At 39.9% G+C, this 245,749-nt stretch overlaps 2 protein-coding genes and 1 non-coding gene across 12 annotated transcripts; all 3 read right to left on the reverse strand.

Moving 5' to 3' along the window:
• Positions 1-45,844: 45,844 nt before the first annotated feature.
• Positions 45,845-59,124, reverse strand: LEPROT (leptin receptor overlapping transcript). Of its 2 annotated transcripts, XM_054485604.2 has the most exons (4): positions 58,893-59,124; positions 54,254-54,329; positions 49,579-49,765; positions 45,845-47,842 (listed from the first exon to the last, which is right to left on the reverse strand). In XM_054485604.2, exons 1-4 carry the CDS (start codon positions 58,906-58,908, stop codon positions 47,726-47,728), a joined length of 396 nt encoding a protein of 131 aa, XP_054341579.1. In that variant the 5' UTR covers positions 58,909-59,124; the 3' UTR covers positions 45,845-47,725. The 2 variants fall into 2 exon arrangements, with proteins under 2 accessions (XP_054341579.1, XP_063510635.1); XM_063654565.1 differs by having other exon boundaries at positions 45,845-49,765; positions 58,893-59,093.
• Positions 59,125-63,678: 4,554 nt separating this feature from the next.
• LOC129022764 (U2 spliceosomal RNA) lies at positions 63,679-63,864 on the reverse strand. The gene has a single exon (XR_008496556.1). It is a non-coding gene; the product is annotated as a U2 spliceosomal RNA (small nuclear RNA).
• Positions 63,865-64,386: 522 nt separating this feature from the next.
• On the reverse strand, positions 64,387-230,745 carry DNAJC6 (DnaJ heat shock protein family (Hsp40) member C6). 9 transcript variants are annotated; one of them, XM_063654583.1, is made up of 21 exons: positions 230,375-230,410; positions 227,588-227,664; positions 169,859-170,080; positions 114,938-115,088; positions 113,779-113,828; positions 113,517-113,665; positions 100,133-100,255; positions 95,350-95,483; positions 93,769-93,963; positions 92,743-92,860; positions 91,252-91,331; positions 90,218-90,411; positions 90,040-90,120; positions 86,786-87,220; positions 84,621-84,755; positions 80,786-80,854; positions 77,792-77,911; positions 73,541-73,804; positions 70,879-71,021; positions 68,240-68,416; positions 64,387-66,744 (listed from the first exon to the last, which is right to left on the reverse strand). In XM_063654583.1, the coding sequence occupies exons 3-21, from the start codon at positions 170,049-170,051 to the stop codon at positions 66,643-66,645; spliced, it is 2,913 nt and encodes a 970-aa protein (XP_063510653.1). In that variant the 5' UTR covers positions 170,052-170,080; positions 227,588-227,664; positions 230,375-230,410; the 3' UTR covers positions 64,387-66,642. The 9 variants fall into 9 exon arrangements, with proteins under 9 accessions (XP_063510653.1, XP_063510651.1, XP_063510637.1 ...); XM_063654581.1 differs by lacking the exon at positions 169,859-170,080 and having other exon boundaries at positions 230,375-230,440; XM_063654567.1 differs by lacking the exons at positions 227,588-227,664; positions 230,375-230,410 and adding an exon at positions 224,020-224,211.
• Positions 230,746-245,749: the final 15,004 nt, after the last annotated feature.

A 245,749-nucleotide genomic window follows, 5' to 3' on the forward strand; every position in this document is an offset into this window, starting at 1 on the left:
CCAAGTAGTTTCCAACTACTTCAAGTGTATTCTCTCTGCCTGGCATCTTTACTATCCGGCTTCTGTCTGCATTTTTGGTCACATGAAACAAACATGAATTTAGTTGTCTGAAAGATAGTTCCTCTCACTGACCAGATAGCAGATTTCCTTATAAACGTATACAGTATTGTGATGAATTTCAGAATAAAAATCGTAGCAGTATCCTTTAATCATCCTTTTCTTCAAAAGAAGCACGCAATTTTCAGAATCTAGTAAACCATATTGAAGGATGCATCTGATAACCTATGTTTGCTCTGAAATTGACCTAAACAAATCTTGATCTCATTGGCTTGTTACAAAATATGATCTCTTTGGGTGTGAAACAACCTTCCTTCCCCATGAGTTATCATTGAAGCCAGAGGCTTTTCAGTTGCATGGAATACTCAAGATTCTGATCTAATGGCACTATGCCTCACCCAGAGTCCTCCTGTACCTTCGGTGTTCTTTATCATCATTCTTGCCTAGTTCATATTGACAAGTCTCAGTGTTAAAAGAACAACTGATGACGCTCTCTTTGTACAGTCCACAATAGAATAAATATTGACCAGAATGTAGGAAAACCTTGGACGTGTGACAACACTGACTTGAAAGCAAATCATTAGTTTAAAAAACAAGTGTGTGATAAACAAATTCTTTTTAAAAAAAAAGAAGTGTGGGAGGCATGTATATGTAACAAAATTCCCAAATGATGTTAGTAAATTAGATTTTAAAATCTAGGAGTAAAATATTTTGTCAATTATATTAAATAAGAGCTTATAAGGGAATTTCATGTCCCCTGATTACACAAATATTAAGCTCCTACTATGGGCCAAGTAATCTGGGAACTAGGGGTATCGCAATAGTGGTCTAGTGGACAGATAGAAACACACAATAAAAAAGTGTAAAGGCCAGGCACAGTGACTGGTGCCTTTAATCCCAGCACTTTGGAAGGCCGAGGCAAGAGGATCTCTTGAAGCTAGGGGTTCAAGACCAGCCTGGGCAATGTAGCAAGACCCTACCTCTACAAAAAATTTAAAATTACCCTGCAGTGATCTATGACTGTGCCACTGCACTCCAGCCTAGACGACAGAGCAAGACTTTAACTCAAAAAAAAAAAGAGAGGAAAAAATTAAAAATTTAAAATGTAAAGTCGTGATGAAGGTTATAAAGAAAAATAAAACAAGGAAGAAGATAGTGACAGTAGGATGCATGGTCACTTTTCAGATAAAATTATCAGAGAAATCATCTTAAAAAGATGACCTTTCAGCAGGCACTAGAATGAATGGAGAGACAGAGCCATGTGGATATCTGGAGGATGGATATTCCAGTAAGAGGGAATGGCAAATATAAAGGAATAATTGAGAAATACTTCCAAGGACTGAGGATGGCAAGAGTGACGGGAAAGTAGTAACAGGTGAGGTTAGAGAGGCAAGGGAGACCCAGATCATACATACCAAGTCCTGGTAGGGCATTTTAAGGACTTTGATTTTATAGCAGGTGGCCTTGATATAAGTTAATATTCACAGGCTGATGCCACACAAGCCTAAGGTTGTTTTGATATCATAACTCCCTCAAAAACTTAGGAGACAGGCCTTATTCCTTTAGGTTAATTCCATGTTGAATCTATCATTGTCTAAGGTTCTCATTGTCCTACAACATCACCAGTTTTTTGTAATATCAGGTTGTATTTTTCCAATCTGATAGGTAGGAAATGGTGATACATTGTGGTTTTAATTTTCATTTCCAAGATTACTAATGAGTTTGAGAACATGTCCATGGTATTGTCTTTTTCTTATTGATTTGTATATCTGAATACTAATTATTTGCTAGATACACACATGCACACACACACACAACATTCTCCAAGTCTGCTTTCTGCTGTCCTTACAGTGTCTCCTGATGAACAGAGGTTCTTAATGTGCTCAAATTTACCAATCTTTCTCTTTATGGTTTGTGCTCTTTGTGTTTTGTTTAAGCAATATTTCCATTGCTTAAACAATCCTCCATTGGAGGATCTGCCCCAAGTCACAGATCCTCCCTTTGTAGACTTTTACCTTCCACATTTACTTTTTTTTTTTTTTTTTTTTTTTTGAGACAGAGTCCCACTTTGTCACCCAGGCTGGAGTGCAGTGGCACAATCTCAGCTCACTGCAACCTCCACCTCCCAGGTTCAAGTAATTCTCCTGCCTCAGCCTCCCAAGTAGCTGAGATTACAGGTGTGCACCACCACGCCTGGCTAATTTTTTTGTATCTTTAGTAGAGACAGGACTTCACCATATTGGCCAAGCTGGTCTCAAACTCCTGACCTTGTGATACGCCTGCCTCGGCCTCCCAAAGTGCTGGGATTACAGGCTTCAGCCATCGCTCCCAGCCTCACATTTACATTTTTAATAGACATGGAATTGATATCTATGTTCATGGTAAAGTGAACATCCAGTTCCACTTTTTCCATGTAAGTAACCAATTACTTCAACCTCATATGTTGACCAATTCCCTCATTTCACTGGTTTTCAGCAATGCCATCTCTGTCACATACCAAGTTTGTTATGTTCCATTGCTCCCTTGGTCCCTTAGTCCTCATACCAGTCACTCACTTCTTATTTAATAAGCTTGATAATAAAATTTGCTTCATCTTTTTCAGGACAATTTGGGTCATTCTCAGACCCTCAAGTCATCGATATAAATTTTAGAACCAGCTTTCAAGCTTTGTCATTTCAAGCTTTTTAGTACAACACAGATTGCCTTCAGATACATATTTTAATCCCATTGAATATATTGTTCCATTTGAGTAGATACAGTATCTCAAAATATTTTGTCTACAAATTCATACATATGGTATATCTTCTATTAATTCTGGTATTTTTAATGTCTTTTAATAAATTTAATAATTGTCTCCATTAAGGTCTTTATTTTTTCAGATCATTCCCTGGTGTGTGTGTGTGTGTGTGTGTGTGTATGTGTAAAATTGCTATTGTAAATTAAATTGTAACTTTTAATTTCAGCTGTTTTAGAGCTTTGTTGCTGTTGGATAGAAATACAATGTATTTGTATATTGATTTTTATCCAACAACTTATCTAAATTTTTTAATCAATTTTAATAATGTATCTGTAGCTTGTTGTAGGTGTTCCATATTAAATCATCATATAAAATTTCTAATAATGCTAATTTCCTCTTTTTTCTTCTAATTCTTATACTCTTTCTTGTTTTTGTTTAGGGTTTTAACTTTTCTTCTGGGGTGTTTTTTTTTTTAGTAACATTAGCAAATTACCTGAAAGATAATGTGTCTGAAGTTGTACCAAACTTGTACCAAAGTTGAAGTATATTTACATACCTGGAATAAATTGAACTTCATAATAATGTATTAATTCCTATATGTATTGCTGGAATTACTTTTAAATAATATAAAGTCTGGGATTTTTGTACCTATGTTTTAAACATTGGTCTATAATTTACTTTTATTTATTATACCTATTCAATCCACTTTTAGAATGAAACGAGTTGGGCAACTTTTTCTTATCTTTTATTTTCTGATATGACTAAGGTAATATAGGGGTTTTCTGTTCCTTGGAAAGTGTGTTCGGACTCACGTAAAACCACCACAGTCTGTATCTACTAAGGAATGTGGTAGTAAAAGGAAAGGATTAATAATCATATTATATTATTGATGTATTTAATTTTCTATTTCACATTTATGCTGGGAGGTTGTGGGGTTTTTTTCCCCGAAACCCACTTTTCCAGACTGTTATGGGCTGAATCATATTCCTAGAAAATTCATATAAAGTCTTAATCCTCAATTCCTCGAACTGTGACTATATTTAGAGATAGGGCCTTCAGAGAGGTGATTATGTTAAAATGAGGCTGTTAAGGTGGGCCCAAATCTAACCTGCCTGCTGTTGTTATAAGGAGATACATGTGACAGCAGGTATGCCTGCACACAGAAGAAAGACCACGTGAGGATACAGTGGGAAGGCAGTCAGTCATCTGCAAGCCAAGGAGAGAGGCCTCAGGGGAAACCAAACCTGCCAGCACCTTGATCTTAGACTTCTAGCCTCCAAAGCTGTGAGAAAATGAATTTCTGTTGCTTAAGCCACTCAGTCTATGGTATTTTGTTACAATAGCTCTAGCAAACTAATATATACATATTTATTGGAGTGTAAGTTAGTTGTTCAAAACTTTTTTCTTTCTCTCTTTATCATATATTTTGCTTATTCATATCTTTTCTTTTTTTCTTAGCCTTGCTAGAGATTTTTCTGTCTTATTAAGAGTGAACCAGACCTCCCGGTTCAGATCCTGGCTCTGCTATTACTGGTAGTGTGAACTTTGACAAGCTACTCAACTTCTCTTAGCTTCTTTTTCCTCTTTTGTAAAATGGGGATAAATATCCTCATGTATATATCTTTAATATATAAATAAATAAATAGGAAAAACAGAAAATCTACTCAAACCTACAAATTTCCTCCGCCTTAGCGACTTCCAGTAAATTTTGATATGAGATGCTTTCATTATCATTCACCTGTAGGTATTTTGTATTTTCCTCTTAAATTATCATTTACTGCAAGGGTTAACTGGCACCCTGTATTCCATTTTATTTTGTTTCCAGAGATAGGGAGTGTTTTGTCTCCCTTCCATTATATTTTAGCTTCACCCTAGTCCTTACTGGATACATCTGTCTCCACGCAGCTCCTGGTTCATAGACACCATATCTTCTTGTACTTTTCTGAGGATGCCAAACTATTTCTTAAATATTTTTCTGGATCCCAGACTAGCTGGTTTTCACATGTGTATTCTTCCTCAAAAACCATCTTGATACGGTTTCTTTTCTTTGTTGCACAGTATCTTTTTTTTTTTTTCTACCATAGGAACTGTTTTATTTTTCTTCTCTACTTCTTGAACAAGGCAAGACCTATTAAAGCTCCAGGTTTTCAATAGGTAGGGTGGATGGAGTTTCTGTTGGTCCTGCTCATTGTCCATTGGTATGGTGGTTGACTACTTTTCTCAAATCTAGAACTGAAGGGTAGATTGACAGGCACTGCTCTCATTTTAAACCCTAGATTCTAGCTGGCTTCCTTCTGGCCTGCTTCTATTTTTCACGGGTTAACACGTTCCACGTTCCTTCTACCTAACAGATTGTTTTTTGTTTGTTTGTTTTTTGTTTTGTTTTGTTTTTAGTGAGCTAAACTGATTACATACCTACTAAGATCAAGTTTCTTTTTCAACTTAACCTTCAGGACTGTATTCCTGGGAATTGCCTTCTTAGAAAGCAGTGAATGCTGCTGATTGTCTTCTACTTTCTGCCCAGTTGTTTTGGAGGATTTGTGGTTTAGTATCTACCTGGCATTAAGAAGACGACAGTTGAGTTTGATGATGGATATACAGAAGATCGGGAAATATGTACTCTGTCTTAGAAAGCACTTTTAAAAAGGCATACAGGGCTTCCTCAAAACCCATTTTCTTTATTGTCTGAACAAGTGAAGAAGTGTAAACCACTGCTCTACCTCTGGTCAGGTAGATGTCTCTGGAAGTGAAGTTGGTATATGCCAGATACACTTTGGAAATTGCTTCATGATATGTCCTATCTCTATCATTTTCTTACATGTAACTCTGGGGACTAGTTTATTAACCTCTCTGCCTCTCTCGGTTTCCTCACCTGTACAAAGGGGAAGTGTACCTCTATGGGCTATTATGAGGCATAAAAGTCATAATCCATATAGAATACTTAGAACTATGCCTGGATTCATAAATGTTCCATTATCATTATTTAATAATGCTGCTGCTATTGTAAAAAAAAAAATGTCCTGTACTAAGAGCTATGAGACTTAGGTGCATTTCTATCTCCTCCAACTGAATAATCCTGAGCTTTATTTTCCTCCCTGTGCCTTTTTCCATTTGTAAAATTATAGGGTTGGGATATATAATCTCCAAAATCCTGCCTGCTCTGACATACACACTGTGGAAGCTGTAGCATCACTTTGCTTCATGAATCCTCTGGGATTGGAAATTCTTTATAAGGCTTTATTAAACAAACACAACTCTTTCTGAATCCTGCAAAACAAAACTGGACCTGGGACAAGTACTTTAACACAAAGTTCCATTTGTCCTCAATCCTGTTTGGCCCTGACCAAAGGTAGGGTGTGATTTTTTTCTTCTCCACTCCTTCTTACACAAGGCAAGACCTACTCAAACTCCAGGTTTTCAATAGGTGGGGTTAGTACAGTTTCCATTGGTCCTACTTGTTGTCCATTGGTATGGTGGTTGACTACTTTTCTCAAATCTAGAACTGAAGGGTAGATTCACTGGCGCTGATCTCATTCCAAAACCCACCTTCTAGCTTACTTCTTTCTGGTCTACCCCTACTTTCTGGTCTACCCCTACTCTACAACTGAGCTGTTTTTGTTTTTGTTTTTGTTTTTAGTGAGCTGAATAGATTAAGTACCCACTAAGATCAAGTTTCTTCCTTTCAACTTAAACTTCAGGACTGAACTCCAACTGAACTGCAGACGAGCAAGCATAGGAATGTGTATGGAATATGAGCCACTTAGATACTGAAGTTGGCATGCAGCAAAAGCTGACTAAATACATCTCCCTGAAGCAGAGGTCCACACAAAACAATTTGGGAAAATGAGCTCTAAAAGCCTTCAAAAGACCTCTTTCTACCAACCTACCATAATTCCCCAGTGTTTAAGAAAACATGGCAGCCTTTTAGATGTAATATAATTTTACAGTTTTCATTGTGATTCTCATATTTATATTCCACATAATAGAGTGAGTTAGGATGGACGGCCCCATCACCCAACCAAAGGGGGACTTGGAGAGCCAATAATTGGCAGAGATGTCAGTGGGACCCAGGTCTCCCAAATCCTAGCCTGGGTGCTTTTCCACTAAACTTGGTCTTCCTCTTAGTTTTTGTAAGAAGCCCTTCAAGCTCTTGCACATATTTAGGTCAAAATTACTACTTTCAGACCTATTGTCTGATTTGGAAGGAAATCTTGTAATTACAGGATGACTTCAAAACAATATTCAATTGCATAATAGGAGTGTGGGTTGCATGTTTTGAGCATTAATAATACCAAGAAGCCTTCCATTTATTTGGTTGAACAAAAATAGTAATACAATGTCCACTACCCAAAATGGCCCAAGTAACTATAAAAGCTACTCTAAAGGGATGAAGAGCTGTGGGAAATGACTAAATAGCACTGAAAGCAGTACTCTGCTCTTTAAAAGTTCAAAAATTAGGCAATCTGGGTGAGAGAAAGATGTGATCTAAAGGAAACAGGACACAGCCCTGAACAAATTCCAGAACTCGTAATGTGGTCAGGTTATACAATCAAGTGCTAAAACCAATTTTGGGGCATTGCTTTAAAAAGCATTCCTGTTGAACCCATTTGAGGGCAGGTGGCCTCTTCAGTATGGCCTTGCACTTGTGTATAGCACCTGCCCTTGGCCCCAGGCACAGTGTACACTCCTTTGGTGTTGCAAGGATCTGATTCCCAGTGCCTGCCACAGAGATCCCAGGCAGCATTCAAGTGATGACTCAAGGTCCCACCTATTAAAAATATGCCTTTCACATGGCACTGCCTTACCCTTCTTGTAGAAGTGGAAATAGTACAGCATTTCTGAAAGGCACTTTGACAGTCGTATTCATTCAGGTATCCATCATTGGACAAAGAGATACTAAGCTACCTCTCCATGCCAGGCACTCTGTTAAAGCTGTAGATACGTGAGCAAAGTAGACAAAAATCTCTGCCCTTATGGAGCTGACATTCTAGTGTGTATGTGGAAGTGGGGCCACGGGGGAGGGGGGAGATAAGTTACTCTGAGGAAGCAAAATAAATTAAAAGGTAATTAATAAATAGAAGGTGAGAAATTCTATGGAGAAAACTTAAGCAGTAATGAGGACAGGGAATGGAGGTGGGTTATAATTTTAAGTAAGATGGTAAGGAAAGATCTCATTGATAAGGTGATTTATTTTATTTTATTATTATTATACTTTAAGTTTTAGGGTACATGTGCACAATGTGCAGGTTAGTTACATATATATACATGTGCCATGCTGGTGTGCTGCACCCATTAACTCGTCGTCATTTAGCATTAGGTATATCTCCCAATGCTATCCCTCCCCCCTCCCCCCACCCCACAACAGTCCCCAGAGTGTGATGTTCCCCTTCCTGTGTCCATGTGTTCTCATTGTTCAATTCCCACCTATGAGTGAGAATATGCGGTGTTTGGTTTTTTGTTCTTGCGATAGTTTACTGAGAATGATGATTTCCAATTTCATCCATGTCCCTACAAAGGACGTGAACTCATCATTTTTTATGGCTGCATAGTATTCCATGGTGTATATGTGCCACATTTTCTTAATCCAGTCTATCATTGTTGGACATTTGGGTTGGTTCCAAGTCTTTGCTATTGTGAATAGTGCCGCAATAAACATACGTGTGCATGTGTCTTTATAGCAGCATGATTTATAGTCCTTTGGGTATATACCCAGTAATGGGATGGCTGGGTCGAATGGAATTTCTAGTTCTAGATCCCTGAGGAATCGCCACACTGACTTCCACAAGGGTTGAACTAGTTTACAGTCCCACCAACAGTGTAAAAGTGTTCCTATTTCTCCAGATCCTCTCCAGCACCTGTTGTTTCCTGACTTTTTAATGATTGCCATTCTAACTGGTGTGAGATGGTATCTCATTGTGGTTTTGATTTGCATTTCTCTGATGGCCAGTGATGGTGAGCATTTTTTCATGTGTTTTTCGGCTGCATAAATATCGATAAGGTGATGTTTATACTAAAATTATGTTTAAAAGATTATAGCTACAGAAAAAGAAGAAAAACTGAATGGAAACACATAAAGTGCAATTTGTGGTTATCTTTAGAAGATATTTGCAGTAATTTTCTGTGTACCGTGTTCTGCATATGTGTGCTTGTGTGTTTTTAATTAGTTGGAAATTTTGACAATGTACTCTGGCATCTTTATTTCTTAAAAGACCCCACCAAGCAATTCTGAGGCACAATAAAATATGAAATTGTTTTCTTCGCACCTTACATTTTAAGTTCTATGCTCAAAAAGATTCTAGTAGTTCTGGGCATGCTGAGTTCAACATTTTAAGTTATATGTATTTTTTAATTGCCTTGAAATTCCCCTCAATTGGGTTACTAAAGAGTTATATGTAAATATCTCATAGTGCATTGTGAGAAATGAGTTATGTAATCCATGTAAAGAGGTTAGCATCATGCTCAATAAATGTTTAGCTGCCATCAGTGTTATTATTGTGAGAGGCTTAGTGGAGAACTTGCTGTTTGATCTGGACCTTGAAAAAAAAAATGGGTAAAAGATGTGGATAAAGGTCAGAGGGCGGATTATCTAGGCAGGAAAAATACCTTGGCAAAAACATGAGGAATGACCTCATCGTGAGCAAAGGCAAGTCTCCCTTTCATTCAGTAGACATTTACTGAGCTATTGGACCACAAGCTCCAGGAGTTCTGAGGCTATGTCCACCCCGTTCACTGCTTTATCTCAGCACTTAGTACAGCACGTTACACAAAAAGAGCTGTAAATATTTGTTGACTGTTCAAAGTATTTTAACCACCACTAAAAGCATGTTCATTTTAGATGTGTCCTCAGGCAGCTTCTGTGACATCAGTTGTCATTTTAATAAAGAGCTAACCAGAGCCACTCTAAGAAAATGAGTTCACCAAGATATATTCAAGCTACAACAATAAAATGTAATAATTTTTGGATTTGTATGCAACAACAACTCATTTATCTAGTATGGTTAGGAAATTAGTAACTTATTTAGAATGGAAACATCCCTTTAATGCTAAAGGTTTTCAATTCTATTTTAACCAAGTTGGATGGCAATATTTTTAATTTGGGGGGTTTTTTGTTTTGTTTTGACACAGGGTCTCGTTCTGTCACCCAGGCTGGAGTGCAGTGGCGTGATCATGGCTCACTGCAGACTCAACCTCCTGGGCTCAGGCAATCCTCCCATCTCAAGCCTCCCGAGCAGCAGGGATTACAGGCACACACCACCATGCCCAGCTAAACGTTTGTATTTTCGTATAGATGGGGTTTCACTGTGTTGTCTAAGCTGGTTTCGTAGTCCTGGGCTCAAGTGATCCTCCTGCCTCTGCCTCCCAAAGTGCTGGGATTACAGGTGTGAGCCACCATGCCTGGCCTATTTTTAATTTTTATTACAAATATCTGTGGCTTTTTGAACACTGCATATAGAACAAAATTGATCCTTTTAATGAATCTGTGTCAGTTATGAAACACAAGCTGTAAGCAGCCAAAAACCACCTTTGACTAACATATTTTATTAGAATGTTTTAAAGTAGTCTTCCAAATTAAAAGAAAATTGGACAACCAGTCTCGAAAAGGTCAGGGACTATGCAGCTCCAGGGTTCTACGTGGAAGGGAGGAATTCAGGGTACCACCATAAGGATGAGTCAGCCCAATAGCTTTGTGTTGCTCTGCTCAACATCCAAATTCCCGCTAGAAGGTGACTGCGTTGTCTTGGACCATAAGCTCAGCCTTGTCCAGGAGATGGGAAAGCTCCTTACATGACGGTTCCTTTGGAACAGAATACAAATTGGGAAGGGTAATTTTCTGAAGAAAAATCATAGTGCTGCCTCCAGAGGAGAGCAGAATGAATGCTGGGCATGTGAAAACACGGAAGTCCAACACAAGAATGAATGATCATTTTGAACATCAATTATAGTATTAACTTGTAATTCAGTAATGTTGTTGAAAACTGATGTTTAAGGCTACTTTTCCCCTTTAATTAGTGGTCTCAGGCTTCTTTACTTTTTGAGTTTCTAATTTTTATAATTCTCTTGTCTTCTTTTTTTTTTTCACCGTTCAAAATGATTATTTTCTTGCTACTTTTTTTTTTTGAGATGGAGTCTCACACTGTTGCCCAGACTGGAGTACAATGGTGCGATCTTGGCTCAGTTCAACCTCCACCTCCCAGGTTCAAGCAATTCTCCTGCCTCAGCCTCCCAAGTAGCTGGGATTACAGGTGCACGCCACTATGCCTGTCTAATTTTTTGTATTTTTAGTAGAGACAGGGTTTCACTATGTTGGTCAGGCTGGTCTCAAACTTCTGACCTCGTGATCTGCCCGCCTCGGCCTCCCAAAGTGCTGGGATTACAGGCGTGAGCCACCACACCTGGCCTTTTCTTGCTACTTTCAATTTACCCACTTTGGGTAGTCTCCATCCACTTTCTTCCTCTATTTGGCTGTGGACTGGGAAATGAAATAAACAAGCTTGTTAGATGTGTGTATGTAATGAGACTGTGAATAAGTATGAGTCTATGAGTAAAGCACATGATAAATGCGTAGACTTGGTGTCATTTACATTGACTGCTCAGAGACTTCTCTTGCTAATGTTTAGTTGTTTAGCTACTTAGATAGTGACCAGATGAGGAATTTCTCTGTAAATGATATGCTACCAATTATAAGAACACCATGTCCTTTTTATAATTGCTTTAAATTCATTTTCACCATATCATTGAAAGGAAGGAGAGGGCAAATATTTGCTCAGTTTTAAAAGTATGAAAAATGGAGCCACAGAGGGCTTAAGTACACTGGGGAAAGGCTAGTGCTGAGCCCCAGGTGTCCTGGTTTCCATTTTAGAAGTTAGTTAATAGATTCAGCTATGTCAATATCAGGAAATGTACAGAATCATAGGTCAAAGACAGCTTAAAACTTCAGAGATCACTAGGGGATACAACAATGTATGATATAGACAGAAAAGCACAGGGAAAATTACATATGTGACTGTAAAGCACACATACGAAGCTGTTAACAGCACCCACAAATGGGAACAAACATTGATTTCCCTGTTCAATCACTTTTAGCAACAACTTGGATGAAGATACTGAAAATATGTTTAACAATTGCAGGTGACACAAAATTGAAAAAGATCACCAGTATATTTAATGAGAGAACCAAGATCCTGGCTGAAACTATTGGCTAAAATGTAATCTTGATTAGACAACATGAATTTTTCAATTTCTTATATTTATAGCTAACATTCTAATTTACAAACACGGTGTAGGGGAAGTCTTACTTGACAACAATTATATGGGTTTTGGTTTGCTGCAAATAAAGAAATAATAATACCATTTATTGAATATAGTGCCAGCATCATACTAAGTGCTTTATATGTACTATGTCAAGTCTCACAATTCTAAAACATAGGCATCATCATCATCCCCACATTGTAAGTGAGAAACTGACAATTTGAGAAGATAAAATGCCCCGAATCTAACAGCTAATGAATGTTGAAACCAGGTGTCAAATCTACTTAAATCCATGTCTTAACCAATATGCTGCTGTTATTATGTAAAAATAAATGCCATTATTAAAAGATTCAAGGAAGTCTCTTTGTACTACTCAATTTAATTGAAATACTGTGATTGTTATTTTCTAGGGGTCAATAACTTTTGTATTGATTTATATTTTTATAGAGATACAGTCATAGCATATTCTGAAAGCATTGGAAAGCATGCCTTATGAGATATCAATGAGAAAACAAAAGAGTCTAAAAGGTGCCTTCAAATATAGAAATTTGAAACAGGAATTATGCATGGCGTCAAGAAATTGGCCTAGGCATTGGATTTAGCCAGACTAGATCCTTCTCTCTTAGCTGTGTGACCTTGTGCCAGTTCCCTCACCTGTAAAATGTGCAGGATGATCCCTGCCTGCCACTAATGTTGCAAGTGTTACAAACAATGCATATGAAGCTCCTTGGCACAGACCCTGGCACAGGGCAAGCCATCAAGAGTATTATCACTGCTTTTTGTGGAAGCTAAAGAACAATGGACTTTACCTCAGTATTAGGAAGAATGGCACCTGTTAGAAAGATAATTGGCTGCCTTGTGAGATAGTAAACTTCCACCTCTGGGGGCATTTAGCCAGCATTTATATATGTACCTTAGAGAAATACTGCACTGCACTAGATGAGTTTTTGAATTAGATGCTATCTGAGGTCCCTTTTAAAGATGAGATTCTGTATAAGAACAGATGTGCTTTGCTTCATCTACAAAAATGTACTAACCTACCAGCAGTGGGACATCCTCATCTTATCCATTCCCCATTGAGCAAAGGGCACATCCTTTCCAGAAGCCAGACAAGGTACAGAACTATTTGCAACCCCAGGTTGGTGCACACTCTTCATGTAGTTAAGCAGCTCTGAAGAGAAAGTGGCTTTGGCATCAATTACACTCTTTTAAAAAAGAAATATATATATGTGTGTGTGTGTGTGTGTGTGTGTGTGTGTGTGTGTGTGTGTGTATTTATTTAATTATTTATTCTGAGAGCATTGTGCTATGCACACAGGTCAATCATCTACTTCATTCACCATTTAGCTATGGCTATAAGTAAAAAGTATATTATATATATTATATATATATACACACACGTGTGTGTGTGTGTGTGTGTGTGTGTTTTAGCCACAGCTAAATGACCCAGCGGAGTAAGGTTAGTTCAATTGGGAAGAAATGGAAGAGGAAAGATTGCAAGTTAATTTATCCATCCACTCCACCCCTTTTCCCAAATGACAGCCCTGTTTGTGAATTACACCATCTGGTCTGAGTTGCCTCATTTTACTACCTCACTCTAGCATGACATTAGTGAATTGATTTTATGCCTTGTGCTTTTTAAAAAAAACGGATGTTTGGTAATACCTTCTAGATACATGATGTTTTGAAGACCTCAGTTGCTCTTTGCTTTATCTTTGGAACCAAATTTCATAGTATTTATTCACAAAGGCCAAAAAAAAGTTTACTACATTACTAAAGTTTGGAAATTCTTCTGAGGTGATGAAAAGAGTAATTACAAACTGACTTTAAGCCTTGGGGAAGTGTTTTGGGCATTTTGTTTACAGGCCAGAGAGATGAAATCTGCCTCTTTGAAGTCTTCCTCTTGACACATTTCTGGCCAGACTAAAGTAAAGTAATGACATTTTCTAATATCACGGGATGTTATGTTTCTATTTTCAACTTTGGAAAATTTTTACCATTTGAAATTTATTAAAGTCAAATTATTATGTATTCCACATGCTACTCCTGCCTGTAAATCTCTTCCCCTAGCTCATGACCAGACTACTTTCTACTCATCCTTCAGATCTTTGCCAGAAGAGTTCGTTACTTCATAGAGCCTTCCCTGACTACACTATAGAACTTTGCTTCCAAGTAGATCCTTCTTGAAAACATGATTCTCTGTTTGTCCATCAAAGATTTGGTCAAAGGTCTTTTGGAAAAACAGGTCAACCAGGTCATTTTTTGACTGGCCACATGGGCAAAAGCATTCGTGTACAAAGGTCATGAGCAACACAAATATTGTAGAGGCACAAGACCTGCCAAAGTTTCATTACTACATTCCCTAACACTTTCTGGAACTATAATGTTATCAAGATAATGTTTTGGGAAAGTACAAATTATCTCAACATGTGGGCGTATTTCACCAATAGCAGTAGTTTCCAATCAGTTTGTCTTAAAGATTTGCCTTTTGTTTTTTCTATGCCCTGATCCCACAACCCCTTATCATAAATGTATGAGGGCAGGGACAAAGTCCACAGTGCTCCTCATCTTACTCCTACTGCCCAGCACAGAGAAGGCACTCAATAAGCAATCATTCAGTAAATGAGTGGATCCTACCTTAAGTCTGGTTCTCCTTGCATGCAGACAAATTAGGAGTGATCAAACCAAGAATACATAAAAACTTTTATATCAGCAAGGGAAGTTTGATTATCAAATAAGTAACTGTTTAATCCAGCATTACTTGGTTACCAGTCATCAGGAGTATTGTCTTTCTTTACTGCCACATACAAGAACACTTCTGGAGCTCTTCCGGGGGAACTGCCTTCAGAAGCTGTTTTTTGAACCACGTGAAGAAGATTGTCTCATTAATTTTTACTCTTACCCACTTTACTGCCCCCAAATGACTATCAATCATCCACTTCACTCACCACACTTAACTTCAGATAATTCCTTATATGTTTTTAGAATTATCTAGTTATTACAAAATATTTTGCACATTTTTGAAATAAGGTTAGGACTTTCCCCTACACTGATTAACTTGGATAAAGAAAGCACTCATTTGGATATCGAGAATGTTTGTTATTTAACTTGTTGCATAAAGTTTAATTCCTGTTACATATAGATAAAAGAGTTTTCATTATAAATCTTAATGGTAAAGTCATAAGCAATGTTGGGTAATCAGTGGTACACCATCCACTAAAATCAGAAATTTCCCTCTGTTTGCTTATTTAGGAAGGGGAGCAAGGGATTGGGAGGGGGCCCACTAGGGATTTACATTATTCATTCACAACTTTATCAAGGTTGCCAATAGTTTCTACTAATTAATAAGTGTTTTCTCACATAATGAAAATGAGATTAGAGCTACTCACCAGGCAGAACTAGAACCAATGTTAAGTTACAAAATATCAACTTCAACATTGTTAGGAAAGACCAGCCAACGATTACCAAAATCCTATTTAAAATATGTAGCTGCCAATTTCCTGGCCTCTGATTCGTGTGCTTTCACCGTGAGGGGCTTACCATAAATCCTAGAAATGATATTTGATCTCCTTGGTGATGGTGGTGAGGTAGGAATAGTTATTTCAGCCCCTCTCGGGCTATTAAAATGTCAACACTGGCACGATAAGTGTTTAAAATAGAATGCTATTGTTTAGGGAGGAATATGGTCAGCTAGTGGCCCAGTGGAATTGGAGAGTTTCAAATGAAAATAATGGACTAGAATTTAGGGGAAAGGATGTCTAAGGGAGGATAAGGAAAGCAAGCCAGGCAGAGAGGGAAACATTTCCCCCCAGAATAAAGCCTTTTCATTTTGTTGGCTGTATGCCACACTTTAGAAGGCTTCCCGGCTGACTCTGACCTAATCTCACATCAAATATCAATGCTGTGTGCTGTGCGCACAGCTCAGGCATGGCTTTCTCCATTTTAGCAGTTCTGGATCAGTGCAATAATCCTTGGAGGGTCAAGAGGCACTGAGAAAGAAATGAGATTGGGGATGAATACAGCATGCACTTATCGGTGTTAAAGCTCAGTGTCCACAGCAGTTGACTGGGCCCAGATAGGCCAGCCTAGCCCAGCTGGAAAGTGTATGTATAATCAAACGACTGCACACAGGCATATGCATATACACTGTTTCGCTAAGTGTTAGGAATGGCCACTCTCACCTTAACCCAATCATTCTAACCAGACTCAGTGCATTAATTGACTCTACCTTGCTCTTTGTGGCTGGAAAGTTCTGGTGTAAATGTCAAATTTCTCATTATAACTTCTGATTTCTGCCCTGTGCTCCTTGAAGAGAACCCAAGTATTTAGTCATCTGTTGCCAACAGTATATATTCCAAATACTCAGACCCATCCTAATCTGGCTCCAGCCTAACTTTCTAGCCTGATAACTACTTCTGCTCTTCATGACTCTTTACTCAAATCATCCAGTCTCCAAAACACACCCTGTGATGTTCTAGTTCTGGACCTTTGCTTGTGCTCTTAGCTCTTTCTTCTCCACATTGTCCTAAACTTTCAAGTACAAGCTCAGTTATTTACTCTCACAGAATGATCTCGTCACAGCTCAGGACACAGACTAACTCCATGCTCTACACCACACAGATGCAGCCCTGCCTCATCTGAACTAGCCCACTGGACTCAGCGTAGCTCAGGTTTACAGAAATAATTGCAACCTGGTGGTATGGACCGTGTGCAGTCCACAGACACATTTCCTTCAACACAGATTGGGCATACATGATGATTAATAAAAACTTTCTGAAATGGTTGCCAACATTTAAAAAGCAGAATACATGATGATTAATAAAAACTTTCTGAAATGGTTGCCAACATTTAAAAAGCAGAATTTTCCACATTCAAAAAGTAAACCTAGATTTTCAGCTTCTTTTGAAATACCAGAAAATGCATCTCAGCTCACCTTCCTGCACGGCAAAAGTCACCCAGCACTGAACAGAGCAGCAGCTGTTCTGCTGTTTGAGGCTTGTGTCTCCTATTAGGTATAGCTCCCAGCACTTTCTTATTTCTTATACCCAACTTGCTTTGCTCATTTAGACTTCCTGGCTGGATGCTATGGGGATTTCAGTTTGCATATACACAATGCATCCGCATGTGCACATACACCCATGTCACACCAACGAACTGTTGAACCTCACTCTCCAATTCATACGGTTCCATAGAGCTATAGCTCCTCCAAGGAAGAGCCCCATGACAGCAGAGCAGAAACAAACTGAATACCATAACTTGGCTCCAGCCTTCTCCCAACCAAATGTCATCTCTCTCCTCCCACACCAGATAGGAATACAGGTTCTAGTCCTCTGTGGATTTTGCCTCAACTCTCTTTTTTCCAAGGTTACAAAACAAAAATATTTACTCCTGCTCTGCCATCAATTTTTTTAAGGAAGCTTTTTATTTTAGAATGGTTTTAGAATCACACAAGAGTTGCTAAGAGAGTACAGATTGTTCTTATATAACTATACCCCATACCCAGTGTCCTCTATAATTTGTAACCACTGTAAACCAATTCTAATACATGAATATTAACTAACATCCATACTTTACTCAGATTTCTTTAGTTGTTCAGAGTTTCCTAACCAAATATCCTCTTTCCCTTCCTAAGATCCATCCAGGACACCACATTACATTGAGTCAGCATGTCTCCTTAGTCTCCTCTTGGCTGTAAGAGTTTCTAAGATGGGCAGTTGCTTCCAAGATGGCTGAATAGGAACAGCTCCAGTCTGCAGCTCCAGCGAGATCAATGCAGAAGACAGGTGATTTCTGCATTTCCAACTGAGGTACCTGATTCATCTCATTGGGACTGGTTGGACAGTGGGTGCAGCCCACAGAGGGTGAGCTGAAGCAGGGCAGGGCATCGCCTCACCCGGGAAGCACAAGGGGTCAGGGGATTTCCCTTTCCTAGCCAAGGGAAACCATGACAGACTGTACCTGGAGAAAAGGTACATTCCTGACCAAATACTGTGCTTTTCCCACAGTCTTAGCAACGAGTAGACCAAGAGACTCCCTCCTGTGCCTGGCTCAGTGCGTCCCACACCCATGGAGCCTTGCTCACTGCTACTGCAGCAGTCTGACCTGTGACACTGCAGCTTGACTGGGGGAGGGGCATCTGCCATTGCTGAGGCTTGAGTAGCTCACAGTGTAAACAAAGAGGCCAAGAAGCACGAACTGGGTGGAGCCCACCGCAGCACAGCAAGGCTCACTGCCTCTATAGATTCCACCTCTGGGGGCAGGGCATAGTAGAACAAAAGGCAGCAGATAGCTTCTGCAGACTTAAACGTCCCTATCTGACAGCTCTGAAGTGAGCAGTGGTTCTCTCAGCATGGTGTTCAAGCTCTGAGAATGGACAGACTGCCTCCTCAAGTGTGTCCCTGACCCCCGTGTAGCCTGACTGGGAAACACCTTCCAGTAGGGGCCAACAGACACCTCAAACAGGCAGGTGTCCCTCTGGGACTAAGCTTCCAGAGGAAGTATCAGGCAACAATATTTGCTGTTCTGCAGCCTCCACTGGTGATACCCAGGCAAACAGGGTCTGGAATGGACCTCCAGCAAACTCCAACAGACCTGCAGCTGAGGGGTCTGACTGTTAGAAGCAAAACTAACAAACAGAAAGGAATAGCATCAACATCAACAAAAAGGACAGCCACACCAAAACCCTATCAGTAGGTCAACAACATCAAAGACCAAAGGTAGATAAAAACACAAAGATGGGGAGAAATGAGAGCTGAAAAGCTGAAAATTCCAAAAAATAGAGTGCCTCTTCTCCTCCAAAGGAACACAACTCCTCGCCAGCAAGGGAACAGAACTGGACAGAGAATGAGTTTGACCAGTTGACAGAAGTAGGCTTCAGAAGGCTGGTAATAACAAACTTCCCCAAGCTAAAGGAGCATGTTCTAACTTATTGCAAGGAAGCTAAAAACCTTGAAAAAAGGTTAGACGAATGAATGGCTAACTAGAATAAACAGTGTAGAGAAGACCTTAAATGACCTGATAGAGCTGAAAACCACAGCACAAGAACTTTGTGATGCATGCACAAGGTTCAATAGCCAATTCGATCAAGTGGAAGAAAGGATATCAGTGATTGAAGATCAAATTAATGAAATAAAGCAAGAAGACAAGATTAGAGAAAAAAGAGTAAAAAGAAATGAACAAAGCCTCCAAGAAATATGGGACTATGTGAAAAGACCAAATTTACATCTGATTGGTGTACCAAAAGTGACAGAGAGAATGGAACCAAGTTGGAAAACGCTCTTCAGGATATCATCCAGGAGAACTTCCCCAACCTAGCAAGGCAGGCCAATATTCAAATTCAGGAAATACAGAGAACACCACAGAGATACTCCTTAACAAGAGCAACCCCAAGACACATTAATTGTCAGATTCACCAAGGTTGAAATGAAGGAAAAAATGTTAAGGGCAGCCAGAGAGAAAGGTCAGGCTACCCACAAAGAGAAGCCCATCAGACTAACAGCGGATCTCTCAGCAGAAACCCTACAAGCCAGAAGGGAGTGGGGGCCAATATTCAACATTCTTAAAGAAAAGCATTTTCAACCCAGAATCTCATATCCAGCCAAACTAAGCTTCATAAGTGAAGGGGAAATAAAATCCTTTACAGACAAGCAAATGCTGAGAGATTTTGTCACTCCAGGCCCACCTTACAAGAGCTCTTGAAGGAAGCACTAAACATGGAAAGGAACAACCTGTACCAGCCACGACAAAAACATGCCAAATGGTAAAGACCAAGGACACTATGAAGAATTAATGGGGAAAATAACCATCTAACATCATAATGATGGGATCAAATTAAAATATAACAATATTAACCTTAAATGTAAATGGCCTAAATGCCCCAATTAAAAGACACAGGCTGGTAAATTGGATAAAGAGTCAAGACCCATCAGTGTGCTGTATTCAGGAGACCTATCTCATCTGCAAAGACACACATAGGCCCAAAATAAAGGGATGGAGGAAGATCTACCAAGCAAATGGAAAGCAAAAAAAAAGCAGGGATGGCAATCCTAGTCTCTGATAAAACAGACTTTAAACCAACAAAGAACAAAAGAGGCAAAGAAAGCCACTACGTAATGGTAAAGGCATCAATTCAACAAGAAGAGCTAACTATCCTAAATATGTATGTACCCAATACAGGAGCACCCAGATTCATAAGGCAAGTCCTTAGAGACCTACAAAGAGACTTAGACTCCCACACAATAATAATGGGAGACTTTAGCACCTCACTGTCAATATTAGACAGATCAACGAGAAAGAAGGTTACCAAGGATAACCAGGACTTAAACTCAGCTCTGGACCAAGTGGACCTACTAGACATCTACAGAATTCTCCACCCCAAATCAACAGAATATACATTCCTCCCAGCACCACATCACACTTATTCTAAAATTGACCACATAATTGGTAGTAAAACATTCCTCAGCAAATGCAGAAGAACAGAAATCACAACAAACTGTCTCTCAGACCACAGTGCAATAAAATTAGAACTCAGGATTAAGAAACTCACTCAAAACCACACAACTACATGGAAACTGAACAACTTGCTCCTGAATGACTACAGGGTAAATTACAAAATAAAGGCAGAACTAAAGATGTTCTTTGAAACCAATGAGAACAAAGACACAATGTACCAGAATCTCTGGGACACTTTTAAAGCAGTGTGTAGAGGGAAATTTATAGTACTAACTGCCCACAAGAGAAAGCAGGAAAGATCTAAAATTGACACCCTATCATCACAGTTAAAAGAACTAGAGAAGCAAGGGCAAACACATTCAAAAGCTAGCAGAAGGCAAGAAATAACTAAGATCAGAGCAGAACTGAAGAAGATAGAGACACAAAACACCCTTCAAAAAAGTCAATGAATCCTGGAGTTGCATTTTTGAAATGATCAACAAAATAGACCACTAGCAAGACTAATAAAGAAGAAAAGAGAGAAGAATCAAATCGACACAATAAAAAATGATAAAGGGGATATCACCACCGATCCCACAGAAATACAAACTACCACCAGAGAATACGATAAACATCTCTATGCAAATAAACTAGAAAATCTAGAAGAAATGGATTAATTCCTGGACACATACACCCTCCCAAGACTAAACCAGTGGAAGAAGTTGAATCTCTGAATAGACCAATAACAGGTTCTGAAATTGAGGCAATAATTAATAGCCTACCAAACAAAAAAAGTCCAGGACCAGATGGATTCACAGCCAAATTCTACGAGAGGTGCAAAAAGGAGCTGGTACCATTCCTTCTGAAACTATTTCAATCAATAGAAAAAGAGGATATCCTCCCTAACTCATTTTATGAGGCTAGCATCATCCTGATAGCAAAGCCTGGTAGAGACACAATAAAAAAAGAGAATTTTAGGCCAATATCCCCGATGAACATCAATGCAAAAATCCTCAATAAAATACTGGCAAACTGAATCCAGCAGCACATCAAAAAGCTTATCCACCACAATCAAGTTGGCTTCATCCCTGGGATGCAAGGCTGGTTCAACATATGCAAATCAATAAACATAATCCATCACATAAACAGAACCAAAGACAAAATCCACATAATTATCTCAATAGATGCAGAAAAGGTCTTTGACAAAATTCAACCGCCCTTCATGCTAAAAACTCACAATAAACTAGGTATTGATGGAACGTATCTAAAAATAATAAGAGCTATTTATGACAAACCCACAGCCAATATCATACTGAATGGGCAAAAACTGGAAGCATTCCCTTTGAAAACTAGCACAAGACAAGGATGCCCTCTCTCACCACTCCTATTCAACATAGTGTTGGAAGTTCTGGCTAGGACAATCAAGCAAGAGAAAGAAATCAAAGGTATTGAATTAGGAAAAGAGGAAGTCAAATTGTCTCTGTTTGCAGATGACATGATTGTATATTTAGAAAACCCCATCGTCTCAGCCCAAAATCTCCTTAAGCTGATAAGCAACTTCAACAAAGTCTCAGGATACAAAATCAATGTGCAAAAAATCACAAGCATTCCTATACACCAATAATAGACAGAGAGCCAAATCATGAATGAACTCCCATTCACAATTAATACAAAGAGAATAAAATACCTAGGAATCCAACTTACAAGAGATGAGAAGCACCTCTTCAAGGAGAACTACAAATCACTGCTCAACGAAATAAAAGAGGACACAAACAAATGGAAGAACATTCCATGTTCATGGATAGGAAGAATCAATATCGTGAAAATGGTTATACTGCCCAAGGTAATTTATGAATTCAGTGCTATCCCCATCAAGCTACCAATGACTTTCTTCACAGAATTGGAAAAAACTACTTTAAAGTTCATATGGAACCAAAAAAGAGCCCACATAGCCAAGACAATCCTAAGCAAAAAGGACAAAGCTGGAGGCATCATGCTACTTGACTTCAAACTATACTACAAGGCTACACTAACCAAAACAGCATGGTACTGGTACCAAAACAGAGATATAGATCAATGGAACAGAACAGAGGCCTCAGAAATAATACCACACATCTACAACCATCTGATCTTTGACAAACCTGACAAAAACAAGCAATGGGGAAAGGATTCCCTATTTAATAAATGGTGCTGGGAAAACTGGCTAGCCATATGTAGAAAGCCGAAACTGGATCCCTTCCTTACACCATATACAAAAATTAACTCAAGATGGATTAAAGACTTAAATGTAAGACCTAACACCATAAAACCCTAGAAGAAAACCTAGGCAATACCATTCAGGACATAGGCATGGGCAAAGACTTCTTGACTAAAACACCAAAAGCAATGGCAACAAAAGCCAAAATTGACAAATGGGATACAATTAAGCTAAAGAGCTTCTGCACAGCAAAAGAAACTATCATCAGAGTGAACAGGCAACCTACAGAATGGGAGAAAATCTTTGCAATCTACCCATCTGACAAAAGGCTAATATCCAGAATCTACGAAGAACAAATTTATAAGAAAAAACAAACACCCATCAAAAAGTGGGCGAAGGATATAAACAGACACTTCTCAAAAGAAGACATTTATGCAACCAACAGACATATGAAAAAATGCTCACCATCACTGGTCATCAGAGAAATGCAAATCAAAACCACAATGAGATACCATCTCATGCCAGTTAGAATGGTGATCATTAAAAAGTCAGGAAACAACAGATGCTGGAAGGATGTGGAGAAATAGGAATGCTTTTACACTGTTGGTGGGAGTGTAAATTAGCTCAACCATTGTGGAAGACAGTGTGGCGATTCCTCAAGGATCTAGAACTAGAAATACCATTTGACCCAGTGGTCCCATTACTGGGTATATACCCAAAGGATTATAAATCTTGCTACTATAAAGACACATGCACATGTATGTTTATTGCAGCACTATTCACAATAGCAAAGACTTGGAACCAACCCAAATGTCTATCAATGATAGACCGGATTAAGAAAATGTAGCACATATACACATCATAGAATACTATGCAGCCATAAAAAGGATGAGTTCATGTCCTTTGCAGGGACATGGATGAAACTGGAAACCATCATTTTAAGCAAACTATCACAAGGACAGAAAACCAAACACCGCATGTTCTCACTCATAGGTGGGAGTTGAACAACAAGAACACATGGACACAGGGCAGGGAACATCACACATCGGGGCCTGTTGGCGGGTGGGGGGATGGGGGAGGGATAGCATTAGTATCCCTAGTTAGTAATGCCTAATGTAAATGATGAGTTGATGGGTGCAGCAAACCAACATGGCACATGTATACCTATGTAACAAACCTGCACATTGTGCACGTGTACCCTAGAACTTAATGTATAATAATAATTTTAAAAAACAGTTTCTAAGACCTTAACAGATTTGGGGAGTATTGGCCAGGTATTTTATAGAAGGCCCTTCAACTGGGAGATGCCTGATGATTTTTTCACGATTAGGCTGATGTTTGGGGTTTGCTGAGGAAGACTATGGAAATAATATGCCATTCTTATCACATCATATCAAAAATATATACCATTGATGCTGACCTTGATCCCCTGGCTGAGGTGGGGTTTGTCAGATTTCTCCACTATGAAGTTAGTTTTTCCTCTCTCCATAACTGTATTATTTTGAAGGAAGTCAGTATGCACAACCCACACTTGAATGTGGAATTATGCTCTACCTCCTTGAGGACAGAGTATCTACATAAATTTTTTGGGATTCTTCTGTATGGAAGATCCACCTATTCTCCACTATTTGTTTATTTATTCAATCATTTATTTGTATCAGTATGGACAGACTTGTGGATATTTATTTATACTTTATAATCCAATACTATTTTGTTGACTTTGTTGCTCAAATTTTTCTATCTTCAGCCATTAGGAACTCTTCTCTGGCTACAGTTCCTTTTAACATATCCCCATCGTTGTGTGATTTTTTTGTTTTCTGAACACTTCCTTATGCCCTGGTACCTTAGGCCTATGTTTGTATTTCCTGCCCCAGTGCTAGAATTGACCACTTCTCCTAAGAGCCCTGGCTTATTTTACTGAAGAATGGTATTAGAAAACTGGATCTGGGGCCAGGCGTGGTGGCTCACGCCTGTAATCCCAGCACTTTGGGAGGCCGAGGCAGGCGGATATCTTGAGGCCAGGAGTTTGAGACTGGCCTGGCCAACATGGTAAAACCTCATCTCTACTAAAAATACAAAATTAGGTAGGCATGGTGGCGGGCGCCTGTAATCCCAGTTACTTGGGAGGCTGAGACAGGAGAATTGCTTGAACCCAGGAGACGGAGATTGCAGTGAGCCAAGATTCCACCATTGCACTCTGGCCTGGGCAACAGAGTTAGACTCCATCAAAAAAAGAAAAGAAAAGAAAAGAAAAAAAATGGGATCTAGGTGCCTGTCTTCCATTTTATGTATTTTTATTTTTCTCAATACCCAATTTCTAATTTTACAAAGTATTTCAAAGGTTTTTGTTTTGTTTTGTTTTGTTTTTTTGAGACAGAGTATCACTCTGTCACCCAGACCAGAGTGCAGTGGCACAGTCTTGGCTCACTGCAACCTCAGTCTCCCGGGTGGAAGCAATTCTCCTGTAGTTGGGAATACGGGTGCACACCACCAAGCCCGGCTAATTTTTGTATTTTTAGTAGAGACGGGGTTTCACCATGTTGGCCAGGCTGGTCTCGAACGGCCTCCCAAACTGCCAGGATTACAAGTGTGAGCCATCGCGCATGGCCCCTCTCGAAGGTCATCTTTTTGGTGAAGAGTTCCATGACTTTGTCTAATAATTCTTTCTTTGAAAGATATTTAACACATTATTATTCTGAGTAGGGAGCAGGAGTACATGGATCTGCATCTATGCATACACAGTAGAGAGCCAGATCCATAGAAAGAAAAAAATGGGTAAAGAGATAACAAAAGTTCAATTATTTTAGAAACTCCACTGTAACATGTACCTCGGCTACACTCTTTCCAGCACTCAGGGAGGTGGTGGTACAGAGCAATGACAATCAGAGCACTGTGATCAGGAGGACCTGAGGTGACTCCTGACTCTGGCACTTGCTAGCTGTGTCCTTTGGGAAAGTTACTTTCTCTGTCTGAGCTTCAGTCCTCAGCTATAAAATAGAGATCATTCATTCATTCAACAACTATATAGTATTTTTTATGAGCACTTACTACTTGCCAGGTACTCTTCTTATTGCTGATATGTAATATAGATTATGGTCTGGCTCTTACTTGGCTTATTATTATGTGGATAAGAACATAGTAAAAAAAAAAAAAAAAAAAAGGATAATTTAGTGATAAGTACCATGAAGAAAACGAAACAGCAAAACAACAGAAGGTATTATAGGCACGCGGGCCCATTTTAGATTATTCAAATGAGGTCACATTTAACAAAGACCCAAATATTAATAGAGAGCTAGTTATATAAAGATACAGGGGAAACTTGTTCCAAGCATGGGGTATAGCAAGGGCAAAGGTTCTGAGGTAAGATGAGCTTGGAGTGTGCAAATAACAGAGAATGGCTAAAATGGTGGAAAGTAGGCAGGGTAGACCTCCAATAATATTGAAGAAATAGGTAGAGAGTAAATCATTATAGGTGCTGGCAAAGAATTGGAATATATCCTATGTGTAATGGGCAGTTCTGCCAGTTATTAATTTATTACATTTGAGTTATAAATTCACGCTTCTTTGTCCTGGGTTGGGATGGCAGAGCTGGATCCTGTGAACATTTCCCTTTGTTAGTTGGACGGTGGTAAGCTTTGTCAGTAGAGGGCATTAGAAAGATGCTGAAGGAAGAAGGAGCTCCACTTCCTGATTTGAGTGCTTTTTTGGTTTGTTCTTGCTGCACATAGCTGCCAGTGGCACGTGAGATAGGTAGAAGGTGCCTCCCCAGTGAGCTTTGCTGGCACTCCAAAGGGTGGCTTTCTAGTGTGTTTGGCCAGCATACCATAGGGCAGCTTCCAAGTGAGTTTCAGGAATGTCCTCACAGGTGGCTTCCCAGCTAGTCTTTCCAGCACCCTGAAGGGCAACTCTCAGAGGTCAGCTCCCCAGAGAATTCAGTAGCACCCCAGCTGGCTTCTCAGTAAGTACCACTGGCAACACCATGGGTGATTCTCTGCCTGCCAACATCTTAGCCAACTTCATCATCCAAGGGTGCTGAGTCACATACTGTGGACAACGACCTGTTGTCCTAAGAGAAATTGAACAACAAAAAAATCTCTCTACACTTTGAGAGACAGACAGGAATACATGCAGAGCTCTTAGCCAGATAAGCATAAAATCTCACACTAAAGGTGTATTTACATCAGTTCCTTTCACCTATAGATTATGTCTGTCTCACAGAAATAAATGAAGAGTGCCTTTGATGGACTCAGCAGTAGACTGGATATGGCTGAGATAAGAATTGTTGAGTTTGCAAATATGTTAATAGAAACTTCCTAAATTGCAAAGCAAAGAGAAGAAAGACTGAAAAGAAATGGTGCAAATATCCAAGAACTGTGGAACACTTACAGAAGGTTAATAAAGGTATAATGGGACTAACAAAAGGAGAAGAAAAAAAGGAACAGAAAAAATATGTAAAGAAACATTGGCTGAGAATTTTCCAAAATTAATAGCAGACACAAAACCAAAGATTCGGGAAGCTCACACAATGCCAAGCAGGAAAAATACCAAGAAATATCTACACCCAGGAATATCATACATAAACTGCAGAAAATCAAAGACAAAAGAAAATCCTTAAAGAAGCTATAGGAGGGCAAAAACACAAAAACAAAACAAAAACCCCTTACCTACTGGAGGAACAAGGATAAGTATTACGTTGGAATTCTCTTCAAAAATGACTCAAACAAGAATAAGATAGAGTAAAATAAAGTGTTGAAATAAATAAATCACCAATTTAGAATTCTGTATCCAGCAAAATTTTCATTCAAAAGGGAAACAAAGATTTTCTCAAATGAAAATTGAGGGACTTTGTGGTCAGTAAATATGCCTTGAAAGAAATGTCAAGAGTTCTTCAGAAAGAGGGAAAATAATATAGGCCTGAAACTCAGATCTAAATGAAGATGGGAGGAATACTTGAGAAGGAATAAATGAAGGTACCACTATGGTGACTCTAGGAGGTGAAAGAGCTAAAGGAGCCTCCTGTATCTCACATAAAAAGACTTTCCTTCCACTATTACCATAATTTGTCCCTCAGTATGAATTAAGTTCAAAAATGTTTTCATCTAAATTTGAGGTTTGTGGATTTCCTGCAGTAGTCAAAGCTGTTCTCAGCACTATGGTTGCTCCAGTATCACATTGTTGGCACATTTCAAATTGCTTGCCACGTAAGTTTTATAGGCCTCAACTCTGTAGGTATTCATGTATCATAGGCTAACTCAAGTGTACTCAAGATGCATAAAAGGGAAAGGAAGCTACTGGCCTTTGAGTACTCGAAACTCATGCAGGTGAACCATTCATATTGGGTACAAATATACTATCAACTTCAGCTTTGAAATTACATGAGTAGTTTGCTTTACCTATGGATTTGGATTCTGTTGTAGCCTCTCTCGAAATTTAAAAAGAAAAGAAACATGAGAACACTGTAAACACTGTAAGTGGATGCTGAGAAAAAAGATGGACATGTGGAGCTAAAGAGTGGAATTACAAACAATGAAGACTCAGAAAGGGGAAGAGGTGAGAGGGCAGGTGAGGAGAAATTACTTAATAGGTACAATGTATGTTATTCTGGTGATAAATACCCTAAAAGCCCTGACTTGACCAGTATGCATGTAACAAAATTGCACCTGTACCCCATACATTTATATAAACAATTTTTTTTGAACCATGTAATAGACATGAAGAATGGCTTTGATAGCTTATTAGTAGACTGAACATGGCTGAGGAAAGAATTTCTGAGACTGGGGATCTATCAGTAGAAACCTCCAAAACTGAAAAGGAAAGAGAACAAAGGCTGGAAAAAGCAGGACAGCATATTCAAGAACTGTGAAACAACTACAAAATATAAACATATGCATGATATGAATACAGAAGGAGAAGAAAGTGAAGGAAAAATTAAAAACTTCTACTTTTCTTATTCTTAACTGATCTAAGAGGTAACAGTTTTCACAATAATAGCAATAATGTATTAGGTTATATATGCTTATGTATATATCTTCTGTGTATCTATATGCTTATGTATGCTTACATATAAGTAATATGAATAACAGCATTGATACAAGGGATAGGAGGAAAGAATTGGGTTATTTTGCCATTAAAAACACTACCCATGAAGCAGTATAGTGTTATTTGAAGGACTGGATTCTTGTAAATGTATACTGCATATTTTAGGGCAACCACTAAAAAATGTTTAAATAAACAGATACAATAGATATGGAAAAAAGTATAACAGAGAAAATGGAACCATGTAAAGTATTTAATTAAAAAGACAAAAGGCAAAAAAGGAAGACAAAAACAAGGTCAAAGAACAAGGGCAACAAATAAAAATCTAACAAATAGAGTAGATATTAATCCTACTATATCAATAATCACTTTGCATGTCAATGGTCTAATGCACCAATCAAAGACAGAGACTGTTGGAGTGGATGAAGAAACCAGACCCAAGTATATGTTGTCTACAATTAACCAGCTTTAAAAATAGATACATATAGATTAAAAACAAATGGATAAAGATATATGATACTAACACTAATCAAAAGAAAACAAGAGTAGCTATATTAATTTCAGTAAGAGCAGACTTCAAAGCAAAAAATAGTTATCAGAGACAAAGAGGGGCATTACATAGCAATAAAGAGGTCAGTTCTCTAAGAAGACATACAATCCTTAATATGTATGTGCCTAACCACATACATTAAAATATGAGAGGCAAAAACATCAGAACTGCAAAGAGAAATAGATGAATCCACGATTGTAGTTGGAGACCTGAATACTCCTCTGTCAGAAATGGACAGATCCAGCAGGCATAAAACCAGTAAGGATATAGTTTAACTCAATAACACCATCAATTAACTGGATATAATTAACAACTATAGACTGCTTCATCCAACATTTGCAGAAAACATTTTCTTCTCCAGTTCACATGGAACATTTACCAAGATAGACCACATTCTGGGCCATAAAACACACCTTAGCAAATGTAAAACAATATCTGCTCTCAAACCACAATAGAATGAAACTAAAAATTTAATAACAGAAAGACAACTGGACAATTCCAAAATACATGGAGATTAAACAACACACTTCAAAATAACACATGGGTCAAAAAAGAAATCTCAGAGAAATTTAAAATTATTTTTAACTAAATGAAAATAAAAGCACGACTTTTCAAAATCTGTGGGATACAGTAAAAACAGTGCTTAAATGAACATTTATGCCATTAAATGTATATATTAGAAAGAAAGAAAGATATAAAATCAATCATCTAGGCTTTCACCTTAAAAAACTAGAAAAAAGAGGAACAAATTAATTCTAAAGTAAGAAGAAGAAATAATAAAAATGAAAGCAGAAATCAATGAAATTGAAAACAGAAAATCAATAGAAAAAAATCAATGAAACTAAAAGCTATTTAAAAAAAAAAAAAAAAAAGATAAATAGGCCCTGGACATGGAGATTGCCACCTACAGGAAGCTGCTGGAGGAGAACTGGGCTCCAGCTTTGGCTCTGGCACAGGCTCCAGCTCCTTCAGCTGCGGCAGCTCCACCAGGGCTGTAGTTGTGAAGAAAATCAAGACCTGTGGTGGGAGGCTGGTGTTCGAGTCCTCTGATGTCCTGCCCAAGTGAACAGCCATGGCAGCCCCTCCCAGCCTACCCTTCCTGCGGCTGCCCCAGAGCCCGAGAGGGAGACGGCTGTGCAGGGGAGCGCAGGGAACAGGAGACCCACCTGAGGCTTAGCCCTTGCCCTCAGCCCATCCCCGGGAGGAGTTCACTGCCTGAGGCACCCTCCAGCTACAAAACAATTCAATTGCTCTTTTTTTCCAAAATAAAACCTCAGAAAAAAAAAAGATAAATAAAACCACTAAGCCTCTAGCTAGGATAACCAAGAAAAACAAAAAGATGACACAAATTACTAATATCAGAAATGAGGCCAGGTGCAGTGGCTCACGCCTTTGGGAGGCCAAGGCAGGTGGATCACTTGAGGTTAGGAGTTCAAGACCAGCCTGACCAATATAGTGAAACCCTATCTCTACTAAAAATACAAAAATTAGCTGGGCTTGGTGGTGGGCACCTGTAATCCCAGCTACTGGGGAGGTTGAGGCAAGAGAATCGTTTGAACCTGGGAGGTGGAGGTTGCAGTGAGCCAAGATAGCACCACTGCACTCCAGCCTGGGCAACAGAGCAAGACTCCATCTCAAAAACAACAACAACAACAAAGCAAGAAATGATAGAGGGAACATCATTACAGATCCCATGGACACTAACAGGATAATAATGGACAACTATGAACAACTTTATGACTACGAATTTAATTTGATAACCTAGATGAAATGGACCAATTTTTTGAAAGACATAATCTGCCAAAACTCACACAAGAATCAATAAATAATCTGAGTAGGCCAATATTTATTAAAGAAATTGAATTAATAAATAATAACCTTCCAAATAATAACCTTCCAAATAATAACCTTCCAAAACAGAAAGCACCAGGCCTAGATAGTTTCACTGGCAATATCTACCAAACATTTAAGGAAGAAATTATACCAACTCTCTACAATCTCTTTTAGAAGACAGAAGCAGAGGGAATACTTCCCCACTCATTCTATGAGGCCAGCATTACCTTATTACCAAAACCAGACAAAGACATTACATAAAAAGACTACAGATCCAATATCTTTCATGAACACGGATGCAAAATCCTCAACAAGATATTAGCAAATTGAATCTAACAATGTATAAAAAGAATTATACACCATGAGTAAGTGGAATTCATCCCAGATATGCAAAGCTGGTTTAACATTCAAAAATCAATTAATGTAAAATTCACTACATCAACAGGCTAAAGGAAAAAAATCACATAATCATATTAATATATGCAGAAAAAGCTTTTGACAAACTCCAACACACATTCATGATAAAAGCTGTCAGTAAACTAGGAATGGAGTGGATCTTCCTCAACTTGATAAAGAATGTCTACAAAAAACCTGCAGCTAACATCATACTTAACGATAAGAAGCATGAGGCTTTCTCACCAAGATCAAGAGCAAGATAAGGATGTTCCCTCTCACCACTCCTTTTCAACATCATATTGGAAATCCTAGATAATACTGGGACAAGAAAATGAAATGAAAGGTACACAGATCTGGAAGGAATATATATTACTGTCTTTGTTCACAGAAGACATAATTGTTCATGTAGAAAATCCAAAAGAATAAACAACAGACTCCTGGAACTAATAAGTAACTAGAGCAAGATTAATACACAAAAGTCAATCACTTTCCTATGTATGAGCAAGGAACAAGTGGAATTTGAAATTAAAAACACAATACAGCACTTTAGGAGGCTGAGGTGAATGAAATCACTTGGGGCCCAGGAGCTTGAGACAAGTCTGGGCAACATGGCAAAAACCCATATCTGCAAAACAAAAATACAAAAAAATTAGCCAGGTATGGTGGTGCACACCTGTAGTCCCCGCTACTCAAGGGGCTGAGGTGGGAAGATCACCTGAGCCCAGGAGGCCAAAGTTACAATGAGCCAAGATTGCACCATTGCACTCCAGCCTGGGTGACAGGGTGAGACCCTGTATAAAAAAAAAAAAAAAAATCACAATACCATTTATACCAGCACCCCCAAAACCAAACTACTTCGGTATAAATCCAACAAATTATGTAATATGAGGAAAACTGTAGAACTCTAATGAAAGAAATCAAATAAAAACTAAATAAATGGAGAGACAGTCTCTGTTCATGAATAGGAAGACTCAACAGACGGTGCTGGAATAATTGGATTTCAATATACAAGGAAGGAAGGAAAAGAGGGAGGGAGGGCCTTGACTGATCACTCATACCCTTTACAAAAAATTAACTCAAATGTATTACAGACCTAAATCTAAAATTTTAAACTATAAAACTTTGAAGAAAACATAGGAGAAAATCATCATGACCTTAGGCAAAGATTTCTAAGAAGATGCCAAAAGTATGATCCATCCAAGAAAAAAAAAAGATGATAAATTTAATCCTAGCACTTTGGGAGGCTGAGGCAGGTGGATCACATGAGCCCAGGAGTTTGAGACCAGCCTGCGCAACATGGCGAAATCCTGTCTCTACACACAATACAAAAATTAGCCAGGCATGGTGGTGGGCACCTGTAGTCCCAGCTACTCAGGAGGCTGAGGTGGGAGGATCACCTGAGCCCTGAAGGTTGAGGCTGCAGTGAGCCATGATTGTGCCACTGCACTCCAGCCTGGGTGACAGAGTGAGACCCTGTCTCAAAAAAGATAAATTATATTTTATCAAAATTTTAAACTTCTGCTCTTCCAAAGGTGCTAAGGATATGAAAAGACTCCCACATCATCTAGCAGTTAGGAAAAAGAAAAACGAAAAAGAAAATTAAAAGACCAGCCATGGACTGGATAAATATTTGCAAATGAGATATACAATAAAGCCTCGAGTTCAGAATATATAAAGATCTTTCAAAACTCAGTATTAAGAAATCACACAACTCAATAAAGAAATGGACCAATAATTTCTATAGACATTTTACTAAAGATATAAAGATTATAAATAAGTACATTAAAAGATTCTTAACATCATTAGTCAGAAGGGACCTCGCTGATAAAACAGGTTGCAGTAAAGAAGCTGGCCAAAACCCATCCAAACCCACATGGCAATGAAAGTGACCTCTGTTCGATATCATTGCTCATTATACGCTAATTATAATGCATTAGCATGCCAAAAGACACTCCCACTAGCGCCATGACAGTTTACAGATGCCATGGTAATGTCATTACCCTATATGGTCTAAAAAAGGGTAGAAACTATTAGAATGGCTAAAATTTAACAACTGACAATTGTATTTATTGATGAGGATGCCGAACTAGGACTCTCATACGTTGCTGGTTGGAATGCAAAATTGTACAGCCACTTTGGAAAACAAAATCCCAGTTTAGTACAAAGTTAAAAACAGACTTACCATTCAACTCAGAAATCCAGCTCCTACATATTTACTCAAGTGAAAAGACTCATTGGTATCTCAGATAAAAATACAGTCAGCACCTCAAGTAATAATATCTCTGGTCATTATGCAATCTCATTTGACTTAGTGGTATCTCACAAAATAGGATGACAATATTTTTCTTAGTTGGAAAACAATTTTATCCTAAAAAAGATTTAAAATTAAGCATAGAAATATTGTAGAGAATCAACCCCATAATATTAATGGTTTCGTGTTAAATCTGCATATTTGATTACTTTATGTCCTTAAAATGTTAAGAGGGTTTCACCTGTTCCTGTTAGCAGGTTAATTTACAACATGTAATTGAGAATTGATTAAGTCTTCTATTTTAAGTTGAAATTTCTCAAGTTCACTTGCAGAAATGGCATATGTAGAAAAAAAAAAACTCTAAGTTCAGTATGTGTTACAAGTTAGAGATTCTTACTTAAAATTGCTAATATATTGAAAGATTTGCTGTTTGAAAAAAAAAAACAACTCTATTCAGTTAACATAATCCCCAAAAGCTCCACAGAAAAACAAGTATTGGCTGATCCTGGTAGTGAGTTTCGCACAGATCCACTCATTATCTTCACATTATAAAGAATTTAAGAAGGAAGATAAAATTACAGCCAGCACCCAGTGATGTCTTACACCATAGTGGATACGTGAACCAGATGTGTCATTTGGGGTTCGAAGGACAGAAGGAAGAATGATACTTACCAGCAACTTTGCCCCACATGCAGTATATTAACCTCTCTAAGCAAGTGACATTCCTTTTACCAAAAAACAAACTAACAAACCTAACTTAATTCACAGTTGACCTTTATTTATTTATTATTGACTTTGTCCAAATATACATTGAACACAGTCAGGAGCACCATTTACAATCTGTGTAGCTTTGTAAAGGGCTTTTTGACTTGTGCTGCCCATAAGAAGAATTAATTTAAACTCAGTTTTCAGCCATAGATAAGGTAAACTGTACCTTGGATGTACCCAAGATGGTCCCAATTTACACCTATTGTCCCAACATAATGGATAACACCTACTTCTGCTCTCAAAAGTGTCCCAGTTAGGATGGCAATCCATAGCCTACACATCTAGCTTGCAGCCCATTTAGACTGGCATCTGTAGAGTACAAAGTCACTGCCCTTGAAGTCAAAAAACTTGGGTCTGAGTAACAGTCAGGTTATTTGTCATCTAAGGCAAGCCCCTTAACCTTGAAGAGCCTCGAGATTTTCCAGTGATGCTGCTGCTTTTTCAGTGTTATATGGACCTAATTGACACAGTTTTGTAAACTCTTAATGACTATATGAGCACACATTATTACAACAATAAAGCAAGAGGATGTTAGCAAAAGTAAAAATTGTAATAACATAAAGAATTCAAAATATTTAATAATTTTTAACTCAGTGCCGCTTTCCTCATTTAAATAAAGTTATTCATCCCTTCCTCCTTTCCTCTCCTTTGTTTTCTTCCCTTCGATATTTTTTGAGTCCCTACTACATGCTGTAGGAGCAAAGGGATTTCCCTCCCCACCCCACACTCCACCCACCTCCACCCTTCTGAAAGTTTGTTAATCTGAGTCTATAAAACAAACTGACAATAGCCAGATTCATGGGAGACAAAGTATACATATTTATCCCATGCACATGTGCACAGGAGCCACACAAACTATGAGATCCGAAGAATCAAAGAAGGGCCAGATAGTTGAAGCTTCAATAGCATTTTGAGCTACAGAAAGAAATAGGGTCCTAAAGGCTCCTGTGGGGAGGTAGCAACACATTATGAGAGGGTGTGGGGAGGAAAGGCGTGGTGAGCAAAGGCTGTCTTGTGATGCAGATGAAGTCTTTCAGGGAGCAGCCCTCAGAAGGAAGAGATGCAGCAAAAGTTTCACTGTCCAAACTTTAAAAGTATCAGGTCTTTAGTCTCCTTTTCTTGTGAGTTCCTTTTTCCTGATCCAGATGGGTGGACCTCAGAGAAAGCCTCTGTGTCTGTTCTTTACCTCACCAATGCAGATTTTCTCTACAGATGCAAATCTACTCCAAAAAGAACAGCTTTTCAGAACTATTCCTGTCTGCTACTTCTCTGGATAACCAACTGAAAATATGCCAAAGAAGTATATTTTGAGGTGACATATTTTGGTTTCCCACAGTGTCAGGCACTATTCTAGGTACTATATGAAGAAAGGATTCCAAAAGAAGACTAAGATGTGGCTCTTTCCAATATGAACTCATCCAATCATTTTTCCAGTATTCATTGAATGCTTGCTACTTTATCCCTTAGTATTTAAATATAGTATATCTTTTTATATATTTAGAGCTTATATACCCTGCAATAAATTTTTGAAATTTTTCTCCAAGTATTGCACATCTTTGTAAGATTTAACCATCAGATATAGATGTGTATATATAAAATTATATATAATTATATATATTATAATCATTTATGTAATTGTTCCTATTGAAAATTTGGAAAATTGCATTTTCAGAGACAGGGTCTTGCTATGTTGCTTAGACAGGTCTCGAACTCCTGGGCTCAAGTGATCCTCCCACCTCAGTCTCCCAAAGTGCTGGGATTATTGGCTTGAGCCACTGTGCCCAGTGCATTTTCTAATTAGTTAGTACTGGTGTTTAGGAAAGCAATTGATTTTTTTGATACTGATCTTTTATCTAGTAAGTTTTATAAGTGCTATTTTTTTCTAATAGTGTATAGATTCTCCTGGATTTTCTAAGTAAATAAGAGTATACAATGCAAATAATAATCTGTTTATTCCTTTTCAGTCTTTCTGCCACTTACATCTCTAGCACAATATTGAAAAGTGGTAAGAGTTGGCATATCAGCCACATTGCCAGAATCAGACTGTTGCTATTAATTTTTGCATGTCTATTCCTGCCTTGTAATACGAGATCCTCAAGATAGGGGCTGGTACCTCTTCCCCCTAGGTCAGTGATTCAGGATCCTCAGGCTCCTGAGTATGGTCTCTGTGTACAGTCTCCCTTGTATAGTAACCCTCCATAATGTGTGCTGAACTGAGTCAAATGTCACATCTGTGCCGATTTTCTAAGCTTCTGCAGGCACTGTTACTTGATCTTTGTATTCCCAGGTTGGTTTTGTTTTTGGAGGCAGGGAAGGCATTGCTTTATTTTTATTGAGGTATATCATATTTTATTGAGTGTATATATTGTAAGTATACAACCAAATAAACTTGCACAAACTTAAAACTGCTGTGTAACCATCATTAGATCAAGAAACAAATATTCCAGCTGTTGATGAAAAGAGTCAGACTCTGTAAAATATTTAAAGAGGTTTATTCTGAGCCAAATATAAATGACCAAGGCCCAAGGTACAGTCTCAAGAGATCCTGAGAACATGTGCTGCCCAAGGTGGTTGGGTTATAGCTTGGTTTTTATACATTTAGGGAGACAAAAGATATTAATCAATACATGTGGGATATACACGAGTTTAGTTGGAAAAGGCGGGACAAACTCAAATCAGTGGGGTGGAGTAGGGGAGGGGTGATAGGTCATAGGTGGATGCAAAGATTTTCTGATTGACAGTTGGTTGAAAGAATTAAGTTATTGTCTAAAGACCTGGAATCAATAGAAAGTCTGGTCAAGATAAGGAGTTGTGAAACCAGGGATCTTATGTGGATGAAGCCTCATAAGGCACCAACCTTTTGGGAATCACCTTTTCATTTTATTTTTTTAAAAAGGGCTTAAGTCTCAACCCACATATAGCGGAGTCCTCCCAACAAATATTTCTGAGGCATTTGGGGTAACTTATTCTCCTACCCACCTCTTGGTCCATTTTACTCTGAATACTTTCTTTACCCTGTGTCTCACACCTCTTTGCTGTCCTCTTCTCTCTCAGCCCACATTAACCCCACATGCAACCATTCTCCTTTTCTTCACTCTCCTATCCCCTCAATATACCTGAACACCACAGTGAACAACAGTATGTATCACAGGCTTTGAGTGGGAATCTGGGGCAAGGGAGGGAGAAGCAATGGGAAAGGGGGAGAGCGTTTCACCACTGCTCTGCCAATATCCTTGTTCTCAAAAATTCTTAGGCTGTCACCCCAAAGGGTCTCCCTGGCGCTATTTTAGCCTCAGGCTCCAGCCCTTCAGTGGCCAGGATTTCTGTCACCTTTCCCCTGGATTTCTCCTCCACTGGTGTCAGTGTATCACCCCTCCCCCACTTCCCCTTCGTCATTCTGATGCAAATCCCAAATTCTCCTCACTTCGTTATCTAAAACATTTCAAATCCCTTCCCTGTCGCAGGCTGTAGCTCTTAACACTCAAATGGCTTATCTAAGATTAAATAAACAAAAAAAGTTTTCTTCTCGGAAATGTGCTACCAGCCATTAAAATGATAACTTTCCCCCTGCTCCACTATATGAATTAAAGGAATACAGTCCAAAGGCTAGGACTTAGAAACCACTTTCCTTTTATTGATAGCTGAAACCTAAGGAAGTATGAGTCCTGAAAGCAAATACGCCTAAATGACACCAAAGTCAGCTCCTAGGGTCACCACGAGGGGGAAGTAGCCCCAAAGCACCTGTATGTTTCAGGACTCTCTCCCTTGTCCCCCATCACTCTCCCCACCCCTTCTGCTAAATCAGATGTTAACATCCTCATCTGCAGGCCCCAGGGACAGACACCCAAGTGGTTATTGCTAAGGATGTGGCACACCAAGCTCAATGCTATTAGGACATAGTTTCGGCTATGTGGGGTTTACACAGCATTCTTTGCCAACTTCATTGAAAACATGTTTTCATGAGAATTCATCTCATTCTACCTACTGCTGGCTAAATTTATCTCCACAGAGTTTAACAACATGGAATGATTAATTAGGGACCAAGCTATTTCCTGAGTGCTTTGCACATAACTGTGATTCTGTGACTCTGTGATTCACTCTCGTTGCTTCAGCCATCTGTCCCTGAACAAAATGCATTTATTTATGTTTTCTGTGATTTGTTGTTCTCCTCTTTCAAAGACATAAACATGATTGATTTGGAAAAGCAAAATTGTTTTTTCCTCTCTTCATAAAATAGTTTTAATTAAAACACAGCTAGAGCAATCCCAATAAAACATAATCATGCCACTCCTGCTCATATCTCTAGTGGTGTCTCAACTCTAAATGAATGCCGCCGCCTTATGATGACCTGCTAGGCCCCATAGGATCCGTCCACCCCTACACACACATTATCTTATCTCCCTCCACTCTCCCTGAAGGCTTCATGCCAGCTCACAGGTACGCTCCAGCTCAGGGCCGCTGCACTTGCTTTTCCCTCTTTTTGGACCATCTTGCCCATTGCCGCCTCCATAACTGCCTCCACTTCCTTCAAACGTCATCTTCTAGGTAAGCCTTTCTTGGGCACCGTATCTTAAACAGAAGCCACCGTCACCCATTCACGCCCACATGCACACTCACACATATTCTATATCCCTTTCTTCCTTCCTTTTTTTGCCTTAGCATTTCCACTAACATACCATCCATTTGACTTATTTGTGAAGTTTATTTTTTGCTTCCCTACCAAAAAAAAAAAGTAAGCACCATGGGGGCTGGGGGTTTTGTCTATTTTATTTACTGTTCTATCTCCAGCACCTAGAATAGTATCTGGCACATAATAGGTGCTCGACAAATACTTCTTGAAAGAATAAGTGAATATTAAAAAGAATCGAAAGAGTAGACCTAAAAGTAGGTCCCATCGTGTTGATTCCTTCTCATTATTCATAGCTCTATTCAGCCACCAATCATCTCTATCCACCCTATTTAAATAGCACCACTGTAAGTCATCCTCTATGCCTTTATCCTGACTTATTTCTTCATAGCATTCACTACTGTCAATTTTCTTTTTTTTTTTTCTTTTTGAGACAGAATCTCTCTTCCTCGCCCAGGCTGGAGTGCAGTGGTGCGATCTTGGCTCACTGCAACCTCCGCCTCCAGGTTCAAGTTAGTCTCCTACCTCAGCCTTCTGAGTAGCTGGGAGTTGGGATTACAGGCACATGCCACTGCGCCCAGCTTTTTTTTTTTTTTTTTTTTGAGATGGAGTTTCATTCTTGTTGCCCAGGCTGGAGTGCAATGGCGTGATCTCGGCTCACTGCAACCTCTGCCTTCAAGTGATTCTCCTGCCTCAGCCTCCTGAGTAGCTGGGATTACAGGCATCTGCCACCACACCCAGCTAATTTTTTGTATTTTTAGTAGAGACAGGGTTTCACCAGGTTGGCCAGGCTGGTCTTGAACTCCTGACCTCAGATGATCCACCTGCCTCAGCCTCCCAAAGTGCTGGGATTACAGGCATGAGCCATTGCACCCAGCCCAAATTTCACTATTGAATTATTTTTTACTTTAAAAATTATTTGTCTTGCCCATTTGAAGGTAAGCTCCATGAGGGCAAATAATTTGTCCTGTATCTCCTCAGCTTAAAATGTTTTTATTTTTTCCTAATCATCAAAAATCATTTGACCATACATTTTTGGGTCTATTTCTGAATTCTTGATTCTATTCCATTGATTTATATGGATGTCCTTTCTCCAATCGCATTGTCTAATGTATAACTTTGTAATAAGTTAGAAATCAGGGAATATATTAATTTCTCCTAAAAATCTTACCAGGATTTTTACTGGGATTGCTTTCAATCTATAAATCACGTTGCGGAAAACTGATGTCTCAACAATACTGAGTCCAATCCATTGGAGGGATATACATCTGAATCCCATAAGCAATGGGAACTCATGTCCTATTGCCCAGCAGTACCCTGAAATGGTGACAAGAACTGAATGGGGAAGTAGCTTTATGATTTTAAGTCTCATCAGAGATGCCTTTGCACCAATATTTTAACCTGGTTAAAATATCTCTCAATCCAAATAAAGAAATCCAAACCAGAATCAGTTTCACCTAGAAAATTAAACTCTTTTAATTGCTGATACTGCCCAGAAGTACATGAGGTTTAGCAGTTCTCTAAAAGCTTTTGAGCACCTGAATAATCACTTGGGTTATCTAAAATACAATGGGGTTTGTAATCTGACTGATTTGGCTTAGAATAAAAGAGCTCATAAGAATGGACTGCTTTCAGCAGTTTCTAACCTGCATGAGGATAAATTCAGATAATGAAGAAACAGAGAGCAGAAAAAAAGAAAAAGAAAGAAAATTTTCCTGACATTGTCTTAATTAGTCCTCAAAGTTAACAGTAGCTACAGTTCAGCTACTGCCACTTCATGAATCTATACCCATCATATTAGGGGCCACTTTATTTACTCTCTAGCTCAACTGTCTTTTTTTTTGAGACAGAGTCTTACTCTGTCGCCAGGTTGGAATGCAGTGGTGCAATCTTGGCTCACTGCAACCTCCGCCTACCAGTTTCAAGTAATTCTCCTGCCTCAGCCTCCTGAGTAGCTGGGACTACAGGCATGAGCCACCACACCCAGCTAATTGTTGTATTTTTAGTAGAGATGGGGTTTCACTATGTTGGTCAGGATGGTCTTGATCTCTTGACCTCGTGATCTGCCCACCTCGGCCTCCCAAAGTGCTGGGATTCCAGGCGTGAGCCACCGTGCCCGGCTGGTCTCTTCTTTATCGTGGCCATAACCTGACCAGTGTTCCAGCTAGCACATAACTTCATTTTCTAAATCAAGCTATTTTATTTATATTATTTATTTCTCAAGCAATAAATGCCAAAGCTTAGTTGGAATATTTTTTGAAAAAAAAAAAAAAAAAATGAAGGCTAGGAGCCGTGGCCCATACCAGTAATCCCAGCATTTTGGGAGGCTGAGGGAGGCAAGAAGATCGCTTGAGGCCAGAGTTGGAGAGCAGCCTGGTCAATGTAGGGAAACTTCATCTCTACAAAAAATAAATAACTTAGCCAGGTGCAGTGGCCCGTGCCTGTAGTCCGAGCTACTCAGGAGGCAGAAGTGGGAGGAACCCTTGAGCCCAGGTTAAGGTTGCAGTGAGCCATATCTTCCCACTGCACTCTAGCCTGGGCAACAGAAGGAGACCCTGAAATCCACATGGCTCTTTTCTTTGCCTCTTTTGGGTGAGGCTTTCATGGCCACCCTATCTAAAACCACAATGCCCCACATACTACTTATCCTCCTTCCCCACTATATTTTTTCCAGTAGCGCCTACCATATCATATAATTTACCTAGTTTTTTCTACTTACACGGAAATATAAACTTTTTTTGGAGACGGGGTCTCCCTCTGTCGCCTAGGCTAGAGTGCAGTGGTGCAATCTCCGCTCACTGCAACCTCCGCCTTCCGGGTTCAGGATTCTCCTGCCTCAGCCTTTTGTGACCTTTTATGGCCTTTTGTGACTGGCTCTTTTCACTTCACATAATGTTTTCAAGATTCATCTACGCTGTAGTAATGTTTCAGTACTTCATTCCTTTTTATGTCTGAAAAACATTTCCATTGCATGGATATATCACATTATCCATTCATCAGTTAATGGACATTTGCTTGTTTCCAGCAGAGGTACTAGCTACTTAGGAGGTTGAGGCAGGAGGATAGCTTGAGCCCAGGGAGTTTGAGACCAGCCTGGGCAACATATTGAGATGCTATCTCAAAAAAAAAAAAAAAAAAAAAAATACATATATAAATAAATATTCCAGTGATTTTATTAAAGAGCTGAGCAACTATCAGTTCCACACCGTGGAATCTTGAATAAATCAAGCCCAAGACTCACTGCCATTAATTTAATCAGGAATCTGATTAAAACCTGTGTTCAGAACTCATGTAACTCATTTCCATCAGTGGTTAAGTGGATTTTAGCAGAAGCACTGTCAAGGAACCACAGATGGCAAGGCTGCAGCAGTGATGGTTGGAAGTACTGGAGAATTCTGGGTTTGTTAGATGAACAAGCATACAATTTTGAGGAGAAGGCTGTAAGAATCATGAAACTTTACAGAGTGTGGTGATATGTTTCTCAACCACAGAGGAAATGAAAGTGTTGAGATAGCGGCATGGGTGCATTTATGCTTTAAATTAATAAGTGCAATCCTTTAAATTAATTAATGCTTTAAATTAATAAGTGCAATCCTTTAAATTAATTAATGCTTTAAATTAATGCTTTAAATTATGCTTTAAATTAATAAGTGCAATGATTCAGCTAAAGTTGAACTGATGGTTTTATTATTTAATTATTCTGAGGGGAAAAATGAATGCACACACTTAAGTTAATATCCATTCATTAGGAAGTGTGTAAACAGTTATAATTATTCAATTTTGATAAAGACATAATCAAAAGTGAAGAGAGATTGTGCAGTCTCCAAGTGTGCTCTTCTCCAAATGAGCAATCTTAGGATTAAGACCACTTTGCCTATGTGCCTCGTATTGACCACAAATAACTGTTTCAAAATGCTCATCTATTAATTTTCCTTGGGAACTGATTTTTCTTATGGCCATTTTATAGTTATGTTGGTATTATCAAATTTTTATTCCTATTTCTATTAAAAGTTTAACTTTACACTTAGCTTGGCAATGCAAAGAAATAACTAGCTTGATTTCTTTACAATCTGGCTGCCTAAATCCACTAGTAAAACATCAGATCTTTCCCAAATGTTTTGTGCATGAGGACATATTATTCCTTAAAGACTACTTTCTATTAGTGCATTCTTTTCTGTAGTGTGCAAAAAGACTCTTCAAAATATGTAGAGCACTTTTCTTAAGGTGTCAAGTTTTTTTCTTTTCCAATACAGCTTTTCCAATCTTCCATGTCCACTATGGGGAGCGTCAGCTACAGAAATTAAGGCCTGAATTCCTTCCAGTCAGCACAACATTCCCGGACTGCTTCTCTTCAACTACAGCAAGTACAGGCTTCAAACTGGTCAGATTCACATTAAGATTATGCAGACAAAAACACTGGGAAAATTAACTTGCTGATCTCCTTTCCAAATGTAACACACCACAAAGTAAAATATAAACTTTTTCATTTAATAATGTACATAAAAGCCTTTGTTAAAATGTCAATAACAAGTTTTATTTACAAAGTAATTGTCCTATCACATCACATTTGGGGTTACATGTATCACTGTTGTATGCTGGTAGCATGGCTATTTGAAAGATTATAATTTATGAGCTATTACTCAGTGAGATTTTTGCAATAAGGTACTTCATGAGACAAAATGGAAAAAGGAGAATTAAATTAAAATGCACAACTAATATTTATCTACTACAGACATAATATTTCTCAGTTGTGAACTAATTACCATGCTTGGAAAATGCTAGCATCCTCGTAAATATTTTGGTTCTATCGGGATACAAAATCTGATTTTGCAAACTTTGAAAAGGCACATTCTGGCCGGGCACAGTGCCTCAGGCCTGTAATCCCAGCACTTTGGGAGGCTGAGGCGGGCGGATCATGAGGTCAGGAGATCGAGACCATCCTGGCTAACACGATGAAACCCGTCTTTAGTAAAAATACAAAAAAATTAGCCTGGCATGGTGGCAGGAGCCTGTAGTCCCAGCTCCTTGGGAGGCTGAGGCAGGAGAATGGCGTGAACCCGGGAGGCGGAGCTTGCAGTGAGCCGAGACCGCGCCACTGCACTCCAGCCCGGGCAACAGAGCGAGACTCTGCCACAAAAAAAAAAAAAAGAAAGAAAAGAAAAGGCACATTTTGTGACACCACCTAAGCATTTCCCTGAGAACATAAAGAAGGTTATTAACATAATGAACCATTTCAGCCTTGAAAACCGTATTCATTGAGGAGATACCTCAGAGGTAAGGACTTCCTTAGGACAGTAAAAAAATCTATGAGTTCTTAAGTGGAAGAAAAGAAACAACTATGAAAAGCAGGACCAGCTCAGAACTGCTCCTGAGGAAGAGATGAGGTATGACAGGATTGTCCCTGTCCCAAAATATTGCTATCCTTCTATAAGCTGCTGGAATGTTTCTTCATTCCGTTCTCCCATTCTCTGTGAATGAGAATCAGTGGGTTATGAGGCATTCTCTAAAAATGCAGGTGCAGCAGTCGTGGGAATGGCAGTCAGCCCAATGCAAGTGTCAAAAGGAATTTCAGATGTGGAGAAGATAATCACAAGGCATTGTTTCTGTGATGAAGTGTGATCTGCTTTCTTCTCAGCACCACATGACATCAGCTGTACTTAGAGAACTGACTAACGGGAGGAGAAAGGTGGGTGACTCTGGAATATGAAGAACCTTGGGAGGGAGGATGGAGCCCAGTGGGAAGGCTCTCAGTTGGGAGAGGTGAACAAAACTCCCAGGAATATACCCGGATCTCAAGGGCATTAGGAGGTGAAAATGAGTGGAAAAATTAAAAGGAGAAAGACCTTGTTCTTAGGAAAAGGGGTGGAAAGTTGCACTGTCCTTCCTCCAAACTGCTCACACTACCCTGTCTCAGAGACCCAAAACTCGGGCAGGCACCTTCAGTATCACAGGTTAGGTATATTAGAGTTGAACCTGTTGAGGGAGGCTTGGCTTGGGAACTCAATCACCAATTCATGGTATTGTTTCTGTGGAAAAGTGTCTCAAAGTCTGCTTGTAAGCCACTTGTTTGAAACATGATAAAGAATCCCTTCATAAGATTATTTACTTGTGGGCAATTTTGGAAGCGCAATCTCAGTTTTAGACTATAGTCATTATGCTCTGAATCTCCAAATATATTGTACAATATAAAAAAAAAAGAGCCTTTTATAAGGAAAAAAATGTCCAACATTTGTGTCACCATGATCAAACTTTTGTATTATATATTCGGATATAGCAATATTTCCTATTAATATTTACTGTTTAAATGATATTTAGGCACTGCAGAATAGCTCTCTTTTCAGACACAGAGCAAATCTAATAATCTATCACTTCAAATACTCTATATGCAAGTACTTTATATCAATCTAAAGATACAATCAAGAGGTAATGCTTTAAGGCTACATATGAAGCTACCTTGGTTATTGAAAATGTGTATAAGCAACAAAAATACTTTTGCAAAATGTAGTAGAAACGAATCATTATTGTCATCTTAGAAAGAAAAGCTATTGCACACCAACAAGACATTCGAGATGGTATCCTAAAACTTATTGCTATTGTTCTGTTAGGACAGATTATTGCTCAAAACTGCCCATTTTAAAACATCAAGAAATCCTCTCATTTTTGTTATCTTTTTAGGCAAGGCAACATCACAATAAAAACTTTTAAAGTTAAACTTTTAAAGTTAAAAGTGAAATTTATTACAATACAATAAATGCAAGTGTCATCATTAAAAATGCTGGTTAAAATTATGAAGTATCTAAATAATTTTTCTAATTATATATTGGAAATAACAACTTTAACAATTCTATATGTACACAGGACACTGAAAACGTAAAATCATGCACAAGGCCAAAAAATAACGTTGCACATTAACCCTTTAGTTATTACTTTCTATTTTCCGGTCCCAGCATCATACCCGCTAATTACTCAGGTCGCAAGCCTCAAGGATTAAGTGTTTTGAATGTATTTCAGTTTCATACTTTAACAATGCTTAAAGACTATTGGTTGTATTCTGATCAAATGGTTCTCCTTCCCATATTTCCCTTTCTCAATAGATCTTAGACAAAAAGGTGAGCAGGGAAAACTGTGATTACAGGATCCAACATGACATGTATACCCAATGATTCATTTAAGGGTGGCATAAAGTTATATAGAAAAGACCTACAGGATGGAAGACAATAAGTACATCAACATGTAGTAAAATTAAGCAGTTCACCCACTGCGTGCTTACATGGCTCCTATATCTCTTCAGGAAGAAGCCAGAGCTGTAGAGAAGTCAGGGCAAACCAGAACTGTTGAGGAGTAGGGGTGGGGGGCAGAGGGAAGGAGCTGGGGAGAAGCGCCAGATCTTAAAGGAAATGTAAAAGCGTTAGCTATCTATTCTCCCCCTCCTGCTAACGCAGGGGCTGGCTCCAGCCCAGCCTCCCTGCCTGCATTTCAGTGGAGCTCTTCCCCCAGCATTGTCTTTCAGATGAAAAGATATATCTGTTCCCCGCTGAGAAGTTTTTTTTGGGGGAGGGAGTATGTTTTGTTTTTTATTTTGATTATACATTGACAAATTATTGTATATTTTTACAGGGTACAATATGGTGTTATGATTTTTGAATATAAGGTGGAATGATTACACTAACATATGATCTCAAATATTTAACGTTTTTATGAGAACATTAGAAATTTACTCTCTTAGCAATATTGAAATATACATTCAATTATTCCTATATTTAGCATGTTATGCAAGTGGTCTTAAAAAAAAAAATCACACTTATTCCTCCTGAGGCTTTGTACCCTTTGACTGTCTCCCAATTCTGAGAACACTTTTTATAAATTTGAGGAACAGCCTAAATATTATAGGCTTGAACATGTGAACTTGTTCTCAGCATGAAAGCAGGTGAGACTTTTTTTTTTTTTAAAACAAATGAGCAGATAAACACCCAGAGAGGTTAAGTGGTTTAGCCACTGGAAAGATAAGGAAGTTTGGTGTGATGTTTACTTCTCTATGACGATGCTTCTCAAACTTTCATGTGCATACAACTCCTTTGGATCTCATCAAAATGCCCTGGGTCCAGAGTGGGGCTTCAGATTCTGCATTTCTAATAAGGCCCTAGGAAATGTTGAGGCTCTTGGTCTGTGGGCCACACTTTGAATAGCATGGACTACAACACAAAGAGGGATCCACCCCGGCCTTCCTGGGCCATGAGAGACCGGCTTCAGTGTTATCTGCCTCTCCAAGCACATCCCCAAGCAAAAGGTTTAGATGCACTGCATAAGGTGGCAGCTGTCTACAAGACTGGGTTAATATATTTTCTGAGAGCACCATGACTACATGAACAGCCAAACAAGTAACATAATTTGAGTAACATAATCTAAATTTGACAGGTCTATTTGCTGAGAATAAAACTCATCTTTTACTTATGAAGTCTTCCTTAAAGTGAACGTGATATAAAGGTATTAAAAAACCCAGCATATTAAATTTCATAGTAAAATGCTGCATGTGCACATGTATACAGATAGTATGAGTTCTAAGAAATTCAATGCACTGTAATCAGAATAAAGTGCTACCACTGCTCCCAGCTAAAATCATCTCCTCTTCCAAATATAAGGAAAAACCCTTGAATTGTAAGGAAAATGACTGCATTGCCTGCCAACACAAGGCCACAGGCTCCCCATTTGATCTGAAAGACAAGAAAAGAAGGATTAAATCCTTACTTCCTTCATATTGTACTCTTTGCAATCCCTATTATTTTCTGCATTAGAAACATCCAATGAAATATTACACAAAGCTGCTAAAAGGCTTAATAATGTAACAGGAGATAATGAACTGTTCAGTAATGAGTCTAATTACTTCTGTGATGCTTGTTAATTAAGTCTGGTATCATCCTTAACATGTTCCCAATTAGACATATTTCTCTACTTGTTTTTAATTGACAATGATTGCCTTAAGTAAAACTCAAGTGGTAAGATTATAAATAGTGCAATTACAATACTGGGTACTGAAAGTTCTGCACACATCAACTTCTTTCATGGAAAATAAAAATTGTAGAGTTATGAATTTGTTTGTTTCTTTTCTAGGCAAGAAAAGACTTTGAAAACTGCTTTCCAGCTTGGTAGATGGTTTGTAGATGGTTTTACAGAAGCACATTTGGGGGTGAGAGTACCCTCTAGTGGGCATTTTTTGTTTTACTTTAACCAATAGAAACATCAATGAAAGTTTCTTCACAAAACATGATGGCAGTATTGAAAGGAAAAAATATAAATATTTACTGCAGCTCTTAAGAAGGGCTGGTCTAAAGCATAAGAAGAATAAAGTCATGACAATCTTGTTGTATTCAAAAATCTGCAATCTTTCCCCATTATCTAGACAAAGATCAAACTGGCATGGGGTTCAAGACTGTTGCTAATCAGGTTTCACAACCCTTCCAGCCTTAACCTCAACAACTTTCTTTTAGCTCTACCACACTGGACTCTTCTTTATTCTATATACTGCATTCTTACACTTGAATGTCATTCCATACAACAGCCATCCTACCTTAATGCAAATGCTATTTATCCTTAGAGGCCCATATCAAATGCCAGTTGGAATTTCTCTCTTCTTGGTGCCCATATGGCATTCTGATCATGCTTCAACTTACAATACTTATAAGTACACTTATAGTATACTTACCCAGCAAGCTAGTTTCTGTGTTCCTTAGGAGCAGAGACAGTACCTATTTCTTAATTCTGGTGTTTTACAAATAGCAGTTGTTCCAAAGATATTTATTGAATGAAGAAGACTTGAGCTTATCTGATATTCAATGCCTCAAATAAGAGTTTCATAAAATTAAAATAGAATGTAATTGGAGGGAACAAAATCAAATAGTAGGAAAGACAGTGAACACCAAATAATTGAATAAATTATACCTACAATGTGTACTTTGAAGACAAAAAGAAAGTTTTTATCTTGGAAGTGAAGATGCCAACTTATTCACTGCATTTTCGGGAAGCTACACAGTTGTCCCTCAACATATACCTATTATACTGAGTTGAGAGTTGAGTCCATGATCCCATTTGCAGGAGAAGAATTTGAAATATCTTCATCTTGCAACTAGAAAAGTACTGCTAGCATAGTATCTGTGGATTACTGTAAGATTTAAGAGGCAGGAATTTAAGAACAATTGCAGAGAATAGCTTAAAGTAGAAAAAGTAAGAAATCATATCGTCTGGCTAAAAGTTGTAAGAGAAATAAAGAAAGCACTCTGAAAGCATGGCCGAACTACTGATAGGCAGGTCTAAAGTAGAAGAACAGAGAAACTAAAAATACACGGCCTTGAGTATAAAGCCTAAGTAATGAACGTGAAATGGAGGTCCCAGACAGAGGCCTCTGAAGTAAACTCAGCAACAGTTGAGCAAAACAATAGAAAACAAAACTTACCACAGCCACACGAGCAAGAATAACAGGAAATCCAAAGGCAGAAACAACAATTCCAGTAGTGAAGAAATATGCCAGTTCCCGACAGGCACTACTGGTTGCGTCTGAGTCATAGGTGACTCTTTTGGCAATGAAATGGGGGATGGGGGAGATGGCGTGGAAAATCAGGACGAATAAGGGCCAGTAAACGCTGTCAGTTGGACCCAGGCAAAATCCAAAAAGAAAAGTAACAGTTACATTTTAAATGAAAGACATATTACTATTTCAAAATCATTGCTATTTTAAATGTTTAGGTCAAAAAATTAATTAATTGTGAATATTAGAACATAAGATGATTTCTACCAGGGATAGATAAGTAGTGATAATTTTAAAATTACTATGTAGGTAGCTTATATTGTGTTAAGAAGCCACTATATAATATATACCCTAGAAACTTTACTGTTTTCTGTACCACTGAGCCACAATTTCTTTAGAGACAGAATTTTAACTTGGTCATTTCTACCTTCCCTATAGAACATAGTAGAGTGTCTTGCAAAAGCTAGTTCGGTAAAGATCTTTTGAGTGCACGCATGCTTGAAACCTTTTAAGAGCTTAGAATAAACCCCAAATTCCTTGCCCTAGCCTACGAAGCCTTTATGGTCTGGTATTACCTACTTCTTCCATTCATTTTGTACTCTTTTCCCTTCATTTGCTTAATCTGTAGCCACACCAGCCTTCTTTCTGTTCCTGTAACACTCTGAGCTCACAGCTGTTATCCTGGGGCCTTTGCGCTACCTGTGATCCCTGTTTGCAATGTCCTTCCCCATGATATTCTCATTGGCTGACTCCTTCATACCATGTGATCTAAACTGACAGATTCCTTTCTAAAAGCAGAACTTTCCCTGGCCATCTATTCTAAAGTACCCCACGTCACCCTCGAACATACCACCCTCTTTGAACTTTCTGCACAACACTTGTTTCCATCTGATAGATTAGTCTTGGTCAAACGCCATTTATCTCCAGGGCCTAGAATGATGTACTCCATTTATACTTGTTAAATGAATAAAATAATAAATAAATTTTAAGTACGGAAGGCGTGAAAATAAATATGCTCACTAGTGAAAACCTTAGATGTACTCTAATCTTCATTATAAGAGCTCACAATTAATAGTGTAATGCAAAAACAAAACAAAACTGTTTTCCTCCCAAATTTCAACATTTTGCAATTATAAAAAAAATTGCCATCTGGTTTCCAACAGTATTTTCTCTATCAACACTTCAAAAATAATCTTTTTTTCTCCATCAGACATTTGTTATGCTTCATTTCTTAAGAAAAAAAAAAAAGTCTCTGCTCATTTTTATATATACACTACAATAATTCATATCACCACAATACTGTGATCACACAGATACACCCAGACAGCACCTACAAGCAGGAGTTGGGATGAAGCCACACTAATGAAAGCCTCCCATTCCAGCCACAGATCTAGGTAACCAAAAGGCAAGAAGGGAATGTGTCCTTCAAGAGAACTCAGGATGGAAACAGTGGATTTGGACCCCGGATTTTAAACTTGAGGGATGATAGTATGTTTCAAGAATCACCAAACAATATTGTGGGAAGTAGCCCTTAGACATTCTCTACTTCAAAGCCCTTCTTTGAACAGTGAGAAAGGAGACACAGAGAAGGGAAGGGGTTTGGAATAGATATGTCACCTGACATATCCACAGCCAAGAACTCTTAATTTTTCCTGGAATACAGTGACAGTTTTGTGAAAAACAATCTGACTCTACGTTTCCATTCATAGTAAGCCACCAATATCCAACTAAGAAATATCAATGTACAAGAAACCTTGTTTATATATAAAATGTAAATATTAAATATATACAATTCAGTAAACACGCAGGCCAGGGGTTGGCAAACTTTTTCTGTAAAGGGCCAAAGACTAAATAATGAGGATCTGCAAGCCATAAAGACTATCTCAACTACTCAACTCTGCCAAAGATAATTGGCAGAGCAATGTAAAAGCAGCCAAAGATAATTCATAAACAAATGAGCATGGCTGTATTTCAATAAAACCTTTATTATAAAAACAGGTAGCAGGTTATATGTGGCAGTTTGCTGACTTCCAATATAGCTGATAATCCTGGTGCACTATCAAGATACAGCTTTGGGAGGCCAAGGCGGGAGGATGACTTGAGGCCAGGAGTTCAAGACCAGCCTGAGCAACACAGACAGACTCCGTCTCTACAAAAACTTTTTTTAAAAAATCAGCTGGGTGTTGTGGCATCTCTAAACAACAAAAAAGTAAAATAAAGATAGAAAACAAACTTATTTGTAGTAGCAGTAATGAGTCATTTTCTTACCTTACAAAGACACAGTGTATCACAGAGAATTAAAACTCCTAGATTTACAGTTGGTTGGGGAATAATGGAAAAACGTTTGGTCAAGGGCGTCAGAACATGAGCTCCATTTCCATGTCTGCCATTTTAATTTTTTTCTACTTTTTTGTTTAAGAGACAGAGTCTCGCTCTGTCGCCCAGGCTGGATTGCAGTGGTGTGATCACAGCTCACTGCAGCCTCCAACCCCTGGGCTCAACCAATCTTCCCACCTCAGCCTCCCAACCCTGCTACAGGCACCATGCCTGGCTAATTTTATTTTAGTTTTTTGTAGAATGGGGTCTCACTTTGTTGCCCAGGCTGGTCTCAAACTCCTGGCTTCAAGCAATCCTCCTACCGTTGCCTCCCGAAGTGCTGGGATTATAGGCATAAGCCACCACGCCCGGGCTCTGTCACTTACTGCTGTGCAATCTGGGTAAGTCTTTAACTACGCTGGGCTTTGGTTTCCCAGCAAGAAATGAGGATAATAATACCTTATTACATTCCTAAAGCTAGAATAAAGTAATTGCTGTGAGGGCTCTAAACAAATATAAGTGACTGCTTATATTTGGATCCCTCTTGGGTTTAAACAATTTCTGTAATAGTTGGCCAGGACTGCGGTGATGGATTTGAATTCATCACTGTCATAACAACTCACTTCAATTGGTCTTACTTAACCACATCATCATCATCTTTTTTTTTTTTGGAGACAAAGTCTCACTCTGTCGCCAGGCTAGAGTGCAGTGGCACGATCTTGGCTCATTACAACCTCCACCTCCTGGGTTCAAGCGATTCTCCTGCCTCAGCCTCCTAAGTAGCTGGGACTATAGGTGTGTGCCACCACACCCAGCTAATTTTTTGTATTTTTAGTAAAGATGGGGTTTCACCATGCTGCCTAGGATGGTCTCGATCTCTTGACTTCGTGATCTGCCCGCCTCAGCCTCCCAAAGTGCTGGGATTACAGGTGTGAGCCACGGCACCTGGCCTAATCACATCATCTTCTATCTGGCTGTTCAAGCCAATCACCCGGGAGACATCTAAGAACCCTCCCTCCTTGTTGAATCCTGACATTGATGAACAAAACCTGTTGGTTGGTTTGGTTTCCTAACTCACTCTACTTTTCTTTCCATTCCTACTGCCCCAGCCCTCAATTTTGCTTGATTTATGATAGTAGTCCCCTACTATTCTCCCTGACTGCAGTCTCAGCACTTTCCTTTCTAGTCTCAGGTTATGGCAAGAATGACATTTTAACATAACCCCCTCCTCCAAACCCATTCTCAAGATATTTTCCCAGCTCCTATTGTCTGATGTGTAAAATGGAACCTCCTCTACCCGGCAGGCATATAGAGCCCTAAGTGCTGACTTTTACACTCCTGACTAACCCTTCTTTTGCCACTCCAACTACAATTTATGCTGTACCATAATGTACCACGTGTGGTTTCCTGAAAAGGCTATATACGCTTTCATGTCTCTGGGCCTTAGCATACAGCTTTCCTGGTGCCCAAAGTGCTTTTTCCCTAGAGATCTGTATGACCTGCTTCCTGATTTTCTTGACATTTCTTCTCACTTTTTACCTCCTCTGAGAGGCCCTCCCTGACCACTGTCTTCCCAGCTTCTACACTCTTCATCTTTTGTACCACTTCTACCTCTGACAGTATGCATACTTTTGTTGTTTACTGTCCGTCTCCCCCACTGAAACACAAACTCTGAGAGAGAAGGACCTTTGTTTTCTTATGTCTAAATCCCTAGTTCCCATAACAGTGGCTGGCACATGGGAAGCATTCAACCAACAATGGTTGAATGAAAAAATGTGTAGAATGTTCCCTCTGCCTGGAATGTCCTCCCCTGACTCATCACCCTGAAAAACTCTTATTTATCCACCAAGTCTTGGCTCAGATACAACCTCTGCCATGCAGCCTTCCCTGACTGTCCCACTGAAACTCAGGTGCACTTTATCTGAGCTCCAGCGTACTGGGCTGGCATCCCCACTGCAGCTGCCATCTTACTGACTAGACTGTTTGTCTGTCTCTCATTCACAACTAGAAATTTACCTCTTTGAGGACAGGACTCTCTCTTCATTTGTGTGTCCCCAGCTAGTCCAGAGTAAGTGTTAAACAAATACTTATGGAATGAATACATCAATTTTTAACAGAGCCCTCTGCAAAAGTACACCTGACCCACAAAGGGACTGTGTTCATAATCTGGGCTCCACTAACTCACTGGTTAGAACTTGGTGCTAAATTGGCCAAACTCTCTAACACCCATACTAATAGTGACAAAGACACAGAAAGAGGAATAGTTCTTTTTGAAATGATAACTTACCCATAATCCTCTAAGGCACATCCCAGCATAAGAAAAGTCAGTCCAATAGCCCCACTGAAGGATAATGCCACAAGAGCTGTGAAAAATAAAGCCGAAAGTTAAAGTTCCCACAGTAGAGGTTGTCAGGTGCTAGATGGTTTGGGGAAATGGGGAGTGACTTCTAATAGGTCCAGAGTTTCTTTGGGGGATGATTAAATTTTCTGGAATTAGATAGTAGTGATGGCTGCATAACCTTCTGAATATACTAAAAAACCATGAAATCTTACACTTTAAAAATGTTAATTTTATGGTATGTGAATCATTTATCAATAAAAACATTTACTAAAATAAAAAAGAAAGAAAAAAAAGGTCCCAAATTCAAGCAAATGTAGCAATTTACTCATTTTATTGAGGTTACATTTGACCCGTTACAAACTGCATTATGTGTGTAGTTTCAAATTCATATATTGAAACCTTCCTGGCTCCATCCCTCTCACCGTGAGATGCTATTAGGAGGTGGACCTTTGGGAGATAATTAGGTTCAGATGAGGTCATGAGGGTGGGGTCTCCACGATGGGATGAGTGCCCTTATAAGAAGAGAGAAAGTAGAGCACACACTCTCTCTGTGTTTCTCTCCCTCTGTTCTCCAATGTAAGAGGAGAAAGCAGGCCTGCAAACCAGGAAGCCGGCTCTCACCAGACACCAGATCTGACTGCACCACAATTTTGGACTTCCCAGTCTTCAGAACTGTGGAAACTAAATGTTTGTTGTTTAAGCCACCCAGTCTACAATATATTTCTTATAGTAGCTCAAACTGATTAAGACAATGACCCATGTCTGCCACCTTAAAATCATAAAGTATACAAAGGTCTCAAGTAATTCCAGTACCTAACCCCTATCCAATGTATGAATTCCCTCTATATTTGTCACCAGAGGGCAGCCAGTCGGTCCACACAACTCCAGTGAAGGAAAACTCACTACCACCCAAGGCAGGTCATTTAATTCCAACAGCTTCTAAATGTTGAAAGCCCTCCTTCTTTAAATTATATCCAGAACTGCCTCCCTGCAATATATACCTTTGATCATTTTGCCTCCCCAAACCACAGTACTTCAAGTATTTGAAGATTGTTTTCATGTCTTTGTAGGAAACAATTCCCAACTAGTGTCCACTGAATAAAATATGTATTCCCTGTATGTACTGGACACTAGTCTCTGCCGGAGTAGCAACGTATTTGCCCTTGTTGTGCTGCTGAGTGAGAAACAGAGTATCAAAGTTGTTAAAAAATCTTGAGCTCTGAGTCACAAATATGAGTCAAATCTTAACTCTGCCACCATCTGGTCTTATGACCTTGGGTAGAAGCTAATCCTCTGAACCTGATTTCTCACCTGTAAAATGTAAATAATGGTGCCACCTTATTGAGCTTATGGGAATTAAATGAGATAATCTATGTAAAGTGCTTGGCAAAAGGAGGTAGCCAAATAAATGCTGACTGACTCAGGTATCTACTCATTTTGGCAATGTTCTTTGATAAAGGTAGAGATCAAAAGCATAGGAGACTATCTTATCCAAATTTTCTTCTGAAAAAAGTCCATAATACTCATAATTAGTATTTAATTAATTAAGCTAATGAACATTTTTGATTGCTTCCTTTTACTTGAGAGAAGATTTAGAGAGACTCTTTAATAGGAAGGTGCCAAAGTGCTTTTTAAAAAACATCTGAAAGTATACAGATGTTAAGGGACAAAGAAACACTGTCAATTTTAACATATCTTTTTACATTTCCACTCTTTAATGGAAAATGCCCATGTGTGGATGGAAAGCAAATACCACATACTATCTCATTACAGATGATCTTTTCCTAGCTGGCTTTGCTCCTCTCCTCTGTGCCTGACCATCGGCAGTACCCCCTCCTCCATGAGGCCTGTCAAAGCTAGGAACTGCAGACCTCTTCCTTCTGTCCTGATACCAGTTTCTCAAGGTTCACAACCATCTTTCTGTTTGATTCTTTTTGGTCTTTTTTTTTCCTCTTTTTTCAGGAATCACATCCTCTGCATCTCTTAAAGTTGGAGTTGACCAAAAATCCAACCCCATCTCTCTTTTCACTCCACACACTCCTGCTGAAAACTTATGTTCAACCCAAAGCTCCTAGTACCACAAGGGCCCGGCCACAACTGATGCTCCAGCCCAGAGTAGGTCCTAAAGAACTAGGCCTGTACTTCCACCTCCAGTCTGGATTTCTCTGCCTTGACCGCCAACAAGAACCTCAAATTCAACATGTGTAACACGTGTAAAACTGAACCACTATCCCTACGCTTTAAAGGTCCTATCTTAGAGGACTGACACCATGATTGCATTCCACCTTCCAATGAATCAGTAGGTCAAGGTGACTCAATCTCCTAGACTTCTTAAACTCTCTGCTACAGCCCTGGTGCAGGCCTTTAACCTCTCAATCCTGCCTCTGTGACTCTTCCAATCCATCCTCTACACAGCAGACAGTGATCTTTCAACTATATATATCACTGCTGCCATCCCTTTGCAGTTGCTTCCACAGCCTACAAGTTGTTCTGGCATGGAGGCTCACCATGGCCTGACTCACTCCTAACCGCCTGTCCAGCTTCAACCCTCACCACTAAGTTCCAGTCTTACTAATGTAGCTTAAGTACCTGAAGAGAAGAAGGCATGTTGTTTCATGAGCCCTGCGCCATGTCACGTGCTGTCCTCCCCACTTGGGATATACTCCACCTTCACTCCATGCTTTGCCAAGTGAAGCCATATTGATCCCTTCAGATTCAGTTCAAGCATCGCCTCTTCTGTGAAAACAGTCCTTTCTCTGGAGCAGGGGAAATTAATCCCACCTGCATCAGTTTCCTACGGCTGCCGTTACAAAGTACCACAAACTGGATGGCTGAGAACAACAGAAATTTATCTTCTGACAGTTCTGGAGGCTGGACTTCTGAAATCAAGGTGTCAGCAGCGCCACCACACTCCCTCTGAAGGCTGTAGGGAAGCACCCTTCCTTGCCTCTTCCTAACACTCAGTGGTTACCAGCATGGTTGACAACAATCTTTGGTGCTCCTGGCTTCGTAGCTGCATCACTCCAATTTCTGTCTCCGTCTTCCCATGGTATTCTCCCTGTATGTCTCTATGTCTATATTCCCCTCTTCTTATAAGGACACCAGTCATTGGATTAGGGCCCACCTTAAACCAGTTATCATTTTAATTTGATTATATCTGTAAAGACACTACTTCCAAATAAGATCACATTCACAGGTACTAGGGAACTAGAGCTTGAACATATCTTTTTGGAGGACAAAATTCAACCCACCATCTGTTCTCCCACCGCATCTGAGCACACCATAAACACTGACATAGTAATATAATTATTTCCAGCTGTGTCATCCACCAATAACTTCTCATTTATCTTTGTATCCTAAGTCTCTGGCATACAGTAGTTCCTCAATAAAAGTTGAAGAATCTGTAAAATGCTTCCTTCCCTTAGTCCTTTTCCATTTCATACTTCCTTTCTTTTCACTACATTACAGTTTTCTAACACATTCACACATAAACGTGATCATGATTTGGTAGTTTCTAATCATGTGTAGTACTGAGACACTACTTTTCATCTGTTTTCGGCATTGGCTTCAAATGGATATATAACACAGTCGACACTCTCCAAGTAAACCATGTTTACTAAACTGATATTAAGTATAAAAGTCAGCCAGAAATAATGATAAAATGTCTGCTGCTAACAGCTCACACACTCGGATAAATTCATAGTGAACAGAGGCGTACTCGTATATACACTATCTACATGTTTATAGCAGATGTTAACTGGGGATATCTTTGGGTGCAAATTTCAAGGATGATATAAACGCCAATATAAAAACAAGTCATGCTACTCTATTCGACAGATTAGAAATGGAATGTTTTCCTACCAAAATACAGGAAGCCTTGCAAAAAACCTTTTCCATCTCACATTGCTCTGAAGCCATACAGATAAGGGACGCGGTGTTTTTACCAACTGCCCCATGCAAAAAACACATACTACACAAACACTACTTTCTTCTCTGTCCATAGACGAACAGAGAAAACACCGAAGAAAGCAGTATTAAAATTACACGTAATCTACCCTCCACGACTGCGAGAAACACCGTCTTTCTGGATGCTTTCCATTGACACCCACCCGCGGTCAACTGCCCAGTTGGAAAAATCATTAGGAAAAAGAGGATTAAGTCTCCCAATGCTTAGAACGCTGGAGACAAAGGGTCCTTTGTAGCAAATAGGAAACAGCGGAGGGGCAGAAAACCAGAAGAAAGGCGTTAGGGTGGACACGTCATGAAGTGGAAACCTTGTTTAAAAACTCAGGAGCGGTGGAAGGCGCCGCTCTCGCCGAGGGCTCCGCCTCGGGGGGGGTCTGGTGCCGCCACTGGAGAGCAGGAAGGCCAGCGGCCTTGCAAAAAGGGCCAAGGCTCCCCCGAAACGCCGCTCCACCCACACCCCAAGGGACGAAGGGAGCGGTCGATCGCCTCCCGACCCGGAGAGGCGGGAAGGGTGGTGAGGCCGTCCCCCAGCGGCGCGCGGAAGGCGCAGCCCCAGGCTTGACCGGAACGGAGGCGGCAACCCCACCACACGACGAGCGGGCTCGGGACCGCGATGTACCTTTAACGCCCGCCATGTCTCCCGAACTGGGGCCGCGGCTGCTTCCGGCTTCCTGCCACGGCCCGGGCAGCCTGCCCAGGCCAGACCAGGAGTCGCCCCGCGGATCCCGAGCCCGCCCCGGCCACGCAGAGCCCCGCCCCCGCCGGTGCAGAACTCCGACCTTAGTTCGCAAACGCCGCGCCTGCTGGTCCAGACCCCGCCCCCACCACGCAGAGCCCCGCCCCCGCCACGCAGAGCCCCGCCCCCGCCACGCAGAGCCCCGCCCCCGCCACGCAGAGCCCCGCCCCCGCCACGCAGAGCCCCGCCCCCGCCACGCAGAGCCCCGCCCCCGCCACGCAGAGCCCCGCCCCAGCTCGCAGAGGCCGCGCCTGCGAGTTCAGATCCCGCCTCGCTACTCAGAGCCCCGCCCCTGACGGTACAGAGCTCCTCCCCTAGCTCGCGGAGGCAGCGCCTGCGGCTCCAGACCTCGCTACCGCTACTCAGAGTCCCGCCCCTGACAGTGCAGAGCTCCTCCCCTAGCTCGCGGAGGCCGCCCCTGCTGGTCCCGCCTCAGCCCTCACCGGCCCAGAATTCCGCCCCCAACTCTCAGAGGCCGCCCCTGCTAGTCCTGACCCCGCCCCCGCCACCCAGAACTCCGCTCCTGCCAGTCTAGAACTCCACCCCCCAGCTCGCAGAGTCCAGCTCCAGCCCAAAGATCCCACCTGGCCCCACAAAGCTTTCCCAGAGTAACCCCAACCCAGTGCCCTGAGCCCTCCTGGTAATCCTCAAGCGCGTTCAATGTGGGTTGGGACCTTGGCTCCGCCCCGACCGCGGGCCCAGAGTCTCTCCCGGGCCGCTCAGAACACAGTGCACGCAGCGGGGGATCCTCCCTGAGCCTTCCTGAGAACGGAGACGTAGAAAGTGGGGAGAGGGAGGAGAGGGAAGGAGGGGAAAAGTTGCAATCGATGGGAGAGGGACACCGACTCACTAACCAGTGTTATGTACCCTGAGCTCCCAAGTGCGTGCTAGTGTGCGAGTGTGTGCCTGTCTGCCTTCACGTGACTGTGGCAGAGGAGGGGCGGGGTACCGGAGGACAGACCCCTTAGGAAACACACCTCGTTAAGAACTTGATATTTGCATAGGTTTGCTTTGCTTAATAGCAACGCTTTACTGAAACTAGCGGGGTTTTTCTTTACTCCGTGGTTTATTTGTAGAGACGAAGACCATATAAGCTTTTGTGTCCGAAGCTTTCATGAACCTTAAAAAAAAAAAAAAAAAAGCTATTATTTTTATGACGGGGCCTCAAAGTTTGCAGGTAACCAAGGCCAGCTTTTAGATCTCTGAGAGCCATTGTATACTTATCTTACAGGAATGGAGAGTTCTGTTTTGGCAAAAGCAATCTAGAAGATTATTGAAACAGTCTGGTCCAAATGTTTCATCTTACATTTAAGGAAAGAGGTGCAGAAAGGATAGGACTTACCTGTCACACAGCTATTTGGAGGAGGTTGCATTCTGGGCCACTTCCCCTCATTCTAGCTGAGATCCACTCTACGTGATGGAGTGGTCCCTCTTCTCTTGCTTTTTCTCAGTTTTCAAAAGGACTGAAAGATAAAGGAATCTGTGGAAATCTAGTTTCCCCTGGCTACCTGAGAAGTATAAATTGCACATTAGGCATCAAAATTGCACATTAGGCATGTTATTGTTTCAAGAAATGTCTATTTGTTGATTCAGTGGAGTATTTTTCTAGCTGTCAGTTTATTTTTCTAGCTCCTCTCATTTCTCCTCATAGATGGATGGCACATCACTGAAAACAGCATTGTAATACCTGACTCACTGCAGATGTTTGGAGATCCAATACTACACAGCACTTTTTACTTTGGAGCCTTCAATCTACTCAAGAGCATTGGCAGTGTATGCCACTTTGGTTTAAGGATTATTTTGAGCTGAAGGCAGTTAGGAAGAAGCATATAGGTACAAGGTACTAGAAAAGAACTCTGCCCTCCCTCTATTTGCCAAAAAGCAGGATATAAGTTTACGAAGGTGTACCTCCTGCCTGCTCTACCAGGAAGGACAAAGATTAATCACCAGAGACAATTTTAGACCCCTGTCAGCCTGGAGACAACACAAGAAAAATCTACATGATAAACTTTAGTATTTAGCCTTTATCTGCAACTAGTCTCTCATATATTTGTCTTCCAACAATTTGCTGCCCCTACTCAAGGTCCTTTATCTTGTCATTTCTTTAAAAATTTATTGTTCCTTGGCTAATATGCTATATAAGCCCAAGTTCTAACCAAACCTTTGAGTTGCTCATCTCTGAGTATTCCCACATGTTACCTATATGAACAATGCACGTGTTGATAAACTTGCTTTACTTTTGTTCATCTGTCTTTGGCCGGTCTAATGCACAAGGCCCCAGCCGGAGAACCTAAGATAGGTAGAGGAAAAGATTCTTCCTCCCCTACAAGAGCTTGGTTCCCTATCATATTATTTCTAATACCTGTTAGAGCACTCAAGGGAACCTGCGTATCAGACAAGCCCTGGAAGTCTGCGGTTTTTTAGCTCTCTTCGTGTAGTGCTAAGCTACCCTCATGCGGAAGATATTCTATGGGGTTAAATTTCCCTCATTCCCCCTTCCATTTCCAACCACCCACTCTGTCTCCAGAGAGCCTAAATAGGGTTTGCGGGAGCCTTCCATGTCAGCCTGACTCCAGTCCCACAGAAGATAAGTGATTTTAGAGAAAACTGACAACACGTCAGAGGCAGAGTTTGGTTTGAGCACCCTAGGCTCAGGAGTAAGATACTGGAAGGTGGTATGAAAGAAAAAGTTGAGGTGTTTGCCCCAGGGTAATGTCTGGAATTTAAAAAATGCTGGGACAGTGTTTGTCTTGAACAAGTTTTCTGCCCACGCCAGCTGTCCTTTCCAGGTTACCAATCACCTTAAAGAGAAAGCTATTTTGCCATAGGCTTTAACCATCTGAAAAAAATCTGCTTTTCTTTTGCCTGATGTTGCACTGAAAAAAACTGGTCTTCTACCTACTCCTTCCACATTTTCTCAAGAATAAGAGTCATCAAAAACAGAAAGTAAAGCCCTAAAAACCAAATCCTTATCCCCAACTTGCCATTGATATGTTACTTGTAAGATCTGTGACCTCTGTCATGCTGCCTAGGACTACAGTGGACTTACTGGGATGAATTTTAATATTCTCTCCTTGCACTCAATAATCTCGCATGATGAGCTAGGTTTTATTGTCTCTGTCTTACAGATAGGAAAACAAGCTCCCAGTAACCAGTGAATAGGGAAGCTGAGATCAAGTCCCAAACTGTTCAACTCTAAAGTCAGATGGTCAGCACTTGTACTGCTCCCCACAGTAGATCTTATGCACCAAGAAGCAAGAATTCTTGTAGTAATTAGAAACAACAGTAACCCCTTATGCTTCACAGGGCATCAAATCCATTAACTGTCTTAATTTTCTCCAACATATCTATTAGCATCTTGCATACAGTATACACAAAATGTTGGCTGAATTAACAAATATTAATAAGTTTACCATACACAGTATCATCTCTCCCTATCCTCAGAAAAAAAATGTAGCCTCGAGCTCCAGCTCTGGGTAAATTTCTCCATGCTTTAGCTTCCTGAGGTAAGATTTACAAAAACCTGTCTCTCAGAATCTTTGGGAGAATTAAGTGAGGAAAAAAAACATATATAAATATATATATATATATATATATGGTAACACCTAGGGCAGTGCACACAAGATAAATGTCAGGATGTTATATCTATACTGGGGCAGGCTTGCAAGTCAGTGCATAAGTTAAATGCAAGAATGATGCAACACTAATTGAAATCCGTAAATGTTGGTTTTCCTTCCTAATGCTCAATCACTACTTCTTTTGACATAGCTATTCCCTTTACAGAAAGTACAATGCAAACCTCTTTGCCATTTTATGTAGACAGATCTCTGTAAACCCAAGCAGATAAGGAATAAGGACCAAGGTAAAAGTAACTTTGGGTTGCCTTTTCCTACTTGTGTCACTCCCTAGAATATGAGGTTTCCATTTAATTCCAGCTCCAATACCCACCTACAGTGATATACTTTGTCTTATTTGCTATCAGTAACAATAACAATAATTACTATTTAGTGAGTACCCACTTGTTAAGAGTTTATATACACAGTTCTTAATTCCTCCATTGCAGGGTTGTTAGAATTCTATTTTACAGGTGATAAAATTAAGACTCAGAGAGTTCAAGAAACTTGTCCAATATGAGTCTGTAAGGCTCGGCACAGTGGTTCATGCCTGTAATCCCAGCACTTTGGGAGGCTGAGGCTGGAGGATCACTTGAGGCCAGGAGTTCAAGACCATCCTGGGCAACACAGCAAGACCCCGTCTCAAAAAAAAAAAAAAAAACCCAAAAACAGGCATGGTGGCTCTCACCTGCAGTCCTAGCTACTCAAGAGGGCTGAGGCGAGAGGATCACTTGAGCTCAGGAGTCAGAGGTTGCAGAGAGCTGTGACAGACCCACTGCATTTCAGCCTAGGTGACAGAGCAAGGCTCTCTTAAAAAAAAAAAAAAAAAAAAGTCTATAAATGGAAAAACTAGGATCTAAACCCAGTCTTTTAATCTCAAACCAACATGTATAACTATTCCCAAAAACCATGATTTATCTTTAGAATAATCAAAATCTGCTACTTGAGCTAGCTTCCCTGATAGGTGTTTCCAGCGGGGAGACTGACTTGTTGCTGCAATAACTATTTCTGGAATTCAAATTTTTTCTTTTGTTGTTGTTGTTGTTTTAGTGAGGTGGAAATGAACTATTCCTGCAGTTACTGCATTACCAGGCTGATGGAATGGGTGGGGAAACTCCTATTCCATCTCCCTGCTCCAAAAAATCCATTTAAAATATTGTTCATGGATAAAAGACATATCAGATGTTAAACTGATAAAATTAGATGCTACATTTATTTTAGCCAAAAGGCCAAAAAGCAATTGGAATTCAACTTTTTTACTCATTCCCTACACAGATTGTGTTTCATTCACAGCATTAGGATTCAACTTGAACATTCTTCCACACGTAGATAGTACAGTGATGGGTAAAATGCTTTTGAATTACAGCATTTGTTTCCAAAGAACTAAAATATCTGAGACTTTGTTTCTATGATAAAGTCCCAGACTTCCAGGTTCAATCCTTTTGCCTCAACATACAGATTCACTTTTTTGAAAATCCTTTAATTTTCTGGCTAGGAGACCAGGATTTCTATGCTAATTCTTTTTGAAACATATATCATGTAGCATAATCAAAATCATGTGTGCGCACATGTGTGTGTGTGCGTGTGCTGGGGCAGGAGTGATTAAATATAAATCCAGAAATCCTGTCAGATTACATTTTGATGCATGCTTTTTGTATTCTCTCCTCATAACTTTCCTTAAAAGTAAATCATGTCAGAAGGTGGCATTCAAGCTCGTCATCATATTCCTACAAGTACCCAAATAACTTAGATTTCTACAAATATTTTTGAACCTTTTAATATACATTACAAATATTTTAGACCAATCACATTTTGTTGTAACATATTTACAAAACAAAAAATATATTACAATAAATATGATGAAACAGTGAATCTGATCAACAACAAGCTTTGTCACAACCAGTTATTTAAAAGGAATGCAAAAACCTGTTGGTCTGCATTTATTAAGAGTTTTGAGATAAATAGGGGTCTAGAATTATAATGACTCCGGAAAAGAGATGTGGGGGGAAATCCCCAAATTTAAGTTAAGTAAGATTCTTTCTCATTGCTAATTACATAATGTTTAATGATGTTTTAAACTGTGAACATTGATGAATTATCCAAACATGATACAAAGCTAATGTAGTTCTATCATTTCAAAATACGTGACATCCACAGAATATCCTTTTAATTGTTATCATTATATACTGTAGTTCACACAATATCTACAAATGTGAATGAGAAAGAAAAACAGGTCACAGCAACATGTCTCACATTCCAATTTTAAATAAGACAAGCACATACTGGATCAAACATTATTTTATAATACGTTAATAAATAACACCTAGTTTGTTATGGTTACCTTGAACAGTTTATGACTGTATATTTAAAAAGAGAACATTTTCTTCGAGTTTCACATTGTCAGTAAAAGGTAAAATAAATAATGAACTTTAACAAACAAACAAACAAACAAAACAAAAGAGAGAAAGAGATCTATGTAGAACCTAAAGTATTTATGACATGCCGCTTTTCCGGTATAGCTTGCCACAAGAAAGTTAAAACAAAAACAAAAAATGATTGTCTTTTCAAAACAACTTTTAAAAGCTTTTCACAATATTGAGCATGAACCTTTGAAGATTAGCATGAAAATCTTTTTGCCATCTGCTTTGTGCATATATTTAATATATATGTATAATGCACATTGTATATGTGCACACAAAAGAGATCTACTAAAGTCACAGAATAGCAAACTGCTTACCCCTTAAAATGAGAACCAGCCAACACATTGATCTGAATCCAGCCAGTCTGAGATCTGGAAAGCATTCATTCTTGCTTTGCTTTCACAAATGTCCCTGTATGAATGTTGTTCCTGTGGATCCCCAACTACTTTTAAAACAATAAAGCCCACTGTAATAATTCAATGGGTCTAGATTTGCCTTGTGGGGAGGTGGGACCTGGTTTCTCAGAGCAGATACTGACAAGCCATCTGACTGGGTCTGCAGATGAGTGCAGCTCTCTCACTGTGATCGTGCCATTCTCTTAACTCTTATTCAGTGTTGTCTTCTATTCTCTTACCACAACCGCTCACAAACCTAGAGAACACTGAGTCCATACTAGATATTGGTCCTGATAAATTGTGAACAGGCCAAACTATCTTACCACCTGTTTCCAGCTAAGAATGTTTTCTTGGCTAAACAAAAGAAGAGCATTAAGCCTTATGGCAAAATTAGATGTTTCATTTAAACCAGGTTTAGAGTTGTTATAGTAGTAAGACTTTTTATTTAATTAATCACAGTTTTCTAAAGGGAAAGAAGGGTAGCAGCCCACCTTCCTAACCAGGAATAAAGATTTCGACATCTTCAGAGTCCCTATTTTCTTTAGCCAGCATTTTCATTCATTTTTAGCTTATTCAGAAAGTTGGTGGTAATCACTGGACTGTAGTTTAATCACTGGACTATTATCACTCCCCACAATTCAAGTTCCTTTATATTTGTTAGTCCTCTTGACCAAAAGACATTTACAGTATTATGCTAAAGGCCTCAGTACATTTTTACTTAAAAAAAAATACCTGGTGGTTTTGTTCTTGGAGTCTGCATAAAGCCACTCCTCAAATTATATCTTTCCAAGAAAAATCTAGAAACCATTAAACCATCATATAACTCTATTATCATAACTTTTGCTCATTAATCCTATTCTCAGACAATGTGAGGGTGTTATGCCTTCACGGGTGGTGGCCTCTGTTTTCCATTTCGCTAGGTAGAATGCTGAGTAGGCTCCCCAAAGGGCAGGGTGGAATGTGGTGGTTCTGCAAGGTCATCTGACTAGAAGTTCCTCTCATGCTTTGGATCTTTTATGGTGGGAACTTTGAGAAACCAAACATCCACATTCCTTATCAATGAGAAATTAATTCATGAGTAACTTAACGGTTTAGTACTGAAAACATGTTACTGGAGTTTTTGGTTCATCTGCAAAAACCTCAGAATTGTGACGCACACTAAGCATTAGCACAGGTCTGCAGCAGAGATGGAAAAGCTCATAAATTAATATAAGGGCTTTTGGCCTTGGTTTTCAAATTCAGACCAGGCATCATTGAGCTCCATGAAAATCATCTTTGCATATTGTTCATAGGGTTGCCCAGTAGCCTGTAGAGAAAACAAAAACAGACATTAGATACCACAGACCAAAATTTTATTAATATGAAATTTTTCACTGCCAATATATGGGCTCTAAGTAATGGAGATGTTTTCCTATTTGGCCATTTCTCCTTTTCAGCTTAATCTACTATATCTGACCCAAATTACTATAACCTCCCCATAATGCCCTCCCCCTAGAAATGCACAAGGGTAGTAGTAACCCATCAAGAAGCAGACAACAGAGAGCTTATCAGGCAGCACAAGATGTATCTCTGTTCTCCAGAAGTATCTGCCAAATGACAAAGGTTCATGACAGTCCATCTCCATTGACTGTTTTTAACTCCCATTTTCCCATTTCTAAATAGTTCTTTGAGAGTCATAATGGGGCATAGAGTTTGTGGATTTTTCTGGGCTCTTGTTTCTCCTTCTCTTTTGATTCATCGAAATTCAAGCACTACCATTGCTTCTCATTAATTCTTCTTTTCAGACTAGTACAAGAAAATGTGGAGAGATGAAAATCAAATGCATCAAATTCAAGCCTGTGTTCCCAAGTGGCACTTCGATCATAACTTCAGGTCATATGACTGGTATAGTCTATGTGACAGCAAGATGACTCACTTCTTGCTGAATGTTTCTATGTATTATATGATGATTTCATTTGGCCATGAGTTAGTTGAAGTTTCTGACAAGGTAGAGCCCTTAGATGTATATATACTTCAATGAAAACATAAACTGACATAATCAATACAGTGATAATCAAGAGTGGCAAATTTAATTCCATTTTGAATATTTTATTGATTCTCACAAATTTTACCAACTACATTCTGAAGCTTTTTCATTACCATCCTAGCTAACTATACTGTTGTATCTCTAAAGGAAAGGAGTTTTCTTCTGTCCAGCTCTTAGCCTGTCCTTACTATTGTAAGCCAGGACACAATTTACTTTTTCTTTTCTTTTTTTGGAGACAGGGTCTCCCTCTGTTGCCCAGGCTGGAGTACAGTGGATCGAGCTCAGCTCCTTGCAGCCTTGATCACCCAGGCTCAAGTGATCCTCCTGCCTCAGCCTCCCGAGTGGCTAAGACTACAGGCTCATGCCACCACACCAGCTAATTTTTGTATTTTTTTTGTAGGGACAGGGTTTTGTCATGTTGCCCAGGCTGGTCTCAAACTTGAGGGCTCAAGCAATTCGCCTACCCCAGCTCCCCAAAGTGCTGGGATTACAGGCATGAGCCACCATACTCAGACACAATTTACTTCTGAACCCTAAAAATTAATCACTGGGTAAATCTTACTCTCTCTAAATAAGCCCCTGTAATATATAGTTTGATATCTTCTTTCTCATTTCATAAAGTATAACTATTTGTTTAAATATCTGATTTCAGCTCATTGACTTAATTTTATTAAAAATAGGTCAGATCAACCAGCACATTTAAAGTAAAACACATACTCATAAGATAATGAAGCAAGGACCTGACAAGTTACACAACAGGGCAGGTTATACCCACTTTATCTGGGTGCACCACCAGGACAGCCTTCCTGTACACCTTCTTCACCTGCTCTGGTGTTACCAGGTCTGCCATGCCAACTGGTTTCCACTTGGTCTCCCCAGCCCACAGCACGGTATGCATCGTGGAGAGAAGGGCTCTGATATTTCTTTCTTTGCCTTCAATCCATTCCAGAATCTGTAAACACAAAGGGGATTAAGAAATTCAAATGCTTACTTACTAGTTCAGAAGGTTTCCACTAGAACTCTAGAAACCCCTTCTGCTCCAGCAACATCAAAACACTTAGGGCAACCTGTATAATCCAGGCTGTTTCCTCACCTGGAATGCTTCTCCTCCTCAACCTCCTACCTTGTCTCCCTGGTTAACTCTATCATCCTTCAAAAGCCTGCTGAGGAATTTCACACTGTTAGACTTTGCGAGTTTGAATTCCTTTCTCTCCCATCCCCAACCCCGGAGTTATACTCAATATAAACTCCATGAGGGTAGATACTGCACTAAATAAGTAACCCTTAAAAAAGGGCCAAACTTCTCTGGGCTACTCTACCTTAAACATGTTTCTACCATAATATGTACCACACTTTATTGTAATTGTGTGTTTCTCTTTGCCTGCCATTAGGCAGAGCTGTTTGAGGAAAAGTATTATTTCTTATATATCACTGTATCTCAGAACCAAATAATAAACCTGGTGCAGAACAGAGCTGAAAAAGGCTTGTTACATGAATTGACCCATTTAGTCATTTATTTGAACTATGAACATTCACAGTTTGAACAAATGAGGTGATTAAGTCAGAGGGATCATAAAACTGTATCAGCATTGAGTACCTAACAGGAGTTCAGCTAAGTGAGTGTTGCTGGATGAATGGTTTAGTCACATTAATGACAGCTACCCTCCCAAACAATTACATACCCTGTACCAATTAAATAATCAAACATGGCTTAAATGAAATAAACAGCTTTCTTTTATAGGAAACTGTCCAAGTTTGCCTAATGAACAAAGGTTATTGAGATGAAGCACAATGTTTTTGGAAGAAATATTAAGCCTCTGTGACATTGGGTGCAGTGAAAAACATGCAAATGAAAGACCCTACATTGTACTAAAAAATGTATCAAAGAATCTAAGTTATATTAGATGTATATTATATACATCTGCAACAAATCTATCAGGAAATTATACAGAACAGTGGTATATGTTTTCAGAATGTGTTAAGATTGACTTGCCGTTCAAGTACTGGTTTTGCAGATGCTTTAATACAGAGACAGATTACATCCTCCTCTTTCAGTTTGTTGTAGTATCAGCATATTTAGTATTTTGTCACATAGGAACTCAACCTCTCCATCTGTGAAGAGCATTCCAATTCTCTTGATCTTTACAAACTCTTCCAGACCTCATACCACTCATCAACAGAACCACCCTCTGTTTCCCAGCTAATCTGCATCCGCCTGTCCATACAACATCTTCATCTATGAAGTTATGTGGTTTTTTCAGCTGTGAAACAAAGGGGTTAGATTCGCTGATTTGCAAACTTAAAAAAAAAAAATGCTGAAACACACTAAAACAGTATGTTGATTTGAGGAAAAAAGTATGTTGATTTGATTTGAGGAAAAAACCTCAAATCTAATTTTACCTAAACCTCCAGAATCAGAAAGAGAGAAAAGTGGAACTGCTTTGGTTAAAAGTAGAGGGAGACAATGGGGAAGACAGGAGCCACACTTCCCTCAGCCTTTCTGTCCTCTACCTTCCAAAGCTCCAGGTCTAATGTTGCAGGAATTGGTAAGTCTCAGGTACATAAATATTTCTCTATCGGTAGAGAAAAGATCCTGGGGGCTTCAGTCAATCTGGTTTAATAAAAAAGCTCTCAAGGCAGAAAGAGAAAACATAAATAATGCATTCTTCTTACCAGCAAATTCTAATGACTCATCTTTAGAATGTGAATGCCATCTGAATAACAAAATCACCTCTTAGAAAGTGCCACTGCTCATTTGAACAGGCAAACAAAAGAAATCTATATTGCCATATCATGGAATAACATTTATTTTATTAAAGAAAGTAAACAGTGTGTGCAACCTCCTCGAAGCTACTTTGCTATTAAAGGGCACAGCTGTACTCAAATCACAGCTGCAAAGACCAAATGAAATAGAGTGGCCACCAGAAATCTACTATCATGCCTTTTATAGGTGATATGGTCTGAATGTATGTGTCCCCCCCAAAATTCCTATGTTGAAATTCTAACTCCTGAGGTGATGGTATTAGGAGGTTAGGGCTTCCCATTGGGAGGTGATTAGTTCATGAGACAGACTTCTTATAAATGGGATTAGTGCCCTTATGAAAGAGGCCTGAGCAAGACCTCTTTCTTCTGCCTATGAGGACACAGGGAAAAACCACCATCCATGAACCAGGAAGACGGCCCTCACTAGACACCAAAATGGCTGGCACCTTGATCTTGGACTTCCCAGCCTTCCCAGAGGAAAAAAAAAAAAATCCTGTTGTTTATAAGCCACCTAGTTTATGGTATTTTGTTATAGCAGCCTGAATGGACTAAGACAATAGGTTAGTCTCATGCTGATAGCTCCATACACATGACTTTATCACATGACTTTGTCATATAGGATAATCAAGCTGCGTCAGGGGCCTCACTCACCTTTAATTTCTCAGGATCCATTTCCTTAGCCATTTCCTCCTTTCTCATCTCAGCTATTGTCCGAGGCCCCTTTTTGTCTCTGTGAGCATTGAAACCTTGACCAGAGAGTAGGTCTTCAAAATCAGCTGCTTTTTGTTTCCCTTCTGCAATATAATTTTTGAAAATCATTATAGTTTTCATTCTTAAACATAATGCTGTATCATTATCTCACAGCACCTGGAGTCTTCAAGATGTTTTTAATATGCATTCAGTCCCTTAACCCTCATGCTTGCTTACCCTGTGAGTAGGGTAAGAGACTCTTGCATCCATTCTACAGATGATGAAAATGAATCTGTCCAGAATCATATATGTGGCAAGGTTAAAACTGGAGGCTGGATCATGAAGCCAAATCCAATTCCATTTCCACTGTACCTTCTCTTTAGATGAGGATACTCATTATCCCTCCAGATTATAACTAACTCATACCAGTGTTGGCACTGGGATCTGGGTTTTGGTACTTGAAATTCATGCATGCTACCACTTCTCTGCCCATATTCTGTTGATATTTTAGTCAATCACTTTGCTCTTTCTCTCCAAGTCTGGTTGTAGCCTCATAATCTTTCTCAATTTGTTTGGAGAGGCAGCCGAGCATGGTGGCTAGGAACAAAGACTTTGGACCCCAACTCCCTGGGTTTGAATTCCAGCTCTGCCACTTATTAGTGATGTAACCTAGGCAAGTTACTTATTATCTCTATTCCTCAATTTCCTCATCCATAAAATGGGGATGGTGTTAGGAATATTACTCACCTTATGGAGTTGTTTTGAAAATGCATTAGTTAACATTTAAAATGCTTAGAATAGTGCCTGGCTATCTAAATGCTTGCTAAAACAAAATAGAACCAAAACATAACAGTCCATACAGTCAATTCAAATCAACCAAAATCAGCTTTTGAGTTGAAAACCATTTGCTATCTCTATACTGTAAGACATACACATACCTGTACTTGCACACACTGAAATGTAAGTGCTCTGAAACTAGGGATTTTATTTCTTGTTCACTGCTGCATCCTCAATGTTTTCTACACTGAAGATGCTCCATAAGTATTTGCTGATTGAAGTCACTTGCCCCACATCTATCTACTCAAAAATGGAGGGGAATTGGCATGACTCTACGGAATTGTCCAGGAAATATCCCTGCTAGTCAAGAACAAACATGATGTTACATATCCCCAACAACTGAATTCCTAACATGCTGGTGTTGTGAGAAGGACCTGTGTTCTAGCCAGTAGAGTGTAGCAATAAAGGGCAGGGGTTCTGGAGCCAGATTGCCAGGGTTCGAATCCTGGCTCTGTCGCTTATAAGCTGTATAAACTTAGGAAATTACTTCATCGATCTGTGTCATGGGTTCCCCACCTATGATATGTGGTTGATTTTGAAGATTATAAGAAATAATACAGGAGTCCCCCCACTTATTCACAGGGGGTATGTTCCAAGACCCCCAGTGGACACCTAAAGCTGCAGATAGTACCAGACCCTATATATACAGTACTTTTTTTTTTGATCTGATAACCGAGATGGCTACTAAGTAAGTAATGGGTGGGTAGAGAATACAACATAGATGTGCTAGACAGAGGGATGCTTCACATCCTAGGCAGGATGGAGTAAGACGGTGCGAGGTTTCATCACGCTACTCATAATAGTGCACAATTTGAAATGTATGAATTGCTTACTCCTGGAATTTTCCATTTAATATTTTCAGACTGCAGTTGACCTCAGGTAACTGAAACTGCAAAAGATAAAACCACAAATAAAGGGGGATGCCTGTACATGAAAAATGCTTAGGATAGCGCCTGACATACAGTAAGGACTCAATAAATGTTAGCTACAGCTACTAGGAAGAGCAGAAGAATTGCCTTCCCATGTTCCATAGAGAGAAAGGCCTCTTCCCTCACCATGTTCCTATGTACTTCATTGCAGGGTCTGACAAAATCAACTGAAATATAAAATGTACCAAAACAGGCTTTTAATAAACTAAAATCTAACCATCCTTCCTATGCAAAAATATTACTTTTCACTCATTGTCAAGATCCTATCCAGAGTATCCTCCAGCCTCAGGCGTTGGCACATCATAGGTACCCTGCTGATCTCAGGAATCCACCAAACAGAGCATAAGAAAGACCAAGTTTTCCAAGACACATACAGTCCTCCAACTGGGACCAAAAGGTAAATATGACCAATGTGCTTGAAAGATTCCCCAACTTTTTCTTCCACTTCCTCTTCCAAAGGAATAACAGCTTTAAGATGCATCTACCTCTCCACTCATATCCCTTCAACATTCATTTAGTGCCTACTCTATGCCAAGCACTATGTTAGGTGCTAATGATACCATGGTAACTAAGACACAGTCCCTGCCCTCCATCTGGTTCCAGTCTGGAGATAAACAGACAAGTGAGCCCACAGTCACAAAATGGTACAAAAGTTAGGAGCATAGTCAACCCAGGAGGCTCCAGGTACAGCGCTGGGGGTAGGGATCATGTTGTGTCTCTACAACTATAAGATTACCTCAGAAACTACTGAATTGACACTACGCAGAAACTACTGTCACCTTCAGACAGACACATTCAGGCAGTGTGACAACACAGACAGGCTGCCCTATAGCTAGGTCCCATACCATTACCCTTACCCAAATTACTTGATCCTTTCCCACGTTCGTTCTGGCCCCCAGGCATGGCTGAGAAGCTCACGTTGTAGTTGGGTCGGTTCTGGGGAGAGGAGTGGGGCATGCTGGGCTGAGGCTTAGGCTGTGGCTGCTGCCAGTTGTAGGCACCTCCCTGCTGCCACCCGCCACCCATAGGCTGGGGAGATGCCTTCTGTGGCGAGCTGAGAGGCGGGAATCCTCCACCCAATCCAGTTGGTGTGGTGGGTTTGCTGGCAAATGAAGAACTACCTAAAGAAAAAAAGAGATAAAGAAGGTAAAACTATTTTGAGTGGCCTCCAACTCTTGTGTCTTAAGACACTGTTTGCAGTGGCTTTAATAGCCATTCCCTTGACTGACAGCACAAGTAATCTTCCTAATATAGATAAAGCAATTGCAGGCATACATATTATTTCCTTAATCCCCACAATAACATTTTTAGGTATGTTTTAATGGCCTCATTTTTCCTTCAGATGAGCAAACTGCCGGTCAGAGCAGTTAAGTGATTTTTCTCAGAGGCACACAGCAAGTGGCTGAGCCGAGACTTGATTCTGGATCTTTGCCTCCAGGTCAAAAGAGCCCTGGCTCTTCCCACTGTGCCATCCTTCCCCACCCTTCCATCTTCTAAGTAGATTCTGCTTCTTCACTACAATAAAATTTTTAAAAAAACTACCAAATGACAAGAACGGGGAATAAAACAGTAAGTCCACTCATTAAGGTGCTACTTAAACTTCAATTATTAGGATTAATCATTTTTTGTTATAAAGCATGGTTAGTGCCCAAGAATAAATAAAGATGTTTTGAAATTTCACAAGTAGGTTTTAACTTCATACTACTCGCATTTCACTGAAGGAGAGCAAAAACAGTCAACATTCTGATAACTTTAAACAGGACAAAGGATCTTATTCAAGCTTTAAAAATGATGTTATTTTGTGCCAGGAATTTAAGTAGAATCTTGATTCCATAATCTCCAAACTTTTAAGCACTCACTGCATACAAGCTGGGCTATGTCCAAAATATGAAAACCAGCTGTGGCTTGCATTTAAAGAGGTAAAATGAGAAACTGAAATGTGCTGATCTCCAAAGACCCTTTCATGTAATAAGTCTAAAGTAACAATAATAAAATAACTAATATTTATATAGCTCTTTAGCGTTAACAAAATGTGCTTATGTACATTGCTGCTCAGATCTACGCAACACTCTTAGGAGGTAAGTAGTATCACTGGCTCCACTTTGAAGATAAGGAAATTAAGGCTCAGAGAGGTTTCCTGATATGCTTATGATCACACAGCTAATTAATGGAGCTGGGATTAGACTATGTGCATCCTATCTCCAAATGTCATGTTCGTTTACTGCACTCAGTAATCCTTAATTCTTCTCCTAATTGCTAAGCCTTTCACTATAACTCATCCCTTACTATCTCTTCTTTCTATAGATACTTTCCCTATTCTGATTCTGGGGCTCCACTTTCCTTCCCTGCTGGAAATGCATCATGATCACTGGACTTACCATCAATCTGAGTTTGCATGTCAGCTCTATCATTCATTCTTGCATTCGTTCTTCATTCATTCATATATATATATACACTAATTAGTGTATATATACTATTTGATGAGCATTACCAAGTGTCATGTACTATGCTGGGCACTAAGAATATAGCTGAAAACAGGATATAGAGAATCTTTGCTCTTCTAAAGCTGGGTAAAAAAACTCACTCCTTTGAGCCTGAGTTTATTCATCTGTTTAATCAAAACTATGTCTATATCACAGGTATACTGTAAAGACACAACAACTATATGAAAGTATTTCACAATTAAGCAAACAAAGAGATGTTATATATTATAAAATAATGTAAGCTCATATGCTAATAAGCACATGCCTGGTACATCTTCAGGGCTCAATAAACACTTGGTGATAGGAAAATGTAATGACAGGGCTTGTCTTCAAGCTTGGCATTGCCCCACTCATTCCATAAATAGCAGCATGAATTCCTTCTTCCTATGTCCCAGAGCCCTCCTGCCAATAGCACAGGAACATACACCTAAGACTTGGTATTCATTCTATACTGGGGTTTCATTTTATATTTAAGGAAGCTTACTCTGTTCTGAACATATGTGTTTTTTTATTTTAAAATTTGGTAAATATGGAAAAGCCTAAAGAACTAAGAAAAACTTGCCATATGCCGACCACACTGTCAGTTATTCATTGATTTAGGAAACACTATTGAGCATCCTCTAGATGCCAGGCTGCAGATACAGTGGTGAAAAAGCAGATGCTGACCCCGCACTCATGGGGCTCATCAACATTGCAGGACTCTCTGATGTCTACCCTTCTAGAATATTTTCTCCCCATGCTCAGCAAGTCTAACTGTTAATGCTATTGAAGCAGAGAACTGACAGAAATACAAAGTGGTAGCTAAATCCAGAGACCACTGCAATCCTCATTAAAAGCAAAGCAGTAGTTCTCAACCTTGATTGTGCATTAGAATTACCTGGGGAGCTTTTTAAAAAATGCTCCATCTTGTGTAGCCCCTACAGTAGTGGATATTTTACATTTGATTAAAGTTTCTTCCTCCCACTGCAGTGCAAGTTTCAAAGAACAGGAATGTCATCTGCTTTGATTCTTTATTACATCCTGAATGCCTACCACATAGTAAGTACTCAAAAATACCTGTGAAATGAGGGAATTAATGCTCAAGGGTAGAAAACCATTGACTGGATGAACTGAACTGATACCCCTTCCCACACTCAGCTACATCAACCTCTAAACCTTTTACGAGTGCAAGCTCCAGAGCTAGACTTCTTGGTGTTGAAAGCTTGTGATTTGTGCATGTTACTTAACCTGTTTTGTCCCCGTTTCCTCATCTGTAAAACGAGGATTGTAACAGTCACTACTTCAAAAGATTATGAGGAAGATTAAATGAAATGATATATGTAAAGCACTTCAAAGTAGTGTCTGGCACATAGTAAGGCCCCAATAACTATTAATTGTTATTTTTATTGTTTTCATTATTTGACTTTATATATTTGTTAATTTATTATTTGATTCCCGTTCTATAATGTAAGTTTTATTAAGGCAGGAGTTTTGTTTTGTTTGGTTATCTTTTTTACTAAAACAGTACTAGCACCTAGAAGGCACTTTCATAAATATTTGTTGGATGAATAAATGCATTAAAAATAAATAATAAATGAGATTTTATTGAAGTAAAATTTCATCTGATATAATATTACTTTAAAATTTGAAATTTTCAGTAAGATACAAAGAAAGGTGGAGAAGAAAATGACTGCATAAAATAATTTTGAGAGTTCTTAAAAGGGAAAAACATCTAAATAGTACAGAATGGAAGATAAAGAGGCTGACACAAGTTACAGACAACAATGGTAGCCAGGCTCACATTCCCTCCATCTGGCTCTAAATGCCTCAGGAGGGCTTTCTGAGATCACAGACTATCAATATGGCCAAGATAAACCTTTGTGTCAGGGCTACCCCACCCTTATTTAACAAATCTGCACTGCCCTAGAGGAGGAAGGAAAAAGGAGGAAGAAAATGTTTCAGAACACAGTAGTCCAATGAACCCCTCCTTGAAAACAGGCTCCTTGGTGAAATCAGTTTGAGAACTCTGGATACTGTGTCCCTCTTAGTGGTAATCAAAATCCACTGAAACCAGTGCTTCCCAATCTCACTTGCTCTCAGAACACTTACCCTGTAATATCTATTAACATATGGTGAAAATATTCTGGAAATACGATACTTGAGTCTATTTTCTGTATAGAATTTTACAAATTGACCAGAGAGCACTACAGTTAATGGAGAGAAAGGGAATGGTGTGAAGATCTCACAGGTAACATCACCGCATCACAGTAAGTGTTCTGCAAGGTTGGCATCGTGTAGCACAAATCCATCTGACCAGCCCTGTCTCATACTATTTCCCTACGCATTACTTTTGCGCAGCCAAACTCTGTTGCCAGGAGCCCCTGAAAGCTCTAACTTTATTCACGCTACACATCCAGAATTAGGCACTGGAGAAATGAATCAATAAAGATGATTCCTAACCCCATATCTGATTCTCGCTTTCCTTTTTTAAAAAGCCAATCTCAGGTTTCAGAGGATAGCTTAAGAATACACACTATTTGAAGTTCCAGGTGACAATACCAGCTTGCTGTAACACCAAAGACTGAGATTTGAGGCTTTATAGCTATAAATAAATGTTATTTGTATCTTGATCTTCTGAGTTTGTACCTAGTGTCCCAAGGTCAGCAAAAGGATCCAGAGTCTGGGGTTTGTTCTGATGGGTGGGAGTACCATGTGAGGATCCGGTTGGGCTGGTGGCAGCTGACTTGCTTCCCATTCCAAAGCCTCCTGAAAAGGAAATAAGGTCATTGAAAATGAGTTAGTTGTTTGAGGCTGAATTCTGAAATTCAGAATTCCAGAGTTACTGTTTATTTGTCTCCTAGGCAAATTAGGACAGGGTTTGAAAATGTCTAAGAAGTTGCTAGACCCTGTTTCCCTGACCTGGGTGAATGGTGGCCTTGAACAAGGACAGAACACAGAAAAGACAAATGCTGTTTCCAGGCCACAAGTGTGAACTATTATTTCCAGTGTTTGTTTTATTTCCAGGTCCTCATGTCACCTGACTTCACTCTTTCCTATAGGATTTGAAGTTAGGTCTGGATCTGGATTCTGGCTTTGCCAGTTCCTGAGTGACCTTGGGAATCTTGCTTAACATCTTTGAGCTTCAGCATTTTACCATTAGTTTTAAAAAAGAGAAATAATATGAAACCAACATCACAGGCAACAAAAGAAAAACAAATGGGACAATTGTCAAGCTAAAAACTGCTGTGCAGGGAAGGTAACAATCAACAGAATAAGAAGGCAACAGGGTAAAAATACTCTTATCTCTCACCATATAAAAAAATCAGCTCAAAATCCATTAAAGATTTAAATGTAAGACCCAAAACTATGAAATTACCAGAAGAAAACATACAGATGAATACCAGAAGAAAACCAACAGACATATAAAACCAACAGATGTATAAAAAAATACTAACATCACTAATCATCATAGAAATGCAAATCAAAACCAAAATGACATATCACCTCACTCCTGTCAGAATTGCTATTAAAAAAAAACCAAAAAACATGTTGGCAAGGATGTAGAGAAAAAAGGACATAGTTGGTGGGAATGTAAATTAGTACAGCCATTATGGGAAACAATTTGGAGGTTCCTTAAAATATTAAAAATAGAACTGCCATATGATTTATCAATCCTGCTACTGGGTATATATCCAAAGGAAATCAAGTCAGTATGTCAAAGAGATATCTGCACTCCCATGCTTATTGCAGCACTATTCACAACAGCCAAGATATGGAATCAACCTAAGTGTCCATTAATGGATGAATGGATAAATAAAATATGGTGTATATACACAATAGAATACTATTGAGCCATAAAAAAGAGGAATTCCTGTCATTTGAGATGACATGGATAAACCTAGAGAGCATTATGTTACGTGAAATAAGCCAGGCACAGAAAGACAAATACTGCATGTTCTCATTCATATGTGGAAGCTAAAAAAGTTGGTCTCATAGAAATAAAGAGTAGAATGGTGGTTACCAGGTGCTGGGGTGGTTGGAGGTAGGGCAGGGACGAGGAGGCATTGGTTAAAGGATATATTATTACAGCTAGAAAGGAGGAATAAGTCAAGACATCCATTGTACAGCATAGTGACTCTAGTTAATGATGATCTACTACACTCTTGAAAAATCCAAAGAGAATGGATATTAAATGTTCTCACCACAAAAATGATACCCATGTGAGGTAATGCATTTGTTAATTAGCTACATTTAACCATATCACAGTGTATACGTACTTCAAAACATCATATTGTACATGACAAATACATACAATTTTATCTGTCAATTTAAAGAAAAATCTTTTTTTGAGACAGGGTTCTTACTCTGTCACCCAGGCTGGAGTGCAGTGGTGTGATCTTGGCTCACTGCAGCCTCAACCTCCTGGGCCTAAGTAATTCTCCCATCTCAGCCTCCCAAGTAGCTGGGACTACAGGGACACACCACCATACCTGGCTAATTTTTGTAGAGATAGGGTTTTGCCGTGTTGCCTAGACTGGTCATGAACTCCTGGCCTCAAGGGATCCTCCCACCTCTGCCTCCCAAAGTGCTGGGATTACAAGCGTGAGCCACCATGCCCCAGCCAAAAAAATTTTTTAAATTAAAAACAGAAGGAAATCCTGTCACATGTTACAACACAGATGAACCTCGAGGATATTATACTAACTGAAATAAGCCAGCCACAAAAGTCAAATGCTGTATGATTCTACTTATGGGAGGTATCTAAAGTAGTCAAACTCATGTAGAAGGGTGGTGGCCAGGGGCTGGTGGAGGCAGAGGTAGGGAATTATTTAGTAAGTGTACAGTTTCAGTTATGTGAGAAGGTCAGTGGGGAGGTGGGTTCGTCCTGGGGATCTGATGCACAACAAAGTGCATGTAGCTGATAATACTGTATTGTACACTTGGAAATTATTGGCAGGGTAAATGTTATGTTGTGGGGAGGGGGTTGCTACAATAAAAAAAGGAAACAGCAACTGCTTCCGAAAGTTGCTGTGATAAGCCCATTGTGTATGTGTTTGTATGTGCACGCGTGCACTTAACTTGCTCAATGTCAGGAGCAGTCACACAAGACAGCTCCATAAATGCCATAGTGGTCATGAGGAGGAGACCTTGTTGATGACAGAAAAATCCCACCCTAAAATAAGTATTTTGTAAAGAAGGAAGAATATTCACATTTGTCAGCATCTACACTATGCCAGAAATTCTTACATAAGTTTTTTTTTATTTAAACTTACACAACTGTGTGGGACCAAAATTATTATCCCCATTGTTCAGATAAGAAAACTGAGGCTCAGACTTGCCAAAAAAACCCAAGAGTTTCTAAGTGATAGAGTTTGACATATATTTATATCTGTCTGATTCTATTGTCAAGATAAGACATTCAGCAAATGAAATTTAGAAAAGTTAAATGGTGTATGATAAGTAGCACTATCATGTCATCAAGTGCATTGGGAAAAGCTCTTCTAGAATATGAATCTTTAGGAAAAAGTGACACAAATTACACCGGTAGGCCACAATACTCTGTGAGTACTCACTTCATCTTGGGTAAGGATTATGCTTTTGCAATTATATAAATGTGTACAGAAAATAACCTGCTTTTACCTGGTTTAGCATGCCAGTCCCAACCTCCAGAAACATCTGGCTGAATGTTCACAGCAGGCGTACTAGAAGCTACAAATGGGGAAAAGAAAAATAATGAGAACAAGAGAGCTCAGAACCCACTTTTCTGAGTTCACACAGGATAATGCCATTCCATCCCTGAAGCCTGCATGGCCCCAGCAAGATCCCAAGATATCCACTCCTCCTTCTGAGTTCTTGCCACACTCTGCAACACTCAATATGTTCTGCCTTCACCTATGGTTGTTCACATGAGGCTTGACAGAAACTACATATTATTTGTCTCTGCTCCTTCTTTGTCTCACTTTGGTTTTACCTCCGTATCCACACACTTTGAGTTATCACCGAGCATGTGTCTGTCTCCATTCAATTGTGAGTCCCTCGAAGGCAGGAAAGAACTATCTTATGTGTGTGTGTCCCACGTCTAAATTTAACACAGAGTCAGTGTGCAATAAGAAAAGGGGGAAAACACCTTAAACTCAGTTTACCTTTGCTAAGCATTAAGTATAGAGGTATAATCCACTTAAAACTGACATTTTGTTTTCTCCTCTGCTGTGACATGAGTTGAGAATCATGAGTCATGCAGAACATGTATTGGGCACCGGCTATACACCATCGCTATGCTGGTTGTCAGGGATGTGTCTATGGTACTCAAACTCATTACAGCTTCAAAATAAATCATTCTGACCCCCCTCAAAGTTCCAAACATATAATTTAAAAGAAATATTTGGCTAAAAGGAATCAGGTGTACCAGAGGAATACATGTGCATAGTAAGTTTTTTATACATCTATAAAATCTATATAGGAAACAGGATGCCATGATGAAGAATTTCTTTCTGAGGCACCTCTAGGTTTTGCCCACACAAATTAATGATTAACATGCAAATACTAAACTGACATTGCATCTGGGATTTAAAACACACACCATCACCACCAGAAGGCATCAAGATTAGCATTCCAAATCTTTTATTTCCTTGTTTGGTTTACTTAGTACCAACCAAGTCATCTAGTACCTTCCCATCATTAAGTTAAAAAGGATATGCCATTATCAGCAATAATAATTCTTTCTTTTCTATTTCTCCCTTCTCTTTTTACACAGTAACCCATTCCACTGAGGTGGAAGTTAGACAGTTTTGCCAATACATTCTATCTTATTTCCTTTAAGCTCTGATCTTAGTCTTACATCCAATTAAGACGTAGAAGTAGGTATCAGAACTTCAACCTTATTGCTAATCAAACCCACAAACCCTTATGACTACCTACCACATGCAAGGCACCACACCAGGGGACAGAGACTAAAAGATGCATTATCTATCCTCAAGAAACTTAAGGTCTGTTAGAGAAACAGGAATATATTTTTTCAAAAAGGTAATTACCTAATATTTTAGTCTCTATTTTGCCTTTTATTATGATTATTTATTTGTTCTTCCAACATCATGTCCCAAGTGATTATTCTCTTCAGAATAGATGTTCAATAAATATTTGTTGAGCCCAAAGGCAGTATTTTTTTTATTTTCACAAGAGATCGGTGATGCCTTGCAGAAACCCGGGGGAAGTACCCTGAGGATTTGGAGGTGGGCAATCTGACCTCTCAAAGCAGACATCTGAGTGTCACCTATATTCTGTCCTATATGAAGACGGTGAGTTGGTTCAGTAACAGTGAAATGATCATTGCTTTCCCAACAAGCAGAGGAGAAAATTCTTTCCGCTCGCTAGCACAATACAGGCCAAAATGAGAAATGTAACCACAAAACAAAGGAGTACTAACTGGCCTAAACTGGGTGATAAACATCATGTTCTAATCAGTTCATCAGAAACAGAAAACTGGATCCAAAACTGCCAAGCTGCCAAGTATGAACACCCACGCCCATGGGACACAAAGGGTAGTACTCTTATTAAAACAATAATTTCAAAGTATTAAAATCAGGAAAACATATAGCCTTATGACACTATCACTGTGCATCAAAGAAACTTTGATGGGAAAAGTGAGTTAATTCATTTTATATTTAATATTGGAAAGATAGATAGCACCTACCATGTGCCAGTAATTCTTTTAGGCACTATGGATGCATTAATGAACAAAACAAACTTCCCTGCCTTTGTGAAATTCATGTTCTAATAGAGAGAGATACACGACAAAAAAATGTAACACATAAGTTAATTACTGCATATACTGGAAGTTACTAAGCACAACAGAAAGGGGAATGTGGAGTAGGGCAGGGAGATGAGTTGCGATTTGAAATGGAGGAATCAGAGTAGACTCCACTGAGAAGGTGACATTTGAGCAAAGACTTGAAGGAGGTGAAGGACTTAGCCACGCAGATGCCTGGGGAAGAGTATGAGGCAGAGGAAACAGCCAGTGCAACAGCAAAGAGGCCAATACAGTTGGAATGCAGAGAGTAAAGTGGGAGAGAATGGGAAATGAGGTCACAGGCACTGGGATGCTAGAGCATACAGAGCCTACATAGGCCATTTCAAGGACTTTGGTTTTCATGCTGAGTGAAATGGGGAGGCATTTTGAGCAGGGAAATGACATGACTTAACATTTTAAATGAGTGAGAAAACCAACTCTACTCTACATTCCTGCATCTTTTCTCCTACAGGTAGTCAACATCCAGTCAGGAGACTCTCTCAAGTAAGCATGACTCATAGGTAAGAGGGGAATTACTTGTATACTGTCCTGAGGATGTACTTCAAATAGTTTGAGATTAAAGACTAGTTGGAAATGAACCATAAAAATTGTTCCTGGACTCTTTTTTAGTCAAGTTTCAGTTTCACCAGTGTTGCAAAAGTCATTTTCCTTTTGCATTGGCTTGGTTTCCCAAAGTCAACTGATGACTGGACTGCATTCTCCAAGCAAGCTCAGGATGCCTTCAACAACACATCACCTTCTAGGTTGTGGCCAATAATGTTCAATAGACTTCAACATCAGGAATGAGCTACAACTCTCTGGCTCAAAGTTACTTATCCCTCACTGCAGAGCTCCGGTTTTAATCAATGTTACCTAAGTGACGCACTTTTATAAATGGATGTGATTATTACTCTTTCCATACAACCTAAGTCTCTAACATAGAAATATAATTTGGGCCACATATGTAATTTTATATTTCTTAGCAGTCACATTTTAAAAAGTAAAAAGACACTATTGAAATTATTTTTAATAATATAGTTTATTTAACCCAGTATGTTCAAAATATTATGTTAATAAATGATCAATATAAAAACATTGATGAGATGTTTCACATGCCTTTTTTGTACTAAGTTTTGAAATCTGGTATGTATTTTATACTTGGAATGTATCTCAAATCAGACTAGCCACATTTAGAGTCATCAACAGCCACACGTAACTAGTGGCTATCATATCCCAAACTTTTTTCTTTGGAATACAAATTTTGTGGACTACTAACATATTTTATTTATTTAAGACATATTTTTCCACATTTCAAAGATTTCTCTAACCAAGAAGTATCTTCCAGTCATTTCACAGTGGCAGTGTTTTTTTCTTTCTTATTGGTACAGAAAATAATTATATGTCCTACAGTCAAGGGTCATTTATGATTTTGTCCATGTAGCTCTAATGCAAAAAAGGATACCATAGTCAAATAGGAAAGCAGAGCAAAACAAAGTTAAGCAGGTTTCTGCCCTGTAAGACAGCCCAGAGCTTTTGATATGTTAAGGTGAGTTGTTAACTTCAAAAACAGAGATGTGTGAGGAAGCTTTTACCAAAAAAGCACCCACAGGGTGCTTTTATATATGAGCACTTACTGATATCTTGCAGAAAACTATGTTCCACTGAACACAGTATAAAATATTTCCTTACCATGTACTGTGGGCGAAGGACTTCTTGTGGGCTGGAGAAAGGGGTCACTGGAAGCGCTGGATGTGTTCAGAAAAGAACCCAGCAAATCCTGACCTGATGGTTTAGAAGGTGCTCCAAATGGGTCAAAGGTGGCACCTAGAAAACAACGGGAAAATATATTTATTTGTCCCATGAGTTCATTCATTAAACATCAAAGAATTGTCACTTCCTGCAGGGCTAACAGTGGACTCCAAGAATTTCCTATCTTTGTGGACAAAGGAGTAGTCTGGACTTATCTGCTGGATGAACCACAGTCGATACCATTGCTGCTACACAAGGCTAATCTGCCCAGCAGATGTTAGGAGAGCATTATGCCAATGAAGTCTTAGCTGAAAACGTATTAAGCCATATATCCCACCTCGGTTTTAAGAGCAGGATTTATTTGTTATGTAGCCTTATCCTTTCTTACCATACTTAGTACATTTAAAATATCAATTTATGTTAAACTAGGGGCATTCTCCAATAACTAAAACTGCCCAACACCACAAGACAAGAGCTCAAAATTCAGTCTTTGCAACAATGCTAATATGTAAGTATTATCCCCATTTTATAACTGAGAAGATTTTTCAATAAGTTACACAGACAGTTAAGTCCTGGGGTTCAAATCCAGGTCTTTAACTCTAGACTTGGTGTTCTTTCTACTTCCTCTTGGGGGGATAGAATACTTGCATTCTAGACCTGGGTATGCCACTAATCCAGTGGGTAACCTCAGACAGGTCAATCAATACATCTAAGCCTCGGTTTCATTGTCTACAACATGAGGCACAGAATTAACTGATGTCTAAGGCCCCTTCTGGCACTGGAATGCCACTAGTTGCCGGAAACCATGATGAATGAATGAAATGAGAGTCACACCAGGTACATAGTCTTAAAATGCAATTATCGAGTACTGTGCTATCTTGGATCTTGGAAACTGTTTTCCTGACAGAGCTTTTTTTCACTCTGGCAAGTTAAAACTGTATGGAAGGAAGTGAAGTACAGAGGAAACAGCATTGGCATAGGATTCAGGTCACCTGAGTTCACATCCTGGCTCCACCAATAGCCAACATCAGAGCTTGAGCCTCAACATCAATACTCTGTAATTCTGAGACCCACACTCATGAAGGATGCCTCCAGCTGAACCATCACAAGTCAAGACCAGCCCAGAGCCTTCTGGGAAGGATACACTTGGGGAAAAAAAATGTTCCTATAGGATACTATAGGCCTGAAGAGTTGAGACATTTCTCTTTACCCTTCCTAATGTGAAGTCATCTTGGTTAATGGTGACAGGACCAAGGGGCAGCTAATTTGAGTGGGTTCTTCAGGAGCTCTACTGGATCTCTGCTTACCCAGCTACACTGTCTTATAAATGTCAAAAAATCCTAGATGACCCATAGTAGAAGGTTTGAGTCTCTGGCAATGAGACAGTGAAACTAACAGAGCCTCAAGGGGCTCAAACTCCTTACCTAGTACCAACTGCTCTGTTCTAGGAAGCTGTGCTTCTGGCATGAGTCACTTAAACACATTTTCAAATAACCAAACACTTCTCTGGATAGCCAACATATATTCGGAAAACTATAACTTCAGGAAGGCATTATAGGAAAACAGAGGGAAAGCTCTAGAGTCAAATAACCTAGGTTTGGACACTGGCCTTATCAATTACTAGTCATATAAACCCACGCTACTGATGTAATTCTATGCTTCTATTTCCTCAACTATAAAATGGGGATAAAAATAGCACTTATTTATTGAGTTTCTATGAGAAATAATGTTTAGTATTAAATTCCATGTCTGGCAAATAGTAAATACCTCATAAATATTAGCTATTTTTATCAACAATAATTCATCAATCAGTATGTTTAAGCAGACTAATGCAGCTCAGGGGTTGAAGTGCTAAACAAAGAAAATTAGAAGTAAGAATGTGAAGCTCAAACATCCACTCTTACACTACCTTAGGGTGCTACCCAAATGGACAATATTTCTATTTTCTCTTATGCTCTCAATTTAGATAAAGATACAGACCTCCTCTAAAGGACTTACAGTGAAATCAGAAAAGTCTAGCTTATTAGGAAAGTTCAATTCCACTTATTTGGCCCAAAGGTTAGAACTCAAATCTGAGAGGCACAGTGCAACATAGAAAAAATTACCTTCTCCCACTCTTAGGGTTGGAGACGCGGAGGTGGAGGCAGCAGAGCGGCGTGGTGTTGACTGGGTAGACGCCGGTCCACTAGGATGAAACACATCTTCCACTCCTGACTGTCCAGCCTGGGTGGGACCAGCTGCACCTCCACCCCCAAACAGGTCACTCAGTAGTTCAGAATTGGTGGGAGGAGCCGCTGGCGGAGAGAAGCTGTTACTCACTGCAGACCCTTCCAGGCCCAAAAGGTCCACATCCTCAGGGGGTGGAGGGGCTGCTGGCTCCTGCTGCTTTTTGCTGGGCTTCTTGACTCCATGAGGCTTGTCACCATTGGCATTGCCATGCGGACTGGAAAGTGTCAGAAGTTCATCGTCTGATTGCTCACTTTCCTGATTCACTAGGGCAGCGTGGTCCTCCTCACAGAATGACTTCTCCGATTTCTGATCTGAGGAAGGCCAGTATACCATAAGAGATTAGTTGTTGACCACAACATTGTTGGGTTTTGTTATAATATATGTATATAATTCCAGAAAGACAGAAGGATTCAGCCCTGAGCAAACAGTGTTTCTAGACCCGAATCAGTGGAACACTTGATGTATTTCACGTTACATTCAACTACCACTTGTTGAGTATCTGAGAGGCAGTAGAGTGTAGGGGTAAGGAGCAGGAACTCTGGAGCTAGCCTAGGACTGAATCTCAGCTTCACTACTCACTGGCTCTATGACACTGGGCAAGCTGCTTTACTTCTCTGTGCCTTGGTTTCCTCCTCAGCAAAGTGGGGATAACAGATTGTACCTAACGGCCGGGTGTGGTGGCTCACACCTGTAATCCCAGCACTTTAGGAGGTTGAGATAGGATCACTTGAGGTAAGGAGTTTGAAACCAGCTTGGCCAACGTGGTGAAAACCCCATCTCCACTAATAATACAAAAATTAGCTGCACATGGTGGCGTGTGCCTGTAATCCCAGCTACTCGGGAGACTAAGGTATGAGAATCGCTTGAACCCGGGAGGTAGAGGTTGCAATGAGCCAAGATCATGCCATTGTACTCCAGCCTGGGCTACAGAGTGAAATTGTGTCTAAATAAATAAATAGTACCTAACTCACAGGCTACTGTGAGAAATACATGAGATGATATTATAAATCACTCCCATCAATAGTAAGTAGTACCTAAGTGTTTATTTTTTTCAGGCACTATGCTAGGTGCTTTGGCTGGGGAGGGGAGTACAAATCATTATCTGCTAGTCATTTGCTGACACTTCTCACTGTCTTTACTTCTTCATGTGTCCTGTAGCCAAAAGCAAATCCTTTCTCTAACAGTCTGGAGCAGAAGTGAACCACACATTTAAAAAGTGAAAAGAAGGGCTCTGCTGTGAAAGGTCCTTACACCAGCTTGAAAGGGGTACTTTCAGCACAAAATGAGCAGCAGGAAAGAGACCTCCTCTGGGGAAGGAGTGACTTTCCAAGCCCTCCCTGAGATAGATCTTCCCACAAAAATTTGATATTTAATGCCAGACAGACCTACATTCCAAGTCAAGTATGGATCCACATCCTTTATTCCAAATTGTAAAATGTAATAAGCTATGAAAAGGAAAAGGTTTTCCTAAGTTTGGCATGAATTCAGTTGGTGGAAAACTGACAGACGTGAATATGAAGATACTTATAGTCTTCATTTATCTCACTTAGGGCTATTATTTATATGTTCTACTGCAGAAATATTAATATGTTTGATTATAGGTTATTATCTGAGATATCACTTGGGATGTCAAGTTACATCAGTTTATGTAGCATATCACCCTTCTAAAATCCAAAAAGTTCTGCATTCCTAAACATACCTGGCTCTGAGAGGTTCGGACAAGAGACTGTGCGTCTATACTAAAACCTATTTCACAGTCTACAGGAATTATCTCTAAATTATTTACTAAAATGACAGTGGAGAGGTAAGAGTGAAGTTGTATTAAAAGCCCTCACTGTGAGGAAAATAAGAGGTAAGAAAGGCCAACAGGGGATAACAAATCTACCTACTGTCCAGATACCACTGGGTTTTCCAAATTTGAGGATTTGCTAGTTCCATTTCTCAAAAGAAAATTCTGAAACTCAGTCTTTCAATTCAAAGGAATTTTATGAACAACTTTTTCATCAAACTGAAGCCTGCAGGCAATGGGAATATTGTCTTACCTTCACACAACAGAGGAAGGTCAATCAGGGTAATTTCAGATAGACCATCACCACAGCCAGTTTCCCACGCCTTTCATACTCCAACCACTGACTACCCACATCTACACTGAATCTCACAGTTAACCTCAGCCAGCTCTAAAGCAGGGACAGCCAATGGGTATTGATTAGGATGCCAATGTCAGGCTACTGCTGGCAGCAGTTGGAAGTGTTATATTGAAAAGGATTCTGAAAATATCTCCAGGTTTGAGAGAAAAGAACCTAGTAATCAAGGCTTTATTTCTGGTATGGCTGTTAAAGCAAGAGCAGAGATATACAGGCCAAGTGTTTGCTTTCTCTGCAGCAGGGTAAGCTCAGTTCTGCCCTGCTAGTGGTTAAGGCTCCCTGGGGGGAATGCTGATTTTATATTTTTATAATATTTAGTTGACAGCAGAAGATAGAATCCTGTGTTAATCTCATTACAGAGGCAGCAGTCTAAAGGGAGATCATAAACAAATCACACTTATTTGTCAGTCCAGGAAAGATGTGACCAAAAACACAGCATAGAGAAGGGAGAGTTCAGTTTAAAATGGTCTTTTGCATCAGTCTAAGAGCATCTATTGAGTTGAAAGTAGGGAAGTTGCCTGATTTGAAAAGGGAATGAATTGGAAGGATGTGAACTTGAATGATGTCTTTTAAAAATTTTTTTAATTAAAAAAAATTTTTTAGAGATGGAGTCTTGCTCTGTCACCCAGAATGCAGTGTAGTGGCGCAATCATAGCTCACTGCAACCTTGAACTCCTGGGCTCAAGCAGTCTTCCTGCCTCAGCCTCTGACACAGCTAGGACTACAGGCATTTGCCACCACTCCCACCTAATTTTTTAAATTTTTTGTAGAGATAGGGTCTCGCTATATTGCCTGAGCTGGTCTTGAACTCCTGGCCTTCCTATCCTGGCCTTCCAAAGTGCTGGGCTTACAGGTGGGAGTCCGTGTGCCTGGATTGAATGACCTCTAAGTGCTGCTTTAATGTAGTCTGCTTCTAGGGCCAACATCTTTACAGAAGAAATACATAATCATCAAACCATGTGACTTAAAGAAACACTTGTAAATACCTTGCCAACAGAGAGAGGCAAAGAAACCACTTTGTCCGTAATGCCTGGGGTTGTCTGGAGGGATATCTATTGGAGCCTGTCCTGCAAGACAAAAAGACCATGTAGCATCAACGAGACACAGGAAATAAATAACAGAGAGGCTTCATCCTGAAAAACAAAACCATCAGGTGACTCATACCTCCTAAGGCCAGCGTATCTTGATGCTCCTGGTGAGAAGAGAAGAGGATGCTGGGATTGACATCTTTTGTGCAGTAATGTTCCCATGGTGGAGTTAAGTCTATTACTTTGTCATGGGGCTGTAGTTCTACATCCAGTGTCACCTGAAATAGCTGGGGATATTTTTCTGGTACATCACATGCATCTAACTCAGGCCTAAATAGGGATTTAAAAAAGATAAATACAGTGAAAAACAATGGAACTGGTATAATGTTTGGCACAGAAGTCGTCTTAGGTTGACTCTTAGGTTAAATCTAAGTCTCATTTCTAAAAAAGACTCAGTCATAACCAGATAAGTTACTTTACTTTTCTGAGCTTCAGTTTCCTAATCTAGAGAAAAGAGGAGAATAATGCCTGCTCAACAAATTTGAATGCTACTGCATGTAAAAGCATTCTGGAAAGCAGGGCTGATGTGACTGGCATGGCAAAATCCGTTATTAAAATAGTGCAATAGGCCCACAGCCATTGTCCTGAGCCCTTGAACATCTACTCCTACCCTGGCCCCAGCAACTCCATCCCGGCTTTAGCCACCCCCACACCTGCGTTCACCTAGACCACACTATGAGATAGGTTAATGTCGGTGCAGAAAGGTCCTCCAGAAGCCTGCTTCAGTGCTATAGCGGGGCATCTATTCTGATGCATCATTGCTGATACCATACCACTGATTAAACTGCCATACCCACTGGAAAACACAAGGGGATACACAGATGCAAAGGATCAAAAGTAGTGATACTTTGTCCCGCTTTGTTTACCCTTATTCCCTCACATAGAATTTTAGAACTTTCTATTTGAAGTCTTTGGTCCCTTTGTACTTCTGAAGATAAATCATATTCAACTGAAAGCTTTAGAATGCCCACAGCCTGTCTGTGCTACTGAGTGACACTCAGTAGTCCAGCAGCACAGGATTCCAGGGGATGCTAGAGTCTAGTGCTATTGAGCCTCAGCACTTCACAACTAATTTGATTTAAACAGACTTTTGGCCCAACCAGTACTTACTTGGTGAACTTTAAAACTGTTGTGTCCAGTGGTATGAATCCAGTGTGAAACTGAAGCTGGAATATCTGTGTGTTGGTCACCTAAAAATACATGAGAGAAGCACATTACAATCAATCAGCGAAAAGGGAATCTGATCAAAAGATTAGATTTTTGGGAGACATGCACCTTCAACTGTTTCAATATCTGAATTTGTGTTTACTATGGATATTAAATGACCTCCCCAGTTAGAATAGGCTCAGCTTCATTTCCAGCCTCTCCTCTACTTGAACTCTGCCTTGGCAAACCATTTTCTCATCCGCTAAGTACTATGTTCTTGCACACAGGCATACTTTGACTCATTGCATTCCTTCTACCCAGGATGCCCTGTTCCAACCCAATGAACTCATCCTTTAGGGCATGTCTTGAAAGTTAATATTCTCTCTGTAGCCTTTCTAGGCCACTGCTGGCTAAAACAAACTGCTCCCATTATAACACCTCATCCTCCCTCTAATATGGTATCATGCATATTTGTACTTGTATGGATTTCCCTTGTGAAATTGAGTCCCTTAAAGGCAGAGACATAGTCTTACTCTTGTCGATCCTAAAAACCTCAGCAATGGCTGGCACAAAGCACTCACTTAGCCAATATGTGATGAATCAAAACACAGTTACTTGCCACATTATTCCTAATAGCAAAAAATGGCAATATCCCAAATGTTCACCAACTGATGATTATTAACTGAGATTATCAACTGAGATTAATACATTGTGACATTACAATGGAATAATATTTGGCCATATAAGATAATGAAGTACTGACACATGCTATAACATAATAAGCTTCAGAAACATTATTCTAAGTGAGAGAAGGAAGCCTCAAAAGGCCACCTATTGTATGATTCCATTAAATAAAATGTCCCAAATAGACAAACCCATAGAGACAGAATGTAGATCAGTGGTTGCCAGGAGATGGAGGAGAGGGAACAGGAAGTGACTGCTATAGGTACAGGGTATCTTTTGTGAGTGATGAAAATGTTCTGGAATTAGACAGTGGTGATGTTTGCACAACCTTTTGAATAGACTAAAAACAACTGCATTGTACTTTAAAGGGGTGACTTTTATGTTATGTGGTTTTATCTCAATTTTTTAAAATTGAAAAAATACAATCCCTTAATTCCATATCCTCAGTAGAAATCTCTTCCCTTACACTGATCCAAATGGGGCACTATAAGAAAAGCACAGGCTTCTAAAAAGCATGGTTTGCTAAGAGTTCCAGGGCTGCCACCCTCTGGCACAGACATCATGCCAAGGACTTTGGGCAAGTCACAACCTCTTTGAGTCTCAGTTCCTCCCCTGTAAGATGAAGGAGATGAGCTAAGCAATCTTTAAAGGCTCTTTTTCATTCTAAAACTACAAGTCACTCAAGCCCAAAGTGATGGGGAGAAAAGATTCAGAAATACTCCTATTGAAGACTCAGATGAGCTTATGCCATGATTCTTCCAAAAACCATACCTTAGCCTGTAGCCGGCTCCCAATGGTTGACCTCAAGTGATACATGGAAACGACCACATCTCCTTGCACAGTGATGTTCAAGGGAATGAAGATTTTTCCATCTTGGACACGATATTCTCTGTAAACACAGACCAAAATATACATTGAAAGAGAGTCCAATCTGGTACAATCACACAGACACAGGTATAGTCCTCTGTGGCTCTGGCCCAGAGGCCTGTTTGCCCAGGCCTGGACCCAGAAACTATTTCCTATCTTGAGCAAAAACAGGAGTGGAGCCAGTGCCAACTGGTTGTGCAGTGGGATGGTGCTGGTCTAATGCCAGGCCCCCTCTCTGCATCCCATCTGGACTGCAATTGCCCATGCCTGCTTTGCAGATCTCATTTTCCTCAAATGCATCTAGCCCCCATGTATTTGCCTTTTCTTAACTTTAAATTAATAGTAAAAGCAGAGATAAAGGGAACAAAAAATCCACTGGAGATCAGGATACAAACAGAAATGTCTTGCTCTGTGAAAGTCTTGGATGCCAGTCCTCAAATTCAATCTATTCCAAACTAATTTCATGTTATGTTACCACCCACTCCCTTCTCCCCACATCCCCTATGACCACCCAGTGGCTCCTGCTCTTTATTATGGATTCTGTAACTTCTTTAATTACATCACTGTCTACCTAGTTGCTCACTTAGAAACCTCATTCATCAGTGATTCTTCCATTACCCTCACCTAATCCCATCAAGGCCATCTCCTTCTTCAATGACCAGGTGTCCTATGTTCCCCTCCACTGTCTTAATGCTCTATACAGCTTATGCTAGTCCCTTAGCCTATATCACGGTTTGATTTGAAAAAGGGCCATAACATCCCCTGATTTACTTGTACTTTTCTATGATTACCATTGATGTTGAACATTTTTTATATATCAGCTATTTCACAATGATATAGTCTTGCAGGAAGAATATGATTCAACTCATTCCTGCTCATTTATATGAGAATTGAGAAGTACACAGGAAGAAGTAAAGTATCATGACTTACTTCATTCGTTCAAAATCTGTGCAAGTCGAATATATTTTGGTTTCTCCAATGAGTACATCACAGTAAGGGCGACACCCATTCCTCTGTTTGTTGAAAAAGGGTATTGGACTGACAGTGATCGACTTAATTGTGAGAGGCTTGAAGTGAGGGCGGTAGGGCTTGTCTGCCAGTAGGTCACACATATAGCCCAGGTATCTGAAACAGAAGGTTGGCACTCTCTTGGGGCCCATCACACCAGGAGAAGCAAGCAATCAATATTTGCTATGAAGATTCTTCTTGCAAATTACTGTTATAATAAAAACTTATTCTATTAATTTCTTAAATATTAACTAGCAAAAGATAATGCGACCAATAATTTAGGAAAGATTTTGTCTACTGAGATTGCTGTACTTCCCCAATGAACTGATAATGGGGTATTTATTAAATCAAAAAGCTTATGGGAATTTTATAGTACTTCAATATTTGAACATCTATTCCTATTTTATCTAGCAGATCCAATTTATCAGCTAACATTTGGCTTTGGATAAATTTTAGAATTTTATCATCAGAAGCACTTTTAATCCAAAAAATTAAGGAGATGTAGTTTTTAAAAAAATGAAGAAATTGTGATAAAAGAAAAATGAATGTTATCTAAAAACAGTTTTCTTTTTTATTCCATTTTTCAGATTATCTTTTGTAATCTATTTTATTTCTATATCAGAGTTACAAGAAAAAGTGAATTTTAAAATGCTTTATTCTCTATGTATTTTTGCATTTCCCTTTGTTAAATCAGGTTTCCCACAGAAGGATCACCAGTGATAAGTACAACCAGCTACTGCTGTTTTTCAATAAAGACCTGTATAATAAAACAAAAAGGGACTGGTCTTAGAGCCTGGGATCAATAATGCTGTTCTTGCTATGTCCACTGGGCATTAGACCTGAGGCAAATCACAACCTGTCTTGAGTCCCAGTTTCCTCACCTGTAAAATGAGGGAAGTTGGACATAAGTATTCTTTAAAGTTTGCTTCTAGTTTTAACACCATAAATTTTCATATGTGGGCTTACAAACTGAATGACAATCTAATATCCTAATCCAATTCAGTTTTTCCATAGTTCAGGATAATGCCAGACTGATGTGGTTTGGCTGTGTCCCCACCCAAATCTCATCTTGAATTGTAGCTCCCATAATCCCCACGTGTTGTGGGAGGGATCCAGTGGGAGGTAACTGAATCACGGGGGCGGGTTTTCCCATGCTGTTCTCATGACAGTGAATAAGTCTCATGAGATCTCATGGTTTCATAAAGGGCAGTTTCCCTGCACACGCTCTCTTGCCTGCTACCATGTAAGATGTGCCTTTGCTCCTCTTTTGTCTTCCACCATGATTGTGAGGCTTCCCCAGCCATGTGCAACTGTGAATCCATTGAACCTCTTTTTCTTTATAAATTACCCAGTCTCAAGTAGTTCTTCATTGCAATATTAAAATGGACTAACACAGAGATAAAGTAAAAGAAACTTATGAAAGGATTTATAAGGCAGATTTAAAACAGTACATGATACCAATTAGACTACATCTGTGCCTACCCTGCATCTAGCTTACTTTACCTCCTATGGGATGGTGAAAGTCCAATTCCTGGTCGCTTTGCATATAGCAATCGAATGGCTGGGCCAGGAGTAGAGTAGAGATTACAGAAAATGAACATAGCACCAACCAGAATTGATGATGCCGCCCGTCCATCCTGTCAAAGAAAATGGATAAAATCATTATGAACAAGATCAAATCAGCCATTCTCCATTGAAAATGGCAGAATTTGCAATTAAGAGAGAGAGAGAGGAGAAATCCTCTTAACTGTGGGTACTTTTCATTCAAAAATTATTCACTTGAAAATCAAAATTTGTTTCAGATTTTTAAATCAAAGGCAGCAAGGAAAGACTTATCCTTAGAATAAAATTGATTCTGAGAAGCTCAATTTGATTTGTATATATTTAGTGAAAAATAATATAATCTTCAAAGTAATTTTGGACTTGTTGAATTAATAGTTGAAGTCTCTTGGTTTAGGACTGGAAGTAAAGAGCTCACAGGTTAGGTAAATGCTGCTTGTTGGGATATGGCATATATGTATCTCATGCAAAGTATGTTCCTAGATTCGTATAAAATAAAGAACCTTCACCAGATTCAACTTCATTCAATGTAGAAATAAATCTGTTGTGGACTGAATGTCTGTATGCCCCAGAATTCATATGCTGAAATCCTAACCCCAATGTGATGGTATTAGGAGGTGGAGCTTTGGGGAGGTAATGAGGTAGGGAGAGTGGAGATCTCATGAATGGGAATTGTGCCCTTATAAGAACAGACAAAAGAGCTTGCTGTCATCTCCCTCTGCTCTTGGCCATATGAAGATACAAGAAGACAGCCATCTGCCACCCCAGAAGTAGGCCCTCACCAGACATTACAAGTGCAGGCACGTTGGCTGGGCACAGTGGCTCATGTCTATAATCCCAGCACTTTGGGAGGCCAAGGCGAGCAGATTGCCTGAGCTCAGGAGGTCGAGACCAGCCTGGGCAACATGGTGAAACCCCATCTCTTCAAAAAGAAAGAAAAGAACTGCAGTCACCTCGATCTTGGACTTTCCAGCCTCCAGAACTACATTCCTGTTGTTTAAGCCACCGGGCCTATGGTATATTTGTTACAGCAGCTCAAGCTAATTAAGACAAAATTCAGTAACATCCCTGACAGATGTGACCTAGCTTCTTCTAGAACACTTTAAGTGACAGGGAGATTACTTCTACTTGAAGTAGCCCATTCCAGCTTACAGAGCTCTCCCTTATACTGAATATGTTGAGTTGAATTTCATTCCTCCATAGCTTCCACTCAATGACCCTCATCCTTTTGTGAGAACAAAAAATAAACCTACTCCTTTCTCCCTATGGCAGTCCTTCACATATCTGAAATACCCTCCCTTTCTATCAATGCTTGTATTTCCCTTTTAAAACAAACTCAATCGCTTCTATTCTTCCTCATTTGATATTCCATTTTAAGAGACATCATCATTTAGCACATTTCTTCTAAACAAATTCAAGTTTTAAAATGACAACCTTAAATGTGCTGCCCAGATGTGAAATGAAAGATATGAGATATATTCTGACCAAACTAGAGAAGAAATATCATCTTCTTTATTCTGGACACTATGCTTTTATTAACATAACCCCAGCCCAAACTAGTATAAATGCAGGCTAAGTAACAACATAAGCTTTTATTATTCTCTCTATCCACTAAAACCCCTAGATTTTTTCCAGATGACATGTTAAGGTAATGTGCAAATATGTTCAATCTTTTAAAACCAGAATTCAGGACTTTACATTAATCTTGTATTTAATTTCATATTGTTAGTTTTTGTTAAGTGACCAACCTACAAGAACTTTTAAAATCCAAATTCACTATGTGACCCTTATAATTCTAAGAAAATTGATAAGCTGAATTTCCACATCTTCATCAAAGTTGTTGATTAAAATGAATAACTAAATAAAACCTTCTCCCAGGAGAAAGGTGATCCATTAATCACCTACCTTTGGAAGCAGATATTCAACCTCAACCCAACTAAATATATAACAACCTAGCCAAATTTCTCCATCTCGACTAGAAAAAACTAAGAAATATCTTGCAGGACTCCAATAAACCATCTCAACTAGTCTATTACTCATGTGAAATGTTCTATTGGTTTGATATGTGCTCATAACAAACCAATGGAGATTCCTTTTTTGCTAAGAGTTTAAAATCATCTGTGCAAAACTTTCTCAGAATTGTGCCTTGAATTACCATCAGGTTCACAAGCCTACAACTTTCCAGGATCAACCTCCTTCCATGTTTTGGGAAAAAAATCTCTCTTCATTTGCCTGGCACCTCTCCTTCCTGTTTCTTCATATTACAAATGAAATCCATAATTGCTTCTCCAAGTGCTTTCGGTATTGTGTCACATAATTTAAGCCTTGAGAGTGAATTAATTTGAAGAATTGTGAGGCTCTCGTACTATCTTGCTACCTACCAGCTTTGTCTTAAACATCATTGTTACGTTCTTCCTAGTTTGACATTTGTTCCCTCTGATAAAGAAAACAGAATAAAGGAGTTAAGATTATACCACATGCTTCAAGAATTTGCTGTTGTTCTTATTCCAAACACAGTTTTAAAAAAAGGATATTTTTCTTAATCTGATTTATTTTCAGAATTTAGCCTTCCTGACACTCTTTTCACAGATCCATGGCTCTTGGATATGTAGCCTCTCTTTTTTACCTGTGATGCAGGTCTTTTAAAAACTTTTGGTTTTTTATTAAAAGACTAGTATAGTCTATTATTATTATTATTATTTTTTTTTTTTTTTTGAGAGGGAATCCTACTCTGTTGCCCAGACTGGAGTGCAGTGGCACGATCTCGGCCCACTGCAACCTCTGCCTCCCAGGTTCAAACAATTGTCCTGCCTCAGCCTCCAGAGTAGCTGGGATTACAGGCGCATAGCACCACACCTGGGTAACTTTTTACATTTTTGGTAGAGACGGGGTTTCACCATGCTGGCCAGGCTGGTCTCGAACTCCTGACCTCAATTGATCCACCCGCCTCGGTCTCCCAAAGTGCTGGAATTATAGGCGTGAGCCACCATGCCCAGCTATGCTTATTATTTTTAATTTAATAACCAGTAGTATATTGAGATAAAAATAAGAGGCCTAGTGGGGTCATGCCTGTAATCCCAGCACTTTGGTAGGCCGAGGTGGGCAGATCACGAGGTGAAGAGATCGAGACCATCCTGGCCAACATGGTGAAACCCCGTCTCTACTAAAAATACAAAAATTAGCTGGGTGTGGTGGTGCGTGCCTGTAGTCCCAGCTACTCGGGAGGCTGAGGCAGGAGAATCACTTGAACCCAGGAAGCGGAGGTTGCAGTGAGCCAAGATTGTGCCACTGCACTCCAGCCTGGCAACAGAGCAAGACTCCGTCTCAAAAAAAACAAAAAAACAAACAAAAAAAACTCCCTCCCCCAGCTTCAATTCCATTTCTCAAAGACATGGTATTGATTTCCAACATATGCATGTCCTTTTTGAGTGAGCTTATTGAGCACCCTGTAGAACCATAATCTTTTGTTTGCCTCTTCTTTTTTCTTCTTCATTGGGTTTTTATTCTTTATGAAGAATCACTGGAACTGGGAGTTTCTGGTCTCCATTGAGCCATCTTTCCTCCATCAAGATGTCAGATGTAGGCTCTCTGAACTTACAGAAAATTCTTGAGTAAAGAGAAAATCACCAAGGTGCTTAAGGTGGCTTAGTCCCTAAAAGTAATCTGTTCTGTTACACCATCTGCTGTGCCTTGGAAAGGAAAATCCTTTGGTCTTTAACATTAAATTCTTACAAACACCAAGTGTTTTCCCTTTATTGCCAAGAGTTTGGAGATGTGAAGTAAAAAGAAAGAAAAAATGTTCTTCAACTTTCTTTCCTGTTTTAGCCAACTGGCTCTCAAGAAAGGACGGAGGTTGGGAATCATCAAGTAATACTATAGCAAAAACATATACACTAAAGTTTATAGAAGCTTTAAAATTTATAGAAGCTTTGAAATTTCTAGCATTAACGCTCAGATTCCATTTGTGTATTCAATCACTTATTGAAGCCTTTTATGCCTGGAGTACGAAAGTTTAAAAAAAGGCATGGTTCTTTCCTGCAAGATTACAATAGTCTAGTGGGAAAATATGCAGGAGAAGAGCTTTCTATGACACAGAGTATTAAAAGCCACAGAAGACATTTAGATATAATGGGAATGTCTGTATTGTGAAAATACTCAAGAGTCAGAAGGATTTTACTGAAAGTTGAGTTGCAAAGGACGGGCAAGAGTTCTGAGAAGAGTTAGGGAAAGGAACTCTAGGAAGTCGATGGTCAGAAAAACCATTAGTCCCACTGGGAATGCTCTAAAATACAGTCAATCTATGTGACTTCTTACAAGGACATAGGTATCTTTCTTCTTTTATTTTTATTCAAACACAAACAGGAAGAAAAAATAAATATGCCAATATGTTAATGTTAACTTTATTCACACAAAAGTCAATGGTATTTTTAGCTGTGCACACACCACTCCTGTTTCTACCTCCTTTATAATAAAATACTTAGCACATTCTAGAGTCCCCACACTATGTAAGTTGTGTATACATCTGCCTTTCCCACTAGTAGTCAAGCTTTAAGTCAAGAATAATAAATCCCTTTCTTATTTTTATAACTCTCACATTACCCAATTCCTAAATATGGGCTCAGTAAATCCTATTGAACTCAAAATGTTACCTGTCTATCATTGTGTACAGGCTCATCCATATTTGACCAAACCAAACCATCACCACCAACAACAAAACGTTACTCACCAAGCAGTGGACAACACAGACATTTTTGGGATTCTGCAGTAGCCAGTTATACATATTCCGACACACAGCAAAAAGGTTGTGCAGACTGGGAGCCTGCCTAATGGGCCAACTGCATTCTGAGACCTAAGGGAACACAGCAAAAGGAAATTAATTCCTCCAGCAACTTCCTCTTCATAAGCAGGTTATCACACCAAACAACATCTTCTGGAAGTGATACCATATCCTCTCTTAATATAGGCAGGAACAGTGGGAACAGGGTCCAAATGCATGAAGAAGAGGGTGTTTAACACAGCAATTTTTTAAATTAAAGAATTCTCTTTCAGTAAAGGTATGAAAACACATTTTGAAGCACATTTTAAATTAAACTAGACCATTTCAAGTACATCCTTGGATTTTTTCTATTCTGTGAGGTTACATAGAATTTCATTTCTATTAAGCATAAAATGTTTTGACCTCCCCCAAATGTTTAATTATAGGGTTATAAGTCCTGCACCATCTCTAATTTATCCCAGCTCTCATGATAACATGAAAAGTGCTACAGAGTAAGCCAAACGCAGGCTTGTGCATGGATCTACTTTTTTTTTTTTCTCTCTCTTTTAATTAAAGGACACAACTTACAGGGGAAACCCTTGGCATTTTCATTCATTTAACATGCATATTTTTTTTCACACATTATGGATCATCAACTAAGTTCTAGGAATATTGCTTGGCTCTGATCCACGCAACAGTCATATAAGACAGGTATTAATACAATCCCCATTTTGCAGATGAGTAAACTGACTCTCAGAGGTTATCCAGAGTCACACTGCTGCTCAGCATCAGCACTGCAGCCCAGATCTGAATATAAATCATGTTACAACAGCACACTGGCTGACATTATCATTTGCCTCAAAATACTGTTAAGGCATGATCCCCAGTTGATTACATATTTACTAATGTAGCTAAGAAACAACAAGGAGAAGCTTAGAGTTGGACAAACTTCATAACCTCTTTAAGCCTTTCTTTCTTCATAAAATGTGGTGAACAGTACCTCTTACATAACTCACAGGATACCACATGAACATGTACTTCAAGAGCTTACCTCAGTATCTGACACACCCAGAGTGATAATAAGGTTGGCAATTATTATCATTTTATCAGGTAACTGCCAGTGCAAAGCCCTGCAGTCAGGACTGGCCATGTTTGAAAAACATGAAGTCCTTCATGGTGAGAGTGTAGACTGAAGGACCAGATCATACAGTCTTGTTTAGGAGCTGAGAGAATATTTAAGAAGGAGAATGACTCTCAGATCTACATTTCCAAAGATCTTTCAGGCTCCAGTATGGAGAACAGAAATGGATAACAAGAGCCTAAAGGTAGGGAGACCGATCAGGAGCTTGGTGAGGAGTGTCAATAAGGGATGATGGTGGCTAAGGCTAGCTGAGTAGCAGTGGGGTACAAACACACTTGAGGGACTCAGGAGATAGAGAGGTGGTGGGACACCTGGACATAAGACAGGTGATACACGGTGGCAGTGTGTGCATGTGGAGGGGTGTACTGAAGAGTGTGTCAGGGGAGGGAGAGGAAAGAGTCAAGCCTAAACTCCAGGTTTCCAGCTTGAATGGCTGGATAGAAGGATACAAGAAGTGCTATTTCCTGAGATACGGAATTCTGGAGAAAGAAGAGGCTTCATACAGATGATGTCAGAATGTGCTCTGCAATCCCAAATGTCTCAAATTCCTTCTATTTGACCATGGGAAAGGGAGGCAGGAGGAATTTGTTTGATTAGCCCTTTTCTGGTAATCAGATAATAAATAATCAAAATACGACTCGGAAATTATCTGTGCTCTTGGTAGAGCTGACATCTAAAAGCAAACACATTGAGTTTCTCTCTCTGGGGCTGCCAAGAAAACCCATTCTTTTTTGTTAATTTGTAACTTTTTTCCACAAGATGACTGTGGGGCAAATGGCAGGAGACCTTCCAGGTTACCCACTTTCATATACCTTTAGGAGGGACAAGTATGGTTTATTAAACAAAGTATTTGAAATGTTTGGCACAGCTCCCAAACAGTCCAGGGTGATCTTGTATTGGCCTCTGTCAATTTAAACTTTATGATGGCTTGCCCCTTTTACCCAACATGATTCAGGACTGTTTCTGGTCTAATCTTTACCCACATATATATTCCCCATTGATGTGTTTGTTTTCAAGGAATGGAAATGACTTACTGATTAAAAATACAGAATAACTGGGAAGATACATTTTGCTGTCAGAAGAATCATAAAATGTACATTTCTACAAGCTCCTTTCTGTCTGCAATGTATTTTCTTCTCTTGGTAAACTCCAATTCATCTTTTAAAACCCAGGTTCAAGATCTAATAGGCCTTACTGACATTTACTGAATATTTTACCCAACTGCTGCAGAATTTATACTCTTTTAATTAGCACATGGAACATTTTCTAGTATAGACCATAGTCCACAAAACGAGTCTGTACAAATTCAAAAACACAGAAATTGGCCAGGTGCGGTGGCTCACGCCTGTAATCCCAACACTTTGGGAGGCCGAGGCAGGCAGATCACGAGGTCAGGAGTTCAAGACCAGCCTGGCCAACACAGTGAAACTCTACTAAAAATACAAAAAATTAACCGGGCATGGTGCCAGGCGCCAGTAATCCCAGCTACTCAGGAGGCTGAGGCAGGAGAATCACTTGAACCTGGGAGGTGGAGGTTGCAGTGAACTGAGATCACGCCATTGCACTCTAGCCCAGGCAACGGTACAAGACTTCGTCTCAAAAAAATAAATTAAATAAATAAATAAATAAATAAATACAATAGAAATCATACCAAGCATCTTCTCTGACCACAATGGAATAAAACTTTACAACTAAATAACAAAAGGAACTTTGGAAAATACATAAACACATGGAAATTAAACAACCAATGAGTCAATGAAATTAGGAAGGAAATTTAAAAATTTCTTGAAACAAATTAAAATGGAAATATACAAAAACATATGTGATACAGCAAAAGAAGTACTAAGAGGAAAGTTTATAGCAATAAACACCTATATCAAAAAAGTAGAAAGACTTCAAATTAATAACCTAAAAATACACCTCAAGGAACTGGAAAAGCAAGAACAAACTAAAGCCAAAATTACTAGAAGGAAAGAAATAATAAAGACCAGAGAAAAAACTAAGAAAATTGAAACTAAAAGGAAAAAAGATCTACAAAATAAAAGGTTTTTTTTTTTTTGAAACAATATACAAAATCAATAAACCTCTAGGTAAGCTAAGAAAAAGAGAAGACCCAAATAAATAAAACCAGGAATGAAAAAGGAGACATAACAACTGAGACCTCAGAAATACAAAGGCTCATAAGAGACGGCTACTATAAACAATTGTATACCAACAAATCAGAAAACTTAGAAGAAATGGATAAATGCCTGGACACATACAACCTACCAAGATTGAACCACGAAGAAATAGAAAACCTCAACAAACCAGTAACAAGTAATGAGATTGAGGCTGTAATAAAAATTCTCCTATCAAAGAAAGGCCCAGGTCCTGATGGATTCACTGCTGTATTCTACCAAATATTTAAAAAAGAACGAATATTAATCCTACTCAAACTATTTTTTAAAAAATGGAAGAAGAGGAAATACTTTCAAACTCATTCTACAAAGCCAGCATTACCTGATACTAAAACTAGAGAAGGATACAACAAAGAAGGAAAACTACAGGCCAGTGTCACTGAAGAACACAGATACAAAAATCCTCAACCAAATACTTGCAAAACAAATGCAACAACACATTAAATAGATCATTCGTCATTATCAATAAAGATTCACTTCATGGCCAGGCATGGTGGCTCACGCCTGTAATCCCAGCACTTCAGGAGGCTGAGGCGGGCAGATCACGAGGTCAGGAGATCGAGCCCATACTGGCTAACACAGTGAAATCCCATCTCTACTAAAAATACAAAAAAATTAGCCGGGCGTGGTGGCAGGTGCCTGTAGTCCAAGCTACTAGGGAGGCTGAGGCAGAAGAATGGCGTGAACTTGTGAGGCGGAGCTTGCAGTGAGCCGAGATCACACGACTGCACTCCAGCCTGGGTGACAGAGCGAGACTCCATCTCCAAAAAAAAAAAAAAGTTTCACTTCATGGGTACAAGGATGGCTCAATATATGCAAATCAATAAATGTTATATACCACATTAATAGAATCAAGAACAAAAAATACATGATTATTTCAATAGATGCTGAAAAAGTATGTGATAAAATTCAACATCCCTTTATGATAAAAATCCTCATGAGGCCGGGCTCGGCAGCTCACGCCTATAATCCTAGCACTTTGGGAGGCTGAGACAGGCAGATGACTTGAGGTCATGAGTTTTAGACCAGCCATGGCCAACATGGTGAAACCCCGTCTCTACCAAAAATACAAAAATTAGCCGGGCATGGTGGTAGGCACCTGTAATCCCAGCTACTTGGGAGGCTGAGGCAGGAGAACTGCTTGAATCCAGGAGGCGGAGGTTGCAGTGAGTCAAGATCACGCCACTGCACTCCAGCCTGGGTGATAGCAAAACTCCGTCTCAAAAAAAAAAAATCCTCATGAAAATAGATATAGAAGGAACATACCTCAAAATAATAATGGCCATCTATGACAAATCCATGGCTAACATTGTACTGAATGGAGGAAAATTGAAGGCCTTTCCTCTAAAGAATGGAACACAACAATGATACCCACTTTCGCCACTATTATTCAACATAATACTGGAAGTCCTGGCCAGAGCAATTAGGCAAAAAAAGAAATAAAGGACATCTAAGTTGGAAAGGAAGAAGTCAAATTACCCTTGTTCGAACTCAACATGATCTTAGGACTAGAAAAACCTAAACACTCTACCAAAAAAACTGTTAGAACTGACAAACGAATTCAGTAAAGTTGCAGAATACAAAACCAACATGCATAAATCAACAGCATTTATATGTACTAACAGCCAACAATCTGAAAAAGAAAACAAGAAACCAATGCCATTTCCAATAGCTACAAAAAATATAAAATACCTGGGAATCAATCTAACCAAAGAAGTGAAAGATCTACACAAGAAGAACTATAAAACTCTGATGAAAGAAATAGAAGAGGACACAAAAAAAGGAAAGGTATTCCATGCTCATGGATTAGAAGAAATAATATTGTTAAAATGGCAATACTACCCAAAGCAATGTACAGATTCAATGCAATCTCTATCAAAATACCAATGACATTCTTCACAGAAATAAAAAAAAAAACCCTAAAATGTATGTGGAACCACAAAAGACTCCAAATAGCCAAAGCCCCCCTAAGCAAAAAGAACAAAGTTAGAGGCATCACATCATCTGACTTCAAAGTTTATTATAAAGCTACCATAACCAAAACAGCATGGTACTGGCATAAAAACAGGCACATGGACTAATGGAACAAAATAGAGAACCCAGATATAAGTCCACGCATTTACCACCAATTCATCTTTGACAAAGATGCCAAGAACTTACAGTGGGAGAGGACAGTCTTTTCCATAGATGGTGCTGGGAAAAGTGGGTAACTATATGCAGAAAAATGAAAATAGACCTATATCTCTAACTATATATAAAAATCAAATAAAATGGATTAAAAACTTGAATCCAAAACCCAAAAATATAAAACAACTAGAAGAAAACATTAGAGAAATGTTCTAGGACATTGATCTGGACAAAACTTTCTTGTGGAAGACCTCAAAAGCACACACAACCGAAGCAAAAATACACAATTGGGACTATATGAAGCTAAAAAGCTTCTGCAAAGCAAAGAAAACAATCAACAAAGTGAAGACAACCCATTGAATGGCAGGAAATACTTGTGAACTATTCATTTGACAAGAAATTAATAACCAGAATATATAAGGAGCTCAAACAACTCAATAGTAAAAAAAAAAAAAAAAAAAAAAAAACAAATTAAAAACTGGGCAAAAGAGTTGAACAGAATTAACAGATCTTCAAAAGAAGACATAGAAATGGCATACAGTTATATGAAAAAATGTCCAACATCACTAATCAGAGAAATGCAAATCAAAATCACAATATAAGTGTCATCTCACTTCAGTTAAAATAGTTTGTATCAAAAAGGCAGGTAATACCAGATGCTGGTGAAAATGTGAGAAAAGGGAACTCTTATACACTGTTGGTGGGAATGTAAATTAGTACAATCACTATAGAGAACAGTATGAAGGTTCCATATGATCCAGCAATTCCACTACTGGGTATATATCCAAAAGAAAGGAAATCAATATATCGAATATAAAGCTGCACTCCCATGTTTATTGCAGCACTATTCACAATAGCCAAAATAAGGAATCAACCTAAGTGCCTACCAACGGATGAATGAATAAATAAAATGTGGTATACATACACAATGAAATATTAGTCACATAAAAAAGAATGAAATCCTGTCATTTGCAGCAACATGGATGGAACTGGAGGCCACTGTAAGTGAAATAACCCAAGCACAGAAAGAGAAAGATTGCATGTTTTTTACTCATATGCAGAAACTAAAAATGTGGATCTCATGAAGATAAAGAGTAGATTAGTAGTTACCAGAGGCCAGGAAGAGGAGTGGGAGGGGGTTTGAAGGAGGAAAAAATAATATAAATCTAATTAAACTGTACACTTAAAATGGTAAAAATGGTACATTACATATGCATATTTTAACTCTAATGTTTACAAAAGAAAAAAAAAGTTCAAGTGTTCTCTTGGCTCTGACTGTTTCTCTAATACTCACAAACAGAAACGCTTAGTCATCTTTATACTCATGCCCCTGTTTATTTTCATCTATTACAGCTTTTTTCAGTAGAGCAACATGGTTAAATTCACAGGCTGGATTTTCACTCTGGATTTACCAGTTACTACTTGATTAACCTTAGGCAATTTACTAACCTCTCCAGGCCTCAATTATCTAGTGTGTAAAGTATAAATGAGCATTATAGGATTGTTGTCAGAATTAAGTAGCACAACATAAACACAGTAAATGCTAGCTTGTGGTCAAGCTGTACTGAATAAACTGCTTACACCTGTCTCCCCTTCTAGACACCAAGCTCCATGAGAAGAGAGACCATAACTCACTCATTTTTGTAACCCCAGTGTCCACTGTGCATGTGTTGCTCTTATGGTAGGTGCTCAGCAGGTGAGCTGAGTGAATGAATGAGTGAAAGAATAAAGGAATGAACCCCATTTGGCAATCTATTTTTATGATAAGATTTGTCCATATGTACCATATCTTGAGGAGGTAACAGGTGAACCCATCTTATTGGGTTTTTTTTAGACTGTAACAGAATGAAAGTATAGAAAATTTATTTCCCCAGAAATATTTTTGAAGGTTTTAAAAACTGGCTATGACACACACACACACACACACACACACACACACACACCCCCCAAATGTCAATATCTGTAATGAGTCTCAGCTAAAAGTTGGCTAAATTATTCTTAGCACAATAGGCTAATAGCTCCAGAATCATTAACTCAATCAAGTAAATAATATTAATTTAAAGTACTCCATAATTATATATTTACTTGATATATAATTATACACCATTAAGCAAACATACAATTAGAATTTTTTAAAAGCATGTGCTCTGTCTAAAAGGGGAAAACATTAAGGCATAAACAAAACCAACAAAATAAAAAAGGAATTCAATCACTGCAAGCTATTTTTGTAGCTCTCTGGGGTTCACAGCTTCATGCAGTAACTGACACTTCGCAATGCTGTCGCCAGTTTTCCTGAATACCTTGAACATCTCCTGGGCTTGCTTAGCATCAGAGGATACCATACAGATTTCAGGGCTGCCATGATACCACCCAGTGGGAAAAAGAGGCCAAATCATCGCTAGAGCTCAATGCCATTCAATTTTCATCTCTCCATTATCCCTTGCCCAAGATAGGATGGGCAGAAGCAGCCATTCACTAAGCATAGGAATGAAAGCTTCTACAGAGAGTATGACTTAATTGCTATATCCAGTGTTTTATGAATCATGCACCATTTTTGGAGGATGGGGATAATTCAGTCAATCATTTATCGTAGCATTTTATTATTACCAATGTTAATCATAGCTACTACTTACTGAATGATGACTCTAAGCAAGACACTGCTATCAAATTTATTCCTTACAACAAACCTACAAAAAAAATTTTTAAGAGTGCTTGTTAGATAGGCACTCTCTTATTGGCATATCCATTTTACACAGGAGAAAAACGAGTCAAAGGAGAGGTAAAAGTGACTTGCCCAGGAAGAAGAACAGCTGAGATGTGAACCTAGGGTAATTTTTAAAGTCTAAAGTTTGTATACACTATATGGCTTCATCTCAGTTTAAAAAAATAAAATTTGTGCACTCTCCATTATACTACATTGTCTGATGACTGATAACAATAACTCCATCTTGCATTTGTAGAGTGGTTACAGCTTCAAGTGATGGCTGTATTTTACCAGGGTTAAGACATTCAATTCATGGAAGGCTTCATAACTAGAATGTGGGAGTCTCTGGTCCTCTGGCCCCCAGGCCAGGGATTGTTTTTTTCACTCCAGTTATTTCCTGTCCTGACACTGAGGCATGGTGGCAGAGTGAGAGATGAAGTATGAGCTATAAACTTCCCCCACTCCAGCCAATCTCCCACCAACCTCCCACCAATGCAGAAACAACTGGGAGCTGTAGCGACCTCTTTGGTGTGCTCAGGAAGAAAAAGGGGTAAAAACATTGACCTTCAATCATGAGTCCTTTAAGACACCCAAGTTGATAATACATTTTCCAAAAATCAAATTGTTCCCAAAGGGAAAGAAATCCTAGAAGATTATGTCATTTAGAAAGTTAAGAAGGTAGAGTCTAAAAGAACCAGCTGGGCTGCAGATTTCTTTGCTCCTAGAAGGACTCTGTCACCATACTGTCCTTCCTGGGTGAACAGTGGAAGGAGGAGAGACAAAGTGGCCCTAGAATAGCATTAATCAGAACTTAAGAACTCTGGAGTCAGGTAGCCTTGGTGTCCATTCATCCAGCTTTCCATTTATTGCCAACAGTAATGCCAAGAAATGTATAAATGTTCCTGATATTCTGGGGCACAGCTATAAACCTTCTATGCAGAAACCAAACCAGTGTATACACGCATACACACACATATGCATGGAGTGGATGGGAACAGTGTTTATGTTGGGGATGATGAGAAAGGTTTAAGTATACATAGTGGTGTTGGTTATACAACATTGGGAATATAATTAATGCCACTGAAATTGTATGCTACAAATGGTTACAATAAGTTTATGTTATGTATATTTTACCACAATAATTTTTTTAAAGGAGTGGAAACAGATGGTTAAGCTCTCTGAAGCCTACCAATAGATCTACATACACAGAGGAGTCATTATGAACATCTGGTTTAACTGATGCATCTTGTTGGTCTCCAGGACTTCATTGTCAGCATCAGTACTCTTATTTCCTCAAGGTGGATATTGGCTATAAAGAGTCAAAAAAAAATTTAAAAAAATAAAAACACCTGAGGTTTAATACATCCTTTGCAGTCCTGAATAGGTATTCTAGTACTTCGCTTTTGAATGCTGGGCTATGTGCTATGCATTGTTTTGAGCTGTAGCCTCTGCTAAACTGAGACTAAACGAAGTCCTATTTTAACATTCTGTGACATATGCAAGTACATAATAGAAAAATCAGGAAAACAGTATTGATCATTTCATACAATTCCTGTCAACCAATGTGGCTTCTAAGCATAAAAGTGAATCAAAATACAGAATGACAACCCTCAGAAAAGTAAAATCTTCCTGGAAACAGCCTGTCTTTGCCAACATCACTACCTACATCCTCAAATGCAGGTTTGAACATATACAAACAATCACATACTCTTCATGTAAAATGACTGAATTCAGGTTTCAAGGCACAGAGGTATATGATGTGGGCAGATCCAGACTCCCACGAGTTTATAAATAAAAAATGCCTATGACTTTATACACCCTTATGAATCTATAAATAAAACCAGTTCCATGTTTAGTATTTATGGTAGACTCTACCATCAACATTTATTAAAATAAGGTTTAATTTCAGACGTAGCACTCCACAGAACCGGAAGGAGTAAGAAATGGTTCTAGTCCTCATGAACTGAAAGGTAAAAACAAAGAAAATTTTTCTAAGTCATGCAACAATGAGATGCAAATCCATTCACAGTGTTAGTGCTGGGGAAAGAAAGGTCTAGGAGTTTGAAAAGAGATGTAGGCAAATCAAAAACAAAGGTAAGATGGAAATACTACGGCTTTGGGACTGCCTCCCTGAGATGCAACTAAGGGTAAAGCAGACAGGTCAGAGGATCCACTTGCATTCTGACAAATTGTGGGACTATCTGGGAAGAGCTAAAGATGTAGTGCAATCCTGTGTTTTAGGAGAGAGAATTGGAAAAGCCTCGTGGCATGTGGAAATCTTCTCCTTAGCAAAATTAGGCAAATAAAGAAGAAGATGGGCTGGGGGTGGTGGCTCACACCTATAATCCCAGCACTTTGGGAGGCTGAGGCAGGTGGATCACTTAAGGCCAGGAGTTCAACATCAGCCTGGCCAACATGGCAAAATCGTCTCTACTAAACATACAAAAATTAGCTGGGCATAGTGGCACACATCTGTAATCCCAGCTACTTGGGTGACTGAGGTACAAGAATCAGAACCCAGGAGGCAAAGGTTGCAGTGAGCCAAGATCATGCCATTGTACTCCAGCCTGGGCAACTGAGTGAGGCTCTTTTGGAAGGGAAGGGAACGGAAGGGAAGGGGAGGGGAGGGGAGGGAAGGGAAGGGGAGGGGAGTGGAGGGGGAAGAAGAAGAAGGAGAAGAAGAAGAAGAAGAGGAAGAAGGAGGAGGAGGAGGAAGAGGAGGAGGAGTGAGGGAGGGAGGAAGAAAGGAGGAAGGGAGAAGAAGGAGGAGGAGGAGGAGGAAGAGGAGGAGGAGAAGGAGAAGGAGAAGAAGAAGAGGAGGAGGAGGAAGAAGAAGAGGAAAGAAGGAAGGAAGGAGAAGGGAAGAAGGGAAGGAGAAAGGAAGGAGAAGAGAAGAAGGAAGGAAAGAAGGAAGGAGACGAAGGGTGTGTGACATGGGTAGCTTTTAAGGGAGAAGGAGTAACTCATGCAAGAAGATTGTGTGTGTCTGTGTGCACATGAGAACATGCATATCCCTAGTTGGAGCATATGATTTTTGGGCAATGAAGAATGGTAAAAGATGAAGTTAGAGAAGCAGATAGAGGCTAGATCATCAAGAGCCTCACAAGATATTTTACGATTTGTATAGGCAAGAAATGACCCCACTCCTCTGATCTATATCTTTCTCCTGCTCTAAGGTCCAGCTGTCACTGGTGTCTCCCTTTACTAATCTCCCTTGGCAGGTATTGTAAATATTATTTGTACTTACCTTTAGAACGTCCTGGGTTCTCTCGCCAACTAGGCTTAGGTGTCTTGAGAACAAAAACCAAATATTTATTTTATATCTATAGTGTTTAACAATTCTTTCCACATTCATGCTTTTTTTTATTTTTTATTTTTATTTTTGGGGAGGGATAGCATTAGGAGATATACCTAATGCTAAATGACGAGTTAATGGGTGCAGCACATTCATGCTTTTTAAAAACATTGATTATCTTGTCAGGAACTGTTGTTCTAGGTATCCAAAAAAAAAAAATGCTCCCTCCTCTTCTAGGGCAAGTAAGAGCAGCCCAGGGTAGGTATTTAATATGTAATTTCTGATTCCTTTGGTAAACCCTTAAGTCCAGTCACAAAATCTTTAGTTACACTGATAGATGCCTTTCATTAAAAACATCTTTATAGAGATTGCCTTTTATAAATATTATACAAAGAGACATCTTTATATGTATAAATGCTTCTATAATGATATTATATCTTTATTTACTTTCAGAGGGAAAATGCTCCAGATTATCACAGATCTTTCAAGGTCAAATAAAATTTCTATGAACTATTGTGTAGGATGTTCCACAGTCCTTAAATTATGAAAATAATGGCACTGACTTAGCCTCCAATCAAGAAAAACAATTCAAAAGATTTGCCTTACATTAAGAACAAAATATCTATCCACATTTTTGTTTGATGTTAATTCACTTGTTCTGAATTAGCTAATAGATGGAATAAGAGTTGGAAAGTTATTTTATTACAGAAGATTTTAAACAGATGCATTTAAAATCTTCATTATAGAATGGCAACTTAGATCAAACCACTTCAGAATGGCGTTATCAGTGCTTTATCAAAGAGTGGTCCCCGCAGCAACATCAGGAGCAGCTCCCTGGAAGCTGTTAGAAATGCAGATTCTTATGCCTCCCTTGTCCTTCTGAATCAGAAGTCTGTGTTTAACAAGCCCTCCAAGTGATTCTGATGCACACCAAATTTGAGACTGTTCTCAGAATACGCTGAAAAAGAGGTCCCTAAAACTCTCCCATAGCTTATTGAATATTAGGGCAGGAAGGAGCCATACAAAGCATGTACACCAATTTTCTTGTGTGTTTTACAGATCTGGAAACTGAGGCCCAGAGATTATCAATGGTAACTGGAATTTGGAATGAAGTGTGTTCTAGCATCAAAGCTAAGATCCTAGATACACAGCATTGTCAACCAGCTATCATTTTACACATTTGACATCAAGTTTCACTTTTAAAGGATCCATGCATAGAAAGTCCATTCTATTTATTAATAGACCCAAATGAAGTTGCAGAACCAATCACATCTAAAGGCTAAGTCAAAAATGTTTAGAGATGTTCTTGAGAGGGGAAAAAAATGCCTTTTTTTAGTGAGTAAGTCAGAATTCAGTGGCCAGAAATATCAGGCTCAATATCAGATTCAAACCTAAGCCAACTCTCAGTTCCTAAACCAAGCTGAAACTAGGAATATTTCTTTCCCTAGTTCAAAAAACTTCTTAAAATATATTAATGGAAAGATGTTCCCATTAATACTTGTCAGTACTGGTCTATCCACACTGCCTCATCTTGATACCAAGTAGCAATAAAGAAGGGTCAAAGGCATAATTAGTGTAACAGCATGAAGGCAGCCAACTGCCCTAGCAGCAGTTCAGTCTCCAACTTAAGCCTCATGAACACTGTGCCATGGAACAACCAAGCACCAACAGACTTGAGACCCCAACTTCAATGGTATTTCATTGACAGATACAGTTTCCTGTAAGTATCCTCACCCAAGGAAAATCTTTAGGATATCTCATAGCAGCCTAATATTTTGTGGACAGAAGTGTCCAGAGTGTATAGTTTTTCAGCTTCAGATGCCTAAGGGCACGTGCTTTAAGGGTATCTCTGAGGAGGAAAAGCACCATCACGTCTTCAACAGTATGATCTCAGGGCTAAAAATCCTTACCCGGCTGTGAAACTTGGCAGTTCGATAAGACTTAGGTGACAGATTGTATACTGTGTAGTGGTCAAGATGTCTGGAATCCAAAAAGCTTCGAATGTCATCAACCTGATTCCTGAATCCTATGTCAACATTGTCCAGAGGAAAGGACATCACTAGGAGAGAGATCACACCGAAAGAAAACAGGTTAAATGTTTAGGTCTGCTGTAACGATGGGCAGCAACTGCAAACTGAGCCAAAGGATTGTTAATAAACATCAGAAACTTACCAATAATTCTGGAGGTAACATAAGTGAAGTCTAAATCTCCCTTTGTGTAGCTAAAAGCAAGACAAAAATGGGCACTCATTAAAATGATCCAAATATGCCAAGATTCTCTCTCTCAATCACTTGCGTATATGAACTGGGACACTGCTGTCCAGGGGGCATGTTTTGACTCCCCTCCAGCCCTTCTCTCTAACAAAGAAGAATCACTGAGAAAAGAAAGCCCGTGACCTCAGGGGTATAAATATGCCACTCCAACTGGTGCATTCTAATGCCCTTGTAGATGCCACTTCATGATCTGAATCAATCTCAGAATAGAAAACTCTGCTTATTTATCAACACCAATTGTTCTAGCTTCTTGGCCTACCTGGAAATATCTTCCATGATTGTAAGTGGCTAAGGGGTAGGGGAAGAAGTGGTTGAGAAAAAATAAATGACGCCATTTTTCTGCCTACCAGGCCCTGGTTGAGAATCAGAGGTAAGAATAATTTTATCTTTGAACAAAGATTAAAATTTTGATTAATATAATAGACTTGATGTTTGAATTTCTGATTTAGAACTGCATATTGTAACTCAAAGTGACCCTAGAATTTTCTAATACTAAACAATAAAAAATAACTCCTATGACCTGCTTATAAGAATTTTCATACAGTGGAAGAGTAGAAAACTTCTCTCACTGAATAAATGTTAAAGGGCTAGTAGGAAACCAAAACAAAGTTCTGATTTGATTACAATCTGTAGGTAACTCTTATTCAGATTGCACGTATATTTTAATCTCATTTAATCCCTAAACAACCCAAAGACACAAATCCTGTCAGGGTATTAAAAAAAAGCTCAAAAAAAGCTCTGAGAGGTTAATTAACTTGCCTGAGGGCTCTTAGTTAACAAGGGCAGATATGGCATTAGAACCCAAGATGTTTGATTCTAAAGACAGGGAGGGCAACCATTATACTCTAATGTGGCAATGAACTGAGTCCTCCCACCCCGTGCTTATAGCTTCTAAAGGACTTAACTTTATGTCTTCAATGACATTTCTCAGTTCATCAGATCCCATAAAATTATATCCCAAAATTGACACTCTTTGAGCCAGACAAGCAGCCAGCAGGTAACCAGATCCTTTGAGAGCATGGGGATCCACTAAATTAACTGGGAAGAATGTGCGTACCTGGTCACAGATTGTATCACCCTAGAAGATGTGTCTTTGAGGGTGTCTTTCAAGTTGTCCTTTAGGTTACTAAAGAGCCTCCCTGCACCTCCTTTTACCATGTCAAAGAGACCTCCCCCATAGCTGGGCTCCATGTCTGGAGATGAGGCACCTGCCAAAAAACAAACAAACAAACAAAAATGGCGATGGCAGAGAATCCACGGAAAACCAATCCCTCTTCATTCTTAAAACATACACAGACTGTCTTTAAGAGTCTGGGACCGATATTCCTGGAAATTGTGTTCCACTCTCAGAACTTATAGACTCTGAGTTATAGCATTGCTACTGGTCCTCAGGGGAGACCCAGGTCAGTCCCTCACTGAGTCCCAGGAACAGAAACCTCCAGTATTGCTGCCACTAGCCATGTGTGACAATTGAGCACCTGAAATATGGCTAGTCTCAACTGAAATGTGCGGTAAATATAAAACACACAACACATTTCAAAGACTTGGTGCAAAAAAAAAAAAAAAAGAATGTAAAGTATCTCAATATTTTTATACTGATTACATGTTGAAATAATAATTTAAATATATTGAATTAAAGAAATTATAGCTGTAAAATCAATTTCACCTGCTCCTTTTTACCTGTTTAGTGTGGATACTGGAAATTTTTAAGCTACATATGTGGCCTTTATTGTACTACATTTGGACAGTTCTGCTCCAGAGAGACTGCTGAGGAAGAGCAGTAGTCAACTTCAGTGAGTCCAGGGCACTCCTCGGCCCTTTGATGAAGCTGACTATATTAGAAGCCCCATTCCATGGCTGTCTCTTAAAGCACTGGTTCACTTCTATCATGAAAAACACCTTCTGAAGGGGCTTTAGTACAGCTTTTAGGCCTTAGGATGCATGGTGGCTGTTAGTGCTATCTGTCAAATATTTCAGGTTCTCTTCCCTTATAGCTTCTTAAAATTGCGCTTTTTGGCCCCTTGTGCTTAGCTCCAGTCCAGGGTTTCTCAGTCTCAGCACTATTGACATTTTAGGCTAAATACTTATTTGTTGTGTGTGTTTTGAGGGGGCTGTCCCTGTGCACTGCAAGGTGTTGAGTAGCATTTCTGGCCTCTATTCACTAGATGCCAGTAGCACCTGCCCCAACCCCAACTCCACCTCTGAGTTGTGACAATAAAAAATGTCTCCAGAGATTGGCAAATATCCCCTAGTGGGGGCAAAATTACCCCTGGTTGAAAACCACTGCTCCAGCCTATGTGTGTGAGGGGAAGTGCCGTGTATCACAGTGTATGTTGTGCATCACTTCCAGGGTACATTTAACTGTTAATGTGATATTCTCCGTAGTTTTTCTCTCTCTCTTTCTCTCTTTCTCTCTCTCTCTCTCTCTCTGTATCTCTCTCTCTCTCTCTCTGTATCTCTCCCTCCCTTTGCCATAGCAATCAGCAAGGTTGGTTGGAGACTGTGGCTGCTCTGTCCAGTACTTCTGGGTCCCAGAGAAAGGAGCTATGTGGCAGATGACCTTTGATGACCCAGGTGACCTTTGATGAATATTTGGCATGAGTAAGTAATATGGTTTGGTTCTATGTCCCCACTCAAATCTCATCTCAAGTTGTAATCTCCACGGGTCAGGGGAGGGACCTGGTGGGAAGTGATTGGATAATGGAGGTGGATTTTCCCCATGCTGTTCTCGTGACAGTGAGAGATCTGATGGTTTTAAAATGTGGCACTTCCGTCCTTGCTCTCTTTCTCTCTCCTGCCATCATGTAAGATGTGACTTGCTTCCCCTTCACCCTCTGTCATGGTTGTAAGTTTCCTGAGGCCTCTACAGCCATGTGGAACTGTGAATCAATTAAACTTCTTTTCTTTATAAATTACTGAGTCTCAGGTAGTTCTTTAAAGCAGCGTGAAAACAGACTAATACAGTAAGAAACACCTATTTGTTAATAGAAGCCACCGATCTTTTGGGAATGTTCATAACCAAAGCACAACCTAACCTATGCAGGCTGATACAGGAAGGAAGCAGGAATCTGTGTAGAGGAGGTGGTTAATGTGAACAGTGGCCAGGTAGGGCTTTAAGGCCTAGCAGTCAAGAGCGTGAGTCATTCTCACCTGGGTTCCTGCCCAGCTTTGCTACCCCTAGCTGTGTGACCCTGGAAGTCAGTCTTTCTAAGTCTCTTTCTTCCCATCTGTAAAATAGGGGTAAAAATTGTGCCTACTCCACAGGGAAAAATTAAATAAATGCGTATAAAGCTGTTGGCATGGTACCTAATAAATCTAGGGGTCAAGAGAACATAGCTAAACTCTATTATGTCACATCCTGAAATTCCTGTATTGATGGTATTTTTAATCTTTGTTCACTTTCCAACTATATGATGACAAAAGACAAGAATGGCATCTATTCCTTTTCAAAAATTGCCATATATAAGATTTTCAAAATAAAGAATAATAAAAATGTTCACGTAATAGGCACTATAATTGCTAACTTATATATAACAATTACTATCTGGTAGGTATTTTTCTAAGCATTTTATCTATATTCACTCATTTAATCCTCATAGCATCCCAATGAAATAGATAATATTATTATTCCTATGTTATAGATCAGAAAACTGAGGCACAGACGTTAAGAAACTTGTCTAAGAGCATACAAGCTAGTGAATATTTATTTACCAGCAGAGTTGAGATTGAGCCCCAGGCAACCCTTCCAATCACATCCCACTTTCTTCTCCTAATATCAGCCTGAATTTTATATTTATCATTCCAATTAATTTCTTCAAACTTGTATTACATATGTTTGTATCCACAAAAAATGTATTAATATTATTTTCCAAGATTTCAAGCTGTACATAAATGGTTTTCTATTTGCATAAGTTTGCAACTTTATTTTTTTCACTTATTTTTGTTTAAAATTCATCTATGCTGGTACCAAATGCAGCTTTAGCTCAATTAATGTGTGTATCAATTATCCCACTGATGGACACGTAGGCTATTTGTTATAATAAGCAACACAGTGAGGAACACATGACTTTGATAACATACATAAGACTCTCTCTAGATTATACCTACAAGCAGAATTTGCCAGTAAATAAGGTATGTACATCTTCACATAACTAGATATTGACAAATCATTCTCCCAAGCAGTCACAGCAATTTAAATTCCTACAACTAGTACATATGTGTTCCTTCACTCTATATTCTCCTTAACAGTATTGTCAGACTTTTACATTTTTACCACTTTGTCAAGTATAAATAAGTATCTCACTTTGGTGCTATTTTGGTAATCTCCCTGATTACAAGTGAGGTGAAGTATCTTTTACTGTGCTCACTGGCCAGGTGGCTGTTCTTCCAATCATATTTCATGTACCAGTACACTCCTACATGCCATTTAGATGTTCATACATATATCTATACATACTTGTTGACTGTCATGTTCTTCCATCCTGATCTTAAGAGCTACTGATACCTAACAGATGTCTAAGTCACCATTAGACATCTATTAGAAAATGAGGCTCTGTTAGAAATTGCAAAGAACATTGAATACTGGTAAACAAACAATGAATGGACATATGGACAAACATTAATCATCTCTACCACTAACTGAGCTCTCCAATGCAACAGGAACTGTGCTCAGACCTTTTTGATAGTACAGTTTCATATAGCGGGAGAGTGGAAGTGGTTATTATCCCGTTTACAGATGAAGCAGTGGAAGCTCAAAGAAGGAAAGTAACTCACCAAAGAGTCCATTTAACAAGTGGAAGAGTCAGCGATTCAAACCCAGATCTGTGCAATTCCAAAGCCTTGCTAATCTACCATTTCACACTATTCTACATCTTCACCCAGCTCAGGATTCCAACAACTATAATCAAGATGAGCCTTACCTGCCTATACACAACTGCCTCTCTCCTATTCCCTGCTCTCCTCCACCTCCCACCCACACACCTTTCATCTGGCTGCTCTCAGCGGCAGATGTCCCTACAATAAGCACCCTCATAAATCACTGCATGCCAGGCAAACCAAGTCAATCTCATTACGCAGGCAGCCGAGCCTCTGTTGCCCCTACTGCTTCACAGACCTGAATAAAAGGCCAGGAACAGGTCTAATGGGCAGCTCCACAGACTACGGCTAGTGTTACAAATCTGAGAATGCTCTCTTGTGTCCTGTTTCATATGAAATAGAGCACATTATTTCCCTGTAAACACACCCCACCAAGTAAAAATTTGTATCGTGTTTTTGTTTTAAATATAGTGAGGATAGAGCAGCATAAAATGTTTATAATTCTCCCATTTCCATCCCTGTAACATTTTCATGTGTTCAGCCTGAACACACCTTTGATATATAACTGTTTAAGAGATGACACCAAATTGATTGGATGTCTCTTCAACTCTCAATTTTATGCTGGAATAGAACTACAAGGCACCAGCCTATTAAAAGATATAAATATCCTTGATTATCTAAAAATCAGACTCTCGCCATCCCTCAGGCTGCATGCTCTGCTCATTAGAGCTTTAGAATGCTGCAGAAATCAGAACAACTTGCCAGAGTCCATCTGTAACCTTCACATATTCAAATTATACGTTGAACTGGCAAGGCCACACAAAAAAGAAGAGGGGCATTATTTGACGTTGCTCTACTGGTTCTTTTAGGTAGATATTCTGGCTTTCCCTGATGAGCCACATAAGTGCCAAAAGTACAGATTCTGCAAATATTTTAGCCTCAGCTAGTTAAGAGAAAGGGCAGAGAGGTTTCAAAATATGGCACAACGAAGAAGAAAATGGTGCAATGAGAAAGAAATGCAGAAGATAAACAATGACCACGGTAGATCAAGGGGTAACAAACTGGATCCCGTGGGCCAGATCCAGTCCACGGCCTGTTTTTTTTACAGTCTGTGAAATAAAAATGGCTTTTACATTTTTAAATGATTGAAAAAAGTAGAAAGAAGAATGATGTTGCATAACATGAAACTGATATGAGGGTCAAATTTCAACGTCCAGAAGTAAAGTACCCTTATGTGTTTACATCTTGCCTATGGTTGCTTTCATGCTACAATGCAGAGTTAAATAGTTGTGACACAGATCTTACGGCCCACAAAGTCTAAAGCATTTAGTCTCTGGCCCTTTACAGAAAAAGTTTTCCAACCCTTGCATCAGACAGTTAACACCACTTGTGTTCTTAGGAATGCAGAACTTGCTACCTCCAACACCTTTCTAAATACTTTGGCTAAAATGGCACCCAGTGGAAAGAACACTCTGTGCTTACTAAGGGTCCTCAGGGATTTGAGGGTGTAAGAGAGTGGAGGTGAGGACATCAGAGTTGAGAGAGCATGTGAGTGCCATCCAAAGAGAAAGGTCCAGGACTGCCTCTAAGGCTCCAAGTAGATTCTTGTTTCAATGATGTCTGTGGTGTGAAAATCTAAGCCCACCAAAGACAAACATCAGAGAATTGCACTTTTACCTCTGAGTCACTTTAAGGGTGTAAGAAATAAGTTTTCCTTGGGATTCCTAATGTTTGGGAAACTAGAAGCAGTATCCTATTCCTTCCAAGTTGTAGGAACCTGACTAGTTCTTGCTGTCAAGAGTGACACAAAATTTGTGTTTCCTGGGAGAGAATTTCTGTCTTCCACTAGATTGCTAGTTAGCTGTTTGATCATTTATTTGTATCGAGCTTCATTCCAAAAGAGATTTAAGATGATTCAATAGTCATTTAGATATTATATAAAGAAGATAAATACAAATGCTAGGGCTTGTCTTAACTGCCTTAATGTAACTGAAAATATAAAAAAGTAAGTGTGGCTGCTTTTCATAAACATTTTATTGATTTCTTAGCCATGGACAAAACACTGTGAGAAGAGGTATAGAAGGAGAAGGAGTGTCCATAATGCATAGTGATCATCCCCTCATATGCTTATTCAGTATATGCCTATGGCACCCTGGGCTGTGGATAATTCCATCTGGTCCCCTAAGAAGAAATGCTCCCCCATAAAATACTGTCATCAAAAGAAGGATGGTATGCAAAAACTTACCAAAAAGAGACGTTCATCAAGATAGTGTTTACCATGGCAAGAGGCTATAAGTGATGTATTTTTTTCAATAGTAAGGGAATTGGTTAAATATCTCTAATAACACCATATAGGTTAGCTACTAAAATCATTTTGCAGAAAAGTACAGATGGGCATGGCAAAGGCTAAATGAAAAATAAGCAGGCTACAACACATAATCCACTGTACAATCTTACTTTTGTAAAAGAAAACTATCTCAGTTTAGAGAAAGAATTCAGAGGATATAATAAACATAAAATAATAACAACTCAAACCTACTGAATGCCTACCACATACTAGGCCACTGATCTAAATTTTTTGTATGTAGTAACACATTTAATCTTCACAAATACCCTATGAAGGCAATACCATTGCTATCTTCATCTTATACACAAGGAAACTGAAGCAAAGACACAGCAGTGATTCACCCCAGGTCCTACAGTTAGTAAGCCAGAATTTGTACCCATGCAGGCTATTCTAGAGTCCAGGCTTTTATCCACTACATTTTCAAAACAGTTATAGTAATTATATTTAATTATATCTGGGAGAATGATGAGTGATTTTTGTTTGTTTGTATGATTATATTTTCTAAATTTTCTGCAAGTTACATTCATTAGGTTTTTTTTGTTGTTGTTTGTTTTGTTTTTGAGACTGAGTCTCGCTCTATCGCCCAGGCCAGAGTATAGTGGTGCGATCTCAGCTCACTGCAACCTCTGCCTCCCAGGTTCAAGTGATTCACCTGCGTCAGCCTCCCAATAAGCTGGGATTACAGGTGCTCGCCACCATGCCCAGCTAATTTTTGTATTTTTAGTAGAGATGGGGTTTCGCCATGTTGGTGAGGCTGGTCTCGAACTCCTGACCTAAAGTGATCCGCCGGCCTTGGCCTCCCAATGTGCTGGGATTACAGGCATGAGCCACCGTGCCCGGCCACATTCATTAGTTTTACAATTAAAAATATGTTATATAAAATAAAGAGCCAAGTGCTATGCTATTCAAGTTGGATATGTCCTTCCTCAACAGCTGTAGCGACGTCCTTCCTCTTGCGTGATTCATCACAGTTCACAGCCACACAAGTTTCTCAGCTGGCCTGGGAGAGGCAGGCAAAGGCTGCCAACAGCCCTCCAAGAGCCTGTGCGCCTCCCTCATTCCGAGCAGGCTAGGGGCTTGCCAGGAAGGAACATCCTTCTACACTTGACTTATTCTAAGATTTCAGACCCAGCTTCATCACAGTGGTAACTGTCTCAGCTCCAGCATCAATACTGAAGATGATCTAATATGCTGGGGACAGGGAGGAGATGGGCAGCAACTTGGCACCAACTGCAGTTCTTGCTCTCAAGAACTCAACCAACACTTGGTACCAACTGCAGTTCTTGGGACATCAGCCTTCTTCAGTGAGTCCTCTGGGACTCCACAAAAACACTTCCACAGAACATTGCTTTTCCTCTTTCCAGAATGTTTTCATCATCCAGGTCTAGTAAAGTGAGTTAGTATCCCATAGTGTTCAGGATCAGCCTTTTGGAGAGATGACTGATAAAGTGAACTTGGCATTAGAATCATGTCATATTCATGTTCCCATTCACCAGTGGGCATTTTTCTCAGTGGTTAAGAGTCACAATGTTAAAAATGTCTTGTCCTGGCTTCTATAAAATTGACAACTGTGGGATAGAAATCCCTGAAACTAAAGTGACTCTGTAGAGATGCCCCACTCTAGGGAAAGGCCATTCCTTCACAGTGCTTGGCAAAGGGCAAGGAGGGAACTAGTGTCATTATCACAAAGGGCTTTGTCATCCTTCTTTATAACAGATTTTTCAGCTCTTGGCTCCCAGCAGTTAGAGAAATGGATCATATGGGCATAACAAGTAGATATACCATGGAAAAAGCCACTGCTTTGGCTCCAAAGGCTGCTTACGTCTCATTCCCCATTCATCTCACTCCAGGGAAGCTTTGAGGAAACGTAATAGACTTTGAGAAGAGAGGTCTCAGACTTGAGACTTGGTTTTTCTGCTTAAAAGCTGTGTGACCTTGAGTATGTCATTTTACTCCTCTAGGCCTCCTTCCCCCCACCAACTCCCCACCCTATAAACTGGAACTAATTAAGAACAAAAACTTTTCTACATGCCTCATGGCATCAACAGGATCAAATAAGACCATGCATGACATTGTGATTTTTATGTAATGAGATCTTCTAAAATGACCAGAAATTTTTATCTTTTTAAATTTATTTTATTTTATTTTACTTATTTATTTATTTATTTTTGAGACAGAGTATTATTCTGTTGTCCAGGCTGCAGTGCAGTGGTGCAGTCTCGGCTCACTGCAACCTCCACCTCCTGGGCTCAAGTGAGTCTCCCACCTCAGCCTCCCGAGTAGCTGGGATTACAGGCATGCACCACCACACTCAGTTAATTTTTATATTTTTTGTAGAGACAGGGTTTCACCATGTTTCCCAGGCTGGTCTCGAATGCCTAACCTCAGGTGATTGGCTGGCCTTAGCCTCCCAAAGTGCTGGAATTACAGTTATGAGCCACCATGCCTGGCAGAATTTTTATTTTAATTCTTAGAAATTCAGCACTCATAGTACATGATTCCAAGGAATGCCTCCCACAAATGGCTGGGAATCCAACTAGAAATTAAAATTTCAGAGAAAAAAGATAACATTTAGCAAAATAACAAATCAATAACCGCTATGCCAAACAAGAGGTTAGGCATTACAGAAGGCAACCTGTATTCAAATACAGGCTTTATGTCAGCTTCAGTTCAGCCAGAACTGATCTGGATCCCACCTCTGCTATTAGCTGGATATATAGTCTAGAGAAGTCTTGATTTCCTTATCTGTAGAATAGAAATATTAATAGAACAGCCACAAAAAAATGTTGCCTCTAGCAAAGTCACGCAGCCTTGGCCAAAAAAAAAAAAAAAAAAAAGCCATGCTGTTCCATTTCAGGGTTAACAAAGCCAGACTGGAGATGTGTCTGGCAAGCCTCCCTAGGGTAAGAATCTCCTATTGGTGCATCCAAGCTATGGCCCATGGAAACTCTTCACTTTTGATAGTTCAGAAGAACAAATGTTTAACAGAAGTGAACCTCTTTATCACTCTGAAGTTTCTGCTTCTCATCTTGACGTGACCTGGTGCCTGGTGTGAGGACTTATTGTGAGCTATTTGCAGGACTAATATTCAGGTTCACTCAGATTCAGTAGTACTGGTTTTTGATATATTACAATACTTCTGTACTAGGTGGCACGTTGTACAAGCTACAGCTATGGCCCTGGACACAGCTGCTCAACAGACCAAGAGGGCAGAAGCACGGGCATGTGTAGCATCCATGGAAGGCTCCAGGGGAGCTAAGCACTGGCAGGCAGAGGCCACAGAGCAGGTAGTGCCAATGAGTCAGGCTTTCTGGTTTCAGGCCACATAGGAAGCACAGGCATCCAAGAGCATCACAGCTCTTTACAAGACAACAGCACACCCAGCCCTCTTTGTACTGCAGTAAAGTGCCAGGGCCCTTAGGATAATCTTTTTTTTTTTTTTTTTTTTTTTTTTTGAGACAGGGTGTGGCTCTGTTGCCCAGGCTGTGCAGTGCAGTGGCCCAATCTTGGCTCACTGCAACCTCCGCCTCCCAGGCTCAAGCGATCCTCCCAACTCCACCTCCTGAGTAGCTGGGACTACAGGGGTGCACCCATGCCTGGCTAATTTTTGTATTTTCTGCAGCAACGGGGTTTCGCCATGTTCTCAAACTTCTGAGCTCAAGTGATCTGCCTGCCTTGACCTCCCAAAGTGCTGGGATTACATGTGTCAGCCACTACGCCCAACCAGAATAATCAATTTAATGGGGAAGTTGCTGGAAGGTTTGGCTGGCATTCCCTATGTCAAACCATGGCCCAGAAATGGAGATCATTTAGCTAGTAACAAGAATACTCTTCAGAATGTCCAAAAATCAATTAAAAAATTAGAAATTAGAGTGATAATTTGTGCTATAAACAGTGATAATATACATGTGCTTGTGTGTATTTATTTACAGAATAAAAGGGGGTTATATTTTACATCGATATATATTGATTTCTATATTATGCTAGTGTGCCAGTTATTAAAGCTTTTGTCATCACTACAGACACCAAGAAATCTGTATGTGCACTATTTCCACACTCACTTTTCAGGACGTTAATGGGAAGAGTACTAGACTATGATGGCTCAGCTATTTCCCAAGCTATGGGAGAATCACAAACTCAAGGTCTCAAAGAATATAAACATAGGAGAATGAATTAAGTGATTTCCTAAGTCCCCTCCACTTTTAAAATTCTTTAACACTATCATCATCCTCATACAAAGGCCATCTACTAAACATGTACTCCAGGCTAGACACTCAGCTAAGCAGTTTCCATAAACAACTAAATTAGACCCTTGCACTAAGCACAGTGGCAGGTGAGAGTCCCACTGAGGAAACTGAGGTTTTGGTGAAGTTTAGTAACAGTCACAACAGAATGAAATGAAGCTAGGTTTGGCTGGACCCAAAGCCTCTCTGCTCTTATTCACTTCCCCATCCTGCCTCTTTCAAGAGGTACTTTTTGTCTGTCATGCCTCCATTCTCCCACCTCATTCTGTCCCTCTATCCTAGGACTCAGAGCAGTCAGCTTGCATTATAATTACTTGTGAATGAGTCTACCTCCCCTCAACTCAATTACTTGCTATTGAGTCTTCAATAGCAAGAAGCATGTTTCATGCCTCTTCACAGTCCCCTAAGTACAATATATGGCACACAGTAAGCACTCAATAAAAGTATGTGAAACTGAGCTGCTATGGAATGCAATAATCAAAGAGAAGATGGCAGAGATGGCAAGGAAGACCAAACAGATCAACTTTGGCAGTGACCTGGTTTTGCTTAACTGTAGGTAGCAAATATGACCAGATGCTTTCACTGTTTCACTGTCTCCTCAAGCTTTTCAGAATTTCTGATTGCAACACTGAACCCACTGAGAAAGCCTGCCTAAAAGATGGAGATTTCATGAAATACAACATGAGCTTTATTGTAAAGAAGGCTAATATTTGATGGGAAATGTTTATCTTCAAAGAGATAGAGGAGCTAATTAAGAAACCAATACTAGCTCCTCTTTCCCAAAAGGATCGACAACATGAAAAAAGACTGATAAGAGTAGAAAAAATGAGAAATACAAAGTAATGACTCCATTGAAACCAAAATGGACTCTGCATATAATAAAGATAGGGCACAGTGTTCACAACCAGGCTGTTGATGCTAGGGGAATTCCAGCCAAATGGATGTAACATATTTTGTTCCTTCAAGAATCAAATAAATCAGGCTACAGGTGCCAATCCAAATTCTACTCAATAAACTCTCATATAAAACTTTACATGGATATTGCTTAATTTGATTCAACAGACAAAGTAAGTACTTATGATGTGCCAGGGAAAAGGGGTCTAAATAAGGAATCTTTACTCTTCAACACGTGGACCAAATAAAAAGGTTCTGCATTATGAAATAATAATAATCAAATCTATTCAATGAGATCAGAATCCTCAATAGAAACCTGAAGAAATAGAAAGGGTTCTGCGCACCACATGGAACTTCAACTCCAGAAAGTGAGGGGCCATCAGTTGTTTTTTTTCTCCCTTCTCTAATCAAAAGATCAGGGCTTAAATTGCATAAAATGGACTATGACATTTCCCTCTTAATTACCACCCTGGAACAGAGACAATGTCCTTGCTGTTATCTGACCTTGTCTATGATAGAGAATAGAGATAGCAGAGGACTGATGGTCTGCTTAAAGAAAACTGCAAAGAGAAAAATAAGGCAAAAATTTTCTGTTCGACATTTCAGTCCCATTTAAGAGAGACAGGGGAGACAATATAGGAACCAAAGGGCAACTGAGAGAACTCTATCAGTCTTCCCAAACAACCCCCCATATACAGGTAGAATTTTAGAAAACCAGTGTGCTTGTTATGCATATGCAGCTCTAAGAAGCGTTTTCTCAAGCTCCTCCCCTTCCATCAAGATTGTCTTCTCTTAGCTCCAAGACAGAAATTCTGGAGCTGCCATTGCAAGCCAACTTCTGAGAGAAAGATCAAATTATTGTTCTCCAGAAAAGTAGCAGTGGTTGTGGATGAATATTGTTTGTTGTTTACAAGATCAAGGTAAGTGTATATATGCTATGTGCTACATACAACACACACATGTGCTACACATATACCAAAGTGGCCTTACTATATGTTAGGCACCATGCTAGGAATATACAGTATCCCACACATTAAAACTGAAATATATTTTTGCTCTTATTTTTCAGATAAGGAAACTGTGTCTCAAAGAGGTCAACTCGTGCAAGCAGGCAGGCTCTGTGGCACAAAGGATAGTGCATTGGACTTCTAGCCTAAATCAAAAGAGAGTCAAAGAGGTCAATTCATTCACCAGATTACTTAGTTAGGATATATCCAAATGTCGGTGTGAAGACAAGACCCATGTTTTTTTCATTTCATCAGGCAGAGTCAGGAACATAACAGTCAGAGAGCTGGAAGCCCCCCTTGGACAATGAGAGGAAAGAACCCAGACTCATAACACTTTAATACTCAATTGAATATTAGCAATGTATCCCTATGCCTCAAATGGATGCACCAGGAAAATAAAATGACTTCCCCAAATCATTGCCATGACTTCACTTTTTGAAAAAACAGCTTTATTGACACATGAAATTTACATATAGAACTACATATTGAAAATGTTTATAAGGCCGGGTGCAGTGGCCCACACTTGTAATCCCAGCACTTTGGGAGGCTGAGGCGGGTGGATCACCTGAAGTCAGGAGTTCAAGACCAGCCTGGCCAACACGGTGAAACCCCATCTCTACTAAAAATACAAAAAATTAGCTGGGCATGGTGGTGGACGCCCGTAATCCCAGCTACTTGGGAGGCTGAAGCAGGAGAATTGCTTGAACCTGAAGGCAGAGGTTGCAGTGAGCCGAGATTGCGCCACTGCACTCCAGCCTGGGCAACAAGAGCGAAACTCCATCTTAAGAAAAAAAATATATATATAACTGTGTGTGTATACACACATGTATGGATGATTCATTCTTGCAGTATATTTGATCAATGATTCTGCTGTGGTGTGGTATTCTATTGTGCATTGTCTATACACAAGATGGTGAAAACACACAGTACAACTCAGCACTGTAGCAAATATATGCATACACATACACCACACTCAAAGGGATCTCACACCAAGAAACATTTCAGATAAAAGTCCTTTATCCTTTGCTAAATATAAAATATCTAGACCTCCTGGAGAGTAGAGATCCTCTGACAATTCCTCAGAAAGCTGGGGCTACTTTGAACACTTTATATCTACTTTAAATAATTTACATCAGCAGTTCTAAAATATGATCCCACAACCATCAGTTTCAGAATTATCTGGGGTCTTTACTTAAAATGCATATTCCTGATTTCCACTTCCAACCATGATAATGGTATTGGACTTGAGCTCCTGTGATAAACTAGATAAGTTATATAAAACATCTGTTTTTTAGGCATTAAACAACAGTCTAAAAAGGACTGAGATCTTTGAAAGAAAGAAACCACACAAGGTGAGCCTCACAGTTGCTCCAGCTTTTTGTCTGGAAGCACTTTCCTGTTACCATACAATGATCTAGAGCCCAAGTAGAAGAGTGGTCCCCTGCGCTGTGAAGGCAGGGATCAAAATACAAAAACTACTAAGAAGCAGGAATATGTGGGACAATATAAAAGAAAACAGGGAGAGGCACAGTGTGGACACAGGGATTAGGGGTGCTGGAGGGATAGGAGGGAAAAGACTGCATGGAAATTCACCCTGAGTCCTTAGCTGAGGTCTGGGCTGTGAATATAGAGAGTAAGACTTCACAAGGCCCAGCAGATACTGCCTGATGCAGGGTTGAGAACTAAACCAGCACTATACACCATTACAAATGGTGGCATATGTTGGAGCTCTAGCATAGCCAAAATGGAAAGCTCTTGCTGAGCACCTCAGGCATTTAGCTGGATATTCAGTGTTTCTGTACCAGAAAGGCCACATCACGCTAGGAATAAGGACTACATCCTGGAATAAAGTCTGCATTCCTAGTACTAAGTTGAAAACCACAACAGACTCATTTTTAACAAAGAATAAAATCAAGCCTAATGACCAGAAGGATATGTCAGTAATTTAACTGTCTTCCAGAATAAAATTTAACATGTTTTCAAAGAAAATGGTAATTCAGACTTCCAACAAAGTATCATCACAATGTTTATCATACAATAAAAATAAAACTACAGATATAAAGGAGCAGTAAAAATTGAACAATAAAAGAGCAGTAAATATAAATAGAACCTGAAATGCTTCAGATATTGGAATTAGTAGACAAGAACTTTAAGCTTATTAATATGTTCAAAGGCTTAAACAAAGAGGTAGTCTTAATGAGCTAACAGCAAAGAATATTTTAAAAAAGAAGAAGAAAATTGCAGAATTAAAAAGTATAATATCTGAAATGAAAATTTTGCTAAATGAGCTTAACAGAAGATTGGAAACTGCAAAAGAAAATGTTATGAACTTGAAGGCAGGTCAACAGAAATTAAAAACAGAGTCTCAGTGACCTGTGAGACAACATCATGCAAGCAGTTTACCATCATGTAAGCAGAGTCTAAGAAGGGACGCGGGAAGAAAATGGAGCAGAGAAAACTATTTTATTTCCAACATTTGGTGGAAAAAAGTTCAACTCAAAATGAAAATGTCTCAACCTCGGCACTTAGCACTATTGAATTGTAAATTGGATAATTCTTTGTTGTGGGGGCCTGTTGTGGACATTGTAGAACTTTTAGCAGCATCCCTATCCTCTATTAACTAATTTCAAGTAATATCCTCTCCTATCTGAACTCTAAGCAAAGACAACCAAAAATACCTCCAAACATTGCCAAACGTTTCCTAGAGAACCAACATTGTTCCTGGTTAAAAACTATTGCTGCAGATCCAAGTAACTTAGCAAACCCAAAACAGGATAAATATACAAAGAATCAACTTAGACACATCAGAATAAGACTGCCAATGAGAAAAAGAAAAAGAAAATCTTAGTAGCTGATAGAGAAAAAGATATATCACATATAGAGGAACAAAAATGTCAATAATGGCTAACATTCATCAGAAACAATGGAGGTCAGAAAACAATGAAATGAATATTTTTTAGAGTGCTGATAGAAAAAAACTATCAACCAAGAACTTTGTAGACAGCAAAAAATCCTTTCAAAACAAAATTTTATATTAAAAACACAAGAAAATGTGTTGCTAATTGACCTGCATTACAAGAAATGCTAAAGGGAGTTCTTCAGTCTTAAGGGCAATGTTACCAGATGAAAACTCAGATCTGTAGGAAAGGATGAAGTGTACCTGAAATGGTAAATGTCTGGGTGAATATAAAAGATTATGGTTTTCTTCTCTTAATGCATCTGAAAGATCACTGTTACAAGCAAAAATAACAACATTGTATTGTGGTGTTATTTTACACAGATGAAAAATATATGACAAAATAGCACAAAAGATGGGTGGAAGGTAAGTGAAATTTTACTGCTATAACATTCTCTTATTTTATTTTAAGTATACAGTGATAAGCGAAGAATAAATATGCAATCTCTGGAGAAACCACATACCAAAATATATATATATATACACATATATGTATTTACATATATTTTATATATATTTACATATATATTATATATATTTATATATATATACACATGCACACACAAATATACGTACCACATATACATATAGCCAAAAAGCCAGAAGAATTAAAATTTCATATTAAAATATATGCTTAATCCTAACAAAGCAGAAAAGAATAGAAAAACTAAAAACAGAAGCAATAGTTAGAAACAAATAACAAGAGAGCAGACTTAATCCCAATTATATTAATAATTATAATAACTCTAAATAGGCCAGATACTATCATTAAAAGACAGAGATTATCAGACTGCATTAAAAAAAACACAAATCATATGCTGTCTACAAGAGATGTACTTTAATTACAAAGTTACAGATAGGTTAATAGTAAAGGATGAGAAAATATTAATCATACAGTAAGCAAAAGAAAGCAGGTAGGCCTATATTAACATGGTACAAATTAATTTCAAGACAATATTACAGAGTTAAGGAATAATGTTTCATAATAATAAAGGGTCAATTAATTATTCCATAAGATATCATTCTAAATGTATGCACAGCTTCTAAGTATATGAAGCAAAAATGAATAGAAAAGTAGAAATAAAGGGACAAACCCACAATCACAAATGCAGACTTTTTAAGAACAAGTAGACAAAACATTGGTATGGGAAGAAAACATTTGAACAACAACACTACATTGCCCTAATTGACATTTATAGAATACTGCAACCAACAACTGAAGAGTATACCTTATCAAGTGTTTACATATGCTGGGGCATAAAATAAGTATCAACAAATTTCAAAAGGTTAAAAAATGCGTATTTCTGGGTGTCAGTTAAGAGTCATTGAAATGCTTTAAGGCATAATGATGAAATTAAGGCTCAAGTCACTTAGCTTGCTAGTAGCTGGCAGGGCAAGGAAATAAATATTGCTCTAACTGCAAATGGTGTGTCCCTTTTGCCATATGCTTGAATAGAGCCTAGACTGGGGAAGATAAGGCAAACATACGAATCACCAGAAAATGCCATCCTTAGTCCAATAAGGCTGTCTGCATTGCCATTGGTCATTCTCTGTTCAAACTCTGCTGTACTATGCTAAAAACTAGGAGCTCAATTACTTGAGAAAAATCATGTTAAAAACTTCATACAAAACCATACATCAGAGAGCTCAAGGGAGGGAATCGACCAATATATGCAACAAGGAATCCTGAGATTTTGGAACTGGAAGTACAACTGGTCAAGAAAATCTTCATTTGTGTGTGTGTGTGTGCATGCACATGTGTGTGCGCACATGCATGTGTGTGTGATTGCAGGGTTGAGGGGAGGGAAGAAAACGGGGAAAAGAGGTAAAAAGCAGAGACATAAATTCCAGTTTCTGCTTTATGAAGAAAGGTTTCATTCAGATATAAATATAAACATTACCTATATTTTGTTATATTTTATACATTAAAATATGCTGCATTACACAATAATATCGCATATATCTATAATATAGAAGACAATCATAATCAGTGTGGAAAATTTGGGCACACTTAAGGACATATATAAAGCGCATTAGAAAGAAACCAAATGGCTGGGTGAGGAGGATGGAATTGAGGCTGACGAAGTAAAAAAAAAAGAAAATCTTCAGTAAAACCAGACGGGGCCTTGTGCCGTATAAAGACTGCAAAGCAGTATGATTAACTCACTTCTCTGCCCCTGAGGTCTACTGAAACCAAAGAAGATGAAATTAAGACAGAGAAGAAAATAAACAAGGGTACCACTGTTAACATTTTGGAGACTATATATCCTTACATTCTTAGTTCTGTTTTTGTGTATACGTACACATACACATTTTGTGTTGTGTGTCCACATACATAGAAATAAAGATGATACTGTGTATAGATTTGGACCTGCCATATTTCCACTTAGCAATGAAATGTAGTCTTCTGAGTCATTAGTATTTTTTGTCTCATATCTCTCACAGGGCTGCATTATAATTATGAGTTGATTTTCTACTGTTTAGACACACCAAGAACTATTATAAAGTTGCATATAAAGTAGATAAGCATTCTGAGGAGCTTATTTCCAGCCTATGTATGTCTGTGTGTGTGTGGCAGGCAGGGGTGGCGGAGTGGGGGTGGTGTTGAAGGTTGTTGGAAATAGGAAAGAGGATGGCTTATGGCAGAGGTGATGTCTGAATTGCAGTTTGGATGGAAATGGGCTGAAGGGCATTTTAGTCCATTATTTAGTACAAAATAATGTTGGAGAGCAAGCAAAGGTTAAGAGAACATCATGTCAAGGACAGACATAAAAGTGAAAGGATCATAACTGAGCTCTGATTATAAGCGTACTAGGGAACATGCTAGGCTCACCTGGCACTAAAAGATGAATATTACAGTCTCCCCTAAGCAGATGAGGAAGGGTGGGGCAGGGGTCTCTGAAAAAGAAAGTAATTTGCCTAAGGCACCAACTATAATAAATACTGGAACCAGGATATAATGCAGTTTCCTCAGGGAACTAGAGGGTGTTGTTAGAGAGGGATGGAAGATAAGACTGGGATGGTGAGTGCTCCTCAGACCTCAGAAGGTCAAGCTAAAAAGTAAGAACTTTTACCAAATTCTCTTACTCACTCACACTGAGATATGGAATGACAAAAAAATGGATTATCAGCAAATTTCCAACAAGCTGTTCGCAGAGCAGATTAATATTGCCTGAGACAAGTGGATTTCCCCAGGGATAGCACACTCTTTAGGGCATATTTCAAAAGCAAGTATTCCATCCCAAGCCAGCCGAAGAAAATTTCAAGGCAGTCCTTCAGCATCTAAATTATCAGATAATTGTATTAGTAGGAACCTCCAATAGGTAGTCTCTAGTAAGCCATGCCAGGCATAAAAAAGTTCAATGAGGCTAAGCAAACCCAGTGAGGACACTTCTAAATGCTAACTACACAGGGAGGCAGATACAGTCTGAAGGTGAATCCTAGGAGAAAACCCAAAAAACCCACAGCAAGCATTTGGAGGAAAATCTGCTACCTAAGTACAAAGAGAACCTGCTACTCCTCTGTTTCACTGGTCTCTAGGGCAAAGAAAGCTACCGCTAGCTGTGGGCTCAGCTTCTGGTGTGGATTTGGCTTATGGAGACCTTCTCATAAACATCTGGCCACTACCCTCCCTTGTGGAAAAACCAAACACTGAGCAAAAGTAAAGTCAATGGGAGGGGTTGGCTTCTGTGCTTGGTTGGCCAGACATGGTAGCCTACCTGGATCTGCACTCTACATACAGAAGACATGGGCTAAATCCCAAAGGCCAAAAGTACACCCTTACCTGGTGGGTAGTAGGAGGTTGGTTCCTACCCTCTCTTCAGACTCCTTCCACTCAAAAATTGACTCTCCACGTGTTACTTTTCCCAAAAATTCTCGACTCAATAATAACCACTCCTGGAGAACCAGGAAAAGAGAAAAAGCATTTATTTAGTACTAGCGTGTTGTGATTAAAAGAACCTAGGATTTGCAAACAAGCATACCTGGATTCACAACACTGACTCTCCTTCCTTGCTATCTGTGTAACAGCCGGCAAACTAGTAAATCTCTCTAATCCTCAGTTTTCTCAACTGTAAAATGGAAGTAGATATCCTCCTCTCATGTATGCGATGAGTAAATGAGATAATGATGGATGAGCATTTGTCACCTAGAAGGCAATCATAAACAATATTTGCCTATGCATGCCTACCTTCTTATTTCTATATGGGAAAGTGGAGGAGATCCTAATGGGCAAAATACACACATACATGAAAGGGAGAGAAGCACAAAAATGGTCTGCAGCTAGGAACTGCCACATCCTTCCATCAGTTCAGCGGAAAGGCCACTTACTTGCTGTATAACCTTATACAGACAGAAGGCCTATGATACCTTCCCCATAGAATCATCACAAATATTAAATCCATCATCTGTAAAAGCCCACTCACTGTCTGTTACATTTACAATTTAGTAAATGGCAACTTGAGGTGGAGGTGGATGTGGTAGCATTGAATTAACAACAACGTAACTCACAAGGGCTCACCAACTGGGACTCGGAAATATTTTCTTTGGAGATTGGATGGGGATTTGAAATGTATACAGATCAGGCATCTGGGAAACAGTCCTTAGATGGAAATCCTCATATGTAGCCCCATCCTGCCTGAGGTAGGCTTACCAAGCAAAGGTATGCGGTCCCTCCCTGGATCCCATGTTAACTAGCTGTTCTGCCTGCCTTTCTGGCTTAATTATGCTCCAATAATCCTGACAAGATTGGCTGGATTTTGCTGTAAATCATGACAGTGGAAATCCTAAAATAAAAGTAAGATTAATGCTATGACCTCAATCTTGGCTTGAGGGCTCATTAATTGCAAATCATGGAGTTAATTGAATTCTAGGCATAGCACTGCTAGCTGGATTAAATTTCCTGAGACCTATTTCTTTACTGACATGAAGATAACTGAAATGCACCAATGACAACTAAGCCAAATATTGGGGGTTGCTAAGGAGACAGATAATTATTTCCCTGGCACACTGGCTGCCCAACCATCAAAAGAGTCTGATGTCATGCTTTGGAGGACTGTCCCTATTATTACAGCCACCCTCCCTGTCTTCTTCATGCTCAAGGGTGTGATGCAACCTCTCTGAACCTCAGTTTTGCAATAATACTTGTTAAGAATGAAATACACACATGTGCATGTATCTACAAGAAGTGCTCAATAAAAAGTAGGCATTATCATCATCCTATCTTTGACTCTTTGCCATCATTCATTATTATAAGAACCCCTGAAGGGAGGAAAGAGCTGTGTGGCTTTCCTTCTGAAAGCTGCACCCTGGTGGTCTGCAGAAATGGCAACACAAATGGCATAGAAAAATCACTGTACACCCAGGGCCTCCCTAAGTTCAAGGCAGTTTCTGTTTCTACTTAGCATCTGGCCAATGCAGATGCTAGTACAGTAGTCCCCTCTTTTCCATAGAGGATACAGTCCAAGACCTGCAGTGGATGTCTGAAACCACAGATAATACCAAACCCAACTGCCATCAATTGGAACACGTTTCTGTTCATGTCTTCCACTCACAAATTGAAGCCTTTTCCATCTTAATACAGCACTTACACACTGTGGCCATAACATTTGCCATCTGAGATGTAATGGCAAAAATAGCATGAATTCCCTTTTTCCTTCTTCACAATTTCACCAATAAAAGATTCACTCTTACCATAGATCTACACAACCTCGGAATATTATTTTTTTCCTTTTTTTTTAATTAAGTCAGGAACTTTTGCCTTTTCACTTAAAGGAAGCACTCTACAGCTTTTCTCTGGCATATCCAAGTTGCTGGCATCACTACTCTTGTGATTTGGGGCCATTATGAAGTAAAATAAGGGTCACTTGAACACAAGCACTGCAATAACCGAGATAGTCAATCTCATCACTTACACAACTACTAAGTGACTAATAGGCAGTAACATAACGCTGGACAAAGGGATGATGCATATCCCAGGCAGGACCAAGCAAGACGGTGCAAGATTTGATCACACTACTCAGAACGGCACACAATTTAAAACTTAATGGATTATTTCTGGAATTTTCATAACACTTTCAGACTGCAGTTGGCAGCAGATAACTGAAACTTTGGAAAGTGAAACCACAGGTAAGTTAGTCTACTGTTTGTCTCTTCTCTTTCCTGCAGTCTGGTCTGTGTGGTTCCATCTGCTCTTTGGACAAAAAAATTACATGCATAAATCCTCATCCAACACTGACAGATGAGTATTGCAGTCTCCACTACACAGGAGGAAGGAGGAAGACTCTGAAATGGAGAGGAATGTGTATCAGGCAGCGGCGATGGTACATACTAGAGCCAAGATATTATGGTGTTTCCTCACAGAACTGGGTGGACATAGAGGGTATATTAGAGAGGGGTGAGAGGTGAGACTGCAAAGGTGAATGATGCTCAGATCTCAAAAGGCTTGAAAGTCAAACTAACCTTGAAATGAGTAGATAAAGAAATTTAGAATCACTGGGAAGGGTGAGGGGATGCTTTTGTTGAAAGCTGCAATACAAAATTGAGAATGCGCAAGAAGAGCTTAGCGAGAAGACGGTGCTTAATTTCTATCTGTATCAAGCACTCAGCATGACACTCACCAGGGTAAGCCATCTAAAAAAGGACACTTAATTGCACTGAATTGAATCTGTCAAGAAACCAACAGTTTCTATTCACTTTTAAACCAATTTCAATTGCATTGAAGTGCAGCAAGATGATAACAGCAATAGCCATCACTTATTAGGCATCCTCTGATCCCTGGGAACTAGACTACAAGCTTTATGTCCATTATCTTACTTAGTCTTCACAATTATGTTGCCAGGTAAGTTGGATTATCCACCTTTTACAGAGGAGCAAAGTGAGAACTTGTCTTAGACCATTTGGGCTGCTGTAACAAGGTACTATAAATTGAGTGGCTTATTAACAACAGAAATATATTCCTCACAGTTCTGGAGACCAGAAATTCCAAGATCAAGGTGCCTGCAGATTTGGTACCTAGTGAGGGCCCACTTCTTTATTCGTAGAAGGCCATCTTCTCCCTGTATCCTCCCATGGTGAAAGAGACAAGCAAGTTCTCTGGGGCCCTCTTTTATAAAGGCACTAATCCCATTCATGATGGGTCTGCCATCACAACCTAACCACCTCCCAAAGGCCCTACCTCCAAATATTACCACATTAAGGATTAGGTTTCAGCATATGAATCTGGGAAAGGAGGGGACACAAATATTCAGCCCACAGCAGGACCCAACACAAAAATTTAGGTCATACAGCCAGGTTCTTCCCTAGGTCTGTCTCACTCCAAAGCCTGTGTTCCACTGACAACATTTTGCTGCCTCCTATTATATTTGTTAAAAGCTTAAAACATAAAAGGAAACAGTCAAACCCAAAAGCACTGCTGGAGAACAAAAAAGCCAGACCTTGGCCTGATGTCTGCTCTGCATTAATCTTAGGATATTTTCAAGAACAGACACCCAGGAGTGGAAAACTGCTATGCATTCATTGCATAGCAATGAAATTAATGAAAACTAGTTTCTAAGGCTTGAACAGGCCTTAGAAATGATCGTGGTCCCTCATATGGACTTGGTTCCACAAAGGGATGATGACAGTGGCTCAAGATGCTCTTTCCTAATTCAGCCTCTTCTTGCTGCCCAATCCCACCCAAGCCACAGGCACACGCAGCCCTTAGGGTCAATAGCTGCTGTCTTTGACTCTCATGTTCAACAGCCACATGCAACAGCATTGCAGGGGTAGTGGCAGCAGAGCACAGGAGGTGGGGAAAGAGCATGAGCCCGAAGAACCAAACTGTAAATATGCTTTCCATCTTCCCCAAAGAACCACTCTACAGACTTGGAAACCTGCCCACTGTCAAGTCCCTTTGTGGTGTGAAAGCATATCAGTGCTGACAAACCCAGGGTCACAGCCTTTTTTCTTTGAGAAGACTATGGCCAAAAGAGCTGATAAGTCATTAGCAGCATCTGTTCTCCTCTGCTGCCTTTTAGATCCCAGGTAACACAATCAGAGCTCACAGGTGCTGAAATTTCAAAGACAGGCACTAATAACCATAAAAAGGGTCTCCAAAAAATGCAGGTGACAGGCAAGCAGGTGGCTTTCCATCATGAACAATGTGTCCTCTGCAAAATCCACAGAATGGTAAGAATAGGTGGACAGATACATTGCAAGGGTTTGGTTTCCAAAGAAGGAACTAGGGCCATGGCTAGCTTATAGATTGGAAGAGGGCAATGCAGCCCTTTGGTGTCTGGTATCAGTCTTCACATCTTCACCAGGCTCCCGCTGTGTGCTAGGTTCATGCAAGATGCTTCACACACACTGTTTCATTTCACCCTGAAAAGGACCTTGCTAAACAGGCTATCAGTCCCAGTTAATAGGTGCAGAAATGAGGCTCAGAGAGGTTGCATAACCTGCCCAAGCTAAGAGGTCTGGCAAACAGTGGTGCAAGAGGTTCCCAAGGTTAAATGTCAGCCTAGGTACCAGGCTACGCATCACAATAGCCTGGGGTGCCTGTTTTAAAAAATGCAAATCTTCAGATTTCTTTCAAATCAGAATCTCTGAGAGTGGAGCCTAAAGTCTACATCTTTCAACATCCCTCAGTAGCTTCTGATAAACAGAAAGTGTAATAACACAGCCACAGCCCTATGCCACATTGTGTGATAGAGGACAGACAGCCCTAAATGAAGGTCAGGCAGGGTCGGGGAGAGAGGCAGAGGAGCTACCATTCATTGGACACTTTTTATCTGCCAAATGCTTCATATAGATTATCACACTTAATCATTACAACAACCAGCTGAGGTGGATATTATCATGCCCATTTTATGGAGGAGGAAATTGAGGCTCAGTGAAGTTAAATGACTGGATAAAGGTCACACCTCTAAGAAATATGGGGGTCAGAACACAAACCAGATCTGTGTGGCTCTAAATCTCACGCCCTTTCACTATCACATTCTTCCTTACCTCTTTCTGACAGAGAGTAGAGGTCTCAGTGCAATCGCCAATAGCATGTAGATGGCTGTAGCTATGGAAGGGCCCAAAGAAGACCTTGCCCAATATGAATCAGGGAGCAGAAATGGCTACATCCTGAGGGAGGCCAACTCTTCCTCCAGCAGCTACCATTGCTGTTCTTCTGATAAGAGCAGGAGCCTGGACTCACCAAATACAATGTGGGCAGCACAACAGTGGAGCCATCATCCCTCCTCTCAGCACCCTTGCATATTGAGAGTCCACTCTCTCCCAGGCATTTGGGAATCTGCATGATCTGACCCATAAGGTTAACCAACAGAGTTCAAGTTCCAAATACCAGTGTGCCCTTAAGCATATGGCTTTCCTTCTCTGAACAAAGTCTCTTTCTATAAAATGTGGAGGTGGAATTTGCTGCTCTTCAAGGCCCCATGAACTCTGGGTGACTCCATGACTCACAGAGTCTATATAATGTGCGTATTATATTGTGATTTGTGCAACTTATTAATACTACAAGGTAAGGACTGTTAGGAGTCTCACCAAACTGGACAAGGAGTTGAAGTATTTGGCTGCCACTAATGTTGGCATTGGTGGAACAGAAGCATTCAAATCTCCACCATGGCTTCTGTTTTTTATTTTTGCCCCCGAAGTCCAGGGGGGAGGGACTATTATCTAACAAGCTGGCCACCTGCAAGTGCCTTCTTTCCTCTTTCCCTGCATTTCGCACTAATCTCAAGTGACTGCCTGTTGACTGACCACTCCCCAGTTGCCCTTCTTGAAATCTTTAAGCATATGCACATTGCCTGCAAACTCCTAGAAGGCAAGATGGGGTGAGTCAAAGAAGACTCCATACACAGTGCCAAGCACAGGGCTTTGTACGTAGCGGTAGTGGTAGGATTCTAATATTCCGCTACTAAAAATAACAAATTGTACCTAAAATCAGCTAAGATTTGAGTCCCTACTATGTATGAGGCATTATTCTAAATGCTTTACAGCCCTATGATGTACATGCCATTACTATCTTGCATTCGTAGATGTAGAAACAGATATAGAGGCTCACTTTCTTGCTGAGGTCACACAACTAATAGGCTAACTGTGGACAGTCTCACATGCCATTGCTGAATGAGAACACAGAGTTGGAGCTGTGTGGCCTTGGCATCAGACAAGACTCGGGTTCGTACTCCAGCAATTTATTAGCTGTTTCTTTAGATAAGTAGCTTAAACCTTTCAGTGCCTGTTCCTTCATCTGTGAAATAGGATAACAACATCCACCTCATTGTTTTTTTTCTTAAGAACCCAACGTTACACCTGGCCTATTTATTTACTCAGGTATCTATTGAGCTTCTACTGTGTGAAAGGTTCTGTGATAGGTGGTGGGAAAACAGAATAAGAAAGCATAATGTCTGACATCAAGCTGCTCACAGTCTACTGACAGCCAAACACAAATGAAAACAGTATATAAGACCATATGGGAAGGATAACGTGATGCAGAGGGCATCAATGGAGCACAGAGGAGAGCACCTGAGAGCAAAGAAAGCTGGAGTTCGCAAAGAAGAATGAGGCTAACCAGGCCACACGGAAAGAAGGGCACTCGGGGCCAGGTGGTTGAATTCTATCAGTCAATCATGCCATACCTGGGCATTAGCTTCAACTCTATTCTCATACCTCACATCCAATCTTTCAGAAAATAGTGTCTGTGCTACCTCCAAATTTTATCCGAAATTTAAGATATGTATAGAGCTCCCACTTATCCAAGAGAGAGTGGATAGATACACATACATATTTACAAAGTGAAAAGATAAACCCAAAACTTGAAAGAGAGTTACCTGTGAGGGAGGGAACAGGGTAGAAGGGGCAGGGACAGAAGCTGTTTCTTTGAATACAACCTGCTTTAAAGATTTGAATTTGAAACTATGTAAATATTCTATATAATTACAAACATAAATTTTAAAGCAACCCCTCAAAAGTGATAGCAAAATGAAGCAAACAAACCCAGCTTAGTATGAAACTGATGATATAACCACACACAGAGAAACTATCTCAAGTAACTTTAAGATACAAAGTAACTGTCTTAAAGTAAAATATATACAATCAGTACCCCCACCACCACCAAAAGAAAAACAAAAAACAAAACTACCTTAATCTGTTTTGGTGATAGTGTTGGTATTGTGATTCTGTGGCTGTGTATCGTGGTACAAAGCAAATAAGTAATCACATTGGTGCAACTGAGAACCAGAATTTTGGCATGGGAGAAAGAAATATCATTGTGAATCCATAATGTATTTTACCTTTTAAAAAATTTGCTCCTAGCTCTGTCCACTGAGAAGGCCTAGACACAAAGACCAGCTCAGGAGCAGTGAGCACCCCTCACACCAGTGGTCTTTATGCACCATTTCCCTCTAAAAGGAACTAGAGCCCTTTGAAAAAGTGGCTGATTCTAAGATTGCGGCAGAAAACGCACAAGATGAGCCTTGAACATCTGGTGATACCAGAAAGCAAGGAAAGCATCAAAGACTACTTGAGTGTATTAGAAGCATTGAGGAGCCAGCTTCAGAGGCTCCCATGGCCAAAGATGGTCCATTTAGGCATTAGTAAGAATACTGATGTCCCTCTATATACTCAAGAGATTGGATCCAGGGCCCTTCAAGGATACCAAAATCCAAGGATGCTCAAGTCCTTATATAAAATCGTGTAGTATTTGCATATAACCTACACACATCCTCCCATATACTTTAAATCATCTCTAGATTATGTATAATACCTATTGCAATGTAAATGGCTAGACAAATCATTGTTTTATACTGTACTTTTTTGTTGTTGTTGTCTTGATGTTTTTCCAAATATTTTTGATTCAGGGTTGGCTGAATCCACAGACGTGGAACCCCCAGAGGGCCAACTGTAATAACTGCAGTGGATTGAAACATGAATGTGTGTTTAAAAATATGAGTTCATAATAATAAAATGAAGAGAAAAAGAGAAAGAGAGAAGCTTCATAAGTCACCCTTAGAGAAGGATAGGGAACTTACTTTTTATTTTTGAAAATTGGTAAATAAAGGGTAAGAATCAAGCCTTTTTCCTTTGTTTGCTATATGAACTTTACTCCAGGGTAACCAAATATCTGATAAGGAAGAGTTTTTCCTCATAGAAATAGTCCAGCAAACCAAAAAAAAAGTAAGAATTACATTTGCAGCCCCTAATAAAACAATGGCACTAGACAGTGATGACAAAAAACAGAAACAACCACACATTTTATATATCCCCAATGGAAATACAAAACATGACCTATGAGATAGTCTTGCAAAAAGCTAATCTGAATGTAAGTCTGATCAAGCCTCTAATCTACCAGGAACACAGGGGACAAAGGAACAGGTTAAGTGACACCACAGGGATGCAGTCAGCAAAATCTAGACTTGGGGAAAATCTACAGTACAAATGGCCTAGTTTTTTTTCCCAACAACAACAACAAAAATTACACAGGAACAAAAGAGACGTAGAGAAGTAACTTTAAAACCAAGCAACTTCAATGCATAAACATTATTTGGATGCTGGTTCAAACAAACTATAAAAAGGCAAAAATAAGATTCCCACTTAAAAGAATCAGGAAAATCTGAACAGGCTGGATACTTGAGGATAGTAAGGACTATTAAGATTCTAGATGAGATGAGAATATTGTGACAATGTTTTTTAAAAGGAGCCCTTTATTGACTGATTGACTGATTGAGCAGATTCTCACTCCAGGCCTCAGTCTCCCCTGTAACTAGAACTACAAGTGCATGCTATCATGCCCAGCTAGGCCCTTACATGTTAGAGGCGTATTCAAATATTTAGTGATATTATGGCTGGGATCTACTTCACAATAATCCAGAGGGGCAAGAACAGCTTTAGAAAAAATGAAATTGCTCATTAGTGGATAATTGTCGAAGCTGAGTAATGGGGACATGGGTTTCTGGTTTCTACCTGTGTTTCCCCTTTTTACTTTTTTGTATATTTGAATTTAGAAAACTATATATATTTAGGTACCACATATATTATGTACAATGTTGACATGGTTTGGCTGTGTCCCCACCCAAATCTCATCTTGAACTGTGGTTCCGATAATCCCCATGTGTTGTGGGAGGGACCCAGTGGGAAGTAATTGAATCATGGGGGCAGTTACCCCATGCTCCTGTTCTCGTGATAGTGGTGAGTTCTCACAAGGTATAATGGTTTCACAGGGGACTTTTCCTCCTTTTGCTCGGCACTTCTCCTTGCTGCTGCTGCATGAAGGACATGTTTGCTTCCCCTTCTGCCATGATTGTAAGTTTCCTGCAGCCTCCCTAGCCATGCTGAACTGTGAGTCAATTAAACCTCTTTCCTTTAATAAATTACCCAGTCTTGGATATGTCTTTATTAGTAGCATGAGAACAGACTAATACAAATGTATATAATATTTTTATACACCCACATATAAAGAGGTATAATCAACCTTTTCTCACTGCCTATAGTGCCACCAACCTGGTCTAAGCCAATCACTTCTCATCTGAATTATTGCAATATCCTCTTCACTACGGTCTCTGCCCCTACCCTTGCCTCCCTAAGGTGTGGTTCATAAAGAGAAACAAAGGTGTTCTTTTAAGAAATAAGGCAAATGTTACTCTTCTGCTGAAAATTTTCCAATCATTTCCCATCTCACTTAGAATAAAAATCAAAGCTCGTACAATGGCCTACAAGGCTCTATAGGAACGGGCCTCTGTACCCCTCTTGCCTTATCTCCTACCTTTCTCCCTGTGTTTTTGCTGCAGCCACACTACTCTTCTATTCAACATGTACTTCCCTCAGGGCCTTTGCACTTACAATTCCACTACTCCCCCAGTGAGCCACGCGGCTTCCCTCCTCACTTCCTACAGGTCTCTCCTTAAATGTTTCTTTTTCAGAGATGCTTTCCTGATCACCCTATATAAAATCTCCTTAGTCTACTCTTTTTTCTTCACGGCTCTTTTTATCTTGAGGGTTTTTATTTTTTCTGTCTCCATCTACTACAAAAGAAGCTCCATAAAAGGACAGATATAGGCTGGGCCTGGTGGCCCATGCCTGTAATCCCAGCACTTTGGGAGGTCGAGGCGGGTGGATCACAAAGTCAGGAGATCAAGACCGTCGTGGCTAACATGGTGAAACCCTGTCTTACTAAAAATACAAAAAAAAAAAAAAAAGTTAGCTGGGTGTGGGTGGTGTGTGCCTGTAGTCCCAGCTACTCGGGAGGCTGAGGCAGGAGAATATCTTGAACCCGCGAGGTGGAGGTTGCAGTGAGCCAAGATCGTGCCACTGCACTCCAGCCTGGCGACAGAGTGAGACTCTGTCTAAAGAAAAAAAAAAAAAAAAAAAAGACAGACGTAGTTGATTTGATCACTGTTATTTGTGCCAGAGTATCTGGCTCAATACATATTGTTAATTCTGACCTTAGATTCTGAACTATAAATTGGTCAGCAATACTGCACAGGGTGTTTACCAAAGGGTGGTAGGATAGGCAATAAGCACATTATGGAATGCTTGTATGCCCCTTTAAGACTTGAATTTTATCTTGTAGGTGATGAGAAGTTTCATGCCTATAATATAATAGGCCTTCAAATTTTATAGTCATTGTTACCACCACCATCATTTTAGTAAGAATGGGTAGATACAAAGAAATCTGAGAGTCACCTTGTTTCCTCCCACTGTTCCTATAGGCAAAACCCAAATCCAATCCACCTTTCTACACACCCACTACTCCTTACTTAGTATCTTACTCGGTTCAGGCCATTTCCATCTCTAGCCTCCTAACAGCTTTGGACCCCTCCAATCCTCTCCAGAGGGATGAGGCATGTTGTTAAAATACAGATTTTATCTTATCACTCCCATTCATAGAAATTTTTAGAGGCACAGGGTTACATGGTTTACAAAGCCTTGAATGACCTGGGAACTGCTTTCCTTCCCATTCTCACCTCCTGCATTCCTCCTTCACCCATCTTTGCCCCAGTCCCAGGGAAACTCTCTGCAGTTCTCCCAACAGCCCATGCTCTCACTTTCTTCTGGATCACTGCATGTATTTTCCTCGGTAGCCTGCACTGTCTCAAGAGTATTTTTGCTGTCTCCAGCAACAATTCTGAAAGTTGCATGCATTACATTCTGTGCTTTATCTCAAGAAAGCCATTTTAAAAGACCTCACATTATTCACCACCTTGCCAGAGGCTGTCAAGCTTAAGGATTTTGTAACCCATGTTCTCCTACTTCTCCTGTCAAACATGGTTACATGTTATACTTGCAGTTTGTGTATCTGCCTACAAAATTTTGCAAGTATAATCTCATCTGGGCATCTTTTTCTTTTGACAGTTTTGTTATCATCCTCTCCAAAGAAGGGATAGTTACATTAACCTAACGATAAATTTGCCATCTTTTTCTCAATTATGTGATCTAAGTCAAAATGTATCTTCAGTAGAACTTTTTATAGCGAATAAATTAGATACAGACATGGCTGATGCCTTATGGTTACTTTGCAAAATAATTTTATTTACTTCTATTCATATCTATCCTTTTTACTTTAAAAGGTCATGCAAACAACCTACAAATCCTTAATAATCATTCTCCAGGCTCTGCCTTTGACATGATATAATCAAACACAAGACAATATTAAAGACTGAAGCTTCAAATAGTCACAAGGAATTCTGGGCTGAGGGACCTTGTAGAGAGCATTATTTGGGTTAGGATGAAACAAAATTTGCAGTTATTTTCTCAAACATTTAAAGCAATATCCATGGAGGAAAAAAAAATCCTAAGTCATTGTTCTAAAGATGGCACTGATGCTTTTTAAGGTTTTAAAGCTATTATGTTTTCAGGAGTTACCACAATTTATATAATAACATACGGGTTGGAATCCCGATTCTGTCACCTGCTTGCTATGCTGTGACCTTGGGCAAGTTACTTAACCCCTTTAAGCCTCAGTCTCCTCAGCTGTAAAATGGAGACAATTATACCCAGTTTATAAGGCAGTTGTAAAGCTGAAGTAAAATGATATCCATAGAAGTACTTTATAAACTAAAAATAAAGCAGTGATGGTTTTTATCCATGGTCAATGCCAAAGAGCAATGCAATCAGAAGATAAAACTCCTCTCAGTACTTCGGTTCTCCACCTACGAGTCCGTTTATTTCACCAAGCTGTTATTTTTATTGTTATTGGAAGCATATCTAAAGATCTCTGCTGAGCTCAGATGAGTAATCAGGCCAAAATGTACTATTCAATTCCCACTATTAATTTGGGTGATAGTGTTGTTTTTGTTTGTTTTTAAAAAAACATTTCTTGGTATGTTAAAATTCTTAATATGAGCAGGTGAATTAACATTAGATTGAGAACCCAAATGCCCAAATTGGAACAATGTACAAATCTGCTAGTGATGCATGGATCGTGGCCAGTGGAAGCCCATCTGTGAGTCTGTAACCACTGTAAATAAAAGAATCCGCCATTGTTCTCAGAGCAACTCAACTCCTCTGCCAACAGAACATCCTTTGAGCACCCTCCAATTTTCTATAAATCCCAGGTTTGAAATTCTGATATAATCTTCTAATTTCTAACCCTCTAAGTATTTGAATGTATGTTAAGAGGAAAGCGTGACTTAAATATTTTTATAAACCACTGCTAATATCAAAAACAGCACTGGTATCTTATGTTCAAAGCCTCTGGGAGATGTCAAGAGAATTCTGGAAAAAAAAAAAAACACTGTCAATTTAACCACTTCCTAAGGTGAGTTTAATGAAGCAAAAGAGAATAACACTTCACCAAGGACACTGATCATTTTTCCAAAATACCTAAGCAAAGTAGATTTGACAAGCGTGACGGCACTTTCTCCTAGCATTATTGAGGCCTGTCCAAAAATTGCCGTTGATTCAGGGGAGGGGAGTCGTCGATAATGAGCTTCTGTCTCCCCTTCTGTAATAAATAAATTCCAAAATACGTAAGGCTCAAACATGATATTAGTTTATTTCTTGCCTCTTTTTCATTTCTGCACTTAAGGCATTTGCTTTTGCTATCCTCCTGCTAAGAAACCTCTACCTGGCTCTTTGCATAACTGATTCCTTTTCATCCTCCAAAAAGGTGCCGCACCACCCAATTCACCAAATGTTTGTTATTCTTAAATATCAAGGTTTCCATTGCCCTTTCCTGTAGTCTACATATCCTGATTTGGAGTTGGAAAAGAGAGTTAACCATAGAGACATCCTTTCCTCACTGAGTGCCCCAATGTTAACATTTGCATTCATAATCCATCTGCCATATTTATAGGAGGAAAAAAAATTTAAAAAGCAAAGCTATAAGCAAAAAAGAGTCCAGAAAAGCCTGTGATCTCTAACCAGACACAGTAAGGCTGGCAAACTCAGCCCTGGAACCAGGTCCCAGGTCCCAGGACATGCTGAGAGACTCCAGGACATGAGGAAATAGAAGTCCAGGCCCCCCCAGAGTAGTGAACATGCGGCAGCAGGAGAATTAAGATTTCCAGCTTGGTATCAGAACAATGTGGAGCAAATCCCAACATTACCACATGGAATAAGTCCTGTGATAGCTCTATGCCTCAGTTTCCTCATGAAAAAGAAAATAAACCAAGAGCACTGCTGACAGCAAAATGGAATACAGGGACAATGGTCTTTGCCAATTTGGTCACCCAATATTTTGTCTGACCTGAGCTCATACTCAGCAAACATGGTATAAAAGCCATCCCTTCAACTTGGGGCTCATAACCTATCTTAAACAACATTTGCTGCTCAAGTTATAATTAGAAATGTCTGGTTATTATGAGGAACATGAGAGGGCTTTATGAAGTGTTAATGAGCAACTCTGGTCTGTCTGGCATCAAAGTGAGTGGGCAATGACCTCAGGCTCCAGTGCACTAAGATAAATAGGTGGCAGCTTCACCCTGTAATCGCTGTACAACCTTGGGAAGTTATTTCATCTCTTTGGAAAACTTGGTTTGTAAATTTAGAATTAATAATCATACCTGCCCCCTAGGATTCATCTGAAAATTAAATAAGAGAACGCATGTTAACATATGCCTAGCAAACAAATAGTAAGCCCCAAATAAATGACAGGTATTTTTATCATTGTGACCTCCACACCAAAGATTCTGATTTTCAGTCTTTCACAGAATCCTGAGAATTTCTGGGAGATCCTGCTTTGCCACTTTTCCTAGAAATGGAACTTCATAAACCTGGGAAGCCAATGGCTATAAAGAACCAACCAGGACTTGTTTTCCTGGAGCTGAAACAGGAGGGGTATGGTAGAGACTGCTATTTGCCAACCAAAATCCATTCTTCCCTCCTTGTTCTTCTTAGGAATATTTTTAGCTGGTCACGTGGACTACCAGAATAAAAGACTACATTTCCCAGGCTTCCTTTCAGCTAGGTACGACCATGTGATTAAGTTCTGGCCAATGGGATGAGAGTGGAATTAAGACTGCAACTTACAGGCTGTTTCTTAGAAAAAGCAAGCCCTTCCCTCGCCTTCACATTGGCTGGAAAACAAATGTTCAGTTGGCCATCTTAGATGACAAGGAAGAGAGTAATACCCTAAAGATTAAAAAAGCAGCATGATAGAAGCAGGTTGGCACCCTAGCTACTTTATACAGCATCCATTCCAGATCGGACTTTTATATGAGCAAGAAATAAGCTTTCAAGGCTGGGCGCGGTGGCTCACATCTATAATCCCAACACTTTGGGAGGCCGAGACTGGCGGATCACGAGGTCAGGAGATTGAGACCATCCTGGCTAACACGGTGAAAGCCTATCTCTACTAAAAATACACAAAATTAGCTGGGCGTGGTGGCGGGCGCCTGTAGTCCCAGCTACTTGGGAGGCTGAGGCAGGAGAATGGCTTGAACCCAGAAGGCGGAGCTTGTGGTGAGCCGAAATTGGGCCACTGCACTCCAGCCTGGGCAACAGAGCAAGACTCCGTCTCAAAAAACAAAACAAAACAAAACAAAAAAGAAATAGGCTTTCATCTGCTTAAGCCACTGTTATGATGGCCTTTGTGACATATGCAACCAAACCTCTAGCCTCATAAATATTGTAGACAATGTGGACAAAGAAAAAGAAAGGCAGAATATGGTAGAGGATTGCAACATGTTCCTGGTACATAGTGGCATCTCATCATTGTTTGCAGAATTAAACATCCTCTGTTGAATTCCATGCAATCAACCCGAATTTGGAACACTGAGGTCAGCTTCAAAAACAGGAGGCACACAGGCCAGCTGGAGAGTGTCCATAAGGAGAATGACTAGGGTAATAAAAAATAAAGAAAACCCATCTCATGAGGAAAGACTGAAAGAGCTAGAAAGAGAAAGGTAAGCCAGAAAGGCAAGATTAGGTTTCAAGTAACTCAAGGGCGTAAGATAAACAGGGCTTCTCTCTTTGGACTCAAGTTTCTTCATCTGTAAAATAAAGAGGTAAACCCAGAAAAATCCCTTTTAGGTACAGCGTGAGGGACCTATAAATTCAAAAGAATCTATGTTGCACCAAGGGACAGAACAACAAGCCACCTAGATACAGAACTGAGAGAGTGAAGGGCAGATTTCCACTGAACATCAATAAACATCCCAGTAATGTTTCTTGTCCAGCAATAGAATGGCTGCCTTCCAAAGTCCAGAGCTACCTAACTAGAGGGTTCAGTCAAGAACTAGACTTGGATACAGGTCCCTAGAGGACGTTCTAAGTCTTGGAAGAATCAGGAAGTTAAAAGAGCTCCCTAGAGATACAGTTCCTTCTTGCAGACAGAGCAAAAAAGGTGAACTTTGTAACAGACCGTTTTGGATTTGAATCTATTTCTGCCACTAATCTGGCTACATGATCCTGAACAACTTATTAACCTTTTTTGAGCCTTGGTTTCCTCATTTTTTAAATGGGCATAGTAAAACATAACTTGAAGTATATTTTATTACAATATTTACATTTATTATATTGAATAAAATATTAAAAATATTCCTATACATATTTTAATAAAATATGGGTCAGGTGCTTCTTTGTGCCCTGATTACGTTCTGTATTTTCCTCTTCGTGGCACTTTCCTCATTTTATAATTTTTCATAGATAATAAATAAATAGTGAATGGGTAGATGGAGGTCTGGATGAGAGTCCTTTTGCAGTGTCTGATGATCCTGCAATGGCCGCTTCTCCTTCCTTTCCCACCTTGTGAGTGGGAATATTGTATAAATACAATATTTATATTTATTATATTGAAGAAAATATTAAAAATATTCCTATACATATTTTAATAACATATACTTCAAGTTATGTTTTACTATCCCCATTTTATCCCCAGATGCTCTCTGGGTCAGCTGCAGCCATTTCCTCTTTTGAACAGAGCTGAAGCTGCTATAATATATATCAAGCACATAGCACAATATAGGCTCATAGCTACTTAAAGTAATCATCTTATTGACTTTATAAATGGAGGAAAAGAAAAATGTGACGAGCTCAGAAGATGAAGTTAGTCATCCTGGTGGAACCATCAGCAGGTAGAAGGCTGGAATTGGGCACAATCAACATAAACAAGGGCTTGCCACATAAGTGCTGTGGCTGAAGTACAAGCAGGATCAAAAGCCACTCACAAGGTGGGAAAGGAAGGAGAAGCGGCCATTGCAGGATCATCAGACACTGGGAAAGGACTCTCATCCAGACCTCCATCTACCCATTCACTATTTATTTATTATCTATGAGCAATTATAAAATGAGAAAAGTGCCACAAAGAGGAAAATACAGAACGTAATCAGGGCACAAAGAAGCACCTGACCCAGACTTAGAAGGTCCGACAAGAGTTTCCAGTGCACATATCTAACTTGAGACCTGCATTACCAAGGCAAAGGTGTTTGGGGGCAAAGGGTGGGAAGACACCTCAAGCTGATGATGTGTTTGGAGGGGGGTGGAGAATCATAAAACGTCTCCCACTCCTCCTCTAAAACTTCTATATTCTGAGGAACCAAGAAGACTGCTAAGTCCTTCCCAACTCTAAGGTTCCACCATTATGGCCTCAGATGCAAAAGCAAAATAAAATAAATGCCCTACCCATTGGGGTCAAGTACTTTTTTAAAAGAATAGTGGCAGGTGTGGATGGCAACATGGGGGTTCCTTACGATGTTGGAACTGTTTGGTACCTTGACTGTGATTCAGGAACCCACACAGTTGAGAAAATAGTGTAGAACTTAACATACACACATGAGTACACATGCAAATGAGTACAAGAATCTAGGGGAATCTGAGGTGGAACGAATCAATGTCAACATCCTGGCTGTGATATTACACTAGAGTTTTGCAAAATATACCACTGGGAGAAATGGGCAAAGTTTACAGCTATCTCTCGGTACTATTTCTCACAACTGCATATGAATCTATAATTATTTCAATAAAAATTTCAGTTACAAAAGTAGATGCAGATAAAAAACATAGTTACATCAAATTGTAGTTATGAAATATAAATTTATCATTGAGATTTTAGCAAAACACATTTAAAATTTGTTAATTACTGATATCTACTACCCAAATATTGTTTTGTAATATTTTGATAGTTCCTTCATTTTTAGACTAATACACATCTTTACAATAATTTTCCTATGTAAATACAAATATATGTGTGTACATGTTTATGTAGTTTAATTCAATGTATAAAGACTGTTTCTTGTTTATACTACTAATTTTATATTTTGAAGATCTTCCCATCATATTAAAAATTTATTGAGCTGGGCATGGTGGCTCACGCCTGTAATCCCAACACTTTGGGAGGCTGAGGTGGGAGAATTGCTTGTGCCCAGGAGTTCACAACCAGACTGGGCAACATGGTGAGACACCATCTCTACCATAAAAAAAAAAGCAACTTTTTTGAGTTGGTAATACTATATAGGCATATCTTAGTTTTCTATTTGGTAATACTACATAGGCATATCTTAATATTCTATTTGGTAATACTATATAGGCATATCATAATTTTCTAAACCAATCCTCTATTTTGGGACATTTTAGGCAGTTTCAAGTGTTTTTCTATTATAAATACTTCTGTAATAAATTAAATCAAACTGGTTGCCAATATTACCCAGACACGAAATGTTGAGTTAGAATGAATGGTAGAAATCACCTGACCAAACAATTCCCCTAAAATAAACGTACACCCACACATAAATCATTTTATAGTTATGGAAATTATGGCCTATTCTCCCTTTAGGATGTAAGGACAATGCACAATTTCAAAAGTTCCCTATTTAAAACAGAAAAAAAGCATGAGCCACCAACCTTGCTCTAAGTCACTTTTGACCTTGTAGAATCAAGTAAAAAAAGTATAAATGGAGGCAACTCTAGAGAAAACAATTAAGAGTTTGAAACATGATAGATATGGTTCATATTCATATTCTCTGTGACACTGGGGAAGCCATTTAACTATTTTAATTTTGTTTCTTTATCCATAAGTATATCCTCCTCCTTACTAGGTCCTCAGTAAATATTTCCTGTCTAAATGAATGAATGATACTGGCATATGCAGGTACTCAACTGCTCACTGTTACTCAAACATGCAAAGTTCTTCCAAGCTTCTAGTTTGGAATGTCCTCCCCCATCTCCCTCTCCACCAAGAAATCTTGCCTACACTGCAAAGCCAGCACTAATGTCCCCATTCAAGAAGCCTTCATCAACCCACTTACTTTTTGCCTGTACTGTCTATCTCATACTTTGTTATAGTTATATAGACCCTTCTTTCTACTGCTGGTAAAAGAGCGACTTGAGGGCCAGTTTTCCTCCTTTTTCATCTTTGAGTAGGGCTTTGCCATCCATCTCAACATGAGACAGGTTGCTCACATGCCCCAGTCTGTCTAAAGCTTTGGATGAGAGGCACACAAATAATACCTATATGTGTAATTGGATTGTTTCCTCCTGGAATTTAGAATTTGGGATTCAGAGACAGATGATCATTGAGAACTGGTTGCTTTAAGCAGTGGCATAGAAACTCAGGACCTTTGAGGAAGCCACGTACACAGAGAAGACAATAAAGCTGGTCTTCAGAGAGAGTGAAGGGCAGAGCAAATGCACAGGAAGGGAAAAAAGAACTATGGGGCACTGGAGAGGGGGCTTCCAGGAGGTGCTCACTTCTGGGATACCAGGTGCATATGGGCTGGCTCCACTGCCCCTGGGCCCCAGGAATTACTCTGTGACTTTATGACAACTCCCTTCCTTTGGTTTTTAAGTAATATGTTTTAAATAGGCTTTGACTAAGAAATGGGTAAAGACTACAATGCTTTTTCCTCCATCCCTTTATCATTCTATTTCTTCCTGTGAAAATACTCTTTCCAACTTTATCTGAAATGTTCAAATCCTACCCATCCCTCAAGACCTCAACCTAACCAAGAAGGGACCCGTCTCTACCTTCTCTGAACTCCCTCATAGAGCATCCTGTCTGTGCTTGGCACATGTACATTAGAGCTACTCCTGCCTTGCCTTAGCCTCCTTTTAAATCACTTCCTCTCTAGGCCTCAGTTTCCTCACTCAAAGTGAGTGGACTGGATGAGATTGCTGGGTGGCAAACAGGGTTCTACACAGTCCCAGGTTCTCTCCCAGACAACACTGTTGTGGGGAGAGAGGGGAGTGGTCCCAGAAAGCAGTGTCCAGACTCCCACCTTTACTTTAACAAGAGCTGCTGTTCTCATACACAGTCATGTGCACATAATCATGTTTAGGTGAATGACACTGAATATATGACAGTCATCCCATAGGATTATAACAGCTGAATAATTCCTATCACCTAGTGATGTTGCAGCCATCATAACATCTTAGTGCAATGTATTACCTTTTCTATATTTAGATATGTTTTGATATATACTTACCATTGTGTTATAATTGCCTACAGTATTCAGTACAGTAACATGCTATACAGGCTTGTAGCCTGGGAGCAATAGGCTATAGCCTACAGCCTAAGTGCATAGCAGGCTATACCACGCAGGTTTGTGTAAGCACACTCTATGATGTTTGCACAACAAAATCGCCCAAAGATGCGTTTCTCAGAACGTATGGCTATATTAAGCTATGCATATCTGTATTTTATATACTCAGAGTCTGGCTGAGGCTGTATTGAGAAAAGGAATCCAGTACTAATCAAACTTGAAACTACTAAACTAGAAAATCCATAAGGCTCCAAGATACCACAGCAGTAGGCGTAGCACAGTACAAATAACAAAAACAAGAACGCAAATTTCATTGAGCTAGACACTCTCCTAAACACTGTGTTCATCAACATTTTAATCATCACACAATCATATGACCTAGATATTCTCAACTCCATCCTAAAGCAAGAGGCTAAATCACATAAACTAGAAGTGGCAAAGCCAGGCTTTGAGCCCACGCAACAGAGATCCACATCTGAGTTCTTAACCACAATAATATACTGTCTTCTAAGCTCCTTTAAGGGGAGATAGCTTAGCTTTTGTTTCTTTTCCTTTTTTATCCAACACAGCACAGTACTTGGCCTTCTGGTCACTTAACAGTGTTTGCTGAATAAATAGATGCTTGAAGGAACAAAGGAAGTCTACCGTGTATTCCATGAAAACTGAGACACAAACTTCTAGGACCTCGGCTGCCTCCAGGTGATAGCCCTAGCCAAACAGCCCTTTTATAACTTAGATGCTTTCCACGCCATCTTCCTGAAAAGCAAAGAACCTCCTGCAACCTGGTAGAAATTCCTGTAGGGTATAGTTTAATTTATAGGGCCGACCACTAAGTACCATTAGCATGATGAGTCCATAGATGCATACTTCACCAGGCTCATTATCTTCAATTCACATTCAATATATTCCCTATATCAGGGTTTCCCTACCTCGGCACTATTGACATTTTGGGCAGGAAAATTCTTTGTTGTGAGGAGCTGTTTTGTACACTGTAGCATATTTGGCAACACCCTGGCCTCTACACACTAAAGGCCAGTAACAGTTCCCCCCACTATTGTGACAACTAAAAATGTCTCCAGACATTACCAAATGTCCCAGGAGGAAGGCATGAAATAGCCCTTCATTGACAACCACTGCCTTACATGAACCAGCTTTTATACAAACACTGGGAAAACAAGAAAAAGAGGTTGCGTGCAGTGGCTCACGCCTGTAATCCCAGCACTTTAGGAGGCTGAGGTGGGAGCATTGCTTGACCTCAGGAGTTCGAGACATGCCTGGCCAAGATGGTGAAACCCCGTCTCTACTAAAAATACAAAAATTAGCCAACCATAGTGGTGGGTGCCTATAATCCCAGCTACTCAGGAGGCTGAGGCAGAGAATTGCTGGAACCCGGGAGGTGGAGGTTGCAGTGAGCGGAGATCACACCACTGCACTCCAGCCTGGGCAACAGAGCAAGACTCCGTCTTAAAAAAAACAAACAGAAAAAAAAAACTTAGCTAGGCACAGTGGCGTGCACCTGTAGTCCCAGCTATGAGGGAGGGTAAGGCAGGAGGATCGCTTGAGCTTAGGAAGTAGAGGCTGCAGTGAGTTGAGATCGTGCTATTTGCACTCCAGCCTGGGTGACAGCGAGACCCTGTCTCAAAAAAATAAAAACAAAATAAAGAAAGAGAAAAAACTTATGAACAATCCCAGAATGAATATAACAAAGACAAGGCTCAGTGCCTTCTAAACTGAAGAGAGAAAATTCTCCACCTTGAAGAAACCTCAGGATAATAAAAATATTCTCAACACTGCCTTACTTCACTTGAACTTCAGCACAGCCAACACTTATCAAGTTATCTACTATAGGGCAAGGAATATAGTGAGCAGTTTTCCATACCTTATTCCATTTGTCCTTCCTAACAATCTGATAAGAAAGGCATTATTGGCTGGGCATGGTGGCTCACTGTGCCTGAACAATAATGTCTGTAATCCCAGCACTTTGGGAGGCCAAGGCAGGAGGCTCATTTGAGCTCAGGAGGTTGAGACCAACCTGGGCAACATAGTAGAACCTCATCTCTAAAATTTAAAACTTAGCTGGGCGTGGTGTCACAGTCTTGTAATCCCAGCTACTTGGAGGCTGAGGTGGGAAGACTGCTTGACCCCAGGAGGTGGAGGTTGCAGTGAGCTTTGATCATGTCACTGCACTCCAGCCTAGGTAACAGGGTAAGACCCTACCTCAGGAAAAAAAAAAGAAAAGAAAAGAAAAGAAAAGAAAGGAAGGAAGGTGTATTAATCTAGTTTCACATTGCTATAAGGAACTACCTGAGCCTGGGTAATTTATGAAGAAAAGAAGTTTAATTGACTCGCAGTTCTACAGGCTTAACAGGAAGCATGACTAGGAGGCCTCAGGAAACTTACAATCATGGCAGAAGGCAAAGGGGAAGCAAGACATGTCTTACATGGTGGCAGGAGAAAGAGAAAGTGAGAAAGGAAGTCCACATTTTAAAACCATCAGTTCTCACTCACTATCATGAGAACAGCACGGGGGAAAGCTGCCCCCATGATTCAATCATCTCCCACCAGGCCCGTCCTCCGACAAATAGGGATTACAATTCGAGATGGGATTTGAGTGAGGACACAAAGCCAAATCATATTAAAAGGCATTATCTGTTTTACAAAGGAGGAAACTGAGGCTCAGAGGATTTAAATGACTTGCCCAAGGTCACAAAGCTAGTCAGCAATGTTAAAAACTTGAATCTAGAACAACCACTGGCTCCAACTCCAATGCTTTCTCCACTGCTGTAATAAAATTTTCTCATTCACACTTTATGCATTAGACAAAAAGGTATATCCTAAATGTTAACAATGGTTATTCATGGAAAACAAGTTTATCAGTTATTTTTATTTTTTCTTTGTGTTTTCTACATTTTCCAAATTGTTTTGCCTTGAATATGTATTGCCTACCTAATGAAAAGCTATTCAAATTAATTTCTGAAAACAAAAATAATTCACAGAAATATCGACCTTTAATGCCAGTTTCAAGTAAATCATTATCATCATTTCTCATGTATGAGTCTACCAAAGATTAAGAAGTTTGTCAATACTCAGCTTTGACAAGAATGTGGGAAAACAGGTAGTCTCATATACTGTTAGAAACTTAATTTAGTGCAAGGTTCTTAGCAACAATGCAGGATCTATCATAATGTGAACTGCATATGTTCTTTCTCTCAGTAATTCCACTTCTAGGAATTTTTCCCACAGGTATACTGCATATACAATATATAAAAATATATGCTCAAAGATATTTACCCCCTATCAATAGAGGAATTGGGACAGTGGAATTTAAAACAATTATTAGAGAAAACAAGGTACATCTTTAGGTACTAATATAGAAAGCTATCTATGACAGTGTTAAATAAAACATCACATTATATAATAGCATGTATAGATGGATTCTAGGAATTCAAGTGTACATTATATATATGATTGGATGTATGTATATGTGAATATGCAAGAATCCATGTCTGTGTGAGAAGATAGAAAAAAATGGGTTTTTATTTTCATTTTTATACTACTCTCTGAATTGTTTTAAATATTCTTTTCATTAACCTGTATCACTGCTATAAACTAAAATAGGTTTGGGGGGGTTAATTTTTAAGAGCCAAGAGGCCTGGCTTTCATGCAGCAGCTTGAAAACAAAGCAAGACATAAAATAGAGCTGTCTTCTGTTACAACTGCAAATGTTCACAAAACGAGACAGTGTGTGAAAGTTTCCCAGCCTCTGTATGCCAATGAGAGGCATAATGGAGACAGTTCTCTCCTGGCACATTCAGAGACAAAGCCAGGCTCCTATCTCCTGTTAGGAGATTTTAATGGCTGAATTTTAAGACCAATAATTACAGTAAAATCCTGCTATACTTTCAAGGCAACCTAAACCAATTTCCCTAGCAATTAAAACCCAACTTTTCCTGTCCTATCCCTCCAGCTTGTCTCTTCCTAAAGTAGCTGATATATCTTGGCTACAGGGTGCCCAAGATGTCAATTCCTCTTCTGAAAATCTCTCATGTCCCAATATGGCAGAAGACCTGAGTTCTGCTGCTAGTTTCACTGTGTATAAGCTCATTGAACCTAATTGAACCTTCTCTCAAAAACATTTTGTTAATACCACCTACTTCACTGGATCATTGCAAGTTCTGCATATGATAGAGCATAACAAAGTATGTTGCTGGTGGGGGATGTTGATAATGGGAGAGGCGATGCATGTGTAGGGGCAGGGGATATATGGGAAATCTTTGTACCTTCCTCTCAATTTTGCTGTGAACCTAAAACTGCTCTTAAAAAAAATCGTCTTTAAAAAATTAAATTTAGGCTGGGTGTGGTGGTTCACATCTGTAATCCCTGTATATTGGGAGGGCAAAGCAGGAGGATTCCTTGAGACCAAGAGTTCAAGACCGTACTGGGCAACATAGCAAGACTCTGGTCTACAAAAAATTAAAAATTAGCCGTGCATGGTGGGGTGCATGCCTGTAGTCCTAGCTTCTTGGAAAGCTGAGGCAGGGGCCTCGCTTGAGCCCAGGAATTCGAGGCAGCAGTGAGCTATGATTGCACCACTGCATTCCAGCCAGCTTGGGCAACAGAGCAAGACCCTGTCTCAAATAAATAAATAAATTTTTAAAAGACTGATACTTAGTGTTGAACAGTATAATTGCTGACCTTGTCTATGATGTAGAAATCCTGCCTACAATATGGAATACCTAGGAAGCCACCTCAAACCTCATTTGTGGCCATGCCCTCCTAGTTCACTAAGCACCAGTTATATCAGGTACACACTCCTTTCTACAAAGCTATCCCCCTTCTCCAGGTCTTTGCATTTGCTGTACCTAGAACTTGAAATACCCTACACTCTGCTCTTTCTTTTTCCTGCTTGTTTCTGTTTCTTCAGGTGTCAGCTCAAACATTATCTCCTCAGAAGGGCCTTTCCTGACCACCCCCTGGAAGATAGGTCTCCCCATCCTACTACCATCCTGAGCTATTCTCTGCTTGCTCTAGCCCTCCATAGCATTTAGCATACCATAGAACCATTTATCTTTGTTCACTGCTCATGCACTATAATCTAAACTCATAAGTGCCAAGGTCTTATCTGTCTTATTGTCTACTGTATCCCCCATGGCTAGAAGAGTGGCAGCACATAGTAGGCAGCCAGGAGACATTTATGCAATGAATGAATGAAGAGTATCAACTGCAAATGCATTCATTTACATTCCACATTCCACCGCGCCTATGAAAAAGGCAGGGTCAGTAAGATTTTTCTCATTTGAATGACTTGCCCAAGGTCACAGCTTGTAAATGACAAAGTCAGAGCTTACATTTGGAGTTCCTGACTCATAATTCCCTAGTACTCCCACTGCTCAACAGCCTCAACTAATTTAGACATGGAAGGGTTGAAAATAGAGCAATATATCTAGGCTTCAGCAACAGGGAAGAAGAAGAGAAAGATCTGCTTTCCTGCAGAGGTAAAGTAAGACAGATGGAGGGGAAGAAATGGTGAGCTATTATCTTATATTCTCGGGCTGTTGATTAGTAAAATTCATTCCTTCATCTGAATGAAATGCAGCTGCCTCTGGTACTGCAGCTCATGAAACCTCTCATCACCAAGTCACAGTATGGAAGAGACACTTTGCTGATTGAAGCAGCAAGTGAAATTTTAGGTAAGCCAGATGCAATTACCTAAATTGGAAAGTGACACCAGTCTTCACACCTTTTGAGCCACATGCAGCAGACTGAGAGCTAAGTCACATGCGTACACATACCCCAAAACTACAGTCATCTGCACATGGCATGGGGCTCCACGTCTCCCAGGCATGCTGACTCACTGACTAGAGAGAAGGGGAGGAGAAAAAGAGAAGAGGGGAGCAGATGAGTAGAAGAGGCAAAGGAGAAGAGAGAGGGATAAGGAAGTTGAAGATGGGTGGGAAAGAGAAAGAGAAGGATAAAAGAAGGGAAGAGAGGGAAAGACTGCAGAAGAGGAAGAAACTAAAATAAGAATAAGGATCAGGGAAAAATGAAGACTATTATCTGCTAAGATTTTTGCTGCAATGCTCCAGTGCCAAATGCTGGTACAAGAAAGTCCTTGAGAATTTCTGGGGTCAGGGTTGTTTTGTTTTTTTTGTTTGTTTGTTTTGTTTTTTCCAGAGAATTCTGAAAAAAAATTCTGGTTTCAATAATCATCTTCCAAGTTTCTCAGGTGTTTGATTATTCTTGCTGTGCCTCCATCACCAAGCAAGGAACAAGAGCCTAGGGCTCTCCCAGTGAGAAAGGGCCACCCAACACCGACACCGACACCGTCCTGGCCTCAGGCCTTAGGCCTGCCCAGAGCCACAGAGCTTCAGTTCTAGCATTTCTACCCATTATCTCACTCTTCCTCCAGGCAAACACAGGGCCTGCTCCTACCACTCACCCCTCCACAGCACTCCCCTGGGCATCTGCACAGCCTAATGGGCAGCCTACCAAAAAGCTGAAAGCCTGGTGAAAGCTTGTGCCAAGCTAACAGTATTCTCAGCCCTTCCACAAATATGTTCATGGTGAACTTGCAGCAGAGAAAAACAGTTGATCACATTTTCCACTTCTGGCTGAGACTAGAAATACTACCTTCTCTCCTGCTGCCATCCAGGCATCTCCTGTACCTCAGACCCCACCACTGGTTGGTTGTCAGTCTGTCATTCACCTGTGCAATGCTTCCCCAGGCTGCCTTTTTCCCAGTCTCACTGACACTGCCCTGGCTAGGGCCTTCGTTGTTTCTCAGGTCATCAGCTAAACTGCCATTTGATTGTTCTCCTGGTCCTCCACTGGCATGCTCTGTCTTCCAGCACACCCCTCTCCTTCCTCCTAAATCAAACATGCTTGGGGCCCAGGAATCTGTGTTTTCTTTTCCTTTTTTTCCTTCAACTTTTATTTTAAGTTCTGGGGTACATGTGCAGGATGTGCAGGTTTGTTACATAGATAAACGTGTGCCGTGATGGTTTGCTGCACAGATCAACCCATCACCTAGGTATTCAGCCCAGCATCCATTAGCTATTCTTCCTGATGCTCTCCTTCCCCCTGCCCCACCCATGCCTTGACAAGCTCCAGTGTGTGTTGTTCCCTGCCATGTGTCCATGTGTTCTCATCTTCAGCTCCCACTTATAAGTGAGAACATGCAGTGTTTGGTTTTCTGTTCCTGCATTAGTTTGCTGAGGAAAACAGCTTCCAGCTCCATCCATGTCCCTGCAAAGGACATGATCTCATTCCTTTTTATGGCTGCATAGTAGGGAATCTGTGTTTACTCAGGTAAATCTGATGTAGCCACAACACAGTTAGGAACCACTGGTGGGATTCATCCTTCACACAGCTGTAAATTATCTCCAGGATTCACATTTTGCCCTCTTTTCCCTGGGGCTGCAGTATGACTTTTGTAAGCCGTAGGCATTTTTACCTTCATGGACCTATTCCTCTATTAACAGAAAAAAAAACACATATTTTAATGACTGCATTTGATAAAGATGAATTCATTATTGTTATACTTATTTATTTTATTCTGATTTTTAAAGGCAATTAAAATGTAAACATTTTTGTGGACCCTAAAATTATTGTGGTTCCTAGACACTGTGCCTACTAGATAAGTCAGCCCTACCTCACCCCTGTCTCCAAATCTTCAGTGGCCTCCCGCAGCCTGCAGAATAAAGTCCAACCTCCTCAAGCAGACTCACCCTGACCTAGGTCTTATCTTCCCAGCACCATCTGCTATAGCACCTCCCACCCATCTGGGCTCCAGCTTCAAGCCTAAATGCAATTCTCTCAACATACCATGCACTATGATGCCACTGTACATTAGCCCAAAAGCCCAAAACAAGTTTTCTTTCCTTCTTTCCCTACAGATTTCTGCCTCAAATATCAACTTCCACTGTGGCCTTCTTTAGTCTTCCTGGTTAAAATTATGGCTCCTTCTTCTGCATCCCTATTGCACTTTATATAACTATTATTATACTATTTATTCACCCTGCCTTTTGTCAAATATCTCCAATTCTAATTGCACTTTTTCACAGCATAACACTTCTAAAATCAGGAAGTGACTTACAATGTATGCCAAACACACTTGCCAGCTACCAGGTAGAGTACTACACCACAATACAACAACAGTAATTTTCTGCACATGCAAACTCAACACTGCACAGGAGGCATTGGCTCATCTGGTTGCTTCCTTGGTGGTGACATTTGCACTGTTAATACCACACACATTTCAATTTTAATTTAAAGTTTCTATCTCTAGCACTTTTAAAACTATGTTCTGATGTATTATTGAAATAAAAAGATATTTTTTGCATCTAGACTATGGCCTGTGACATGTGGGATAAAACAACTAAAGGTAGTAGAAATTGCCAGATCCCTTGGCACATGTTACGGAACTTCCTAATTTCTTGGACCATGAAGAACTTCTCCTCAGATACTGAGCTACTCTGTCAAAAGCTTCCAAGTAAATTTCAGGAATAGCTGTTTAATATACAATAACTGTAATTTAGTTTTTTCAGAGTTACACCTTTCGCAACAAGGAAATGCACAATCTAAACTCCAGGATTCTTCATCCATCTCAAACATAGCTTTTTTCCAAAAGGAGTTCAAGATGGTGAGCACAGATTTTAAAAAGCAGTAAGTTAGCACAAAGCTTATATACAACTGTAGGTGGCCAAAGATGATACAAAGAACTTTTAATATTAAACCTGAAAATGGCTAAGATTAAAACTTAATGACACCGGTTAAGAAATACACAGATCTATAGATAAAAGTCATCTATTGTCAGTTCATTTAAAAAATTGTATACATTTTGAGTTCCCTTTTTTGGCTAAAAAAAAAAGTGACCTTTATGATGAATCATACAGTAGATTGTATTTGTTGGTCAAAAAAGCACAATCTTTTGGTAAGCTAATTCTTTCTTGACATGTCTATATTAGAAAACTGTTAAAGGTCTAGGCTATACATTAACCATCTTTCTTTCACTTCCAGTGTCTTTACATATGAAAAAATGCTCATTACTGAATTGGTCTAGCTTTCGACCAACAGTTACATTTCTCTCAAACCTGGCCTCATTTCTATTAAAACCTAGCTGTATGCTTATTTTTAGATTTGGATGGGCATATTTCATTATAAATGCCCTTTTAAAAATTCAAAATCCGTTCATGCTTTTGTGCATCCAACAAGTATTTATCAGGCTCCTAATAAATGCCAAGCAATGACAAGACTACAAAGGCAAATAAGACTCAGCCTTGCTCTGAACTTTACTTACAGACTAGAGGGAGAGACAGGCCAGGCAGCATGTTACAACTCAATGTGATGAGAGCTGTGATACGGAAGTAAAGGCTGCTGAGGAGCATGGAGAATGACCATTGCACGCAGCCTGGGATTAAGGAATATCTAAGCTAAACCCTGAAGAATGAATAGGAGATAACCTGGAAAAGTGGGTGTCCAGGGGTCTATGGGATAAGTTGGCCTGAGTTGAGAGAACAGTGTATGCAAAAACGTAAAGATGGAGGTGCAGGCTGGGGAGGGGATCTACCAGTGGAGAGACAGCAAGTTTTGTTGGGCCAGCTTTCAGAGGTGCCACAAAGGGCTTCTGATGTCCTGTTAAGAATACCTTGGATTTTATCCTAAGAGCAGTGGGGATCCATTTTCATTTGCAAGATATTTTTCCAAAAATGTATAATGCTTCATCAATTATATTGTTCTCTCCATGCCGTATCAAGTCTTAATCAGCTTTATTCAATGCTGTTTTTGCTCTGTCTTCATTTCCAGTGTTTTTAAATTCTTTATATTTAAGTAAAGAAAACATATTTGTACTTTCATGGGATTAAAAAACAACTGAACTCATTTTGGTTCTCTCAATCACTCCTATTTTTCCTTGCCTCAGAGAAAGAAGCAAATAAAAAAATTCACCACTAAATTCTTCATTTGCAATCGTATGGGCATTTTACTCAATATAGAATAAGTAGAGCCTGTGTAACCTCACGCAACTTGCTTAACCTCTCTGTGCCTTAGTTTATTCAACTATAAGACGACAGTTACTATCATTTACCTTATAGGATTCTTATGAGGGTTAAATACGACACCATATGCACAGTGTTTAGCATAATCCCTGAATTATAATAATTAAATTTTAGCTATTTTTGTCATTAAGTATTATTGAACAATGTACATATATGTACATGGTTAAACTTTGAATTTGTATTTTATTATAATTCTAATGGTATACACATACATATACATATATGTGTAAAGCATATATATTTATATACACTTATGTTGTATGTTGAAAGTCTTTCCAGAAACTTTTAGTAGAATTTCTCTGAGGCAAGGACCTAAATGATCAGGAAGGGAAGAGGATACTTAACTTTTCTCATTTTATTCCTTTCTGTAATCTTTAATTCTTTTTTAACCTTTTATAATAAAAATTGGTGAAAACTCCTGTTGTGCAAAATAAAAAAAAAAACATTATTCTCAAAGCTTAAGATAATTATATGGAAATCATTTTATATAGAGAAAAAAGGGTGTGGAACTTAGGCTTGACTGGCCTAGAAAAGAGGAAAATTAAGACTAAGAGAGAATTAGTATCTGTTCTCAAAAATCTGTTGTCTAAGGGCTACCATGTGAAAGAAGGATTAGATATAATTTGTATCTAGAGAACAGAAAGGCTGATTTTGCCCAAATAAAAAGAACTCTGCACTGATGAGAACAGTTCAAAGATACCGCCCTAGTAGCAAAAGCTCCATCACAGAAAGTGTCCACCATTGGCTACCTGGCCAGCTTTCTGAGATTTGGTTCCAGGGATTCCCCTTCCAAATCTATGAAATCTGGCAGTCTCCAAGCATTTGAAATTTGAAACTTAGATTGATGTATCTTATTCTGTAATCCAGTAACTGGTGCATCTTTAAGTGATTATCCAGAAACATCCAAACTATAACCACACATTAAATAAGTTATATAAATTGGCTGGGCACAGTGGTTCACGCCTGTAATCCCAGCACTTTGGGAGGCTGAGGCGGGTGGATCACCTGAGGTCAGGAGTCCAAGACCAACCTGGCCAACATGGCAAAACTCCGTCTCTGCAAAAAATACAAAAATTAGCCTGGCTGGTGGTGGGTGCCTGTAATCCCAGTTACTCAGGAGGCTGAGACAGGGGAATTGCTTGAACTAGGAGGCAGAGGTTGCAGTGAGCCGGGATCACGCCACTGCACTCCAGCCTGGGCAACAGAGTGAGACTCCGTCTCAAAAAATAAAAAATAAGTTATATAAATCAACTTTGCCTCCAACTGACAAGACCTTTCAATGGGCAGGTATTCTTAAGAAAGGATTATTAGTACATATATGTTTATTATACTTCCATGAAGTATACAATTATCCAAACACATATCTCATAATCTTGAAACCTGGTTCAAAATGTGGATGCTGTGTTTAAACACTAACTAAAATAGAATTTGTTAAAGGTAATTTTTGTTTCCAACCAGATTCACACTACATGGTATTTTAGCATTGTTCATTAACCTTATTCTTTTTTTTAATATATACAATATTTTTGTTTATTTATATATGTGAATTTCTATATATTTAGATATATAGAACAAAGCCTAAAAAGTGAGGATCAAAAGAGAAATCCTTACCTATCATTATCCTTATTCTTTAAAAAGTATTAATATCTGTTTCCAGATTTTAATTGGACTACTCTTTTTCAGTTTGTCATTATGAACTTGGTAAATTAAGCCCAATATTGGAACACTTTAGCAGCTCAATATTGAAAGTCCTACTTTTGTGGTTCTACTTTCCCTGAAAAGTGGGGTGCACACAAGAGAAATAGGGGGTTTTCAGCATTGGGGTAGTGCAGTGCCTTTGAGATATGACAGGATGACCTTTAAATGACAACCTTTTCTAGAGAATAATTTGAATGAAGAGAAAGTGAGTCAGGGAAGGCAGAGAGCTCTGGAAGTCACATCTGGCTAGGAGACTGCTCTGGTATCTACCACTTGAGAGGCTGTTGACTTAGAAAGCCATTGCATTCCTCTGAACATGTGTCCCTCTTTTATCTAAAAACAGGGGGGAAATCAAAGTAGATAAAATTGTTTCCATTTCAACAATCAGTTGATATTTTGTCTACCCAAAAGTTTAGTTCAATGGGGAAAAACTCAAACCTTTGAGTCAGAAGAAGACCTAAGTCTGGCTGTCATTATCTATTCTACCTTTGACAGGTCTCCTACCACCTCTGAGAATAAGTTTCTTCATATGATAAATTGAAAGGGCAAGACACAAAGTAAAGAAAAACTGCAAATGTATTTTTATATTGTTTTCAGCCTCAACTAAAGCTCTGTGGTAAGAACAGCTCTTATGATTCCACTTTTATAAATGGGAACAGGCCAAGCATGGTGGTTCATGTCTGTAATACGAGCACTTTGGGAGGGAGGCCAAGGTGGGCAGATCGCTTGAGCCCAGGAGTTTGAGACCGGCCTAGGCAACATGGCAAAAAACCCCATCTCTACAAAGAAAAAAAAAAAATTAGCCAGGTATGGTGGTTCATACCTGTAGTCCCAGCTACTCAGGAGGCTGAGGCAAGAGGGTCATTTGAGCCCAGGAGGTCCAGACTGCAGTGAGCCATGATCGCACCACTGCACTCCAGCCTGGGCAATGGAGCAAGACCCTGTAATTACAGCACTTGGGATGCCAAGGCGGGCAGATCACTTGAGACCAGGAGTTCGAGACCAGCCTGGCCAACATGGCAAGAGCCCGTCTCTACTAAAAATACAAAAATTAGCTGGGTGTGGTGGTGCAGGCCTGTAATCCCAACTACTTGAGAGGCTGAAACACGAGAATTGTCTGAACCCGGGAGGTGGAGGTTGCAGTGAGCTGAGATCACACCACTGCACTCCAGCCTGGGTGACAGAGCTATCTGTCTAGAAAAGAAAAGAAAAAGTTTACTAGGTTTTTCAGCAAGTAACAATAATGCAGAGGTTTGATCCCAAGTCTCCAAGCACAGACACATGCTGCTTCCCCAACCTATTTAATAAAATTCTGGGGAAATGAAATAAGAGAATTGTCCAAGTGTCCTATTATAAACAGTCTTATAAGTTTAAGGTATTATTAAGACTAAGCTTTAAATTATGTAGCGAGATATCAACATATTTTTTCTACTCATTAACATTTCTATCAGAGCAAAAGTCCCATAAACCACTGATCCTATCCAGCATGTCACAGTACAATCAGTTGAATAAATGGGCAGATTACTGCCACTTTAGAAATGATCCATGAACTTAATTAGATATACTAAACAAATGGATACATTTACATTGCACAGGCCACACTTTGAGGATCTTAGAAGAAATAACTATAATTAGGCAAGACAGATATAGTTGTACTAGTAAAAGAATCCTACTCTCAGAGTCCAATCCTTCATTCAAGCCAAACAAATCATTCTCAGTTGAAAATATGCATCCAAATCATTGTAAGATACCCTGTACTTACAAAGCCACAACATCCCCCTAACAAAATATAGGAGTGAATAGTGGATAAGGGGAGGAGAAAAGGAATCCCTGCAGCCTCTTCACACACCACCACTTTGATCAAGTTTAAGAATCAACTCCTGGCAATAGCACTTTAGAGATAACAATATTCTTAATGAAACACTTTCCCATCACAACAGGTTATTAAAGCAATCCATTATTCTTCTCTCCACCTATTAAAAAAGTCTGATTTAGTGAAAAAGACAATCCTCAAAAATCCAGGACTTACCATAGGCTGCTCTGTGTTATAGTTACTGCCCCCACTGAGAGTCCCCCAGAGGCCAGAAGGATCTCATTCACTACTGTGTTCCCTCACAGTGCTTGGCACATAGCTGGTCTCAGAAACTGTATGTTGAACTTATTCTACAATGTAATGTATTTCAAAAACCAATTTCAACTCTTAAAATAATAATCCCTATGAAAAAGGAAAACATATGTATTTCATATTTCTTTCATTTTCCTGAAGTGAGGCTCCTTCACACTCATTTGGAATGTGTTTGTTTTCATTTCAATTGTTTACATGCTCACTACATGTAAACATTATTATGGTGGCATCATTCAGAGAACATGAATCTTTTTAAGATTTAAAGGAGATTACATCCAGTCAAAAGATGGATTACACTTGGATATATCACAGATTTGAAAAAAACATAAATTGAATAACCACATACAACATCAATAAAAAAGTCCTGCCTGGGCGCGGTGGCTCATGCCTGTAATCCCAGCATTTTGGGAGGCCGAGCCGGGCGGATTACCTGAGATCAGGGGTTCAAGACCAGCCTGGCCAACATGGCGAAACCCCGTCTCTACTAAAAGTACAAAAATTAGCCAGGCATGGTGACAGACGCCTGTAATCCCAGCTACTCAGGAGGCTGAGGCAGGAGAATCGCTTGAACCCGGGAAGCGGAGTTTGCAGTCTGCCGAGTTCACGTCCCTGCACTCCAGCCTGGGCAACAGAGCGAGACTCCGCCTCAAAAAAAAAAAAAAGTCCTGAAACCATCAATCCCTTGGGGATCATTTTAGTTTTATTTAAAATGGTCTAAGAGAATGTCCCATCAATATCTTGGTTAACTTCAATAAGAGCATGAATGAGTAGAATTTGCTTTCAGCCCAGGACATTTGAGCATCTGTGGACAATATTTCATTCCACTTTGGGACAAGGAAAATAGAAAATAATAGCCCAAGGAGAGCTATTACACAATTAAAATAAACAAGCATTTGTTTGCAAAGCAGGGCATTTAAATTCAGTTTGATTTCATTACTGTTCAAACGACCCCATATGAATCTTTCCTCTGGAATCCTCAGTTGTCCAGTATTAAAGTTAACCAATGTAGAACCAACCACCGAGGACTTCAATTATAGATATCTCTGTAAACAATTCTCCGAACCTGGTTCCCTGAAGAAGTAAGCAAATAGCTATAATAATACTCCTAGTCCAACATGGATATATTAAATGACTGTTTTGCTACTGAAATCGCAAATGCCAACAGCAGTTCCAAGAGAGGACTCTAACTTGCCAAAACGTTTTATAAAAGACAGTTGCAAGCCCAGATACAAAGTTCAGAGGAATTTCCATTGTCCCTACATGTAAAGGTTTATGAAATCTGTACACTCAATGCAAAAGGACAAACAAGATCAAAGCCAACACATGAAATAAATTTCATTGTGCAAACAGTAAAAGCTGTGTAAAAGAGCTCTAGATCCCAGGTTAAAAACTGCAGGAGAAAGGTAACATTAACTCTAGCAGACGGCTGAGTTAAGATGTGGCAGAGCTTTACAGAATTGCAAATAGCATCAGCATTGCAAGAATAACAATTGGAATAAATACCGTCTGCATGCTGCAAAAACAATCAAAGCACATGCTCCTTCACCTCTCCCCCTCATCCAGCTGGGCAGTGAAAGCAGCTGCCTCTCCCAGCCCTCCTCCCAAGCCGTTCTTCGCCCCACCCGCTCCCCTCTCTTCTCCACCCCTCCCCTCCTCCTTCCCTCCCCCTCCCCGCCCCCAGCTGCCGTATTCAGCAGTCTAGAGAGATTAGGAGGAGCTCTCTACAGTCTCTGGGCCTCAGGACTGATCTAACGTTTTGTAGCTCCCTGGATGAGAGAAATCAGAGACTCGACACCCAGGTGGTATTAGAAGCCTTCGCCTCCAGCCCGGCTCTCTCGCAAACCGGGGCTGGGGGACCACGGGGGGCCTCGGGCCGGGCGACTGGGAGGCTCCGGAGGCCGCGCGGGGCTCAGCGCTGCGCTCCGCGCGGGCAGCGCTACCTGAGCTGTCCATGGTGCTGGCGCGGTCCGGAGGCTGTCGGGCGGGACTCCGCGCCGCTGCCCCGGCGTTCACTCTCTGCTTGCCGCCAACCACGCCGCTTCCCGCACTTAAGTCCCCGTTACTGTCCACCAGCTGCAAAGATTCATAACCATCGTTGCTGGTCTTTTTCCGGTAGCTCCCGAGGAGGCTCATGGGCAAGCCCGGAGAAAAGAGAAAATAACCTGGGAAGCGAAGGGGGAGATGGAAGGTGGAAAGGGCTGAAGAAGGAATTAAAAAAAAAAAAAATTAAGTGCCCGACATGACGCAAAGAGGAGGGAAAAGAAGGAGCGGCCACCGGAGAGAAGCTTCGCCGGGCGAGGCGAAGCCGCCGCCCTGGGCTGAGCTCGGCTCGGGGCGCCGGGAGGAGGGAGGGAGGGAAGGAGACGCGGGCGGGCGGGGGCGCGCGTCCTCTGGGCCAACGCCGCGGAGCCGCCCGGCCCTGCCGAGCTCCGGGCCCCAGGCCAGCACCTCCTGGCTGAGGAGTGCCCGGAAGCAATCCTATAGGTGTCGCCGCGTCGCCCCGCCGCGCAGCAGGGCAGCGCCAAAGCCGCTGGCCCGCGGGGAGGGAAGGAAAGGGAGGTAGGAGGGGAGGGGAGGTTCGTGAGGAGGGGGGTTGAAGGCGGGAAACGGGGCGGGGTGGTCGGGGGAGGGGACTACTACGACGAGGGTTGGGAGGGTGTGTTCGCACGCGTGTGGCAGAGAAGAAAGGGGCGAGGTATCTCGGCCTGCGAAGCTTTGAGGACCAGGGGTCTTGTGGTAAAATCCAGACACACCCATTTCATGCAACTTCGCCTATTTTCACCGGAAGATTCCGCCAAAGCCACCAGGACGGTAATCGTCCTAGAGAACTGACTTGTAACTCAATTCAACAGAAAAAGAATGCAAGTTAAGTGCCAGAATATATCTATGCTAGGATATAAAGGAAGAGCAATATTTTGCACATTCTCCAGAACAGGGATGATCCCTAAGGGAGATATCAAAGAGTTGGGTATTCTAATACTAGGAGGCAGCGTCCGTTCTGCCTAGAGAGCAGACGTGACTGTTTAGAACTCTTTGTTGAGCGCATAAACTGGAGAGAAGGGCAAGGTTAAGTCGATCCGCCACCATTTACCTTAGGACCTGGAGAAAAGACTGTATCAGTTAGCTAGCTTGAAGGCCTGCTTGGGAAGCAAGATAGACAAGGATTTTTTTCCCCCATTCTCTAGCCTCACCCCTTATTTTTCTTTCATAATTCTGGCCGAAGAAAGCGGTCACTCATAATCAGAAGAGAATTTATCATGAAGTTAATTAAGCTGTGTACCTAATTTTGTATCTGTCATCGTGTATTCTTAAAAGAAGACTCCAACATTGTATAAGTTCTGGACCTTAACAAAACCTGGATAAACTCTGGTAAGTCTTAAAATGTAATTATCAAATGTTTATTTTCACCTAAAATAATAAGATTTCAGAAGGATTGCTCATTCTCATCATCTTAGGTCAAGATCAAGTAAGTCTTGGTTAAAAATTATCATTTTCTCTACTAAAACTTGGAGGGACTAAGTGAGGCACCCGTCAAGAGTCATTTGACAGAGTTTCCTCACCAAAACAGGAAAAAAGTACATGCATGTAAAATGTACTTGAGCCCATACACAAAGCCAGATTTGCTTTCTTCTCATCTTACATGGTTTTCTCTTGCTGTCCTTATTTCAATCACCTAAGGACACAAAATCAAACAATAGCATCTAAGAGACTTCAGTCCAGATCATTTGGGTCTCAGGAAGTTTCCAGGAAGCTCTAGCTTTACACAGGTCTACATAAAATAAATTGGACTAAGAGACATTTTCCTGTACAAGGATCACCCAAACACAGATTCTTGTAGGAAGAGCATCAATCAGAAGAAGTCCAAAGAAATGTTTTCTAAATCCTTCCAGTCCTTCTGGGGAAACCTGAACTTCCTGGCCAGTTGCTTTCCCAACTGCATTCTTTGATGAAGGTATGGTGTGTCCTGAATTGCAAATCAGAGTTAATGCTCATTTATAACAAGATCAAACAATCTGAATGGTGGCAGGAAAAACTGCAATAAAAATTTTAAAACAAATTTTTATACTTTCAATTTTCCAAATCTGTCAGATTGAACTATTTTAGTTACTTGACTAAAGTAATAATTCTGTAAAGTCTAGTAAATCTTTTCCCATAACATCTTAAATAATCTTTCTCTGTACTTTTTCTTTTAATTCATTACCGACACACAGGGACAGTAAATACCTAGTGTTCATCATGTGCCCTGACAAATGCTGGACTATAATCATTGGATTAATAGAATTTAGAACCAGCCTCAGTGACAGACTGAGACCCTGTCTCAAAAAATAAATAAATAAATACAGGATCATTTTTGAAAAGTGAAAATTATTATTTTCAAAAAGAACACTTTCAGTTATTTTTGCTCAATTTCAACTTGCAGACATATTGCTGAAAGAAATTATAGATGAGACATATGCCTTTGTATTTTTCAATGTCTATCTCTGGAGTTTGCAAGTGTAAAGAAAAATCTGAATGGGCTATAAGAATTTTATCTTTATACTTAATATAAATAAAGTCAATCAGGATAACTATTAATAATCCTATAAAATTGAAGATATAAGGAGCATATTAAGGCAGGAAAATACAATAACTAGGTTAATTTACAACAGCCTAAAAACTAGGGCTTGGGCCTAAATTTGGATATGCACCAATTTCAACATTAAAATTTTCTTTACTGTGCCAAAGATCAAATTCATATACTTATCAATGAATATCTCACTGTTCTACTCTATAAAACAAGCATAATATGAGTACCATCATTATATAGAAGAATTAGATTAGTACCTAACATATATATATATATATAGAGAGAGAGAGAGAGAGAGAAAAAGAGAGAGATTGAGAGAGAGAGTAGTAGTTAACAATTGTTCTCTATTACTATTATTGGTCTGTCTTGGGTGCAGCTCTACACTCAGTGCCTGGCAGTCTTAGTTTTTCCCATGGGAAAAGCTCAATAAAGGCTAAATATTATTTTTTCCAGGGATATCCTAATGGCAAATTGTCTTTGTAACTTTGAATGAGAATTTGGGCTTAAGGGAGGTGGCACTGGTCAAACACAAGGTGAACATTTATAGCCTAACTCTTGGGTTTCCAAACTCAAGACTACTTCATAACTTATCTCAAAAATACTACATCATACATGAGACAACGGCAAAGGATAAGATGCCCTCTTTTGGGGAGAGCAATCATTCCCTTTGTCTTTTCTCTTGCTGCCTTCAGGTGCTTTATTAACTTGATGAAGATTAGTGACACTGAGGAATACTGAGGAACCAGGCTCTATTCCACCCCATCCCCTTCATGCACACCCCATTCCAAATGCTATCCTGTCACAGCAGATGCCACATCACTTTTGGGGTGGGCTAAGAGATCAAGGTATGTATGCCATGACCTATGTAGGATTTTGATCTGTGATTTTCATTTCCAGAGAATATAATACATTGATTAAGACTGAAGTTGCCAGCCAGGTGTGGTGGCTCACACCTGTGGTCCTGGCACTTTGGGAGGCTGAGGTGGGCGGATCACGAGGTCAGGAGATTGAGACCATCCTGGCTAACACGGTGAAACCCTGTCTCTACTAAAAATACCAAAAAAAAAAACCAGGCGTGGTGGCAGGCACCTGTAGTCCCAGCTACTCAGGAGGCTGAGGCAGGAGAATGGCGTGAACCCAGGAGGCGGAGCTTGCAGTGAGCCAACAAAGTGAGACTCCGTCTCAAAAAAAAAAAAAAAATTGAAGTTGCCTGTGATTGATTCTTAGTTCCAATGACTCTTGGCTCTATGACTTTGGGCAAGTTACTTAACCTCTCTGCCTCACTTTTCTCCTCTGTAAAGTGAGGATTATAGTAATGCCGTCATAATAAGGTTATAGTAAGAAGTAAATTAGTTCCTAACATATAATAAGTGCTTAACATATGCCATCTATTACTACTATCATTCTTCTTTTTAAAATGTCACTTTTTCAAAAATGCAACTTCCCATCTGTAAAATCAAGCTTAAATCTGCCCAGCTTACCTAAGACATTTGTTATCATTATGACATATGATAACATAAAAGCAGTTTGTAAAATGTGAACTGATTGTTTTGCCCTGAGTTTTTAAATATTCACGTGTATGTATTTCCTATTGGATTTGGACTCTTTGAGGGCAAAAATCCATGTTTTGTTCATGTTTGTGTCCCTCATGACACTCCAAAGAACACCTCACTCTCATTAGATATTGAGTAAATATCTACTGAATTAATGAATAAACAAAAATGTCATGGCATTACCTAGTCCAGTGATTTAAACTATATGCTGTAGCCGATGAGTAAATTATAAAGTATTTTCATAAAAATGAAATAGGCTGGAAAACATCAGAGTTTGGAACACAGTAAGATATTGTTTCCTAAAATATTGTTTTGGGTTTGTGTGATATGTATGAGTGTGTGTATGTTTCTGCTCAGTAATGATATAAATGTATTTCTCACTGTGTGTCCTGATTATAAATATTTGAATGTCTATGTTATGGGACAATCTCTGGTACTAAGAGGTCCTAGTGTTCCCAATTATGAATGTCCTATACACTGTGACATCGAATTCATTTGGCCAATTGGACCACAAAAAGTTTTGGCTAAGCAGACAGTAAATGAAGCCAGAGCTTCTACTCTGTTCTCTCTGTTAGAAAATATATTATGATCAGGTTTCTAAAATGCATCTCTTCAATTTCCTATTTTAACAAACATAAATCAATGCACAGTATTGAAACTTACTTTGGCAATGTGCCTGAGGGCCATAATCCAGATTATCTCCTTATTGAATAAGGCCTATATATATACATAGTGCAAGGCACTTCAACTGGGGAACATCAAGCCATCTCTGACTCCCAGACATGTTTTGTCTGTCCTGTACTTCTTAAAATGAAAAACATTTTAGTTTAGATGCCTTTACAGAGGGTACATAGGCTCCAGTCTAAGGGCCATAGTTCACTACTACTTCCCAATGTAGAATACTCAACCTCCTCCACTCATTCCTACTACCAGTTACCCTTGCAGGCATTTGAGTTTGAGACCTGCAGTGTAGTGGCAAAACCTTAAGGAGAAATACTCCCAAGAGAGACGCCAAAAGACACGTCTTTAGGCCACAGTCCAGAAGAAAGCAAAATAGACTGAGAATCCTCTCCTGACTCTGCTCTTAATCAGCAGGGTGGCCTTGATCCATTCTCCTTCTCTCAGCAGTAAAATCGAAGATATTGAATTACATGATTCTCTTTAGTTCTCAAAACTTTAGTTGTCACTTCCCTCTCTCCTCCAAATGATGTCCATAGGGAAAAACCATAGTCATTTAAGTGCTACAGTTTGCTGTGTCCCAGTTAATCAAGGTTTTGCTATAGAAATGCATGCATAAATAGTAGCAGCTGTCAAGAGGGACATATAAAGCAACACACAAGAGAGAAGAGGAGGTATGCTGGAAAAAATCGGGTGAGCTGATGGATGACATTTAACAGAAGAAAATCTGAACTATTCCTATAATGTTCTTAGGCGTGGGGATATCTGTTCTTGGTGTTTGACGGGATTCTGGGTCTTCCAGAAAATAGGACAAATTTCCCAGGTAGGGCATTTTTTTTTTTTTAAAGATAACCCAATATCATGAAACCTGTGTTTCCTTGACACTCTAATAAGTAACAAAATAACTGCCATTGATTATTTATCATTTGCCAGGTGCCTTACCTACCTTAAATCTAAAGATTTTATTCTTATTTTGAGGCAGACTTGGAGAGGTTAAGTAACTGGCCCAGGGTTACACAACCATCAGTTAGGATTCAAACCTCCATCTTCCTGATCATGCTTTGGCCACTGCGGCAGCCTAAAGAGGCAATTCCACTGATCAAAGTGAAAGCTGAAGGACATTTAGGTCATTCCTTAGATCTGACCTGCCTTACTAAGTGTGGTCAGTGGAAAATGGTTTGGGCAACTTATGGAAATTGCACTTTGGGAGGCTGAGGCAGGCAGATCACCTGAGATCAGGAGTTCGAGACCAGCCTGGCCAACATGGTGAAACCCCGTCTCTACTAAAAAACAAAGAAACAAACAAAAAATTAGCTGGGCGTGGTGGCACGTGCCTGTAGCTCCAGCTACTCAGGAGGCTGAAGCAAGAGAATCACTTGAACCTGGGAGGCAGAGGTTGCAGTGAGTCGAGATCATGCCACTGCACTCCAGCCTGGGTGACAGAGGGAGACTCTGTCTCAAAAAAAAAAAAAAAGAAGAAAGAATCAAATGAGGCACATGGAAGCATATAGTAAACACTAAAGCCCTACTTAAATACTGCATTTTATCAAATCTAAGAAACCATCCATTCTAAGTCACAACATAAGAAAAATATGCTACTAAAGAAAGTATGACATACTATCAATCTTAAGATACCCCAAGATTTCTTAAATATCAATATGTTAAAAATCTTTTATAATCAATGTAACAAATGTTATTATTTGACCGTATATTAGTCTGAGAATATATTTGTCAATTTATTATTCACGTATTTTGAGCAATTCTGGCAGGTGAAGACAATACCCATCATGTTTTATGAGGTCTAGCACAGTGCCTGCCAAGTAATAGGTGCTCAGAAAGTATCTGCTAATTGAATGAAAATACCAAAAAACTTTATTTTGGAAGCAATCTTTAGTTTACAGAAAACATTGCTCTGGTTTCTTTAATGAGCTCACTTAAAAAACACATTTCCATTTGCTAACATTTAACTTATCCTTGACTTTTCAAGGACATGCTCATAGTATAATGTTTGCCTTAGTTCATTTTGTGCTGCTATAATAGAATACAGGAGACTGAGTAATTTACAAAGAGCAGAGATTTATTTCTTACAGTTTCTGGGGCCAGGAAGTCCAAGACCAAGGAGCCTACATCTGGTGAGGGCCTTCATGCTGCATCATCCCGTGAGAGAAGGCAGGAGGGCAAGAGAGGATAAGAAAGGAAGAGAGAGCAAGGGGGTTGAGGGGGAGGGAAACTCGCTTTAATCAAGAGTGCACTCCCATAGTAATGGCATTAATCCATTCATGAGGGTGGACCCCTTATGGCCTAATCACCTGTTAATGGTACCACCTCTTATTACTGTGAGAATGGCAATTAAATTTCAACATGAGTTGTGGAGGGGATATTCAAACCATAGCAACGTTATACTGTACCATATATATACATATAATATATATTATATATATAATATATATATAATATATATATATAAAATCCACAGTTCCTATATAATAACTCCCATAGCCCTCGACATAGTAAACAAAACCTCTTTCTCTTTCTCTCTCTCTCTCTCTCTCTCTCTGATGTTCTGCCTCCCTACTTTCACCTGTCCAAGGCAGGACTCTTACCTGATTGTGGGTCATAAAACCCTCATCCCAGAGGGTGTCCTGCCCCATCCCTGGGGGAAGAAATGCTGCGCAGAGAAGACAAATAGAGTCTAAACAGGCCCTATTGGGTTTAGATCATATACTTTTTGTTGATGAATCACATTTTAACACAGTTGTCCATGCTTCAATCATGCCTACCCAATGAAGTCTTCATACAAGGCCCAAGAGGATAGGGTTTGGGGACCTTCCAGATAGCTGAGTAAGTGGAGGTTCCTGGAGGATGGTGCACCCAGAGAGGGCATGGCAACTTGGCATCCCTTTCCTTGTATCTTTGTAATATCCTTTATTATAACCCAATAAACGTGTTTCCCTGAGTTCTGTGAGCCCCTCCAGCAAATTAATCAACCCAAAGAGGGGATCATGGGAACCCAAACTTGAAGCTGGTCGATCAGAAGTTTTAGAGGCCCAGACTTGCAACTGGTGTCTGAAAATGGAGATGGTAGGTTGGGGGAGCAATTTTGGGGACTGTGTCAGTGGTATCTGACACTATCTCCCGGTAGATAGTCTCAGAACTGGAGGACACTCAGCTGGTGTCCACTGCACAATTGTTTGTTTGTGGGGGGGAAGTGCCCATTTGATCACAGAAGCCTTTAATTTGTGTTGATTGTTACTGTGAGAAAATAAGAAAAAGCACTTTGAGTGTGTTTTTCCACACACAGATATACCTACATTACCGTTTCAAGAGTAACTCATGGAAGCATCAGTCCTTTTCATCTGTCATTTTACAAGTAGGAAAACTTCACCTTCTCAAGTGGGCTGGTTCTGTGATCGACTTCTCTCAGTCTTGAAGAAAACACTGAAAATTTTTATGCAGTAAATAGTTCCCCAAAGTCAGCTGCAAACCAACACTGAAGTGAAAGTTTTCCTAAATCCTGGATAGTCCCATGTTTGGCCCTGAGCCCATTATGTGTGATTTCATGTTCAAGATCCTTAAAATCTGGATGCTTCTTTTTGCAACCCCATTGTACCTAACAGGGTGCTGGGCCACAGAGCATGTAGAACTTGGGGCAAATCGTCTATGCTGGTGATGCAGAAGGCAGTCACCACCCCAGACACAGGTGGAACAAATTCTTGGGGTGCTGAGTCTCCAGAGCACCAAATCACTGCTGCTCACTTGACAACATCTAATTAAAGGGAAGGAACTAGCATTTTCTGAACACTAAACTAAGTGCATGGGTTTTTCATCTATTCGAATGTGAAAGGTTTCATGAGAAGGATTACCATACCCAAAGAGATAAAACTCTGGAATGCAGCTGAGTGTGGGCTAAGCAGTGATTGCTAGTGATCCTCAATATTGCTCTCCATCTTCTATGCTTCTATGCCCTTTAGCTGGGCATGTGGCGACATAGTATAAATATTTTTCAGTCTCTTTCATGTCTTGGACCTGCCACATGCAAGTTTTCTGTAATCTACTAGGTGCATACATAGGACTAAGTTGTAGCCATTGTAATTATAAGCAAAAATAATATGTGCAATTTCTGGTATGGATCCTTAAAAAGGAGGGTAGGTGGTATGTCCTTCCAATCCTTTTCCCTTTCTTCTAGTTGGAATACGGAGCTCCAGCAGGTACTTGGACCATGAGTTAACCTTGAGGGTGGAAGACATTCACAATGAAGCAGTAAAACAGAAGAACCCCGAGCTCCAGAGAGCCCTAGCAACCCTAGACTGATTACCTCTAGATTACTTAGAGGTGAGAGAAAAACAAACTACTTAGTTATTATTTTGCCACTGTTATTTTGCTTTTTTCTGTTATGTGCATCCAAACTAACTGGGGTACAACCTACCACCATTAACCACTGGATTTCAGACTTTTTTTCTTTTTTTTTTTTTTTTTTTTGAGATGGAGTTTTCACATTCTTGTTGCCCAGGCTGGAGTGCAGTGGCGCAATCTTGGCTCACCTCCCGGGTTCAAGCAATTCTCCTGCCTCAGCCTCCCCAGTGGCTGGGATTACAAGCACACACCACCATGGCCAGCTAATTCTTTTGTGTTTTCAGTAGAGACGGGGTTTCAGCATGTTGGCCAGGCTGGTCTCAAACTCTTGACCTCAGGTGATCCGCCTGCCTTGGCCTCCCAAAGTGCTGGGATTACAGGCATGAGCCACCGTGCCCGGACACTTTCAGATATTTATTTACAAAAATATTTACTGGGAATTACATGTTCATGTGGTCATGGACAAATGTGATAACTTCTCTAAACCTGTGTTTTCTCATCCATAAAATACTAATAAAAACAGGGTAGTTATTAAAATTGCATAATATAAAGTACATAAAGAGCTTAGCATAATGCCTGGCATATAGTGAGGGTTCAATGAATGCTATCTATTGTGTTATTTGTTGTCATTGTCCTTCAACATAGCTCAGTCTATTGTGTCTGACTCCAAAGCCAGTGATCACTCCATCTCATCCTGCTATTCAGAGACTGTCTTTCAGGACAGACCCAGCCCAGAGCTGTGGACCCCTGACTCTGTTACCAGTGAACTCCCAAGTACAGCTATCCCTTCCTTTGGGTGTAATTCTCTTTCTTTGATCTATTTGCATGATCTCAATACAGTCTAGAATATTTTAAGCCATTAAAGGTGATACAAAGCTTAAAGCAAAATGTCAGTGTTATGACACAGTGGTTCTGAGACTATTAGCTTCAATATGGCCAAATGAGAGAGTCTGACTTATTTTCCATTTGTGCTAAAAGTAAACTTAGGTAATAAGTGGGGGTATTTTTAATTTATTATTCTATCTTTTTACTTTCTATTAGGGAAATTTTCAAACATACTCAAAAGTAGAGAAAATCATATAATGGACTTCTTTGTATATATCACTCAGTATCAATACTCACGAAGTTGGTCCATTTCTCCATCATCCAGGAAAGACACTGGTGTTGATGCTGACATCCCTATCAAGGACAATAACTACCATGGCTCTTAGTGCCTTGGTGTAACCTGGGATGTGTGGCCTTCTGGCCAAGCATCTGTGATTTCATATTGTTGAAGCATTCGTTATAACCCTGGGGTTGCAGCTCTCTGTAAGTTTGCTGTGGCCTGACCAAGAAAGAAGGCATATGCAGATTTCTACAGAAATTATAATTCCATTAAAGAATTTGAGATGAGGAAGGTTAATATCTCTCAGAGTACAAAGTGATTTTAGAACATAAAGTATTTCTTTGGGTTGAATTATATAGAAGTTTGTCACTGTACCTGTGTTCCTGAACTATCTGTGAAACATGAATATGCGGGCTAAGAAACTGTTTATCTTAATAAATAATTAACAAACACTTTGAACGGTAAAAAAAAAAAAAAAGTCATGGTCAGTCTTTTTTCATATGTATAGACCCCTTACTACCGTTAAGCAAATTCCAGACTTCATAATTTGGGGGGAGTAACTATCAGATTTCATCTGTACTAGAATTGCGGCAAAGTACCATTCCACCTGCCTGCTGAGAGGCCAAAGCTATTCCCTAACCAGTTTCTCTTCAGGAGACTGTCAAAGGACACTGCATACCTTCCCATTTCCTTTTTTCCCAGTAAAAACAACACATCATTCATTCAGTTTCTTGTCCTCACCTCACCTCCCACCTTCACCCACCCTAGACCCACAAAACTTGCCTCAGTTTCAAGTACTAGTTGTAATCTTAGGCCTTGCTGCCCAACAGATCTCAAAATCAGCATGGAAGTAATGTAATCATCCAACTAGTTCACCTTGCCCACTGCCCAGATAAGAGCCGATTTATCAAGACAGGGGAATTGCAATAGAGAAAGAGTGTAATTCACACAGAGCCAACTGAACGGGAGATCAGAGTTTTATTACTTGATTCAGTCTCCTTGGAAAATTCAGACACTAGGGTTTTTTTAAAGGATGATTTGGCACATAGGGGGGCCAGGGAGTGGGGAGTGCTGATTGATTGGGTCAGAGATGGAATCATAGGGGGTCAAAGTGGGTTCTTCTTGCTGTCTTCTGTTCCTGGGAGGCGCTGCAGAACTGGTTGCGCCAGATTACCAGTCTGGGTGGCACCAGCTGGTGCCTCAGAATGCAAGGTCTGAAAAACATCTCACACCAATCTTAGGTTTTACAATAATGATGTTACCCCAAGGAGCAACCGGGGAGGTTCAGAACTTGCAGCCTCCGGCTACAGGACTCCTAAACCTACATTTCCAATCTTGCAGCTAATTTATTAGTCCTACATGGGCAGTCTGGTTTCAGGCAAGAAGGGCTGTTATCATCTTTGTTTCAAGGTTAAACTAAGTTCCTCCCAAACTTAGTTCAGCCTGCACCCAACAATGAACAAGGGCAGCTTGAAGGTTAGAAGCAAAATGGAGTCATTAAGTCAGATCTGTCACTGTCATAATTTTCTCACTGTTATAATTTTTGCAAAGGCAGTTTCATTAAGTTTTGCCAAAATAGGAGAAATGTATGGACTACTAAAGCTGGAGAGAGTTAAAAAGGGTAGACTATCCCTTTCAATTTAAAGATAAGAAAATCAAGACAGAAAAATGAAAAAAATTGATTCACATTTCAGCTTTCTAAAATGCAGAGATCTAATTATGTGACTCAGTTGCTTAAAACTATTCAAGGGTTTCCTATCACCCTCAGTCAAAGGTAGTCAGCATAATGGACTCTGCATTCTAGGACCAGCTAATTTCCCTCAAGACTCAGCCCTCAGCCTTCACCACCTCCCCCTTCCCAACCTCTTTCTAAGTCCAGACAAAGAGCTTCGTTGCGATCCCCCACCTGGCCAATCCCAGCCTGCCCTTCAGATCCCTAAATGGAGATAGCACGTCCCAGGAAACCATCCAATTTCTCAAAACAACGTTTGATATCATTTTATGAGGTCCCGTAGAATAGTCTACGTCTTCTAACATAGCACTTACAACATGCTACACTGAAATTGCCTATTTACATGTATGACTTCCCACACCAGACTGTAAGCTCCATGATGGCAGAGCCATATTTGGTACCTAACTCCATGCCTAACACAGGGTAGATGCCTGATAAAGATGTGCCAAATGAGGCTGGGCATGGTGGCTCACTCCTGTAATCCCAGCACTTTGGGAGGCTGAGGCAGGTGGATCACGAGGTCAGGAGTTCAAGACCAGCCTGGCCAACATGGTGAAACCCCGTCTCTAATAAAAATACAAATAATTAGCCAGGCGTGGTGGCGGGTGCCTGTAATCCCAGCTACTCAGGAGGCTAAGGCAGAGAATTGCTTGAACCCGGAAGGCGGAGGTTGCAGTGAGCTAAGATTGCGCCACTGCACTCCAACCTGGGTGACAGAGCTAGATTCCGTCTCAAAAAAAAAAAAAAAAAAAAGATGTGTCCAATGAATGAATAACTACTGCCACTGGGCAGAGTCAGTCAACAACCTATGAAAAGATGTTCTACGCTGTTTAGCACCCAATGAAGGTTAGTTAGCCTTTGTACTTATTATTGATTAAGGTCACAGAGCTACATATAGGAGACTGGTTTTCTGACCAGTCTGGGTCAGAGTTCTCAGCATTCCATTACACTGCTTAATATGAATTCAGCCAATAAAGTTGTCACTTACTGCTACTTTCCATTTCTACTGTATTAAAGTAGACAAACAGATTTGTAGCCTACTGCAATTATTTTAGTTGAAAACTTTGACTTTATTTTTGATCCGAGTAGGAGACTGACAAACTCCAGACCATTTTTCTGAAAAACTTGCAGATCATCATGTTTTAAAATTCCCTTTGGGCCATATTTTATTTATGAATAACAGAGTATGACTCTTTAATCTTTGCCTCTGAAATCTCTATGCCCATGTGGTATAGACTATAGGGAACCATGTGTTGGTAAAAAATAAGAAGTTTTCAAAAGAAGGCAGAAGATTGCAAATTACAAAAAGGAAATGTCCAAGTAGTGGTAAGTATGTCTTAAGCTCATGGTACAAAGATAATGATAGCAGTGCTTTTCTAATGCCTTTATAGCCTTGGTCACAAGATTGGAAAGCATAGTGGTGTTAGTTTTCAATTCCATAAGGATTTACTGAGTATTACCATGGGGCCAGTTCCCTTGTCCTCAATCTATCTTAACTTTCAATGGGAAGCAATGATAGGAGGAAAAAAATAGCAAAGACCTATTAAATAATTCAGTAAAACTTAAGTCAACACAAACCCCATTTACTAGAACTTTCTCAGTGTGGTAGTTAAGAACATGGACTTTGGAGATGGACAGACCCAGACTTCCAGCCTGGATATTTGAACTTGAGCAAAATACATAACTTTTCTGAGTCTCAGTTTCTCATTTGTTCATTGAGGTACTACCCTACTGATTGGCTGTACATATTAAATTAGCTACAGTAGCTATAGTGTACATTTATTCTTTTATCAACCAAGAAGAGTGGTCCCTTTTTCTGGGAAATTCTCTTCTGTGGTTGGGTTAGAGTTGCCATAGCCCAGGGATAGGTAACTGTAACCAAGCTAGGTCAACCATGGCTTTTTCACAGGACTTTTCCATTTAAAACCAGAAAGAGCAAGTCTGAGTCCGTCCTTCCCTAGAACAAAGATGACACACAGAGGTTGAAGGAGCCATTCTTTCTGACATGTGGAGATAAGTGATCTGAGAGAACAATGCTGCTGAGGAGGGAGAAGTAAGTTTGAGAGAGGAAGATAGGTATATAGGAAAAACAGTGTTTATATTCTAGAAATTCAGGAGACCTAGATGCACTCCCATGCTTTGTACAATTACAAGATCCCCCTTTTTCAATTTAGTTAATTCAGATTGCATCTCTGTCACTTGTAATCAAAGGAATCCTGCCTAATACAGTACTTAACACAATGCCTGCATCACTGTAGCTCAATACACTGAAGTTATTATGATTTCCTCACATAATTGGATTAGCACTTCCATCCCTACTTCTCTATAACACACAAAAAGAAGAACTTAAGATGCCTAAATAAAAGCTTACATTATAAATGTAGCAAAAATAATAAGCATCATGCTACCACTTAGAATCCTTACATATTAACCTAAACCTCCTATACTTTTTTTCTGGCTATAACTAACATTTATGCTGTACTCTATATTGTACAGAGAACATTTTTTAAGCAAAACATTGTCCAGTAGAAATATAATGTGAGCCATATATGTAATCTTTTAATTTCCAGCAGCCAAAATAAATTTTTACAAGTGAATTTAAAAAATAAACAAGTGAATTAATTTTAATAACACTTTATTTAACTCAATGAGTACAATATATTGCCATTTCAACATGTAATCAATAAGATATTTTATATATTTTTCCACTTAAGTGTTCAAAATCTACTGTGTATTTTATACTTACAGCACATCTCAATTGGACTAGCCACATTTCAAATGCTCAATAGCCACTTATAGCCAGTGGCTACTACATCAGACAGTGCAGATATAAAATGCTGTAGTCAATCTTCACAACAATTTTAAGAAGACTGAAGCTTTTGTAATTACAGATGATAAAATTGAACTCAAAAAAATTAAGTGATTTTTTTTCATAGTCAACAACTAATCAGTGCCAAGCCCAGGATCAAACCTTGGCCTTTGCCCTCTACATTTTCTGCTTCTTATTTATGTTACCCATACAATAAGAACTGATGTTCAACATGATCCTGAAATACAGCCAAATCAAACAGATACATAAATAATGACATGACTTCACCTATAAAATGAAAAGACCGGATTGGTGGGCAATAGGTACAAGGATTTATCTTCTATATTTTCTGTTATAGTTCACAAGTCAGGTTTCAAGAGAAAAATGGGTATTCCTGATATGTCTTAACCATTATCATTTTCTCTGAACCTTTTCACAAAGTCCTTTCATTGCTTTTTCTTTGTAGCAACAAACGAATTCCTTGTTTTGATGCAAATTAACCCTGCAAATTAACAAGAAACTTGTTTTTTAGTTAAGATAACTGAGTGAAAGTGCTTAGCACAATGCCTGGAACATAGCAATTTATGTTGATTTCCTTTGCATCATAGGGTAAACATGTTTTCAAGGAAAATGTAATACCTGGGAAAATACACTAATAGAAATTAAGTTTGATTCTAAATGAAAATTATATTCTTAAAAATAATCTGCCTCTGTATTTGAACAGACAAAACTATGCCTCTGTACGTGCATATCTGCCCCTATATGTGCATAGACCAACATATTAACAATAATTAGCTCTTGATAATGGTATTAGAAATGACTTAAAGTAGATGTTTATTTTTGTATGTTATGAAAAAATGTTTGCAAAAATGGCTGCAAACATTCATCCCACTCACCCTCACTTGCTGCCATCCATATCACAATGCAATATTATTTTATATTTCTTCTCACCAAGAGGTAGAGTACACTTCTTCACTCCTTGAATCTGGGCTGGCCTTGTGACTTGCTTTGTACAATAGAGGGTGTTGGGGAGTGAGTGTCTGTGTCCCTCCAAAATTCCTATGTTGAAGGCCTAACTCCCAATGTGGTAGTATTTAGAGACGGGGGCCTTTGGAAGATGATTACGTTTAAATGAGGTTATGTGGGTAGGGCCCCCATCATGGGATTAGTGTCCTTATAAGGAAAAGAAGAAACACCAGAGCATGTGCTCACTGTCTCTCTCGCTCTCTCTCTCACACACCCCATCTACCCCCATGTGAGGACTCAATGAGAGGCAGCCAGCAGCCTTCTGCAAGCCAGGATAAGGGTCCTCATAGCAACTGAATCTGCCAGCACCTTTATCTTGACCTTCCCAGCCACCAGAACAGTGAGATATAAGTGTGTGTTGTTTACGCTATCCAGTCTATGATGTTCTGTTACAGCAGCCTGAGCTGACTGAGGCAGAGGGGAAGTACTGTTTTACCAGCTCCAGACACAGGCCCAAGAGCACTGCGGATTTCTGCTTGCTCTCTTGGCTCCTCTTCTCCTTCTCCAGGATAACAAGCCCAAGCTAGTCTGCTGTAGGATGGGAGGCCACATGGAGGAGCTGATCCTGACATCCCAGCTGATGCCTCATACATTTGAGTGAGCCCCAATGACAACAGCTGAGGTTGGCCCAGACTGGAAGAACTGCCCTCTGAGCTCATTTAAATTACTGCCAGCAGAATTGTGCCCTGAATGTATGCTGTCTTAAGCCACTAATTTTGGGGGTGATTATCTCAACACAGTGTAAAATAAAAAATAAAAAATAAACTGGCTGGGTCTAATGGCTCACACCTATATTCCCAGTACTTTGGGAAGCCAAGGCAGGAGGATCACCTGAGCCCAGGAGTTTGAGACCAGCCTAGGCAACATGATGAGACCCCATCTCTACAAAAAAAATTAAAGAAAATAGCCAGGCATAATGGTGTGCGCCTGTGGTCCCAGCTACTCAGGAAACTGAGGCAGGAGGATTGCTTGAGCCCAGGAAGTCGAAGCTGTAATGAGCCACGTTCATGCTGCTGCACCCCAGCCTAGGCAATACACCAAGACCCTGTCTCAGGAAAAAAAAAAAAAAAGTTTGGGGTGGTTTATTATGTAGCAAAACCTAAATTAATACATATGTGTTTTCCAGAGTTTCTACAATGAAAAGCATAATAACATTCATTAAAAAAAAAAAAAAAACCAGGCCGGGTGTGGTGGCTCATGCCTGTAATCCCAGCACTTTGGGAGGCCAAGGTGGGTGGATCATCTAAGGTCAAGAGTTCGAGACCAGCCTGGCCAACATGGTGAAACCCCGTCTCTACTAAAAATACAAATAATTAGCCAGGCGTGGTGGCAGACACCTGTAATCCCAGCTACTCAGGAGGCTGAGGCAGAAGAATTCCTTGAACCTGGGAGGCAGAGGTTGCAGTGAGTTGAGATTGCGCCATTGCACTCCAACCTGGGCAACAAGAGCAAAACTCCGTCTCAAAAAATAAAAAGTAAATAAAAAATAAAAACATTTGTAAAGAAGTCAGAAAGAAAGGAAGAACAAAGGAAAGGGAGTGAAGGCGGGAAAAAAGTGACAATGGTGGGAGGGAGAGAGGAAAGTAGGAACAAAAGAAGAAAAGCAAAAACAGATCTGCGTGCAAAAACACAGATCTGGGTACAAATCCTCACTCCACCATCCACTAGTTGTGTTAGTCAAGTTGTCCAAAGCTTTTCTATCAAACTTTTCATATCAAACTTTTCTAATATTGCTTACCTCGTAGAATTGCTTTATGAATGAAAGGTGATATTTACAGCACCCAGCAGAGTATCTGACCCTTAACAGCACTCAGTACATCTCATACCCCTTCCTCACTTTCTCCTTTTTTCTACACCCAGCAAAACCTGGATTTTTATGGCTCAGCTTTATCCCACTCAAGTATGCAGGGATATAGTTCACATTTTATTTTAAATTCATTTTAATCTCCTTTCCCAGGCAGAACAGGCTAAGTGACTCAAAATCCATTTAATTAGGTCCTTCTGCACCTTTAGCTTTGGAGAAAATGTTAAATAATAGGAATGCTATAGATTGATTACTAACTTTACCTTGAATATTTTATTATGAAAATTTCAAACATACTGAAAAAGCTGAAAGAATTTCACATGATGAATATCTACATATCTAATGTATAAATTCAATAATTTGGCTAGGCACGGTGGTTCACACCTGTCATCCCAGCAGTTTGGGAGGCCAAGGTGGGTGGATCACTTGAGGTCAGCAGTTTGAGACCAGCCTGGTCAACATAGCGAAACCCCGTCTCTAATAAAAATACAAAAATTAGCCAGGTGTGATGGCGTATGCCTGTAATTCCAGCTACTCATGAAGCTGAAGCAAGAGAATCGCTCGAACCCAGGAGGCGGAGGTTGCAGTGAGCCAAGATAGTGCCCTGCACTCCAGCCTGGGTGACAAAGTAAGACTCCATCTCAAACAAACAAACAAAAAATTCAATAATTTGAAACATTTTGCAAGTTTGCTTTATCTAGATATTTGGGATTTTATCGTTTTTGCTGAACTTTTAAAGAATGAACTGAGACATTTTACTTCACATCTTAATTTTTCATGATGCATTTCCTAATAGGGACATTTTCCTACACAACACAAAATTAATAATTCCTTACTGTCATCTAATATCCAATCTATATCTAAGTATCTCCAATTGTCTCTGAAAATGTCTTTGCTAATAGCTGACTTTTTAATAATAGCTAACATTTAGATAGTCATGATTCTTACAATACTCTAAGGTGGATATTATTATTATCATACTATAGTTAAAGAAATTAAGTTCAAATGCTAACTGCCCTTCAGCACCATAGGAAAGGTAATAGTTTAAAAATAAACAACAACAACAAAAAATGCTAACTGCCTTGCCAAAGATCACATAGATAGTTTGTGGAAAAGTTATTATTTAAGCTTATTTAAGTGTTTAAGTGTTTTTCAATAGATCAGGCTGATATGTGAACAAATGCATTTAAATTTTTTAAAAATCAATATACTCTAAAACAATAAAGCTTTCAGAAGAAAACCTACATAAAGTAATATCACAATATTGACGCAAACAGAATTCTTAAACAGTACTCAAAAAGTAGGAACTGTGAAGCAAATCAATAAAGTAGACTGCATTAAAGAATTTTGGTTCATCCAAAGATATCATTAAGAAAGTGAAAATAGAAACCGCATTGACAGAAAATTTTTGCAATACATACATTCAAAGGACTCAATATAAATCTATAAGAAAATCTACAAATCAGTACGAAAAAGGCAGACAGCCCAACTGAAAATTTGGCAATCTGCTGGCACCTTTATCTTGACTTTTCCAGCCACCAGAACTGTAAGATATATATGTGTGTTGTTTCAACATACAATGCTCAGACAGAGGCAGTGGCTCACGCCAGTAATCCCAGCACTTTGGGAGGCTGAGGCGGGTGGATCACTTGAGGTCAGGAGCTCGAGACCAGCCTAGCCAACATGGTGAAACCCCATCTCTACTAAAACTACAAAAATTAGCTGGGTGTGGCAGTGGGCGCCTATAATCCCAGCTACTCAGGAGCCTGAGGCAGGAGATTTGCTTGAACCCGAAAGGTGGAGATTAGAGTGAGCCCAGATCATGCCACTGCACCTCAGCCTGGGCAACAGGAGAAATTCTGTCTCAAAAAAAAAAAAAACAACAATGACACAGTGCTCTTAGGCCTATGTTTGGTACTGGTACAATAGCACTTCCCCTCTTCCCCTCAGGCTGCTGTAACAAAATAGCATAGACCGGATAGCTTAAACAATACATATTTGTATCTTATGGTTCTGGTGGCTGGGAAAGTCAAGATAAAGGTGCTGGTCATAATCAGGCCTCTCACAAAAGACTACATACAAATACCCAATAAACTTATGACTAGGTGCTTAACCTCATAGTCATCATGAAAATTCAAATGCAAACCACACTGACAGATATACTAACTAGAATGGCTAAAATTTAAATGACTGGCCTGGTGCGGTGGCTCACATCTGTAATCTCAGCATTTTGGGTGGCCAAGGCGGGTGGATCAGAGGTCAGGAGATCAAGACCAGCCTGGCCAACACGGCGAAACCCCATCTCTACTAAAAATACAAAAGATTGACCAGGCATGGTGGCACATGCCTGTAGTCCCAGCTACTCGGGAGGCTGAGGCAGGAGAATTGCTTGAACCTGGAAAGTGGAGGTTGCAGTGAGCCGAGATCGTGCCACTGCACTCCAGCCTAGGTGACAGAGCGAGACTCCGTCTCCGGAAAAAAAAAAAAAATTTTAAATGACTGACAGTATCAAATGTTGGTAAAGATGTGGAATAACTAGAAATCTCACACCCTGCTGAGAGGAGTAAAACTTGGTACAACCATTTTGTAAAACTGTTTGGCAGTATCTATTAAAGCTCAATATGCACATACCATGTGACCCAGTAATTTTCAACATATATAACCAACAGAAATATGTATATAACCAACAGAAATATGTTCACATGGGCACCAAAAGACACATATGGGAATATTCATAGTAGTACTTTTCATAGCAGACCCAAACTGGAAATGTCTGCCAAAATGAAAAAACTAAATTAGTATATTCACTCAATGGAATACTATATAGGAATGAGAAAGAATGAACTACAACTACCACACAATGGGTCTCACAAACATAAATCTGGGCAAAATAAATGAGAGCAAAAGATCATATACTAAATGATTCCATTTATACAAAATTCAAAAATGAACAAAACGAATCTACAGTGTAAAATATTGGGTCATTAGTTATTCTTAGTAGAGGTTGGAGGGTTGTCAGGAACTAGAAAGGGGCTTCTGGGTTGCTAGTAACCTCCTGTTACTTGATTTGGATGCTAGTTACACAGTGTATTCACTTTATAAATGCTTTATACTTTTCTGTGTACTTAAAATTTTGCCTACAAATTCAATGTTCTTTGGGCATACACACACTCACAAATCATTATGTAGGATTCTGAAACCGACGTTTAGCAGTTCATCTCCTAAGAATTCTGACTAAATATGCCCATTTGTGTAATGTTCTTACTTTCATATGCTGCCAATCTTGCTTTTTCCCAATGTTGCCATTAGTTATAAATTTTTCATGTTAGAGTTAAGCTTCTCTGTATTGCTTTTCTTTCAAACCTTTTAAAACTTTCTTATGAATTCAGAGAAAACAGCAACAAATTTTAGAAAATAAAAACAGAATGAATTAAGCTAAATCCTAACCTGGCAAGCTGAGTTACAGTGTGGAATCCCCTAAGGACTCAGGATTTGATGGCAATGTAGACAGGTGAAGGCAATACTAAGACAGACCCCCAGATCCCCTTCCTCGGACAATGCAGATGGGCAATTGCCATCCCCCAACCCCAACAGAAGACTAGAGATTTATTCTCTGGAGAGGGCAACAAGAGGTTCAATGGACAAGGGAACACCAGGCAGAGTATAAGGCTGAGTATTGCACTGAAAACAGAATTCAAATAAGCATTTACGTTCTCAGTGCTAAGACCCCCAGTGTTCTTCCCAGCACTTCATGGGATGTAATGGCACCCTTTTAAAAGAAATTAGTCCAGGTACAGTGGCTCATGCCTGTTATCCCAACACTTTAGGAGGCCGAGGCAAGCAGACTGTTGGAGCCCAGGAGTTCGAGACCAGCCTCGGCAACATGGTGAAACCCCGTCTCTACAAAAAATACAAAAATCAGCCAGGTATGGTAGCATGCACCTGTGGTCCCAGCTACTTGGGAGGATGAGGCACGAGGATCACTGGAGCCCAGGAGGTCACAGCTGCAGTGAGCCCTGATTGTGCGCCACTGTACTCCATCCTGGGCAACAGGCTAAGACCATGCCTCAAAAAAATAAATAAAAGAGATTAAATGGCAAAGTAAATGGAGGTAGGTAAATGGGGGAGTGATTGTTCTTCATTCAATCTCTTGAAGCTTAATAAAATGGACCTAGTCTCCAAAGTCTAAAAAGATAAAATAAATGAAAGGAAATACATTGTAATAGGAATAAATAACCACTACCCAAGAGGTACTGAGGAAGGACTTTTAAAGAAGGAGGTAAGGAAGTGAGGCCAAAATGAACTACAACAGCATCTTATTACTCCACTGACTGATGAACTTTTAAGTATCCGTTTTTAAAAATCTTGTATATAAGCTCATTATCCCCTCAATGTTTTTACATTACCACTACTTCATTTGTTTGCATTTTTAATGGACTTTTAATCCTTTTAAGATAATTTTCCCACAAATATACCACCATAAATATCTGATTTTCAGCATATTAGAATATCTGGCAGACTAATACATATGGTACTTCCAATCTACCATATTCTTTCATTCACTCTTTCTTTCACTCATTCATTCCTTCACTCACTCACTGACTTAGGCATTTTCATATGGGCCACTAAAAGTTTAATAACTTTCAAAATATACATTTTATATTTTGAAAGCATTAACTCTTTGTAAGCATTACTCTTTGTAAGCATTAACTTTGCTTACTCTTTGTAAGTATTAACTCTTACAATGTGAGAGTTTCTGCTTTTATCTAGAGAGGCAAAACAGCACAGAAAACATGGGTTGTGGGATCAAAGAAACCTATATGGGAATCCTGGCTACACTATCTATTAGCTCTCTGATTTTAGCAGGTTATTTCACAATTCTGATCCTCAAGGCCTTCATCAATAAAATGAACATACCTCTCAGGATTAGTACTAGGTTTAAATGAGCTAATATATGCTAAGCACTTAGCACAATTCTAGCACATGGTAAAAGATAAATAAGCAGCACCTTTATTGTTTCTCAAATGTATTAGTAACCTGTTTCGTATACTTAAGATTTTAAATTTACATTCATCACCTCACTAGAGTTACACCAAAACCAACACACTCCTACCATCTTTTCTGTTGTTGTTTTCTGCACATGGGCTTTTCTACCCTAAAAAGTGATCTGTAGGTGAACAGAAAACAAACAAAAAGGATAACTGGCCAGGCGCAGTGACTCATACCTGTAGTTCCAACACTTTGGGAGGCTGAAGCAGAAGGACTGCTTGAGCCCAGGAGTTCAAAAACCTGGGCAACAAAGTGAGACCCTGTCTCCACAAAAAATTTACAAATTAACCAGGTGTGGTAGTGCATACCTGTAGTCCCACCTACTCGGGAGGCTGAGGTGGGAGGATGGATTGTGCCACAGTGTTTGAGGTCGCAGTGAGCCATGATCACACCACTGCCCTTCAGCCTGGGTGACAGAGCAAAACCCTATCTCAAAAAGAAAAAAAAAAGGATAACTACTGTTCTACATAACTTAGAATTCTACTATTCAAATGGCTAATGCTGAACCCTAATTAACAAGTTAGGTTTTGGTTGTATGAGAGAAGAATACACACACAGTAAGAGTGGGGTTAATTCAGCACATGTTCATTGATCTTCCAAGTTGCTGGGGCAGGGAGGTAGAGGGGTATGTTAAATTATTCCATAAATATATCCTGCACATCAACTTTTGTGGTACGCAGAGTGCTGGGTTTGACAAATTATCTCCTCTCAAAAACCTAAAATAAAGTGGGGCATGGTGGCTCATGCCTTTAATCCCAGCACTTTGGAAGGCCGAAGCGGGCAGATCACTCGAGGCCAGGAGTTGAAGACCAGCCTACCAACATGATGAAACCCCATCTCTATCAAAAATACAAAAATTAGCCAGTGTGGTGGTACATGCCCGTAACTGCAGCTACGTGGGAGGCTGAGGCACAAGAATCACTTGAATCCAGGAGGCAGAGGCTACAGTGAACAGAGATCACATCACTGCATTCCAGCCTGGGTGACGGAATGAGACTCTTTCTCAAAAAACAAAACAAAACAAAAAAGCTAAAATACAGCTGAAAATGAAAAAAATCATAGTGGGGGGAGAGAAAGCTGTGGGAGACTAGAGAAGGGAAAAATGGTTGGGAACACTGGTTGCGGGGCGAGGATCATTTCCCAGTCACCTTATATGACCACGACTCAGAACAGTGCTTGGTATCATGTGCAATATATATTGTTAGAACCGAACATCTAGTTCAGGCAACAATTCATAAAACGTTGCAGGGAATAAACTGTTGGAAAGGGTCTTTGACAAAGAATAAATTTCAGTTGACCAAAGACTGAATTGGGAGGTGTACTTCTAAGGCAGGGGCAATAAGATGAGGCCCAATAACAAAATCCAAAAAGAACATGGTCTGAGCAACTGTACACCAGGTATTTCAGGGGCCACATAAATCACGTATAGGAGATTTGTGAAAACCTAGGCTGGGAAACCAGATGATGGTCATATTGAGAACACTCCTACCTCTGTGCAAGGAAAGAAGAGCAATTGCTGCTGTTTATGCAAGAAAGTTAGAGCATCAGAGTTTTGTAAAGATGAAACTGATGACACTGCAAAGCAGGAGCCAATAAGACTACAAAGCCAAAGCAACCTGATAATTACAATTATTATTATAAATTTAAAGGAGCTGGGCAGAAATGCAGGAACCAGATGGAAAACCAAGGAATTAAAACCAGTGAGTCAGCCAGGCGCAGTGGCTCATGCCTGCAATCTCAGCACTTTGGGAGGCCGAGGTGGACGGATCACCTGAGGTCAGGAGTTCGAGACCAGCCTGGCCAACATGGTGAAACCCCCTCTCTATTGAAAATACAAAATTAGCCAGGCGTGGTGGTGGGTGCCTGTAATTCCAGCTACTTGGGAGGCTGAGGCAGGAGAATCGCTTGAACCTGGGAGGCAGAGGTTGCAGTGAGCCGAGATCGTACCATTGCACTCCAGGCTGGGCAAAAAGAGTGAAACTCTGTCTCAAAAAAAAAAAAAAAAAAAAAAAAAACGGTGAGTCCAGAACAAAATAATTTGGTTCTCCAAAATCAGGGGAAAACACTACTGAGGGGCAGTGTGAAGAAGAGGGGCCCAGAGAGTCCCTGAGGCAGCCGTCTCTGAATCTGACTCCCCACTGGAGGCCTTGAGGAGACTGATAAAAACAGAGACTCTCCGCCCTGCAAACCTCCAGAGATCCTGATTCAACAGACTCAGTACTAGAGGAGAGGTGTGGGTGTTCCATTAAGGACACTCTGAGGAAAAGGAGAACATATGAAGGGAAGTCTGAAAATAGACTCCTCTGATAAATCCCTACCCTGGGGAACTGGAGGCTCTCTGGGAACATAAGCACACATGAGGAGTTGGCTTCTGCAAGAAACAGAAAGGCAGAGATGGAGAAAGGAGATGCTGAGGGGCTTCAGGCTGGACAGTCTCATTCTTGTTGAGAGGTGGTAAGGTCCTCTCTGAGAGAAGACCTCACTGTATGGAGCAGAGCCTGTCAGAAGTGGGAGGGTGACGTCACTGAGGTAAAGGAAAGGACTGCCCAGGAGCTGTAATATCAGAGGCCTGGTAGCAGTGGAGAGCACTTTTGTGACTTTCTCCAGGCATTGGGAAGATGGCAGGATTGAGATAAAGGGATTCTGAGGTAAAAAGGGGACCCAGGGACCCAGGCTGGGGAGAGAAGAAAGAGAAGTCAGGTCAAGGTCATGGAGGTACGAGGAGGTCAGAAGTATAGAGGCCAATGGAAACCACAGACCAGGCCACTGAGAGTTGGGAAGCTGAGTTCAAAACTTAACATGATTGTTTAGTAGGAGGAGGGGCAAAAAGTCAATGTATCACTACACACCCATCACAAATGCTAAAAAGAAAAATAGTGACTATACCAATTGCTGGCAAGGATATGGAGAAACTGGATCACTCATACAGTAATGGTTGGAATTTAAAATGGTATATCCCCTCTGGAAAATAGTTTGGCAGTGCTTTCAAAATTGAAAATGGACTTACCATACAATCCAGCAATCGCACTCGTGGCCATTTATCCCAAAGAAATGAAGACTTACTTTCACACAGGAACTTGTACACAGATGTTCACAGCAGCTCTATTCCTAGTAGCTAAGAATTGGAAACCATCCAAATGTCTTTCAATGGATAAATATTTCAACAAATTATGCTATATCCATTTTAGGGAATACTACTCAGCAGTAAAAAGGAATGGACTGTTGGTGCGTGTTGTACATCCAACGACTTGGATGCAACTCAAGGAAATTATGCTGAGTAAAAAAAGGCAATCTTGGGGATACCTTCATGGTTTCATTTCTGGAAAAAATCATGAAATAACATAATTATAAAGATGGAGAACAGACTAAATTTCCAAGGGTTAAGGACCGGGAAATGGAGGTGGCCATAAAGGGGTAATGCAAGAGAGTGTGTGGTGATATTTGAACATTTTGATCACCGTGGTTGTTAGTTAAGGTTACATGTATTCACATAGTACATAGCATAGAGCTACAAACATAAACACACACACATAAACTAGTGCATGTGCGACTGGTGAAACCTTAAGTTCTATGGATTGTGCAAATGTCAATGTCTTGGCTTTTATATTGTACTATAGTGGTATAAGATGTGAACATTCAGGGAGGCTAGAGGATGAAGGATGCATAGGATATCATTGTACATTTCTTTGGAATCTCTCGGACAAAACTATGATTATTCCAAAATAAAAAGTTTTCTTAAGTCAACAAGGCAACAAACCAAGTAATCTCACAAATATTCATTGAATGACTCATTTATGCCAGGTTCCATATCAAACACTGGAGGTATAATTGTGACAAGACACAACCTCTGACCTCAAGGAGTTCATAATTTGGCTAGGGACTCTGATATTGCTCTTCTTTTCAATCTCTTTTTAACTAAAGAACACAGTTCATGCATGAGTAAATAGCTCATTCCCTAAAAACTGCAGGTGACTTCCTTATACTTTCTTAGGAACACCAGGAGACACATAAGAGGAAAGGATTTTGCACCAATAGTGCAGCAGATAAAGTTCATCCCAGTTATGTACACCTGACATCTGTTGTTTTAACCCACCCACCATCCATCCCTCCTCCTTCTGGTGACAGGTTAATATCTTGATTTTTCCTCTGAAAAGAGCCTAACCCCAGCCTCAACTACTTTCATTTTATCCAATGAAAGTCTGGTCCTAATCCCCTCCCCTAAACCCAGAGGAGGAAAACAAGACTGGCAATCAGTACATCAGTATCTTAGCTTTAAGGGGGAAGGGGAGAGCTTTAAAAGTTTTCACATGCACTAAATAGAGCCTTTTATTTAAAAGTCTAAAGTACTGAAATTGTTTTTGCATCTCAACAAACACTGCAGATAACACATTCTACTGCTATGGGAATTCTAATAGTCTGACAAAACTTTTTTTTCCCAAACTTAAAAAAAATTTTTTCTAAAATGCTGAAAAAAAGGAATGGTGCCAGGTGTGAAGGCTCATGCCTGTAATCCCAGCACTTTGCGGGGCCAACACAGGAGGATCACTTGAGCCCTAGAGTTCACCTGAGCCTGGGCAAAAGTGAGACTTTGTCTCTACAAAAAAAATGAAAAAATTAGCCGGGCATGGTGGCATGCACCTGTGGTCCCAGCTTCACGGGTGGCTGAGGCAGAAGGACAGCTTGAGCCCAGAAGGCCAAGGTTGCAGTGAGCCATGTTCGTGCCACTGCACTCCAGCCTTGGCGACTGGGCCAGACTCTGTGTCAAAATAAATAAATAAGTAAAATAAAAATTTTTTAAAGGGCTGGGCGCAGAAGCTAACGCCTGTGGTCCCAGAACTTTGGGAGGCCAAGGTGGGTGGATCATGAGGTCAGGAGATCGAGACCATCCTGGCTAACACAGTGAAACCTCATTTCTACTAAAAATACAAAAAATTAGCCAGGCGTGGTGGCTGGTGCCTGTAGTCCCAGCTACTCAGGAGGCTGAGGCAGGAGAATGGTGTGAACCCAGGAGGCGGAGCTTGCAGTGAGCCAAGATTGCACCACTGCACTCCAGCCTGGGCGACAGAGCGAGACTCCATCTCAAAAAAAAAAAAAAAAAAAAAAAAATTAAAAGGAATGGAAAGAAGAAATGAAGTACTTAGGGTACAACATGCATCAACTTTATAACCATTACGCTAAGTGAAGGCAGCCAGACCACATACTATAATTCCATTTACATGAAATGTCCAGAATAGGCAAATCCACAGGGACAAATAGATTAGTGGTTGCCAGGGGCTAGGGGGAGGAGGAAAAGGGGAGCGACTATTAATGGGTTCCATGAAAGCGTTATGGAATTAGATAGTAGTGATGACTGTACAACCTTATGAATATATTAAAAACCACTGAGTTGTACACTTTTAAAAGGTGAATTTAATGGTATGGGAATTATATCTCAATTTTAAAAAAGGAAAAAGTACACTGAGATTTCATTTAAAATTTTAAACTTGAGCCAGGCACAGTGGCTAAGGCTTGTAATCCCGTCACTTTGGGAGGCCAAGGTGGGCACATCACTTGAGGTCAGGAGTTCGAGACCAGCCTGGCCAACATGGTGAAACCCCATCTCTACTAAAAATACAAAAATTAGCCAGTGTAGTGGCAAGCACCTGTAGTCCCACCTACACAGGAGGCTGAGGCACAAGAACTGCTTGAATCCAGGAGGCAGAGGTTGCAGTGAGCCAAGATTACACCACTGCACTCCAGCCTGGGTGACGGAGCATGACCCTGTCTAAAAAATAAAATAAAATTTGAAACGTGAAACTTAATTTTTTTTAGCCATGTAATTTTCCCTTGAGAGGAAATCTACCTAATATGAAAAAACATCTCCACAGAACTCTAACACTCACTCAGAAAAGCCCAGTCTGAAAATCTCTCTAATAAAACCCACTTCTCCCATGTTTACAAATGAAAAAAATTAGACCAAAAAATGAAAAGACTGCCTTAAAGTGAGTCAGTGACTGGACTGTAAGAAGGAAAATTTCTGGCCTCCTAACTTCCAGGCCAATGGATTTCTTCATTTCACGTAGTTGCCTCATTACTTTAAAAATCAAAATAACCCTCCTATCCATGGAAATAAGCAAGAAAGGCTGAAAGAGAGAGAGAAGAAGGAATGGAGGGAGGAGTCCTTTTGTACCTTGTCCACTACATCATTTGTTTACCCAGGAACATGAATTATCCTCCTAACACATAAACATATTGTCCTGGTAAAAGCAGAGTTTGAATGGATCAAGCGTCAGTTTCTAAATCTTCTTTTAATAACTGAAGGCCCAGTTATTATTACAAAATAAAATACAGCAGTATTTTACAGACACTAAAAATGTGGAGAGTGTTTGGGCCGTCATATTAAGTGAAAAAAATAAAATATGAATAATCTGAACTAAGTACATTATATAGATATATAAAGATACGCACAGAAAAGGAATCCACTCAATTTAACAGCAATTATCTCTAAGAGACGGGATAATGAATGTTTTCACAGGCTTTCTCTGTGCTTTTCTGAATTTTCATAATTTCCTTTTGAGAGTATATATACATTTTAAATTATGTTACACTGAGTACCTACTGTGTGTTAGGTATTATGCTAGTGCCTTTAATACATTATTTCTAATCTCGCAACAACCTTATGAGTTAGGTATTACTATTTTCACTTTGAAAGTGAGGAAACTGAGGCTCAGAGAAGTTAAGGAACCTGTCTACTTTGCTAAGTTTAAGAGAAGCGATCCAAGGTAGCTTTCTTTTATCTTCCCTGACTCCTTGCCTTCTCTTCTTTCCTCTATGTATTAAGGACATATGCCGTGCCCAAATTTCATCTAATAATTAAAAATACGGGAAGAGATACAAAAGGGAAAACACAGGATGCTCTGGAAACTTGTTATAGGCAGGGAGTGGGAAGGAGACCTAGAGCCAGAGGAAGCTACTACTGGAAAAAGGAGTAGAACTGAGCCAGGCAAATAGGAGAGAAAATGTATTTCAGGCAGAAGAAACAGCACTCTGGAAACCCAACATCTAGCCTTTGAGAATGTAAAATGAAGCCAGGATGACACTACCAATTCCAAGCTGTGTGTGTGTGCACGCATGTGCATGTATGTGTGTATATATTAGATGTATATTTTAACATTCTGACTTAACATTAACATATTAATATTTATTTATTGAAATATTTAACGTGTATTTTAATATTAAATTCTGGATTTCCAAACCAGATCAGAAATAGTCTTTACTCTGTTTTCAGTAGGTCAGATCCCACAGGGCAGGAGGGGGAAGAGACAGCTCCCACTGTTTCTTGGCCTTACCTCCACCCCCCATCCCAATTAAGGCACGTCCCCTTCCCTGCAGCTACCTCTCTAAAGAGCCCTCTCCTTTTAACACTGGTTCCCAGATTTTCCCATTTATCTCACAGCAGCAGGAGTCACAGCTGGGTTCAATCTCTGTACTCCACCATCACCGCCCCTCCCCCAAAGTTGTAGAAATGTTATTCTAAATTTAAACCACACAGTATCAAACTAAAAATGGCTTTAAAAGAGGATCAAACATACCTTGTGCTGGGCTCTTGTTAGATTTCACAGGCACGAATTTCCCTTTTTTCTCAGTATATGCAGTCAAATGATTCTTAGGTGATGAAACAAGTATCTCCAGGTTTGCAGGAAATAAAAGTGTCTGTTTTTAAACTGCCATGGGGAAGGGGATGGAGGAGGGCAGAAAGAGTAGGGAGTGAAGTGCTGACTCGCAGGATGCATCTGGGATTCTGAGAATGTCGCCCAGCTCCAATGTTAGCGCATGCTAGATTCTTCCTCACCCCTTTCCTGATCAACGAGTTAGGAAACTCAGATGAACTAGGAGTCAGAAGGCCTGAGTACAAGTCCTGGTTATGAGACATTCCCCTAATCCTCAGGTAATTTTTCCTTCCCAAGCTTCAATTCCCTCGTCCATAACATGAAGAGGCTGAACTTGATCAGAGGTTCTCAAGCTTTCTTTCTCTTTGGCACTTTTTTTGTTACTCTATCAGTAAAAAGTTCATTTTCTTTATTAAAGTATAACAGACATACTGAAACGTGAACAAACCATGTGCTGAGCTCCAGGAATTTTCACACACTGGTTTAAAAACCAGCAGCCAGATTAAGTAACAGACTATTTCTGGCATCCCAAAGCCCTCTTACTTAGTACATTTTCAAGTACTAGAGTCGGAGTCGGGGAACATATCTGAAAAGACTGAAAAATAAGTGTCAGTTTGTTTGTCTGATTTTAAAAGAAAATTTGGAGAAATGTGAAAAACATTTCCACAATTCCACCAATCACTCTGTTGCCTTTCAGAGCTATGTCACATGAATTGACCTATTTAATTTCCCTGATCATTTACTAGAATTGCCATCATATTGATTTGAAAAAGGAGACCTGAGCACATAAGTGATCAAAAACATATGAGATGAATGAGTAAATGAACGGAGCTTGCATTTGAGAGGCTGAACACATTGGCAGTGACATGAAGCACATAAGAATGACAGCACTAAACGCAGCGCGCAACCTGGGAAAGAGGCTGAGAAAATACCTACTCAGCCACGGTAAAGGGTTTAGACTGTAACCAAGTACCCACCTTTTTCTAAGAGAAAGAATTACTTTTTAAAAAAATACTTTTTTCTTCTTTTCTGTTTCCTCCTTTTCCCTTGTTCCCCACTTCCTACTTAGCTCTTTAGAAATGCAATTATAACATTTACCTTTCCTTCACCAGACACTCCCTATAGGGCAAGCTTATCTGTTGCTTACTTAGAAGCTCTTGCTTACTTAGAAGCTCCAGAGCCAGACGTCTCTTCGACTAGGAGACTGCCTCGAGAGATAACAAATTATAACCTAAAGTATGCCCATGACGAAACTCACTCCCACTTGGAGAGTATCTCAAGACTCTGGCCACCTTACAACCTAGTTCTGCCCGTGAGGGCGCCAGCTCAACCACCTGGTAGATAAAGCACCAAAGCAAGTCATTGAGACCCCCACTGGCTCACCCCCTCCCCTGCATGCCATTCATGTCAAGTCCCCCTTTGAAAATCCTTGCTTTTTTGCCCCAAAAGTGAAGCAGTACCCTTAAAGGCAGAAGCCTGTACTTTTCCCCCTCAACTAAGCTTTGGAATAAAAGTTACAAGATCAAGTTTTCTAAAACTTTTTGAAACTCAATCATTCAAATTATTTTGTACATTTTAGGATCATGTTGAATTGGGAGGTGAGAGTCGACAATTACAAATCATAAAATCACAAAAGTATTAAAACATTTGAAAGGAGAACCAGACTCAGAAAAATTATAGTCTTTTAGTACACATATTCTCTGGAACAAAGCAACATATATTTGTAAGAATTTCAGAGTACATATGAAAAAAGGTACTGACAAGCTTTTAATAAGCAAGAAAGAGTAACTAAAAATCAACATATATCCTTTATTAAATTTACATGTTTAAAATGACATTGTTACCTTGGTTTTTGGCCTGTGATTTTTATTTTTTAACATAGTCCACTTAAAAAAAAAAAAAAAAACCAGACATGTTTAACTTCCAGCTTTAATAGAGTAGGTTGTAGCAGACTAGGTCTGATGAGGGAAATTAGAAAAGCCAGATAAAATTTTTAAACATCTGTGTGAAGGAATAGGAAAGCTACTAATCAGCCACGATTTGAGAAAGCAGATCTTGGAGAGAGGGGAGGCTCACTGAGGTGAGCCTGACTTTCTGCAAGCCCATTTTCCTATTTAGGGTATATGCCAATTCTTAGCATGGGGTAAGAAGCTGAAAAGCCAGGCAAGGGGCAGCTGTTAAGACACAGAGAAGCCTGCAGAATTTTAGACAGTTTCAACGGCTGCAGAGACAAAAAGTGGAGTTTAGGACTGAAAAGGCATATCCTAGAGTAACTCACAGCCTGACAGGAGTTTTCTCCTTCAGATATTCCTGACTCAGCTGCCCAGAGCAGAGGCTAAGAAGCCAAAGAGAAAGCAAATGAAAAGCACAATGAACATTTTGCTGAGTAGAGTTTTCAGCAAGTTCACAGTACTAGAGAGACAAAAATTAGAGTTTAGGGTCTGTCAAGGGGAAGGGGTGGTGAGAAACATCTCAGACTCTCAGTCAGTTTCCTTAGGGGCCTGGGATTAGGAGAACCAGAAGTAGACTAAACCTTAAAAGTCTGCAAAACAGCCTTAATTGGACTGAGTGCCTGATTGAAGTGATCTCTGTTCTACTTCTGACAAAGAATAGGACAAATACTCTCAACAGGTAGATGACATCATCCAGAGCATCTTCATACACAATACTGGACATATAATAAAAAATTGCCAGGCATATGAAGAAAGACAACCAAGAAGAAAAACAGAAGAGATAAAAAGACTCACAAGTGGCCTACACATTGAAGTTACTGAGCAAAGTTTTTTAAGATGACTGTGATGTATGTATTTGAGAAAACAGATGACAAGGTGAAGAATCTATTTTGGCAAATAATCTAATAGAGGCTGGGCGCGGTGGCTCACACCTACAATCCCAGCACTTTGGGAGGCCAAGATGAGCAGATCACTTCAGGCCAGGAGTTCAAGACCAGCCTGGCCAACATGGCGAAACCCCATCCTACTAAAAATACAAAAATTAGCCAGGCATGGTGGTACATGCCTGTAATCCCAGCTACTCAGGAGGCTGAGGATCACTTGAACCCAGGAGGTGAAAGTTGCAGTGAGCCAGGATCGCACTGCAGCCTGGGCAACAGAGGGAGACTCTGTCTCAAAAAAAAAAAAAAAAAAAAAGAATCTAATAGTAACTCTAGAACTGAAAAATACAAAACAAAATTAAGAAATTAATGGTTCTGTAACAACAAGTTAAACATAGCAGAGAGAACCAGTAAGCTCTAAGATAGGCCAGCAAAAAAAATAACAAAACTAAAAAAGAAAGAAAAGGGCTAAGTATATAGAAAATGAAGGAATATATGGGACAGGGTAAAAAGTTCTAACATAAAGGTACCTGGAGTCCCAGAAAGAGAGAAAGGAACAAAACACTGTTTGGAGAGATAATGGTAAGGAATTATGAGAATTACAAAAAACCTCAAGCCGCACAGATTCGAGAAGGACTGAAAACCCCAAGCAGGATAAATACAAAGAAAACCACACCTGGGACAAGTGTTGAAAACCAAATCAATTGAGAAAAGTCTTAACAACAGCCAAAGAAAAAAGATGCAACACCAAATAACAACATGAGACTGACTGACAGCCTGCTTTTCCAAGAAAGGATGAAAACCAGAAGACAACGGGATAACATGTTTTAAAGTGCTGGGGGAACACCTGCTTCCCCAGAATTCTATACACCTAGTAAAATTGTCCTTCAAAAGCAAAGACAAAATCAACTCATTTCCAGATCATAAAAACTGAGAATATTTGTTTCTAGCATATATGCACTACAAGAAATCCTAAAGGGAGTTTTTTTAAAGAAAGGAAAAGATCCCAGAGGGAATACATAAAAAATCAGAAAGAAATGAAAAGCAATGAATAGGGTAAATATGTGGGTAAATTTAAATGAATATTTATTCCATAAAACAATCATTATAGTGTCCTATGGGGCTTTAATAAATGTATAATTAAAACAAAATACAATAATAATACAAAAGGCAGAAAGTGAGGTGAGGGAGAAGATAGGGTAAATGGAGTTAAAGTCTTCTAAGAGCCTAACATTGTCTGAAACATGATTAAGTATAAGAAGCACTGGGGTAATCACTTGCACACGCACACAGGCACACACACGCACATACACACAAAGAAAAGTAAAATGAAAACAAACGTGTAACGAATATGTTGGAAAGTTAAAAATAATGCTTGATTAATCCAAAAGAAAGTGGTATACAAAATAGATGGGACACAAATAAGAAACAAGGAGTAACATGGTAGCTATAGCACTTAACACATCAATAATTATATTAAATGGTTTAAATATTCAAACTAAAGACCATATTGTCAGACTAGATTTTTAAAAATTCACTTATGGCTTCTTATAAAAGATACAGATTACATATATGGGTATAGAAAAAAGTAAAGTATAGGCTGGGCACAGTGGCTCACGCCTGTAATCCCAGCACTTTGGGAGGCCAAGGTGAGTGGATCACCTGAGGTCAGGAGTTCGAGACCAGCCTGGCCAACATGGCAAAACCCTGTCTCTACTAAAAATACAAAAATTAGCTGAGTGTGGTGGCACGTGCCTGTGGTCCCAGCTACTTGGGAGGCTGAGGCAGGAGAATCGCTTGAACCCAGGAGGTGGAGGATGCAGTGAGCCAAGATCACACCACTGCACTCCAGCCTGGATGACAGAGCAAGACTCCATCTCAAAAAAATATATAATAATAATAAAAAAGAAAAAGTATACAAATGGGAAAAGATCTACCACGTATCTATTAACACAAAGAAAGTTGGTATAGCTACATTAATATCAAAAAGGTAGATTATAAGGGAGTATTGCTCAAGATAAGGAAAGACGTTTCATAATGAAGATATAACAACTATAACTGTATATGGTATGCACCTAATAACAGAGCCACAAAGTTAAGTAAAGCAAAAATTGGCAAATATAAAAGGAAAAATAGGCAAATCTAAAATTATAATGGAAGAGTTTGCCCTCTCTTGGGAACCAACAGAATGAGAAAAAAAATCAGTGAGAATACAGAAGATCTGCACCTTAGGATTAACAAATTGAAATAATTAAAATATATAGAACATGGAACCAAACTATCTTTGTATGCACATTCTTTTAAGTACAACATATAAATATAAAAATTGATCATATGAAGGGTCACAAAGCACGTCTAAAATATTTCCAAGTCATCCAAAATATATTCTCTGACTACAGTGAAAGCAAGATAGAAATCAATGGCAAAAAGAGAACTAGAAACTCCCCAACTGTTTAAAAATTAAAAAGTATGTGTTACATTACCTTATGGGTCAAAAAAATCAAAAAGAAAAGTATAAAATATTTTAAACTAAATAATGAAAATAAAACAATACTTGCAGGTGGACACAAAAGCTATGCTTAAAGGATATTATATGTATAGCTTAAGGGATTTTCTTTTTTCATTGAGACAGAGTCTTGCTGTGTCATCCAGCCTGGAGTGCAGTGGCGTGATCTCGGCTCACTGCAACCTCCGCCTCCCGGGTTCAAGCAATTCTCATGCCTCAGCCTCCCGAGTAGCTGGGATTACAGGCAGATGCCACCATGCCCAACTAATACTTGTAATTTTTTAGTAGAGACAGGGTTTCACCATATTGGCCAAGCTGGTCTCAAACTCCTGACCTTGTGATCCACCTGCCTTGGCCTCCCAAAGTGCTGGGATTACAGGAGTGAGCCACCATGCCTGGCCGGCTTAAAGCATATTAATGTGTAGCCATAAATGAAAATATTTTTAAAAGAAAAGCTGAAAATCAAAGACACAAACTTCTATCTCAAAAAACTAAAAAAGAAGTCATAAGTTATAGCCAAAGAGTGTAAGAGGAAATAATAAAGACAAAAGCAGGAACTCATGAGATGAAAAATAAATGTATAATACAAAAAATTAACCAAGTAAAAGATTACAGAGACTACTCAAATTTATAAGACCTTGACAATATCGCATCAAAATAAGTGAGAATTACCAGGACAATAAATAGAAATGCCACTATCAGAAATAAAAAATAGAGAAAAGACCACGCCACCTAAAAACATTTTAAAGATCATAAGAGAATATAAAGAAAACCTTATGTGGAAATTCAGATGAAATGGACAAATTCCTTAAAAAACAGAATTTATTAAAACACACACAAAAATAGGAAATCTGAATAACATACACTATTAAGACAACTGAAACCACTCAGAGTGGCTCCTACCCAACACTTTGGGAGGCCGAGGTGGCAGGATCACTTGAGGCCAGGAGTTCAAGATCAGCCTGGGCAACATAGTGAGACCTCATCTTTACAAAAGTAAAATAAATAAATAAACAAACAAACAAAAAAACATATTTTAAAACCTTCCAAGAACAAAATTTCCAGGCCCAAATGGCTTCACCAGTGAATTCTTTCAGACATTTAAAGAATAATTCTAATCTCACAAAAACCTTCCAGGGAATAGAGAAATAGGAAATACTTCCTAATTCATTTTACAAGGTCAACACATTCTTGATGCCAAAACGTGGCAAGGGCGCCACAACAAAAGGAAATCACAGGTTAATCTCTCTCATGGACAAAGATAATCCTCAACAAAATATTAGCAAGTCAAATACAGCAATATATAAAAAGATATCACAACCAAGTTGTTTGTTCCAAAAATGCAAAGTTGGTTTAACATTCAAGAATCACTGAAATTCACCATATTAACAGAATAAAATAATCATATGATCCACATAATACAGAAAAATATTTGTTACAACTCAGAACTGATTCATGATAAAAACTTAGCACAGTAGGAATATAAGGTAACTTCCTTAATCTAATTTTTTAAGTGTCCATATAAATCCCACATCAAATGTACTTAATGGTGAAAATGTGATAGCTTTTCCCCTAAGATCAGTAACAAGATAAGAATACTCAACATCACTACTTCTATTCAACATTATAAGAGAGATCCTAGCTAGTGCAATAAGACAAAGGGGAAAAAGTATAAGGATCAGAAAGAAGAAATAAAACTGTCATTATTTACAGAAAAATAAACAGTCTACATAGTAAGGCCTCTAAAATCTAAAAACTATTGAAATTAATAAGTGAATTTAGCAAGGTCACTGAAATAAGGTCAACATATAAAATCAATTCTACTTTTTTTTTTTTTTTTTTTTTTTTTTTGAGATGGCGTCTCGCTCTGTTGCCCAGGCTGGAGTGTGCAGTGGTGTGATCTTGGCTCACTGCAATCTCCGCCTCCTGGTTCAAGCAATCCTCCCACTCCAGCCTCCCGAGTAGCTAGGATTACAGGCACACACCACCACACCCGGCTAATTTTTTTTGTACTTTTAGTAGAGACAGGGTTTCACCACGTTGGCCAGGCTGGTCTCCAACTCCTGACCTCAGGTGTTCCGCCTGCCTCCACCTCCAAAAGTGCTAGGATTACAGTCATAAGCCACTGCACCCAGCCTAATCAATTCTATTTCTACATCCCAGGAATAAACAATTAGAAAATGAAATTCTAAAGTGCCACAGAGAGTCAAATATCATACGATCTCACTTGTGTGTGGAATCTAAAAAAGCCAAACTTACAGAATTAGAGAATCAAAAGGTAGTTACCAGAGGCTGGGAGGTGGAGGCATGGGCAGGGAAAGGGGCAATGCTGATCAATAGGCACAAAGTTACAGTTAGAAGAATAAGTTTTGCTGTCCTATTGCACAGCACTGTGACTAGGGTTAATAATAATGTGTTGTATATTTCAAAATTACTAAAAGAGGATTTTAAATGTTCTCATCACAAAGAAATGATAAATATTTGAGGTGATAAATATGCTAATCGGCCTGATCTGATCATTCCAAAATGTAGTAGATCTCTATCAAAACATCACATTGTACCCCATAAATATACACAGTTATTCTCAAGTCAAAAATAAAAATGAAAAAATAATAATGTTTTTTAAGTTGATAAAAAAAAATAAAAAACAAGGTCAAAACTTGAGACTGGTGGTGCCCTCAACAGTTATGCTAGGAAGATTGTCCTGCTGAGAGAATATAAATAAAATGTTTAAAAAAAATTTGCCGGGCGAAGTGGCTCACACCTGTAATCCCAGGACTTTGGGAGGCCAAAGGTGGCGGATCACTTGAGGTCAGGAGTTGGTGACCAGCCTGGCCAACATGGTGAAACCCTGTCTCTACTAAAAATACAAAAATTAGCTGGGTGTGGTGGTGTGCACCTGTAATCCCAGCTACTAGGGAGGCTGAGGCAGGAGAATTGCTTAAACCTGGAAGGTGGATGTTGCAGTGAGCCAAGATCGCACCACTGCACTCCTGCCTGAGTGACAGAGCAAGACTCCATCTCAAAAATAATAACAGTAAAATAAAAAATAAAAATGTAAGTGGCAGTAACAATAGCATAAAAATAATCAACGACCAGTGACATCACTTTTAGAAGATTTATAACCCTTATAACCCAGTATATCTGCCCTTTAAAGAGGGTAGTTTATACTCAGCTCAATCTCATTGTTGCAGACTGCTCTAATCTTTATTAAAGAAGCCATAAATACCTTATTGAACCTATAGTCTCCAAAAGTTTTAATGTTGGTTCAAATTATTTTAAAACATTCAGGGGTAAAAATCAAGTCATTTTGTAAACTCTGAGTAACACAAATACATATAAAAATATTTTGTATTTTCTTGTTTAGTATCTCAAAATGAAATTTAAAGATGAAATAACCTAACACAAAATTAAACTATGCATATGTGTATATATATATACATATATGTTTCAACTGTAATGTAAAAGAGAAGTGAAATAAGTTATTTACAATAAAACAACATGTATTTCAATATGCACATGCTCAGACAAGACTATATTAGAAAACATAAGTAAGTAGCTATTTGCACTTGTATATAGATTTTATGATTCAGGTGTGTTGTACTGGTGTCTAAAACACAAGTGGCATTGCTCTGGGTAAGTGATGTCCTGAACAAAATTCAGTATAATCTTCCTTAGATTTACACAGCATTTTTAATCCTGGAAGTTTCAGTGTACAGTGAAACCAATTTATGTTCTAAGCCCAGAAAAGTATAGAAGGTTTTACTACATCTTCAGCAAAACATTTGAAAAGCACAGGACATGAGCTAATTCATCATTGAATGGAACAGTCCAGAACACCGGAGGGCACTATCATTTCTAGTTTCTGCCAATGGTAGCGCCCCTCAATCATATGACCATCAAATAACATACCTGCAGATTTCCAGTGTGTAGCCCAAAAAGCAATACCACACCCATTGATTACCACTGGTATAGACCAGCCTCTAATCCCAGCTTAACCACATGCTACCCCTGAAGCTTTGAGAAGTCACTCAGCCATTTACAGATCACCCCAGCTAAAGTATCATTTCACCAACTCACCCAGTCACAAGCAGCAGTGACAAAAATCCTTGAAAGAATTTGAGTTTTCTCTAAAAGTATCAAAGCAGTCACGATGTTTAAGAAAAATCACAACTTTTTAAAAATTTATTTACACTTATTTTGAATTACAGATTGGAGGATGAACACCACACTATTTTTTAATATTTAGAGCCTAAAAGTCTGAATCTGACCCTGCTCAAACCCAATTAGATTTTGTAATAACTTCCAGTGAAAAGTTGTCTCAGGAACCATTGGCATAGACAACTTTTTTTTTTTTTTTTGAGACAGGGTTTCACTCTGTCACACAGGCTAGAGTGCAGTCTTGCTATCTCGGCTCACTGAAACCTCCGCCTCCCAGGTTCAAGCGATTCTCTTGTCTCAGCCTCCCCAGTAGCTGGGATTACAGGCGCATGCCACCACGCCCGGCTTATTTTTGTATTTTTAGTAGAGAGGGGCTTTCACCATGTTGGCCAGGCTGGTCTTGAACTCCTGACCTCAAGTGATCTGCCACCTCAGCCTCCCAAAGTGTTGGGATTACAGGTTGAGCCACCACGCCCAGCCATGACAACTTTTAAATCCCACTATTAAAATGTTATGTGTAACTTTGTTTGCTAAACAAATCCCATGTTTGCAATTTTAAAATAAAATCTAGAAAAATAACAGAAAAATTGGAATGAGAACTATTTTCTTTGACTTCTTATAGACCAAAAAAAAATTCACCCAAATTTTCAGTCTTCATTCTCATTATTTTGTGCCTCTGTTTCTAAGACCTTGCTGCATAACATACTCAAAGAACTCAGAAAAACAAAATTTGGAGCTGAATTTGAAGAGTTAAAATATCTGTTTTCCAAATAAAAACAACCTAAAAAATTAGTCAAAAGCCATCATTTTCTAAGGTTCACATCTCCCTTTTTATATAGGTAAGTCTTTACAAAAAGAATTGACTTCCAAACAATTCATAATATTTTAATAGTTTTGCTGTGGTCCTTTTCAACACAGAGACTAATTTTTAGCGTTTTTATGTCTCATATTCAGGACACCAACTGGTAATTTGGGACCCAGGAATGGCTCTCACGGTCTGGTTGCTATGGTCACACCTACACACACACACACACACACACACACACACACACACACACACACACACACCACCTCACACCATACACTTATCTGGTCTCTGTCAACACATACTCATCTCCCAGCAGCCCTAAAGGGATACTTTGCTCTCAAAGAAATAGGCTTGGAAAAGGCCTGGGGGACCTTAGAAATACAGTAATTCATAATCTATTTGGAGTCTTAGAATCCTTTAAAAATCTGAGGAAAACTATTGACTCTCTTTCTCTCTGTATATATATGCATATAAAGCTGCATTTCACAGACTCCTTGAAAACCATTACTGAGCTATGATTTATTTCAGTGTTCCTCAAACTTCTTTGACTGAAACTCACAGGAAAAAAAAACCGATGTGATGTCAGAATACGGCCTATACCCACATGCATAAAGATAAATACCTACAACAGAAGTTTCAGGAAACAGTAGTTACCTCTGCTATGTACAATGATTTCTGACAGTTTCTGTTCTATTTCATCGATCTAAAATGTTGCCTAAGACTCATAAGTTGCTTTCTCACCACTCACTCACAATATGAAAAACAGGAATCTAGTCTAATAGCTCTCCATTTTAGCAATAAAGAAACTGAGACCCAAAGAAATAGAATCCTGTCCTAGGTCACAAATGAATTATAACTGAATAAGCCAGAGTCTACCAATCTTGACTCCCAACCCAAGGCTCTTTCCAGTACAAAGTAAAACAAAAATTCTAAATACCGGCCAGGCACGGTGGCTCACACCTGTAATTCCAGCACTTTGGGAGGCCGAGGCGGGTGGATCACCTGAGGTCAGGAGTTCGAGACCAGCCTGGTCAACATGGTGAAACCCCATCGCTACTAAAAATACAAAAATTAACCGGGCGTGGTGGCATGCGCCTGTAATCCCAGCTACTCGGGAGGCTGAGGCAGGAGAATCGCTTGAACCTGAGAGGCAGAGGTTGCAGTGGGCCGAGATCGCACCATTGCACTCCAACCTGGGCGACAGGGCGTGACTCCGTCTCAAAAAAAAAAATTCTAAATACCAATTCTCCTTTAAAAAAGGCTGAGGATCTGAGCTTAAAACACACTGATACACTGAGAAACCAGGAGTGTTTCCATTTCAAACAATGTTGAATATTAACCTTAACCTGAGCCTCCAATTCAGGCAGCTTTAATTTTTTTTCTAAATCATGTCCATGGCCTAGCATGACTTGGCAAATAAGCAATTTTTTTTTTCCTCTCCAGAAACCCTTTCTCCAACCACTGAAAACAACACAGGAAAATCCAACATTCTTCCTAGAGTTAATTTTAAAATACTTTGATTTCACACACAGGTAATACCTACTCTTAAGATGCTGGCTTAGAAACAGGAGTGAACAGGTCCTCTTCCAACTTACTAGGCCCATGCATAGCTGTTTTCTTCCCCACTAAGGCTGCTTCATTAAAATTTAAACGTCAAAACGTGATATACGTGGCTATGAACGATCGAGAGCCTGAGATGTTAATACAAACACCACCAGCTACCAGGCCCTTTTGAAAGCCTCAATTATGGAAAGTGGATTGTTTAAGAGCCTTCATTACAGTTTCATAGATTAAAATACCATTCTCTCCATTGGCATTAGATTGTGAGTGGGTTTTTTTTCCTTCTTTTTCTAATGTTGAATATGTATACATCATTGCCCACCACGAGATGGGAATCCTATAATAAGCCAGAGAGGGTGGCAGACTCCCGAGGACCGGAGAAGGCCAAGACCCGCGGCGCTGCGCGCAGAGAGCTTTGGGGCCTGCGTTGCTGCACGTCTCACCCAAAGAACTTAGCTCCGGCGCGGGGAGGGTCGCTGCGCGAAACCTGCCCAACGGGCTGCGTGCCAGCCCCCACCTGCGCACCCAAGCCCCCGAGCCCAAGGGGAAAGCGCCGGGGCCTCCTTAAGACACAGCGCACTCGAAGAGCAGACTGCGGCGCAGCGGCTCGCACGGAAAGCGGGTGAAAAGAAAGGGGGGGCCGGCGAACCCTAAAATTAGCGTTCCGGAAACAGGGGCCCGGCACCGCCGCGCGGAGACGGCGTCCTCCGCCCGGACGGCCGCGCGAGCGCTCTCCCCCGGGCGCGCGGCCCCTCTGCGCCCTTCCTGGGCACGCGGGCCAGGAGCACGACCAGCGAAATAGGAAGGAAGGGCTCCCCCAGGAAACGGGATCGGGTAACACGTGTAGCCTCCGGAGACCTAGGGGTCCATCGCTCCTCCCCCAACTGCGGCAGAACATTTAAGGAGCCTCAGAATTTAAAACCCCAGAATCCTCCAGAATGCTTGTTGAACTTAAAATTTGGTTGGGTCATTTTTCGGTTAGCCCTTTCCTTTTTTGTGTTTTTATTTAAATCCGTTTCTCTCTTCCCCCATCCCTCCAACAGAATTAGAGTGTTGGGAGGTGAGGGGGAGGTAAGGTGTGGAGGCTGATGGAGTGGGGGTAGTTTACATCCCAGCATTTCTTTGCAAGATAAACAGTTCTGAAGGTCAGTGACGGCTCCCCATCGAGCGCTTCTAAAAAGATTAATGTTTATTAAAGGATTCTCCGTCAGCGTTTGCCTTCAGAACCCAAACTGTTTTAAGTCCCAAGCATTTCACATATTCCAATTCTAGTAATGCATTGAAAACCTGTATATTCATTATTAACTATTGTGAACACCCCCAAAATAAAATTATCAAAAATCTGGGAGCTAGTCTAAGGAAATCTGTGAAAGCTGTGTTACTCAGCCAAGATTAAATGAAGAATGCAAAAATAGAGTTATATTTAGGACTATAAAAATGGAAAGCTGAATGACACAATATTTGGAAACTAGAAGCTAGTCATTTTTTAAAGTCATCATGTTTATTATATAACTAGAATGTTAATATAGGCACGGTAATTTTAAACTAGCCATTAATACAAACTAAATATGTCTGTGGAGTGACATCGCATCCCTAGCATCTTTTAGCCTTTAGCCCTCTCTTAGCCATCTTTCTGCAGTCCGCCCCTTACCTTTATTTTCAGAATCTTTCATTCTCTGCTTCCTCTCTCTGCTGCAAATGAGCAGGAAAGTCCGGCTGATTCTGCAACCCTGACTTTTGATTTGTCATTCACAGTCAGCGGTCTCGGGGGCGAAGTCTCTCAACGGAGGAGCACTCGGGCTGTGATAATTGCATGCAAGTCGGTGTGCGGGGTTATAATTTTGCTTATGCTGGAGCGGAAAGGATGGGGATGAAGGCAGACGTAAACACAAATTCCAAAACATGGCATGGAACCGGATCTGGAGCAGAGGCTTGCCTTTCCTTCCCTCAGGATAGGGAACCAACTGTTTAGCGCCTCCTCATCTCTGAATTGAAAGGGAAATGTCTGTGCCATGCACCAGGTTTATTTTCAGATGGTAAGTCAGCTTTGGAGGAGGATTCAGAGCCCTGTACTTTCATTCATTCATTCAACATTTATTTTACCTCTCTGTGGACCAGGCTGTATGCTAAGTACTGGGGATACAACAGTGCACAGGACCAACCCTCGGTCCTCAAGCTGCTCACAGGCTGTTACAGTACAGAGGCATACAGGGCAATATAATGGCCTGTGTCTGCTGCATGGACACAGGTTATTGAATCCATTTCACCCAGGCCTAAGTTGATACTCAAGCAGGCTTTAGTGACTGGTTGTAAGCCATTGAGTGGCAGACTAGGAATAGGTATGAGGATGCCAAACCATAACACCCCTCTGTTGGAAAGCAAGGAGGATTCAAGTAAATCTTTCAGTCATTCAATTCAAACTTACTTTGAATCATTCCACTGCTCAGATTCATTCATTAATTCCTTCAATCATTTATTCAACACGTGGTTATTTGTGCCAGACACTATTCCACCTGTTAGGGTTTCAGGTCCCTGCCTTCTTGGCTATTGCACTCTGGTGGGAGGATTCAGACAGGTAATATAGACATGTAATAAATGGCAATAAATGCTGTGAAGAAAAATGAAACATGGTAATGAGGTAACAGGGGTGCCATTTTAGGTAGGGTGGCCAAGGGAGGTGCCATTTAATTTGTTTTATGGATAATAGGTAAGAGTCATCACAGTCTCTTCCAAACAGCTTCACTCAGAAATTGTTTTTTAAGTTCTGAACCCTCCCAGTCTCCTCTGCTTCATGCATATTCACTGAGGGATGGTGTTTATTCCCCATGATACAGATTAGTAAACTGGTATCCAGAAAGACTAACTGACTCAAATACATAACCTAACTAAATTGGAAGAAGAGCAACAGAAAGGAATACATCTTCCTGTTACTCATCCTCAGAAATTACTGAGTTAAATGCAATACTGACATTAAAAATTTGCTGGACTAGGCATTAAAAGGGTTGAAGACCTGTCTCTACCTTTTATTAACTGCGTAGTGTAGGGCAAATGACAGAACCTCTCTGGCATCAGTTTTCTCATCTGTAAAGTGGGAATAATCATAGCTGTCCTATATATGTACTGGGCTGTTCATATCATCAAAAGGGAGAACAGAATTTTGTAAACAAAACACTAAATAAATGTAGGGTATAATTACCAACTGCTTGGGCACATTTAAGAAGACTAATTGTCAGTGTTCACCTGTTCATTACTGCAACCCAAGAGTCAAATATAGCTATAATGTGAGAGCTTTCATGGCTACTAAGGACTTCTTGTTGCCACAGCTGGAATACTCCTTGAAAGCTTTGGGAAACTTTAAGTATTTGTTTTTGGTTCCCATCTTTCCTTGGCAGTGGATAATATCTTTCTGCTGTCTTTGACAGCTTAAGACCAATAAGGAAAATCTGCCTTCATTACAACTCCTTACTGGCCACTGAATGCGACATTGGCTAAACCACATCAGAGAAACCGGCATCTTTATCTCAAAGGACCAAGTCCAGGATAGCCAAAATGTGCCCAAGAGGAGCATTTTGGGGGGCTGAGAAGGTGAGGGAGTAGGTGGTGAGAAGCCATCATTCATGCACTCCTTTATTCAATAATATTCATTGTGCCAGGCACTGCTATGAACACTAGGAATGACACGGTGCTGAACAAAACATTCTCTGTCCTCAGGAGCCTGTGGTCTCAGGTCAAGAGGCTTCCACTAGATATGCCAATTTACCAAAGTAGGCAAAGAAATGCCAAAGCATGGGTTTGAATAGTAGGGCAAGAGCTCTAAAGCAGAAGAGGACTGGGAGAGGTGGCTGACGCCTGTAATCCCAGCATTTTAGGAGGCCAAGGTGATAGGAACGCTTGAGGCCAGGAGTTCAAAACCAGCCTGGTCAACATAGTGAGACCCTGTCTCTATGAAAAATTTTTTTTTAGTTAGCTGGGCATGGTGGCATGAGCCTGTGGTCCAGCTACTTGGGAGGCTGAGATGGAAGGATGCTTGAGTCTGGTAGGTCAAGGCTGCAGTGAGCCATGGGCAATAGAGCAAGAAAGACCCTGGGTGACAGACCAAGACCCTGTCTCAAAAAATAAATAAAGAGAATGGATTCAAACATGGGCCCTGCCATGTACCAGCCCCTGGAATATAAGCTGAGACAATTTGCTGCACCTCTCTTAAGTTTCCATTTCCTGATCTGCAGGATGGAGGTAATAATGGTACCCACCTTTCACAGCTGGGTGAGGCTCAAACAAGTTAATAGGTTTAAGGTTCATAGCACAAAGCCTGACACATCAAGTAAGGGCTCCATAAATGCTGTAAGATGAGTAGTATTACCTTGTAACTGGGTCAAGTTTATTCCTCTAAGCTTCAGTTTCCTTATAAAATATAGAAAATAATAACTAGTTTGTAGGATTATTGTGAGAATTACATATGAAGAAGAATATGAAGTCCTTGGCATAAAGGAATAGCCAATCACCAACCATCCTCACTCTGGCCCTTTTTAAAATTTTTTTTATTTTTAATTTTTGTGGCTACGTAGTAGGTGTATATATTTATGAGGTACATGAGAAATGTTGATACAGGCATGCAATGTATAATAATCACATCATGGAATATGGAGTATATCCATCCCCTCAAGCATTTATCCTTTGTGTTACAAACAATCCAGTTATACTCTTTCAGTTATTTTAACATGTACAATTAGATTATTATTTACTCTAGTCACCTTGTTGTACTATCAAGTACTAGGTCTTATTCATTCTTTCTAACTATTCCAGGCCCTTTTTAATCAAGAAGGCTCCCCAGACCAAAATTTTAAAAAGACCAATGCTAGCAGTAGAAAAGAAGTGGGAGAAGGGAAGGAAGACACCCATTTATATTGCAAAAGGAATAATGTTTTCAAAAGTGTAGTCATTTCTAGGGGTATCTGCATTGTACCAAACATTGTATTTTGAAAAGTTTCAAACATATCAAAAAGTTGAAAGAATTGTACAGTGGGCCCCATATCCAAGTACATTTGGGTATATTTGCTTCATCACATGTGTCTGTTTCTCTATCCAACTTTAATTGATCTTTTTTCTCCTTAAGTTGAAAGAGGTTTGAAGGCCTCATCAAATAAAAAGAGCCTTTATTTTCCCTCCTGACACCGTATTTCCAGAAGCACAGGCCTCCTGATTCTGTGGCCATTCCAAGCAGAGCTGGGTGAACTCTCAGAAGTCTTGTCCTGTCACACAGTAAATCTCAAGGCCACACCCAGTTAAGGACAAGGATGGATTCTAGAGCTTTCCACAAGGCAATGTCTCTGTCAGACCCCAAGTTTCAGATAAACTGGTACTGAGGATGATTAGGAACAGCTGCTAATGGAAAAGATACTCTATCTCAAAAACTGGGTTTAAGAAAAGCTTTAGGCAGGCTCCACTGGCCACTAAGTCCCTTGACAACCCTGCACATCCTTGTCTTGTTAGATGCCACTCTGAGTCACTAAACCAGTGACTCATGCTCAGCAAGCAAGGCCATCTTGAGAGCTAAACTGAAGAGAATTTTCAAGAACAACGAGTGAAACCCTGAATTGAAAGGGAATAAGGCTTTTTATTGTCCGAGCAAAAAACAAAAATGAAAGGAAAAAAACACTGCTGTCATACTGTGGATTAAACTTTCCCAGCTGCAAATTTTACTCTGAGGAAAAACTGGGCACCAAAAAAAAAAAGCTTTTACATTCCCTTGGACCTTTTGAGGCATTTTAATTCTTGATTAGTTGATAGGTAAGCAGAGACCCAGAACATATATCCAAATTAGGCAGATGAAATGATCTTTCAATAACTTGTCTAGAGCTTCTGCTAGCTTAGTCATTCATTCCTAAAGAGTGGCTTCACGTGCAACACCACACTTGGTCTTCCTGCATCCAGCCAAGCCTCTCTCTGGCTTGCTCAGAGCACCCAAATGGCCAGAAAAGAGGTGAGAAGGAAAAAGAAAATGCGCTTACTGTGGGGAGGGGATAGATGTTTAGGATTAGGGCTAGCCACAGAAGAGGGCAGCGTGGCTTATATGGAGTACCTACTGTATGCCAGGCTATTTTCTTATCATCATCATCATCCATTTTTTGAGAACTTATTATTTGGCAAGCATTGTCTTTAATGCAAGTACTCACAGCAGACCTCCCAGGTTTGAATCCCAACTTACTAGTTGTATAACTTTGGAAATGTTACTTAACCTCTCTCTGCTTCAGTTTTTCTTATGTGTAAAATGAAAGCTGTAAAACAGGGTTATTGTAAGAATAAAATAAAATCACACACTCTTTAAGACAGTGGCTGGCACATAGTGTGACAAAAGCAATGCACACCTTAACTCTTGCCATTCGTTTTGTCAGATGAGAAAAATGAGGCAGAGAGGCAAGGAGACTTGCCAAAGGAGACACATAGCTAAACATAGCAGAGTCCAGAATCGTCATGTCATTTATTTCTCACACAGTCCTGTGAGGGAAATGGGAAGGAAGGAGAGTGGCTTCACCTGCTACACCACACTCGGTCTTCCTTTTATTGGTGAGAGGTTGGAAACCCAAGACGGTCTAGTAATTTACACGTCACAAGTTGGCAAGTAGGAGAGTTGAGATTTAAACCCACATTTGCTGGCTGTAAAACCCTTGCTCATCCTGCTAAGTCAGTGGTTCTCAACCTTTAGCCTGTGTCAGAATTACTGCAGAGTTTATTAAAACACATTTCCAGGTTCCAGCCTCCTATCCCTCCCCATCCTCCCACCCCTCAGTTTGTGATTTGGTAGCTCTGAGATGGGGGCCTAGAATTTGCATTTCTAACAAGGTCCTGAGTGATGTTGATGCTGCTGCTCTCATGCTGCTGGTCTGGAGACCAACCTTGGAGAAGCACAGCTCTCTACAATCATGTACCTGTATGCAGAACAGGTAGGAGAAGGGCCAGAGCCACAGACCCAAAGATTGTGGGTCAGTGAGGTTTTCCCACTCTGACAAAGTGTTGGGTTACTTCCCAGAGCCTGGCTAACAAACCTTGTATTTACACAGCCCTTTCATTTTTATGGTCTCATTTGATCTCTCTAATATCATTAGGAATAGGCTGGGTAGGGATCATTACCTCCATTCAATGTGGCTTATTTTTAGGGACATATGGCTAGACAATGGCAGTGAGAGAATAAACCACTAATCAATGTGACAGAAATTCTGTCCTCCAAGTAAATTGTTCTGCAAAATACTATCTACTGATGGAAACTGACTCTAGTTCCAACCTGTGTCTTCCCAGAGAATACCACAGCTCAGGCAAGGGCTCCTCACCCGCCACAGGGTTTAGAGGAGGGAATTTCTGGTGGGAGGAACTCAAGGCCAGTTATCTACCATAATTCAAGGGCTAGAGAAGTCTACTGCTCATAAAATGCTTTCGTCATTTGTTCCCTTTTCTGTAACCTACAAACTTTGATATTTGAGTAAAATATGGTTCTCTGGAATGGACGGAAGCATTTGGAGGGTTAATTTCAACTCAGCACAGCTTGTTCATATTCCCATTTAGAACTACTGGCATAATTAAGTATATTTTTAAAAGTTGTTTAGACCTCTAAACCAACAAATAATTCATATCCAGAATATTTAAAGAGTTCCTAAAATGGATAGAAAAAAAAAACCCCAAGTTAAAGAAATGAGAAAGACATCAATAGGCCTTTCACAAAGGTTCACACAAGAATGGCCAATATTCATGTGAGAAGATACTCAGCTTCATGATTCATCAAGAAAATTCAATATAAAACAACATGGAATATCATTTCATATCCATCAAATTAGCAAGCATTTAAAAGTCTGACCATATTCAGTAAGGAATCAGGGAGCTTACATACTGTTGGCAGAAACTGAATTAGCACAAATGTACAAAGGTCAACTTGGCAGTATATCTCAAAATCAAAACTATATATATATATATATATACTTTGATGCAGTAATTGTCCTTTTAGATATTTATGCTATACTTTTAGTGACAAATGTTCACAGTGTAAATTTCAAAGTCATTCTCTTTGGAAATATATATAAATGAAAGGAATCTTTCATTCCAGACATATTTATTGAATGTCTGCTATGTTCAGGACACAGTGTTAGGATGAAAAGATGACAGGAGTCCCTAGAAGCTAGGTTCCTTCTCCCCTGCAGCCTCCTAATGAAAAAGAAGAAGGTGGTACCCTGCTGCAGAAGACCTTCTGGTTGACCCAGAAGGGTTAACTGCCCCAGAGAAGCCTCCAGCTGTGGTTGCTTCCCAGAGCACACTGAACTTTTAAACATATTTTGAGTGTGATCATATGGTTGAAAATCTAGACTAAGCATTAATCTAGACTAATAGTAGTCTGAACTATTATGAAAATGTAGACTATTATTAGTCTATACTAACAATAGTATACTAATAGTCTAGATTTTCAGCCATATTAATATTATGGTGTGCTAATAATTTCTAGACTTTTCTAGGTTTTCTAGACTATTTTCTAAGAATAGTCTAGATTTTCAACCATATTAGGTTTTGTTTTATTAATATTAATACATATAATAGTAAACCTAATATTAATAAAAAATAACCAGCCCTTTGTGAACCTCTATGTACCAGAAATGCATTTAATCATCACAGTTACATGACATAGGAATTGTCATCCTCATTTTTCAGATAATATATAACTCCATTTTTGAAAGACTAAGGACGCTGTCTGATATCACACAGCTTATTAATGTGCCATTTATTAGTGGCAGATTTAAGTCATAGCCTGTCTGATGTCAAAGCGTATGATTCTAGATGCCCAAAGTGATGTTAACATCATCCTAAGAAATTCAGGTTAACTTTAAAAAATCAAATAAAATTGAGATATAGATGTATTGCATAATATTTATTCGTTTTACTTCCCTCTTCCATAAGTATAGCTATTGAAACATGTTTTTTCATGTGTGGAGGGAGATGTGGCAGAAAGGATGTTGTATAGGTAGGTAGGCCTGAGTCTGACACTTACCAGTCACGTGACCTCCAGCATATCACTTAGTGCCTCTTGCTTCACCTTCCCTTATATATAAAATGGGGGAAATACATAACATCTGCCCTCTCTCCTTCCAGGGGTATTGTCAAGATCTAAACAAAATCCTGTAGTTGAACTATTCTATAAGATATCAAGTATCATGTAACATTAGATATTATAATGGCTTTATCCCCAGGGCTTATGGGGGAAGGGGAAGATAGATAGTAGAGGAATGTAGTGAGCAGCCAAGATCCTATCTAAGGAAAGAGAGGTGTGGGATGGCAATGAGCCCTGGGAAGCTGTGAGTAAACGCTAGGTCAGGAACACAGAAGCAGAGATGGTTGTATAGGCACTAAAGATCTGGTTTTACAAATTATAAAACTAATGCAGGAACAGAAAACCAAACACCAGTGTTCTCACTTATAAGTGGGAGCTGAACAATGAGAACACATGGACACAGGGAGGGAACCAACACACAATGGGGCCCATGGTGGTGAGGGCAGGGGAAGGAGGGCATCAGGAAAAATAGCTAATGCATGCTGGGCTTAATACCTAAGTGATGGGCTGATAGGTGCAGGAAACCACCATGGCACACCTTTACCTATGTAACAAACCTGAACATCCTGCATGTGTATCCTGGAACTTTAAAGATTTTAAAAATTAAAATAAAAATTATAAAACTAGAACACTTATTCTAACCCAAGTTACTACAGTGGCAATATTCATTTATTCCTCTTTTGTAAGCATTCACACAATATCTGGAATAACACTATGCATGTAATTATCACTCAAGGAATACTTGTTGCAATCATCGATCTCATTCAAGCTCATGATAAAAAGTGGTCAGCCTTCGGCCCTATTGTTTCAGCAATAGTTCTTTTTGTTTGTTTGAGACAGAATCTCACTCTGTGGCCCAGGCTGGAGTGCAGTGGTGCAATCTCAGCTCACTGCAGCCTCTGCCTCTTGGGTTCAAGCGATTCTCCTGCCTCAGCCTCCCAGGTAGCTGGAACTACAGGTGTATGCCACCACGCCCAGCTAATTTTTTTATTTTTAGTAGAGACGGGGTTTCACCACCTCGGCCAGGCTGGGCTCGAACTCCTGACCTTAAATGATCCGTCCGCCTGGCCTCCCAAAGTGCTGGGATTACAGGAGTGAGCCACTGCGCCCGGCCTCAGCAATAGTTCTTGATGACAGTATGGAACGAATTTTGTTGGTGCACTGACTTTTAAAAAGTAGGAACACATACTTAAAAGCCGGCAAGATGACAATGACAAGCTGCAGAATCTCCCTAACAACCACCAATAGAAAAGCTTGTTTCCAATGCAATAAATAAATATTTGAAAGATAATTATTGCTGGTCATTTTCAAATTTATTTGTATAATGCTTAATAGGTGCTAACACTTTATAACTGCTAACTCGTTTAATTCATTAATCTATTTAATCCTCAAAACACCGGGGGTGGGTGAGGGGGACTATATCGATGGCAGGGTCCTGGTGCAATCTGGCTCTGCCCTGCATCCGGTCGGCCATTTTAGAAATAAGGCATGTCAACCCCCCAAAGGAAGGATCCTCAGATGATGGAAACAGACAAAAAGGACAAGACAAGACACATTCATAAGCAGTATCTACACAATACCAAGCCCTGCACTTAGCCTGGTGGGGGATGCAAAGATGAAATGGATGAGAATGTGGAATCTTTAATACCAGATGAACAGTGACAAACGCTCTACAGGTGACGAAATGCTAAAGGAGGGGTTACAGGTGGCAGGAACCCCAGAGATTTCAGGGAGGAGACTGCATTTGTGCTAGTCTTGGCAGGAGGGTAGGAATCCGGCAGGCTGAGATGCGAGCATGGACACTGCAGACAGAGAAAAGCCGGGAGCCCCCAGATCAGGTCACTTCCCTGCTTAGCACACTTCAGTGTTTTCCCAGCTCACATAGAATAAAATCCGAACTCCTCCTCATGTTCTGCCCAGACCTCGATCCGGGCCCTGCATCCCTCACTTTCCCCTTGCTCAATTCAGGCACTCTGGGAACCTTTCCACTTGCTATTCTCTATTACTCGGCTTTACGCTAGAGTAACTCCTAGTCAGTCCTCGGGTCTCCGCTGACTTGCAGTGCCTCGGAGAGGCCTTCCCAGTCCGCCTGCCATGGAAGCTCGGGGCCCTGCCTTTTCTCCTCTCTCAGCAGACTATCAATTGATTCCCTCTAAGCACACACAGCAATGTGTACCGGGCTTTCTCTGTTTTGCGTGTGTAATGTCTGTCTTCCTCTCTAGAAGTAGTTCCAAGAGCCGGGCTTTGCCCATCGTGTCCTCCTCCGGCCAAGGCAGATGCAGGGGCTCGATAAAAATTGTGGAATGAATGAATGGAGTGAGTCAGTGATTGGCTGTGAGTTGAGGCCCTGGCGAGGACAGGACTGAGTGTGCTTGGAAATAGTTTATCGTGGCGAGAGCTTCGAGATCACCGCAAGCAGGTAGAAAGGAGGTGGGTACATACAGGGCGGGAGGACCTTGAAGGGAGCCTCGGGTTCGGATTCATTCCCCCAATAGGCACTGCATTGCAGGCGCCAGGCCAGGTGCTGGGGGCCGGGGACAAGCTAACCTCAGTGAGGCTGTGTCGCCGCGCCACCGTGGCTTCCCTGTGTCCAGAGCCAAAGCAACGAGCAGGGGCTAGGGGAAAGGAGACGGTGCCGACATCAGCCCCTGCGCTTCCCCAGCGGTCCTTGTACTCGCGGCCGAGGGTCGGGTTCGGGGGTCGCCTCGGCATCCAGGCTCCCAGTGCTGGGAACGCGACCCGAGAGACCGCCGGGGACCGCCCCGCCGCCGCTGCGCCCCTGCCTCGGGGTAGCAGGTTCCGACCGGCCGCGCCCACACTCACCCTGCGCCGCCTGGCGAGCTGAGCGTGGCCTCCACAGCCGCCGGGTCGCCTTCCACGGCCGCCGCAAGGAAAACAGCTTCCGGCTCTTCTGGCCTCCCTTCTCAGTGGCGCCCATCGGTGCGCCGCGCCCTCCCCCGCTGCCGCCCGAGCCGAGCGCCACCGCTTGCCGCCGCCGCCGCGCGTCTGCCAGGTGCCGGGCCGCTGCTGGGAGACGCGCGCCGGGGGCGGAGCTTGGGGCCGGGAGTCGAGCTTGGGGCCGGGAGCCGTGGCTGGCGCGGACCGGGGACGCTGCCCGGCCCCGCCCACACGGCGGCGCCTGGCGCCCAAGGCGTGCGGGTGAGCGCAGGCCCGCGCCCCTCACTCGGGAGGCACTGTTAGCACCCTTAATTAACACAGGAGTCCTGGGGGGCGCTCACCCATTTTATCTCCCTGTTACAAACCATACACTCCACGCTCCGAGAGGGTAAGGCATCTGCCCACAATCACACAGCGCTAAAGAAATTCCAGAGCCCTAGTCTCTGACGACGTTTACGCACAACGTGCTACCGCCTCAAAATGAAACATCAAGTTAGAAAGTGGTTTTAATTCTGACAGATATTCCTGTTTTCCTAATACAAGAGCATACTAGTCACCCACATGATTTTCTGAGAACTTGTTCTATGTCCAGCTACTTTTACACACATTTCATGAAACCTCATTGCAACCCCATGGTGTGAGAGGTGTTTCCCATTTTCCAGATAAGGAAACTGAAATGGCAGAAGTGAGGCTCCCTCACCCCATCCCCATGCCATCACTGGTCTCTGTTGAGATTTTGCTTGGAATTGGGAGAGACTGAGAGGAAGATCAAAACCAGCGCCCTTGAACACGACCTGGCTGCAATAATAATAGCTAATATTTATAGAATGCTTTTTATGTGGCAGATTTTACATACATCATCTTATTTAACCCTCCAGTAATACTCGTGGGGCAGAAACAATCTCCAAACTCAACAGATAGGGAAACCGAGCATCAGAGAGTACAGGTTAGATATCTAAAACCTCAATAAAGGTTTTAAGTTAGGTCAAATTATGAAATTGCCATTTTTGTAGGCCCAAATAATATCAGACAAGAGCTTCTATCGGTGACCAAAATTAAAATCACCAATGGAGATCGGGCACGGTGGCTCACACCTGTAGTCCCAGCACTTCAGGCGGCTGAAGCAATCGGATCACTTGAGCCCAGGAGTTCAAGAGCAGCCTGCACAACAAAGCAAAAACCTGTCTCTACCAAAAATGCGTACACACACACACACACACATACACAAATTAGCCAGGCATGGTGGCACACACCTTCAGTCCCAGCTACTCAGGAGGCTGAGGTGGGAGAATCACCTGTGCCCAGCGAGTTAGAGGCTGCAGTGAGCCGAGATGGTGCCGCTGCACTCCAGCCTGGCTGACAGAGTCACGTTATCCAAAAAAAAAAAAAAAAAAAAATCACCAGTGGAGACAGGTGAAAATCGAACGCCTGCAGATGTGATATGCTGAGAAAGACACATCATCTATGGAGTATTCTGGCCAAACATGCACAGCATGAAGCTAATCATGGGGAAACATCAGATAAACCCAAAATGAGGAATCCACTATTAAAAGGAGCAGGGAAGTGCTGTATTCTTCAAAAGTATCAATGTCATAAAATAAGAAGAAAAGCTATGGAGATATTCTAGATTCAAGGTGACTGGGCTGGGAGTGCAGTGGCTCACGCCTGTAATCCCAGCACTTTGGAAGGCCGAGGCAGATGAATCACCTGAGGTCAGGAGTTCCAGACCAGCCTGGCCAACATGGCGAAACCCCGTCTCTACTAAAAATACAAAAATTAGCTGGGCACGGTGGCGTGCACCTGTAATCCCAGCTACTCGGGAGGCTGAGGCAGGAGAATCACTTGGACCTGGGAGGCGGAGGTTACAGTGAGCCAAGACTGCGCCATTGCACTCCAGCCTGGGAGACAGAGCAAGACTCCATCTCAAAAAAAAAAAAGGTGACCGAAGAGACATTGCAGCTAAATACAATACCACCTGACTCTAGACTGGACTCTGTTTTGTAGTTTTTTGTTTTTGTTTTTTAAGGCTCTAAAGCACATTACTGAGTTAATTTTACAAAAATATGTATATATATATATATATATATATATACAGGTAGCAGATTAGAGAAAAATGTTTATCAATAAAAAACTTGCTGACATTAATAACTACACTGTGATTATGTAAGAAAATATCTCTATTTTAAGAAAATACACACTGAAGCCCCACACAGTGGCTTTGCCTGTAATCCCAGCACTTTGGGAGGCTGAGGTGGGCAGGTGGCTTGAGCTCAGGAGTTCAAGACCAGCCTGGGCAATGTGGTGAAACCTTTTGTCTCTCTTATTAAAAACTGAAAAATATTTTTTAAAAATTTAAAAAGAAAATACACACAAAGGCATTTAGGAATAAAGAGCCATGAGGCATTTAACATGCCTTCAAATGATTGGGGGTCGGGGGAGGAAAGGTGTGTGTATATAAAATAAAATGGGAGGAATCACTCCACCCAAACTTGAAGCCTACTATAAAGGCACAATTTCAAAAACAGTGCAGTGTTGGCAGAAAAATAGACACATATATCAATGGAACAGAATAAAGACCCAGAAATAGAATAGACCCACATAAATCTGTCCAACTAATTTTTGACAAAGGATCAAAAGCAATTCAGTGGAAGAAATGTGCTTTTTCAACAAATGATGTTGGAGCAATTGGACATCCATAGGAAAAAAAAAAAAGAGAGAGAGAAGATCCAGGACCCAAACTTCATACCTTATACAAAAATCAAGTCAAAATGGATTCTAGACTTAAATGTAAAACTATAAAACTTAGAAAGAAATAGGAGAAAATTTTCTAGTACCCAGAGCTATACAAAGAGTTCTGTGGCTTGTTACCAAAAGCACAATAAAAGGAAAAATTGATAAGTTGGACCTTATCAAGATTATTTTTGCTCTGTGAAAGACCCTGTTAAGAAGATGAAAAGACATACTACTAACTGGGCAAAATACTTGAAACCACATAGCCAACAAAGGAGTATTTAGAATATGTAAAGAATTCTCAAAACTCAGCATTAAAAAACAAACAAACTGGCGGGTGCAGTGGCTCACACCTGTAATCTCAGTACTTTGGGAGGCCGAGGCAGGTGGACCACCTGAGGTCAGGAGTTCAAGACCAGGCTGACCAACATGGTGAAACCCTGTCTCTACTAAAAATACAACATTAGCCGGGCATAGTGGCGCATGCCTGTAATCCCAGGTACTTGGGAGGCTGAGGCAGGAGAACTGTTTGAATCCAGGAGGTAGAGGTTGCAGTAAGCCAAGATCACACCATTGCACTCCAACGTAGGCAATATAGTGAGATTCCGTCTCAAAAAAAAAAAAAAAATTAAAATGTGCAAAAGACATGAACGCATATTTCCCTGAAGCAGATACATAGATAACAAGCATATGAAAAGAAATTCAACATTGTTAGCCATTAGGGAAATACATATTAAAACCACAATGAGATATCACTACACACCTGACAGGATGAGGATGTAGCCGAGAAACTGAATCACTCCTACATCACTGGCAGGAATATAAACTGGTACAGCCACCCTGGAAGAGTTTAGCAGTTTCTTATAAAACTAAACACAGAACTACCATATGACCAGCAGTTGCACTCTTGGGTACTTATCCCAGAAAAAATGAAAACACACAAAAACCTATAAAAGGAATGTTCAGTAGCTTTACTTTGTAACAGCCCAAAACTAGCAACAATCCAGGCATCTTTTAATGGGTCAATGGTTAAAAAAGCTGTGGTACATGCATACCATGGAATACTAGTGAGCAATAAAAAGTAACAAACTATTGACACATATAACAAGCTCAGTGAATCTCCAAGGAATTACCATAGTGAAAAAAGCTAATCCCAAAAGGTTACATACTATACATTTTCATTTATGTAACATTCTTAAAATGGTAAAATTATACAAATGGAGGACAAAATCGTAGCTGCCAGGGAGGAGCAGGGTGGATGTGGCTATAGAAGGGATTCTGTGGTGATGAAATAACTGTTCTGTATGTATCTTTACTGTATCAATATCAACTTATTGGTTACTATATTAGATTATAGTTTTGCACAATGTTACTATTAGGAGAAAATGGGCAAAAGAGTACATGGGGTCTCTCTGTATTATTCCTTACAACTACATATCAATCTACAATTATCTCAAAACAAAACATTTTAATTTTTTTAGGTTGCATATCAACAATTTCGTATAGTTCACTTCAATACTTAAAATTCAGCTGAGTCAGCCAGGCGCGGTGGCTCACACGTGTAATCCTAGCAGTTTGGGATGCCAAGACGGGTGGATCACAAGGTCAGGAGATCGAGGCCATCCTGGCCAACATGGTGAAACCCTGTCTCTACTAAAAATACAAAAATTAGCCAGGCATGGTGGCACACACCTGTAACCTCAGCTACTGGGGAGGATGAAGCGGGAGAATCACCTGAACCCAGGAAGCAGAAGTTGCAGTGAGCCGAGATCGAGCCACTGCACTCCAGCCTGGCGACAGAGCAAGACTCCGTCTCAAAAAAAAAAAAAAAAATTCAGCTGAATCACAATTCAACCTAAGCTCATGACTTCATGACTACACTGGACTTCCTCACTACCCCTTGCTCACTCAAGGAGGCCAAAGACCATTAGCTAAGTCTCAGGGTGGAGGTATTGAGGACTCAAAGAGGTTACAGTAGCATGGAGGCCCAGGTCTGTGAGGAAGAGTTAAATTACTCTCCCAGTTCAGAGTGAGGCCCTTAGTGGTCTAGATAAGTAACACTCTATAACAAATTTTAGATGCAGTGGCTCATGACTATAATCCCAGCACTTTGGGAGGCCAAGGTGGGAGGATTGCTTGAGCCCAGGAGTTCAAGACCAGTCTGGGCAACATAGTGAGCCCTTGTCTCTACAAAAAAAAATTAAAAGATTAGCCCAGTGCAGTGGCATGCATCTGTACTCCCGGCTACTTGGGAGGATTGCTTGAGCCTGTGAGGTTGAGGCTGCAGGGAGCCGTGATCATGCCACTGCACTCCAGCCGGGGAGTTTTTGAGACAGAGCAAGACCCTGTCTCAAAAAAAACAACAACATAAGAAAGAGAGACAAAGGAAGAGAAAAAAAAATTGGGGAAAACCCTATTTTATTCTTTCTCTAATTCAGAAGAATAGGAAGCTGGCCCAAGGTGGTGGCTCACACCTGTAATCCCAGCACTTTGGGAGGCCAAGGCCAGCAGATTGCCTGAGGTCAGGAGTTTGAGACCAGCCTAGTCAGCACGGTGAAACCCCATCTCTAATATTAGCTGGCCATGGTGGCGCGCGTCTGTAGTCGTGGCTACTTGGGTAGCTGAGACAGGAGAATCACTTGATCCTGGGAGAGGGAGGTTGCAGTGAGCCCAGATTGTACCACTGCACTCCAGCCTGGGTGACAGAGCAAGATTCTGTCTCAAAAAAAAAAGAAGAAGAAGAAAAAGAATAGGAAGCTCTAAATATGAAATGAAGAAGGAAACTGGGAAGAAGGTAGAAATTGAGAGATGTTCTCTCTCTATCAGCAATAAGCTGCTTTCTTCTACAGAAGCTCACTCTCCCTGGCATCCGGACTGAAGAAATAGGTCTTTAGAAGAGTGATCTTGGCTGGGCACGGTGGCTCACACCTGTAATCCCAACACTTTGGGAGGCTGAGGCAGGTGGATCACTTGAGGTCAGGAGTTCAAGACCAGCCTGGCCAATATGGTGAAACCTCCTCTCTACTAAAAATACAAAAATAGCCAGGCGTGGTGGTATGCGCCTATAATCCCAGCTACTCAGGAGTCTGAGGCAGGAGAATCACTTGAAGGCAGAGTTTGCAGTAAGCCAAGGTCATGCCATTGCACTCCAGCCTGGGTGACAGAGGGAGACCCTGTCTCAAAAAAAAAAAAAAAAAAAAATGATCTAATTAGCAAAGCTACTCAGGAATGGTGACCACGTGCCACCAGTTAGGGTTGCTCTCTGTCCTGGGACTTTTTACCCGGCCTCAGGGTTAAGACACCTAGAAATCTAGTCCTGGTTAACCAAACCATCTGTGAAAGACTAGTTATATCCCTTCTCCTCCTAGCTTACTACTTGACCACCAACACCGCTACTCACTCCCGTTAGTGGAGGAAATTTAACCAGATGACCTAGAAGTTCTCTTCCAGGGTCTCCCACTCTCTTTCCCTGTGCATCCTGACTCTCACTGGCTGGTCTGAAATAGTGCTAAGTGTTAATAGCCCCATTGGGCCTGGCTTAGAGACTCACCTTTTATTCCTGGTGAGTCCTGGCACATCCAGTGGATTGAAACAGCTCCTTGGAGAGGCTCCCTTGCTCACTGCTTAGACTTCACTGGTCAGAGGAAGATGCAAGGGACATTCTTTGGCTTGCCCTTTTAGTCCAAACATCACATGATTTTATGGCACTCTTCCATCTGGAGCTGAAAAAAGACCAGACGCCTCTGACTCCCACAGTCACTGCTTGCTCCAGGCAGATCCAGTGGCAGGCTTTTGCCACAGTCTCTGGAGTCCATGGGAAAAGAATGTGGTCTGAGAGAAGATCTTCCACCAAGTGGAAACACCCAAGTGCCTGAGGCACATTCATGAGCATGAGCAACATGGAATTTCTTTTCAAATGTCAAAAATGCAAACCAAGTAAGCCCACTTATTTCTACATCTGGTTCACTGGGCGTGGAGAAAAACAAAATGGGAAAAAAAAAATCCTGAATGCCATGCATGTCATTGTGTTTACAAAGCTAGGTCCAGAAATATGATTATGACAGTACTCAAAGTCAACAGGATACAAGATTCGTGTGTGTGCATGCATGTATATGCACACGTGTGTGTGGTGTGAGTGGAGGAGAGCTAGTAGAAAGGACCTAGACTTCCCAGCTAAGCACAAATGTATGAATCCTGGCTCGGCCACTGACTGACTTTACAGCCTTGGCCAACTTGCCTAACTTCTCTAAGTCTCTGTTTCGCAATCTGTAAAATGGAAATAATACCTAGCACCTAATTCACAGTTGTGATAAGTTTTGCTGTTACATGTAAATGATGAAATAGTCTCAGTAAATGGTAGCTTACTATAATACTTTGTCCATTGAGAGAGACAGTGACAGACAAAAAGGATGGCTTTTTTTTTTTTTTTTTTTTTTTTTGAGACAGGGTTTCACTCTGTCACCCAGGCTGGAGTACAGTGACGTGATCTCAGCTTACTGTAGCCTCAACCTCCCAGGCTCAGACATTCCTCCCACCTCAGCCTCCAGAGTAGCTGGGACTATAGGCACACACCATCACACCCAGATAATTGTTTTATTTTCTGTAGAGACAGGGTCTCATTCTATTGCCCAGGCTGGTTTGAATTCCTGGGCTCAAGCAATTCTCCCACCTCAGCCTCCCAAAGTGCTGGGATTATAGGCATGAGCCGCCATACCTGACAGAATGGAATTTTTTTTTTGCAATGAATAAATAAATGTGTGGTATATGCATTTATGTGGCTAAAGAGAGAGAAATAAGAAGGTCTTGGTTTTTGGAGATCATATCCTTGAAACTTCATTATTTAAATGTCTTTCTTTTATTATGCTTGAGGAACCCTGTTGCCCGTCCTCTTTTACAGAAAGTTCCAGAATATAAGCTAAACTATATAACCTAATATAAACTTACATTCCAGAATATAAGCTAAACTATATAACCTAACCCAAATGCCTCTAGAGCCATTGGAACCAATAGTGTTGTTTCAAGTTTCTGTTTCCCCAGTGGCAATGACAATAGGACTGTCATTAGTGCAGAAAACAATTAAGGGTAGTCTCCACTTTAAATTTATTTTTTAATCTAAAGTTTACAAGATTAAAGAGTGATACCTACATGTGGCTAGTAGCTATCTATTGTATGTCATAGTCATGAAACCTTTCTATCATTCCAGAATATTCTATTAGACAATCACTGCTCTAGAAACTTGCTTCATGTACTTTGGGCTTGTTTCAAGATCTATATCCACAAGCAAAGCATTTTATTCCAAAGCCCTTCTTATTTCACTATGGTTTACTCCTATTCCTTTCTCCTTCAACTAGTGTACACTGAACATCCACATATATCAAACCTTACAGTGGATTGTCAAACAGGCTGCACTCTCATTTTGCTAAAAAGTTCACAAGATTAAAGAGTGAGACCTACATGTGGCTAGTGGCTATCTATTGTATGTCACAGTCATGGAACATTTCTATCATTACAGAATGTTCTATTGGACAAGGGCTGCTCTAGAAACATGATTCACATACCTTGGGCTCATTTCAAGATCATTTCAAGATCTGCACAAGCAGGGCATTTTATTCCAAAGTCCTTCTTATTTCACTATGGCTTACTCTTTTTCAGAGATTATTATTATTTTTATTTTTTTTTGGAGCGGGGGATGGAGTCTCGCTCTGTTGCCCAGGCTGGAGTGCAGTGGCAAGATCTTGGCTTACTGCAACCTCCACCTCCTGGGTTCAAGAGATTCTCCTGCCTCAGCCTCCAGAGTAGCTGGGATTACAAGCACTCACCACCATGCCTGGCTAATTTTTGTATTTTTGGTAGAGACGGGGTTTCACCATGTTGGCCAGGATGGTCTCGAACTCCTGACCTCAAGCAATCTGCCCACCTCGGCCTCCCAAAGTGCTGGGATTACAGGTGTGAGCCACCACACCTGGCCATAGATTATCGTTTCTCCTTCAACTAATGTACACTGAACATCCACTGTGTATCAAACCTTAACGATGGTTTGATATTGTCAAATAGGCTGTACTCTCATTTTGCAAAAAGTGCATGAAATATAGACATACTGGACTATCCCCTTTGCAATGGTCTGAATGTTTCTGTCTCCCAAAATGTGTACATTAAAACCTAATCACTAGGGTGATGGTATTAGGAGATTGGGCCTTTGAGAGGTAATAAGGTCATGAGGGTGGGGCCCTTATGAATGGATTAGTGACCTTATAAAAGAGGCCCAGAGAGCTGCCTTGCCCCTTCCACCATGTGAGGACACAGCAAGAATTCATTATCTATGAGCCAGAAAGCATGTCTTCACCAGAGACCACATCTGTCTTTATCTTGGACTTCCCAGCCTCTACAACTACAAGAAAGAAATTTCTGGGCTGGACATGGTGGCTCATGCCTGTAATAAGAACACTTTGGGAGGCTGAGGTGGGAGGATCACTTGAGCCTAAGAAGTCAAAGGTGTAAAGAAAGAAAAGAAAAAGAAAGAAAGAGATTTCTGTTCTTTGTAACTACCCAACTCAATTTATAGTATTTTGTTATAGTAGCCCAAACAGACCAACATACCCTCTTTTGTGGGGTTGTGGGTGGACACTCAACCCTTGGGCAAGTTATTTAATCTCTCTGACCTTCATAGCATTGGAGGATTAAACAAGATAGTGAAAAACACTTAGTGAACACTCAATAAATAGTAAGCATTATTGTTCATAACATCATTATCATTCCAGTTGGCAGGGGACACAAAGGAAAGGAAACTCAGTCTTATCCGTAACAGGATAATTTGAGCATTGCAGACCTTCCTTGAATTGAACACAGAACTGTCTTCTTATGGCATTTTGTTGCTGGTCTTTGTTCTGCCTTGGGCTACTCATTACAGCCGAAGAATACAAACAGTTGTCCCCTCCCCTGTCACACCCTCCTTCTGCTCCTTCTATATGCTTTTGCTCTCCTTTGAATATTTTCTCCTTTCACAATATCTTTCTAAAAAATAGAACCTAGAGCCCTCCTAAATTCTTCATATATTGCCCAACTTCTATGTTCAATGTCTACCAAGATGCATGGCCATGAGAAAGGATTTGAAGCATTTTAAAAATTTTATGAAGGTTATACTTTTGCAACTGAATGTTGAAACCTAAATATAGAACGTTGTTCATATCTATTCCACACAGACAAGCACATACACACACATACATGATATTATTCACACAAATGGTGTCATAATGTACACATTGTTGATATTTTTTATTTACAATAAATATATCTGGAAATATTTCCAGTGCCAAGTTCAATTATATGATCACTTTCATGAATCTGAATACAATATTATATTTCTATTATAGGAACCAAGATTTTATCAGATGTCTTTGAGGGTGTGGAAGATTTTTTAACATTAGGTTGAGCTAATTTAGAGTCATCTAAAATCTTAGAATTTTTTTCATATAAATTGTTATCAAACTAAGTTTCTCCTATCCTATATACTTTTGTAACTGAATTTTAAAACATAAATATAGAACTTAGCATTTAATTGCATTTTGTTGTTTTGACCTAGACTCAAGGTCTTTTGAAATCTTTATTTTTTATCCAGATAGTGATCTCTCCCAGCTGTAAATCTAATCAGCGTGATTTTACTTGCATCTAAGTCACTGAACCATCCAAGGCTAAGAAGGAAGCCTTGTACATGATGAAACAGGTGTGACCTTGCTTTAAATACATGGGTCTTCTTCCTCTCCCACTGATCTTTGCAGGAGTCTTGCTCTAGGACTACTGGATCCTATCCCTCTGATTTTCCTCCTCCCCCATTTTAGGTCTCCCTGATGAGACATGAGATAAAGATAGTCAAGTGTGGTGAAGGAGGGAATACATAGTCTACTTTCCTTCTCCCTAACAGCTTTGGTGACAAAATCAAAACTCAACATAAGAGGAGTTTGAAACAATAAAGATAAAATAGGATTTGGGGTTCTACCGAAGAGCCCAGTTGGAAGTTAAATAAGATCAGAAACTCATTTGAGGAATCCATTAGTCATGAGTATATACCCAGTCAGGAAGAAATGAAACACAACCAATCTGCTTGTAAAGAATCAGCAAATAAGGAGGAGAAACCGGGGTATCCCTTGTACATGTCACCTCTTCTTTTGCTGCTGAATCTCTAGTTTGGAGTGTGTTGAGTCATATCAATGGGTTCACAAATGTCAGTTCATTGTATTGGCAGTGCCTCGCTGCTAGAGATGGTGCCGGAGTCAGCCCCCAGTTTAAGAGAACTAGACGACCACTTGGGCTGGTCTCAGGATCTGTCACCAGAGGGAAGCTACAGAACCATTGCCCACAAGGGCAATCCCAGACAAGCCCCCAAATTTGTAACTGCCCAACGGGTTCACCTTGCCCACTGCCTAGACAGAACCACTGTATCAAGAGAGGGGGATTGAAATAGAGAAAGAGTAATTCATGCACAGCCAGCTGTGCAGAAGACCAGAGTTTTATTATTATGCAAATAAGTCTCTCAGAGCATTCAGGGATCAGAGTTTTTAAGAATAATTTGGTGGGCAGGGGGGGCATTTGAGTCTGGAGTGCTGATTGGTTGGGTCCCAATGAAACACTTAATGAAACTAATAATTGAACTTTTTCACAGTCCATGACTTAAATGCAGATATGCAGTGAGAGAGGAACATACCTTCTTTTTAAGCACTCATGGAGAGTCATAAAATTTGACCAAAAAAAATCTTCAAAAGTTCCATAAAGTAGGCATAACACAAAAAAAATTATTTGGTCACAATGCAATAAAGCTAGAAATTAATATCAAAACTAAAAAGCCCTTCTACCTAGAAATCTAAAAGAAAAACTATTGAGCAACCATTGTGTGAAAGAGAATATACAAAACAACATTGGAGAATTTCTGGAAAAATATTATTATGAAAAATGTTACATTTCTGAATCTGTGAGCTATTATGACAAATATCAGAAAAAAATCCACAACCTTAAATACATATAAAAAATAACAAATATAAATTAATTAAATTATCAAGGGCTAGAAAAACAACAAACTGAACTAAAAGAAAGCACCAGGAAGGGGATTTTAAAAGATAAAAGCATAAATTAAGTGGATTGTAACATATACCCATAATTAAAACTTCAGAAAAAAATCAATAAAAGGGATGTGGCAAACTTTTAAAACAGGAAGTTTAAGAATTCTTATTTAATGGAGAAACATGAGAGATGTTTCTTTAAGGTCAGGAACAAATCAAAGATGACATTATCTCCATCACTATTTAACAGTGTATGGAAATATTAACTAGTGTAATTGGACAAGATAAAACAATTAAAATTAAGAAGTGGAAAATACCCTTCATCACTAAAAGAAACCAAGTCCCTTTGGAAAAATAGTTAATTCCAGGTCTTGAAAGAGAAAGTATTGGATGACTGTGAGATCTTATGCCAAAACTCACAGAAGCACTCAAACACTGATGGTACCACATTAAAAAGAAACAAGAACAACCTGAAGAGGGTCTCACCAAATTCGGGACAATTTGAGTAAGAGAAAAAATAATCATTAGAGCTAATAAAGGAGTTTGACAAGGTGTCAGAATATAAGATCAATATACAAAAATCAGTTGTATTTCTACATATGAGCAATAAATAATCTCAAAATGAGTTTATGAAAATTCCATTTACAACTGCATCAAAAAAAAGTACTTAAGAATAAACTTTTTCAAAATAAATTTTAAGACTTGTACACTGAAAATTATAAAACATCATTGAAATAAATCAAAGAGCTAAATAAACGGAAAGACATCACAAATTCATATATTGGAAGACGTAATATTGTTACGATGGCAGTACTCCCCAGATGGATCTACAGATTTAACAAAATATCAAAATCCTAGCTATTTTTCTGAAATCAACAATCTGATCCTAAAATTCGTATAGAAATGCAAGGGATCCGGAAGAGTCAAAACATTCTTAAAAGAAAACAAAGAAGTTAGAGAGCTCACACTTTCTATCTTAAAATGTACTACAAAGCAGCCTGGCGCGATGGCTCACGCTTGTAATCCCAGCACTTTGGGAGGCCGAGACGGGCGGATCACGAGGTCAGGAAATCGAGACCATCCTGGCTAACACGGTGAAACCCCACTTCTACTAAAAATACAAAAAAAATTAGCCGGGCGTGGTGGCCGGCGCCTGTACTCCCAGCTACTCGGGAGGCTGAGGCAGGAGAATGGGGTGAACCCGGGAGGCGGAGCTTGCAGTGAGCCGAGACCGCGCCACTGCACTCCAGCCTGGGCGACAGAGCAAGACTCCGTCTCAAAAAAAAAAAAAAGAAAAAGAAAAAGAAAAAAAAATGTACTACAAAGCTACCGCCATAAAGACTATGTGGTACTAGCATAAAGATAGACATAGATCAATGGAATAGAATTGAGAGTCCAGAAATAAAATACACTCATGGTCAATTTTTTCAATAAGGGTGCCAAGACAATTCAATAAGGAAAGAAAGGCCATTCTAGCAAATGGTGCTGGGACGACTGTACATTCACATGTAAAAGAATTGTTGGATCTCTACTTCATACCATAAGCAAAAATTAATGCAAAATGGGCAGGGTGCAGTGGCTCATTCCTGTAATCCTAGCCCTTTGGGAGGCCGAGGCAGGTGGATCACTTGAGGTCAGGCATTTGAGACCAGCCTGGCCAACATGGTGAAACCGCATCTCTACTAAAAATACAAAAATTAGCTGGGCATGGTGGCGCACAACTGTAATTTCAGCTGCTTGGGTTGCTGACACATGGGAATCACTTGAACCCTGGAGGCGGGGGTTGCAGTGAGCCGAGATTGCACCACTGCACTCCAGCCTGGGCTACAGAGTGAGACTCTGTCTCAAAAAAAAGGATCAAAGACCTAAGTGTAAGAACTATAAAACCTTAGAAGAAAACATAGGGGTAAATCTTTGTGACCATGTTTTACATAATAGGTACTTAAACAAAAGAAAAAAATAGGTAAATTAGATGACACACAAATTTAAACTTTTTTGTGTCAAAGGGCACTATCTAAAAGTAAAAAGACAACCCACAGAATAGGGAATCTGAATTAGTTCAGACACCATGGAAAGCAGTGTGGAGATTTCTCAGAGAACTTAAAACAGAACTACCATTTGACCCAGCAATCCCATTACTGGGTCTATATCCAAAAGAAAACAAATTGTTCTACCAAAAAGACACATGCATTCGCATAGTCATTGCAGCACTATTCACAGAGCAAAGACATGGAATCAACCTAGGTGCCCATTAATAGTGGATTGGATAAAGAAAATGTGGCACATATACACCATGGAATACTATGCAGCTATAAAAGAGAACAAAGTCATGTCCTCTGCAGCAAAATGGATGCAGCTGGGGGCCATTGTCCTAAGCAAATAACTCAGGAACAGAAAACAAATACTGTATGTTCTCACTTATAAGTGGCAACTAAACATTGAGTACTCAGGGACGTAAGATGGCAACAACAGAAACTGGTGACTACTACAGGGCAAGAAAGAAAGAGAGACAAGGGTTGAAAAACTGTTGGGTACTACGCTCTGTACCTGGGTGACAAAATCATTCATACCCCAGTCAATCCTCAGCATCACACAATATACCCAGGTAACAAACGTGCACATGTACCCCCGATTCTAAAATAAAAGTTGAAAAAAGAATTGGATAGTGATATCGAATTGGATAGTGATACCAATCCTCCACCCTGCCAAAAAGACAGAGAGAAAGAGAGAGAGACAAAGACAAAAGGGGAAAGCTCTTTTTTTAATAGAAGAATATAATCTAATGAATATAGAATAAATGATATGATTAGAAAATGACCATTTTAGGCCGGGCGCGGTGGCCTACTCCTGTAATCTAAGCACTTTGGGAGACCAAGGTGGGTGGATCACCTGAGGTCAGGAGTTCAAGACCAGCCTGACCAACATGGTGAAACCCCGTCTCTACTAAAAATACAAAATTAGCCAGGCATGGTGGCGCACACCTATAATCCCAGCTACTCGGGAGGCTGAGGTAGGAGAATCACTTGAACCCGGGAGGCGGAGGTTCCAGTGAGCCAAGATCATGCCATTGCACTACAGCCTGGGCATTAAGAGTGAAGCTCCATCTCAAATTAAAAAAAAAAAGAAGAAAGAAAAGAAAAGAAAAATGGAAAATGACCATTTTGTAACTCTCAAGGTAATAATTTATTCAGGAAAGTATTATCAGTGGATATGAAAACCATTAAATGAAAGCTATTAGAGGAATAGGATATGTATAACTTCTCAGAGCATGACCCCACAGATCACTTACTAATTACAAAGGGAAACCTACTTTTAGGGCAGTCATGTGCATGTATAAGGGTAACCAGAGAACATATTTTGGGGTAATTAGGCAAATATAAATGACTTGATTAGATGAGAATATGTAATTATTTTAATGTTCATTTTCTTATGAAAATGGCATGGTGATTGTGTAGGAAATTTTTAAAGAAATGGATACTAAAATATTTAGAGGTAGGTTGGCCAACAGTCTTGCCTGGGACTGGGGGATTTCCTTGAACTCAGGGCTTTCATTGCTAAAACTGGGCAGTCTTGGCCAAAACCAAGATGATGGGTCACCCTAGATAAAGTGTCATGTTGTCTATAACTTTCTTTAGAAAGTTTTGGCAAAAAGGAAAAAAAAGAAAGTAGGAGGGCAGTGGAGAGAGAAAGCAAATGTAAAAAATTTTAGTTGCTGACGCTGGGTAAAGAGCTCAGGTTCAGAATTCCTTTAACTTTACTGTAGATGGGAAAATTCTAAATAAGAAGTTGGGGGAAATGTTTAATAAGTATTGATTGTTTATTTTGAATCTTTGTTACCCTCCTAGAAACCTATTTATAATTTCTGTATCTAGATAAATATAATGCATAAATTTGTTTTAAAAAAAAAAGCCTATATACTTCTGGGTTTGCCCAGATTTTTCTGAACAGATTTTTGTATTATTTGGTGCATTTCATATCTATTATATCTTCAGTGTGGATTGTGTGAATTGTGTGAAGTGTGCTTCTTTATCTCATTTAGCACTTTTGGGTCTGAATTCTAGTTTCTTTTATATCACAATCACAACTTCTGTTTTCTTACTGTTTGCATTTTCTTTGTACATGCTCTTTCAGAATAATTTTATTTTAGATATGCCCATTGTATACCATAGACTTGGATTTTGTTTTGTGAGCTTCTCTGAGAAAGCTTTTTTTAAAAGTAAATGACTAAACCCATTTACATTTATGGATAGGGCTGACGTGTTTGGTCTTAGCTCATCATATTATTTCATATTTATTTTAAGTATTAAATTTACCACATTTATGTATTCTTTTCTCTTTGTCCTTTCTCAAATTATTTTGGTATTTAGAAAAGTTTTTATTTTCTATTAATATGCTATATAATGCTGCCACAACTTTTTCTTTACTTAGTCTTCTACTAGTTGGTTTGTCAACTTTAAATGATACTGATATAGTTTGGCTGTGTTCCCACCCAAATCTCATCTTATAGTTCACATAATCCCCATGTGTCATGGGAAGGACACTGTGGAAGATAATTTAATCACGGGGGCAGTTACCCTCATGCTGTTCTCATGATAGTGAGTTCTCATGTGATCTGACGGTTTTATAAGGGACTTTTCCCCATTTTTGCTGGGCACTTCTTCTTACTACCGCCATGTGAAGAAGAACATGTTTGCATCCCCTTCTGCCATTATTGTAAGTGTTCTAAGGCCTCCCCAGCCATGCTGAACTGTGAGTCAATTAAACCTCTTCCCTTTATAAATTACCCAGTCCCAGGTATGTCTTTATTAACAGCGTGACAATGGACTAATACAGATACCCTCCAGTTTCTACCTATTACATATATGGCAATCAAGTAGCTTATTCTGCTCTCCTCTGTCTCCCTCTGTTCTTCTATATTTTTATTTCTTTAGTTCTGTTATTTCTACTTTTGGACATACAACATTTACATATTATCCTCACGCCTTTGTCTCTGCCTTCATTTTAGTCTCTTCAATTAAACAAAAGACATGTTCAAAACAGTTACCTGCTGTATTTTCTCCATTTATCTCTTGGTTTAATGAGGCTTGTTATCTAGTGTTAACAGATTCCTAATAAGGGCCAGGCACAGTGGCTCACACCTGTAATCCCAGCACTTTGGGAAGCCGAGGTGGGCAGATCACTTGAGGTCAGGAGCTCAAGACCAGCCTGGCTAACATGGTGAAACCCCATCTCTACTAAAAAGAAATACAAAATTAGCTGGGTGTGGTGCCATGCACCTGTAGTCCCAGCTATTCAGGAGACTGAGGCAGGAGAATCTCTTGAACCCAGGAGGTGGAGGTTGCAGTGAACTAAGATCATGCCATTGCACTCCAGCCTGGGCAACAGAGTGAGACTCTGTCTCAAAAGAAAAGAAAAGAAAAGAAAAAAAAAGATTCCTAATAAGGAATATTAAAATATACAGGCATGGTGGCTCATTCCTGTAATCCCAATACTTTGAGATGTCAAGGTGGAAGGATTGCTTGAGACCAGGAGTTTGAGACCAGGAGTTCAAGACCAGCCTGGGCAACATAGTGAGATATCATCTCTCCAAAAAATTAAAAATTAAAATTAAAATAAAAAATTAGCCAGGTATGTGTCACACACCTACAGTCCCAGCTACTCTGGAGGCTGAGGCACTTGGGCCCAGGAATTTGAGGCTGTAGTGAGCTATGATCACGCCACTGCACTCCAGCCTGGAGGACAATATGAGACAAAGAAAAGAAAGGAAGGAAGAAAAGGAAGAAAGGAAAGGAAGTAAAGAGAGAAGAAAATATAACTTGAATTTGCATTTTAAAACTATTTGTCAATCTTGATAACTGAAGATCAACTTAAATGGATATAAAAATCCATGGTTCACACTTTCTGTCCTCGAAAGCACTGCTCCATTGTTGTTTTGATTTGTGTATTGAATCATGTGGTCTTTTTGCCTGGAGGTTTAGAGGTATTTTCCTGGGCATACAAGAAAATATCTTACACTTGACCACTTGGGGTTAATTTTCACACAAAGCATCCTTTCAGTAAATAGATTCAGGATTTTTCAACTTAATCTTTTGGTAAGTTTTATTGGATTATAGCTTTGAATCTTAGTCTCAATTCACTGCTTTGTTTTTCTTCTTTAGAAAAGTCAATTATAGGTGTGTTAGATCTTCTTTGTCTTCTATAGCTATTCTTTTCTTTTGGGGCTTTTCATTTTGTTTCAATTCTCTTGGAAATTTTCATTCCAATTTTTCATGTGTCCTTTGCATACTTTTTTGAATTTGTACCTTCTTGCATACCTTATAATTTAGCTCTAATTTTTAGGATTAATGTGTTCCTTCATTTTCTTTTCTGTGCTCAGTCAACTGTTGTTTCACAAATTGTTTTGTACCCACTTCTATTTTGCATTTGTGAGTTTCTGTTTTGTGTATTTTTTACATGTCATTGATACTATTTGATTTATGTTGAAGTGTTGCGCTGTAGTTTTCTCTGCCTTGAAGTTGGGTCTTGAATATTTTTATCAGCTGAAGAATTTTGATTCTCATTTTCTTTTCTTTAAAAAGTAATTTTGGATGTTCGTTTTCAAGACTGCTGGATTTTCTGTTCATTTTCAAGACTGTTGGATTTTCTTGGGCCAGGTATTTCTACAAATGAGTTTGAAGGATTTGAGTAGTTTACTAGGTTTCTTAGCTCAAGAGTGCCCTCTTCAGTTGGTACAGTAAAATGCAATTTCCTTAATGAACAGCATCTTTTTTCTTTTCTCTTTTTTTTTCTTCTCTGCATGGAGTGGAGAGTGTTAGGGGGAGTTTAACATGTCATCGTTTTTATGAAACTCTTCTTTCTGTAGGATTCTTAATTTCCAACTTTTTCTTCCCTCTTCATCACCAAATTTCCAAGAGATACCTTTTCTTTCTTAGTTCCTTTGTTCTCTCCCAGAAGCAGTACCCTCTGAAGACTTAAATGTTTGGGCCCATGCACTTTCAAGCCCCTTCAATTCCCAGTAGCAAGTGCTGTAATGCAGTATGGCTATTCTTAGTATTTCTCCACTTAGTGTGAGACTCTCTGGGATCCGACTGCATTATATTTTTCTCAAATAATTCCTGTTTTTCTCTTCCTTCTACCTGAGCTTAATAGGTGGGACTATGATTTCCCCTCTTAAATAAAATGAGAGTTTCTATTAAATTTTCTAGTATGTAGTAGATATGAGTTGTAATTTTATTTGCTGTCCTTGTTGAGCTGTATGTATGTATGTGTGTGTGTATATATGTATGTATTTATTTATTTATGAATGACAGGGTCTTGCTCTGCTGCCCAGGCTGGAGTGCAGTAACATGATCTTGGCTCACTGCAGCCTTGAACTACTGGGCACAAGCAATACTCCTGTCTCAGCCTCCCAAAGTGCTGGGATTATAGGCGTGAGCCACCATGTCCAGCCTGTATGGTTTTTTGAAGAAGTGTAGAAAGATTCAGATCTAGGCATCGGTCATTATCTTCCAAGAATCCTTACTATCCGGCCTCAACTTATAAATGCAATATCTATAAATTTTTAGGTAAGACTTTCATGTGTATCCTAAATAATTCACCTCTTTTAAATTATCTTTATACTGAGGAAACATACCAAAGTTTTTTTTTTCTAACAAAGATAAAATATAAAAGATGGTTCACCCAGGTCTCTAAGCAATTTTAGTCTGCCTCCCTTCTCCTTGACCCTGTTGGACTAATAGAAGGCTTTCATATTGTGGTGGGTGTATATGATCAATGTATCCAGAATAGTCAGGATGTCATGGTGTTCAATATGTCCAGAGTAGCCTGTCTGAGATGGTCAGTGCCCCCAGGATGGTTGACATAGTCAGTGGATCTGGAGGGGTCAGTGTAAGTGAGCCACTACTTTGAAGAGAGTGGCTGGTCTGTCCTGACTGATCTAGTTATGGACTATTCATTTTTGTATTTCTGATTCCTCTTTGTCAGGAAATGGCATCCCTCTCTCAGGTTATATGGCACTAGATTGGCAGGGATGCAAAGTGTCAACTACTAATGGGGTATGAGATATAATTTCTTCATGGGAGGCCTTCTAGGCTTGTTAAATGGACTGACCCCAGGATCCTGGCAGGAGAAAAATTGGCCACAGGAAAGACCCAGCACTGCTCAGCTCCTAGTCACTTTCAAATAGTAGGGCTCCCTGTCCCCAGCTCCTTGTGGTCCTGAGCAAGGCAAAAGGTGCCTTGATTGTGGTCCCTCTGGTAGAGAGAGAGAGAGAGAGACAGAGAGAGAGAGAGAGGGAGAGAATCACTGGATATACATACACATATTCACTGGCTGAAATTAATATGGGAAAACATCACATCACTTGAATTATGGAGCAAGCAGGGGAGAAACTCAAGTGATTTAAATGGGTAGTGCGCTCTCTTATAAAAACAGAATTCTTGGTAACTGCATTTTGTTGTTGTTAAGGCTGGAAAGCCCTCCCCTAATTTTTTAAAATTAAAACTGCAAATATTTAAAAATAAAACTTCACATGCAACACAAATTTTTGGCTTCTTTTGACAAATTGAATGATGGTGGCAGCATTGAGCCACCATCCCTAAGATGGTAACGACTGTCCAGAACTGAGTAATGGCTCCCCTCTGATAGGGCAGTGTCCTCCAGTCCTCACAGCCCCGCCACTCACTGCCTCACATTCACCACTATTTCACTCATTTTTGTTCCCTAGAGTTATTTAAGTTTTTCTCTTCTGCTATTATCCAACCATCCTTTTTTGTTGAACTCTGCTACCACATCTTAGTTCAGACCATGGTACAGTTACAACGTTATCATGCAAATCTGATGGTGTCATTTTCTGGTAATATACTGCCTACCACCAACCAAATGAAGGCCAGGCCCTTCCCAGTAGAATTCAATCTTATCATTATCTCCCCAGTCCTGCCTCACACTGCTGTGGCCTCCACCTGCCATGCATGCTCAGACTTTCTTGTGCCTACCATTTCCTCTGCTTGGGTTCCCTTTTGCAGGCATCACTCAGCTCAAATATTAGCTCTTCCATGGGCTCTACTTGGCCAGCCAAGAGAGTTACTACTTCTGTTGTTTCCTTTATAGTGCAGTGATCAACTCCAACAGTCATGTATAGAGTAATCTAATAATATGTCCATCTCCTCCAGTACATTGTGAAGAAGTCTCGGGCAAAAACTGGGTCTGATTCATCTTTGCATCCCGAGAGAGTAAAAATGCATAATAAAAGAATCAAAGTTATAACTGGATGACAAGATATATTAGCTAACTTAGGCCCGGTTTTATCAGTCAGGTTGGGCTAAGTTATGCTGTGAAAATAAACTCTATCCAAATCTCAGTGGCTTATAAAGCAAAGGTTTATTTTTAATGCACACTACTCATCTATGATGGATTGGCTACATCTCTGGTCCACGTCTTCACTTTAGGATCCAGGTTGAAAGAGCTCTGTGAGGTCGCCAGCCTCACTGCAAAGGAAAAGAGAATGGTGACCATGCCCTAGCTCCTAAAACTTGTGCTCAGAAGTGGCACACGTCATTTCTGCCCACACTTCACTGGTCAAAGCAAACCATAGGTCCAAGCATGAAGCCAATGGGGCCAAGGTGTAAAATCCTCCCAAAAGAAGGGAAAGTGGCCAGGCACAGTGGCTCATTCCTGTAATCCCAGCACTTTGGAAGCCAAGGTGCAAGGACTACTTGAGCCCAGGAGTTTGAGACCAGCCTGGGCAACATAGTGAGATCCTGTCTCTACAAAAAAAAAAAAAATCAGAAAAAAAAATTAGCCCATTGTGGCATGCACCTGTAGTCTCAGCTACTAACGAGGCTGAGGCAGGAGGATCACATGAACCCAGGAGGTTG

Source organism: Pongo pygmaeus, chromosome 1 (genome assembly GCF_028885625.2).
Source record: "Pongo pygmaeus isolate AG05252 chromosome 1, NHGRI_mPonPyg2-v2.0_pri, whole genome shotgun sequence".
In the NCBI taxonomy this organism is placed as follows: Eukaryota; Metazoa; Chordata; class Mammalia; order Primates; family Hominidae; genus Pongo; species Pongo pygmaeus.

Excerpts from the sequence above, each read along its gene's own strand:
- LEPROT (XM_063654565.1), bottom strand. Across the intron at positions 49,766-54,253 it reads TGTGCCTTAGAGGATTATGG|CGTTTACTGGCCCTTATTCG; the intron begins GTAAGTTATCAT and ends TCCAACTGACAG.
- DNAJC6 (XM_063654567.1), bottom strand. The coding sequence starts at position 224,134 with ATGGGCGCCACTGAGAAGGGAGGCCAGAAGAGCCGGAAGCTGTTTTCC. Across the intron at positions 100,256-113,516 it reads CTGCCAAGTTTCACAGCCGG|GTCTCAGAATGCAGTTGGCC; the intron begins GTAAGGATTTTT and ends GTGTTCCCTTAG. Across the intron at positions 68,417-70,878 it reads TGGATCCTGAGAAATTAAAG|ATTCTGGAATGGATTGAAGG; the intron begins GTGAGTGAGGCC and ends TTGTGTTTACAG.